The following is a 266,795-nucleotide window of genomic DNA, read 5'->3' as shown; positions in this document are numbered from 1 at the left end:
TAAAACATCTATAATGACGCTCTAAACGGGGTGGAGTAACAACTTATAGGAAAAAAAAAACATTATTTTTTGTGCAAATTATATTGTTTTACGCGCACATGCATTTAAAAAAAATACAATATTAGTTTTTGTTAAAACATGCTCTCGCTTTTTATATTATTTGAAAAAATATATATGTAAACGGCACATATGGATCCTAGAGCCTATGTTTCCTCTACAAATATTATTGAGAACATTTTCCATATTCTATTATAAAACTTGAAATCACATAGCTAACATTCTAATATATATATCTCTATTCTAATCTCATATATAAATCAAATAAATCGTTAATGGTTGTAATTTACAGAAGGCTATACATTAAAAAAAGAAAGAAAAAAAAATCCTACTTAATAATAATAATAATTATTATTATCATTATTAGGTATAATATTGTTTATGTTTTCATTCATTCAAAATATTTATTTTTTAAAATCAATTTATTTTTTCTACTTTTATAATTTGACACATTCAACCCACTGCAGAAATGTTCTAACCAACAGGCCCATGTACAGTGGGCAACAGATATATTTCTTCATAAATACCCTACTATAGATTAAAACCATAAACATTATGGTAAATATTTTTGTTTTTACAAGCTTTGGAGATGTAACGTAAATTCCAAATTCGTAACGTGAATTCTTTTTAAATAATAGTCACCTATAGCTTTCGTCATGAGTTACGGCTGCGTTCGAAATGGCATAAATGTTTACAAAGTGCACTGTAAAAGGAACGCAAATGTCAACATGATATCGATAAAACTGAACTGTAAATATACTTTGAAAGCAAATTACACCTAAGAGAGATGACTTTAATATTTTCTTTTAACCCTTTAACTGCCCCACCAAGAAAAAGAAAAATTTGATTGCATTTCTTAACTCCTAATGTCGCTAGTTAACACGCACAATACGTTTTTTTTCAACACATCCCATAATTTCTAAAATATCAACCTCTACCAAATGGTTAATATGTTGGTTTATTGTAAAAGTATCAGAATTAAATCATATACTATGAAAAATCTGAAATTATGAAGTGTAAGACCAATTTATTTAAAAACAATCAAAATAAAACAATTTTGGATACTAAATCATCTTTATTTTTTGAAAAATGCCATATTTCAGATTCTCATTTAACACATTTTCTTTCTTTTTACAATAAAGCCAAAATCACGTGTAGTAGTGCAACAGGATTATGTTTGTTTGATTTTATGTAAACCAACATTTCTGTGTAGTGTAAACCATTATTCCTTAAATGACTTTAACAGTCATTTTTTAAAACAGTCAAAATATGGTCAACCATTTGGTAGAGCAGGCAGTTAAATGGTTAAATCATTCCGAGATTAAATGTTGGAATGTTCCAAAGGAATGGGGGGGGGGGATAACTAGCAATAGAACACAACAGGAACTATGTTTCTAACTACAGTTCTAGAGGTGTAGTCGTAAGCTTACAAGTTTGCAACACAGTTTGCTAATGTTCGTTGGAACGATGGATTTGGGAACACGCCAAATCAGCGAACTACGTTTGTAACGATGCAACTTGCGACCTTCATTGGCTTTGATGGTTTTAGGAAACGCATCCTTGGATAGCTTTTGTGCTGAATGCAAATGTAAAAAAGCAGAAACAAAAAGCAAATTCCAATGAAAAATATATATTCATTTATTTAAAAAAAAAAGCATAAGAACAAATTATTTCACAAAATTCAATGCAATACAATTTAATACAACATTTGATTTCTTTCTTATTTTTGGTGAATATTCTCTTATGGTTTATAATAATTGAATGTATACAACAAAAAACACTAGTAAACACCTTTTTAATATCACAAACCCAAACCATTCATGTTCTAGAAGGCACAGGCAGAGAGCAACAAATACGTTAAGCAGCTATATGCTAAAAGCCACATCTATCCACATGCTTGTGTCGCCTGCAGTACAGTAAAACCAAGGTCCATTTTGGCTCTTGATGTTGGCAGCGTTTGAGTCGTCCCCACTCCCCATCCCCCATCATCCCTCCACACCCTCAGCGTCTGCACTCACTGGATCCTCTGCCAACACCTCAGCCCTGACAATCAGCAGCTACTGGACTATATATGAAGGCCGACTGCTCTAGCATGGAGCCAGGTATGATTCCCCAGCTGACACTCTGCATCACATCTGATGGCTGAGAAGCTAGAGCTCCCTCTCGCTCATACGCACACACATAGCCACTATAGCCGTATAGCTTACAGATCATGGCCAGCTACAAACAAAAACACTTAGGAATGACCACGCGAGCGAGCATTCATAAAAAACAGCCTGCACCTCCTTGCACGCTGCTGATTGGTAAAAAACGCACCAATGGAGGAGCAATTCAGGGCGTTTTTGTGATATACTTGTTTACAACTGGTGTTCGTCAGTCTGATCACAGGATCACACTAAAAGTCTACTTTTAGAGATACAATCCTATCTAGCCTCACCGATTGAATTGAAGAACTTTTAATATCCGTGGAATGTTTACACTGTACGAAAGGTTCTTTATAGCAGAAGTTTTTATTAATACATTTTTTTTGACAATAAAAAAAAGAACCATTTTCTAAAAGGTTCTTCGGGGAACCAAAAATAGTTATTCTATGGCATCACCGTGAAACCCCCTTTTTGAACCTTTTAAGAGTGTAGTTGCAAACGCTTTTGACTGGATTGCTTTCATATTGTGAAAGCTCAAAGGGTGCTTGAATGCATTCCGACACCCACAAACGCAGTAGTTGTCATCTACATCCTTTCATTCCATTTCCTTCCAGCTTTCAGCATGCCATCCAGATTTGTTTATTCAATACTATTCGTGCTCCGGTGAAGGTGATGTCGAGTGTAGTGAAATAAGTCAGAATGTCTTCAATGAAAATAAGAACACAATTAGTTAAGATACGCAGCAGAACGCATGTTAATACCAGGTAGAAATAAAAGTCTGCTTTTGTTTTTTTACACAAAAGTCCGCAATTAGGATGGAATCATTGTGGAACTTAGTTTGAGAGAGCTCACCAAAACAAGTGAATATATCTTTGTATTATAACTTTTCCACATTGTGCCAAAACACATGTAATGATTGAAAAACTGTGGCTGATTTCTTTATCCTTTTCTTTTGCTTCACTTTCTGATTGCTTAATTAGGATAACATATGTTTGTTAATACTATTCACTTATACTCTGGGCCATGGGCGTAGGTAGGCCTATTTTAGGGGGGCTGTATTTGCAGTTCTTTGCTACAGATACACTTGTAACACCTGTACCCCAATGTCATAAAGAGCAATTGGGTTTCCCACCTACTATTTCCTGCAGCCAAAAAATTTCCCTATTTTATTTCAAAATGAACTACCAATATACAGCACATTACAGTATTTTATTATTATTAGAGTTGTATATATATATATATATATATATATATATATATATATATATATATATATATATATATATATATATATATAATTTAAATAGAAAAGTGGCAGTTTTATTTATTAAATACATGGAAAAAATGTACTTGAATATAGAAAGTGTTTTTTACTACAGTTCACAGGTGTGTTGAGCCTATTTGCCATACAATACAGTGGAATATAGCTTACCATACAAGCCTAACATATTAGACAAACAAATGTAATATTAGTAATACACACACACACACACACACACACATACATATATATATATATATATATATATATATATATATATATATATATATATATATATATATATATATATATATATATATATATATATATATATATATTATTTTATTTATTTTTTTTTAATTTTTTTACCACACAAGGAGCTGTGCCCTCCTAAAATGAAAATCCTAAAATCACCCATGCTCTGAGCTCAAATGAAAGTGATGTAATAACAAAAGATGGAAATGTCTCAATGAAATCTGAACTGGTCACAGGAAACACAATTTTTATAGAAGATGACATTTTTTTTTATAGAAGATGAAAATAGTATGCATCTCAGCTAATCCACCTGAGATCTAATTACTGAAAAGTAAAAACAGGGTTTAGTCTTAAGTGACATTTTAGATTAAAAAAAATGCAAATATATATATTTTACATATTCTCAGTATTTACCATATTTATTAGGCATGAGTTTGAGTAAAATTCTAACAATTATTCTTTGAAGTTCTGATAATAATTCTTCTAAATTTCAAATAAAAATAATTGTCATTTAAAGAATCGTATTTTTTTCCTGAAAATGACAATTGATCAGAAAAGCGAATTGGTGTTATTACACTGATAATTTTTAATGTAATTTACATGTCTGAAAACATTATTTCATTAAAAAAATCTCTAAAACTTACACTTTATTCAGTAGCTTATATCAGCAGTACAAATAACAATAACATATAATTTTACTCAAGCACATATAATATAAACTTAAACTCTAAAATAAACCATCATGAGTCTAGAAAAATACAGATAAATTTGTATATATATTAGGGATTAGGGATCTCTATATATCAATATACAGTTGAAGTCAGAATTATTAGCCACACTGAATTATTAGCCCCCCTGTTTGTATTTTTCCCTAATTTCTGTTTAACGGAGAGAAAATTTTTCAACACATTTCTAAACATAATAGTTTTAATAACTAATTTTTAATAACTGATTTATTTTATCTTTACCATGATGACAGTAAGTCATATTTCACTAGATTTTTTCAAGACACTTCTAAACAGCTTAAAGAGACATTTAAAGGCTTAACTAGGTTAATTAGGTTAACTAGGCAGGTTAGGGTAATTAGGCAAGTTATTGTATACTGATGATTTGTTCTATAGACTACCGGGAAAAAAAAATAGTTAAAGGGGCTAACAATATTGACCATAAAATGGGTTTTAAACATTTTAAAACTGCTTTTATTCTAGCCGAAATAAAACAAATAAGACTTTCTCCAGAAGAAAAAAATATATTATCAGACATACTGTGAAAATGTCCTTGCTCTCTTGCTCTCATGTTCCTTGTTAAACAACATTTGAGGAAATATTTAAAAAGAAACAAAAATTCAAAGCGGGGTTAATAATTCTGACTTCAACTGTATATCTCAATAAAGCATTGTAAATCCAGGTGTGTGTGTGTGTGTGTGTGTGTGTGTGTATATATATATATATATATATATATATATATATATATATATATATATATATATATATATATATATATATATATATATATATATACAGTATATCAGTCCAGCTGAGACTAATACTTTGTGTAGCCATGTGGCACAAAGCCATTGTGACTGTGAATGATTGTTGCCTACTGTCTGTACTGTTGTGCTTTTTTCGTCTACACCACCAACCTTTACACGTTCTTATCTCATTTCTCAACACATTTAGAGCAGGAGACGCTCTCATTTCCTCCCATTAACCACTGACAGGCTGAGCCTAAAACATGCAGGAATTTAATTACACTCGGTCGGCACTCATAACTGTGGTCTGGTAGTGGGGAGGGTGGCTGAGGTGGAGGTAAGTTGCACACATCAGGTATAAGTGTGTGTGTGGGTGGGTGGGTGCGAGAGGGAGGGAGTTTTGCTGACACCTCTGTTGCCCACTTTCACGCTAATTAACACTTCTCAGATATAGCGGGTGATGGCGGTCTACATGACAGGCTCAAGAGGACATTTGCACAGACCTTTCGTTTCTGAACAATCTGTGCAGATAAAGGTGCGTGCAATAGTTTGTGTCAAACGTATAAGCAGGTGAATAATATATACACATGCAAAAACACTAAACTGACAGCAACAAATGCACACGCGTGAAACGGATCCTCGCCAATGCTGCCTCATTATACCATCCCTGCCGGTCACCGTCTGTAGAAAGTCATGCAGTAACTGTGTCCGAAGCGGGATAACACAGGGCCATGGTGGTGTGATTCATGTAACTGTCCATTCTCCATGAGAATGCCTCACTGCCACTCTGCACTATAATATCATGTCGTTTTGATGCTTTCCTCCACAGTGAATTCAAAGGGACTCTAAAGAAGCCCATCACTCTGTGACAATCGATGTCAGATCGTGCTGATGGATGCGTGTAGCACATTTCAACACGGGGATGAGCGAATGAGCTTGCTATTAGCATTTATTTTACGTCGGAGGACAGTTGATCAGCTTAATGAATGAGGAGCTCCATGTTCTTCAAGTGAAGCTAGATCTAATACATTAGCAGGCTTAACACGCATGCGCCGTCTATGCTAGCCTTCTATATGTTTTTGTGTGTCCGTATGGCGGTGATATACAAGGAGGTACGCATTAAGAGTCATTTCTAGCACTCCTGCCTCGGCAGTGCCAAGAGGACGCGCGGAGATGAAAGGTAATGCAAATGGAAGTGTCATACAGAGAGTTCCATTCCAGACAGCCACCTTTGAAATAATTAAGACAGTGGAATGGAGTGGAGCCCGAGTGAGGAATAGCAATTCCTTTGAGTGACTCTTTCTTCTAAAAGACAGGAAGCAACCAGGCACAACACCGCCGCGCAAATCTTACGACAGCATTTCCATTTAAACGTTCGTTAAATTAGCCTGAAGGCCATTTGAACATTAATTTGATTATTAAACGCCATAATCTCTGTCGAAAGGGACAGACTTCTATAATCACAATGACCTTTTTACAATAATCAAGGTGTTATTAAAATGTAATCACATTCAACACAAAACAAGTCAAAACGTGTTAAATGCTGGTGAACTGGCCTTCTTACCCACGGGCCACAATTCCACGTACGGCGAATAAATATTCATCCACAATTTCCTAATCGCACACGGCTACAGATGAATACAAAGCTGGTGAAATGCTGAGGATTCCATGCTGTGTTGGAATATGGTGCATGTGTTGAGCCGGATAAGTGCAAGCCTTGCCACAAGCAATTCGCATATGCAGCAGGCAATAATGGGGCGGGTTTATGCATGCAAATAGCTTCCATGACATGCACCTTCCCAGCGACGCTAGCTAATTTCATAATTGGCGAGCGTGATTATGCGAACGTGCTGGCACCTTTTTGGAACATGTCGAGGTGGGCTTGTAATCAAGCGCGTGCCAGCGGACATTTTAGGTCTATCCTTTTCGCATGCTCACCACTGCTAAATTCTTTAAGATGGTGGCACCTTGAAGGAAATGCTACTGCGCTGACGGAGCCCAGCCCACCTCCTCCCTACCCAGAGTCTGCAATGCGATTCTGGGCAGATTGTGGGGCACCCTTTGCATACCCCACCTGCATGATAAATTTTTAATTCCCACGTCACTAATAAGGATATTAAGCAGAGTCTGGAGCTTCCGCATATATGCATGAGTCCGCATGCATTACATTTGCATAGAATCGAGTGATTCAAATGGAAGTATGCTAACGCGCCGCGCTTCACTGTGCAACATTACTGGCATGTATGACAAATGCTGTCTTTGGATTGGGACCCATGTTTTTAGACAGATGCGCTTACACACAAAATCTTTCAGAACAGATTTTCCAGAAAATTAGGTGGTACATCCCTAATTATTCTCACTTCAAGCATGCTGAGGTCTACATCCTAATGTTTTTTCTTCAGCAAAGTATATTTGAAATGTAGCTCCTAAAAGATTTGTTACATATAAAATAAATTATTATTATTAATATTATTATTATTAAGATTATTTAAACATGTACAATGTATAAAAAAGTACGAGCAAAAATATTTTGTTGGGATTTACATTTTAAATAGTATTAGTATTTTATAAATAATATGGTTAAACTTCTTACTGACAGGACATGTAGAATTTTTCTGCTCATAGTTTTAAGGGGTATTTGAGACACCGCTATTGACTTATTTATAGCTCTATGAATTAGCATAATCTAAATTCAGCAGACAACAGACATGCTCAGTCAGGCCGCTGCAGTTAACATCACTAATGCATACGGTGTCACAGCGCTGTCATTGCACAGATTGCTTCTGGCTTTGAGTAAACCATAATATTTCTCAATCGTGTATCGTTTTATAACTGTCATTATCATGCACCTGTATATTAACAGTAGATATGCTGCAATAAAATAAAATACATGCAATGTAATACATTATGACAGATTTTGAACAAAAACAACTACACTGAAAAAAAAAAAACACTTTACTGAATTTTGTTAAGGTAAGTGGTTGAAAACTATTTATATTAGCTGAATTTAAACAAGCAAATTACATTTAGTAATGTTCAACTTGTTTGTTTAAATTCAGCCCATATAAGTACTTTGCAACCACTTACCTCAAATATAAATTGAGTAAATCCTATTTTTTTCACAGTACAGCATTTCACAGCAGATCAAATTAATAATTTATCCGAACAAAAGAAGCAAAACTTAGCCTCATCTAGTTTTAAATTTAAAGGGAAAGTTTACTCAAAAGTGAAACTATCATAATTTACTCACCCTTCAAACCTTTATTACTTTCTTCTGTTGAAAACAAAAGAAGACATTTAGAAAAATGTTGGGAAACTATAACAACCAGCTTCCACAGTATTGGATGCTACAGATTTCTTCATAACCTACAGTGTTCAACAGAATAAAGAAACTCATAAAGGTTTGGAATCACTTGAGAGTGAGTTAATAGAGAGTGAATTTTCTTTTTTCTTTTTTGGGTGAACTATCCCTTTAAGGTCATGATTGAACTTCTAACTGCACAACTGAACAGTACAATTTCAACCTTTGCAATTTGTCTGCATTTATGCGTGATACTAAGAGTTATCACAATAAAAGAAACATTTACGATCCCTGTCCTGCTTCTAAATCTTGACACTGAGGTTAATTGCATATTTAATTTGCCACTTCACCTGTCTTTTTCTTTTAAATGCCCAAGAACTGTTCATTGACTCTAAATGAACGAGATAAATCAAAATTTCAGCATGAAGTACCAGATTACTGCTAAAAGCATCACACAATTATACACAGACAGTACTAAGTCAAATCTTGAAGCAAACAAACATGAATACACACATTTAAGCAGATGCACACACACACGCACGCGCATGCAAATCCACCGCCCAATATTACACAAACCCACACATATATGGAACCTGTCCCGCTTTTGCACATTGCCATCATACGCATGTGAGATCACCCCTTGTTGCCACAGCGACTCCAACCAGCGGGAACAACACTGTACATGTGACCTGGTCGAGAAGAGGCGGGTCTAAAGGATGCTCTGTGCCAACATGTATCTGCTTGTTTAACATCCCAGCACATTGTAAGGCACTTTATGCCATTAGTTTTCAGAAAAGCCAGCTTGGTAAATCAAGAATCTCTTCTTAAGATATCAGTGCACTGCAGATCAAAAAGCACAGAGTGACTGCAGTTGTCTTGTCACAACACTAAAATGCATCAATATGTTGCCTTTGCTTCAGATGCATGACAGTAACTTTATGTATAAAAGTGAAAAGTCATTTGCAGACATACAACCTGAGGAAATAATCTAACCCTTGAAACAGGGAGATTTGGTTAATCTGGATGAGTCTAAATGCTTAAAGTTAAGCTTTCTCATTATAAAGTGAGATAAATAAATAAAATAAACCATACTAAGCAAAACTAATATATATATATATATATATATATATATATATATATATATATATAGATAAACAAAGTAGATTTGTGTCCATTTGAATTCAGCGAAGAAACTCCTAACACACATCCTTACCATTACAAAAAATAAATAACATCCAATTTGTTTGAATAGATGGTTAAAGATGCTTTTCACATCTGCATCTACAATTATTTCCATCCAAACGCATTTTCATCAAAGTGAAGACTTTTATGATAATCAAATAAGCATGAAAGTGATAACCCTTTTAAGTAAAATAAATAAATAAAATGTAGTTAAATATATTTAAAAAATTCGAGGACTAATTGTTGTCAAAGTGGAAAAAGAATACAAACAGAAATGACGAAGCATGTCAATTCACCAAATGCTAACAGTTCGATGGGATGAGTATTAACAACTGTGCAGAGGCGCTGAAAAAGGTGTGTGACCGAGAACAGGCGGACGATGTGGAGTAGCCAAAAATATGAAGATTGCTTGTCCAATGAATACTGATAAGCTGCCATCGTCGCCATGGTTATAGTATTCAGCCAATTACAAGAGAGCAATATGCCTGCACTGTGTAACACACATGCACACACACACACAATAGCAAATGGCTCATTCATAGAGCTGCAGGCAGCCAGCCTACTACATAAAAAAATTCATATTCAAAAGCAACCTTGGAGTTCACCTCAATCTAGGTCTGAAATCATGCAAACATATGGAATAATTAGTTTGCGCTCTAAGCAAGGGCACTTACATGCTTTTTTTTTTTTTGCTTATTTCCATAATTCCCCCAAAGACCTAAAAATCTGTGTCATTTTGCTCTAGTGAAACATAAAAAAAATAATAATAAATCAATCAATAAATACATTATTTTGCATTCTACACATTATAAATTAAAGCACTGGCTTTTAGCATGAAATGTTTTCTTCTCTATAGCATCACTGATATTCTTGAAGAAAAAAGTGACCCATTTCTATCACTCAAAGCATGTGGTTGCAGTAATGAGATAAGTAATCTCAAAAATGATTTGCAAACATTTAACACTGCATTCAGCCTAACAACAGTACACATAAAACTGCAAAGCGGACATTTTGAATAGATTGACTGTCAAGTCATGGTGCATACAAAGCGGGTGCTGGATATGTAAAACGTGAGACACATAACATTATAATAAGAGGGAATTATGAGTTTTGTGTGATGCTAGAATGACCCAGAAAAAAAAATAAATAAAAATAAACAGGACATGCCAAATTAATTCACCTTCACAAGTGAATAAAATCAGCTGTTTTTTGTTTTAACACATTTTTTTTTCTTGTACGGAAATTTGAGAATTCAAAAGGAAAGGTGAGAATGTGTTTTCACAGTGGATAACTGCCTGACAATATCATGTTCTCAGATTTTTTCCTTTCTTATTGACAACACATAAGGCCCTGCTATTATTCACAGACAAGAGACTGGGATTAAAAATGCTTTACTTTGTCAAGTAGTTAAATAAGCTGTGTGTTTTATTATTATTATTGTTTTTCAATAAATTTAGCTGAAAATCAGCCCGTTTGTAACATTATAATAAATAAATAAAGTGAATAAATAAATCTAATAATACCATAATTATAATTTATTGCATGCCATATTTTTTAAAATTGTGGTTGGCTATAAATATTAAAATTAGTATTTAGTTTTAACATGTTTAAAGCTGTGGGCTACTTCTTAAAAAAAACTAAATTGCAATTCCACTCTGGAAAGTGTTTAGCAGAGTTACTGAAATGATGCTACACAGTTTAAGAGGGAGTACGTGTTAAGGTTGACTAATTTAGTCAGTGTTGGGCCTATACAATGAAATCACCCACTTGCATTAGGCCCCTAAAATAATAAACAAAAAAGCCACCTTGAATGAACATTAATGTCTAGTGCAAAGAATAAATACGGTATAATGAGAGGGCGTTAAGCCAGACGGGGGGGAAATCTCACACTTGTCAAGTTCAAATGCAAGCGCTTTGAGGACAATAGCGGTGATGTCATGTTTTAACGCAGAGCTGCAGCAAAGCTATGCTTCAAAACTTCAAGCTCAATACGCCACTTCTTTTACATCCACACGCCTTATTCCCACACTTACAAACAATTCAGCTCGGCGGCGGCAGGAGTAGCAGCGTTTACAGCGATCATGCCTGAGAGAAATTCACAGCCGTTAGGGTACTGTTCCGGCTTTGGGGCCCGCGTCTGCCGAGGCTGGGAACGCTCGCCACTTTCTAAAGGGATGCAGATGAGTCGGGTGCACTTGACATCTTTTCATGACCCATGTCGCCCCCAGCCCCCCCAGCCCGCCGGCGCTGTCTGTCATATTCTGGATAGGGCCGTGGCATTGCCACTTGCCCTCGAGCGTGGGAATGGGAGCGTCCAGTCGTTCACATCTACTGCGCTCCGTTTAACGGAATCAATTAAGGAGGACCGACCCCCTCGCTCCCCATGTGCCCACCCCTTTTCATTTTTGTCAGCTCTCTCTATATGTCCTAATTATTTCTGTTTGGGATGCCAGCGCCGTTTCCTGGCCAAAGGCGACCGAGCTGAAATAAATAGTGAGCACGTGGGTTCCTCTCTCTTCACGTGTCTGTTTCAGTAAATTGGTGAGATAATACAAAGTTGAGCATTATTAATTTCCTCTCTGCCAGTCTATTCATTTATTTGAGGAAAATAAGCCGACTTTTTGTTTGCTTAAGTTAACGGTTGCATTTTGCGCGCGAGCTATGAGAAATAAAAATGCGCACTATTTAAATCATCATAACACCAAGTGAAGCCTAAAACAAAAAACAAAGAAACCCCCCCAAAAATGTCTGACATGTCGTGTAGCCAAAGCTAGTGACACAGGCTATAACAGAATACAATTTCTTCTTTCTTTCTTTCTTTCTTTCTTTCTTTCTTTCTTTGTAAATGCATCTTCGTGTCATTAGGCATCCAGAGTTTTCGATGAGCCAGGAGGCAGTTTTTACTTTCGGTTATCTAGCTTTATGAAGTGCAAAATACTCATACAGCTAGATAACCAAAGATAACAACTCGCTTCCAATTCCACAACAGTAATCCCAGGATACCTCCGTGTCTTGTGTAAGAATAAATCCAAGTGGAGAAGTTGCTAAAACACAATAGAAAAAAATAGGCAATGGACTTCACAATTGTCATGTGTAGTTCTTAAAAGTGGTTATGATCGCAACCAAAAATAAAAAATCTAATATATATAAAAACAAATAAATGACAGTTTCTTCACAGGGTAATCAAAACGGAAGCTATAATCCATTTGACACAGGAGCAGTTAACGTTAAAACAATATGAGAGTTGGAGTGAGGGAGCCTGTCGAATAAGAAGCAGTCATCCTCGTACAGGCCATCATTTGCATTGCAAATTACCTCCCAATCTCACAAAAGGCTCCTTTGGCTCTATTAAATCGTGGCAGCAGCGAAAGATATCCCACGGAACCAGCAGCGAGATTATACAAAGAGGGGAAAAATCCGATTCCAGAGGAAAAAAGTGCACGCGGAAATAACATCGCGTTTGTTTCGCCACTGAATGGAGGGATCGCTCTCTTAGTTTTGGCCGAGTGGTGGGCAGGTTGTCCGTGCACGGAGGAGATCGGTAATGCCACAGATCCCTGAGAGCTGCTAGGAGAGAGACGAGAGGAGGATTGTGTTGCTGCTGCCAGCGGTCTGAGAGAGGGAACAGGGCCACATCTCGAGGAGTGGGGGGGCGGAGGGGGTAAGCGGGGGGACGGGCTTCCAGTACCAAAATATGGACCAGCCAGAGAAGGTCAAAGGTCTCGGACCACGGGAGTGCAAAGCGATGTTGATGAGGATGATGATGCTGATAATGATGATGTCATTAGAAATCTCCAGAGCGCGTTTGCATCCCTCGTGCAGGTTGAGGCTGCAGTGCTCGCGCGTTCTTTCTGTATTTTCAACTACGAGCATTCTTGATGGAAATATGTGACAGGCAACGCCAATCACCCTCGCTCACGGGGATTTTAGATCGCGCTATTGAAAACATTGCCAGCGAAAAGAGGAATCTTGCGACCGACCGTCAACACGCAAAGGTATGTTTAGCACTGTATAGCAGACCACGCTCTAGACAGAGAAAGGTGATTTCCATCGCTAGTACATATGTTGATGCCCTCATATTCTCACCAGTGGTGCCAAAATCTTTATTTTTTAAAACTGATTACATACTCGTGCGTACTTTCTGTTCTACAAGAACTGGAATCGAGTGCAGCAAGTGGATAACAAACCTATCATTCAAAACGTGATGCTGACTTTCAGAAGCCGTGTGGGTTTTAGAATGGGAGTCTTGCAGTACAACTCTCTTTCCCTCTCTCTCTCTCTATCCATCTATGTATATGTGTGTGTATGAAAATTCTGAATAAATTAATGCTCTTATATATAGTGTCTTCGTTTCATTTGTACAGTGTGTCATTACCTGAATCGGCTGTCTTAGACATGCTGAAATCTAGCCAGGTGTTCTATAGGCCTAACATAACTTATGTTTTACAGGACAAAGCTCATATTTGGTGGTTTTCTGACTGAACTGATTTAGGAAAGCTATCAAAGCATATCAGATCCAAAGTTCATATCTAAAGTTGAAACACGTGTCCTGTTTAAAAATTAAATACAATTATTTTTAGCATTAGTCTGGCCTTTCAGTGATGTTATACTGCCACGATGGAGCCAGCAGGGTTAAAGCAGGTAAACACAAAAACATTTAAAATCAGGAGTGAATAAAACATTGACTCACATTTTCCTAGTTTACGAACATGTGTATTCAGAGAAAAAGCACATGATTTTTCTTAAGACAACAACAGAAATAACGGGTTTCTTGAGGTTTGACCAGCACTGCAGTTTTAAATTAGAAGTAATAACAGTTCAAAAATAACATCAATACCTTTTTATGACAGAACATAAAATGCGTAATTGATGTGTGACCAGCAAACAAATTAACCAAGCGCATAACGAGTGTTCTGCAAAATTCATGCAAAATCCCCCTCGCACAATGTCAAGTTATGAAACTGTCACTCACTACTTGTATATCACTGCATGAGACTTTGGCCTTGAAACAAGTGCTTTGTGTTAGATCAGCTCAAAGTACCGGTGCAACATCTATGACATTGTTCAACATTGAGATAGGTATATCTCGAAAATAAACTTCAAAATGCAATTTGTTGTGTCAAACTTTGCAATAATAGCACTGTATTATTCTTAATGGGCACAAAAAAACAAATAAAAAAGGATGAGAAGTGTCTTCAGACGTACTCACTTGAGCAAAGGCTTTTTTTTAATTACGCAGATGTCGACGTGACCAGATGCAACTCCAGCTGTAGGTAAGAACCCGGCGTGCACGAGGAGCGTTCGGTTTAAAATTGCCGCTAATACTCAGTTCATTACGCGTGCCTCAGCGGCACTGATTCTTACAAGAGCGCAGTCCAGGCGCACGAGAACGACAGCTACCGTATAAGCGAGAGCCAGTGAGAGGGGGAGAGAGGGAGGAGGGGTTGAGAAGTTTCCCATAACCTATTTGTCTGCAGCACCAAATAGAAAAGTGCACTGTTGAGCAGAGAAGGTCGGCATGTTTTTCCCCCTTTCTTTCCTTTTCTTTTTTTCATGAAGGGTGTTCGGGAGGGGGCAGTCCTCTCTGTGAAAGAAAGGACGTGCTCTGAAATTCAAACAAGTTCGCCAGGTCTTTTGTTGGACTTGAACTGAGGAGGCATTGTTCCTCTATTGGCGTGGACTAGCCCCAAGTTCCCAGACCAGGTTACGGATTGACTGCGGTAATAAATTTGCTCCGAGCGCTTCTGCCCAACACGTTTTGACTGACGGAACGCAATGGCCACCTGACACTGAGAGGACATCATTAGCTCGGAGAAAACTTGCACACTGATACGTAATGGCTTGTGATGAAAAAAAATGAAAGAAAAAGTGAAATCTTTACACTTTAAACTTGCAATAACCTTAGGTGCGCGCGCAAACACAGAAATGGGCCTTATATGCAGACTTGCCCCATGCCTTGAATGTATAGGTCCATATATATACAGTAAATGATCTTTATGGCCTCTAGTTACAATTAGAGCCAACCCATCTAAAAGTAGTTTAAACATAGGCTATATAACAGATTAAGTAACACATTAAGCAAATTAAATCATTAATAACGATTTTGTCCCAAATGTCCCAAAATGTGCAGCATTCTGTTGCTATAGTTACCTCTTCTGGCGAATGTGATTGCTGTGTTATAAGAAGCCTATATGCGCTCTGATTTACGTCTATTCAAACTGTAAACTATACGTATGTGTAGCTAGAAATAGCCTATATTCAGCCTATTAGTAAAAACTGATGCCAAAACCTTGCTGTGTGTCAATCTGTGTTGAGTATTTGAACCTTAAGGAGATAACACCACAACCCAAACTATCAAATTCACACCATGCATGTCATTAAATTGTGATGATTATTAATAATAGCCTATAAGTAGTAGTATTATATCAGGGTGTTTTCATTTACACCAGTTCAGATTTAAAAAAAGAACTTCCTAATTTTCAGATTATGAACCTTTCCAAATAAGGTTGCCTAATTCATTCTTTCACAGTTCTCAATTATTGCAAGAACTTATGTTTGACTAAAACGAATTCACGTTTAGATTTTACAACGAGGTCACGTCCAATGACGTAGCAAGCCTATCGGCTACGTGCAGCCATATTTAAATACATCAGGGAAATTAGCGCATCAAATATGCAAATCCCCCAACATTGCCTTTCTTTCAGCGGTCGGAGTAATTTCCCCTCATCGGCTTCGATGTGGTTTCTTTCTTTTTTGGAAGAAGTTGCTGTTTTTTTTTTACTGAAAGAAGGCACCTTTCTTGACCGTGAATACTGGAACATATGCAGCAAAGAAGCGGAGACTCTTTGCCAGGGAAATCGCCCATCATGCATAATGAGACGCCTGCTCCGCCATTCTTACATCTTCACTGCAGTTGGTCCTTGCGTGTGTATTATTTTTAATATTGATGCATATTTAAAAGGTATATTTGAATTTCCTTTGCATTCACTGTGGCTGCGTTGTCTTTTTTCCATTTCATCTCCTTCGCATTTTTGGTAGATGTGGTTTGGCTCTTCGCGATGCGTATTTTATAGGCTATTGGCATTGCCTACATTATTGTACAATTTTAACCATAAAGGGTTAGCAATACTTTAGAATGTTTCTCGCATTCCTACTTTAAAATCCGTAAACAGACAAATAATATGTAATATAAATATAAAAAAGGGCGAACAAAGACCTTTGAACGGCTCAAACAAAAAGACACAAAGAGAATTGTGTGAGATTAGCATATCATTATTTAGAATATCTCATATATATAAATAGTTGATAGACTATACGATATCCCTTCAATTAGCAACTATTTGACACCAAATATTCGCATAAAATTTCCAATCGTCTATCCGATCTAAAATTAACCAAGAACCAATTTGTTTCAGTGCATGTATCATTATCATTATCAATTAGTAAGCCATTTCAATACATTTAGCAAAAATAAAAGAATAATAAGAATTTAAATATTAGCATTTATTAAATTCAGCCCAGATTGGTCTGATAATAGTTTATTAAATAAAAGCTGAAATCTCGAGGCAAATTAACCATCAAGGAAATTTGTCTCTGAACTTGCCATTCACACAAACACCATCGACCTCAAAACTTACCGCTAAAGTCATCATTAGGCCTAATATCCATTTCCTATTAAAACAACTGCGTTCACATTGGAGACGTGACTCTTTTCCACAACTTTTTTGCGCATCTCTCCTTCATAGTTCCTATAAAGCGTCTGATCTTCATCTTGAGAACCTTTGCTCAACTGATCTGGCACCCAATAGAAGTGGTCAGACGGGCACACGTAAAGATTTACTCCCAATGGGTCAACACACGTGCTGTCCAGTGCTCGCATTCTTTCCGCCTTGAACAAACTTCAGACAGCCCTGTTATATCTCTGTATAAGAGAAGACGTCAGTGAGAGAAATAGGACTTACTTGTATGTCCTCATCTTGGCGACTTCGTACGGTCCGAAGTTGTGGAGCACATGTGTGTGATCTGCTGCGCCTGTTTGCAACACAGCAGGACCGCGATTACCATACTAATGCATATTTAAAACCTATAAAGAAAAGGATTTCCAACTTTCCCACAGCTCCTATGATCCGGACAACGAACGTCTTAAATGATAACACAAACTTCTTTGTTGTCTGCTGTAACTGGAGAACAAAAAACGATCTATTATTTCAAATCTTATCTTTTTCCCTCCCAAGTATTTTCTGTATTCCATTTTTAAGCATCCGTTTATTTATCTGGACCAAGTAAGATAATATGTAGTCTAATAATAATCGAATAAAAAGTTTATATTTAAACACATTTCGACATAGCTGGAGTTAGGGACATTCGTGGCAACACCCAGCGAGCCTAATCAAAATGTGTTAATTACTTTTAGAGGGGTTATGAGGTCCATAAAATAGACCATAAAAAAGATTTAACGATATTTTTCACATTTTAGCCAACACACCACACTTTTTCACCCATTCTGCAAGCCGTCAGCATACACTATAGTTTAAACGTAAAATATTTTAAGGATTTTTGTAGTATCCTAAAATAATTTATTTCCCAATAATTTAAAATTATGAAAAGACGATAGTGTGTGTATCATCATTATCGAGTCAGATACGCATAAATAGGCTACAGACAAAGAGGGGAATACAGGTAGGCTAACAATTTATCTTAATGTTATCCTAATAATATCCAACTCTACGAGTAAAAATAATGGGAACACGAAAATATAAATCAGCGTGTAAACAAGTCTCATCTCGTTCTCTTTGTCGTTCTTTTCAAAATCATTAACATCACCACTATTGTATAAAACATCAGCCACAAAAGAAAATGTGTAGAAACTTGTCAGTTAAACGTGATTGAAAGAGGGTGATATGGATAGGGAGGAAGATAGAGAGGATAGGCTGATTTCCAGGTAATTCAATACAATGTCACGTTTTCTGTTCATTGTTGAGCTTTAGGGAACAATGCAGGGAAAAAACACGGGAAATACAAAAAAAAATGTAATAATTAAGAACGACGGTGGTAATTTACAAATATTTCATTAAACCGTCAAACGTGTAAGTTTTCTATATAGCTTCCCATTTTTAAAACAGTCTGGTCACATTTTCATCCTTACCATAGAATACAACATCATAATCACTGATTATATTATAATTTCTTTAAACGTCATTTATATATTTAACTATATTCTAAACGATTTCAAGCCGTTTCTAAATATTGCCTCAGCCATTCATTCTTTAGACATTCATACAAGGTGAGAAATGAAATTTGAGCTGTTGTGATGCATTTCTGTAACACGCGGCGACATCTAGTGGTGCAATGCTCAAACTTAAGCAGAAAAAAACCCGAACTATTTAAATAGAAAGAAGTGCGATTATTTCGTATGGGGAACGTTTAAATTCACAGTAATCTATCATTACAATTATATTGGATTTTTATTCCCTCTCCTTAAACGTTTGTTAATATAATTCCATAAGAATACAGTCCTCTCTCAAAAGCAAAACAATCTTGACAACGATTTCAAGCTGCAAAGTAGATAGCTAATGAAATACTAACTTTCTTTAAATTATAAACATTTAGCTAAGAAAGTTTAAATTATTGGGAAATGAAATCCAGCTAACCACACTGTTAATCCAAGTATTTGGGTTATAGAATAAAATCCTTCGTTAAAACCCGTAATTTACTACATCAACCTTGGTTATCATCATTTTCAGTGATGTTTGCAACTAGTTTTTTTTTAAAATTCTCATTTATATCAAACACCCTATGCAGATAAAAAAAAAAAAACATTGAAACAAAGAAGATACTTTAATGTTCTTTCCGCAAACCAACACCCTTAATAAAGCAATGAAATGTGTTGGTAAAGAATAAGACACTTTAGATGGTTCTTTTCTTTTCTGTTTTAAAATGCTCTTATACGCGGGCTATAGCCTATATTCGCAAGATTTTACAAGTGTAGTCATTATTATGTAGTTATGAACCTTATGCTACACGCGTTTTAAACACCGCCAAAAAACGTATTAATGTGCGTGTTGTGATTTAGTATATAACAGCTTCATCTTAATAAAAACGTAGTCAACTGATAACCAAAAACGCATGATGACTGCAAAGCATATTACCAAATACATTTTTCCGACACTGCTTTGACTTTACTGATTTTACATAGAATAGGCTATATTAGATATTTTTTATAGGCCCGAGGCTGGTAATTTTCGATTAGCTTTTATCCCATTTTACCCGCAACAATGTGAAATGTAACTATTTGACAAATCATCAATTAGATAAAATGAATGTTTTAAAAAGCAAACCAAAGCCGAGTGACTTAAAATTAACTATAGTTTTCAATCCGGAGGAGCTTGATGCTCACGTTCATTTTCAATAAAAATATCACCGATAATTTTGCATCTTGAAGCAGAAATTGAATAGGCTTAATGGATTTGCTGGTGGGATTACCAAATTACGCTTTAAACGCGCACAATTATTTTAAAATGTATTTTTATTAATATTACTAATATTATTATTATTAGCGTACTATTAATACAATTTATTTTATAGATTTTAAACTATATATAATTAGTTTTACACTTAAACTGCATTAACGTTTTAAGTTTGGTCAGGAATAACGCGATTAATTATCAATGTAAACCTTAAACCTAGAATTCTGTTGCGGGAACTGATATATATACATATATATATAAACAGTAAGAGTCACAGCTTTTTTCGTTCGTTTGATGTGTTCATTTATATGATATTGTCCTTTATATTCTGAATGTGTGAGTCAAATGAGATATAATGTTTGTGATGCATTTGGATGTTTGATGGAAAATGAATGCCCTTGATTAAACGATGAAATATAATCTTTTTGTCGTGACTTATTGATCATTGTGTGTTCAAAAATGCTTAACCTACATTTTAAGCATGTTCTATACGGTTAAAATATTTAAGTGATAAGTCTGACAGAATAGAGAATAAATAAGAAGAGTAAAACTGTCCTCATAGGCCTATATATGCAATTGGCCTATCAGTGGACTGAAAAATGTTACATTTAACGAGTTCATCGCAATAGCAAATAATGTGATCACGCATTTAGAGATCTATTAAGACCTCCTGTTCACTGCAATTCAAATAAAACACAAATTCACATGAATGTTTAATCGAACAGTGTGGATGTGTAGCATATGTCGAATTTGTGCAGAATGAATGTAGCCTATTGTTATAATGGACCTGACGGTGAGTAGTACAGTTCATCTCTGTTTCACCAGAGAAGCGTGTGGATGTAATCAAATAATAACGATAGACAAATAGACGATCCTACCTGTCACCTTTTTTAAACATTGAACAATAGTGACATCTTGTGGCCAAAATGAGACATTGTTCCTTAGTACAGCGGCTTTTCACAAAAGATTTGTATAAGGCAAAAACGGTCGTGGAGGGCCAGTGTCCTTCATAGTTTAACTCCAAGCACCAAGCTCAATCATAGACACATGAGCCAGGTAATCAAGCAGTTAATAGGCTTGCTAGAAACATCCCGGGAGGTGTTATGAGACAAGTTGGAGCTAAACTCTGCAGGACCTAGTTTGGACACCCCTGTATAGGATGACCTCAGATACAGGGTTACTTAACATTATTTATATAGCCAATTTAAAGCTCAATAAGCCATTACAAAACGTCTACAGATTATACACACAATAAATCTATAAATTATGCTAATAGGTTATGTTAGCTCTTTGTTTGGATGTTTGCTGTTCGACAGCTAACACTATAAATATACGATATCGAATTATAAGCAATAATATTCCAAGAATGTTTATCTGACGAACCACAAAAAATCGAATTAATTGCCATATTTGTACACTTTTCACTTTCGACGTTACCAAACAATATTACACAGGGCGACGCTAATACGGTTTGTTATAACGTTATGGTTTGTATATATGACGTTATAAAGCTTTCGAAGTTCTTACCTGCCTCAGATCAACATAACTTTCCTAACATGTTTTCGTCAGTCCTGTTGCTTTCATTGTGTCTTTACTCTGTCATAGTTAATAATTTAATAAGGTTTGAGGCTGTGTTTGTGAGTTCTGACAGGTGACCGTGGTGAGAAGTCGTAGTCGTTACAATTTTGTAAATTCGCGAAAACGCCTAATCATCTTCTAAGCTTCCGGTTTCCATATATGGATGTTTTGCGCAACAGAAACCATTATGATTGGTTAAAGTATCTGATAGCGGTCAATTCACATTTTATTTCTAACAGACTCTTGCTGTCAAAGATGTTGACAAATATGTATACATTGTCCATAAAAAGGTTAAAAGAGAGTAGGAAACAACGTGCTAATTGCTGATTAAATTGACTATTTAACGTCAGATTAAGTAATGAAGATTTCTTTAAGTCAGACCATACAGGCAAATAAATACCTGTGACACCTTTAGAAAGACTGAGGTCTAGGCATAACAATGGAATCCTGCTTAATGCTTTATTTTAATAAAGCACCTTTAAAAATGGCATCTGAAAGTCAAGATGAAAGTAGATAGAGGTAAAAGACACATGGGCCTACCAGGATATATGCATAAAATCTAATCAAAGATCACCAAAACAAAGTAATATTTGATATCACATAAAAGCCACACTATTGATGAACTAATGATTAAAAGCTTGTAAATTTAAGGTATTAAATAATAAATAAATAAATAAATAAATAAATAAATAAATAAATAAATAAATAAATAAATAAGGGTAGGTCTAAAATGTTCTAGCATAGACTCAATGTTTTCCCTAAAGGCCTTACTGTAATGTCAAGAGATTAAGGTTTACTTTATTTTCCCCAGTATATGCTTTTTTTAAACACTAAGCTTTTAACTTTAGCTTTCCTAAAGCACTAAGAACTTTGTCTCAAAAATAAACATAAAATAATAATAATTATATAAATATATCAGGGTTTTTGCAGGTTTCACCAAGTTAAATTTAAGACTTTTTATGACATTTTTAAAACATTATGAATGAAATTTTAGACTTGTACAGGGCTAAATGCTAAGGATTATTATTTTTTGAATACCCTAGATAGAAAATATTTTCACTTGCCATATCAAAAAATTATTAAAATTTAATACATTTAATAATACAACAACAATAATAATTTTGTTTGAAACATTGGTCAGGTCAGTATCCTCAGCAGTAAACAAATGGAGGACTTTTAATCAAATGTTACTGTGAGGAAAGTAATTAAATGCTCTTTTTAAATAATAAGTAAAAAAAAATTATTGAGATGGGTTGTTGGTGATTGTATAGGTGTTAATGGCCAGATTGGGTTACACGAACGAAGGAAATTAAGACTTGTAAAAAAAGATTTAAGACCTACAACACAACATTTCAGTAGATTTAAGACTTTCTAAGGCATAAAACCTACACGTTTGAGATTAAATAATTTGTCAAAAGACATTTGAGGATTTTAAGACCCCGCTGATATCCTGATATATTATTGGAAAAAGCCTTCTATATATTGAATAATTAAGAATAGTTAATTAAGAAATTACAATTTTTGGGTGAACTATCCCTTTAAATCAGAAAATATACCAACGTGGCCAAGATTTACTAAAAGGCAGGAAATGAAATTTGATGCAGACCCACAACTTCACTAAATAAACAAGCAGTAACAACTACTTTACCTGTAAATAAAGATCTAAACTGACAATACTGACTATCAAGTGTGTAAAATTGATTCAGTTAGCATTGTATGTAAATGAATGCCAATCTTTGTAAATAAGTGTTCTGTAATGTTTAAATGTGTGACAGGATGTAAAAGCCAGAATAAATATGAATCAAAAGTTAACTAATACTCAGTTATACCAAATGGTATTTAAATGAGTAGTAAAACCTTGTTTTTAGTCTATTTTAACCTCTGTTTGAAAATATAGAAGATCAAAGTCTGCATAAATGAAAAGTTTGTGCAAAAAAAAGAAAGAAAAACTGTTTGTTTTAGAGAAATCGCACATGTTCACAAATATATCCTACAAAGGCGAGGGATAGAACACAACAAAAATCACACCAGGACGTCTGTGTAACTAAGAAAGCCAGTAACTTTACTGAATTCTCTGCAAAATACAAATACCTTTTTTTTAGTCCCAGCAGGAGAAACAATTTTTATTCCATACATTATTTTTTTTTTACTACATACAGCTGAATCAAGTCCCTTGAGATACAGAGATGTGGTTTTAATTTAATGACATCTTGTCTTCAAGTGGCGACAAAGTCCAGCTTGTGCCGCTGAAAGCCTCTTTCTCCTGGTTAGAAAACAAAAAAAAGACACTTTCTTTCCACCTTACCCCTTGTAGGTTTATACAAGCTACATTGTTACTACAGAGTTTTTCAGCATTTTTTTTTTCAGTTTTTTTATTTTGTAATTTATATACTTAATGGAAACAACACTCGAGAGAGAAAGGGAGAGAGAGAGAGAGATGGAGAGAGAGAGAGAGAGAGAAACAGAAAAGATCAACCAAAAAAATCTAGAAAAGAAAATTAAAATAGCAAAATAACCGGAGAGTCATATACGGACAGTTGAAATCTATAGAACATCAAACAATGGCATTTTTTTTTTCACAATACTATACACTTGTTAGTTAAAGGAGAACGTCCCCCGATTCGCAACAAGACCAACTGATTGAAAGGTAATCTGAGGCACTGGGAGGGTGAGTCAGAGGTACCAGCCACTAGCATGAACAACTCGTGAAGAAACACAATGGTCTCAAACCAAGAAAAAGAATATGGATCAGCAAACATAACATCACTGTTTGTCTTTGGTAGAAAAAAATAAAACATCTAACATATGTCCTGTCAAAATCACAGAATGCACAATGATAGATATGTATATCAATTGAACAGAACTAATCACAATCCACTAAATGATGACACGAGCTTACACAAGCAGTCATGAGGTATCTATGACTGTGCTGTCTTATATTAGAAAATCTTCAGTGCAATGTCGGTTAATGTGACACTGGAAACTTGAAAAGCTTGTGAATGTTCCAGAAAATATCTTGTGCTTTAAAAAAAGGGAGGGGAGTATTTATGAGCATGTTCTGCTCCTGAAAGACTCCGGTGGAGGGAAAGTTAAAAAAAAGAAGACATTTAGCATGTCCACTGCAAGAGGGAACAAAAAAAAAAAGATTTGACCATAATTTTTTTAATCATATATATTCATATATTAGAAAGCTATACACAAGCATGTTAATTTCACATCTTTTTTCGAAAAGATTCTTAATATTATTATTCATTATACTTAGAAATACACGTTTAAAAACAAAACTTTTACAAAGAGAGAGAGAGAGAGAGAGAGAGAGAGAGAGAGAGAGAGAGAGAGAGAGAGAGAGAGAACATTGAGCAAAGCAAGAATTCACTGTCTCAGATTTCATGGCTTATGGTTGAAAAGCCCAAGGTTTCTCCTTCTTTTACTATCGCTTTTCATATAAGCAAAGCTATCAAAACACATTCTGGCTCTTATAAACTACAAAAAGCCACAAAAATGCTTTGCATTGTATTCCTTTTTGATATGAAAATATAAGCAAGTGTATCATACATTTTTTTTTCTCGTTTTCGTCTTTTAATACTGAACAACAACTGCAAGTCCTAGGATTAAATGTCATCAATGGCTCTTAAAGTCCTTCATCTCCACAACTCTGTCCTGCTATTTTTATATTCCTTCTGCAGGAGAGCTTTTTTCCTGAAATACTACTTTTCCCCATAAATTAACCAAGGAACCTGCACATATATATGTACAATCCTTCGAAATTCTTGCATAACAGATTTGTTTGTGTGAAATTTGACCTTTATCGTTCCCCAGCGTTTTGTCTCTATGTACAATACGTTGAACCTGCAACATGACATTGTCACCCATAACATACATTTAGCGAAGGCGCCCTCTGAAAAGAGTGGCACTGAAAAAAACAGGTAAAAGGAATCTGTACATACTGTACTGGTACAACAACTCAAGAGCTAAGCTGTCGCCTCAGTGAAAAACGCTCTCTGCTGTGCTCAACGTCACTGAGGCAAGTACTTTACAAAAACAAAACAAAACAAAAGATCCAAGAGTACCTGACACTTTTTGTTGGTTTGTTACTCTGCATACATGTACACCTACACAACGTGTAAATATATATGCATATATGGTAATTCTTTACATAGTATTCCACACACTGCACAAGTTATGCATAGTAGCCCCGCCCACTAAACCCTCCCCAACCCGCTTTTACTAGTCCTCCAACCCTCCCTGAAAACCCGTCAATCACATCAATATGTATATCAGAAACACTCTGATCAAATAATAATAATAATTAATAATCAAAATATTACAGAGAGCACTTCCTCCCCTCTACTACAAACCAGAGAATAGGGGAGAGCAATGATTGTGACTAGTCAGAATCGGCAGAAAGAACGTGTAGCGGCGTTTCGCACGGGGAGGTCAAGAACACGGACGGGTCTGTCCAAGGGGGCTATCGCTTATCATGTGGCCCACCCTTCCGAGAGGCGGACGCGTTTGATGGACGGGCTGTCTTGATCGTCCAGGCCGGGCCGGCCCAATCCTAGGGGCGAGTGGAAGTCGGGACGGTGCTCGTCGCGGTCGCTGCCCTCGTGTGAGCTGCCGCAGCTGCTGAGACTATCGGCCGGAGAGCGGCCCGAGTCCTGTCGCCCCTGCGGGGTCGGGCCCTGGTGCTGCTGGTGGGATGGTAGCTGGCCGTAGCCGCCTGGTGTGGTGCTGCTGGATCGATCTCTAGGAGGAGAAACAGGTTCGGACTTGATGTGCAGGCTTTGAGTAGAGGGCAGGGACAGATTTGAACCCTGACATAAGTGAGAGCTAGAGCAATTTCTGTAGGAAGGAAAGGAAATGAAGGGGGTTATGGATCAGAATAAGTGCGCATGCACTCCTGTGTGAAAGATACAATCAAAACAGTGACATCGGATAACAATAATTATACAAAACTACTGCAGAATGAAAGTTTGTGAACATATTAAAACAAGACATTTATTTTATTTTATATTATATATATATATATATTATTTATATATTATATATTATATATTATATATATAGAGAAAGTTGCACATATTTGCAACACAGGTAATTGGGAATATATGCCCATGGCTACATTTTTGAGAACCGTGGGTACATATGGCTGCATTTTGTATGTAAAACAAACTCTATGGGGTACCGCTGACTTGTTCCTGTATGGATGGCTATTGCGGAGTGATTGGTTTGTCTTTTACACAACAAATTTTGTCTTAAATGAGCATAATTAGGAAAGCAACCGAATGCGTTCATTGTAGATCTGTGCAGTTTTAAAGTGACACCTCTGTTATTTAACGTAATTAAACAGAAAATCTAAATGAGAGATTCATTCGCTGCTCTTAATCATGTTTAAATTATACAATAAAGAAATGTTTATCCCTATAGAGCCACACGTATCATATTTGATACTCAAGTTTCTAAGACCTATATATTATCACCTGATCAATACTTTGTTTAAAAACGTTTTGTATATGATTTGATAAAATTAACAGGTAAAAACAAAGTGGAAAAACTGCCTGAAATATTCTCTGTTGTCAAAATGTCATTAAATGAAGTTGTTGTGAGCAAAACGTTGCACAAACACCTGACGTATCAAATGTGACACAAAATAAATATGAAAAAAATGTATATGGCAAAAATTTGTTTGCTGGATGGTTTAATAAACATCTCAATTTTCCGCCTAATTTTTGACATCTCAGATCTTACAGAGTTAATGAAATTTGATAACTTCTTGAAATGAATTTGATAATTTCTTTATATTAATTTTAATAGGCTAAACTTGCTGATTTTTCTTATGTCTGCTATTTATTCTATCCCTTGTAACAACAATAATAAAAAATTATTACTGATCGTATATTTACAGTGAAACAGTATGATCCAGATGAACATATTTAGTAATTTAGGTAATTTGGAGGGGGGTGTATGGGAGATCCCTTATTTTCACATCCCAGTGTTGACAGGTACGTGCAGACGGTGTCCAGACATTTACGAACAGTTTAACACTACTTCAGTAATTCAATTTTTTTTTTATTAAAATTTTGACCACTAAGCTAATAATGAATAAGAGCCTTGCTGCTAGTATACCAGGACCTTAAGAAAGAAAACTGGAAGTGTGTGTGTGTGTGTGTGCATTTGGCTCACCCCAGCTGACTGAGTGCAGAGTGCTGCATGTTCTGGATCTGATGTTGCTGCCATCCACTCATTGAGCCCAGATGAAGTGTGTTGGCACTGTTAAAGCCAGATATAGATGACAGATCCGCACTGCTCAGGGAATATTCTACAAAAAAAACATGACTAGGGTTAACATTTGCGTACAAAAACACACTGCTGCTTACTTAGAAGAACATTGTCTCCACCTGCTGGAGAGACAGAGCTATTACTTGCAGGATAATCAAGTCATAGAGATAAGGCTGGATTTAATCAAATAATACATCATCTAAAACATTAAGATACAATCTAATAACACAGATAGAGGAATGTTAATCTATTTATTTTATTATTTTAAAGGCTATTATTTAATTTAGTTGGAAATTACATTTTTAAACAAAACTTACAAGGAGAGAGAGAAAAAAAAACATGTTAGGCAAACAAGGTTTTACTGTCAAGGATTTAAAGGGTTGTGCATGGTTTTCTGTGCTTTTTTAACATAATTGCTTTATTAAATGCAGAACAGACAACAGATCAATAAGAGTCTGTTCATAACTAAGCCCAGAGTGAAATTATAATGCTAAAATAATTAAATGCACTTAATTTTATGTATATTTACAGTAAGTGGTAAGTACATTATTTTAACCCAGTGCATTAATTATATTTGATATTATTTTATATACAGTTTGTTATATTATATTGAATTAAATGTTTTAATTTATTTATTAATAATGATATAACCAGAGCTATTTTGATTTACATTTTTTTTTTGGGATAAATTAGTTTTTATTATACATCAGCAATTTTATTATGTGTTTCATTTATAAATGTAACTACTTTTGAAATGTATATAAATGTAACTTTGCTATTTTACTGTAATCTACTTTTAAATGAGTAAATAAACTTCAAGTTTTTAAGTTAAGCTTAACAAAGATAGGAAATAGTGTCCTGGCAACTATCTGCAATAAAATACAATATCTTTTTTATTTTAAGTAAAAAATAAAAATAATATATATATATATATATATATATATATATATATATATATATATATATATATATATATATATATATATATATATATATATATATATATATATATATATAGTTGAAGTCAGAATTATTACCCCCCTTTGAATTTTTATTTCTTTTTTTAAATATTTCCAAAATGATGTTTAAGAGAGCAAGGAAATTTTCACAGTATGTCTGACAAAATTTTTTTTTATTCTGGAGAAATATTTGTTTCATTTGTTTTATTTTGGGTAGAATAAAAGCAGTTTTTAATTTTTTAAAAACCATTTCAATGTCAATATTATTAGCCCTTTTCAGCTATATTGTTTTTCAATAGTCAACAGAACAAACCATCATTATACAATGACTTGCCTAATTACCCTAACCTGCCTAGTTAACCCTTTAAATGTCCTTTAAGCTGTATAGAAGTATCTTGAAAAATATCTAGTCAAATATTATGTACTGTCATCATGGCAAAGAGAAAATAAATCAGTTATTAGAAATGAGTTATTAAGTTATTATGTATATATAGATAGATAGATAGATAGATAGATAGATAGATAGATAGATAGATAGATAGATAGATAGATAGATAGATAGATAGATAGATAGATAGATAAAAGTACAAAAAGTAATGTATAATATGTATTTCTTTACAGTAAAATATATACAACTTTCTGCTAACAATATAAAATATGTACACAATGCAAAAATGTCATTGTTAGTGTAGTTAAATAAATATATACTGCAAAAATGCTTTTCTTACTTAGAGACAAACATTTTATTGTTTTGTTTTCAGAAAGAAAAAGTCACAATTAAGTGAGGGTTTCCTTAAAACAAGCAACATTATATACCAGAAATATTTGAAATAAGATTATTTTTCTTACCCCACTGACAAATTAAATAGATTGTTTTAAGGCAAAAATCTCTTAATTTTGACTGAGTATTCATTCATTCATTCATTCATTTTCCTTCAGCTTAGTCCCTTTATTCATCAGGAGTTGCCACAGCGGAATGACCCGCCCACTTATCCAGCATATGTTTTACACAGCAGATGCCTTTCCAGCTGCAACCCAGTACTGGGAAGTTGACTGATAATTTCTGAAAACAAAAAAACCTCAAGAAGTGTGTTGTTTTAGCTCATTTTAATTAAGTCGTTTAAATAATCTGCAAAAATCATTTGTTTTGAGTGTAGAGGTTTTCTGACAGGTCAGTTTCAACCTACCGGTACCATACGAGGTGGAGATGGCTGACGGGTATCCACCCATTCCCTGTCCTGGTAGAGTGGGTGTCGCTACAGAAACCACAGGAGTCGCCAGTGACTGCGCAGACTGAGAGTTGTTTATTCTCTGATTCTACACAAAGAAAGCAGAAGAACACAAAGATGACTTACAGCACATGGACACACTGCATCTGTATCTTCATCAACAAAATAACAACAAAAAAAATCATAATAATAATAATAAGCACTTGACATGAAGCACCACTGAACCCTCTCAACCTATGATTTACAATCCCGCATAGGGCACTGGTCGCTATAGAAACTCAAGGTCTCCAAGGCAACAGTGCCAAGAGGTTGGATGTTTTTTTTTTTTTCTTTCTCTCTCTCTCTCTGTCGCACTGGCATGAAGACTGAATGATGTGGCAGAGATTAAGAAAAGCAGAGAACAGCAGAGAAGAAGATGGCAGGGTCAATAAGACCTGAAAACCAGAAGACTCTCATGACCACTAGATGTCACTCTGGAGCTTTCCTTATTCGCTGATAAAAAGTCAGCATGCACACGGCCCTATTGTTATCAGAACAATGCATTATATCTGAGCAAACACTTAACATTAACAAGTCTTCTTGTATTTGTGTGTGTGTGGAGTGAAAATGTGGAACAGACTAGATCTAGAAGCAATGTCCAAGGGTTCAAAAATCAGTATAAACATATGACTTTCAGAATGTATATGGAAGAAGAGCAGATTTGATTGGTTTGCCTACAGTTTATTCCATTTTACATGTGTGAAAGGAGTTTGTTAAGATAAGAATGAGATGACAGAATGATAATAATTGTTATGGATTATTGTTTATCGTTATGGATTGTTAGTTTAGATTGTTATTCATACTTTAATGTAGAGCTGAGAATGAGATTAAATAAGCATATAAAGAGTTTAGATGCAAAAACCTCTAAATGCCATCTGGAATTTTCCTCTTATATGAACATTTTTATCAGGAATCGGTGTGTATGTTCAGTAATATCACTTTTATGGCAAAGAATAAGTCCTTTTCCTGGTCTTTAAAGTTAAATATCTCAACATAAACAAAGGAGGCTGAGAAAAATGTTTTTTTTTTTTTTTTTTGTGGAAATTTCAGACAGGACTTAGAGGTTTTTGCATCTGAACTCTTCATATGCTACTTCCTATTTCTTTTCGGACATATATAAGTTAAAAGTCTTTTGTTTTATTATTTTGCTTTGTTTATTAATATTTTTCGTAGTTATTTTTTACATTTTCGAAATAAAGTCTAAAGTCTAAACACTATTGCTCTGATCAGTTTGTATGAGGATGAACAAATGGCATTCTGCTCTACAGTTTTAGCCTCCATTTTGAGTCACTTACCAATAGAAGGTCAACATCCTCAGACTGATTGCGGTAAAGGGAGGACGATAAATCCAGGATTAGTGAAGCTGACAATAAGTGTTGTTTTTTTTTGACACTACGTGAACCTACTTCACCAAACAAGACTTCACCAAAGCTGAGGGGACTGTATTTTTGAGGTTTCTAACGGGACTCTAACCTGGGCTTATCAGTTTATGAAACTACTGGAGAGGAAATGAGAAGAGGAGCACGGGGGATTGGGAAGGAACTAAGTCTCATATATTTTTTAAAGAGTTTACTTCAGCGCAAAAATAAAATGATGTCATCATTTACTCACCCACATCTTGTTCCAAACCCATACATAAGACGTAAATGAAGATAATATAAACAGTCAAAGTCAGAATTATTAGCCCCCCTTTGAATTTTTTTTTTTCTTTTTGAAATATTTTCCAAATTATGTTTAATAGAGCAAGGAAATGTTCACAGTATGTCTGATAATATTTTTTCTTCTAGAGAAAGTCTTATTTGTTTTATTTCGGCTAGAATAAAAGCAGTTTTTAATTTTTAAAAAAACATTTTAAGGTCAATATTATTAGCCCTTTTAAGCTATATTGTTTTTCGATAGTCTACAGAACAAACCATCATTATACAACAACTTGCCTAATTACACTAACCTGCCTGGTTAACCTAATTAACCTAGTTAAGCTTCTAAATTAAATTTGTAATGTAAATGATTTGAGTGAGTAAGTAAATGATTTGACATTTTGAATCAAAAGCGATAGACTTACGATAGAGGGCATGTTGTTCTTGGCTCCGGGTGGGATGAGCACTCGCAGGTCAGGCTTACGGCTGTTCATGCCCAGGTTCACCGGCGGAGGAGATTTCGCCTGCATGCTTTTATTCATTCCTCCAGAGGACACCAGCAGACCTGGAGAGTTGCGGTGGTTTCCATAGCCGTTTCCTAATGAGAGACAGAAAGGAAGAGGAGAAAAAAAAGCTATTAGACACAACAGAGCCAAATGGAGTACATCAAACTTTCAGCGTGCCACACTATTTAAGCAAGCTTCATTTGAGTCTCTCGCCTGCACCAGAATGCACCATTTCCAGCGTCATCTACTGTGAAGCCTCCATTCAGGCCTGTCTGCAGCTCTCCGCACGCTTCCAGTGAGCCTTCACCACACGCTGCCATTAAACACCGCTTTTTTATCCGTTCTGGAGTATTGCAACCATATTTCAGCAAGAATGTGCTCTTTCAATTCAATGTTTCCACACCATTTGACACAACTTTCACCTCCGCCACCACTCATTCATTTGCACCAAGCGCTTGGTAAACACACCCTCTCGTTCACCCTCCATCAAACCACACCAGACTAATTCAACTCTCCCCAAATCTCCCCGTCACGCTCTGATGATTTTCATTCATGAATCATTATATGTCATTATGACTCAAAATATGCTTTTTTTATGCCTTTGAGTAAAAAGATCCAAGCTCAAAGTTCAACTGATTATCACAGATAATCTGCATTGTTTCTCAAATGGTTCCTGAGATGTAGGCAGAACGTGTTTGGAATATAATTAGGTTTAAAATCAGCATTTTTCACTTTGGAATTGATCTGAGATTAAATACTATTTTTTTAATTCAACTTATGACATGATATTTTACCTCTCACAACCCTTAAACACTGAATACCTAAAAACTGAGCTTCAGATTTGTTCGAAATGTACTTTTAAAATATTAAAATCAGGCAAGACAAGTTTATTTATATAGCACATTTCATCCACAATGACTATTTAAAGCGCTTTACATAAACAAGAATAAAAGAAACCAGAAAAAATAAAAAATCATTCAAAGAATTACAGGTTATAAAAGGATGAAAAAGAAAAGAAAGACATATAGTGCTCAGAATATATAGTACACCCCACACAAATCTCTCTTTTAAATTCATATTTTTAATAGGAAACTATACAATATTATATTTGTGCATATACATTAGATTAGTCAGTACTGAAGCCAAATCTGGAGTTCATCTAACAAAATAACTTACGATAACGGTCCAAAAACTAGTACACCCAAATTTATATGTTATAGAAATATATTAAAATAAAATTTTAAAAAGATGGAAAATCAAGAGAAGCAAAAAAAAGGAAAAATTTTGTTGAAATTTTGTAGGTTGCCATTTTTTGCAATATTTTGCTTGAAATTAATGGTATTATCTTTCAATTTCTAAATATGTTTGATCCCTAAAATATTATTTTCATAAATATATCTGTTTAATAAATCTGTTTTGTTTAAATGCACCAAAATACATTGCCTATATATATATATATATATATATATATATATATATATATATATATATATATATATATATATATATATATATATATATATATATATTATACTGAGCACTGTAATAATGCGATCTGTTGGACGTAGCTAAATAAGATAAAATTAGCAAAAAAAATTATATTTATATTTAGGAAAGCATTTGGTATAATAAATTTTTACCATCAATAATTTGTAGTTTTTAATAACAATTGTAATCATATGAATTAATTTTAATATTTGCTTTTAACTTCCTCTTTAGGTTAAGTTTTAAATAATTCATGGTGTGATATTGTTATTTTTTATTAGTTATTTATTAGTTTATTAGTTTTAATATTTTTATAGTTTTTCTATTTTCTTTTAGTAATTTTATTTTAAGGTTAATTATTTTCCTGGTAAACATTTCACGTTAAATTAAAGTAATATATACAATACCATTAATACTTTAAATAAAATTTGCTCCGGTTTCCTCCACAGTCCAAAGACATGTGGTACAGGTGAATTGGGAAGGCTAAATTGTCCGTATGTATGAGTGTGAGTAAGTGAGTGTGTATGGATGTTTCCCAGGGATGGGTTGCATCTGGAAGGGCATCCGCTGCATGAAACATGTGCTGGATGGATTGGGGTTTCATTCCACTGTGGCGACCCCGGATTAATAAAGGCACTAAGCTGAAAAGAAAATGAATGAATGAATGAATTATATAGTTTTATGATTTTACTTTTAATTAAAGGGAAAGTTCACCGCCAAAAATTAAAAAATACTCACTATTTATTTGTGTATCAAGTGGTTCCAAACCTTTATGTGTTTTTTTTCTGTTGGACACTAAAGAACATATTCTGAAGAAAGCTCAAAACCTGTAACCACTGACTTCCATTGTAGTAGAAAATAAACACTATAGATTCTAATGGTTAGAGGATTGCAGCTTTATTCAGAACATTTCCTTTGTGTTTAACAAAAAAAAAAAGAAAAACATAAAGGTTTGGAACAAATAAGGGATGAGTGGGCCCACACGGAATCTGTAAAAATAGCAAAAAATATCCGCAGATTCTGTCTGGCCCTAGGGATGAGCAAATGATGGCAGATTTTTATTTTATTTTTTGAGTGAACTAACCATTTAACATTAATAAATCCTCCTGTATGTATTAAAAAAAAGCAAGTTCTGGATCCACTCTTATATTCATTTCTGAATGTAAAGGTCATATACTGTATGTGAATGTGAAGAGGATGAGCTGTTATAAGGTTTGGCGTTCTACTATTGTGGATGCATGCTAGATTGCTTGAGACAGTTTTTGTTTCAGAGCAAACTCTTGCAGCATCACATCTCTTTAAAGAAGCTGCGAGAAGAAAATGTGGAGGGAGTGTGGGTAAATAAAGAGAGAAGACAGTAGAGAGAGAGAGAGAGAAAGAGATGAGGCTCATTTGTTCCTCTTGTGGCTTTGTGGTAAGCAGGCAGGTGTTTGATGAATAGAGACAGGTGTCATTGCTAACTCTTGCTGTTTAAGAACTGATGCCAAACACTAGAGAGAAACTTAAAACTTCATTAGAAAGCACAGAAAAGACAATTAGGCCAAACATCCAGACATAATTCTGAATACTTTTTTATTACTTTTATATTAAGAGATAGTTCACCCCAACACATTTATTTGTTCTCAATTTACTCACCCACAAATGATCAGATTTGTATGACATTCATTCATTTTCTTTTCGGCTTAGTCCCTTCATTTAGCGGAATGAACCTCCAACTTATCCAGTATGTGTTTTACACAGTGGATGCCCTTCCAGCCACAACCCAACACTGGGAAACACCCATTTGTGTGACATTATTATTCTTTTATTTTTTCTGAAACTGTGACATCTGGTGATTCACAAAATGCCAATGATATTTTGAGAGTCAAAAAAAAAAAAAAAAAACACATACAGGCAAAAATAAATTAATATGCATTGCTCCTGATGATACACTGTGGTCTTATGAAGTGAAAATATCAGTCTGTATAAAAATCTGAACAAAATTTACAACATTACTACCTAAAATTGGCATGTATGAGCTGATGCTGTTATAATCTGGAATAATGACTGACTGAATTTCTCTGCTTTAGATATAATATGCGATTATCAAATAAACACATTCAGAACCATTGGAGAAGGGTTATTGTCTTACACAGACTGATCAATTCATTTCATAAGACCCCAATAAATCGCCAGGAACCACGAGTATTTGTTTTGTTTAAAACGTATTTATACATACTACAGTTTCAGCTAAAAATCTTTTTTATTATTATTATTGGAACATGACAGTAAATGAGTTTTAATCTATTACCCTTCCCATATGTAACAAAAAATAAAATAAAATATGTATTCTGAAATTTCATGAATGTCAAAATAATTGGTGGTTCCTTCTGCAGTGGCGACCTCTGATAAATCAGGGACTAAAGGCTGATTTATACTTCTGCGTCAAGTGCACACGTATAGTCTGGCGCAGCCTTCGTGCGGTCGCATAGCCTTGGCCGTGGATGACGCGCACCTCTGAAAATATGTAACTATACGTCACAACTACACATAGCGCAAGCTTTGTGATTGGTTGGCTTGGTAGCTGTGCCAAGTGTGGGCGGTGCTGAGAGCCGCGAGCCAGATGGAGCGAGTGTTTACAAGTGTCGAGTCCCGTGAAGGAGCTCCAGATGTTTTGTGTTTATCTGATTAAAGTTGTTGCACGTCTGCCGGTTCCCACCTCTAAATGAGTGAGTTTTAGCATTCAGAAAAAACAAAACACTCGTGACGAAACTTAATACAGAGGAACATAACATAACCTACTGCAGCTGGCATTTTAGGAAGTGTTATTGCAGAGCAACACAAACAGCACGCAGAAGTATAAATGCACAGCTATGCGCAAGGTATGCGCCGTGGGTCACGCCGATCACTTGATGCAGAAGTATTAACCAGCATTAAGCCGACGGAAAGTGAATGAGTGTGTGAAGTCTTAGACCTTTCCAACAATATAAATAATTTGTAATTATTAGATTACACTGTTAAAAAATCCTGGTTGCCTTAAATTTTAAAGCTGAATCAAATTAAATTTAAGAGTCCATTGAACTTATATTATCTTAAACTGACTTAAAACAGCTTGCGTAACTCATACAATTAAGTTAGAACATGATTAACTTAGATTAATATGTTAAAATGAACTTTGTTGTCATGACTAATTGATCATATAACTTTTTACAGTGTAGGAATGGATTGCAATAATGTCCCCCTGGTGGTATGGTTACACTTAAGGGGTTCATTTACAAAACATATAAAAATGAAGGAAAAAACTATTTGAATGGTTTCATGCGTGATCACTCCAAGTCCCATCTGTAGCAGAAGGTTGCCACTTTCACATCACATCCCCCAAGCCAGCGGTCTCTTTAAAGGACAGCAAATGCACGGCCCTTAACTATTGACAGTGAAGGGCATCATTTGGCAATCAATGATAAATGCATGTGTGCGCATGCGGTTTTCTCTTATGACTACCAGAAGTGGATCAGACAAGCAATCTTTATTCCTCACCCACAATTGCTAACCCGACTTCATCTTCTCCAAAGTACTAGAGGGTTACATTATACTGGGAAGAAAAAAAAAACAGAATGGATTGGAGGAAAGAAGTACAGAGGCTTTGTTTTGTACCAAATCCCTCTTGTTTTTTTAGTTTCAAGGGGGAAAATGTGGAGCGCTGCATGGCTTTCGCCACTTAAAAGAGGGTTAGGAATTATACGGTAGACATAAATGAATTTCCCAATCATACACTCGAGAGGAAAACTAGACGCAGATGTCGTCCTCGGCAATTTCGCCCTGGTGAAAATCTTTAATTTGAAGGCGATGTTTTTTTCTTCGGGTTGTTGTTTTCAAATGAGAAGTTTTGAAAGCGCAATTTGCACGATTCAAGGGAAATAAGGAGGACACGAGCCGGGGACCAGCGTGATTGTGAGAGACCGTGTTTTGTACGAGTGTGAGCGGGTGCATGTATGTGCCATGTGCACTGATGCGTTTCCTGTCTCCTCATACATTGTGAAGTATACAGGGCCTCGAAAAACAGCTGGCTGGAGCTCTTCTCTGAACACTTCAACACCCACACTTCATTGTTCGCAGTGGAGATGAGGAAATAACACTGCATTTCATCCACTAAAAATACATTGCCATACTTAAAAGATAATAAACCGTATCGGGATGAGATGAGCTCAATCGACAGCACTTGTGGCATAATGCTGATTGCTGTAAAAAATGATTCCAACTCAACTCAAAATCGTTCCTATTCATAAAAATGAATGAATAAGTAAATAAATAAAAGCAGCATGGTGGCTCAGTGGTTACCACTGTCACCTCACTGCAAGAAGATCGCTGGTTCGATATATGCCGTCTCAAGGCATCTCTGGCGCAGCTTCCAGTAATCATCAATGTAGTACAAAGTAAGGCTCAAGAATGGGTCCATCATCCTACTTGACCGGAGATCAGATGTGGCTGCATAGTGGCCACAGAAGTATAAATAAAGGCTTAACAGAGTCACGTAACTCCACATGCAGTAGGCAAAGTAATAAAAAAAAAAAATTACCTAGAAAAAATTAATCGATTATAGGTTCTGAATGTCAATTTCTATTACTTTTCAATTAATCACCCAGCCCTACCATCAACTGCTGGTGAGAACTTACATGAAATTATTTATTCTACTTTTAAAACTCAAATAAGCAATTTTATTTTCTTGTAACAAGCCAAGTAAGCCCATATACAAGGTTTAGAGACAATATACTGAATCTTTTTTCTACTTTACCCTATGTAAACCTTAACGACAAATCCAAGCGCTTCCTGTAATTATTTTCACACTTAAATATATAGAGCCTCTATTCTGCTCTGCTAACCATAGCAACTGGTGATTTCATGATGTGTGCAGATTAATTAAAGGGACAGAACAACCTGAGCCAATCATAAAGCACACCGACCGTTGAGATGTATTTAACAACCAGCATGCTGTCGTTAGTTATTAACAATACCACTGCACAGTCAAAGTGACCCGCGTAGAGCTGACAGACGCAGACGACGGGTTCAACCGAGGACGCTGGGAGACGCTGGTGATGAATGAGCCACCGAGACTTGATTTATGGATCAGAAGCAGCACATCTGGGATTCTGGTGGCCAATAAGTAGCACAAAACTCATTTCTTTCATGCTACTCACTGACTTTTACACTTTTACACTGACTTTTTAATTTCTATTTCTTTTATTTTTTGTCTTGTTTTCTGACACTTTTCCTTCTTCAAGGCATCTGTTTGCATATAGTTCATTTGCATTTATATTTATTCATTTAGCAGACGCTTTTATCCAAAGCGACTTACAAATGAGGATAATAGAAGCACTGCAAATCAGCAGAAAAGCAGCAAAATGTAGATGCTGTTGGGTGTCACTTGTTAAAGTGTCACTAAATAAATTTTCCACTGAGAAGAAGAGACATATAAGGCATTACTTTTCATTATTAGGTAATTTAATTACAGTTGGACGGCACGGTGGCTCAGTGGTTAGCACTCACAGCAAGAAGATTGCTATTTCGAGTCCCAGCTGGGCCAGTTGGCATTTCTGTGTGGAGTTTGCATGTTCTACCAGTGTCTGCATGGGTTTACTTCGGGTGCTCCGGTTTCCCTCACAGTCCAAACACATGCGCTATAGGTGAATTGAATAAAGTAAATTGGCTGTATTGTGTATGTGTGTGCGAATAAACGTATATATGGGTGTTTCCCAGTACTGGGTTGCGGCTGGAAGGGCATCTGCTATGTAAAACATATATAGTTGGTTGTTTATTCAGCAGAGACTAAGCCAAGGGAAAATAAATGAATTAATTACAGTTACTTATAAAAGTACATTATTACATTATACTGTCAGTTTATCATAATTATCATGTTTACAAGCCTTTTGCACTATATACTCTTTTACATTATACTGTATTTTTCACTATATATGGTTTTACATCTGTACAACTCTGGTTTGCACTCCTTGCCATGTGCCTTTAAGAGTAATTGTATTGTTTACACATTTTAATTTTTCACTTATATTTTTATTTTATATTATATGTTTTATTGTATTTAGTGTAATTTCTTTTTAAAATTCTACTTTTTGTATTGATATTATATGTTAATGGACCCTAGGGCCTGAGAGTAACACAATTTCGATTCTCTGTATGTGCTGTACATGTGGTTGAATTGACAATAAAGCTGACTTTGAAGTACTTGCATTAAATACTGTAAATAAACTCAATATTTCTGTATAAATCATTTTAGAGATGCAGAGTGATTATATTGTTTTGTTATACATATATGTTTTGCATAATATTTCTGTTTTCAACTAAAGAAGATTATCAAGATCAGTAGCTATGTGTTCATCCAAAAATACGAATTAACTTTATGCGCAAAACTGGATTATTTTATAAAAGACGTACAAATTAAGCAGCGCTTCCATCCAAAAAGTCAAAGCGAACAAAATCTTCACTTCCTTATTAACTGGCACCAAATATCAAAAGTAAAAACAAAATTTACTGCGGTAGGAGAAGCTGCGTCAATCTTTTCTTCATTTAATAAATGACCTGTACCTCAGAAGACAATCCTGACACGCAGTGTACGCATAGTGGGATTTGAAGGCGTGAGACGTGGAGGACAGCCGCTCTTGATTCTGGAGGTCATTAGTTTATGTGCATCTTTTCTTATCGAATAAAACGTTTATCCTACTCAGTTATGCACATGTTTTTTATGCTCAATGTATCATTCATTCATTTTCTTTTCGGCTTAGTCCCTTTTTTAATCAGGGATCGCCACAGCGGAATGAACCGCCAACTTATCCAGCACAGATGTGCTTCCAGCCACAACCCATCTCTGGGAAAGCTCAATGTATCAACTTAAATATATATATATATTTATATATATTTATTTAAGTTGATACATTGAGCTTTCCCAGAGATGGGTTGCAGCTGGAAGGGCATAAATAAATAACTTACACCTAAAATAATGACGTTTTTCCAACTTATTTATTAATGAGCACTGTAATAAATTAAGTGGAAGCTAATAAATTAATGTAGTTGTAACAAGCTGAAGTCATTTGTTTAAGTTTTCACTTTCTATAGTAACTAGTTAATTTTTGAAGTAACTAGGCCAATATGGATGCTGTGTGACAATATACAATATATTATTTTACTATATACTTTACATTATATACAGTTGAAGTTAGAATTATTAGCCCCCTTTGAATTTTTTTTTTCTTTTTTAAATATTTTCCAAATGATGTTTAACAGAGCAAGGAAATTTTCACAGAATGTCTGATATTTGTTTTATTTTGGCTAGAATAAAAGCAGTTTTTAATTTTTTTTAAAGCTATTTTAAGGACAAAATTATAATAGTCCCTTTAAGCTATATTACTATATACTTTACATTATATACAGTTGAAGTTAGAATTATTAGCCCCCTTTGAATTTTTTTTTCTTTTTTAAATATTTTCCAAATGATGTTTAACAGAGCAAGGAAATTTTCACAGAATGTCTGATATTTGTTTTATTTTGGCTAGAATAAAAGCAGTTTTTAATTTTTTTTAAAGCTATTTTAAGGACAAAATTATAATAGTCCCTTTAAGCTATATTAAGCTACATTGTTGTTGATTTAAAACTGTTTATGATGTTAATTAAATCTGAACACAATTTTGATCAGCATAAAAGAGTGTACAATACCTAAAGCATGTGAATGTGGTACCTAAGTGGTACACATTAGTACCCTCTGAAAGAGCACCACCCAAATGACAGCTTTTGCACCTTTTTTCAGTGTCCGTCTTATGACTCACGCTGTTTCCCTTGCCAAAGCCACATAAGTCTCTTCCCTGTTCGCAGCTATCACCCTCACAATGGGGAAGTACTAAAATTACAGCTGCCCAGAAGCAAGCGGTCCCCTCCTCACACACAAATGGCCTGATGTGAACGCATGATAAAGGAGCCGATTCTATTTCTGGGGCTCCGCAGAGGAGGCTTAACTGTAAATGCACTCGGCCTGAGTTTCCACTGAGCGTCAACGCAAGCTGACCGGCTATAGTGTGGTTAAGTACACGCTCGCTTTCCATCAAGCTGGACCATCTAGGATTTCTTGTTGTGGTGTAACGGCTTCATTTAATCCTGTTGTCTGTGTTTGTTGATTCCGTGCTGAGGTTTAAGGTCAGCTTCGGGTTCTAGCAACTGAAAGATTTACATACACTCAAAAAATTATGTTTGCTGTTTACTTCTTATTAAAATGAGCTGAAATGACACACTTCTTGAGTTTGTTTGGGAGTAAACTTAATTGTTTTACATTCAAACCACTTAAATTTATAAATACTAATAAGTTAACTTGGTTACTTCATGTTGTCCCAACACAAATTAATTGTGTGGAACCCAGATTTATTTTTACAATGCATGCATGCCGCTTTAATAAACTAATAAGGAATATCTAATAGTTATTAAGCAAACTAATTAATTAAGGGCCATAAGTTTTACTCACCTTTTTTAAGTAAAGTCAACTAATTGCTTTAAAAGTGATGGGTTTTAATAACTTTTTTATTGTGTAGAAACCCAGAAATTGTGTTTTTAATACATATTTTAATATTTGAAAACTGATTTTTGATAAATAGAAGCTTCAAATGAACAGAATTGATTAAATTGAGTCTTTTTGAAAAAGTAATTGTCTTTATCACTTCTGAACAATTTAAGAAATCATTGCTGAATCAATCAGCAATCTCTTTCTATACCATCATTGAAACACTGTGAATTCATGCCAACATGCTACTTAACTTATTAAAACAATTTAATGGCGTTTAAACTTCATATCTTTAAGTTATGTGAGATTTAACTTTATTACATTTCATGTACAGTAATTAGGTTAAAATGCTTGTAAAGTTTGATCCAACTGAAGTGTGGTGGAAGAAAAAAGGCTCAAAGGACCTGCTATGTGACTCCATTAAAGAAAGAAAGAAAAAGCACACTTCTCATGTAGTGTGTGTGTGTTGGCTGATCAGTCGCTATCTCCCAGCATAACCCTATGCGTCACAGATACATAAATACACATAGCAGAGGATCTGCGGTTGTCTGAGAATGTCAGGACGCTGGGCGAATAAATAACTGTCTGCGCTGGACATCATAACATGACACGCTTTTGGCAAAACCTTGTTACATAGTATAACTTCAAAAATACATTTAAATACATGATCTACATATACACTACTGTACAAAAGTTCAAGGTCAGTAATATATGTTTAATGTTTTTGTCTCTTTTGCTCACCAAGTCTACATTTATTTGATCCAAAATACAGGAAAAAGAGCAATAGTGTGGAATATTTTTAATGTAAGATCATTTTTAATTAATTTTTTTTAACCATTAAAATCTAACAAATCTAATTTATTCTATTATGGAATATTTATCACTAATAACTCCAGTGTTTAGAGTCACATCATCTTTCATATTTATTTTAATTTGTCTGGAACAAAAGCTTTTTTTTATTTTATTTTATTTGACTTTTTAATGTTATTAGCCCCCCCTTGTTCCACATTTTCTACAGAGCAAACCACTGTTATGCAACAACTTGCCTAATTAACATGACTTCTATTTAACACAATAACCTACTGTAGATATAGCTTTCCATTGCACTTTAAGCTGAATACTAGTATCTTGCAAAATAAGTAGAAAAAAATGCACTGTCACCATGGCAAACACACACAAAAAATGAGCTATTAGAAATTAGCTTTTGAAACTATTGTTTGAATATTGTCTTGGAAAAATATGTAACACATTACATTTTGAAACTAACCAGACATATCTATTAAAAAATATACACATATTTATAAAACTATAGCTATATATAACTGAATTTTGATAAATAGAAGCTTCAAATGAACAGAATTGATTAAATTGAGTCTTTTTGAAAAAGTAATTGTCTTTACTATCACTTCTGAACAATTTAAGAAATCCTTGCTGAATCAATCAGCAATCTCTTTCTATACTATCATTGAAACACTTTAAATTCATGCCAACATGCTACTTAACTTATTAAAACAATTTAATGATGTTTAAACTTTATTTATTTCATGTAATTAGGTTGAATAGTCTTGTTAAGTTTGATCCAACTGAAATGTGGTGGAAGAAAAAGACTCAGTGGACCTGCTGTCCCAAAATGTTGTTGTACTATAGATATATGAGCTTTACTTGAACAAAATTCTTAAATGACAAAATTTTAAAACAGTCAAAATGACTGCCTCGATAGTTCCAGAGTTAAAAGAAAGTAAAGAATACAGATACATGAATATTCATGCCAAATATTCTCTATAAGAACTGAGGCCACTTGTGTCCTTTCTACAGCTCTTGTTTCCAGAGTTGCGCTCTATCAACTCCACACTATGCCCTGTGTGAGCCTGAAGCAGCACAATGGCTACATTTGATGGCCGTAGACCTTGGAAGTGGACGGCGGGGTCACACTAACAAGTGGCACTTTTGTGCACTGGAGACAGTGAGCAGAGGGGGTCAGTTGACAGACTTTACCCTCAGCCACACACAATAGACCCCGGGCCAGACAAGGTTACCCAGCTGTGTCTCAGCAACACAGAAGCCAAGTTCAAAACATCTACTGTCATGCTTTAAATATCCAAGCCATGCTTCTGCACTGACCGCTGGCTAGCGGTTAAGGCCCGGCAGAGACACACGCACACGCAGCGTCCACAGAAACTCGGAGACAACCACAAGTCAAAGCGTCACTCCGACTGTATAACTGTCCCTTTCAAGTGGACTGTGCTTGTATACACAAACTCATATACAATTTCTGGAAAAAATATTCCAAGTATGTTTCACTCCAAACATATGATAGTGGTTATCCTGCAAAAAGACATAAAGCAGATGTGCTGGGCTGTGTGCTCGCTATCATGTTCAGACAAGAGCTTGAAGCAAACAAACAGAGGATATGGGTCAGGCAGTGCAGTGTGTGGCTAATGCCAATATGCTTGTTTACCTCTTGAAAAAATAAATAAATAAAAATCTGACATTTACGAAGCTTATCGAGATGAGATATCTCTAAAAGGGTGCGCATATGATTTCAACAAATTCAGTAAGGTAGTAGTTTAATGCCAACATAGGCTCATTCTGAAAACGTAGCCCTGTATACATTTCTGGAGATCGCGAATTATGTAGCCAGAAGTACGTATGGCTGCATTTTGTCTTTAAAAAGAACGCTACGGGGTGGTATGACGCCGTTCCTTTACTCGTTTACGAGCTGACCGCTTACCTCCGTGTGGATGGCTTTCCTGCTGTTACCAGTTTGTCCAGTAGCTCGACATATACGTCGGCGGACATGAGATGCAGAGAGGAGTTGACCGCGATGATGGGGTTTGAGTTCTGTGAAGAACGGTTTCAGAAAGCAGGTTGGGTTTAGGGAAGGGGGTGGGCGGGTCAATCAGTGCTTTTGAAAACACTATTGGTTGGGTTTCGGGAAGGAGGAGGGTGGGTCAGTCGATCGGTCATTTAGTCAGTCAGTCGACAGCGGCCTCTGGTGCATTTACTCGAGTGGAGCAAGCATGAATGGCACTCGTGAGAGATATTTGAGATCTGAAAAAGCGAACACAGTGGCCTCTGGTGAATTCGGTAGAGCAAAAACTGCAAAAAACGTAGCTCCTGGGATTTATTTTGCTCTCTCCAGAAATGTATATAGAGGTATGTAATTAGAATGAGCCTAGGTTGTTTAATGCATATGTTCACCACATGGTTTTGGATCAGTAGCTATTTTATTATTATTTTTTATTCTTTGGAACTAGAGGCAGTCATTTTGACTGTTTTTAAATTTTGTGACTTAAAGGTCCCGTGAAGTGCTTTGAAATTTGCATTTTTATTCTATGTTTGACGTAATCTCAATCGAAACATGAAGAGAGATGTTTTATCCTCCCTGTTTTATCACAGCTCTGCCAGAGTGAGTGGTTGAGCTCAAGCGCATCAAGTTAAATGTTTTGAATGGGCGGAGCATGTCAGATACTACAGAGCATTTAATTGGTAAAGATTTAAAAGAAACGGATGTATGAGGTAATGTCAAAAAATTTATCAATTTAGGCAGAAATGACAAATTTCAAGCTTTGAATGTATATATCAGCTTTATATCTTCTAAACACAATTTTTGTCACTGTTTTGGAGGACACTAGCTAATGGATAATCTTAAAACAAACAATACTTTTTTAATATGTAAAAAAATTGCTATTTTAAATTCCTGGGACCTTTATTATTTGTTAAAATAAACCCATATAACTATAGACCTTTCCTAATTGTGTGTATGCTTTGTTCTGACATATTTATTTTATCAAAATTACAAAACACAAAAGAGTTATCTGTATTTCTACCTTGAATGACCGTTCAAAGACATTCAAAGCTTAACTTTAAATATAAATATGACAAAAAAATCTAACTCGCTACAATCTATTATGAACAGTCAGAATGACCACTAAGGCCATTCTAGTAGTTACAGAACTGTGATAATTCCAGCGTTAAGGGGATAAAATAAGGCTTTTTGACACTTCCTACATTCTTTAGTGCATAATGCCTGCAAAGTCACAAAGCAGATACCAAAGGGAGTTATTCTCTATATCAGGAAGAACTGATTCTGAACTTCCAGAGCTTTCTTCCAGGAACAAACACAGCACATGATTCATAATCCAAATAATTCCTAACCGGGTGTAAACAAGTGAGGTCTTCTTTATATATATATAAATATTTTTTATATAGCTGATTTTAAGTATAAAGTGTATATTTATTTTATTATTATGCATATATTATGTATAATACCTTTTTTGATTAGAGTTCTTAATTGGTACAAACTCAATAGCCCGGAAATAAATTTGAATACATATGAGACACTGGAGCACAAACGTTGTACGTTGCAAAACAATTGTAAGGGTCAAATAAATAATTGTTTATCATTGTACCAAATATCATTAGAATATAAAATAAAGATCATGTTCCATGAAGTGATCATGACTATAAATATATCAAAATCATTTTTTTTATAGTAACGGGCATTTCTGAGAACATCATTTGGATAAAAAATATTTTGTTTTTTGGAAGCCTCAGATTCTAGATTTTCAAATAGTTGCAAATCTGCCTAATATTGACCCATCCCGACAAAGAATACATCAGAGGAAGGCTTATTATTTTTTCAACTTTATGTTTGAATTATGATAAAATTGACACTTATAATTTGTTTTGTGATCCAGGGTTACGCATATTTAATTTCTGGGCTACTGAGTTTGCACCAGCCAAGTTAAGTGCCGTTCACTTAATGACTGTGAACACAGCTCGGGTTATTGACCTTATTCTGCAATGCAGAAGTGTGCTCGTTTTTTTGAGATGTTTCTGTTTTAGAACTTCCAATTCAGCTGCCTATGGGAGAAATGACTAGGGGGATTAATAATTGGCAGAAAGGGTCAAACAACTTGCTCTAAAAACAAGTTTGTTCATGAGAATACATAAAAGTGAAATAATATAATAAGAAAATATCAGTATTCAACATCAAGCAGCATGTCCAAAAATCAATGGAAGTGCCAAAGTCAAAAAAATTCCAATGGCTTTGCCAGCTCTTATACATAAAGAATAAGGTCAATCCAAACAGAATGTTTAGCTTTTTTCATTCCAAGGCTGGTTAGTGCTACAAATTATGCATTTTTAGGCTAGTAGAATACGTGATGGAAAGGGAACATACTGTAGTATGTGGGGATGCCGTCCTTACCAGCACTGGTGCCCGCGCCAGTGGAAAGATCAGTGCCCATAAGACCACCTAGTATAGCAAGAAAAAAAAGACAGAAAGAGACGGAGAGAAATATTTCAGTCACTTTATCACAGATGACATCCACTTCCCACCACAAAATCTTCTTAAAACTGTCAGGTCATTTATTCAACTCCCTGTAGCCACAGAGATCTACCTCCCTCCCAGCGCGTTTAAGGAGACCGAAAGACAAATATAAGGTGACAGAGACGTGTGTGTGTTTGTCTGAGAAGAACAAAACACTGTCCTTTTCCACCTAAGCACACTTTTTCAGAGAGGGGAAGCGATGTGGCCGGCGGGGCTTGAGTGTGGTGTCCAAGACAAATGACACGTTTTTATTTTTAAGCATGCAGGGGAGCAAGTGTGGTCAGAGGCGTGCAGATCGGGCCAAAACTCATATTTAGCTAAGCGCTCCTGGAATACAGAGCTGATTGCATCAGGAGAAAGCAGTTTTAATGACAGAGCTGTGGGTGAGAGACTCTGCCTGTAATGAAGCAAGACAACGCTACAGTAACAAAGAGCCAACGGGACCATGCTGTGCATATACCGCTCATTACATGAATGGAAAAATAGGGGAATGCTGACCATTCACTTAAACGTTTGCTACATTTAATTGATCAGGTTTTTCAGTTGTCAGCATATGAAACATATATAACTCTAATTCTATACTATAAAACAATATAGTAATTACACTCTCAGAAATAAAGGTACAAAACCTTTCACTGGGCTGGCACCCTTTCAAAAGGTACATTTTTGTACCTAACAGGTCCACATTTGTATACTGAAAGGTACATGTTAATAGCTAAAAAGTAGAAAAGTGTACATCCACTCACTTCGATTGTTATCACTCGATTGAAGGTACAAAAGTGTACCCTAAAGGTAAAATAATTGTACTTATTAAGGTACAAAAGTGTACCTTTTGAAAAATGTTGTGCCTTTATTTCTGATATTGTGGTAGTCAAGCTCAAGGGTAGTCAAGGGATCAAGCTAATTGTAATTTTACAATAAGTGCTTTGTTACAATAGTGTTACAAAAGTGTTACAATATATTTGAAAATATATGAATACAATGTGGCAACCGCAGCTGTCTTTTTAAAATCCACAAAGCAGACATTTACAAAAGAAAGTTTATATCCTATTTCTCGACTAATTTTGACATAAAAAGGCATGAATTGTGAAATTTGGAATTGTTTTTAGCTCACAATTTAGTAATAATTGTGACTGTATTTGAAATAATTGTGGGTGTAAAGGCATGCCAAACAGATTCTGATCTTGACCACTCTCTCAATATTTAATCCAACCATTTGTTTCGAAAACTCAACTCAAAACTTCACGTTTCAGACACTAAGCTGAAAATAAGAAATATAAAATAAAAGTCACCACTACCTAACCGTTTATTTTAGCTATTGTGAAAAAAAATTGCATACAAAACAAAACTGCAAAGTTTAGAGTGTTCCTTTATTTAAATTAAATTAAATTAAATTAAATTAAATTAAATTAAATTAAATTAAATTAAATTAAATTAAATTAAATTAAATTAAATTAAATTAAATTAAATTAAATTAAATTAAATTAAATTAAAGTAAATATTTTCCTTGCATTTTCCTTCCTTTCCTAGCTTTGGTTAACTCCGAACAATAGAACAGTTGTTTCAGAGGCAATGTTTTTAATTCTGTTCATCAAGGCGACATTTACTAAATGTAAAAAAAAAGTTAAATTGTTAAATATTTCTTACAATTTTAAATAACTGCTTTCTTATTGCATGTAGTTAGAAATGAAATTATTACTCCACTCATTATCGCTTTTATTACCATTAATAATAATAATAATAATAATAATAATAATAATATTAATAATAATAATAATAATAATAATAATAATAATAATAATAATAATAATAATAATAATAATAATAATAATAAATATTAGAGTGATTTCTGAAGGTTCATGTGACTGTAGACTGGAGTAATGAAGCTGAAAATTCATCATTAAAATCACTGGAATAAATTATAAAATTAAATTATGAACTACTTTTGAACAGTTATTTTATAGAGCAATAAATACCATTTCCCAATTTTACAATCTGTACTTTATTTTTGATGAAATAAATGCATCCTTGGTGAGCAGGAGAAGCTCATTTTAAAACATTTAAAAATCCTATTTACCCCAAACTTTTGACCGGTAGTGTATATTATATTACACAGTTTTGTTTTTGCAGTCAAATTAAGCATGGCAACACTTGTTTAGTGTGTTTTTACCTGCACTAGGTGGTCTGTGTGTGACCCCGGGTGACATGCTGTTTCTCTGCAGGCCGTGGTGGGCCAGTGGAAGCAGGTTATGATTACCTGGGTAGATCTGGTTATTCACGGGGATGGACATGTCGTAGGTAGAAGAGGGCACAGCCTGCATAAAGACACAAGCAATACCATAAAGATAAGAATTAATAATACAATCTAGAAAAAGAATGAAGAAAACAATGAGTTAAAAGCCTAACACAAAGGAGAAACAAGAGAAAACAAGAAGCATTCCAGTCCATTTTCTCAGTTATGTACCCTAAATGAACAAGCCGAGATGACTCTAAACTCTCTAAATCTCTCTAAATCCCCTTGTTCACGTCACTCCAAAAGACACAGGCTTAACCTTGAGAAGAGGCCTGCTCCTTCATATGGCGTTTTTAAGGACAAAATAGCCCCTAATTGTAGCCATGTGTCCTGAGGGGCTGTAAGTGTTCATCTGGGGGAGCGTGGACTGACAGGAACTGAAGAGGAGCCTCTCGCTCGTTCTCACTCTTTCATTCTTCATTAACTCACGAGGCCACAGCAATCATGGCTTCAGGCAGACAAATATTTTCTCTCCACAGTGAAGGTCTTGGTGGGCACAGCTTCGCTTTCTTTAGGTGTTCTTTTTTCCATCTTAACCATCATGTTCTGTTTGGTCTTTGAGACCCTGAGGCCTTTTTTTTAGCTTTACAAATGTTGATGCTTCATGACTTTTTTCTAATCTTATGAGAACTGATTTTAAAGGCACAATATCTAACATTTTTCATGAAAAGACACACAAATTACTACAATAGTGACTTATGTACTTATATTATCCCAAATATTTCGAAGATTGTTCAAGTCTGGAGAAAATTGCATGGTCAGTCTTCTCAGTTAGAGCCATTCTTTTCTAGAATACACTTACAATTGAATGAAGGGGTATTACATATTATTATTAAAATAACATTTATATATAAATTAAAGAAATGGGCAAAAGTGAATCGTGTGCAATTATTTTTTCTTGATTTGGTAATGACATTTTTATCTATTTTTATTAATTAATTTACTGATATTGTGTGTAATAACATGCTTTTGATTTAAGATTGCCTTTTTGTAAAATCTGGCAGGGGCAACAGATGAAAATTAACCCTTGTGGCTAACTCTGGCTTATTTACAGTTTTTACTGTGGATTAAAGAACATTGTCCCTGTTAAAGGAATAAAGAAATAAAGAAATAAAAAAGAAGAAATATGAAGTCTTAACCAGCGAAATGGACCAAAAATTACAATTGGTGACTTTAAATAAAAATCAATTACTGTCTTGTTGCTGGTAAGGGACAGATTTAGCTTTTTGTGACATAGTAAAATACAATTTTGGTTCCCTACCTTAATTTTAAAGAAAATTCAATGAAGATATTTTATTCTTTAACAGTCTTAAAATGCTTCAGCATTATAGTGAAATAATAATAATAATAATAATAATAATAATAATAATAATAATAATAATAATAATAATAATAAAATTATAATAATAATCAATTATAGACAGATGCATGGATGGATGGATGGATGGATGGATGGATGGATGGATGGATGGATGGACGGACGGACGGACGGACGGACGGACGGACGGACGGACGGACGGACGGACGGACGGACGGACGGACGGACGGACGGACGGACGGACGGACGGACGGACGGACGGACGGACGGACGGACGGACGGACGGACGGACGGACGGACGGACGGACGGACGGACGGACGGACGGACGGACAGACAGACAGACAGACAGACAGACAGACAGACAGACAGACAGACAGACAGACAGATAGATAGATAGATAGATAGATAGATAGATAGATAGATAGATAGATAGATAGATAGATCTTTACTCCACAACAAACATGAATAGTTAGAAACGCACATGCATGACTGTAGATTATTGTTGTTTAGATCAGTCAGGGTGTTGTTTCAGACATGTAATAAAAATGTAGCTATTTTTAAAGACCAATCAGCGAAAGGCTGTCCAGTGCACAACATATACTCTGGAGTCAAAAATGACTGTATTTCTTACAGTAATCGCCTTTGTGCTTCCTCTGTTTTTAGTCATTTCTCAGAAACGCAATCATCTCCCATGCATACAAAGGCACTGTTATTATAAATGCTAGATACACTAGATACATGAGATTAAAGGGATAGTTCATCCAAAAATAAATAAATAAATTCCTGACCATTTACTCACACTCAAGTGGTTCTCCATTCTTATGCATTTGTATCTTCTGTTCCAAAAACGAGAACGTTGGAGAACAAAGCAGACACTAACAACCAAATTTGGAACCAAAAAATGTGAGTGTTTTATTCGCATCATTCTTTATTTCAGTATATCTTCCATTGTGTTCAACAGAAGAAATAATCTCAAACTGGTTTGGAACAGGTGGAGGATGAGTAAATGATGACAGGATTTACATTTTCTGTGTGAACCATCCCTTTAAATCAAAATTAGAATGAGCCGCTATATCTCTCCAAACATGTTTGTTAGCTTCAGCGTATGTAGAGAGCTGTTAGTTTTGCACCTCTCCTCTCTCTTCACTGTACTTACAGGTATCTTCTGAGCCTTGATCATTAAATCAAACTCTTCGTTAATCTGTTTGTATTTCTCCTCTGTGAGTGGAGTGAGAGCAAGAGCAGACTCCAGCTCCAGGCTCTCGCCACCTTTGTTCTCCTTCTTGCTCAACGCCTGAAGGCCCGTACGAGCGGGGCAAACAGAGAGCCAGACAGAAAAGAAGAAAAGAAAAAGAGAAAGGACGTGTGAGAGGCTTGACTGAGATGCAGGTACTTACACATATCCTCTGTCTGCTGATCATGTGCAGATCAATGTCGTCGTTGATTTCGCGGTACTTGTCCTTTGACTCTGGGCTGTGGCCCACCGAGTCATCTGCGTCGGGGTCTGGGCTGTCACACCCATTTAGACCCTTCTTTCTCAGGGTCTGGAAATACAAGTTTATACACTGTTCAGACACTGACCACTTTGCCATATGTGTAGAGTCCAATCCAGTATTTGGCTATATATATATATATATATATATATATATATATATATATATATATATATATATATATATATGTATGTATACACATTATTTGCGATCTTCAGAAATGTACATAGGGCTACATTTTCAGAATGAGCCTATGTTAATTAAATTGATCAAAAGCGAAAGTGGAAATAAAGTTAAATAAAACTAACAAGCCATCAAAATAAATAAATAAACTCTTCAACAGTTCTATTTATTAAAGATTCTTGGACAATAGAAAAACTAAATGATTTCCACAAAAAGCACATTAAGCAAAAAAATGATTGATTGCCATGACTTACACATACCAAAACCTTCACATTTTAATGGCACAGTATATATGTTAATTAATTAATTATTATTATTATTATTATTATTATTATTATTATTATTATTATTATGTAGTAGTAGTAGTAGTAGTAGTAGTGGTAGTGGTCACCTTATTTGCAATAGTTGTCTGTCTTTAATTTCTTTAATTTACCGTCTGTTATTTTACAGTAAATGTTTGTAATTTAATGTCCACTATTTTATGTTTTTTTTCTGGCACTCCAGCTGCCGAAAAAAAAAAAGAAAAGTAAAATAACAGATTTTTTTAACAGTATAGTTTATAGTGTATTACATCCAGTCTCATTAAATCTATAACTCATCTATAGTCTATTAACTATTCCTTCAGTCTCATTAAGTCTATAACTCGTCTATAGTTTATTAAATATACCTCCATTCTCATTAAGTCTATAAATCGTCTATAGTCTAATAACTATACCTCCAATCACATTAAATTTATAACTACACTGTAAAAAAATCCATTATTGTATGTTTTTTTTTCCAGTAGCTGGGGTGCCTAAAAAAAAGTAAAATAACGACTGTTAAATTACAGACATTTACTGCAAAACTACAGAAATTTCCTTAAATTAAAATTTCTGGTAAATTTCTGTAATTTATCGACTGTTATTTTACAGTAAATGTCTGTAATTACGGTGTAATCTATAGTCTATTAACTATAGCTGCAGTCTCATTAAATCTATACCTAGTCTATAGTTTATTAACTATACATCCAGTCTCATTAAGTTTATAACTAGTCTATAGTTTATTAACTATACCTCCAGTCTCATTAAGTTTATAACTAGTCTATAGTTTATTAACTATACCTCCAGTCTCATTAAGTTTATAACTAGTCTATAGTTTATTAACTATACCTCCAGTCTCATTAAGTTTATAACTAGTCTATAGTTTATTAACTATACCTCCAGTCTCATTAAGTTTATAACTAGTCTATAGTTTATTAACTATACCTCCAGTCTCATTAAGTTTAGTCTATAGTCTATTAACTATGCCTCTAGTCTTATTAAGTTTCATTAAGTTATAATTATTTTATATTTTGAGTGTCATTTATTACCTCTTATTATCATTTGAGGTTTTAAAAAACTATCATGTAAAATAAATATGAAGATATGGAGGTTGTAACAAGTTAATCAAACCCCAGTTTAAAAATCTGTTTGTAGTAGAGAAACATTAAAAATCTTACAAATAATAATAATAATAATAAAAAATCAGTGCTATATTTTCTAGAATATTTTCGTGTCTTGTTTGCATTTCAGCTGTTTGCTTAAGGCCATGCTATTTATATTTATGTAGTATAAAAGAATCAGAAAGATCCCCTGTAAAATCATCTTAAAGCAAGTTGTCAAGCAACAACAAAGATATGCATACAGGAAAGGCCAACCTAAAATGTAAACATTCATATTTAACCAAGTCTGTGTACAAAAAAAGATACATTTTTAAACAGCGTGTGATTTCATCAGACAAGGGTCAAATCTACTGCCACTGACCACAGCAGAGTCACGCTCTTCAAAATAGATTAACAGAGAGACACCAAAGCAAACCAAAAAAATAAAAATAAAAAATAAAAATAAAAATGAAATATGTGATGAAGATTAAAATGTGTGTAAGCAAACAAGCAAATGTAGCAGTAAAAGAAAGAACTGGGCTCCTGATGGATTAAAGCAGCAGTTTCTCTCTCTGCCACCTGATGGCCACCTTTTAGTAGGAATGAGATCTTTCTCTCACAGTTAAGTCAATGTACAGTATGAGAAAGTGTCCGCACAATGGGAAAAGCTAGTTTTGCATATAAACGGTTATAAAAGCTAAATAAAGCATACAATAATAAAAGATTCTGTCATCTTAAAGAGATAGTTCAGCTTAATAGAAAAATCTGTCATTATTTACTCACCATCTATTTATTCTAAACCTGTTTTAGTTTCTTGTATCTGCTAAAAGCATATTAAGAACAATGGAAAGCTGTAGCCATTGACTTTCATTGTATTTTTTCCCTACCAGAAGATAGCCATTTTCCACATTCTTCAAAATATCTTCTTTTGTGTTCAGCAAAATAAATAGAAACTGAAACCACCTGAGGGTGAGTAAACAGTTAGTAAATTTTCTTTGGTGAATCTCTTTAGGTGATACAAAATAGCTCAAATTCAGCGAGAAACGTGACTTTTTTGGTTAAAAAAAAGAAAAAAAGAAGGAATAAAAGCGTAAGGCTCGCTGCCACACGCTGCACCAGAGCCGCCGAAAATCTTCAAGTGTCTGCTGTGATTATGGAGGATCTGACGTTTCATCAAAGCGAAGCGCGTTCCACTATATCAACTGGCTTTAAGTGCGGCGCAGCGGATATTAGCCACCAGCTAACATATGTGCCGCTCTCGCGCTCACACACAGTCCTTCACTGCCTTCATCTGCCTGTCTGCATCAATCACGCAATAATTAATTTACTCTGCTGACGTGAGGGCTTGATGAAGACGCGTTTCTCATCCTCTTTTCTTTGCTACAACATGCTTCTGTTAGGTGTTGAGGGATTGTGAGGAGAGCGAGAGCTTTTTTCTTTAATACATATTGAAATGCTTTGAAGACGAGTAGAGGCATGGAGGCATGGTTGGTTTTGTGCGATTGAAATAGAAATGATGAACATTTTGGATAAATAGTGTCATTAAATAGACAAACTAAAGAAATAAATATATATACATACAGTGCTTAGCATAAGGTATGCTCACGGTGGCTCAGTGGTTAGCACTTGCAAGGTCGCTGGTTCGAGTCCTGGCCAGGCCAGTTGGCATTACTGTGTGGAGTTTGCATGTTCTCCCCGTGTTCGCGTGAGTTTTCTCCAGGTGCTCCGCTGTCCCCCACAGTCCAAACACATGCAAACTAAATTGGCCGTAGTGTATGTGTGTGAATGCAAGGGTGTATGGGTGTTTCCCGGTACTGGGTTGCAGCTGGAATGCCATCAACTGTGTAAAACATTCTGGATAAGTTGGTGGTTCATTCTGCTGTGGCAACTCCAGAAGATTAAAGCGACTAAAGCCAAAGGAAAATGAATGAATGCTCAGCATAAATAAGTACACCCCTCACAGATCTCTGCTTTAAATTTACATTTTCTATAGGATGGTATAGAGTAATATATTTGTGCATATACATTAAATTACTTAGTACCAAAACTAGAATTAATTTAACAAAATATCAGTACAAATAATCAGGACACCCAAATTAGTAAAATATATAATTTTATAAAATAAAAAAGGGGAAAAAACAAAACAAAACATATTTTCACAGCTATGTGGTATTTAATATATCGCTCAGATAATTTGATATTACAGGAATTTACAAAAGCAGTAAAGTATACACTCTTAGATATAAAGGTACATGAGCTGTCACTGGGGTGGTACCTTTTCAAAAGGTATACATTTGTACTTAAAGGGTCCATATTGGTACCTCAAAAGTTTAAATTAGTACCTACAAATTTTAAGAGCAACACTTTTGTACTTTTTGGGTACTAATATGTGCCCTTGAGGTATTAATATGGACCTTTTCAGACCTTTCCCAGTGACAGCTCGTGTACCTTTATTTCTGAGAGTGTATCCAGTATTAATGCAATGCTTTTTTCCTCAGTATAAGCCATATATTTATGCAAAAGTCTCCATATGAACCTCATTAACCTGTTAATAAATAACCCAATATATTTTAAAAACCTAATTTTTAAAGGTAAATTTATATCAGCAGTAATTATAGGAATACAATAACAAACAAACCGCTTATTTATTAAAAAGACAAAACTAACCAACTTCATAAATACCTGGATTAAATCTGCTCTAAATGTGTTGCCAATCAAACTGGGCACTTCAAAAGCCAGGTTCCTCTATAACTAGCAGAGCTCTAACTAAATGATAGGTTCCTCTCTGACTAGCAGAGCTCAGGTTATTTCTCTGCATAAGGGTTAGGGAAGATTGCCGCGTGGTTCTGAGGCAGCGCAGAGAGAGTGTGAAGCGGCAGAGCAGAGTACAGTGTGCTGATGGGAGGCCATGCTGGCTGAGTGAGCGCTCAAGCAGAGACCGGCAGTTTAAGACCCAGCATGAAGCTGCTGTGAACCCCCTGAAGGTCCACCGCTATGCCACTCATTCCAGATATGTGCACCTGTCAGAGGGTCCACACCTGTCACCAGTCCTCACACACACACATATACTGCTGTAGGGGGGCAGAGGTAGCCAATCACAGCGTGTCTTCTGAAGATGGCCATAAAAGGCTAAACAAACTGCTGATTCCTCAGAGAAAAAACATGCTCAGATGTTGCTCTTGCATTGCTCAGGAGGCTTAGTGGAAGTCTTGATTATATTTCTTTGAAATATCATCCTTTCTCAGCTTCAAATATATTAAAAATAGACATGAATTAAACAGTTGTTGACATACAGAGAGACTGCAGAGCTATAAAGTTAATTATCACAGCTCAGATAAGTTGATCTTGGAGGAATTTTAATAATAAAGTGACTTTTGATTGCAGACTTTTTGCATTTTATTTGATTAATGGCAATCATTCTTTTTTCTCAGACCTTATTTAAGGTCATTGCAAAGAAATATTTGAGACTCAATGAGAAATGTCTCAGTTAAAATTGCATATATTATCTGAAAGTGATATAAAGAATGTAACATTTTATTAGAGAATTAAATACAACATAAAAACTGGTCTAAATAAAAATAAAGTAAAATATATCACGTGTTTAAACTTTAGATATTCATATATCTTGATAATATTAGTTTTTCTCAGTCACTTTGGTACATTTCTCAGGTGAGAATTGAAATTTTGCAAAACAGTAAGTGCATTTCTCAAAACAACACGTACAAATAGCAAAAAACCATGTGTTCTGATGTAAACTATGGCAATTTTATGGCTTTGTACCGTAATTTGTTGACAGATCATGTCATTGTGATACAAAAGGAAAAGAGAGCACTGCACAGCACAAAGAAAAAACAAAACAAAAGTAGAAATGTGAACATGGGAATCTCCTTTGAGATGCACCTTCATTAGAAAAAGTCAAGATTCACCTGCGAGCAATTTACCAATTGTATACAGATTTAGAAAAAAAAGTCTAAAGGAAATGTATAGAAAAATGCGTTATGATAAAATATTATGACAACTTGTTCAGCCATTTTGCATATGAAGAAACAAATAAATGCTATGCGGGGTGAGACTATTCAACAGAGATGAAAATAATACATTTTGACCAACATGACATATAAGTAGTTGATAATGTAGTAAACATCAGAGAATTGCACAAGTGACACAATGATGTGAAGATTGAACGAGTAATTTTGAGAATTTCATTTCTGATCTGAGAAATGTACCAAAGTGACTGAGAAACTGTAAATTACATTACATGTCAATTATATCAATTAGGTCAACCAGCCACAACAGATTCAAGTTGTTTCTTATGAGCAGATCTTAACCCTTTATAGGGCACTCATTAAAATACTCACCGGAAAAACCTTGGAGTATATCTGGTGGTTATTATAAGACCTTTTATATCTTATAAATATATATAAAAAAATAATAATAATTTAAATATATAATAAAAATAAATAATAATAAATGTATAATATATATATATATAAATATACACTACTGGTGGAGGTCAGTTTGGGGTCAGTTTGATTTTTATTTTTATGGGTTTTTTAAAGAAAATTATTCTGTTATCAAGGCGGCATTTATTAAATGTAAAAAAACGTTAAATTGTTAAATATTTATTACAATTTTTAATAACTGCTTTCTTATTGTATGTAGTTTCAAATGAAATGATTACTCCTTTCATTATTGCTTTAATTACTATTACCACCACTAATAATAATAATAATAATAATAACAATAATAATAATAACAATAATAATAATAACAACAATAAAAATAATTCATATTAGAGTAATTTCTGGAGTAATGAAGCTGTAACTGGAATAATAAGCTGAAAATTGATCAATAAAATCACTGGAATAAATCATAAAATTAAATTCTAAACAAATTTTGAACTGTTATTTTATAGTGCAATAGCTTTTCACAATTTTACAATTTGTACTGTATTTTAGATTAAATAAATGCATCCTTGGTGAGCAGAAGAAGCTCATTTTAAAACATTTAAAAATCCTACTGACCCCAAACTTTTGACCGGTAGTTTATAATAATAAAAATAAATATAAAAATAAATAATAATAAATATAACAATAAATAAAATATACTGTAATCAATGTCAAGTTATGTTTCCTCGCATACATAAGAATGTAAAAGCATAAGTCACACAGACCTCATTTTCCTCTAAAGTAGGAGAGGGACCTATAAGCAAACATCTCTATTTGAATCCCATCTAATGTCATAGCTGTCTAGAAGATGCAGCCTTTAAAAAGATCCCATTAGTAACTTTTCTTCCGTAGGGTTTATAATGACTCATAATCACTCCCATGCTCTCCATTTCTGAAGAGACGCAAAACACACAGCCAATGCAATTGATTTCCCAGGAAGCAACGGCAACATTCATGCTTCCAGTTTGCTGGTCTAAAAATAAGATACAGTCGACAACAAACACCCTGTACTTGGACCAAACAGCGAGAACATTCTGATGTCTTAATAGCTCCGCAAGATGAAAGCTGCATGATCGTCCTTCCAAAACATTATCGACGAGGACTAATCAATCGAACAAAGTGCCAAGTGGTCGGATGGGTGTGAGGGGGGGTTGATAAAAAGCTAAAGCGCATGGAGAAAGTCGATGGAAAGCTGCGGAGTGATGGGAGGCTTCTGAGAATCACGAATCGGTGGAGACGAGGAAAGGGAAAAGAGTGGGAAGGAATGTCTCCTTCGATGGTATGCTCCTAATTAAACTCCTTCATACTTCTCGTCCCTCCTGGCTCCTTCTGTCAGACCTCCTCTCCGGGCTGAAGCCTAAATAATGGACCGATATCAACTATGGTCTTGCGATTCCAGCTGTAATCAAGCCAGAGAAACTCTAGATCGAGTAGCCAAAGATGATTCCCTACTGTCCTCACTACTGATCATTTTACTTTGGCCTCTTTTTAGTAAAAAAAAAAAACCAATTCTGAACAGTGTCCAGTGCTCATTTAGACATGTAGTTAAAACCAGGCCAGACTGATGAGTGATTCTGACCCAGACAGACCTCACGGTTTACTTTCCTGTTGTGGAATGGCGTGGACTGGTTTGATTTAGCAATTGGAATATAAGTCTATTGGACAAGCTTTATTTTTTTTGATATGACAACAAATACAAAACATTCAAGTCTTCTTTCTTGTTTTTAAAGCTATGTAGGAGTGCTTGATTGACCGTATTGTAATCCTTCTCATGAATTCGGCTTCTTTTGATTAAGTGTAATCATTGGCCTGCTGCTTATTTATCCTGAAAACGTATGACATTTCCGTAATCTTGCACTGGCAACAAGCCTCAACAAGCTTTCATGCTTGGGGTTGCCAGATGTCAAGAGTTTAAATCAGAGCTAATCTACTAAATGGATACATTTTCTGTTTTACTCAATGTTCTGCACTGCACAAAAACCTACATTTTCAATTCTCTGCAAGGTTGTTGGTCCAACTCATGTGTAATTTGGTGCGCATCAAGCCCAGACGCTCATGAAGAAGGTTTTATATGTAATGTGTATTTACAGTATATAGCGCATTTATCATGTGGCTATGCACCCAAAGCGCTTTACAATTATGAGAGAGTCTCCCCACTCCAGCACCAGTGTGCAGCATCCACTTGGATGATGTGACCGCAGCCGCAGGACAACGGCACCAGTGCGTTCACCACACACTAGCTATAGGTGGAGTGGAGAGACAGTGAAAGAGCCAATTGGGTGGATGGGGATGATTGAGAGGTCATGATGGGTAAGGGTCGATGGTGGGAATTTGGCTAGGACACCAGGGTTATACCCCTACTCTTTACAATAAGTGCCAATAGATTTTTAATAACCACAGAGAGTCAGGACCTCAGTTTAAGGTCTCATCCGAATAAATGTTTACAAAGCAATGTAATACTTTTGAAAATCAAGATCACTATATATATAAATTGTTAAAATGTTGGTGTCTGTGATGCAGTAAGTCCGGAGACAGCATGGTTTTATATAAAATTCACTTTAATGTGGGATATGACTAAAAAGTGGTATTAAACGAATACTTTCTCAATTCAAATAAGTAGCGGTTTGGACCTGGAAACAGTATTTTACACATCACAACTTAACAAGTGGATTCGCCAACTAATTAATTACAACATAATAATAAATAAAAAGCAACATAATATAATTTTTAGAAAGATGTCACCATAAGCATGCATTTTTCAAGAGCCTTTTTTGAATAAAATTAATCGATTTTTTTTTCTTTATTCACTCACATGGAAGTGCAATACCTACTATGAATTGAAAAAAGCTTTTTGTAAAAATCGTAAATTATTTTTTCAGTTTTTTTTTACAATTGTGAAATGTAAAAAAATGCAATTGCTAAAAACATTATAGTAATTACATTTTTTTTTGATGTAACACTACTTGAGTGAAAAGTCAACAGGAAAATTTAGAAAAAAGTGTACTCAAATCAAACTTTTTCCTGTTACTATAGGGGGTCCAGGCAGGGTATCTACATTCGCTTTCATTAGCTCCCGTTAGCGGTTCACAAAAGAAGCCATAATTTCACGCAGAGTTCTATTTTGGCAGCTCAGTGTCTCTCCCCTTGCTCAGCACATGTCCAAGTGTTTTTTTCCACTTCTTTTTCTCTCTTACGCAGATCCGCAACAAAGCCGCGAACTCCAAGGTGGTCCCATTAGGCCAGCAAAGATGACTTCATGGACCTTGCCAGTCACGCCTCCACCATGTGTGTGAGTTGGAGTTCTTTACTGCGAATGGTCGTACACACTTCTTGCTTCAACAGAGTGAATGGAGGTCAGCGACAGACACGCACACCATTCGAAATCACTCTGCATATGGCCTCGCTAAAACTCTGGGCTTTTGATACGGTACATTTAAAGGGAGGGGGGGACCGCAGAGCTCCCGTTGAACAGATCTTTTGGGGAGAGAGCCAGTCTGTCTTGACCTTATTGGAAGCATATGGCTGGAGAGAAAGCAGGGAAGCCACCGTTTCATTAAGTGTGGTTTGAACATGCTACGACAGTGTAGCGAGACACGAATGCAGATGACATGAGACGTGGCCTCCATATGTGGCTGTCTGTGTGTGGATGCATACAGTATAATGGTAGAGTGAGCTGGTGCATCATAGAAGACCGTCCGTCTTTGAAGTAAACCATCAGCCTTTGGAAGTGGGCACCTCTTACCTCCTAAAAACCAGCTACTTTACTGTAATTTGTGTACTTTAAGCCACAAATCTGTGCCCTTCCCCCTTCTACACTGTAATCAAGCATCAAAGAAATAAAACTGTATGGTTACCTCCATTCCATGGAGAGGTAATATTCAATTTTTTTATTCATTCATTTTCCTTTGACTTAGTCACTTTATTCATCTGGGGTCACCACAGTGGAATGAACCACCAACTTATCCAGCACATGTTTTATACAGTGGATGCCCTTCCAGCTGAAACCCAGTACTGGGAAATATATATTTTTAATTCTTTTATTTCTTTTATTTTTTTTTACAAGAGTCAATTTGTAATGCTCATTTGTCATGCACATTAGTTTGTGTGATGTCATCGCAGTGTCTACGGAGGTTCGATTTGGGAGCGCACAACATGATTTTGGCTGGCACAGCATATGAAAGATTTTGAGACCTGAACGAACAGTTCGCACGGTGCCGTATTTAATTTGAGTTGAATATGAATCACTTTGAAGAGATTTTTTTAAACAGGTAAGATTGTACAGACATCCTTATGCTCCGTCCATGCGTGATCATAGGGATAACCAGATATCCAGATAACCAGACATTATAGTTTGAACGGCATTTATGCTTATGTTAGCCTGTTTTTTATTATCTCGAGGTCTCCATAATCCTGGACCAGCCCGTATCCTGAGCAGTTTTAACGTTGAGGTTTTTCCCTTCATTTTCGTCATTTGATGAAGTTTATTTGTTACTACTGTTGCCACTGGCTTGCTTGGTTTGGGACTCGTGGAGCTGCGCATTGATGTATTTGCTCTTCAGGGTTTGGACTTTCAGCAGTGAACATTAAACTATACTCAACTGAACTAAACTGAACTTCAACTCTGAAAACTGGACTGACACAGTTTCGATTTACAAGAACTTCTATGTTAAGCTGCTTTGACACAAGCTACGTTGTAAAAGCGCTCTAGAGATAAAGATAAATAAAAGATATTTAAAGAAAATACAGCCATACTTTATTTTAAGATACAATTCTTGATATTAACAAACCATTAACAAAGACTGTTTATTGTATTAGTTAGTAAGGTAGTTGTGTTTAGGTATTAGGGATATGGAATTAGATCATACTTTATAAGTACTGAAAAAACGTCATAATAATAAGCAGATAATAAGCCAGTAGTTAATAGTGGGAATTAGAACTTAAACTAAAGCGTTACTGAAAAAACGTTTTTTTTTTAAATGACTTTTTTTTCACTAATAAATGCAGCATCTGTGAACATAAGATAATTTGTATCATTATTTTAATGACTTTCTGCAACTCTTACATTACACTGCTTTCTTTCTCTCTCCGTATATACATATATATATTTGTTTTTCATTGAAAAGCTTTCAGCTCTAACAGTTACAGTGTGTTTTCATGACACAATGAACTCTTCTATCTCAACCGATCAAGGAAAATTTGATTTCTCATGATTACAGTAAGTAATGGATATGTAATATTATACCTTGAGCGTCTAATTACAGCCTGAAATGGATGAAGACTGAGAAAATCCAAATCCACTTAAAATCCTCTATATTTAGGCACTTCTAAAATTAAACCCGTTCCCAATACAAAGGAATAACGTGATGCAACAAATAAAGTGCAGTCCAAAGAAGAAAAAAAAAAAAAACACAATATCAACATAGCTATTCTGAAAACTACAGCTGTTGCTCAAGGAAACATTGTCCTTCAGGACGAAAAACTAGGAAAACATGATATGTTTGTGTCCTGCTCAATAATGCCACTCTATTGAACATTTGTGCCATGTTTTTCAGCTTCTGGTACATGACCGTAAAGCGTGTCATCTCATCTTCTCCCGCCACGGCTGTTAGTAAGACAGACAGACGAGTCATTCATATGACCTAATGGAGCATCCCATACATGCGCACAATGACACTCAGTCAAGCTAAATAAAGGGGTGCTTATACCATCGCCATCTTTCCATTTGAAACGCGCTGGTTATGTCTTTATGTCTTGTTTTATTTCTAGAGAGACTGAAAGACACCTATCACATGCGTGCGCACACACATATTATATTCAAAGAGCCTAAATTCTTGATTTTTGAACACACACACACACACACACACGCACACACACAGACATCAGTTATCAGCCTTTGTCTGTAGGGGTTCTTATCATGCAGCTGCATTACAGGAAGGGGCAGAGGGTTTTGAGGAACAATGCACAGGCACCTGACCTCTTTGGCATGACCTTGTGTTTCCACACCCTTCGGGCCCTGTGGGAGGGGACACTGCCATCTACACCCACAGACAGAAATAGATCGCTCGTTTTCCACTGGCAGAACAAGGGGTGGCCAGAGTGGACAGTCTTGTTTCTTTGTATCTTAAGAGATGATGTAATGCATCACACTGATTTAAGAGCTGTTACATGAGTTTCAACTTATGATCAACTCACTTGCATTCATTTGTACACTGTAAAAAAATCCTAGTTGTCTTAAGTTGAATCAAATTAACCATAAGAGTCCATTGAACTTGATGTTAACCTGACTTAAAACAGCTTGCATAACTTATTAAGTTTAGAACATGATTAACTTAGATTAATACGTTACAATAAACTACAAACAGATGTTGTCGTGACTAATTTACTATATAATTTTGTACAGGGTACTTGTAACATTACATTGAACATAACATTACAGCTTACATGGAGCTACTGTATAGTTTTTAAAAGTTTGTATTGGTCCCCCAAAAATCAGTTTAATTGCATAAATGAACGGCCTAAACACATTAAGCAGTTTTTAGATTTGAGTTCAAATCAGATTTGAGTGGTAAAGCTTTTGTGGAATTATTGCACTATTTATTATAAAATATTTATCTATGCATATTGTCATTTTTTTTTCATCTGCCCTAAAAATTTCTATAGATTAAAACTTGTAAGTGAAAACATCAACATCACTTCTATTCTCTGATGATATGCTTACTGGCATGAGAGTTCCACCATTTAAAAACAAAACAAAAACAAACATAATCATTCAACCATCCAATTTCTGATGGGGCGCAGTGGTTAGCGCTGTTGCCTAACAGCAAGAGGTTGCTGTGTGAAGTTTGCATGTTCTCCTAGTGTTCCTCCGGGTGCTCTGGTTTCCACCACAGCCCAAATAGGTGCTATAGGTGAATTGGGTAAGCTAAATTGTCTGTAGTGTATGTGTGTATGTCCTGGTCCTTCAGGTTGGGGTTTGAGCATTGGGCAAAAAAAAATTTGATGTTATGAAACTCCAGTTTGGTGTGGCTAAATATCAACTTCGGCCCTGGGAGTAAGTAAGTAAGTAATGTCTGATGGAAAATATCAAAAGAATATATACTAGGAGAATTTAAAAAAGTTCTGTGATCTGGGACTCAAACTAGTGACGTTCAAATCGCAATGACACTACCTGTCAAAGCACTCCCCACAAAACTATTGCTGCTGACTTAAAAAAAAACATTATTTGTGACATTGCAGAAACTTATGGTGGAAAAGTGAAACTAAATGTTTAAAGGGCAAACTAAATGACAAACTTTCTCTTATTCTTTAATAGTTATTTAAGCTTAAAATTGCTCATATTCGTCCTATTTTTACAAGTATAGTTCACTCAAAATTGAAAATGACCTCAACATTAATTCTCCTTAAATAAAAGTGATTTTAAAGTGTAAAATTTTTCTGAATGTCAAACTTCTGTTGGACACAAAATAAGATATTTTGAATGCTGGTTTGTTGGCACCCATTGGGCTCTATTTTAACGATCTAGGCACAAAGTCTAAAGCGCCTATTACAAAAGCATTAAGGGGGTTTCTGAATCCACTTTTGCTATTTTAAGGATGGAAAAATGCATTCTGCGCTGCGGTGCATGGTCTAACAGGGTTGTGCTGATTCTCTTAATGAGTTATGGGTGTGTTTTGAGCATAACAGCATTAAACCACTCAGAGTCTCATCTCCCATTCCCTTTAAGAGTGTGTTGCGCCGTGCCATGGTGCATTTGCCATTTACATGGCAGACTTTGTTAGTGGAAAAACTGAACCCTTCACTAGCGATAAAACAGTTAAACAGACCATCTGCAGCGCGAGGATAAAAAATGAGCCTCCTCCATCAGCCTCTTTACATTCTCTTTACTTTTACTCCTTTATTTTGCTCCTTTACTTTAGTGGATAAGGAAACAGTGTTGTATGCACTCCACTGAATACATCCATTAGCCTAAATATTTAATTTGGTTTGTTAACCACAGAGGTTTGTTTCAAAACTAATTCTAAATTCAGTTCTAATTTCCAGCAAACAAATAAATGAACAATAATAACAAAGTGTGGTTAAAAAATCCAAAACACATGTTCTATTTTTATGCCCTACATGGTGATGCATACGTCTCCAAAACCCAAGTGGTGGACAAATCGAAACTTGTTTTTCATTCATTCATTTATTCATTCATTTTCCTTTCGGCTTAGTCCTTTATTAATCTGAGGTTGCCACAGCTGAATGAACTGCCAACTTATCCAGCACATTTTTACGCAGTGGATGCCCTTCCAGCCGCAACCAATCTCTGGGAAACATCTATACACACTCACTCACACTCATACACTACGAACAATTTAACCATCCCAATTTACCTGTACCGCATGTCTTTGGACTGTGGGGAAACCGAAGCACCCGGAGAGAGCACCTCCTTTATAGACCAGAACACCCATGAGTCCACAAAGTGGCGCAAATGAATTTGCTATTTAAACAGCATGGCACAAAACATGAAAATTACTGTTGCACTGGTCTGAAAATAGCAACAAATCCCACCAAACATGTCTTGCGCCTTATTGCGTAGAGTGTATGATACGGCCTATTGACTACCATACTAGGGGAAAAAAATTACTATGTAAGTCAATAGGTGAAAACGTTTTGAACTAGTGAAGGTTGAGTAGATGATGACAGAATTTACATTTTTGGGTTAACTATCAAATGAATGAGAAGTTGAAAGCTTACTTTCTCACTGCAAAATCTGATATAATTTCAAATAAATATTTTAATCCATTCCTTGAAACCTAAATATGCTTAAGCTCCTATATGGATGTGCTAAGCACTTGAAAGGCCACTCTGTTCTGTTAAACTACACATAAAATGCGCTTCAGAGACTTCCTAAGCAAATAAATAATAAATAAATCTTCTATCCCATGGATCAAATGTTAGTTGGCACCCCCAGGTCTGGTGGTTAGGGGGGGGGGGGGGCACAGTCCAAGGGCAGCGGTTCAATGAGCCGTTGAATGAACAGAGTCTTGCTTACTCACCCTGTCTCTCCACGCCTATTCTTCTCCATTCGCCTCGCCAGCGCAATAAGCCAAGTGCTAAATTTAGCAACACACTGCACTATTTTTAGCCCACTACCATTTTTTTGGAGACATTTATTAGGGGAAGGATACTAAAAAAAACCTCCCAGTCCCACATCACACACGCACACACAAATGGAGGGAGGAAGGGGGGAAAGGGAGGGGGCTCCTAATTTGGACTCATCTGAAATGCACTGGTTTTTAAAAGTGTTGCCGTTGGATGCTTTGCAGCTGTTTCCAATCAGAGGGAAGTGTAGAGAAAACACAAGAGAGAAAAAGAGGGAAAGAGAATGAGAGGCAGAACAAATAAATGCTCTCGTCGACATGCAGCTGCCATGTGGCTGAAGTTCAACAAGTTGTTCTGAGGCTGCGGGGTCAACAGGCTTTGGACGGGGGCTGCTTTTCGCTTTAGTGACGGATGAGATCTGCCGTGAAGGCTGGAGAGAGGTCTCACACACGTGCCACATTTTGCAGGGAGTTTTTGACATGTCAGGGATCTGCGTTTAAATGTATGACGGCGGTGTGATAAAAATGAAAAGTTTTAGCTTGCAGTTTTGAAAGAATTTGTGTGTTAGATAAGAACACTGCCAAAATGGCTCCCGTCCAAGCAGATCTACTGACATTTAGTAATGTCACTTTGAAAAGAAACACTGTGTACATGTACGTATTTGGTCCTGTCGTCCAGTAGTTCTAGACATTTTTTTCAGGACCCCTAGTTTAACAATCTGTTCAATAGATTTGTATTTATTTATTTATTTATTTATTTATTTTTACATATTTTAGAATGCTCAACATATATAAATTCATGCAATCAAGCATCACATTTTCACTTTTGTATGATCCAGTTCATGATCTGAACAAAAACTGCAGACACCCTGAATGAAAATGAAAATTTGACTTTGAAATTGTGATCAATGCTCGAATTATTAAAGTAATATTTATTTCTTATAGTAATTATATATTTCTGTAATATATTCTAAAATACTATGGTATCCTTTGGTTCCTTTAGCGTATTTTGCTGAATTTAAGTAACATTGCATCTACATGCCAACTATTTCTCAATAGATTTTAAGTATACTGTTTGTTTTAGGTTAGGGTAAGTGTAATTTGACATGTATTTGCAAAGTTACTTATAGTCAGTTAAATGTCTGTTGAAGAACAGTACCAACAGATATGAAGCAGACAGTCTACTAATACTCAGATGAGTAGCAAGTAATCGGCATGTAGTTGCAATGCAACTTTTAGTCAACAACATGTGCAATAGGGACCATCAAAATAAAGTGTTACCAATACTATGTCATTAATTTACATATTTACATATATGAATTTACATATTTGCAGATTTTTACTGTTATAATATTTTTTTTTGTGGAAAACTGAACTTCAGGATTGATTTATGACTTAGGTAGTTCCAAAAAAATATATTCAGTTGGAATAAAATCTTTGGAAAGATTTTAAATGTAAAATTTAACCATAATTAAAAAATATAAATGGATTTCAGAAAATAATAATAAAAAAAATACATAATAAACAATTATAACTGCAAGAATTGTAGTAGATTTATCAATCCAATATGTAATCCAAACTACTGGATGTAGTTCATTGAGCTTTACATACTTGTAATCCATTCTGTATTATCATAAATATTTGCAAACACAGTTATGCATTTTAATACTTTCCATTTTGGCAACACGGAGGCTCAGTGGTTAGCAATGTCGCCTTACAGCAAGAAGGTCACTGGTTACAGCCCTGGCTGGGTCAGTTAGCATTTCTGTGTGGCTCCTCATCCTCCGCGTGCTCTGGTTTCCCTCACAGTACAAACACATGCGCTATAGGTGAATTGAATAAACTAAATTGACCATAGTGTATGTGTGTGAATGAGTGTGTATGGAGGTTTCCCAGTATACTGGGATGCGGCTGCAAGGGCATTCGCTGTGTAAAACATATACTGAAATAGTTGGCGGTTCATTCCCTCATGAATAAAGGGACTAAGCCGTAGGAAAATGAATGAATTAATAATTATAACTGCAAGAATAGTAGTAGATATATCAATCCAATATGTAATCCAAATGACTGGATGTAGCTAATAGAGATTTACATATTTGTAATCCAGTCAGTATTATCATAAACATTTGCACAGTTATGCATTATAATATTTGCCATTTTACAATAGCAGTATAATGCATTATATCACATAAATAACCTAAAAAAAATAAAATGTTGCACCACTTTTGGATGCAATATCTCAGACTCGCATCTTATTCTTTAACCACCAACAATCCATCACACCCAGACGCTACAGTAAATGTGCTGACGTAGCATTGTGCTCCATGTTGAAACTATGTCACCATGAAACATGCCTCGGATTTATGCAAATGAAACCCTTTATAGATCACGCAAAAGTGTTGAAACAATCAAGTGTTTCACAAACGTTAGGAATCATAAAGCCTCTCTTAATACGCACTATACATCCTGTTAGTGACACACAGTTAATCTCCTCTGTTGATTCTGTATGTCATGAGGTTTATTTGCGTAACCAGACAAAGCCTCTTCTGATTACAAAAAAAAGCCAGAACATCAGTCAGTTTAATTACCATAAAGTTATTGACTCTTTGCGTGAGCCATTAATAGTATGCATGTGTGTGCGGTGATAGATTATGGTGGTACACAAATATTTCCCTCTATCAGATGTATGTTTGTTTGTAAGAGGACACAGTTCTGTCAGTGTGTTATGTCATAGCGGTCCTTTTGTAAGTTAAATAGATGGTCATTGAGTCCCCGGCGCAGAGAGAGAGAGAAAAGCGCTTCGGGCTAATGTTCTCTCTGATCTCCGATTACTCAAAACTAGTAAGAAAGAAAAAGTCTTTTCAAAAAGACGACTGAGGGAATATTCGCCTGCTAAAGTCCTTAAGAGGAAAAATATCTTTTAATTAACTCTTTACTGCCACTTTGAAGAGAAATGAAAATGAAATGCGGTTAATTAGTGTACCTAGTCCACATTAAGCATTCTCTCCAAGATGTTTAATGAACCTGTGTTGATCCTCGTTTCTTTTTTTTCCTTCCTTCTACTTTAAACAGATGCGAGTTGAGAGAAGGCTGACGCTCCTCACACGTCTCGGCACACGGCAACACATATGAGGGTGAAACATCGTGAGGGAGCTTTGCCGAATCTCATTAACCAAGCAGGTAGTCATTAACAGCGTGACCTTTGGAAATAATCACCAGCCTCCCTCCCTGCCGCTCTCTCTCTCTCTCTCTCTCCCTCTCTCTCTCTCTCTCTCTCTCTCTCTCTCTCTCTCTCTCAGTTTGTCTCCGCACTTCTTTCTATTGCCGATTCATTCAGAAGTTGTTGGACGGTGAGAGAAGATTAAAAGGTGGATGTTGGGATGAGGCTGATCTACGATGGGTTTGGTTTGGCAAACTTTATCTCCAGTGTTTGTGTGCTGATCACGCGACTGCGCCATGTGATGATGTGTTAGCGTGTGTACGGCAAGCAGCAACAACAACAACAAAATGATTCTTTTATTTCATGGGGTTCTTTGTATAGCATAATAGATTTTTGGGGTAATACATTACATCATATGACTGACTATATAAACAGTTGAAGGCAATAATATTTTGGCCTAGTTTAAAATACATATATATATTTTTTTCTAAGTGATGTTTAACAGAACAAGGACATTTTCAGTCTTTTTTTGGAGAAATTTATTTCCGTTTGGATGAAATAAAATCATTTTAATAATAATAATAATAATAATAATAATAATAATAATAATAATAATAATAATAATAATAATAATAATAATAAATGAATAAATAAATGATTAAATGATTAAATAAATAAATAAACAAACAAACAAACAAACAAACAAATAAACAAAAATAAATACATAGAAAAATAAATGAATAAATAAATAAATAAATGAATGAATAATTAAATAAATAAACAACAAAAAACAAACAAAACAAACAAACAAATAAATAAATAAATAAATAAATTCTTAAGGTAAATATTTTCAGCCCCTTTAAGAGGTTTCAAACAACCAATTGACTTGCCTAATTACTTATAACTAGGCAATCATTTTAATCTAGTTCAGTCTTTAAATTGCACTTTAAACTGGATACTACTATCTAAATAATACTAAATTACTAGTAAAATATAATTAACTGTGCTGTTATCATGGCAAAGACAAAATATATTAGTTATAATTAGAAATTTGTTATAAAATAATTAGAAAAAACATTAAATATTTACAAAAGCAATTAAAAAGTTTACAGAAGGGCTAATAATTTTGCCATCAAATGCATATATAAAGAAAATACATTATATATATTTCTCTCAATAAAATTTAATTTCTGATTAAATATTAATGGCTTTTATTATTACACAGGCAATTTGTATCAGTATGACTGATCCAAACAAAACCAGCTCAGCTGAGCTCCACTCATGCTGGGAAAACTTGTCTGGCACAGTGCATTATGGGAAATCTATGCCCGTTTAAGTTTTTAATCTCCTGCCAAATAAACATTGCATTGTAATTGTGCCAAAAGAAGAGAGCATTCTGACAACCAAACCATGCTGCTGCATTTTCCCCCTGCTAATCTAAAACTAGATAATTTAACCTCACACAAGCACTCCTAATTTGTTCTTTCTTCATGACTTAAGGTATAATCATCTGGACCTTCTCACTTTTTGTCTAGCCTCAGATGTTACTACATAGGAATATTTTTAATGAGATTTTATGTGAAAGCTAAATGCGCTAGGAGAGGTGTTTCAGGTATGAAGAACATGTAACAAATTCATTGTTTAGCCTTTTTGTTTACAAGTCATGTGAATTATGAATCTATTGACACTCTGATCTAAATCAAATCATTTTGTCCAAAAACTGCTGTACAACTACATTTTTCACAACATCTCTTTGTTTATGTTTTATTAGTGATGCACTGATATTGAATTTCCTGATGTTTTACAAGATTTTTTTTTTTTTAAACTCTTCCAGTATTTCACGCATCAGGAACAGTTCATCCTGCTGATTTGTGTTTCTGCAGGTGGGTTTTTGTAAATCAGAGGTGCCCAAAGCAGGGCCCGTGGGCCAAAGTTGGCCCATTGTAACCTTTGATTTGGCTTGCCATACCATCTAATTGAGAGTGATGGAGAGCGTTCGAGGCAAATGCCTTTAACACAGAGATCGTTGTTTCTAATTTGACATAACCTTTTTTTGTGTTTTATTGCTGAGCTACAAAAAAGCAAACTGAAATTAAATGTTTCAATTTAATCTTGTAAATTAATCAGATTTTTTAAAAATGTAAAAATTGTTGCTCGACAGATAGAGGACTATGCAGAAGACATCGGTGAGCAAATCAAGACAAAAACTAGTGTATTTCTGTTATAAATTAGATTGTTTTGCTTTTACCATAATGAGTTTATTATAAAATGTAAAAATAATGTATTAGTTAATATAAAGCATTGTTTTCTAGTTATTTTTAAACATTAGCCGTGGCAATTATATTTACCTTTGGCCCACAAGCCTTAATCAAGTTTGTTTTTTTTCCCTTCATAAGAAAAAGTTTGGTTACCCCTATTGTAAACCCAAATTAATGATCCACGCATAACTTAAACTGAACACAAGTATATTGAATAAACCCCATGTATTACAGATATGAATAGATGTTTACTCGACTTTAGATTTAGATTTTCACTGTTAAAATGTTTTAGTTTTTGATACACATACAGAAAGCGATCACCCCCAAGCGATCAGCTGAACATGAGCTGTCCCAAAAACTGGCATAATCCTTTTATTTCATGCTGAAACCATCACAGAAGCATGAAACGAACGAATGTCAATGTCCATTAAATTAAAGTTGCTTAAAATGTGTAAATTGATGTTATATTTGTAAATCTGCACTGCTAGTCCGCTAGTAATTCTGTGCTGTGTCTCTGGCCTCTGTTAACACTCTGTTTACATACTTTAAAAGTACAAAATCTTTGCTGTGTATCTTGTATGCTAAAACCGAAAGATCGTCCAAATAAAAAACAAAACAAACAACAACAACATTTCACATTTCTATATATGTTTGGAACAAAAATCATTCGTATTTCTGAATTCTGCCTGCGTGGTTTATGCATCTCTGTTTTTTTCTTTTAATCATAGTAATATCAACATGAGAAGGCGCATGAACGAAAGACTCACTTGACCTACGAAAGCGGAGATAAAAATGGACGCAAGCGGAAAAAGAAACGGTAGAGGAGCCTGTAGCCTCTTCTAAACAGAGCTAAAGAGGCTGGGCAAGCCTCTCACTGCCTCTCTCCCAACAACGCTAATTATCAAGCAAAGACATGCTAATTACATGGAGCTTTATTGCTAATGTAGCGGGCTGCTCTTCAAGACGCCCACACGCTGAGCCCGGTTCCCCTGCCTCTCCTTATCCTCCCACTGCACCCCACAGGCACTCTAGGCAGAGGCAGCTACGCACTTCTGTGTTTTATCGCTGTGTGTTTTCTGTGTCTTTAAACAATGCTAACTCTCTGTATCTACAGCATACACGATATGAGTCTCGCTCACACACTCTGGAAATTTAAAAGCTGAACTATGATACTGATACCACTGTTCTGAGACCCCCCCCCCACCCCCTCTGGCTGGCACTTTAATAAATTAATAAATATAATAATAATAATAGTAATAATAATAATAATAATAATAACTCGACAGGACACATTCTAAAGTACAGGACAAAAAGCATTGTATACCACTGGTATTATGTTTATGGATGAAAACCTAGTTTCATGTTTGATCGATATATTTCAGCTACAGTTCACAAGTTTTACCTCTTTGTCGCCATCTCTGTTTAAAATATGCAGTTGCATTTATTTGGGGAAGTATTTTCTTTACAAGTTCTAATTACGTTCTAGTTTTACGTTTCTAGTTTGCTAGAGCAAAGATTTGAAATTATCCAACATTTCTGTCTGGTTCTTGAATCTGATTGGCTGAGAGCAGTCTGATATTCCCAAAATAACAGCACTCGTACAGCCTTCTCAGCCTTCTGTATTACTCCACCCACATAGAGTGACAGAAGATCAATAAACTCACTACAGTTTGACAACTATTGCAGCTGTGTGATGACATAATGTAATTTTGAGTTTTTTTTAGGCAAGAATGTAGTTGTTTAGACTGTAACTATGCAATTTATTTATAAGGATAGGGCATATTTTAAATATTTATAATTTCCTAAATACATTGCGTTGGCAGCCAATAGCCTGTCATTGAGCAGAGCAAAGACAGTTGAAGTTCCGCCACAAGATGGCGACAGAGACCGCATAATAAGCCTTTAGAGGAGAAAAACTCTGCGTAATTTCTAACTACAGCTGATCAAATCATTATTAAACTGGAAAGTGACATTCTAAGTAGATCTCTTTCTTTTGTAGGTTGCAGTGTTGTATTTATACCATATTAATTGTAGTGTATTGTGTGTGAGTTGGGACTCACATATTAGGAATGTTTGTTTTTTGTGTTGGCCACTATTTGTATAACTCTGAGTTACTTTTTGGTTGGCCATCTGTTTGTTTCTAATGAGTCTCCTGTTTTCGTTACTGTAGACTAGTTCAGTAAAAAGAAAGAATTCCGATTGCAACAGAGAAATACTAGGAAATCTCTGTAGACTGATGGCATTTCATGCTGTTCAGCCTTATAATCCTAAAATGTCAGCAAAATCATCTGTTTTGTCATCACTTTAGACATTATGCTAGAGAATCATTCAAATAATTGCTCTAAAGTGACGCTGGTAAGGTAGCAACTTGAATGAATAGCGGAAGAAAGTAATTCCTCATACAAAAGAGTTTTTAGACTCTCTGTGTTTGATTTTCTTTTTTAATATACACGATTATGCCATCGAACTGTTGTATAAACGCAATATCACACTTGTAGCAGTGCAATATCGCTGTATATCGTCACTGGTGGAGCACTAAGGCAACGCACGCCTACCACCAGTGCCGATATACAGCCATATCGCACTGCTGCTCATGTGATATTGCTCATGTATCTCATGACATTCTTCCCATATACTATTGTTACAATGGTAACCAAACGACGTGGTTACAATATCTGGAAAATACAGACAAAAACCAGAGGATGCCATTGGAAAGATTGGAAATGTGATTGCATGTGAAGCAATGTCATTTTTTCCAAATTAAAAGTAGAGTAAGCACGATGATGACGATTCAAAGTCTGATGATTGGCGTTCCTTCACTATAGAAACCAGACACACTTTGGGATTAGTATTGCTGTATTAGCACATATGTACAGTCTAATCAATTGCTATGACATTTGAACTCCATGTAAGATTATTGTTATTTTGACCCAAACAGCAAATTACATTTCCATAGCACTTGATTTCACGTACAATCCACCATTTGTTCCAGCAGATTTGACAATAAAACATTATAAACGATCGGAAAAAGCTGGGAGTTGCATATTCACATGAAGGACACAATGATACAAATGATAACAAATAATTATAACAAGCTTACTGTTGTGAAGGTGAGGAGATTTCAGGTCATTTTCAACAAAATAATTAATAAAGACTGCATGCAGCTTTATAAACTGAGTAATAAAAACAAATATTGTGTTAAACCTGTTGCGAATTGGGCTAAGGTGAGGACATACATTTGAGCACTTCTCACTGGTTGTGTATTTGCTCAGAAATGAATTTTAGGCCACTTAGTAGTAGAAATAACAACAACAACAACAAAAACAACAACAACAAAAACAACAATAAATAAATAAATAAATAAATAAATAAATAATAGTAATACTACTACTACTACTACTACTAATAATAATAATAATAATACAGTTTTCATTTTACACTCCGGAAAAGAATAATAATAATAATAAATCGACACATTTCTGTATTTCTCAGATTTGTTATCTGTGTGTTTTCTGCCTACAATGCTAGTTCTGTGTATGTACAGCACACGTTTAAGCCTGGCGTCCACAACCAATAATAGTCTCTCTCACACAACTCTGGAGCTTCTGAAGCTGAACTATGGCACTGATACCCCTATGCCGAGTTCCCCCTCCGGCCATCCAAGGCCTCGTCCCCATCCTGCCATCACAACAGGAAGTGTGCTTTGTTCCTCTTTACCTCCCACCGCCCACATCCCCTGGCCGTGATGTAACCTAGCAGCAGAAAACCGGGCCCTGCAGGAGCTCAGCACTTCAGCGTCCACAAATCCAGTTAGGGCGGCATTTTAGCAAGCTTCGAATCGATTTCTCCGACGCGGAATCTGGCAAATTGGAAAGAAACTCCACTAAAGCTGTTGCTTGGTGATGGGAGCAGTTTGACTCGCTATGCTCTTTTCTTTTTTTCCCCGATGTTTGCGTGTGCTGATTTTCTCAGTGTGCTTTAAATGTCTGTCTTCACACGGTGGAGGAAGCTGTCATGTTTAGGTCTTGCTTTTTAAGTGGAGTGAGACACTCTGAAGTTGTTTCACAAGCTTTGACAAAAGTGAAACAAAGGCAGTATAAACATTTAACAATCTCTCACAGCTCTATAATAAAGACAGCTGCAGGCCGAGCTAGCTCTAAGAGTTTGGTTAAAAATGTGAGAATGAATCACTTCTTGTCTCCTTTGTGAGATTTGTTTGAATCATTTGAACATTTTTAGACATATTTGAACAAATCTACATTTAGAAATGAACAGGTGGCATAAAGTTAAATAAAAGTATCCTACTACTACTACTACTACTACTACTACTACTACTACTACTACTACTACTAATAATATTATTATTAATAATAAATAGTAATATTTTTAAAAAATAATTTAAAATAATAAAAATAATAAATAAATAATAATAATAATAATAATAATAATAATAATAATAATAATAATAATAAACAAATTATATTAATTATAAATAAAAATTAATTATTATTATTATTATTATTATTATTATTATTATTATTATTATTATTATTATTATTATTATTATTATTATGTGTTATAAAGTTGGGTGTTAGTGTAAGTCAAAAACAAGACATTTTAAAATACACTTACAGTACATTTAGATTGCAAAATATATATATATATATATATATATATATATATATATATATATTCTAATGTAAAGCAGAAAAGATAAAGCTTTGAACAATATAATAATAACAACTTATTGGAATACAAATAAACTCCTTAATGTTGAGCCCCATTCACTTTCTCCAGTAAATGAATGAATAAAGGAATGGACGAATCAAGAAAAGAAAAAATAAATAAAATAAAATAAAATAAAATAAAATAAAATAAAATAAAATAAAATAAAATAAAATAAAATAAAATAAAATAAAATAAAATAAAATAAAATAAAAATAAAAATAAAATGAAAGAAAAGAAAAGAAAAGAAAAGAAAAGAAAAGAAAAAGAAAGACAATATTTGATTTTAATGGCACATTACTAGCACTTGACTGTAAATTGGATCTTCTTTAATTCCATCCCTAATGTTCTAATTTGCTGGCCGTGAGTGTGGACTATAATACACAATAAAAAGCATATGACTGCTCAATTACCCCTAAGAGTTTCTGAGAATTTCAGTATGAATTAGAATGATAAACATTCCAAGAATAAATCATAATAAATATTGTATAGTTGAGCCCTTTCTCAAGTGCCATGGACATCTGCTCGTGCTTAGAGTGCGTCTTTATGATTGTGCTTGCCTTGATACACTGCAGGAATAATCTCCTTCTAGCTGCCTTTTAAATGTCCCTCAGGGTCTGGGCTTCTAGAAGGAACTAAAACACTTGATCTTGAACAGATGATAGCAAAACTTTAATAATAATAATAATAATAATGATAATGATAATAATAATAATAATAATAATAATAATAATAATAATAATAATAATAATAATAATAATAATAATAATAATAATAATAATAAAACACAAACATTTTAGAGGACATTTGCTAATACAAACAAACAAACAAACAAACAAACAAACAAACAAACAAACAAACAACTACTAATAATAATTACTACTATTAATTAATAATAATAAAAAATTTAATTAAATAATAACTAATAATAAAAGTAATAATAAAAGTAAAAAATAAATATTGATAAAAATAAATAATAATAATAATAATAATAATAATAATAATAATAATAATAATAATAATAATAAATAATAATAATAACAACAATAATAATAATAATAATAATAATAAATAATAATAATAATAATAATAATAATAATAAATAATAATAATAATAATAATAATAATAATAATAATAATAATAATAATAATAATAATAATAATAATAATAATAATACAAAAAATGCCATACTGGTATTATGAAACACATACATATGAAAATAAATAAATAAATAAATAAACATCAAATAAATAAATATACAAACAAACAAACAAACAAACACAAAGCTGTAGATTTAATGGGCAAATTACAGCAAGTGTACCAAGCTAAAAAATAAATAAATCAGAGCTTGAAGTGAGCGGGGATGTGACTTGTAAAAAAAAGTCTTTAAAAAAAGGAAGCAGACAAAATTATATATATATATGTTTTGTCAGTCTGACTCCAACAGCAAAGCAGCTGCTCTGCACTTGGACTGAAACTCACCCATACACCTAAGATCATGTTGCCCTGTTGGAAAGCAAGACGGATTCTAAAAGCCCTTAAGTCCTAAGGGGAGCACCTTGTCAACCTGCGTATGTCACCTTTGCATTTCAACACATGTTGTGACATCTCGGAAAAGTCGATTACGCAACCAGATCACCCAGTGATGTGCTTCTTGGATGTTTGCCTTGCGACAGCTACAATCGGTTAGCGTGGCTTGACCCGCGGGCAGGTTTAAAGACAGCAGACAACGGACAACGTGTCTCTAAGACCTGAGAGCCTTTAGGAGCATTTAAGCTGATTGAGAAAAGCGGCTGGCATCCAGAAGGACACATGCAAATCAAATACACAATCAGAAAGTGGATGCTTATTTATTTTTAAATAATTAAAACCAGACCTTGATCTTTCTTTAAGGGACTTTTATTTAAATTTTTAATGGTTTAAAGTGATATATTGTCTGGGTGTTGTACGGTACAAAGCTTGCTTGCATGTGTTATCATTTCGCGAGTCTAACAGTATTCAAGTACAGCAATTGAATAATTCAATAAAATGAATCATTGTAAAAGTCACAAGTGGTACAATTTCTTATGCCTGAATGCTTTTAAAATCAATTCCAGGCATCAAAAACACATGCAAATGATGAATTTTGTGCAAACTTAACCTTGCATATATCTTGCGATATGACTATTGTGAATGATCACGCTGCGATATCGATGCTGAAATGATATATTGTGCAGCCCTATTTTAAAGTGTACTAAAATGTCAATAAAAGTCACTTTGTTATGATTTTAATTTTTTTTTAAACAGTTTTAATAGTTTGAAGTGATATAATGTCTGGGTTGATGTTGTATATTATGGTACAAAGCTTGTTAATAAACTGGCAGTGCGTTTTCTATTATTTTACAGATTTGATTCTCTATATACTAACTATTTCTTACCCATATTGTTTTAAACTGCTAAAATTTCTGTAAAAGTCCCTTTTATTAAACTGCAGAGTTTGAGATTGTTAACATCAAAAATCGACAGAACATAGATAAAGGTTTCATATTGCAATTCATAACTGTAAATAAAGAGAAAACACTTGTGAATCACAAAATGTGGAACCTATTAATCAATGGATCTTTTTTAATGTGTACAGTGTATTAGACTTAAATACATCTCCTTGTGTTTGGGTTTTGTCTATCAAGCCACTGCATTGGCTGATATAATAAGAGTGTAAGGGCAACATGACTATGAATCCCAGTCATAGTCACATGTTAATGATGCATTTACTGTGAATATATCATGTATAATGATCATTCATGTACATCTGTCTGTATATAAAGAGTTCAGATGCAAAAGGTTTCCATTGAAAATGAAGATTTTTCTCAGCCTCCCTTGTTTATGTTGACATATTTCACTTTAAAGACCAGAAAAAGAACTTTGTTATACCATAAAAGTGATATTACTGAACATACGCACAGGAGCCGGATAAAAATGCTCCTTTTAGAGGACAATTTCGGATGGTATTCAGAGGTTTTTGCATCTAAACTCTTTATATGCAGCCACTGAGCATCATGCTTGCCTTCACATGCTTCATTCAGTCTAACAGATTTTAATAATCTATATAAAGTCTGCAATAACTAGGTAATACTTTGTGGTATGTTTCCTTTACAGCCACTAAATTGCATCAAGTTTATCAGATCATGATGTCTATTCAATTTGCCCGAAATGCCATTAAAAGTAAAAAGTTACACTACTGTTCAAAGGTTTGCTTTATTTTTATTTTCTAAATATATTTATGTACTTAGGATAGGATAAACTGATTCTAAGTTATAGTACAGATATTTGTGATTGTAAAAAATATATAAATATACTTAAACATATATTCTTTAGATAAACCCCCCTCCCTTACCCCCAAAAAAGTAGCATAGTTTTATGACCATCAAGATTTATTATTATTATTATTATTATTATTATTATTATTATTATTATTATTATTATTATTATTATTATTATTATTATTATTACCAGTATTAATATTTAAATATACAAAACATTTTAAATAAATGACAAACATTAATAAATTAATAAAATAAAAATCTAGATTCACTTACAGTACAATTAATTTATGAATCATTGCTTTTTGCCTTGTAACAACTGAAAATCGTTGGGCTGCAAGAGTTTGAGTGACAGCTAAAGAAAAAATACTTTATTGTTAAAGAAACAAACCACATTTTTGGGGGAAATAGGCTCAATTTACAAACCTCCTAGAGATAATAGTGCTCGTAATATCTGCGGCCGAGTTATTTAATTGCTACACTGGAATCCTACCCATAGTATAGCTCCATATCAGCTTAAAAATTAGCCACTATTCATTTTCTGTCAGTCTTAGTATTACAGAAGACTCAAGCAATAGGAAAAGTATCTAAACTCTTTTCTCTTTCTAATCTGATTCAATTATTTATGCTAAGCTAAGCTAAAAGTGCTCCTGCTAGACAATGAGATCAGCTAAATGGATCAAAAAATGATAAAACTCAACTATTTAACTTTAGGGGATTTGTAAAATGAGCCTATTATAAAATAAGAGTAGCGTGTTCATTTAAAATAGGAAAATTATCTAAACTCTTCTATTTCTGATAGAGATGCTAATGGTCTAATCTGATTCAATTATGTATGCTAAGCTATGCTAAAACAGCTCCCTCTAGACAATGAGATTGGCTAAATGGATCAAAAATGATAAAACTTAACTATTTAACTTTAGGGGACTTGTAAAATGAGCCTATTTCCAAAAAAGTGTGGAGTGTTCATTTGAAATAAAAAAAATATCTAAACTCTTCTATTTCTGATAGAGATGCTACTGGTCTAGTTTGATTTAATTGTTTATGCTAAGCTAAGCTAAAAGTGCTCCTGTCAGACAATGAGATCATTTAAATAGATTGAAAAATGGAAAATTCGACTATTTACCTCTAGAGGACTTGTAAATTGAACCTATTTCCAAAAAGAGTGAAGTTTTCATTTAACACTATTAACTTTAAATTGTATAAATTGTATTCATTTGACCAAATACAAACTTCTGAAGAGTAGTGCACTTCTTTTATGTATTAATCATTTAGTATTTGCATCAATTTGACCAAATAATAACCAATAAAAACTTCTGACAGTGAAGGAATGTGTGTATCAATAAAAAACTGACCTCCACGATGTCCGAGTTGGTCCTGCTCTCGTGTGGCTCGTTGTACTCGGTGTATTTGAGCAGCACTTTGTCCATATCTGTGCTGGCATACTGGAACAGCTTGTTGGTGCTGTTGAAGATGATCAGGGCAATCTCACAGTCACACAACACGCTCAGCTCGTAGGCTTTCTTCATCAGGCCAAACTTTCTCTTTGTAAACGTCACCTAGAGAGAAGCAGGGAGAAAACAGGGTTAGACAGGTCACCGGCTGCACTGACGGCGCAGCACAAAGCAGAAAAAAAACTGTGAGATGGATGACTGTATGTGTGTTTGCTCAGCGCGTCCACGCTCTTAAATATTCCTGACTCCTGTGCTGTCCTAAATACAGAGCTTCTTCCGAAAATCAATGTTACTTTTCTCTCCTTCTGTCTACTTTCCTTTATTTTCCTTTGTGCTCTTCCAAATGATCTGGAAAAATAGACAATAGCGTAATAGCTCCTTCCGCTCATAAATCAACCGTTTTAAAAATTCAGTTCTCCAGCCAAAAGAAACTTCTTTTATCGTTTTTCTTTATTCTTACATGCATAAGAAGGAAACTGTTTAATAATTAAATCATTATCTGTGTGCTCCAAAACCATGATTTAAGTTTAATGGAGTAGCTTTAGCTTTTGTCTGTTTGTTCTAATATACAAATGTTCATAATAAATAATTATGATTTTATTTCTCCATAAAGGTTAAAAGAATAGTTTTCTCAGCTTCCTATGTGAGTTTTTTTCTTCAGTTGAACTCAAAAGATGATATTCTGAAGAATGGGGACAACTGGTGACCACTGACCTCCATAGTGTACAGTACATGTACAAGCAAATTTATTAGACCGTTCTGTGAAATCTGAATTCTGTTTAAAACATAATAGATTTAATAAACAATAAGTTTTAATGACTAAGTTAAAGAGTTGGTTTTAAATGATTTGGAGTTTGAAACATTTTTTAACAGTCATTGTATGTGTGTTTTGATGGATGAATGATGTTACCTGTTATTTGTTATTTGTTTGTTTGTTTGTTAAACCCATATTAACTCTATACTGCCTGATCTTAGCCAGGACACACTTGTAAAAGACTTTTAATCTCTGTGCTTTTCCTGGTGAAATAAAGGTTACAATAATAATAATAATAATAATAATAATAATAATAATAATAATAATAATAATAATAATAATAATAATAATAATAATTTATTTTGTCTTTGGCATGATTACAGCACATTATATTTTACAAGATACTAGTATTTAGCTTAAAATGTGATTTAAAGGCTAAACTAGACTAATATTTAGTTAGCTTAATTAGAAAAGTCATTGGATAACAGTGGTTTATTCTGTAGCAAAATAATAATAATAATAATAAAATAAAAAATAAAATAAAATAATAAACAATCAAATAAATAAATATAATTAAAATAAATAATATATATTTTTTTAATTATTAATTAAATTAAATAAATAACACAAATATATAAATAAATATAAAACAAACAAACAAACAAACAAACAAATAAATAAATAAATAAATTGATGAAATAAATAATTAAGAAGGATACTAAAATTGACCTTTAAAAATGTTTATTTTTATGTTTATTTTATGTTTATTTAATATTATTATTATTATTTAAACTGCTTTTATTTCAGCCAAAATAAAAAATTAGACCTGGAAATACAATAAAAATGTCATTGCTTTGTTATCAATTTGCATTGAAAGGGATACAAATTTCACAGGAGGGCTAATAATTAAGCCTTTAACTATTTATTTCATATGAAAGCCAATGGCTTGGGCTTTCCAACATTGCGTTCCAACAATATCTTCTCTTGTGTTCAACTGAAAAAAGAATAAACACAGAGTAGATTTTCTATTCGGGGGGAACTATTCCTTTATCCACATTGACCTTATAAGCAAATTAGAGAGAGAGAGAAAAAAAAGTGTGCGTTGTATTAAACAAGAGGAAAATGCAGTTTCCAGCAGACGTGCGGATATACAAACACATGCACACACTCATGCACAGCGATCATCGCTGCCACAGAGTGTTTGAGAGGCTGTTAATGACTTCTCAGTGCATGTTCTCATCTAAATTAGCAGCATTAAAAATAAGAAGCATCCATTTCTGACCTCATAGGTTTCATGTCTCTTGAGCGCTGGAGAAACACGCGTTCAGACCAGCTCAAGACTGAGGGCAAAGCGCTAAACTCTTCACTCCTATTTGAGGGTAACCAAAATGTCCCCATGCACCTGTTAATGTGAAACATGCTCACAATAATATATGCGCAATTTAGTGTATAATGAAAAAGTGTGATATCTCTAAACACACTGTGTTTGTCAAAATCAATGAAAAGATTTGGTAAGGAAACAAATTAGCATGTATTACCATCAGATAATACATACTTTGATGCTGCTATTTGTTTCTTACTGTGTCATGGTGATATTTGTTAGCTTACCTGATATGTAAAAATATAACAAAAGTTTATATTGTAGTTATATGAGAGAATAGCTATACATATTTAGCTTTAAAAACTAATTTTATATAGGGGTATGACCTAAATTAGGGCTGCACAAAATGTTGTTTAAGCATCGATATCACAATGTGATCGCAATAGTCAGATCACGAGTATACGCAATGTTGAGTCTGGATTTGTTGTTTTTTGAGCCCTGTGACTGTGTGGAGGTTTTAAAAGCATAAGAAATTGTAGCATTTTTAACTTAAACATATTAATCATCAATAATTTTATTGAATTATTTATACAATGAAGACTATGCATTATTATTTTACATTTCTTCATTCAATTACTGTATACCTGAATACAGTTAGACTCCTTGAAAAACAATAAAATGCTGTTTATTTAATCGATGTGGTTTTATTTGTTGAATTTATCTATGCTTTTAGATATTGTTTATTATTAAACATTTATATGTTTATTATATATTATGCAAATTAACGCCCCTACAAAATGATCCCAATCAAAAAGTCTAAAAGTATAAAATCTTTCCAAACATTTGTTCAAGTCACCTGGTGAAATTGTATTCATATCGCAGTATATATTGCAAAATAAAAATAAAAACATATTGCAATGTTAGTTATAAAATTATTGATGTTATTTAATATCATTAATATAAATATTGATATGTTAATTTTTCTAGTGTCGTGCAGCCCAAATCTAAATAAAATTATACTATTGAAACAGTAAAAGTTTTCGGTTTTTTTTTTTAATTGGAAAGGAAAGGTGATAACGTACCACAAAAAAATGTGTCATCAGTTATTTTTTTTTTAAATATGATTAAAGCATGATTTTAAATATGATTACAAACCATCGTTATACAATAACTTGCCTAATTACCCTAACCTGCCTAGTTAACCTAATTAACCTAGTTAAGCCTTTCAATGTCACTTTAAGCTGTATAGAAGTGTCTTGATAAAACATCCAGTCAAATATTATTAACTCTCATCATGACAAAGATAAAATAAATCAGTTATTAGAAATGAGCTATTAAAACTATTATGTTTAGAAATGTGTTGAAAAAGTATATTCTCCGCTAAACAGGGTGCTAATAATCCAGGGGGGCTAATAATTCTGATTTCAAATGTATATATTTTGTGTGGTAACATCCAAACTAATTGGTTTTATTCACGGCAAGATCACGGCAAATAGGTTTAAAAAATTATAATTATAATAAATATATGGAAGCAAAACAAAACTAGAAAGACCTCCTTAAAAGAATAGTTGCCTAATTACTTGAATCATAATTATGTCATTTCAACAGGGTATATGCAGGAATCCTAAAGGTAATTTCAATACCTTTTTAAGACTTTTTAAAGACCTTCTCAGAATATTTGAAGACCTCATCGCCATGTTAAGTTCTAATCAGTATCAAGCCTTTAACTTAATAAACGGTTGTTAATAAACAGCTGTAAATCAATGGAGCACAACCATGCAACAGAACTCAGATAAGCTCAGAAGAAACAAAGCTTGAAAGAATAAGGTATGTGGCTGTTTTCAGCGACAGACTTAAGCCACTGTTTAAACTCGTCTTTCTCCAACCAGGAGTACGCAAACTTACATTTTCCTGTCTGTTTTGCTCTATGGTTTTTCTACATGTGGAAAGTGTCACATCACTGTCCCACGTTTGTCGCAAATTACGTGGCATTGCCATTGTTAATATTAGCATGAAACTACATATTTTTATGCTATATTTATGCTTTTCTGGAGTCAAACACTTTGGACAACGATTAAACAAAATTTAAGACCTCGTAAAAACACAATTAAGACTTTTTAATACCTTTTAAGAGCCTTCATTTTCTCATAATTGATTTGTCAACTTTTAATACTTTTTAAGACCTCGCAGACACCCTGTTTAAACATCTTTGTTTTTTCTTGTCTAGGACACTAAACATCTTCTAAAAATGTTTTATTTTTATAAATTTTTTTTTTGTTTGTCCATTTAGTGACTATCAAAGGAGTCCAAAATAGCACTGAATCATATTCAAAACCATTTTTTTGAAATGTGTCTGTTCCCCACAGAATAAAAAGAATAAAATAAAAACTTGCTGGTTTGACAAAATATGGTGAACACATTTGAATTCGGGAGTATTTTGTCCCATGCAAAAAAGGCCCATTAACACTCTTCATTACCAAATACACTTAGCATTAATGTCTTGTCTATCAGAGATTATAGCTACAAAAGTAGTGATTCTCATCATGCTGGTCATCTTCTATCATCATCCGTCTAATAATTCATGAGCCAAGTAATGATGTATTGATTCTGTATCCTCTTGACAAGCTCATTTTGACAAGTCCAACAGGCACTTTAAGAACACAACTGATGTTTTGACAGCTCCCTTTTCTGCAAGATAAAGCCAAAGTGAGAGTTTGGAGCTTCCTGAGAAAGCCTCTATACTGTGGCTTAGCAGGTTTCTTCTTAAGGCTTCTGGAGAATTGGCAAGTGTGACAAGATGCAAAAAAAAAAAAAAAAAAATAGAATAAGCCAAAAATCTGTCATCTAAAACATCTGACCCCCCAGTATGACAGGAGGTTGAGAAAAACGGGGAAAAAAGCTGAATAGCGTGTCTGATGAGCAGACTTTGAATTTTGGATTATTTGAATAACAAAGTCTGTCATTAATTCGCACATCCAAAATAAATGTAACAATTTGCACCGGCCATTTCTCTGAAAGAGGAAGCAGTACCACACATACTCAGATATGAGCACTTTAAATAATCACTGTGGTCAAGCTAACAACTGCGGCCAGTGACATCAACACCCACAGACACACACACAAACACCGCATGTTAACTTCACCAACCCTTCAGCAGAGCCTGTTTGTTTTTGAAACTGCAAGGTAATTTGATTGATCAGTTGAGGCATAGACAATCCATAAAGTTTACAGTATATTCATGTTTTAATTAAAAGTGCAGTCAAATATTTTATCTTAATTCAAATACATTTAGAGAAAAAAAAATCCTAAATAGTCTCTTATTTTTTTTTTATTTCTGTTTTTAAGTTATTATTCAGTGATGTGATTTGAGATATATAGATAGATGTTGAAGGAAAAATTACACTGTAAAACCCAACAGTCAACTTTTTTAAATGAATTGAGTGTAGTTAACTCAAAATTGACTGAAAGTTAATTCTTCTCACTTGAAAAGAGTTTTGAACTCAGTGTTGACGGTAATGAGGTAATTAAATACCTCATTACTTCAACTTAAATGGAGTAAGTTCACAGTACTCAAATAGATTAGTTTTTTTTAACTCAAACGGTTTGTAGCAATTGGTTTCCTCTAATGGTTTGAGTTGCCTTAACTTATTGGGTTTTACAGAACTCAGTTGAGTTCTTTTCATTTATTGGGCTTTGCTGCGCTCAAATTGCTTCATTTACTCAAATGGATTAAGTTCACAGTCCTCATTTGGATTAGTTTTTGAACTTAAATGGTTTGTTGCAATTGGTTTCCTCAAATGGTTTGAGTTATCTTAACCTATTAGGTTTTACAGTGTATTAGACCTACTCTAAAACTTTTCTTTTTCAAATATTTTCCAAGTACTGTTGAACAGAGCAAGGACATTTTCACAGTACTTTCTATTATCCAAACCTATTATTAAATTTCCTATATTTATATATACTTTTCTTTTGGTAAAAATCCATATTTCCTTTAATTTGGCTATAATAAAAGCAATTGTTTTGATATTTGGAATGATTTTTAAGGTCAGTAATATTTGCTGCCTTAATGATTTTTTTTTATTGGCTAAGGAACAAACAACTGTTGTCCAATGGCTCACCTAATTAGCCTAACTTGTCTAGTTAACTTAATTAATCCAGTTAAGTCTTTAAATTGCACTTTAAACTGAATATTAGTAGAGTATCTAGCAAAATCATTGTTAAAAATATATACACTGTAGAAAAGTTCAGTTTTTTCCCCTTTTTTTCCTGGGGTGCCGAAAAAGGTAAGATAACGGGTGTTAAATTACAGACATTTACTATAAAATAACACACATTAAATTACAGAAATTTACCATAAATTTTCATTTCCAGTAAATTACTGCGATTTAACGTCTTTTATTTTACGGTAAATTTCTGAAATGTAACGTCTGTTATTTCATGGTATATTTCTGTAATTTAATGGCCGTTATTTAACGTTTTTACATAACGTTTTTAAATTACAGACATTTACCAAAAAATAATGGACGTTAAATTACAGACATTTACCGTGAAATAAGAGACGTCAAATTGCAGAAATTTCCTTAAAATAAAAGCTGGGGTGACAATTTTTTTTTTTAAATAATCGCCGTTAAATTACAGATATTCACCGTAAAATAACCGCTAGTAAATTGCAGAAATTTCCCAAAGATGGGTTGCAGCTGGAAGGGCATCCGCTGCATAAAACATGTGCTGGAAAAGTTGGCGGTTCATTCCGCTGTGGCGACCCAGGATTAATAAAGGGACTAAGCCGAAAAGAAAATGAATGAATCAAATTACAGAAATTTCCTTAAATTTCCGGTAAATTTTATAATTTAATGTCTGTTATTTTATGGTAAATTTCTGTAATGTATCGTCTGTTATTTTATTATAAATTTCTGTATTTTAATGTCTTTTATTTATGTAATTTAATGGCCGTTATTTAACTTTTTTTTTCAGCAACCTAACTGCCATTAAAAAAACGTTAAATACCTTATTTTTTTACAGTGTATTGTCATCACGTAAGACAAGATAAAATAAATTAGATATTAAAACTTAGTTATTAAAACTATTATGTTTAGGTCTAATAATTTACCCTTTAAATGTCTGTATCAATATTTAATATGTTAAATAATACTAAATATATTGTATAAAAATATATACAATATTAAAACTACAAACTGTGTTCCATTTTGATCATGTCAATCAAAACAATTATAATAAAAATAATTCACTCTTTGTCTCCGAAACCTCCATTTCGGTACAAAAAGCATCATATAAATAACATGCTGGTGTAACACGATGGCAAAAGCCTAGATCGTGATGTTGTTCCTCTTCTCCTGCTCACTACCTGCCTCCACAATCTCATTCCTTGTTATCTGTGAAGCTCATGAGCCTTCAGCGAGCCAGTGTGTTAATTGCAGAAAATGCCAGTTGCAACACCTCCACGATGTGGTGAGAGCTGCAAAAAAAAAAAAAAAAACCAAGGACCACTGTTCATAACGATCGTGATTTGGAATCTTCGAACCCTGAACCTAAAGACTGCAGGAGTGTGAAGCCCTTATCATGTGAGCACATTCCTGTTATGCGTGACAAACAAACTGCCGAGCATGTAGACATAAATGTGCCGTTGCGCACGTAACCGAGAGGTGAGTTTGAACTGCTGCTCAAAGAGCCGAGAATCGCTTTCTACTGCCAAACAGAAAAGAATGAAAGGAGAAAAAAAGGTCTGATTTCCAGCTTTGGTTTGGTGTGTGTGTATGTGTGTGTGCACGTGTGAGGGGGAGGCGGAGGGGGGAGGTCAGGAAGCACATTTGTATGCATTTCCTCTCATAACAGGAAGTGCCTGACAGCTTCCCCTTCACAATGGCTTCGCTTCTGCTTCCCGCCTCCAGTGCATTTCTTCCCCTGGGGAGTTCCTCTAGAGGACAGAGACAGGGAGGATGAATGTCCATTTGTCACCATCTGTCCCTGCACCATGATCTGTGCGACCCACGCGCCCCCAAATCTCCCCACTCACTGTATGAATCATAATGGTCAATTCTGACAGTAGGCCTCGTTTTGACAATAGACATCATGTTTAGATACGGGACACAGCACAAAATCTGCCTCATTTTCCTAAGCAGCTCATGGTTAAACGTCTTACGAGTTAATAAAGCTCTTGCTAAACTACACTGACAGTAACTAAATATCTTTCAAAAAACGATATTTAAGCATCGCTTTCAGAACACCACTTGCTGTAACTAATAGAAGGTTTTGAAGGTCATCAGCAGAAATATAATAAGAAATAAAACCTGCATGAAAAATGAAAATCAGAAAAGCACTGAATAATCAGAAGCAAAGTGGAATAACAATTAGCGTATGAGGAACAAAGGGATTTTAAGAAGATCAATTCTAAGAGGAGAAATTTGGAGAAGTTGCACTTGCGGAAGCAAAGGAATTTTTGAGAAGATCTTGGTGAAGAAGCAGAAAATGAAAAGAGAGAGAGAGAGAGAGAGATGGAAGGAGAGACAGATGAAAAAGTGAAAAAAACACGCACAGCGTGTTTCGTGAGGAGACAGGCGCAGAGGTAACGATCACAAGAGAAAGGTGGGAATCGTGGAGAGGAGAGCAAGGGGTGATGGGATACCCAGAGGGCCTCATTATTTTCTTGCTGTTAATTTTACTCAAACTGTTTTACACCTTTCCGTTGTTGATTGGAGAGACGCCTCTGTTGTCATGGGTGGCTGAATCAAGCACCGTCTCCATGCCATCACACCATCATGAGGCAGAGATGAAAAGAAAGGTAACAGAAGCCTACAGAACGTGTGGTGCTCGCATTTGCCAAGTCAGTTAGAGGGGTGAAAACCACATCTAGTGCATGTCGAGTGCCAATTAAAGTGCGTACTTCTGAATGAACTTCCATCAAACAGAGGCTTCTTCTAACGGGTGATTACTGGCCTTTTTATTGAAACCCTGGAATCATTGTCATTCTTCTGTTTGCTCTTTTGTACGTAAATACCCAGCTAACTGCAAAGAGACATATTCTTCCTTTTATTCCATAAAAAAGTACTAAAAAGTACTATTCAAATGTTTGTGGGTGGTAAAACATTTTTGAAATCAATGTTATCTAATTTTCATGTTATTTTATTCTCCACATTAACTAGACACAGCATAAAACTCTACAATCTCTCTAAACTCAATAAGTCTATAAGAGTAACCTTTAGATTAGGGCTGCATGATATTGGAAAAAAACTGATATTGCGATATTTTCTGTTTCTTCGATAAATATTGCGATATAAATACAGTTTCAAAAACTAGTTGATTTAACACTATTTGACGGTTTTAGCAGTTTTCAGGTACAGAAATAGAATAATCACACAATGCAAAAAAATGCTTTTCTTACTTTGCTTTGTCTCCTTTCTAGTCCATATATTTTTTTTAAATTCTTAGATCAAGTAAAAATATAATTTTGTTTTACAATTCAGATGATTAAGGCAAAATTAACAAGTTTTCCTTAAAACAAACAAACAAACAAACTGATCTTCCAGTGGAGTAAGTTACTGTAAATAATCTTGTTTTCGCTTTGAAATGTAGATAATTGTACTCGAAACAAAGACAAAAACCTTTTTTGTTGCATAAATTCTGTATAAATACATTAATTTAATACAATTCTGTAGCTCCTGGTCAACAATAATCCAGACTCAACTTTGCATATCTTTGCGATGTGACTATTGCAGACGCGCACGTTGCAATATCGATGCCGAATCGATATATTGTGCAGCCCTACTTTACATTATAATCTGATAACAGTTACTTGTATGAATTCTTGATTAAATAATTCTTCACATAATGGCAGTACACTGAAAAAAATTGTGTTTGTTTAGCCTTATTATTTAAAATGAGTTAAAACAACTTAATTTTTTTTTTCCGGGGGACAACTTAATAGTTTTATGTTTAATTCACCTAAATTTGTAAAAATGATGAAAATAATGATTTGTGTTGGGACAAGATGAAGGAACCATATGAATCTCTGCATTTTTTACAGTGTGCAGTTAATTGCAATTTGCTTATTTGCCCTAATTCAAATTGTCCTCATTTACCTTTTCCTTTCTAAAAACATCTACCATGTGTCATATTGTTTAGGCTTTCATAATCATATCTAAAATGGCCAAGTAAAACCACAGTAAATAATTTGATTCCAAATTCCATAACAAACTAAAGAAATAACTAAATTAGAGCAAGATAAAAAGTAATCCCGAAGTACTCAGGATACATTACCTAAAATAAGTATATTACTGACTGATATTGATAATCAGATATTAATAATCTAGGTGACGTGGTGGTGCAAAAGGTAGTGCTGTCGCTTCATAGCAAGTCCGTGGTTCGAGCTTCGGCTGGGTCAGTTGGCGTTTCTGTGTGGAGTTTGTATGTTCCCCCCGCGTTCGAGTGGGTTTCCTCCGGGTGCTCCGAAGTGTAAATGAGTGTGAATGGATGTTTCCCAGAGATGGGTTGTGGCTGGAAGGGCATCCACTGCGTAAAACATATGCTGGATAAGTTGGCGGTTCATTCCACTGTGGCGACCCCAGATTAATAAAGGGACTAAGCCGAAAAGAAAATGAATGACTGAATATTAATAATCTATAAGTGTAATCAGCAACAGATTCACTGTAAAACCCAAAATGTTAAAGTAACTCAAACCATTTGAGGAAACCGATTGCAACAAACCATTTAAGTTTAAAAACTAATCCTATTGAGTACTATGAACTTAATCCATTTGAGCAAACTTACTCTGTGAACTTACTCCATTTAGGTTGAAGGTAATGAGCTAATTAAATACCTCATTACTTCTGCTTAAATGGAGTAAGTTCACAGTACTCATATAGATTATCAACTCAAATGGATTGTAGCAATTGTTTTAAAACTCTTTTCAAATGAGTAGAATTAACTTTCAATTTTGAGTTAACACTCATTTCATTTGATAAAGTTGACTGTTGGGTTTTACAGTGTTACAATTTACAAGTAATTGACCAGCACTAAGCATCGCCATGTGTTGTATCCAGTATTTTCTCGAATCAACGAACATCTCATCACCCTGTCTTGTTATAACTCCACTATATCGCCTCTCCTGTCATTAGGCAGATGAATCAGCCCTGTAATTGACTAAATAGGATTTCATTTAAAATAACGACTACACAGATTCATCTCTCTCAAGCGTGCCTGCAAGTGTACGCTGTGTATTCAGCAGTGTGAAAATTAGTCAGTAAGCATGCTCTTGTTAGTGATGTGGCTAACACTTTTATGACACAGGGGGTCCTTTCATGTGACGTGCCCAGGAAAGTGTTTGAGTGGCTGGGGGGAAGAAAGCCAGGCTCCTCACACTGATGCCCTCTGTCTAAGCTTCTGGGCAGCCAGTCAACGACAGGGAGGCCTGCTGGAGGTGCCTTGCTCTGCGCAAGTGCTTTCAGGAGGTGGGCTACGGAGCCAAAGTGGCCGCCCAGGGCGACTAGGGCCTTGTGCCCATAAGTATGGCGCCAGAGACAGGGTGGGCCATAGAGAAGCTGCCAATCGGGATGAGGTGATATCAGCAAGGAAATGATGGGAGACGACAGCCGCACCAAAGAATTTGGAGCATTCAGAATACAACTGTTTAAAAAAGGTGATGTGGATATGGAATTAATAGGTTTTGAACCTTTTTGCAGTTATATTATAATACTAAAATAATTACAAAGAAAATATATAAAAAATTTATAAGTACTCTCTCCTAAAGTTTCTTTTTAAATGGGCTATATGCACAGCTAATGTCTTTCAGTCAATGATGAACTTCCGGTGAAAGGTTTATGGGTGACTATTTTCAATTTCATGGGGCTCCTTTTACAGCATCGATGTTGTAATGTAATTCAAATGCAAGCAGTTAAATAGACATAAGCATCCATTTGGTTGTTAAAAGCATAAAAAAGATGAAACGCTTAAACACAGATGCCGTCATTGGCAGCAGGCTAGCGCCAAAACTCTATTGAAAATACTGGGGTAAAATTAATTTACATATTTTAAAGACATGGCGTGGAAAAATTCAATTTAATGCAGTGCTTTTTGTTTGGTCTGATACCCACTTTATAACGCATCTCAACCAGGCAGTGAAGATTGCAGTTTTTTAAAGAAATCAGATCTTAAATGCGGCAATTTTATATGGGATGACAATTCACCGGAAGCCCTGGGGCTGGCTGACTGAAATTAAAAGTCTGTGTGCATATACATTGTCAGTCAGCTCCAGCATTTTTGATATTTTTCACAATTATTTAATTGTGGCCAGACTATTTTATCTAAATATCTGCACATGAAAAGAATAAAGAGACAACATTCTTCAAAATAAATCAACAACTAAACAAACAAATGAACAAACAAATGAATACAAAACCATATCTTTGTGTGTTCTTTATTATCAAGTACTGTAAATAAAAAGTAATAAAATAAAATAAAATAAGATAAAATAAAATGAGATAAAAATTAAATTAAATTAAATTAAATTAAATTAAATTAAATTAAATTAAATTAAATTAAATTAAATTAAATTAAATTAAATTAAATTAAATTAAATTAAATTAAATTAAATTAAATTAAATTAGATTTTGGCAGAGACAGAATCAAAATTGCAATGATAATCAAAACAAAGATTGAGTAGATTAAGTGCATATAAATAGGTTCTAAACTTCTTCACGTGTTTAACATGTCATGCGGAAACAACAAAGTTAGATTGATTTAAATACCGCTGAATATTTGCTGATCAAGTAAGTTTTATGTGCACAGGCAATGCTATTTTTATACTATTTAAGAAAAGTGGAAACATGGCTTGCTGGAATGTTATCAATGGTGGGGAAGCATTTTAAATGACAGAAAGTGCTGTCAATGGCAGTAAAAGTGTACAATATGTGTTTATATACTTATATTTTAGGTAAAAAAATAACTGAGCATTTTGGAATTAGTATATTTCGCAAAAAAATTTTCATAATAAACTATGGTAACACTTTATTTTGATGGTCCATTTGAGTATTAGTAGACTGTCTGCTTAATATCTGTTGATACTGCTCCTTCAACAGACATTTAACTGGCTAACCCCAACCTAACAGTCTACTTAAAATCTAATGAGAATTAGTTGGTATGTAGATGCAATGTAACTTAAATTCAACAAACGGACCCTCAAAATGAAGTATGACCTAAACTATCACTAATTAAAATAAACAAAAAATGTACAATAAATAAATTAATTAAACGTATAAATGAACAAATCATACCTCTTAACAAAACCAGCATACTAAAAAAACATTTTCACGTTGTTCAGCAAAAACAAAGAAATGTGTATGCTAAATTTAGATGCATTTGCATGAAAAGAGAGCAAACATCTCAAGAATGCCGTGCATAAGGTAACACCAGTCTGTTGTTTGTTTGGCTTTGGTATGGAAAGATTTCCTTAAAGAGGAAGTGAAAATATGCACAGGCCCGGCCACGTCTTCAACACATTAAGAGCTAGAGGGGAGAGAAAAAAGCTAAATAGAAAAGAAAAAACCCTTTGTAAGTCAAAGGTCCCCCCATTCTTGTCTTGTGATGTCTGTCTTCATGGTTCTCCTATAATACAAAGAAGCGGGTTGTTTGCCACAGCCCAAGATGAATGGCAGCAAGAGGACAACAGTCAATGATAACCCCTGTGCCAGCTGTCGAACATGGTGTATTCGCTATAAATACACAACAATTTATGATGCATGTTTTCAGTAATGCATCTTCTGACCAAAACCTCTATAGAGATTTCATGAGCTTATTTTTATCGCTATTCAAGGCCGCAGAAGGTTTTGCCATTGCTGTTCATTTAAGTTGTTGACATATGGCTAACGATGTGGTCATACTAGACTAAGTATGCACAATTATGACGAATTCGGGGGGAGAAGGATTAATGTCATGTTCAAGGGCTTCTGTTTTTAATCGCTGATACGTTACAAACAATTTGAACAATTTAAAATGTGAACAAAATTTTATCTAGCAACACTATAATCATGTAGTTTTAGATGTTTATTTTTGTAGTGAGCCAAGAAGTCAGTCTCACATTTTGTAAAAGAAATGAATTAAACAAAAGCCCATAACTATATTTAAGGAAACTGGTCAACACAAACAAAAGTCATTGTTATTTCTATGCCCTCCCTTTCGTCTCTTCTATCCCAAGACCTGGAAATCTGTGGCATTGACTCTCATCAGGTGTCCTTCCTGTATCAATCTCTGATCTTGAAGTCTGGTTAAGGGGGAGAGAGAGAGAGAAGGAGAGGAGAATGGTGATAACACCAAGACAGGATGCTCTCTGTGCAATTCGATAGCTTCGCCAAAAACATCCTGACCTCAGCCCTCCCTCCTTCTCTCCGTTTCTTTCCTCCTTTCCTTTTCATCTGTGCTTATGATTAGAAACTTGAAAATAAAGGTTGTGAGCAAACCAAAGATTCACCAGGAAAGGACAATTCTGTAATTATGGACTCTCCAGGGATGAAAAAGGAGAACTTTGACTTTTCAAAATAAAGTTATATACATTTTTTGGTTCCTTAAAGATGCTTTAAGTAAAGAGAATAGTAAATGAAACATGGCTTTAATTATTAATTCAGTTTTAATAATCTAAAGAATTCCTCCTACCGTAAAGAATGTTTTTATTTTAGGTTCCATGGTTGTGAAATGCTCTTCATGGATCAATCAATGCCAATAAAGAACTCTTAAAAGGGAACATGTTCTATAGAAACAAATGGTTCCTAAGAACTATTGACTAAAAGATTCTTTGGAGAAACAAAAACACCATGTTCTGTGGAACAAACTGAAATACAAATCCTAATCTTAAATAAATGATTAGATCTTAGTCTTAATCATAATTAAATCTAAAATCAAATATTTATTTTAGAGATAGGTCACAAGAATTGTCATTTAATAGTCCAAATGGACAACTTTTATGGTGATTTAAAGGTGGATTTAGTCATTTTAAGTGTTTGATAACAGACAAAGTGGGTAAAATTAGGGCTGTGCGATTTGGAGAAAATATCGTAAGTGCAATTTTTTGACAAATATTGCGATTGGGATTTGATTTACAATTTAATTCAAGCTTCAAGCAGATTTTAATTCAATTAAAGCTTCAGCTCAATGGTCTGTAAACTGTGGCAACAATTCTGCAACAGCTCTTAAAACGATCTGTTTTTGTTCGGTGTCTGTGACTATAAACCAAAATATTCCCATATTACCGATGTCCTGTTTTTCCTTTGATATTAATTTGTCTATGAATGCTTCTGAGGTGGCAGATGCCCTAATCCCATTTTTCAGCACTTTCATGTTTTTATTTTTTATTTATTTATTTATTTTTATTTTGGGCGTAGTTCAGTTGAGCAATTCTTATTGGGCAGAACGAAAGTGTGCTCACTCAATTGGATAGTTATAAAGCCCTGGTCAAATCACACGATTTCGGCATGATTTCTTTGACATAGGGTGTCGTGGGGAGTCATATACGACAAATAGACATCGTGACACAAGATTTAATCATTTCTTCTTGTATAATGTGACAACCGATAATATGTCTGTGATGCCTCACGACACCATCGCAAAAAGTCTAGAATGTTTAATTTTCTGAAGCATATAGCGGACTGGTTTTGAAGCACTTCATCTCAGATGTTATTCGTTATTTTTCTTTACATATATACATATATAATTTGTATTGTAGCCTCTTGCAATTAACTAATCGCAACGTTTCAAATTGCGATTGCTATTCGCTTTCGATCAATCACACAGCCCTAACTAAAATAATGACAAGAATCGGTAACTCTTTATTTTGATGGTCCATTTGAGTATTAGTAGACTGTCTGCTTAATATCTGTTTATACTGCTCCTTCAACAAACATTTAAATGACTATAAGAAACTTTGCAAATACATACCAACGTATGCTAACCCCAACCTAACAGTCTACTTATAATCTAATGAGAATTAGTTGGCATGTAGATGCAATGTAACCATCCCATTTAGGAAATACATCCAAGAATATGCCTTACTGTCAAATATAGACCAAGTTCTTGTTCCAGTGAATTGATTCTTTCTCTTTCCTAAGTGCAAAGTAGAGTGTATTGTGTGATTGTACAATTGCAGTTTTTGTTAAGTCACATTATTATTCATTTTTTTATTTGTTGGTGTGTTTTTTTTTTCTCATTGTATGCGCTTAAGTTGATCCTTTCTATACTTTTTGAAATGTAATTGTACTTAATTAATTTACTGTAACTTGCCATAAAAGTCATAAATAAAATTATATAAAAAAAATACAGTACAAATTGTAAAATTGTGAAATGTTATTGCACTATAAAATAACTGTTCAAATATAGTTATTATTTAATTTAATCATTTAATGATTTTTTTCGGCTTCACTGCTCCATCAGAGTCTTCAGAGTCACATGATCCTTCAGAAATCACTCTAATATTAAGTATTTTTAGTATTATTAATATAATTATTATTATAATTAATGATAATAGTAATCAAAACAATAATGACTGGAATAATAATTTAATTTTAAACTACATACAATAAGAAAGCAGTTATTTAAAACTGTAATAAATATTTAACAATACATACATACATACATTACATACATATATACACATACATCTACATGTTATTTTAAACTCAAAAACCAAATCCAATCTGATGCCTCGTTAACCTCAAAGCATGTTGGTTTTTCAGAATAAATAGAAACAGAGAAGTTTCTGCTTTGAGAAGTACCTTGACTCATTCTTTCAGCAGTTTGGCATGAGAACCCACATACATGTGAGCCTCTGGTTTCCTCAAGGGGGAGAACTTACTCAACCCACAAGTACTGAATGACTAATGTCACTGTGCCCCCTCCGTCTGCTCCGGCTGACACGCCCATTACTTTCCTCGCCCGCTTTTTCCCTCTCTTTCTCCTCCACTTCTCCTCGGGCCCTCACACTATCTTCAATAATTGATCAACCTAGCCAAGGTCCAGACAGCAGCCATTAACTGCAGCAGTATGGTCTCACTCAGTCATATCAACTGTTAGCCAAGTCCTTTTCCCAAAATCACATTTTTTTTTTCTTCCAGACCAGACTGAGGAACTACAAATGTCTGTTTCTGTGACAAAGTGTCATCCTGTGAAAGGATGTGAGGACTCTGGTTGACTGTTCAGAGAGTTTTATAGAGAATCGTGTTACAACGCAGAAGACAAAGAGAAGAACTAGTCAAGGTTACTTTCTGTCAAACTACAAAGTGCTTTCCAGGTTTTCAGGTTCAACTTTTTCTATAAGGGGACAAATGTAAATGTCAAGGATAAAGAACATTTATTGATCTTGCAGTAAAACAAGCATCTATGTAACTGGCACCAATACGATCAATACAACTACAGTATCTGCTATGCATAATATCTGCCTGGTCTTATGAGTTCCTGAGTTGATTCAGTTTCACGGACATAGAAATGGAGATTCAAAACTGAATGTTTGTCTAATTGCCCAAATGTAAATGCATTTACAAATGTTATGTTTGAAAAACAAACAAACAGGATTTTTTTGTCAATGTTAACATGGAATGTCAGATTTCAGAAGCATCTTTTAATGTCTAAACTTCACTAAACATGTGTGAAATGAAGTCTGAAATTTCAAATATTGTCAATGACACAAAATCTGCCTCAGTTCAAGTGGAAACTCATATTTAGTGCATCTCTACCTCTTTTTTGCTACTACTGTAGTTATTATAGTATTAAACATATGTGAATGGACATCAAGAGGTACACTAAAAGAATGATTCACTGAAATATGTTATGTGCAATCTCTTTTTAAATAGCTGAAATATTCTGATAATTTTTTTAGGAAAGCCATTTAATGTCCAAATCTTTTCAGTTGGCTGAAAAAACAAATGTATCCACTGCATTACACAATCATTATAATTTTTACCTAACCTGTCAGTGAGGTCTTGATTTAATGTTTGAATAGATTTTTCTTAAAAACAAATTACAGCCATTGTTTAATTGTTTTTATTTCACCGACATAATTTTGTGCTTAAAAGTTAATATGAAAATTGCCTTAGTTCTCGTCGGTACATTTCAGAGCTGTTCATTAAAAAAAGTTAAGCACTGAGGTGTTCACGGCGACCCAAGTTCAATTCCTGGCTTGAGCTCTTTTGCCGATCCTTCTCCTCTTTCTGCCTCCCAAACTTTCCTGTATATACTCTCCACTGTTATTATAATATAATATAAATATTAGTAAGTTTAATTTCTGTGTTCAAGTAGAATTCATGAAAGCTGTTTATATTAAGTGAGGAAGTAATAAAATATATACACTGCTTTACACATTCATTATGTTTTTACTTAACCTGTCAGTGAGGTCTTAATTTAATGTTTGAATAAACCTGTCTTAAAAACAAATTACAGCCATTGTTTCATTATTTTTATTTTACAGACAAACTGGTGTAAAATCATACTTCTGTGCTTAAAAGTTAATGTAACAATTTCCTTATGTGCAACTTAAATTCTTGTTTGTACATTTCAGAGCTGTTAAAAAAAAAAGTGAAGTTGGTGCTAATAGCTTAGTGGTTATGTGTGCCAATATTTAGCACTGAGATGTTCACGGCGACCCAAGTTCAATTTCTGGCTTGAGGTCCTTCTCCTGTTTCTGCCTCCCAAACTTTTCTGTCTATACTCTCCACTGTCCTGCCATATCACCCCCCCCTAATCATATTAGAATATAGTCAAAAAAAATGTAATATTTGAAGTTTAATTTCTGTGTTCAGGAAGAATTTAATTGAGTTAGGAAGTAAATAAAATAAATAAATAAACAAACAAAAACAAATGAACGAACCAACCAACCAACCAACGAATGAATAAACAAACAAATGAACAATCATTCATTCATTCATTTTCTTTTCGGCTTAGTCCCTTTATTAATCTGGGGTCACCACAGTGGAATGAACCGCCAACTTACGCCAGCATATGTTTTACAGCCCCAATGAACAAACAAACAAACAAACAAACAAACAAACAAACAAACAAATAAATAAATAAATATATAAATAGATAAATAAATAAATAAATAAATAAATAAATAGATAAATAGATAAATAAATAAATAAATAAATAAATAAATAAATAAATAAATAAATAAATAAATAAATAAATACACAAATAAATAAATAAATAAATAAATAAATAAATAAATAAATAAATAAATAAATAAATACACAAATAAATAAATAAATAAATGGTTGCTGTTCTAAGCTGATCTGCTTTGCTGGCTTTCAAAGATTTTTGTGCCTATCAGCTACTTGTCAGTGAGTTAAATTTGCTAAAACAGTTTGGGACAAGAAGAGCTGATAGACTAGCATAAAACACCTGACTTAAGCTTAACTGTTTAGCAAGCTAGTTTTTTCTTCATCACGGACGAATAACACTACAGATAATGAACAGTTCTCAGTGATCTGAGAGGCAAGTTGAAGAGGAAAACTACTAGCTAATGCAGGAAGGCCCCTCGAGGGCCATCTTCTACCTCTGAGTTGACTCCACCTAAAGCCCTGAAGCATGTGGCATCATTCCATCATTGCCATCTCTGCGTGTTTGTGTTCTCCACCCACCCGGCCCCTGCTAAAGTAATATTCCACAGCCATGAGCGAGAGGTTGTGGCATGCGAGGACGCCAACAATTAGCGTTGCGCACACCACCTACTTGATCTATTTCGGTCTAAAATAACCCATCAAACTTGTGTGAAGGAAGTGTTCTTCGGCTCCTTCCGGTCAGCGTGACTCACCTGTCTGTTGCGTTCATCCATAATCCGTGTGATCTGAATCTTTTTTCTCCCCATTGTCCCCGTCTTTTCGTCTCTCTCTTTCACCAATGAACTTTATTTTTTTTTCGTCCCTCTGTTTTTTCGCTCGCGTTTTCTTCAAACCAGGCTTTCTTCTCTCGACTTCCTCCGCTCAGTTCAAAGATTCCAGTAGCTGTACCTGCGAAAGGCGGAGAGAGAGAGGCATTAAGTCAGATGAAAAATGGCAAAACCGCAGAGTTAAAAAAAACAGGGAAAGGCAGAGTCTGAGCCACATGGGACAGCAAATAAAGACAAAAGAAACCGTTGACGTTCCGAGGCAGCGCTGTTTTCTGCCATCAATATCATGCAAATCAGATTCAGCGCTTCGGCTGCGACTATGAGAGTAGACAGCACTGTCATGCTCTCTCTACAGTCACAGAGAATTTGACAGTGTTTTGGAAGTGCCACTAACTTAACAGCTCTAATCATTTGCAGTGTAACGTTTACTGTCGTCTGAACGACAAGCAGCAGCACGTTTCTAAACAACGGCTGTGTAACATTGTCACTAGTGCGCTGAATGATTCCATCCTGAAAGAGAAGCCATTACTATCCAAGTTTCGCAAGATCTGAAGAAGAACCCGATTGGAAACCTGGGCCATCCTGTTTTAGGCTTCTTCAAACTCACTCTAGAGTCTAGAATATGATCCTTTTGTCACGTCACGGCTTTTCTCCGCTTTCTCATTCTCAGGGAATGAGGCGTCTCAGGGGCCTACATTGGGACCTCCTGCTGAGCTCTTTCTGCTACTGAAAGGCTGCCCTCACCCGAGAAACTAACCCAGGCTTTCACTAAAACGCTCTCAGCTCTTAGATGCACGCTCGCGATCACAGAACACACACGTGTGCGCGCACCGGTGTTTGTGTGCATGTGCGCACCTCTTTGGTGCCGTAAAGTAGGCCAACCCGATTCATCTCTGGGAGGAGCGGCAGAAGTGTTGTTGTGTTTTATTCTGACAGTAGAGGTGATAACGTCCCTCGTTATGCAAATGAGCGTCCCATTATTTAAGCTCGCTGTAATGCAGTAAAGCTGTCAGTGGTGTCACGTTAAAAGCCCTCCATTGCGTTCTCTTTATTCTCCAGCTCTTTTTCTTCTTTTTGAACCAGATTTCACCTGCCAGAGCGAGCGAGGAACATTGATGTAGCTACACCTAAAGGATACGCTGCGCTTCTCGCGTCAATGTGCGCCACCACGCTCCTCTCATTTATTAATAATCAAGTGTTTATGGGTGGAGTAGGCGTTTGAAAGTCTTCCAGAGACTTTTCTATATCATATGAGTTAAACCGCAAGCAAACTCTAATTTCATTGGCTCAGATTCAACTTCATTTAATGCACGGCGTGGCTAGTCTACGAAATTCCACACAGAATTGTTGTGCTGCTGTTAAACGCGTAGTTTCTTGTGCTGATATTGATCTAATTTATTTCCCATTGTCTCTAATAATAACTCGGTAAGATTACAGTCTATTAGCATACAAACAACAGCGCTCTGTGCTCTGTGTCAAGGGACTGTGAACAAGCACATCTTAACGTGTAAGTGGCGAAATCTGAGGCGGCTTGGTGATTGTTTAGAGGACCACTGCAAAAGACATAAAACAAGGAGCAAAACAACTCAACTACAAGCCGGTGATAATGACTGGACGTCTGTGTAAATATTTACCCATCATACAGCCAGCCAGCAAAACTTGGCGTCACTGAGTGCGGTTTCGCTGCTCGCATTTGAAAGCTGATTAAGTAGTTAACTCAATCAAAACAGGGACTATGGCTGCAACTCCGAGAGGAGCTTCCTCATTGATAGCGACAGGTCTGTAATCCCTGATTCAGCCACGGCACAGCCTCAACGTGGACCTGCCATGTCTTACGTAATTTTAAAGGTCTTTTAATGGTTATCATCTGGACGCCTGTTTAGAATGGCACCACAAATTGCAAACAGTTTATTGCTTTAACTATCAAAAGACCACCAGTAAACATCTGTAAACAAATGATGGCAGACCTTTTCGTAACACTAACAATTTCTTTTTTTAAACTAAGTTTTATTTATTTAAACAATTATGTGACAATAATTATTGACAATACAGTTGTCAATAATGATTTGTATGTAAATAAATAAACAAACAAATAAATAAGCAGGCTTATTGTAATGTACACTGTAAAAAAATCCTGGTGGCCTTAAAGTTTTAGGCTGAATCAAATTAACCTTAGTTCATTGAACTTATATTATGTTAAACTGACTTAAAACAGCTTGCATAACATTTAAATTAAGTTAGAACATGGTTAACTTAGAATAATAAGTTACAATGAACTAAAAGCATATGTTGTCATGACTAATTGATCATATCATTTTAATAGTGTATTAATTCTATCAGTGATGTCATGATGAGGTCAATCCACTGTTTTCTCTTCTTATACATAATTAATACACGTTACACTTGTATAATTCAATACATCATAGAAATGGAAAACCAGGAAGACCTAAAGTCACATCACTCATCACAATCAGTTCCAACCAATAGCCACAGACACAAGGAATATATAAGCTGTCCATTCATTTTATTCATTTGGTTTCAGATACTGATGCCGACGTTCACCCACCACCGGCCTTGTCCAGGGAGGCCTTCATTCTCTGCAGTCATAGCTGGATCTAAAGGCTTCCAATTAAAGCTATGGAAAGGGCCTTCGCCAAAGAAATCCTATGTTTTGTTAAATTATACTTTTGTCAAATAATACTCATCAAATAAATGCAATTCAGCATTATATTAATCTCCCTGGTCTTTTTGGTAGAAACTAAATGATTTTTCTAATGCACACATATCTTCTTAAAGGGATAATTCACATACAAAATTGAAGTCTGTCATCATTTACTCAACGTTTTACTCAAAAGCAGATATTTTGTTGTGTATGCACTCTATACGTACACTTGCTGTGCATTTGTGCAACGTTTATGACTGTTAGCTATGTGTCTCTTCTGTTAAAGCCACAAAAGGAAAATTAGTGTTGGGGATGTTTGTTTGTATTTTTGCTTTTGTTGTTGTTGTTGTTGAATGCTTGTTTTTCTATTTTGTGCAAATGTATGAAAAAATTCCTATGATTAAAGTATTTTTAAAAAGCAGATATTTGGAAGAATGCTGGTTGTTGGGACTCATTGACTTCCTTAGAATTTAATTTTGGGTGAACTAACCCTTTAAAATGCAACATAAAAAGTAAGCCAGTAAACAAAAGAACGAATCTTAAAAATGAAAGGAATAATCTTTCTACAATACATAATAAAAAAATCTAAATTATGCATCCAGATCAATTTAAAATTTAAAATCAATAATGCTAGAAAAGAAAATGTGTCAAGCAAATAACAATAGGCTTTATTTAGTATATATATTTATATAATAGTGTATGGCGACACGGTGGCTCTGTGGTTAGCACTGTCGCCTCACTATGGGTGAATTGAGTAAGCTACATTGGCCGTAGTGTCTCTGAGTGTGTAAGGTTATTTCCCAGTACTGGGTTGCAGCTGGAAGGGCATCCGCTGTGTAAAACATATGCTGAATAAGTTGGCAGTTCATTCCGCAGTGGCGACTCCTGAGGGACTAAGCCGATTAATGAATGAATATAATAGTACACTCTTAGTAATAAAGGTATGCGAGCTGTCACTGGGGTGGTACCTTTTCAAAAGATACAAATTTGTAACTAAAACGTGCATATTAATACCTCAAGGGCACATATTAGTACCTAAAAAGTGTTCCTCTTAAAATGTGTAGGTACTAATATATCCTTTTGAGGTACCAATATGGACCCTTCAAGTATAAATGTGTACCTTTTGAAAAGGTACCACCCCAGTGACAGCTCGCGTACCTTTATTTCTGAGAGTGTATATACAGTATATAAAGCATAAATTGCTGCCTCTTTAATGCAGACTATAGTACACGCCACTATTTACACCAGGTTACTTTACTTTTATATTCTGACCTTCCCCCACACTCAAGCATCAGGACAACCTGAGTCGACCTAAGCACAACCTCTTATTCTGCCTTCACCCTGTACACCCTGGTCACCCCACCTCCCCCATCTCTCACCATCATCCCTTCCTTCACATGTACACATGCTCACACTCATCTGCTTTCAGATTACCACAGATGAGCGCAATCCAATTTACACCAGTAAAGCCGAACTACAGTGCAGACAAGCTGTAGTTGATCAGCAGCCAGAGGCATTTTACATGTAAAAAAAAAGTCCCATCGCTGGCGCTAAAACACTCATATGCAAAGAAGACTAACCAAATATGTTTCCTGGTGCCCAAGTGTGAGCATGGAAATCAACACTAAGAATCCAATTCAGATCAAATATGTGTTTTACTGTAGTATATAAGCAATTATGCCAAAAGAGTGAGGCGAAGAGGGACTACTAACAGGCTTTCTCTGCCATGCTAAGCCAATTCACTAATCCACAGCCAAAGCATATGGGGAGGGTGAGAGGAAGAGAGAGATTCCTCCCCCCAAAGAGAACCTCAGGACAGGCTTGGCTTAGTGTGACAGATAGAAGAAAGCCTGGAAGAAGGGTCACCAGCAAAGGGCTGAAGGGTCACGGAGGGATGCTACAGGACAGAGAGGGAAAGATAAGACAAGTTAACCCGCAACCTTTCTCGTATGATACATTGGCGCTCAAAGCAAGAGCACAAAGAGCAAATCCGCACGACCAAAGGAGAACGGGAGAGATGTAAGCAGGTCTCTCTTGAGGAAACAGAGGAGAGGCTGCCGTCCAGCCTCCCATCTGTTAACCATGCTTCTCTTCCTCTGCCACAGAGCATAAGGGTGGTGGGGGAATGAGGAGAAATCGTGGGGGAAATGGAGAGAGAGATGGGGGAGCCGGCACTGGGATGTAATGAGGTGCTGTGTTTTTTTTTCCTTTTTGGTATGTTTCTCTCTCTCTCTCTCTCTCTCTCTCTCTCTCTCTCTCTCTCTCTCTTTAAGAAATGAAACTGCGAGGGCAATGAGTACGTTCATAAACAGGCACAATTCTGGGTCGGCTTGGTCCCTAGTGTTCCACCAGAAAAGAAAAAAAAATATTTTGCTCGCGATTGTATTGTCAAAGTCCTAATAAAGTGAATATGACTTCTTCTCTGTGCTCAGCGATATAATTTTGTTAGGGGAAAAAAGAAACAAAGCAATTTTTTATTTCTCTAAGGGGTCTCGTGTTGAGAATGAAAAATGATTAAGATGCAAATACCATGAATTATATTTGTAAAAAAAAAAGTACAGAGACTGAATCTGATAATGAAACACTTGTTTTGATGAGATATACAACTCTGACAGGTTTCACTCTTATCTGGTGGTACAATTCCACGCTGCTTGGCTACCAACACATTAAAGTCGTCAGTGTGTTATTACAGCAATCAGACAGAAGCTGATCTTTCAAGAAATTGACCTCAGCGCTATGTTGCCACCCTTCGTAAACTCTCTCGTTTCCACTTTCCCTCTTTTCTTCGCAGCACATCTGCAAGACATTTGGTACTAGCGTATGTTTGAAAAAAGAAAAAGGGCAGTATCCTCTATCCTCATGGGGAAATGTGGTCGCGAAGATTTGAAATAACATATTACAGGGCAGAAAGTAAACCTTTTAGGAGGTGCATGATACATTAAATAAACCCTCACTCTTTTAAAATAAACTCTCGTTTCCTTGAAGAGCCCGAAAAACAATTTTTAATATGTCTTTCGAACAATTCCTATACAAAGTCACGCTTTTTAACATACTTTCCTTTTTTTCTAAATTTTTCATGTTGTAATCTTCAAAACTAAATAAATGCTTTTATTTACACTAAAGGGTTTTCCTTTAACACGCATATTTATGGAGGTGTGGTTGTTTGGTTTGTGCTTGACTCGGGGCAGGGAGCCCTACAGCGAGAGGGTTAACAGCCTATTGTCTGTATAAAGTCATTATGGGCAGTGCTTCTTAAGTGTGGCAGCGTCTGCCTGCAGGACAAAGCTGATGAGTGCCCATAAATCTCAGCGGTGGAAAAGACACAGGATGGGTGACCTGAACCTGAGATCAGGATCAGTGTGGGAAGAGCACTGGTAGTGAGGTCATAATAAGGGGGTTGGTAAAAATTGGCACACAGTCTAATACACATTTTTGCCATCATGTGCATGATGATTTTAAAATATGGATAAATAAAAGTGAGCTGGAAAAAGGGACAGACTTTTTTTTGGAGCAACGACAACCATGAAGTAATATTTTCATATTTATAGATTTTACCAATACACTGTAAAACCCAACAGTCAACTTTATCAAAGGAAATGAGTGTAGTTAACTCAAAATTGACTGAAAGTTAGAGCTACTCATTTGAAAAGAATTTTGAACTCAGTGTTGAACGTAATGAGTTAATCAAATACCTCATTACTTAAATGAAGTAAGTTAACAGTACTCATATAGATTAGTTTTTTTAACTCAAATGATTTGAGTTGCCTTCACTTATTAGGTTTTACAGTACTCAGTTGGTTTGAGTTCTCTTCATGTATTGGGTTTTACAGTGCTGAAATTGCTTCATTTACTCAAATAGATTAAGTTCACAGTACTCATTTAATATTAGTTTTTGAACTTAAATAGTTTGTTGAAATCGGTTTCCTCAAATGGTTTGAGTTACCTTAACTTATTGGGTTTTAAAGTGTAAGAATGGTCCAAGTTGGCATAACTGTGTTGCCGTAAAACCCTGCATTCTTTATTTCATGTATTGTTCATCTGGTTCAAAAAAGTTAGTTAGTTTCTTTGGTTCTTTGGTTTCTTTGTTTACTTACTAATTTATGATTAAGCTCACCGGTGCCTTGTTTAGATTCCCTAATAACAAAGTAAGAGTATGATACAAAGTTAAAAACATAAAACATAAACATAAACATAACATAAACATAAAAAATCAATTAAAAATATCAAATATATCAAAAAAAGGCATTCACTTTGATACAAGTGGCATTTTTAATCATTTAATAGTCTATACTCATATATAAACCTTTAGTGCAAAAAAGTGCTTAAATAAAAAAAAAAAAATAATAATAATCAAAAAGACTGTATTTTGCAGTTAAACAGACAGTCTCAATTAGAGCTGTGCGATTTGGGGAAAATATCTGGTTGCGATTTTTTTGACAAATGTTGCGATTGCGATTTGATTTACGATTTAGTTTTGTAGTCAAGCTTCAGCTCAATAATCTGTAAGCCGTGGCAGCAGTTCTGCGACAGCTTTTAAAAATGGCCAGTTTTTGTTCGGTGTCTGTGACTTTGTAACAAAAATTTTTCCCATATAACAATTACTGTTTTTCTTTGATATTAATTTGTCTATTAATGATTCTGAACCACTTGTCTGTGCTTTCCTGATTATTTGTTTGTTTGTTTTTTTTGTGCGCATTCCGCATAGTTCGGTTGCGTAATTCTGATTGGGCAGAACGAAAGTGTGCTCACTCAATTGATTAGTTAGACTGTCACACACATCCGGCAGTCACGCATTTGCTCTGTGCGGAGGAAATTAAATAATACATATACACTTCATATTGCAGCCTCTGGCGATTAACTAATCGCACCATTTCGATTAATTGCACAGCCCTAGTCTCAATACTATAAGAACAAATCTGTGTCTATCTGGGTACCTCATGGCCATTCATACCCCAAGACCCCCCACCGTATGACTGTATAGAGACAGGAAACATACAGGCACACACACAGAATGGTGGAAGGATGTGACATCAGCAGCCACAGACAATCAAAGGTGGAAAGGTGCTTCCTTTCCTAAACTGTTCCAGTTTACACAAAATGGGAACCAAAACTCCTGCGCTTCCTTCTCCAGGCCAGAAAACAAGAAAAAGAAGAGAAGAATAGAGAGAAAATTAGTTGAGGGCTTGAGCCACAGCTGACTGTAAACAAACGCTCTCCACTGATGCAAGGCCTGACAGAAAAAGGTTTTGAAGCACTCAGTGATGGTCAAAACTGTTATGACTGTAAAGGCTTACTCGCAGCAGATTTGATTGGAGCTGAAAAAAAAACCCACTAGATCAACGCCGTCATTAGATTTTATTACATAAAGCAATCTCATTTTGTGATAGTACAACTGATTTCACAGCCCGTCTTATTTTCCAAGTCATTTGTTTCCCCATAAACTCTTTTTAACCCAGAGTAAAAAAAGACCAGAGACGAGGGGAGACGTTTTTATAATGTGAGAATTTATTAGCGAATGTGTGAAATTATAGATGGACTGCTTCTCTGTTTTTGCAGTGATTAGTGAATGGCTCTTTTCAGGTGGTTTGCTAGATTAGGGCATTGGGTGGAGGGATTTATTTATGTGATACAGGGCGCTCTTTCAGGACTCAGCTGCAATACCTTCCTTCTGTCTCTACAGGAATCAACAGCTAATTACTTAAATAGTTCTACATGTACCTTAAAATAACACGCTGGCCCCTCCAACTTCCCAAAAGTTCACCTCTCTTTGTCAAAACAGCTCAAATTCTTGGCACAGGATCATGTAAGAAAAAAAATACATACGACATGCTCTTGTGAGTTCACAGCACATTTTCTACTACTGTAAGTTATTTGCTGAGCAGTTTAGCAGTTATTAGTTGGGCCAGACAGAATCTGCGGACATTTTCTGCTATTTCTGCAGAGAATTTTGTAAAATATCTGTGGATTTAAGATTTTGGGAGTATCATAACTGAAAACTTAATAAATGAAATTAAAAAATAATACTTTTTGTAATTTTTATTTAATATTTACAATGCAAAACCAATTAGATCAACTTATTTGGTAAACAAAACAGGTCTCTCATATAATATACCCACTAAAAGACTTAGCAATTTTTACTGAACTATACTGTAAATAAATCATATGAACATTTTCATATTAGTCAATAATATTACTGAAAATAATCTAAAAGCTGAATTTACACACATTTACACAAGTAAATAAATAGACTCAATGATGGGCTAAAAATCTGTGGAAATCTGAGTGCAGATTTTGTGTGGGCCTATTTATTAGCAGTAAATCTCAGACAAAGACTTCAGTTGCAAACAAATTTGCATATGAAAATTTACTGAGTAAGCTGAATTAAATAACTTTATACTCATTTAAACACCTTCTGTATGTATGAACCTGTCATGCATCTGCCATGTTGGAATTAAACTTCAACCTTTGATTAACATAATTAACCAAATTCAAATAACTTGTTAACAAATAACAAATCTAGCTACCCATATTGAAGCACATAAGAGTGTCAACATTTTCGGTAACACTTTATTTTGATATGCTCCTTCAACAGACATTTAACTGACTATAAGAAACTTTGCAAGTGCATGTCAACTTACACTAACCCTAACCCCAACCTAACAGTCTACTTATAATCTAATGAGAATTAGTTGGCATGGAGATGCAATGTAACTTAAATTCAACAAATGGACCATCAAAATAAAGTATGACCAAATTTTCTATAATAAACGTGAACAATTCAAGAAAAGAAGAAAAAAATCCTTGGTTAACTTAAAAAAATAGAACAGGTCAATCTAAACTGGAATAAATGATTAATCAATCTAAAATCAGCAATCGGTAATGCTTTTACCAATGACTTTACCATTGGTCCCACTGGTTTTACACTTGGAAATCTCGGTTATACTATGTCAACTTCAGTTTATTTTCCTTTTGTGTCATGCAAAGTACACTTTTGCTTCTAACAAGTCTAATATTGTTTTATTGTTTTTGAACCCGTGTATGAGGGAAGCATGGATATTTAGATCGACATGAGCTCATTGATTTTTCATATGGCAGCACGCAACCAAGTGCAACAGTGGAAAATAGAATGAAAGGGTGTTAACAGAAGTCGCATCCTTCATGAAGTCAGCAAACAGGGAGAGTGTGGCCCACTATAGCCAGAACCGGTGAAACTGAGAGCTGTCTTTCAATTAGCAATTGGTTACTGGCCCAAGGAAAGCATGTGTCAACTCTAACTGAAAGAGGCGCGCTAAAGCCAGCTGTTCAGCTGACAGACACATACCGAGTGAATGGTTTAATGACTGATCACTGTCCTGTTCTAGTCGACCAGTTGTTAGTAAAGGGGCAAGGCAAAAATAAAAGCCTCAAACCTGGCTTGGTCTTCTCGTGAACAGGGCGATGGCCTCTGTGGTAGGCTCGAAATGGAGATTGTGTAGGTTGCTATTGGTGGTTTCATCGGTCAGTATGTCAAAAACATTACCTCAAAGAATCTTTTAGACTTCTGGGTGAGTTCTTAGTAGAGTGGAACAGAGTTAAAGAAAGAAAGGAGAACAGAAACAGTGCCCAACTACAAACTGTTAAAGCAACTACAAAAAATAAAAAACAAATGAAAGAGAAACAGTATTTGAGATTTCAAACTGTTATCTTAATTTTTACACAGCTATTTATTCAGTAATGTTTGTAAGACTGAACAACTGAAATCAAGCGCATTTGAATCACGAATACCTCTGTGTGACCACAATAACAGTCTAAATAAAGTAAACATTAAACATGGTGTCTTTCGTGAGTTACAAATGATATTGTATTTCTTCTCTTACATTAAGATTGATTTTTAAAACAGTATTTTATTGTATTCTGAGAAAAAAAAATGACCTTCAAATTATATCACATAACAGACAACTAGTAGCTTGGCACAGATTAAACTAAAATCCCTTTTAAAACTGCCAGATAATTGCCAGATAATTTAAACAAAATACAATATCGCTCTTCAAATTTGTATTGTAAGATTAATTGCATATTTATGCTAATATATGCCATTGGCTGAAAGAGATGGTAACAAACATGTCAATGGAAAAAAAAAAAAAAAAAAAATTAATAATAATAATAATAATAATAATAATAATATATATATATATATATATATATATATATATATATATATATATATATATTAAGAAATAAACAAATAATTTTTGATATTGAGTATTTGAGTTTGGGGATCATTTATGTAGTTTTTAAAAGGTGGTGGAGTTGGAAATGTTTTATTAGAAGATTAGTAAAAGAGGTGATATTGTATTCTGATGTAAAATATTAAGAAGCCTTATGTTTTATTTGTTCATTTGTTTGCTTGTTGGTTTATGTTATATCTGGTACATGGAAATGTGTATCTACATAGTAAAATAAAATAAAAATAGTGTTCCAGGGTTGTGAAGCTTTGCTTAGTTCATCATATTAGCAAAACTAGCCCACACAGAACTTCCTGATCCCCGATAGCTATACATGACGTATATACAGATTATTGTACGTTTAAAGCAATGCGTTTGCTACTTTTGTACTATTTAAGTAAAATCACTGTCCATTTAGACAATCCCCTTTTCCTGTTCATCGATACGTTCAAAATAACGAACACATTCTTTCATTGACTGCGTGATTCATTGTGACTACTTTAATTTTAATTCAGCAATTTATTTTTTAAAAGCTCATTGATTAAACTAAAAAACAACTCATGCTACATTTTCCCAAAAAAAAACTACTCAAATATTATTACTTATATTTGGAAAGTAATGCGTTACTTTACTCGTTACTTAGAAAAGTAACTTGGATTATTTGTAATGCGTTACCCAAACACTGGTTGGGACAACCTGAAGGAATTATTTGGAACCCAGCATTTTTCACAGGCCTGACATCTTCACCCAAAAAAAAACGGAGAATGAAAATGTCTTGCGATGTTCGCCGTATTGTTGGGGGCAATAGTTAGGGGGCAAGACAAAATCATGTGACCTCGCCGCAACACCAGACAGCACGCTTGAATGATCCTCTGATTATTTCATCGCACATTTTTTATCCCCTCTTCTCCCTCTGTACCACGGCATTCTAATCAGACTAATTAAAAGCTTTGTTCATTTGGAAATCTCCGATGACAATTTGTTTCACTCTACCCTACAGCGGTCCTGTGAAAAGAGAATTAAATTTGATCTTCTGACAGCAATTATTAAACGCTCCCTCCTGGCTTCAATTAAGCCCAGAGGCTAACGTGGCTCACCAGGCAAGAGCGAGGGCCAAGATACTTCCTTTGCCACTTTATCATCGCGTGCTCTCTCTCTCTCTTTCTTTTCTTTCGATTTTTTGGTGGGATCTCACAGCAATGATTTGAAGATTATTTGTGGGATTTTTCTTAGTTCCTTCTTGTTCGGGTCTTACAAAGGGAAGAAAGGGGTTAAGGTGGAAAAAGGAAGTTGAGCAACCTTTCCTCTCCGATCAATCGGCAGTGATTGCATGAAAAGAGTTTTCAGTAATTATGGTGAAACAGTCAATGACCAGATGTCTCTTTCACTTTTACTGTACTCTAAAAGCAAGCATCGTAGGTTAAAGGTTAGGCTGATATTGCAAAGATAATCAAATATGTCACCAGTTTCAAATGTCTAGCAGAAATGTACTATCCTGCAACATGTAGGAAATATAAGCGTTGGAAACTCAGCAATGCAAATACATGCTTCTGACTGATTTGTGACCTGCTCTCAAAGCAAATGACATGAGAACCATAGAGTAGTGGTTTCAATCTGACAAAACAATACGACCAAATGACTGTTCACTGTGACCAAAGCAATGAATCGATGAATCGAAGCCATTTCAGACTCCCTTTGAGTTGACCCAAAGACCTCTAAACTGATCACAAAACACATTTGGCTCTGTCAGGAAGAACATAATTTGAAGTTGAAACCCATTCAGCAAGGATGTCCTTCAAAACGTTGACCTGACTTTTTTTTTTATCCCATTCCCCCCACACATTTCTCTCTCTCATTGGTCCCAAAGCTCTGCGAGGAAACCGAGTAACCCAGATCGGGAGGAAGAGAGCGCGGAAGAGGAGAAGAAGATTACGTGAGCCCAGACACTATCTCAAATCTCCTGCTGCAAAATGTTATGCCATTATTGCCCACCCGCCCTCCCCCACCTTGGTTTTCCAAAGTGATGATACAATTCAGTTCCAGAACACGCAGATCCGCTGGATGGTAGGAAGCATTGCTGCTCTGTTGACATTGCGGATCATTAAACGGTGATTGTTGCAGTTAGCGTTTGTCTAAACATGAGTGCCAAAATGACTGGGTGACGCCTATCTCTCTTTCCTCCTCTTTAACCGCTTCTTCTTGACTCACTCCTATTTCTTGGCCTCACTTCCTTTTATGCAGGACTAGTGAAGTGGACTAAATAGACTAGTTGGACAGTTGCATGACTGACAAGTCAGCTTAAAAAGGCTTGTGAAATTCTGCAGGTTTTGGGTGCACTGAATATCCATCAGACATGTTTGATAGAGGGCCCTTACATAAGACGTGTTTAAAAACAGCTTGACACACACTGGGATTTGAAGACACTTTTTTTTTAAAGCAGTGCTATTTTTAACTTGACATGTCATCTAAAAAAATGCAGTGCTCATGGTGGGATGCTCATAAACAGCTTGAGATAGGACTTAACGTGATAGGACACCTATATGAATGTATGTGGATGTAGAAAAGTAGGGTCAAAGGAAATTAATTTGACATTCTGAGTATGTTTACTGTGCAAAACTGTAAAAGTCTAGCAATCTCACCATTTATCAAAATCTAAACAAGCGAACTTCTTAAATATCAATTTAATATCAAAACTGCCTCAAATTTTCTTGTTGCGATTAATTGCTGAAGCTTTTATAACGGTATATGTTAATATCACGATACTGACCTAAGCTGCAAAAAAAGATTACTTTAACATGTATAACAAAAAAACAAAACTTTATAGCTTTGTATAAATACTTTAGTTCATTGTATATCATATATACATGTTCAGAGTGAACAAATTAAACTGCAAAAGGATGATAAAGTACCACAGGTAACACTTTACAATAAATCTCATTATTAAATCATAGTTAATGTGTTAAAGTCAACAGTGATAAATTATTATATTATACAGTATTTATATGTTAAAGCTAATTCAAATATTTTTCAACAGATTTTGTTTATTAACATTTAATAAAAAGATTATGACTATTGATTTTGATGCATTATTATGAAAATTACATTTACCTAAGATTAATAAATGATTTTTTAGTTGTCTTTACAGTGACTTTAGTTAAATAAACTGTTGTTTATAAATGGAAAATTACTGTACAAAGTTAATGAACAAAAGGCCTATAAGTAGTTACAGAATTTTCATTGGCATACGCCAGATTAATGTGAAAATGTTTATGTTTCAAAATAAATCGCCTATTAAGTCTTCAAGAATTTGGTGTTGCGATGTACAACCACTGCACTCCAATCCTAATATTTTTAAAAGGCACTATAAATATATATATATATATATATATATATATATATATATATATATATATATATATATATATATATATATATATATATATATATATATATATATATTAGGGATGTCCAGATCAGGTTTATTTACCCTTGAGTCCGAGTCATTTGATTTTGAGTATCTAACGATACCAAAACCCGATTCAATACTTCTATAATACATAAAAAAAAATTCAAATCGAGGTTCTACGTGCTTATAAGCAATCCAGTATTCTCTACAAAGGAGAATGGCAGGTCACTCATTGCGATCATTTGTGCTATCTTGGTTGTGATGTCCTGTGCCTTTGCACTGTCACTTGGCATTTTTTCCTCTCCTCCACAAACTCTCTCCTGCAGCGTGAGCTGACTCGTCTTCGGTTGGGTTGACTGGGTAAACTTGCTATATTGTGTAGGGCCTGATTTCCGATCACGTGATATATATATATATATATATATATATATATATATATATATATATATATATATATAGTATTTTGAAGTGCCCACAATATCAATTTTGTGCATGTTTATTATCATGTGTAATGTCTGATTATGACTCCTAGCCTCCCCGTTGACAATATGTTTCTTCAAACATCATTATGAAATAAATAAATATACCTTATCTAAACTTAAGTAAATTCAAATATGTATTGCATTAGCATTATATAATTTATCATACTACACACACACACAGAGAAAGAAAAGAAAAAAAAATGTGTGTGTGATTTCTTCTTGTAAGATACCTGCACCCCCCCCCTCTGGTGTCTTCACAGCTTGTTGCAGGGGGACCAGTCAGCCCCGGGCCGCTCTCTCATTACGGTCTCAGCATGCCGATGCACACCCCCCCACCCCCCGTTTGTAGTGGTAAGAGGAACCACCAGGGGCTGGCACAAGTTACTCCGCGACCGGCTCGGCCCGACCTCATCAAAGCACGCGCTCGTAATTTGTCACAGAAAGCAACCAATTAAGATGCGTTAAGGGACGAGGGAGGGGAGGGGAGGGAGAGAGGGAGGGGTAGACGGGGCAAAGCAGTGAAAAAGATAGCATTTGATTAAAGAGTCAGCGCAGCTGCGGTGAATCAAAACGGCCCAGACTTTCAAAGAAAAACCTCAAACATGGACGGGAGGTTTAGTGCGCAGAGCTAGTGTGATCAGATAAAGTGCTGTTGGTTAACCCTTGAGGAGGAAAAAAGAACGGAAGAAAAAGAGAGAGTAAATATTAGATTTTCATGATTTTTACTGCTCATATACAGATATACATGCTTACTGGATGGACGTCATATTCTGGACTACACAGAGGTCACCCTTCTTGCCAAACTCCTCCCACTTTGTCATGTCAGCTATTTTCATTATAGTAAGATATTTATTTTAGTCTTTCATGTCTATATATATGCGCTAAGTCTCCTTTTAAGGGTAATTATTTCATTTTTTTTCCCATGTTTCAACCTCATAGTGACATTCAAGATGTCCTGCCATGCATCAGTGCAATTAATCTCAGTCTCTCCCCTGAGTGCACAACAAAATGTTCCACAACTTGTACCTTTTTTTCTTTCAAATTCTCTATACAGGAGTATCCATGTGTAGCGTGTGATGTGTGCGCGTGTATTTCACTAGTTGTTTCTATATTTATTTATTTTCTCAGGCTTTACCTTGTTGTTCAGTTGCATGTCAGGGTTGTGCGCATTTGCATAGCTTCCTTTGCCGTGCGTTTCTTATGTCTTGCAGCTGTGACGGGCCTGTTTTTTTTTTTTTGTACATGTGATCAGAAAACAGTGACAGCGAAAGTTTTCCGATGCCGCACGCCGGATTAAACAGCTTCACTTTTCTGCTTCATTCTTTGCAGTAATCTCAATGAAAGAAAAAATGCTAGTCAAATATAAAAAAATCTCTGCTTAAGAAAGAAAAATTGCGAGATACATATCTTGTGTTGTATTTTCAGGCATTTATATAAAAAATAATCACCCTTCTAATTGCTGTTATTCTGATGGTAATCACTCACTCGAGCTAAATAATGACCGCTTCTTGATTCGACTCGATAAGAGCGGAAAAGAAAACAAGGGAAAGCAAGTGCTTACAGCCGGTGTTGTATAAATCAGGTCTGTGTGTGTGTGTGTGTGTTTTCCAGAGGCTTATCTACACCATCTCGTTTTAAGGAGGGGGGGTTTGGGAAAGTGCAGCCTGCAGAAGGTTGTGAAGGGAGGGAAGCTTTTTCTCAAGGCTCCAGCCACTCGGCAGCACAGGGATCGGCCCAGCGATCTCCCTCGGCTCCCGATCCAGCTGCAGCGTTCACATAACCCCAGCTGTCCCCCTCGGCTTATGATAGCACAACTCGTCTCTCCCTCCCTCTTTTGCGTTTGCACCCATGGATTTTTCCACTCCCTTCTGCACTGCTGGGCACACATCGGTCCTCGTACGTTGTTTTTCTTTTTCCGTCTTGTATGTTTTTTCGCAGATTTCTTTTCCCCCCACCCCTGAGAAAAGTTCTATGGCTGTTTGACCCTGAGATGGGATGAGAATGCCCACCCCTCCTCCATCCAGCCTCCCTTTCCTCGATCTGGCGCCGGCATTGGGGACTGTCTTTCTCCAGTCTCCTCTTTCCTCCATCCTGCTATCCTATGCTTGACTCTCCCTGGGTCTGCTCCCAGCTCCGGCGTTAGGCAGACGTTCCTGCTGCGCATTATCCCAAATAAACAACTCATTACACATGTAATTAACCGAGGGGGCTAGCCAAGCATCGGAAGCTAATCCACACCAGCGTTCCCAGTCCCTCTCTTTTCCGATTCTGCTGGAGGGAAGCTTGGAGAAAAGAAAAAATAATAATGAAGTGGGCTGCGTTCGGGATGAGAAAGGGAAAACGGTTTCAAATTGACTTCCCAACAAAATTAGCCATTCTTTTGGGTCATTTCTATGAATTGTGCTTGGCTCTTCCATGTTTTCTCGACTGTCTCAGAAGTGGGTCATCGACGGGCTGCCTAGCAGCATTTCGAAAAACGTGGAAAAAAAGAACGTCTGAGCTCTCCTTGCTGAAAACAGTTGTAGACTTTTTACGAGCAGCCTGCTTATCCAATTAAACTGTCATAAACACATTAATATAACGGCACATGCCTGTTCGGGGAGAGAGGGAAAGAGCCTAACTGCCGCTTTATTAACATGAGGTTTCTTCACCTGCGCACTGAAGCTTGACAAGAGCAGTTCCTCTTTCTCACGAAAGATGATGATGAATCTAATAAGATTACACCTCCTACGTTAACAGGCCTGCAGAGCACAGTGCTTTTAATCTGACCCGGGAAACAATAACCTGAGGATAAAAGCAACCTTGTCAATATAATGAAATTATATCCATTATGTCCTGTACTCTGGTGGGAGCAATTCAACGTTGTTGAAAAAGGCAGCTGCTGTAAAAACATGGTTATGAATATATTTTAGACATCAGTTTTTGTCATTTGTACTGCAGGAAAATACTCTCAACAGCACCTAAAGCTGAGTTCTAATCTGTATAAGGTGTCAGGCCTCGGTTCAGGCCTCTCTGTGGTCTACAGGTGCTAACGTAGAGTCCAGAGGTCCAATACACAACCCCTCTAGAGAGACACCAGCGGGAAACTGGGGCGAGCTAGCGGGAATGTTTGCAGAGTCAAATTCAATCATGCCACATCATTAATTCACAATCTTAACAGTTAGCAACAGGACTGGGGACGTTATAATGTGCTAAGTGCAGGGCTCTTAACACTGAGGTTTGTTTTAATCAAAAATACATTACATTTAAAAGTTTGAGTTTGGTTTTTATATTTAAAAAAAGAGTGCCTTATATTTAGTTGTGTTGCATTTAATTGTTCATTCATTCATTTTCTTTTCAGCTTAGTCCCTTTATTATTTAGGGGTTGCCACAGTGGAATGAACCGCCTTAATTGTTCAAATACAAAGTAAAAACAGTAATTTTCTGAAATGATTTTATAAATACAACACAGACTGTTTTCCTTTCAAATATACATCATAATGTAATTTATTACAGTGGTGGCAAAGTCTTTTGTAACAATAAAAGTAGTTTTTTCTGTCGCTAGGCAAGTTGAACTGGCACTAAACAGATATTTGGACATTTCAAAACAAGGGAAATCTATTTTTTTTCTCAGCAAAGAGCATTAAAGATCAGTAAATTTCCCACATCCAGTAAAAAGTTAAATATTACAGTGTTAAATATGTAATTTGTCCTGAGGATTGTTTATCAATGTCATCTTATTTTAAGAAGCAATTTATACCTGATCTAACTCTAAAATAGGTTTTGTTTGTGTATTATAATGCAGACAGGTTGATTGAGTGATATCAATAATCTTTTAGACGAATGCAAATTCAAAATAGCAGTTAATTTAGACGCATATTCACATTAAAAACAAACTTTTTTTTACATCCCTGACAAATCTTTAGCAGGGTAAAACTATTTTCACTTATTAGTGTTACATTTGGTACTTTCACTGGAGGTGGGAAAATACTTTTATTGTTCATAAACAGCTCAAGTTTGTAATGAAGAAATAAAATTAGCACTTCACTTCTAAAAATATTCCATGATGTGGACATCGCCCTATTAGATTACACTCCTTGCCTACGCACGGTTTTTTTCTCTCTTCTCTCCACACACTACCTTCTCTTTGCCATATTTGCCTTCTCTGTCGCAATGTATGGTCATATGACTATTTTCCATTTAATAAGTTCCTGTTAAAACCCAGACATATCAAAGGGAGAGTGTAATATAGACAGGATACATTGTGAACGTTGGGCGGTGGGGGGACAGCGGAGCTCTCGCCAGAGTCTCGGCAGGTATCTCCCTTCCTTTCCTTGTCTATTTATAACCCATGAGCCGCTGTGATCCAAAAATAAGACAGCGACCAATTTTAACCTGAACAATACTGCAGGCTCACAATCGTAGTCCCTGGCACACATATGCACTCACAGGCAGACAAACACAGGCCAACAACAAAAAAAAAAAGTCAATCTCATGGCTGAGCTATTTCTGGCGGGACAGCAACATTTAGGAAGTGTGGGCCACGGGCCAGCGAGCAGTTTAATGACACGCCTGCATCACATGGTCTCTTGTCACAGGAGCTCCCGCCATTGTAAGAGTTGAGCGCGGGCACGCACACACACACACAAGGTTATTTGTTTTTCCAATGGGGCTGTAAGAGAGCAGCTGCAGGTGAAAGGAGCCTCCTCCGCAATTCACCATATAAAACACAGCAGTCCACGGCCTGTCACGTCCTGCACTGGCCAGCAAACCCTGAAGTTTCAAATGAAGTGCTTCTCTTATTAATTATGCATACAAGTCGAAGCCACACATTTCCTATCCTTCTTTCTCTCTTACTATTTTTCTCGCCCTCTCCCTCTCTTTCATTCTCTTCTTTTCCAGCTGGAGCATCTGTAATAAAATTAATGACATCATTGGCTGTACTTTGGAGTATCTACTGGAAGAAAAGCCATACATCAAAGTAAACAGTACAGTATATTGTGGAGAAAAGGGAATAAAAAACTTTAAAAGATATGAGGCCTTTTTTCTTTATGTATATATATATATATATATATATATATATATATATATATATATATATATATATATATATATATATATATAAATATATATATATATATACACACACACACACACACACACACACACACAAACACATATGTATATATCCAAATATATTGTACTTTGCAGTCTAAAATTAATTGCACTTGGCATTTGTTGTGAAATACAACTGATTTAAGACAGAGCAGACAGCCAATGGCTGAAAGTGGTTGGTCTGATTGGTTGTTTTGGAGGTGGCTGACAGCCTGCTGAAGGACCCTGTGCAAACGCCACCACAAACATAAAGGCATTAAGTGTCACAGTGCCAGGCTCACAGACACATCTCCTCCTCAGTTTTCACAACTTTTCCTTTTCTTTCTCTTCTCGAATCGCGAGTGTCCAGCGCAGCACGCTTTTTCCAAAGTTTCAGCCTCCGATGCTGACAGGCCGCTGTTTAGAACGGCGCAGATGACTGCAGAGAGACACACGTGTGTAGCTTGGCAGGACACCGCTCGTGAGAGCTGCTCTTGCGAGCGCCTGAGAGGCTGTCTTTGCAAGCTCGGCTGAATGAAACACCTCAACCTCACACTAATGAAAAGAAACTCTTATTTCCTCCCGTCGTTTTATGTTCAAACGCATTTAAATCACATCTGTCGGTTGTCAGACAGAGTGGCCTGCGTTTGCTACCGAATGAGCTAAAAAAAATAAGACACCAAACAGTACACCATGATAAAAATCACAGCGCCGCAACACTTTGAACGTGTCAAGAGGATCTTCGAGTCCATTGTGAGAGGAGAACTTGCTAAAAATATATGCCTTGCCACACGGCACTGTGCAACGGGCAGCTCCGGCGACAGAGACGTCGGGGTTATGAATGTTATGTGAAGCTGGGGCACAGAGGCCCCTCTGTCCCCCCTCTCACCTGAGAACCTTACAGAATGACTGGGCTATGCTGCCCCACTGACAAAGATAAATTACATTTGCTGGAAAATATTTCAGCATTTTTCCCTTCCCCTACCCTCCCGACTCGTCTCCCATTTTTTTTTATTTATTAAAGAATTTCGTCGTTTTTTTGGCCCACGTCCACCAGTGTGCCATGGGTCCTTCTGCCGTGAAGTGACATGCACACAGTGTGCCAGTGTGCTTTATCATGAAACTCATACTTCTTCTCCAGTGTTTAAGGACGGAATCGGCAAATGGAGATCTGGACAGTTTAAGAAAAGTTGAGAGCTAGTTGATTCCAAGTAAAACTTTTATGCTGTCCATACTTCAATATGCAAGTACACTGTAAAAAAAATGCTGGATTCCACATAATTTCTTCATGTTGTCCCAAAGCAAATCGATTAAGTTATCCTAATCATTTTTACAGATTTAAGTGGATTGAATATAAAACAATTAAGTTGTCCCCAAAATATCTTAAAACTCATTTTAAATAAGCAGCAAAAGTAATTTTTTCAGTGTACAGTTTAATATTAATTACCAACACGTATTTCGAATTAGGATCATTTTTATTTTATTATTTATTTTGTTATTATGCAAATTTGCTTTTATGACATTTTAGAAGCTGTGGTATATACCATGTGGTAAATTTAACATCCGGCAAATGAGGTATATACAATCAAAAATTATTTTTGCTGTGTGTTTAAACTTAAAACTGCGTGTTTAATTTAAAATGAGTTGAAAATATACAATTCTTAGGGTTTTTTGAAACACCTTAATTGATTTATATTCAATCCACTTACATTTTAAAAAAACGATTAAGCTAACTTAAGCGATTTGTGTTGGGACAACATGAAGAAATTGTGTGGAACCCAGCATTTTTTTTTCAGTGTATAACATATTTCAGTGTTGCTTCTTTGTTTTTAAATCAAAACGTTTTTAACCAGCATTCAAATCGCCAAATCTAACAGAGGTTCAACATCTAACAAAACACAAAACACACTCTGTGTTTGATAGATGCATAAAAAAGAGCTCTTGCATGTTGGGATGAACCCTCTTCCAATTGTTTCTACTGTTCTGTGGATTCTTATCTTTCCTAAAATGTGCTCTATATTCCAAAGATAATGACCAAAGTGGAAGTGTTTAGATGTTTAAAAGGGTAAAGGCCAGAAGGTCCCTGCTAGACCACCCAAAATCTAAAGAGGAGTTTATATGAAGCACCTTTACTCATCTGATTTCTCCTGGAACAGCACCTCTTTTATGTTCGCAGCATGATATGTTGCGCACATTCAAGCGGCACACACACACTCTCTGACCTGTCTGTCATCGCAGCCTCCTCATGGCCACCTCTGCCATCCTTCACAGCTTTCTATCATCTGCTTGTGAACAAATATACAATAAAATATAGCTTTCCTCATATCATGCAAATGCACACAGGCACAACTCTCTGGACTATTTCCAGTTTTACACACACACACAGACTTTTTCAGCATACATAATAATTACTGTGTGTTCGGTACATACCACGTAAGCCCACAGCAGATCTTTAGAACAGAGAATACCGAGCTGAAGAATTCAATTTTATGCAGAAATATTCTTTTCACAATATAATTAAACATCAAAGGCAGGACTATTCCTCTGTGATTGAGCAGCACTCTAGTGAATCAACTCCACACACCACCTTCCACTTTACAGCGAGAAAGAAAGTTGCCAAGCGTCACTGCTAATTACGAAATAGAGACAGAAGCGAAGTTAAATTCATTATTCAAAAACCAGGACAGACTTGTATGCGCTCATATAACGCCAAACATCATAACCTCTTTGAGGGTAAAAATGACTTATCTGAAGCTGCTTTATTTGCTTTATTAAACTAATTTTTAGCCTAGTAAATGAAGCTGAGAGGGTATGGGGGAAAAAACGAAATGAGAAGATATTTGACTTCATTAAACTCTAAATTAACACACTGCTGTGTAATAAAATGGGCTAATATTACTTTTTATTATTATTGCTGTAGAGTTACAATGAAAATAAAGACTTTTTCTTTGCCTCTGAGCTGGGAGACAGCGACAAATGTTTGTTTAACACTTTAAATGACTTTTTTAGAAATAAAATTAGATTAAAGACTATTACTTAGAATTAAACACTACATTATTTTCCGCATAACTATTCCCTTTGTTTAAAGATGAACCATCATTTATCACACTGCACATGCTTTTTGTAAGTGAGAGAAAAACGAAGTCTAATTCACAGATCAACTGAATTTTCCTTGCGCTTTTTTTTTTCAGGGCAAACCTGAAGACAATGCAGCCCAGTATGAATGTGAGCTTCGGAGGGGCACACAAACTGTGCCTGAAGATGCCCCTAACAATCGGCTCAAGTACCTCAGCCAATCAGAGTGACACGTGGAGAGCTGATCCCTCTTTGAGAGAAGTGTAAGGCCATGTTGTCACTGTTGGTTTTGTGAATCGACAGAAGCCTAATCCCCGGTGATTTCCTAGAGACGACAGGTTTGAGGAGGACCGCTCGTGTTTGTGTGTCCGTGTTTCTGTGCGTATGTGTGCTCAGCTATGAGAGGACCCTCTGAGTGTAATCATACGAGTCCACATGCGAGTGTGTTCATTTTCCTCTTGGGCAGATTAAGCAAACATTAAATCCCAGGAGAGCAACAGGTGAGACACTAACACATGCGAGCATACACACACATATAGGAGCTTCATTGATTGTGTTTGCCTGTCCAACAGGATAGTCTAAAAAAGAGTACTCTTGAGGTAGAAGTGACAGAAATACAATATGTGATGCCTTCTTGCTTGGAAAAATTAGATCTCTATTTTAAAAAAATATAAATTCAGTATATATAAAAGTATAGAAATTAACTTCTTAAATAATTTACAAAAAAAGATCATGTTTTTTTTTCGCAGTTAAGTTCCGGGATGCTAAAAAAATCTGTTAAGGAAAAAAAAGTGCAAAAAAGCAATTTCTTGTTAATTGAACAATCACATTGATTCATTTACATCCGTATCTGTCTTCACCTTTACTTGTAAAACTATGCAGGTTCTCATATTTTTGCAACCACCATCTTAATTAGTCATTTCAAAATGTAATTAGAATCCAACAGCTTCTTATAGTAGCTCTTGAAATACTGATAAAAAAAATTGTTCTTCACACAGATTCATATTATATATGTATTTAAAAATATATATCTACAGACAAATTCACACTTCTGTGCCTTAATGAACTGTGCTTGCACTTTCTGAAATATCTGATAGACACTTGACTGTTCCATTCAACTGTTCCTTATATATATATATATATATATATATATATATATATATATATATATATATATATATATATATATATATATATATATATATATATATATATATATATATATATATATATACTTTCATGTCTTTTTTATTTAGAAAACAACAAACAAGGCCTATTTTTATGACGCAAAAAACTGAAATTATGCTTGCATCTCAGTTTAAGTTAGACGGGGAAGTTATTTAGTCTTACACTTGATCACAATCAAGATGCAATAGCTATTTACTCTGCTATTATTTATTTATTATTATCTATATTGTTATTGTTATTGTTGTTTTATTTTATTATACTTTTATTTCCACCAAGTGCGTTTAGTTTTATGTTAAAATTTATCAGCACAAAGTTACACATTGGTCTCATTTTTAGTCTGTAGCGCTTGATCTAGCCTACCTGCATGTAAACAGACAACAGAATTGACACGAGAGAAAGTTCATCATATTTGAACGGCTGTTAATTCCCTCGGACCTCCACACATCACCGCGCACATCTTTTAGCTTATGTTCACAAGAACAAGAGCAGTAATTTTCATAAACGAGCGCTGTAAAGCGTGTTGACTAATTCTCTGAGCTGATAAAGCACTTTAAAACACCCTAACAAACGCACGCGCTTTATTTTAAAATAAAAAAAACCCTTAGTGATTCTTCAGACAGTGCTCACAGGAATAACGTGTGTTGTCGTGTCAACTTTCCTAACGGAGCTACTGTAACTCTTCCTTGTGGTCTCGCGAAATAACGGAGATATTAACTCAACTGTTTACTTAATAACAACAATGTCACATAACGTATCAACGACCGAACAAGCACGCGCCGGTGTCCGGTATCAGTGTCACTTACTTCATGGCGCGTCTGAAGTGTGTCCGGTGAAGTTTGTCCTGCGGTGTGACGGAAGGTGTTGAGCCGCCGGGTGGACTTCACCGCTTCACTCTTAAAATCCAGCAAACATCACCAGCAACACCGACGAAAGAAAGTGTCGTTTTCAAAACGCGTGTTTCTTTTCACGGGTTTAAAAAAGCGTTTCAGATGCTGAGGTTGTGTCGGTCGTCCACGGTGAGGAATGATTAAGCCGTTATTGCGACTGATGATGTTGAGCTCCGCGCCTCAGCCTCTCTCTCTCCCTCCCTCTCTCTCTCTTTCTCTCTCTCTCTCTCTCTCTCTCTCTCTACGCAGGGCAAATAATCGGGTTTACTCTTGAAGGGGGGCGGGCTTACATCACTCCAGTGTTTTAATGAAAGAAGCGCAACACTAATGCGTTTTTATCTCCTACCTGATAATGTCAAATCACACTGTGTATAATCTAAGTGTGAAGTGAAACAGTGGTAGATTTAGCTTTGTGACTTTTAACTCCAGTTGTAGGCTACCCAGAGATTTTTTTTTTTTCAAGAAGTGGTTTTAGCATGATCAGCTCATAGAACTGAATTGCAGCCTATATTTTAACACATTGTCATCAAAACTTTAATAGTCTTGTTTGCATCTATGTCACCTACAATCTTTTAACATTAATTAAACGTTCTGGTGTAATTCCACAAAACTTCTTTAACGTAAAAAAAAGTGTTTAGATGATGTTCTTCAGGTTAAATAATAAAGAGATCTTGTAAGAACTAAAAGTTTTTTGGGTAAATGGTTTACATATAAAATTAAGGTTGTATTTAATTAGTAAGCACTAATATTTTAATAGACACTTTTATTTTATTTGTTTTTTGAGCCAACAGTTAAGTTTTTCCATATTTTACCCTGATCTAGGTAGAAACAAACAACTGAATTTTAAATGCTGAACTATTTGAAGATGCAAAAACAAAGTGACATCTAAAATTGTCTTCCAAAATTAGGATTTTTCTCAGACTCCTATGTTTTTCAGCAATTTCCTTTTTATGGCAAAGAATAGGTGATTTTCAGCAATTTTAACATGAAATAACTGAACATAAACATATAAGGCAGAGAAAAATGCTCATTGTAGAAGAAAATGCTAAATGGCAATTGGAGGTTTTTGCATCTGATCTCATTTATTTATTTATTTATTTATTTATTTATTTATTTATTTATTTATTTATTTATTTATTTATTCATTCATTCATTCATTCATTCATTCATTCAAATTATTAGCAAATTAACAACCTGCTATGATATGTTAATTACATGTTTTCAACAAATTTGTAAATGGTTTATGTATTTTTAAGATTGTTGGTAATTAATAAGCTCTATAATTTCAATTCACACTTTTATTTTATTTATTTTTTTGAACCAACAGTTGGGTTTGTCCATATTTTACCCTGATTTGGGTAAAAACAAATTAAATGCTGAACTATTTATTTATTTATTTATTTATTTATTTATTTATTTATTTATTTATTTGTTTATATTCATTCATTCATTCATTCAAATAATCTAAAAATTGACATTCTGCTGTGATATGTTCATTACACGTTTTCAACAAATTTGCACTATACAATCCAATTGAAATCTTGTAAGGATAATAAATTAAGAAATTAGTTCAACTGATGGAAACAGAGATGTTGATAAAAGAATAATAAAATCATGCTGGTTAAATTTTTTAATAAAAGTTTTAACCCAACATATGGCTTTGTGTTTTCATTTTGCTTTTAGTAGGTGTTAGTCCTTTTTTATTTTCAAGCAGTTCAAACTCCTAGGGAAACCACATAACAGCGCTCTAATGAAACTAGATCTGAAAAATCTATAAAATAACAAAGTATTCAAAAAAATCACAATAAGTGTAAATGTCTAAAGCACTTTGAGCCATTTAAGTCTGCATATATTACTGTCCAGTCACAGAAATGCGTTTAACACCATGTTTAAATGAGTTTCCTTATGATTTAAGACAAGTACCATAACACGTGCTAAACATGAATACATCACAGACAGATCTGTCCCATAGTTAAATCATTTAAATACATGTATGATTTACAGTAGGTTACTGGCAAAATTAATTGTAATATGAACTGAACTTTACTGTAGGACAGTTATGCGCTATAATACTGTATTTTAAAGTTGCATTGTGAAAATTACTGTATATTTTACAGTAAAGATATAGATACAATACAGTAATAAATACATATACAGCATATACAGCAAGATAAATGGTGCTGTAAATGCAAATACAGTGTTTTTGCTGTAAGTGATTTACACTGGCGAACTGCTGCCAGTAAATTACTGTAGATTCTAGAGGAAATTGTTTACAGTCCATGTCAACGACCACCTTGTGAATGTTCAGATAGAAATAGATAGTTCAAAACCCGAAATTGTCATAATTCCCTCAATTAATTGTATCAAACCTTTATGAGTTTCTTTCTTCTGTTGAACACAGAGGAAGATGTTTTGAAAAATGTTGGAAACCTGTAACCATTGACTTCCATAGTATATGTTTTTCCTACTATAGAAGTCAATAGTTACAGGTTTTCAGCTTTTTAAAAAATATCTTCTTTTGTGTTCAACAGAAGAAAGAAACTCATAATGGTGTATTTCCTCTTAACGGTGAGTAAAGTAAGTAATTTTTCATTGTTGGGTGAAGAATCCCTTTGATATTAAAGAGTTGATAAAGGCATAGAAACTATCATATATATTTTTCCAGTTCCCCAGTTATCAGAATTTCTTCATGCCGATATTTCCTTGTTTTCGGAAATTCAAAACAAACTTTAAGCACCACTTGAGTTGCTGACAGACAAACCAGAGGCAGAGGTAAAACATGAAATCAGTTAATGAATTAATAAAGCCTGCTAATCTGCCTGACAGAATGTAACTGGAGCCAGTGCTATCAGCTTCTGTGGGATGCCACTTCTGGGTCACAGGACACTCTGATCTTGAATTGCATATTTATTGGTAATTTCAATATCTAGATCAATACGGCAGCTACTGTATATGATTCCACAGGCTGCGTTTCATCAGACTCACCATGCATTCACAGTTTCTCACATTCATCCTCTCAGTTATGAGTGAATGAAAACCCCTTTAGCCTCAAGATCGCTAGGCCTCAGTATCATTTTTACGAACTGCTGTGTCCATTTGAAAGCGTGAATATTATGCTATACCCACCACGTTCACAATTTCTTCAGTTCTTGCAGCTTCGGCACAGAGCTTTTCCAGGAAGACCCTCTTAGGTTTCAGCGTGTGGTTTTGTTTGTTTAGTTGGCACCTGGTGAAGAGACACACAAAGAGAGAGAGAGAAATTCTTTCTGTGTTAATAGCTATATCTAGGCACGGCGTTCAAGACACACTGCATGGCTGGGGGAAGTACAAAAGGAATAAATAAATATATAAACACTGTTATTGAGCTGCCTCTTGCATATTCATGCGCTAGGTAAACTAGATAAAGAACAGGAAGAGGAACAGAAACAACTGTAACTACAGCGACTATAGCGCTCACCATTGATATTGACCTGGCTGATTTAGATCTGCATGAGCATTCGCAGTTTTAAACCACAAATAGTCGTTTGCCCCAGATATCGCTCCCCCTGTCTCTCTCTTTTACTCACTCTCTCTTTGACCAGTTCAGATCTCAGATTGCAGTCCTCGTCGTAGACTATCATGTTCAGGTTAAAACTTCAACAGAGAGAAATTTTATATGGATTTTTTGCTCTCTCTCTCTCTCTCTCTCTCTCTCTCTCTCTCTCTCTCTCTCTCTCTCTCTCTCTTTCTCTCTCTCTCTCTCTCCCTCTCTCTCTCTCTCACTGAGAAAGCTTTAGCCTTTGTCAAATATAAAATTTAAATTCAAAATATATAGCTCATATTTGTAGTGCTAAATCTAAATACGATGCAAAAAAAGTTGTACAATTATACGAAGAGTATTTTAAGACATTAAGACATTTAACAAATTAATGAATGACAAAACCGTTAAGCCTGCAATGACTTCAGTTAATATTGAGTTTCTTATTTTGCCGACAAGTATTAAAAGAGCATCTTTTTGATATAATTAATGATGTGGTTTTGTAATGCAGATACACACCATGAAAAGGTGAAATCATCAAATATTTAAGATCTGCTATATATTTACTTAACTACAGCACCGCACAGCCCTGAGGGTGCTTTTTGATAATGTCACAAACTGTTCACTATCAGCTTTTGTGATTAAAAAACATTTCTTGATCCTGTTACACTGAATGACCTTTCACAAAGTGGCAAGAGGTTCCCTTGTTATTTAAATACTTAAGAAAAATAGCACCTATTCCTATCATAAACCTTATTTGTTATGTTGATCAAAAAATGTTACTGTAAAATCAAAGTCTGGACCATTACACTGAATGGCAAAAGTCAAAAGTTATATCAAATGATAAATATATTGTATAGTCATATATTATATTTTATTTATCCATTCATTCATTTTTTTTTCGGCTTAGTCCCTTTATTTTACCACAACGGAATGAACCGCCAGCTTATCCAGAATATGTTTTCCACAGTGGATGCCTTTCCAGCTGCAACCCAGTACTGGGAAACCACCATGCACTCATATTCACACACATACACAACAGTCAATTTAGTTTATTCCCTTCACCTATAGTGCATTTCTTTGGACTGTGGGGGAAACCCGAAGGAAACCCATGCCAAAATAGGGAGAACATGCAAGCTCCACACAGAAATGCCAACTGGCCCAGCCGGGGCTTAAACCAGCGACCTTCTTGCTGTGAGGTGACAGTGCTAACCACTGAGCCAACCTTGCCGTCCATATTTTATACAAATATTTTTAAATATTTTTATTTAGTTTATAATATAGAAAACCAATACGTATAATGCTTCTGTAATTTTTTTTATTCTTTATTTTTTAAAAGCAAAAAAAAAAAAAATTCACAGAATAACCTATAATAGTTTTATTTTGTAAAAAGTCGCATTTCTTTTAGTTTGGCCGGAATAATAACCTTTAAAACAACACACATTTCAGGTAAAGCACCCTTAAAATAAATGTACTCGTACTCATACTGTACATTCTGATACTGAACAAACCAATGTTGTCCAGTGACTTGACTAATTAACCTAACTTAGTTAACCTAATTATCCTAGTTAAGCCTTTATATTGCACTTTAAGCTGAATACTACCCAGCAGACACAGGACGTCAACATAATGTCCGATTGACGTTGTACCCAAATGTCGTGGGTACGTTGCATTTTGTTTGGAAATGAAAATCGGGTTGACATCAGTACCCAAAATCAGGCCGACGCCAATGGCCAACGTTTAACCTAAAATCAACCAAATATCAACGTCTAGTGATGTTACAGCTTGAGGTTGTGTGGACGTTACCACTATGACGTCTATCAGACGTTGGATTTTGGTTGCCCTACCTGACGATTAAATATCAGTATTTGAAGTCTATATGACGTTGGTTAAAGATGTTGGCTCGACGTTGGATTTTGCTTACTTTCCAACACAACCTATAATCAACCAAATATCAATGTCATTTCGTGTCGTTATTGGACATCAAAATATTGTTGTCCTTTGATACTGGCTAGACATTGAATTTTGCTCACCTGACGTCATGACCTAAATCTAACCTAATATTATTGTCTTATGATGTTGTGTGCCTGCTTGATAGTGTATTGAAAAATAGCACTGTCATCATTGCAAAGACAACATAAAAAAGTCATTAGAAATGAGCTATGAAAGCTATTATGTTTTGAAATTGTGTTGAATAAATCAGTGTAAAACAGAATTACAATTTTTACAAGATGGCTAATAATGTTGTCTTCAACTGTAGCATTTTAAACAAATAATAAAGTGAATATCTAAAAAAATGTAAAACTTAAAGATGTGGTTTTATTTAGGATTGGCAATTTTCACCACATTAATTCAGTCTGCTAAACATTGTGTAGGAGAGCTGACTAATGACTTTGCTCAACTTGCTAAATTTGCCTGTTAGACGTTCCCCAAAGGCACTTTACTGTAACATCTCCAAAGGGCATATCTGTCAATGGAAAATAAAACATTGCAAAGATTAGTCAAATTTCCTGACCTAATTTACAAACAGACAGACATGTACTGTATACATGTGCGTACAAAAAAATGCTGTTTTCCTTGGCTGTCGATCGGCAGCAGGCCGTGGGTCCAAACTGAACCTGCTTGCCATCACTCAGGATCAACAATCCGATTTCCAGTAAGTTCAAAGCCACAAGGAAAGTGTCCAGTAGCAGTTATGTCATTTCGTATACACATACAAGAGGCCTTTCAGAGAAAGGTAATTTTGAGGTTTCGGCCTCATCTGTTCATGTTTGTAACGAGCAGATGTAAGGAGATGGAAGATAAATACACAATGTTAGTGGCTGACAACAATCCCGCCTACGTTGTTTTCTTTTCGGGAGCCCGGTAGTTACCCACGTGCGTGTCTTATTATCTTCAGTCAGACATAAGTATCGTTAGGGGAGGATAGAGGGACAAGGCCTCTATTTCGTTTTTATTTTAAGAGCACGATAAACATCATCACATTTTCTTTGGCAAACAGGAGCGGGCAGGGTTTGTTGTGTGCGCGTGTGTGTGTGTGTAATCTGTTGCTGATCACACTCATGTGAAAACACAATCTGGCTGTCAGGGCTGATAACATTGTCAAGTGCTCAAACAGCAGTACTGAGCTTTCACAGTGCAGGAGAGCATCACGGGTGAGTCTGTCTCCTGAAATCTGGCCTGATCTTGGGTTCTTCTTCCCCCTTCACATTCTTCCCCCAGTTTTTCTCATTCTTTCTCTCTCTCTAGAGAGTTTGCAATATACAGTGGAGAATTCTGTCAGAGCTTTTCATTGTTAGACATTTTATTGTATTTTGCGATAGCTTACTGGCAGCACTGTTGCCAGCAATTTACCGCAACTGCCCCTTTACAGTAACTTACCTGTAAATGTGTTTTACATTAGCAGAGCCCTACCAATTTAATTTTACAGTAAAAAAGCTTTACTGCAATTTAAAATTACAGTAAATATATTTTTTTACAATTTTATAAAAGCTTTACCGCAATTAAATTTACATTAAAAAGCCTTCCCGCAAGTAAAAAGCTTTACTGCAATTTATTTTTTTGGTAAAAAAGACTTACCACAATTTAATTTTGCAGTATTTTTTTTTTTTTTTTACAATTTAAAAAAAGCCTTAACTCAATTTAATTTTACTGTAACAAATCCTTACCACAATTCTTTTTATGGTAAATGCCCTTTATTACATTAGATTTTTAAAATATTATAATTATTACAGTACTTTTACTGCAATTTATTTACATTTTACTATTTTTTAGTATTTACTATTGGATTTAATAAATTCCAAACAAGTGATGAGATCACGTGCAATAGTACGTTTTTATTCATTGTTATTATATCCATTATAAATACTTTACAAAATATATTCAAATTCTTTTTTAATTATATTTTGTGATACAAGATCATTTTTCATCATCAGTGCCATTTTGTCCACAGTAGCAGTACTTTAATTACAGTAGAATACCGCAAATTCCTAATATGCAGTAAGTTAAAACTGAAAAATATGAATTAAAATGAATGCAGTGCATATTACAGTAGTGAACCGTGAGTTTGGTATTTTACTGGGCATTATTACTTATCAGTAAATAACTGTAAACTTGCAGCAACGTCTAACAGTGTTGTTTCTGTTGTAATCCTTGAAGGGGGGTTCTGAATGTCCATTTTGTTTTAAAAGCAAAACATATTTTCATGCTTTTAGAGAGCGTCATAGGTTAAGTCCATAATTTGATGTTGTAAGAAGCCTTTCTGCTTGTTTTGATGAAAATTTTTGATGGAATAAAATGTCAATAAATGTCAATTTTTGGTTTTTATTTTGAGTCAAGCAAAACATAGGTATAAATGAGCACGAAAAACAAGACTGAACAGACGTCTGGGCAAAATGTTGTTGTTTTGTTTTCTGCCCTTGTTAAGTCTAGAGTTTTAATTTATTTTAATTTCTACAAGTCAGTAAATGATCTTCATTTGTTCGAATTGATGAATGGTGCGAGAAAGTAGCATTGGGCTCGGTTTTTTCGAAAGAGAATTGCTCTTGTTTTAATTTGTCATTTTGTGGTTTGTATATTGTAAATTCGTTTTTTTTTTTTTGGTATTTTTGTACTAAAGAGCTATACAAATTACAACTCTATGCAACTCTCTCTCTCTTTTTAAGAGAAACAGATTTTTCATGCAGTAACACTTTACTTGAAGGAGTTGTTCACAACACAATCTCACGTCAATTCGTAACTTTTTGATTTAGTGGCTAATTCGTACGATCTAATTCGTACAATTTAGTACGATTTGCTCATCCGCCAGTGATTGGGTTTAGGGGTGGGGTTAGGTGCCACGCCTCCTTTTTAAAATCTTACAATTTCGTACGACTGAACTCGTACGAATTCATACGAATTAGCCACTTAACTGTCAAAACGTAAAATACTTATTTTTTCTCGTGAGATCAGGCTGGTTCACAACACTGTCATGAAAACATAATAAACCTTTATACTATTATAAGGGATAATTATGCATGCTTATGACAAGTGCCATCAAGTGTCATTGGTGCACTTATGAAATTTTATGGTGACTTTGTTCGAGATGTTTTTGTCATGACTTTACTTGACATTACTAAGCACCCTAATTTGTCATAAATCTGTCATAAACATGACTGTCATGACTGCTCTTATAATTCATTCATTCATTTTCTTTTCGGCTTAGTCTCTTTGTTAATCCGGGGTCGCCACAGCGGAGTGAACGCCAACTTATCCAGCACATGTTTTACACAGCGGATGCCCTTCCAGCCGCAACCCATCTCTGGGAAACATCCATACACACTCACTCACACTCATACACTATGGACAGTTAAGCCTTTCCAATTCACCTGTACCGCATGTCTTTGGTCTGTGGGGGAAACTGGAGCACCCGGAGGAAACCCACGCAAACGCAGGGAGAACATGCAAACTCCTCACAGAAATGCCAACTGACCCAGCCGAGGCTCGAATCAGCGACCTTCTTGCTGTGAGGCAACAGCACTACCTACTGCACCACTGCGTCGCCACCCTTATAATTGTGTCGTGAATATTTTTTCTGGTCACTTTTTTTTTCAGTGGAATAAAGTGAATTTCTCAATTTAAAACGTCAATACTTTGTCAAATACATTTATAAGAGTGGCATTAATATTACATGAAAAAAATGACATTTTAATCACAAATTCAATTTATATCAATGTAGATAAGGTCAAAAAATGTTAATGGCAATGTTAAATTAAATTCATGACACAATTATAATAGCCTTGTGACTATCATGTTTATGATGGATTTATGACAAGTTATGTTGTCTCGGTAATGGCAAGTTGTCATGACAAATCAAAAACAGGTTTTATTGTATTTATATCAGGTTGTCATTAGAAAGACATCACAAAAATGTTACATTTGCATTTAAAATGACACAACTGAGCAAATGACACTTAAAGACATAAGCATGCATGTAATATAATTAATATTCATGAAATGTATAAAGGATTCATGGCAGTATTATGATATCCCCTTCAATTAAAGTATCACCTTTCATGCTTTTATGGAGTGTTGCTGTGTAAGTGCCTTTTGTTTGTTTCAATTAAACATTTTTAATAAATTTTTTTTTGTATGAGGGCTAAATATTTAAAGATAAGACATTTAAAATGCTGATAATTGAATTTTATTTTGGGTCAAGCCAAATTAGCTGTGCATGGTGTACTATATGAGCAGAACGAACCAAATTGAAAAGATGTCAGGGCAAAATGTTTTGTTTTCTTGTGAAGTCTAGATTAAATTGATTTTAATTTCTACCAGTCAGCTGATCTTGTATTTTGTATTGAAATTGTGTAATAAAGAGTCGTTGTGCTCTGTTACTGTTTTTTACACATTTCTTATAATTATGTTTTAACTGTGTGGTTTATTTATTGTGAATCTGTTTCTGTAATTTGTAGTAAAGAGCCATTTAAATCCCCCTCCCTCTCTCTGCCACCTTTAATTTCACCCGTTTCCTGTACGTTTCCCTGTTTTCTTTCCAAAACTTTGAAGTTTGAGATAGGCAGACAGATAGACACACTGACAGACAGGGAGAGGAAAACACACTTACAAACTGGGGTATTTATGCAGCGCAAAGTTATGTAAGAGTCTGGCTTTAGAAAGAAATGCTTTAAAGAGCTACAGAATGGCACTTTTAATTCTGCCTCAGTTCAGGGTGCAGTTAGGTCGCAAATGTTTTGTTTTTAACCATCATGTCCCATTGTTACATTTAAGGTCCTAAGGATTACAATATTAACTAATTTAATATTAAAATGTGTTTTAATGTATATTTTTAAAATTGCTTTAATAGTGAAATAATATTGAATTTAACAAAAAAAAAAGAAGAAGAAGAATACAAGGCAAGTGTGTATGTGTTTCCTAGTGATGGGTTGCAGGTGAAAGGGCATCCGCTGCATAAAACAAATGCTGGATAAGTAGGCAGTTCATTCCGCTGTGGCGACTCCAGATTAATAAAGGGATTAAGCCAAAAAGAAAATGAATGAACGAATGAATGAAAACAAGGCGGCACGGTGACTCAGTAGTTAACACTGTAACCTCACAGCAAGAAGGTCACTGGTTTGAGTCCAGGCTGGGCCAGTAGGCGTTTCTGTGTGGAGTGCATGTTCTCCCCGTCTTCTCGCGCGTTTCCTCCGGGTGCTCCGGTTTCCCCCGCAGTCTAAAGACATGCGCTATAGGTGAATTGAATAAACTAAGTTGGCCGTACTGTATGAGTGTGTGTGTGTGTGTGTGTGTGTGTGTGTGTGTGTGTGTGTGTGCGTGTGTGTGTGTGTGTGTGTGTGTTTCCCAGTACTAGGTTGCAGCTGCAAGGGCACTTGCTGCAAAAAACAAATGCCAGAATAGTTGGCGGTTCATGCTGTGGCAACCCCTGATAAATAAGGGACTAAGCCGAAGAAAAATAAATGAATGAATGAAAATAAAAATTACATACAATCCAATGCAATAATAGGATACCAATATTTCAAGAGCGTGTATACTGGTCAGAGCATCCTAAATTATTATTATTATTATTATTATTATTATTATTATTATTATTATTATTATTATTATTATTATTAATGTTTTAATACATTGACATGAAAAGTGTGTCAATATGCAAATGTTTTGTGTTACTCTGTGCCTAGCAATTTAAACACATGTTGTATGTTCAAGTCAACAACAACTATAAATATATATATATATTTTTTTTACCATAATTTACCATACCAGCCTAAATAATTTTTATTCAAACTATTAAACATGTCAATAAAATCACTTTTTTCAAACTTTTCAACATCAAATGTTGTTGGAGGAAAGACCACCTTCACATAATGCAATTTAAAACCACAATTAAATAAAGAAATAATAATAATAATAATAAAACTATTTTTTAATATTGGTTGATTCATCACAAAAAATATGTTTGATTTTTGTTCAAACTACTTTTTCAAACTATTTACTTGTTCAAACTATAAAAAATTTGCTGAAACAACACAATTCTTGAGTTTTGGGGGGAGAATTGAATTGTTTTATGTTCAATCCACTCAAATTTGTAAAAACTAATAAGTTAACTTAAGTTCTGTCATGCTGTCCCAACACAAACTGATTATTTGGAACCCAGCATTTTTACATTAAAAAAACACTGTAAAATATGCAGGATTCCCCACAATTTATTCAGGTTGTCCTTACACAAATTGATTAAGTTAGCTCAACAAATTTATGTGAACTGAAAATAAAACAAATGAGTCGTCCAACAAAAATCTGAAGAACAAGCAGCTATTTTTGAGTGAAGGTCCACCAAGCTTGATTTTTTTTCTTCTTCTCATTTTGGTACACACAGTATATTAAACAACTGAATATACTGCTGTTCCTAAACACAAAGTGAAACATTTTTTCCTTTATTTGATTTACTAAGAAGCCTTTTTGATTGTTTTGATGAAACATCTTGGATGGAATACAGTTTCAGTAAATGTCAATTGTTGATTTTATATTAGGTCAAGCCAAACTAGCAGTACACTGTAAAACGCAATAAGTTAAGGTAACACAAACCATTGAGAAAACTGATTGTAACAAACCATTTAAGTTCAAAAACTATTCCTAATGAGTACTGTGAACTTATTCCATGTGAATAAACAAAGCAACTTGAGCACAGTAAAACCCCAAACCCCCCAAAATTATGAAGAGAACTCAAACCAACTGAATACAGTAAAACTCAATAAGTTAAGGAAAAACCGTTTGAGGAAACTGATTGCTATACAAACCATTTGAGTTAAAAAAAAACTAATCTATATGAGTACTGTGAACTTACTCCATTTAAGTTGAAGTAACAAGGTATTTAATAATTTTTTTTACCTTCAAAACTCTTTTCAGAATTGAGTCAACTACACCAATTTTATTTGGTAAAGTTGGCTGGTGGGTTTTACAGTGTATATATGAGCAGGAAAAGATTGAACAGACGTCTGAGCAAAATGTTGTTGTTTTGTTTTCTGCCCTTGTAAAGTCTAGAGTTTTACTTGATTTTAATTTCTACAAGTCAGTAAATGAACTTCATTTGTTCCAATCGATGAAAGGTGTAACAAAGAAGCATTGTACTCTTGTTTTAATTTGTCATTTTGTGCTCGGTATTGTGTAAATGAGTTTTTTTTTTTTCGTATTTTTGTAATAAAGAGCTATAAAAATCTCTCCTTTTCTCTCAAATATTAAACAAATGAATATCAAATATTAAACAAATGAATATACTGTTAATCCTAAACACACCAGCCATCTAATATAACAGAAAAGAAGTTGAGCAAAACAGTTCTCAGTGGAAGCCGAGATCTCATCAGCTCTGACCCTTCAAAGTCCATATCCACAGCAGGCCATTTTACACACTGCTGCAACTTTCAACTGATCTCAAAGTAATAATAAAAAAAACCCCGGCAACTTTAACTTTCCAAGCACGCGAACCTAAGAAACTTCTGAAAGTGCATAACTGATGCAATCATCCCGGTTTGAGCCCTCTCTTCATTGCATTTAAATAGCACCTGAGCACGCTAACGCTATTGTGGTTGGAAGGAAACCAGTAGTGAAGTGTTGACTCGTGTGGGGACAAATTCGGTAATTTGCATGTTCTGTTGGGCAAACAGCGCGTGAACGCTACACCTTTGATTCATTATAAATGAACCACAAGCAGCACAACACGGTTAAGCCTTTGTGTAGAAAGCTGCTGCTCTGGTTTCAGTATTAAAGCTGTGTGCTGGAAAAAGCCACCCCAGTTCCAGTTACCCCGCGCTCTATACTGAAGTTTGGATCTCCCCTGTCAATACACCTGTATACGCTGTCCCACTTGCTAATGGAGGCCTAAATAGGAGTTTTTCAAATGACAGTAAAAGTTGAAAACTATATTTGTTTTAGTTCTGAGCATAATAGGGCTGTGCACAGCTCTCCTCATTGAGTGAAATGTGTAAGTGCAATACATATCTCTGCCAGCAGGGGCACACGAAAGCTTTATTACAGACCAGCAAAAACTGTCCATCACAGTTAAAAATACTAGTGATACTAAAAAAAGGCTAAATAATAAAATAGTTTAATATGAAAGCTGATTGCAGCAGTGTGCATGATTTTAATAATCAAAGTTTATTGTAATATGTTTCTCTGGATTGACCGGATCTTTTATGTTTGGGATTGAGTAAAATGTTTGTTTTGTTCTGTAAGGGTCTGACAGCATTTCTTCTAAATTCTGAATTAAAAGTTTGTCATTACATTTTTTTAATGAACATATTTTAATGTATTTTGACTGATAATCAGGGTTATTCCACCAAATATTAGTTTCTTAAAGTAAAACAACTGGCATTATATTGTCAAAAAAACAACAACAAAAAAAAAAAAAACACATAATATTTATGTTTAAAATAAGTCTAATGTTTAATTAATTAAATGTTTTATTTTAAATTTGGAAGAAATGTTTACAGAATAAAACAAAAATAGCATTTTACTTAAACACAGCACCTAAATAAAAAAAACACAGCAATAAATAAATAAATAAATAAATAAATAAATAAATAAATAAATAAATAAATAAATAAATAAATAAATAAATAAATAAATAAATAAATAAATAAATAAATATTCCTTACATTTATATAGCGCTTTTCTAGACACTCAAAGCGCTTTTACACATTGGGGTGATTTCCTCATCTACCACCATTGTGTAGCACCCACCTGGATGATGTGACGGCAGACATATTGCATCAGACCGCACACCACGAAGCCAATTATGATATGGGGATGGTTAGAAGGCCATGATGAACAAAGGCCAGTGGGCAAATTTGGCCAAGATGCTAGGCTTAACCCCCTACTCTTTTCAAAGGACATCCTGAGATTTTTCACAGGACCTCAGTTTAACATCTCATCCGAAAGATGGTGCTCACTGAGCAGTATAGTGTTCCCTTCACTATACTGGGGCATTAGGACCCACACAGACCGCAGGATGAGTGCCCCCTGCTGGCCTCACTAACATCACTTCTGGCAGCAACTGAGCTTTATCATGTGGTTTCCCATCCAGGTACTGACCGTGTGCAGCCCTGCTCACCATGAGCGACCATGTAAGGGGTTGCAGAGAGCTAGCTGCCAGCAATGAATAAATGTTTTATTTTAAATTTGGAAGAAATGTATAGAACAAAACAAAAATTATAATTTACTAAAACACAGTATCTAAATAAAAACACAGCAATAAAAAAAATAATAATAATAAAAAAAAAAATAATAAAATAAATAAATAAATAAATAAATAAATAAATAAATATTTTATTTTAAATTTGGAAGAAATGTTTACAGAGTAAAACAAAAATGATAATTTACTTAAACACATAGCATTTAGTATATTTTACCCTTTAGCTCAAAGTTGTCTTTGTCTGTCAAAGGCTGCATAAATATATAAATACATACTCAAAAAAAAAATCTTACACTAATGATTTTTCCTCCTTTGAAAGGTGGAAACTAAGTCACTCATAACCTCTACGAAACTTGCACAGTTATTTCATTGTTTCAACATGGAGTTTTTTTTTTCACAACGGTGGCACTAAAAAAGATGCCAGCATCACATTTTTCTGTCTCCAGGCTTAGAGTGCCAACCGGTGTTTCCTGAGCTTGTGCAGGAGTCGAGTCCTAACAGATGGTGGGCATTATGGACAGGCAATGGAAATTTTACCTATATTTTCTTATTTTTATTCCAAACTGCTCATATAATAACTGCTATACCAGACAGTGTTGATTATCTGTACAGGGGGTGCATGGTTACGTACATGTATAAGTATGTCTGATTTTTTTTCTTTTTTTGCAAAATGTTTTTGTCTTAAAAACTCTTATTAGACATCGTATGCAGTTTTACTCTCTTTCATCTTTATCTGTTTTTCCTCTCTTTTTCCAGCATGTTGAAATTGCTACCCTGCTACAGTCATGCACATTTCAGGTGGTAAAGAAACTCGTATTATTAACTCTCTTGTCAGAGTGGTCACAAAAAAGGTAAAAAAACAAAAACAAAAACAAAAACAAAAACAAAACAGAATAAAAAACTTGGTCCGCTTGACTTAAGATTTGATTTGAGGATTTAGAGACTCTCTTTTATGTCACATTAGGGCTTTCTTAGGGTTGCACAACAAAAACATAAAAAAAAAATAAATAAATAAAAAAAATAAATAATAATAATAATAATAATAATAATAATAATAATAATAATAATAATAATAATAATAATAATAAAATCACCCAAAAAGTTAAACTGTCTCATGTTAGAACACATTAAAATATACTTTATTTATTTTTCAGCATCATTACAATATTATTATAATATTCTGATTTGTATTCAATACTTTTTTTATATTATCAATGTGACCCTAACTTTTTAACGGGTATATGTAAAGATTTAATTGAATAATCCATTCCAATTTTTTTTTTTTAAACAGTAATATATATTTACAGGTATAGACATCTTTGAATGTGGTAACCTATTAATAATCACTAAACGTATACAGACTTCATATTCTGGACATTAGTTTAAGTCATTATTCTCAGAATATCTTGTTTTGTATCTTGTTTATCTTCAGATTTATTTTAATAGAAAATAACTGTTAATAATTATATGTTTAAGAAAAAAAAAGTCAGATTTTCGGACATCTGGGTTATACATATTTAGAGCAAGGTTTATTTTTTGCTAAATTTCCATAGAGTTATAGCAAGAACTTTGCTATTTTGCAATTGTGCAAACAACTTACATGTAGTTTGCTTGTAGAGTTTTGTTCATTTTACACTACTTAGATGGCCACAAGTTGGCAAAACTAAACTAGACTGTTGTTTCACAGTCATAGTATGGTAAAGCATATTATTTGGGCTGTGCATCATTTTTTTATTAGCAGCCAAAGGGACAGATTTACCAACAGTTTGCATTGGCATTAAAACAGCACTGTCGGTATTTCCTAAACACATGCAGTCAAAAATTAGAATCACCTTACTAAATATGCATTTGTAAGAGTTTCATGGTCAGATGTACATTTTTATGAGAGTAAAGTATTTAAAGGAATCACAAAACATGTTTGCTATCATTTTCACTCATCAAATTATGAGTATCTGTGTCATTATTAAACACATAAAATATCCTGTCTTAAAAGTTGCACTTGAAACGACTGCAGCTGGACCAGGAGGCACAGCAGAGAACGGAGAGAACTTAGTATGAGGTAGAAGTTTTTTCTACACATATTCATTTGGAATTCTAGAGGCAAGGGCGTAGGTTTGCACTTGCCATTGGTGGGGACGGGTGAATACAATATATATATATATATATATATATATATATATATATATATATATATATATATATATATATATATATATATATATATATATATATTTATATATAATATAAATATTAAATATTTAACTGCTATTAAAATATATTATTAATTAATCAATCCTTTCCTTATTAAGTTAAATTAAATAGTCAGTCCCGTAGCCAAGAGGGGTTCAGGTGGTTTTAAAGACCAAATGTTGTATTATTATTATTATGTTTGAATTTTTCTTTTTCAAATGGCCAAATTCTGACTGAGGAAAGTTGAATGTGCTGGCGAGTTTGTTATTTGCCTATAGGCTTCAGTTTTTAATTTAAGACAAGTTTTAACAGATTAAAAAAATAATAATTTAATGATTGATGATAATAAATTTGTATGTTAAATATAAGTATTTTTTTTGTATTTCTTTATTATAAATTTTCTTTATATATAAAACTGTAATATAAAACTTACTATTTAAATGCACATGCCTGATAGTGTAATGTCTGATAGTGTAATGTTAAAAGAACATTTATTAATTGATAAAGAGAGAGTTTAATAAAGACTTCTGTTTATTTTAGCCAAAATGCAAATTAAACATGTCTCATTTATCAGTTTTGATAAAGGATGGAGCACAGGCTGTAGTTTTTTCTGACAAATTGTTTCAAATTGGACATGCTACTCTGAGAGATTAAGAGAACTGGCAGGTATCATATAGTTTTACACGCAGTTCTTTATTCTGCAGTTAGTTTTCAGTGCATATTATGCACAGACTATATCAGTCTGCTATAACGATAGACTGTGCATTAAAGTGGAAAAAAACATGAACATTAACAGCAATATGATGGACTCATTTAGTAGCGAACTAGAGTTTATGTGACTTACACTTTTCATTGAAAAAAGCTCCTTATGTCCACCTTTTTTTGCTGCCGCCATTCTCACGTGGTTGTGTCATATACCCCACACACCTTCTTGCACAGGAAATTCACCTGCACAATTTTGGCGCTCACTGTTTGTATCTTAAGCAGCTACAGCCTCTCACGTGACAGCAGGGACCCGAGGAGAGAATGTGATTTAACCCTTTCTACATGTCTAGTTTAATATTGACAGCGAGATTTTTTTAAGTGAATTAAATTATTGGTGGGTACATTTTAATAGTTGGCAGAAATTGGTGGGCACGCGTCCCCTCCGTCCACCCTAAATCTACGCCCCTGTCTAGAGCAACACATTGTCTGAACATATTCTCTACTAAAAATGTTATTTTTAATGTGCTTCAGGAATTAAAAGACAACTTGGAACAAACATCTATGGTGAGTCATGTAATACTAGCACAATTTCATTAGAGAATCTGTGATCTGTTCTTCAAAATTTACATCTCATATTAAAACACTCATCTACACAAATTTCTGTTCATAATGTTAGCTGCATATGTCAAATAACTACATTTCTTTTCGACACCATGAATATTGATTATTTAATTTGAGCTGTGATTATTGCATTGGTCAATATATAAATTAGATGTAATGTCTTTATTGTTTAATTAGCACATTGTCTGTATATCCTCCTCAGAAATTTCGGAGTTGTTTTGGAGCTCAGCTCTCCTGCAAAGTTGCCCTATTTGGTAAATCTGGCCTAAAATGTTCTAATTGCGCATTAAATAAACTCATTTTGCACTACTTTTTTGTCCAGCATCAACATTACATTTGGCAGTGTTTCCATTGTCAGAAAAATACAAAAAAAGAAAGAGATGGGACAAACTACTTAAGACAGTAAAAACGATAGATAACACAATGATGAGTGCATGTGTGAAGATTTAATACCCACAAATGTAAATAAAATTAATCAAAGACAAATGTATTGCTCATTACTCTTTGGAAACATTTTGTGCTGGCTGTCAAATGGAGTTTACTTTGTAAGGATGTGAATTTTACTGCAAGTGCCATCATGTACACTGGGCTAATACTTTACAATAACAGTACATAAATTATAATCATAAACTAACTTTAACTACAACATGAATTACATGAGTTCATGTGTGAATAACGGCCACCTTAATTACTTGTTAGTACATGATTGTGCGTTAATTAATGTATTAGTTTACGCTTAATTTAACCATCATGAACTCATGAAATGTTTATGTATAATATCATGACTTTACTTGAAGGGCCACATCATCATTAACTCATTCTTAACTACTCATGAACTCCTTACGCACATCTGTCTAGTGTGTTTACACTGAATATCAATAGAAATATTTTCTGTTGACATTAACATGAACACTTTAAACACAGGGGTTCATGAGTAATTTAGGATGAGTTAATGGTGAAGTCCCCCTCCAAGTAAAGTCACGATATAATTATACATTAACAGCTCAGGAGTTCATGTTGGTTACATTTAGTTTAGTGCGTCAGATCTTCAGTAAACAGAAGAGAAGGAAAGCACCAGGGCCAGATGGTGTCTCACCAGCCTGTTTGAGAACCTGCGCTGACCAGCTGGCTCCCATTTTCTCCCATATCTTCAATAGATCACTGGAACAGCGCAAAGTTCCATCCTGCTTTAAGCGCTCCACCATCATCCCAATCCCAAAGAAGCCAAAGATCACAGGACTCAATGACTACAGACCTGTGGCCTTAACATCTGTGGCCATGAAGTCATTCGAAAGACTGGTGCTAGCATATCTGAAGGACATCACTGGACCCCTGCTGGACCCCCTGCAGTTCGCCTATAGAGCAAACCGGTCTGTGGATGATGCAGTCAACATGGGACTGCATTATACCCTACAACATCTGGACAAACCAGGGAACTACGCAAGGATTCTGTTTGTGGACTTCAGTTCTGCATTTAACACCATCGTCCCATCACTGCTTGAGTACAAACTGGCCCAGCTCTCTGTTCCTAGCTCTGTCTGTCAATGGATCACCAGCTTTCTGACAGATAGACAACAGCTAGTCAGAATGGGCAAAATCACATCCGACAGCCGCACCATCAGCACTGGTGCCCCCCAGGGATGTGTTCTTTCTCCACTGCTCTTCTCCTTGTACACCAACGACTGCACTGCAAAAGACCCCTCCATCAAACTCATTAAGTTTGCAGACGACACTACTGTTATCGGCCTCATCCAGAACGATGACGAGTCTGCATACAGACAGGAGGTGGAGCGGCTGGCGTTATGGTGCAGATACAACAACCTGGAGCTGAACACGCTCAAAACAGTGGAGATGATAGTGGACTTCAGGAGAAACCCCCCTGCACTCCCCCCACTCACCATCATGAACAGCACTGTGGCTGCAGTAGAGTCATTCAGGTTCCTGGGCACCACCATCTCTCAGGATCTGAAGTGGGACATTCATATAGACTCTATTGTGAAGAAAGCCCAGCAGAGACTGTACTTCCTTCGTCAGCTGAGGAAGTTCAACCTGCCACAGGAGCTGCTCGTACAGTTCTACTCAGCTGTCATCCAATCCATCCTCTGCACTTCAATCACCGTCTGGTTCGGCTCAGCTGCCAAAACTGACCTCCGTAGACTACAGCGAATAGTCCGGACTGCTGAACGAATCACTGGCACAACCCTTCCTACACTTCAAGAACTGTACTCTTCCAGAGTGAGTAAAAGGGCTCGCAAAATCACTCTGGACGCCTCACACCCAGCACACTACCTGTTTGAACTGTTACCGTCTGGTCGGCGCTTCAGAGCACCGAGCACAAAAACAGCCAGACACAGGAAAAGTTTCTTTCCTCAGGCTGTCTACCTTATGAACAGTTAAATATTCCCCTACTGTGCAATAAATATGTGCAATACTTTCTCATACGCACTTGTACACAGCACCTTATATCAATATACAATGCAATACTTTCTACATTCGCACTTGTACACAGCACCTTGTAACCCGCATATTTATAACAATCTGTACATACAACTCAACATCCAGGTTTCTTCACTAACCGCATCTGTTTAATGTTCATCATTTTTTATTATTATTATTTTATTTTTTCAGATTATTTTGTGTTGTCACATGTCACTTTATGTACACTGGAAGCTTCTGTAGCCAAAACAAATTCCTTGTGTGTGTGAAGCACACTTGGCAATAAAACCGATTCTGATTCTGATTCTGATTAAACTTAAATGTTAATTAATGCATTAATTAACAACATATGCTAACAAGTAATTAAGGTAGCTGTAATTCACACATGAACTCATGTAAATCATATTTTAGTTAAAGTTAGTTCATGATTAGCACATACATTAACTCATCATTAGTTCATAATAAAGTAATGTTTAATTTATTGCATCATTATTCATGTACTGTTATTGTAAAGTCTTACCATACGCTGGTTTTGTGATCCAGGGTTGAAAATCTATTTGCATATTTGACATGTTTTTTGATGTGTTTTTGATGTCAATATGACATCAAGTTGCTCACTGGGGTGTGCAAAGACATATTATTGCTTATAAGTTGTAAAGCAAAATGTCTTAAATATTGTACAAAGACGAATCTTTCTAGCGTGCTCAAGTCAAGGGTCTTTTTTGGACCAATCTATCAATCGAAGTATACTTTAAGCTAAAACTTTAATATGGTTTCAGTATTTTGAGCCACTTTATACAAGTCATATCCTGAAATGCTCAGATCTCAAATTCACATTATATTAATACGGAAATTGACTAATTTACAACTTAGACAAAGTGAAACGTCAAAGGATTTTAACAAGTCAGAAAGCCGCCCTCACAGACATTTCACACTGGAGAATATGGAAGTGGTGAAGAGTGATTCTGGTGTACACAAACCCGCGCAGTGCTGCTCTGCTGAACGGCTGCCGCCTAAACCTCTTTGTGCCTGCAATAGCACCCCAGACTCATTCTTATTCAAACAAGATGAGACTGGAGGCAGGCAACAGAGATTAGCCTGAGATCAAAAGGCGGTGAAGCACTCGTGTTTTGTAGATTCAGACGGGTCCCATCCAGCATGTAAGATCCACGGAGCAGCGTCGCGCCGATGCCACCCTCTCCAAGGGACAGAGAGCAGTAAGAAGAGCAAAAAGAGAGAAAGAGAATAAAGAAACGACATGCGGCCAAGACTACAGCTCCACTGTGAAAATACTGGAATTAGATTAGGAAAAAAAAAAATCAGAAAGAAGAAAGAAAAAAGTAAGCCATCACTGTGAGCAATTATAATGGATAATTCTCTCTTCTTTTTCAATGCTGGAGAGATGAAAAGGTTTCCATGTGTTTAATGTGTTGAGAATTTGTTTTAAATATGAAGTACTCCTCAGTCGGACAGTAATATGGAAGCATGTAACCTAAGAACATAGCATCTGGATCTGCAATATGCAACATAATGATGGTAACTACTGCGACGCCTGCGTGCCAACTGCGATTAATATAAATAAACGTGGGGGGTTCATTTCTCAGCACCGTATATGTTTGGTAGCTTAATAGAGGCTTTAGCGCACAAACAGGTCTGTCTTTGTAATGCCCTTAACGCAGAGTAGTGCTAGCCCTTCGGTTCTTAGTTAAAATCAGATCACTTACGCTTTTAGATGCTGTGATAAATATGAGGGAAAGCAAACAAGGCTGACTGCCATATTTCTGTAATTTCCGGTTAATCTGGGGCTATTACAGAATTTAGAAATAATATGGGAGCCTGTGGGAGCTTGGAGAAGAGGACTAGCACACACACACACACACACACACACACAGAAACAGATAGACAGACAAACCGTATCCTGACATAGCCACTGGCGAATAGACAGAGAAGGGTTCAAAAAGAAAAAGGGTGCCTCCTCTACAAAGTGCACCACCTTTGCTGCGAGAAAACAACGCTTTTTCCCAACCACAATTCAGATCAAAGATTTTTATTTATTTATTTATTTTGGCAGCGAGAAAGTTTTTCAAATGACAAACATGGGAGCTTTGGTAAACTGGGTCAGAGCTGCCTTGCTTGTGTCTCCATGGGGTGGGTTGGTGGGGGGTGCCGAATGTCACACCCCGAACACCCAGGAAGAGAGGGATTAGATGGCAGAAAGCTTGTAAGGGATGCTTTCTTAAAAATATGCTGCCTCAGAAATATTGTTCTCAGAATGCAAATAAAGTGCGCTAGAGGAAGCAGATTGAATCCCGATTTTATTCTCAAAGGACTAAGCTGATGTCAAAACTAAGCATATATTTCTGAGACTTAACAAGTATTGTAAATATTGAAAGTAAATTGAGTTGAGAGAATGTGTGAAATTAAATGTAAATATTAGATTTTATATCTTTATTTCTAAATAACCATATCCAAATTAATTGTGCAGTTTTGAAAAGATTGGATGAAAGTATGGGTCAAAGACAATTGTTTACCAAAAATACTTATGCTGGCGTCAATAGCCTAGTGGTTGAGTGCACCAACATATAGCACCATTGTGATCACGGTGACATGAGTTCAATTCCTGGCTCTAGGTCCTTCCTCTCTCTGCTCCCAATACTTTCCTGTCTGTAACCTCCACTATCCTATCCAAATTAAAGGTGAAAAAACAATTATATATATATTAAAAAACTTATACTCTACATATAAAGCATAATACAGTAAATCTGACTAAAAGTTCCACTTTAATGTCTTAAATAAAATGTCAAACTTTGGGTGAAATTACATTACAATCAATGTACTGTTGTTGAGTTGTTAGACCTCTGTTAATTTTTCCCCCAATTTCGTTTTAACGGAGAGAAGATTTTTTTCAACACATTTCTAAACATAATAGTTTTAATAACTCATTTCTAATAACTGATGTATTTTATTATTGCCATGGACAGTAAATCATATTTTACTAGATATTTTTCAAGTCACTTCTATACAGCTTAAAATGACATTTAAAGGCTTCACTAGGTTAATTAGATTAACTAGGCAGGTTAGGGTAATTAGGCAAGTTATTGTATAACGATGGTTTGTTCTGTAGACTATCAAAAAAAAATCATTCTTAAAGGGGCTATTAGGGGCTAATAGTTTTGACCTTAAAATTGTTTTTAAAAATTAAATACAGCTTTTATTCTAGCTGAAATAAAACAAATAAGTCTTTCATTTAAATATGAATAAAGTCTTAAATATTATCAGACATACTGTGAAAATTTCCTTGTTCTGTTAAACATAATTTGGGAAATATTTCAAAAAGAAATAAAATTAAAAGGGGGGGCTAATAATTCTGAATCCAACTGTATAAATGAAAAAATAAATTGATTTAAAAAAAATTTGTGACCACTTGTCAATTTACTGCTTCTATGTATTTAATAGGTATGGATTTGATGGAAATGTTACATAGCATTTCTACCTAAAGTAAATAATAAATATCTTTAAATATCAAAATGTTGTGATGTAGAACCCTTTTCAGAAAATGTTTTCAAGAGGGGAATTTAGGCTTATTCCAAATAAAAGAAAGATTTCTTAACTTGCCTGAAATCAAAACATTGATACTGTGTTGTCTAAAAAACCGAATGTAAACATGCACTGTAAAATTGTTTAAACCAGTACAACAACAACAACAACAACAAAACATATTCCTTATTTTCTTTCGCTTTTTCTTGTTCACTCAACTTTTGAAAACATCAGTTGCACTGACCTAAAATGATTTGTCAGTAATACAAAAAAAACAAACAAAAAAAACATTTGATTGGGTTAATATAAGAGTATTAGTTTTTCTAGAGAGGTGAACTACTCTGTAACAAAGCTTTTTAAGTTGTGCCAACTGAACATTTTTTTGTCCGCAGAACTGGAATGGCTGAAGTCGAGTGGACAAAGAAAGTAAAAAATAATAATGAATTAACTCATAACCCTTATTTCCTTTCATTTTTTCTTGTGGTCTCAACTTTTGAAAACATCAGCTGTACTGACCTAAAACGTCTGAAGTTAAGTCAACAACAAAAATCTTTTGGAATTTAATACTAAGAAATAATACATTATCAGAACAAACATATTTTAATAATAAAAAAAAAACAGAGACAAATGTTATAAAAACATTTATTAGAGACAAAATTAGAAACAGGACAGAAGGCAAAACAACAATAACGGTAAGCAAGACAAGGATCAAACAGGAAAAAACACTTTGTAATGCTTTACAGGTAAAAACAAGACTCAGCAAAGAGTGCGTGAATGAGGTGTATTTACAGTCCTAGTAATCAGTCCATCATGAGCTTCCAGCTGTGTGTGTGTAATCAGGAGAAATCAGAAACTGGTTCCTCTGTTTGAATTATAGTTTGAGCATTTGATTTGTCATAAGTATTACAGGATTTTTCTGAGTTGATCATGAAAATTAAATATCAAATACAATTGATTTGATGCATTACAAATGCATTTTGATTGATTTAGGCATTTGAAGAAATTAAGAAATATTTACATGCTAAATAGAGTTGAGCAGACATTTTTATAGATTTTTGCCAAACCAAAAAAAAAAAAAATTTCAAGTTGGATTTCATACAGTGTGTCTGAAAACATGGCATGTCTCATATTGTGAATGTTATATAATTATAAAAGACTTCTGTTGTCTTTGGTTTTAAACACTCCCCACAGGTTCCTTGAGTTCTCGTGTGTAAACTTTTCAAGCCGTTCAGACCTCTTCTGCTAGTGTAAGCTCACCAATTCCCCTGTTGTTTCAGACTTAAACTAGCAATGTCAAACTTGTACTAAGGCCAGGGTGATACAAATTGATATTGATTCTGTCGTGGCAGCGAGCGCAGGAGCAGGGAGAATCTACTCTGTGCTGAGACTACAAGCTTTCCCCCATGCTTCATTTCAAACCAAGCAAATAGTTGTTGGATTCAATTACTCTAAACAGGAGTAATAATTAAGTCTGACGTTGAGGAATTAGAGCAACATAAAAGCACCAAATAATCTCAGGATTACAGAGTCCTTCTGTGTGTGCTCATACATATTGTAGACTACCTTACAGTAGCACAGCAGTTTAAGGATCACTACTAAATGTTTTGTCTGAGAAGTTTGAACACTTCAAAATGTTTAAATTGTTGAGTTTTATAGAAAGACAAATAAAAAAAGAAATCTCTTCCTTCAACACACCATGCTCAGCAACTGTGCAGTTCTAGATTTTTCCACAGACACACTTTTTTGCCTCATCACAAAAATGGGAAGGAGGAAGGGAAAAGAATGGAGAGGAAAAAACTCACCGGTGCCGATCTTGTGCTTCCCCAGGAAGTCACACCCTGCAGCTCCAGCTGTGGGCCAGGTTAATCAAACACTTACAAAGGTTTTAATTAATTAAACAAAACAAGAAAAGAAAGAAAACAAAAGAAATGTCCTGCATTAATAAAGCCAGACCAGCTGGCTTTGAAGAGAAACCCTAACTTGGGTTGTGTTGCCCCGCAAACGTTCTTGGATCTGAAAAGTGTGTTGTGCGTACACACAGAAATCAGACACTTGCTCTCTAAACGCACACCCCTATGAAAAAAGTAGCCCGTAAGATTTGTGGCACAAGTATTTGGCAGTGCCTGATCTCCACCTGTTCCCGTCTCTCCGGGCTCAGAGGTAAATTTAGGCTCGAGAGACATCAGTGACACCCAAACCTTTTGTCATTGCTGGAATTGCTGTCCCAACTGTCATCCAGAGCATCAAACAAACTGGGGCATGTCTTGCATAAGAGCATACATAAATGGTTACATGTATATCTATCTATTAGGGGTATAAAGGCACACCAGTTTGCACCAGTTTGAACCGAAAATGTTTGGTAGATGTCTTTAGATTTGGGACTAATGGTTACACTTGTTTTTGAGGGGCCCTGTTACAGTGTAACTTTTCATTTAACTCCTGAGTAATATTAATTAAGATACTTATTATTTAGTTAGTATACTTACTATATGGTTAGGGTTAGGATGGAGGTTAGATCTTGGGTTAGATTAGTTACATGTGCATAACTACAATTATTGCTATAGTAAGTTCATGGAACAAGTCTAACACTAGTTTATTATATGTATGTTTGTGTTGTTGGTGATGTTTTCATCCACTCTGAAGAGATTTTGAGCCTTAATTTGCCATAGCTTTCTCTGTTTCACAAATGATTTTTGGTGACAAACCTTATTTTGATGCATATTTTGGGAAAATGCTTTGAAAGTTTTCAAAAACTCAACAATACACTCTGAGCAAATGTACTACCCTTTTCGTTATGTGGCTTTCTTTATGTGGCTTTCATTGGTGGCTGTTTTGCCCCATTGACTTTACAACAACATTTTGTTGATTGTTAATCTATGACACCACATAGTCATGCATTCTTGACTATTGGTGGTTTTCCATGTTTGGAAAAGGTAAACTTTGCAATTTTAACTGTTGAGCAACAGAAAATCACCAACAATCAAGAATGCATGATTGTGTGGTTGACATGGCTTTGCAAACAAAAATGTTGGTTATAATGGAAGTCAATGGGGCAAAAACAGCCACTAACATAACGAAAGGGGAGTAAATTTGAACAATACACAAGGGTCAATAAATTAACTCTTAAATCCCAAGATTGGTCGCAAGTTTTACAAACAAATGAAACAAACTCAAGTAATTAATGGGTAAAACAATTAATTTAATCGTAAGATTTCAAAGTAAAAAAAAAAGATTAAAACTATCCATCCATATGTCTGGTAAAGTCTATAAGGAATTCAACTGCGGCTACTTGAGCGTGCTTACATTAATATACTAAAAAAATTCTGACACTGTACCACAATAATTACAATTACTGTTTTTACTTTAGGCGTTGGTTTAGGTTTGGTAATCTCAAAAACATTGTAAGAATTAGATGCTTTGTTTCCAGTGAGGACTTGTTCATGCTTTAATCACCAGCAGGGTGGATTACTGTAATGGACTACTCACTGGCCTTCCCAAAAAGACAGTTGCAGCTCATCCAGAATGCTGCTGCCAGGATTCTGACCAGAACCGGAAAATCAGAGCACATCACACCTGTCCTCAGGTCTTTACACTGGTTCCCAGTTACATGCAGAATAGATTTTAAAGTATTATTTTTTGTCTATAAATTACGAAATGGCCTAGGACCTCAATACATTACAGATATGCTCACTGAATACAAACTTAACAGATCACTCAGATCATTAGGATCATATAAAATAGAAATTCCAAGAATTTAGTCAAAGCAGGGTGAATTTGCGTTCAGCTAGTATGCCCCCCGCTGCTGGAATAAGCTTCCAGAAATGATCAGATGTGCTCCAACATTAAGCACAATCAAATCAAGACTGAAAACACATCTGTTTAACTGTGCCTTTACTGAATGAGCACTGTGCTACGTACGACAGATCATCTTCTTATGTCTTTCTTTTCTTTTTCATTCTTTTATAAGCTGTTTTAACACATTTTAATATTTTTTATCTGTTTTAATCATTTTTCATTCTTTGTTTTCATTTTCTTATACTTGTCTTATACTTTTATTCCTGTTTATATAAAGCACTTTGAATTATCATTGTGTATGAAATGTGATATATGAATAAACTTGCCTATAGGTATGGGATAGGTATAGGTCTAGGTGTTAATAAAACGTAATTTAATGGGTAATTTAATAAATAAACTACATTTTTGTTAACTTCCATTTGTATCCTTTCTAGCAACAACCATTCACTCATGTATTTTATAAAAACACTGTCAATGTTTTGAATAAAATAAATGATTCCTGTCATTGAATGGCTTTATTTCTGTAAGGTTAGAATTCACATTAGAAACACATTATGCCAAAAAGCGACACCATGTGCATTTTCAAGACGTATTTACACTAATTTAATTACAAATGATATTTAACCTGGAATAGCACAACTACAGGGAAGATAAGCATTTACCGCTCCTAAAGTGTTTTCCCTGGGGTTCACGGAATTCCATTCTCGCAGTGACATCACATTTGTATTGACCCTGTTTACAATATCCGAGAATATTGACCTTTAATGGGAAGGGATTTTGGTAAGAAGCAATGAGTTCATCATACGTGGCTAATGTTAAGATAGCGTAATGGATATTTTATTGGAACTGGACGCAAAAAAATATGTGACAAAACACAGTAAAAGTGTTTTGCTTACTGTAAAAAAACCTGCAACAGGATGTAGCTGAAGTCAGTCTCAAGGGGTGAGGAAACTCTTACGAGGGGAAAAATGTGTAATTATCCCTTACTGTACATAGCACTTAGTAACAAAAGCATAATTTGTTGGTAAATGCATTTGAGATTGGTCCTTCCCACTCATTTTAAGGTTAGACACTGTTGGTGAAAAAGAGGGGAAAAAGTAACAAATAGTTATTGGCTTGTTTTACCAAATAAAAATAAATAAATAATAATAAAAAAATAATAATAATTCTGTCATCATTTACTCACCCTTTATTTGTTCTAAATCAATTCAAGTTTTTGTTTTATCTTTTTCTCTTTTGATCACAAAAGGAGATATATTGAAGAATGTTGGAAACTAGTACTACCAGTACTTGCTATTCCTATTATTAAAGTTTATGGTTACCGGTTTCCAACATTCCTCAAAATATCTTATTTTGTATTCATGTATTAATTAATTCATTTTCTTTTCAGCTCAGTCCCTTTATTAATCAGGGGTTACCACAGCGGATTGAACCGCCAACATGTTTTACACTGCGGATGCTTTTCCAGGTATCTACCCAACACTGGGAAACACCCATACACTCTTGCATTCACACTCATGCACTACGGCCAATTTAGCTTATTCAATTCACCTATAGCACATGTCTTTGTCTTTGGGGGAAAACAGAGCACCCAGAGGAAACTCACTCGAATACGGGGAGAACATGCAAACTCCACACAGAAATGCCAACTGACCAAGCCAGGGCCTGATAAGAATAAAAATGAAAAAAATAAATAAATAACTCAAGTCAAGGGTGTGTAAATGATGACAGAATTTTTATTTTAGGGTGAAATATCCACACATGTTAGTTAGTTTTGTAAAATAGTGTGTTTAAATATGCAAATGAAACGTTAGTTAATGAAATATGCTCTATTTAGTATATATTTCCATCACAAAAAAACTAAATATTTGTTAAAGACAGGTTCAAAATTCTTGTACATTGTATTTATGTATTTTATTTTATTTTATTTTATTTCACATAATAAATATTATTTTATTTATTTCATATTATTTCATATTTTATTTCAGTTCATTTCACTGTAGAACCCTTGATGGGCAAAGGAACTAAGCCGAAGAAAATTAATTAATTAATTAATTAATTAATTAATTAATTAATTCATTCATTCATTCATTCATTCATTCATTCATTCATTCATTCATTCATTTATTCATTTATTTATTTATTTATTTATTTATTTATTTATTTATTTATTTTTATTGTGAAATGTTTTTACAGAGGTGCTTTTGGGAGTCTCTTTTGATCACTCTATAATTTAGAAACTTCTGTGCAGGCCCTTTTAATAGAATAAAATGTATATAAATCAGATGTACTATGTATGACCGCATCCCTTCACAGAAACCTTCAAAATACAGATATGAATAAAAGTGTCAAGTTTGGTGTATATAACTGTTGTTGAAATTTTTGCAATTGAGACTTAAAAACATGTATTATAATTGAAATCTTCAGACATAAAGAAAGCTTTTAAAGTATATTATTTCTATGTAAATCTCAAATGATGTATGTTGGCAAGGCATTTTCACAGTATTTCCTAATATATATTATTCTTTTTTTCTTCTAGAGAAGTCTTATTTATTTTAGCTATAGGATAAAATCAAGTTTTTATATTTTTAAATATATATTTTTAGCCTCCTTAGCCAATATATATTTTTGATTGTCTACAAAACAAATTCGTATGTTTAGAAATGTGTTGAAAAAATAATTTCCTTCTTTTTTCTTTCTTTTATTGTTCACAGACCATTCTTCCCTGTATTTAATGAACTCTTTATGAAGCAATAATGTCTCTGTTTCTGCTGGCCACTGCTGGAGTGCTCAGTTCTGGACAGAAGCTGCGTGTTTCAGCAGCGGTGGCAGCAGGAGCAGCAGCTTTCAGGAGTCTGACTGTCTGTGCGGCTCCAGAGGAAAGAGGAGCAGTGTGGCAATGCACAGCAGCAGAGACGCCCCAGCCATCAACCACAGGAGCCAGTCTGGACCCAAGTGTGTGTGTGTGTGAGGGAGAAACACAGAGAATAAGAGTCGGATTTGTTGGATGTGTATATTTTAGTGTGGGGAAATCTGTCTGTGCTTTACGCCGTGTGTTCTGTTATCTTAAAGGTGACAGAAGACTAACAGGAAGCCCAAAACGGCATCTTTCCTGAGGCGGCGCACCGTGTTTTTCTTTAAGCCTTCAGTGCAATTATGATTTTGGTTTAGTCATTGACACCACATTAACGGTAATTATCTTGATGAAACGACTGACAGATTTATGTTTCTGTGATTTGTTTTTACAGCAGCGCAGTTTGTGGAAGTACTTGAGGAGAGCAAATTAGCAATTTATAAATTGACAGTTATAATATGGTGAATTAGTATACATATACTTTTTTTCGGCTGTTCACCGTATTTTCTATATTGTGAAGTGAAGGAGATTTCCAAAAGCACCTTGTGATAAAATAAAATAAAATAAAATAAAATAAATTAAAATAAAATAAAATAAAATAATTTTCCTTCCGTTTGGTCCATTTATTCATCAGGGGTTGCCACAACGGAATGAACTGCCAACTTATCCAGCCTTTGTAATACACAGTGAATGCCCTTCCAGCTGCAACCGATCATTGGGAAACACCCATACACTCTCACATTCACACACATACACTACGGCCAGTTTAGTTCATTCAGTTGACCTATAGTCAGGGGACTGTAGACCTATAAGCAATATCTTTGGACTGTGGGGGAGCACCCAGAAAAAACCCACACGAATACGGGAAGAACATGCTAACTGTACACAGAAATTCCAACTGACCATCCAGGACTCGAATTAGTGACTGTCTTGCTGTGAGGCAACAGTGCTAACCACTGAGCCACCTTGTCATCTATAAAATAAAATCGAATAAAAAAAAACTAAATTAAATTAAATGAAAACAAAACAAGAATTTTGAATCCGTCTTCATCAAATGTTCAGATTTTTGTGATGTAAACATATAGCAATTAAGACATATACCAATAATATCAAATAAGTGTTTGTCAAAATGGTCATGAAATAAGATCAATCTTCTATATTATTATATTTTTTGTGTTATATTATTTTCAATGCATTTCAATTCATGTTGTATTGCAAAACAGTATTTTGTACTATTGAAATGGTATAGATTTAGATTAGAAACCATTTTTTTTTATCACAGTTAAGTTTAAAGTGGAAGTGAAGCACTCAGTCAAGTTTCATTATTTTGTAAATTGGTTTCCACTTGAATGAAAAAACAAATATAACAAATGTAACTATTTTGAAGAAAATGCCATGTTTTACTATAGATTTTAGACCTGACTCCGTGACGTCAGACTCAGCGATTTCCCAAGATGGTGGCGTCCTTGCACTAAAACCAATAGTAAAACATCCCGTTTCCTTCTAATTGGTTACATTAATCGAGTTGGTTTAATATATTTTTTTATAAAGTAGAAACCAACATAAAGTGTTTCACTTCCACTCAGTGTAATAAATTACAAATCCTCACATTTCTGTAATTGAGTAGTTTTTCTCAGGAATTATAAAAAGTAGTTTTAAAAATGTGCACTTTTACTTTTCCTTGAGTACATTTTTTGTGCTGTATCGGTACTTTTACTCCACTACTTTCCTTCAACCTGCAGTCACTTCTTTATTTTTTTGGTCACACTGTATTTTGATTGTCCGTTTGTTGAATTTAAGTTCCATTGCATCTACATGCCAACTTATTCTCATTAGATTATAAGTAGACTGTTAGGTTGGGGTTAGGGTTAGTGTAAGTTGACATGCACTTGCAAAGTTTCTTATAGTCAGTTAAATGTCTGTTGAAGGAGCAGTATTAACAGATATTAAGCAGACAGGCTACGTATACTCAAATGGACCATCAAAATAAAGTGTTACCACTTTTTCTTGTCTGTGAGGATTGGCTAAGTAGAAAAATCAGTCTTCCCATCCAATCAAATGGCACATAGAAAGTAAATTGCATCATACTGAACAACCTCAAGACATGGGTGCTACCTAGTACCTAGAATAGCAAAGTCGAGTAAAGGAGGTTGAGCCTTCTCATTTATGGCTCCTAAACTCTGGAATAGCCTTCCTGATAATGTTCGAGGCTCAGACATGCTCTAGCAGTTCAAAACTAGATTAAAGACTTATCTTTTTAGGAAAGCATACACTCAGTGCATCTCTTAGCGGTATGAGACACGAATGTGCCCCACGCAGGTTTTTGCATCGCTTTTAAATACACTTTGAACAGCAGCTACGCTAATTATTCATAGGAGAAATGGTCATGCCCAACTGAGTCTGGTTTCTCTCGAAGTTTTTTAATTCTTCACTTTCGCCAATTGGTGAAGTATTTTGCCTTGCCACTGTCGCCACTGGCTTGCATGGTTTGGGATCTGTAGAGCTGTGCATCGATGGATTTGCTCTTCAGTGTTTGGACTCTCAGTAGTGATTATTAAATCACACTGAACTGAGCTAAACTGAACTGTCCTTGAAACATTAAAAACTGAACTGACACTGTTTCAATTTACTACGATCTTCTATGTGAAGATACTTTGACACAATCTACATTGTAAAAGCGCTATACAAATAAAGGTGTGTGATGAAGAATTGAATTGAATTTATTAATGCAGAAAATCGTTTGGAAGCATTAAAAGTGTCCAAGAAGATGTTCAAAATCTTGCAATAAATGCACTAAAGACTGTTACGTTTACACACATACACAAATTGCATGCAAACATATCAGCTTATCACAGCATAATAGTCAATACTTATTACTCTTGAGTACTTTTAAAAGGGCTTCTTTTTACTCATACTTCGAGTAATATTTACAACAGGTAATAATACTCTACTTGCACAACATTTTTGGGAAAATAATGGTACCTTCACTTGAGTGCAATTTTTCAGTACTATTTCCAACACTGCTTCCACTTTAAGGCTTGGTTAAGGGTATGTTTGAGTCAGCATACACTGTAAAAAGTTACTTGACTTAAAAAAGGTAATTATTCTACTAAGCATAATAAAATCTCATTAATCCAAACCTGTAAAAAATTAATTTGGTAACACTTTATAATAATTACACACTATGAACCATTTATTAATCATTAGCATATAGTATATATGTCATTATTTGTTACTCATTAACTCCACATTGATAGATGTTAGTAAGCAGTTTATAACTGCAACTACAAATGCTGTAATCTTGACTTATAAGCACATGTATAATGTGCTTAATCATTGTACGTTCATAATTTGTGACTAAGTAATTTTTCATGACTAAATGAAGTATTGCATTTTTTACAAATCATTTGCATTTAAGAGTACTTAGTGGTTTTTAAAATCATTCAGAATGAGTTAGTAAATGATTAATAAACTATTGAAATCAACATTTGTACATCTTATTCAGGCATATATTAATAGTTAATTTGTATGTTAATAAATGCTTTATTAACGCAACTTCATCCAGTTTTATGACCTAATCTAAAGTGAAGACTATTTATCCTTTTTAAATCCCTTATAAATGACAATTAAATTAGTATCAAATGAACAATACATCTTTGCAATCTTATCTAAAAAATAAAATTACTGTAAGGTTTAAACATTGCTAAATAAAAAGAATGTGTCAAATATAACAAAGTTGGATAAAAACAATAATATAATAATTTAATAACATTTTATGATACAACATTTAAATGTTATTTAGCGAAGTTAAAACGTCGTTCAAACGATGTTTAGATGTTTAAAAGTTAAGATTGCAAATATTTATTTTTCATTTAAAGTACAGTTTAATTTGTATATCAAATACAAATTGTATTCAAAAGAATAAAAATGAATAAAGTGATTTTTTTTTTCCTGTTTAGACTATAACTGAGCCTTTAATTGTACTTTATAAAGGGTTTATAAAGCATAAATAGTCCTCACTTTTGATCAGGTCACAAATTCATTCATTCATTTTCTTTTCGGCTTAGTCCCTTTATTAATCCGGGGTCGCCACAGCGGAGTGAACCGCCAACTTATCCAGCACATGTTTTTACGCAACAGATGCCCTTCCAGTCGCAACCAATCTCTGGGAAACATCCATGCACTGTCATTCACACTCATACACTACGGACAATTTAGCCTTCCCAATTCACCTGTACCGCATGTCTTTGGGCTGCAGGTAAACCGGAGCACCCGGAGGAAACCCATGTGAACACAGGGAGAACATGCAAACTCCACACAGAAATGCCAACTGACCCAGCCAAGGCTCAAACCAGCGACCTTCTTGCTGTGAGGCGAAAGCAATACCTACTGTGCCACTGCGTCACCCTAATAAAGCATTTATTAACATACAAATTAACTATTAATATATGCCTGAAAAATATTATATATATATATATATATATATATATAAAAATAGCAATTTGAACAGTTTATTAATCATTTACTAACTCATTCTGAATTATCTTAATAAACCACCAACTATGTTTAAATAACTGGTTTGTAAATAATGCAATACTTAATTTAGCAATGAAAAATAAATCATTAACAAAGTATGAAAATACAACGATTACGCAATCTATACATGTGCTTATAAGTCAAGAATACAGCATTTGTAGCTGCAGTTATAAACTGCTTACTTACATCTATTAATGTAGAGTTAATGATTAACAGATAATAAATTCTCTATTTACTAATGCTTAATAAATGGTTCATAGTGTGTAGTTCTTATAAAGTGTTACCAGGTTTCAAGTACTGTAGATCCATTATATGCTTTGTGGGCTAATCAAAACCTTAATGTCATTTCACCCCCTTTAAACATCCCAATCAAAATATCCTTTACATGTGTTACACATGTCTCTCATGCAACAAACTTCCAGCAAATGTGTTTTAGTGTTGGAAATTCCACTGGTGGTCTCTGTATCAACGGTACTGAGTGGCGTGGGCAGGTTCGAGTCTTAACACAAGGTCGCTCTGTGTGTGTCCTGCCCAGGAGACTGAGGGGAGCCTACGTTTAACATGCATATCCATCCATTCATTTACACACATGCTCAGCACATCACATCATTTTCATGTTCCACGCTAAACTGAATCTGATGAAGAACAGAGAAGGAAAGGTGGAACGGTTTGGGGTTTAGAGAAGGCCAGAGCGCAATACAGAGAGTTAGGGTTGCACAAATGAAAGCATAAGAATTAAATAATTGCTGAACAAATAAAAATGAATGTATGAATGAATGAATGAATAAGTGAATGAATGAAAGGGTACATACATACAGTTTTATTATCCCCTCTTTGAATTTTTTTTTCTTTGTTAAATATTTCCCAAATGATGTTTAACAGAGCAAGGAAATTTTCACAGTATGTCTGATAATATTTTTTTTCTTCTGGAGAAAGTCTTATTTGTTTTATTTTGGCTAGAAACAAAGCACTTTTAATTTTTTAAAAAAACATTTTAAAGTTAAAATTATTAACCCCTTTAAATTATTTTGCTTTCAATAGTCTACAGAACAAACCATCATTATACAATAACTTGACTAATTACCCTAACCTGCCTAGCTAACTTAATTAACCTAATTAAACCTTTAAATGTCACTTTAAGCTGTATAGAAGTGTCTTGAAAAATATCTAGTCAAATATTATTTACTGTCATCGTGGCAAAGATAAAATAGTTCAGTTTTTAGAGATGAGTTATTAAAACTATTATGTTCAGAAATGTGCTAAAAAACCTCTCTGTTAAACAGAAATTGGGGAAAAATATACAGGGGGATAATAATTCTGACTTCCATTGTACATACATATATACATACATACAAACATACATACATACATACATACACTTAAATAAATAAATAAATAAATAAGTAAATAAGTAAATAAATAAATAAATAAATGTTTTATTTTAAATTTGGAAGAAATGTTTACAACAAAATCAAAAATGATATTTTACTTAAACACATAACATCTACACAAAAACTCATATAAATAACTAACTAACTAACTAACTAGCTAAATAAATAAATAAATAGTTCACACAGAACCTGATTTTATATGGTGTAAGATGTTCATGGATCAATATTTTTGTTGATCCTGGATCAACACTCTAATGAACCAATCAGATGTGAAGGTGACGTTTATTATTAATTATTCATTCATTTTCTTTTCGGCTTAGCCCCTTATTAATCTGGGGTCGCCACAGCGGAATGAACCACCAACTTATCCAGCATTTGTTTTACGCAGCGGATGCCCTTCCAGCCGCAACCCATCACTGGGAAACACACATACACTCTCATTCACACACATACACTACAGACAATTTTAGCTTACCCAATTCACCTATACCACATGTTTTTGGAAACCCACGCGAACGCAGGGAGAACATGCAAACTCCACACAGAAATGCCAACTGACCCAGCCAAGGCTCGAACCAGCAACCTTCTTGCTGTGAGGCCACAGCACTACCTACTGCGCCACGTCGCCATCGTTAATTATTATCATCATTATTGTTATTATTATTTTTATTATTATTATTATTATAGGTAGAAGTATTAGTATTGTATATTTTTTATTATTATAATAATTATAATTATTTTATATTTATTATTATTATTTTTTATTATTATTTAATAATTAAAAAGTAAGTAAAAAACAATACTAAATCAGATTTGAAGGAGACATTTATTATTATTATTATTATTATTATTATTATTATTATTATTATTATTATATTTAATGTAAACAATATATATTTATATTAAAGTAAACAATAATAATAAAAAAACAGATTTGAAGGAGATGTTATTATTATCATTACTATTCTTATTATTATTATTAATAAATAATTTTAAAAGTAAGTAAATAATAATAATAATAATAATAATAATAATAATAATAATAATAATAATAATAATAACAATAGTGTCATAATTTTTTATCATTTTACTTCGATTTTTGTTTCATATACTATTAATACTGATGATAACAAATTAGACATTTTAAACAATGAAAATAATAACTATAATAAATTAATTATAAAGAAATATAAAACAAAAAAAAAAGTTAATAGACAAAACCCACACAAAGTCAGTGAAAGTATCTTAAATTAAACAAAATCTTAACATTAGTTATTGCACTGAACTAACGACCCTGATGAATTTCAAGGCTGAACGAATCTGATGAAGAACAGTAAAGGAAAGGCAAATGAATCGAGGGGGTTGGAGAAAGCCAGAGTTCTAGACAGAAAAAGAGGGAGAGAGAGAGGGGGAGTCTGCACACCTCTTTCCAAAAACAATATTTTGACTGAAAGGTTAGCCATCTGGATCTTCTGAATGCTGGATTACGGCTGGTGCCTCAGCTTATTTTTCCCCCTATTACCACTCTGGTTGCCACAGTCACAGTCACTGGCCTGCATGGAGACCCTCTATGATGACAACCATCCTGCTGCTGCATCAACAGCCCTCCAATCTGCTGAGGGGAAACAATGGCTTATCTGAGTGTGCTTCAAAATAGACTACTTTGGATTTATGGAAAAGTATTCAGGAACTGGCTTTCTTTTAGACGCAGAACCTGGCTTCAACACTGGTTTACATGAAGGATGTGCTGTTCTGCTACATAGCAGACTTGCTTATCGTTATTTGCATTCTTCTGTATGATCCTGAAACAATAGGCTGGACTTAGTACTTGTAATGACAATTATAAATATATAAGCTGAATATTAAATATATATTTCAAATAATTGGAGATGCTTTGAACAGAATGGAAAACAATCAAATTTTTGAAGCACCCTTAGTAAAAGGCACACTGTCTATTTTATACAGGTTGATCGCTTCTTTCTCTACTACCTCTCTTTCCTTTATTAAACAACAGTGGGAGTCAGACCTTAATCTTACATTCAAGGATGAGACATGGGACCAGATTTTGCCTTGCATTCACACCTCCTCTATTTGTGCACGACATTGTCTTATCCAATAAAATTTGTTAATGTAATATACAGGACAAAAGTGAGGTTTTCAAAAATAACTCAAGTCTTGGACCCTTTATGTGATCACTGTAATCAAGCACCTGCAGACTTAATACATAAGTTTTGGCTTTGTCCATTAATCACTTCTTTTCAATCCCTTGATCAATTTTTAAGTGTCTCTCTTCTGTGACAAAGAAGCACATCGAACTGTGTCGTCTTATTGCACTTTTTGGACTTTCTCTGAATATAGCAGGGTTATCGAGCTGTACTGCAAACGCCCTTGCATTTTTGACACTGTTGGCAAAATGATGTATTCTTTTATTGTGGAAACAAAAATTTCCTCAGAGTTTTGACAACTGGTTGCGAGATGCAATGAGCTTCATCCAGGAAAAAAAATCAGATTTACAATAAACGTCAATACTAGGCCTTTTTTTGAAACATGGGACCCATTTAGAATTTTCGTTTCTGCGCATGCCAGTATCTCTGCAAACTGTCAATCTAAATCTTAGGGCCTTTCAGTTGCAAAGCAAATGCAATTAAGTACATTGTATAAATACCTAAGGATTAATGCTTGTAATATTGGGTTATCAAGGTACATGTGCACATTCTGTGCAGTTTTTTTTAAATCAGTTAATTAATTATTTATTTATTTATTTATGTATTATTATTATTATTATTATTATTATTATTATTATTTATTTATTTATTTTTTTTTCTTTCTTGGAGACATGTAATTTAATCTTGTTTAGAGGGTACAGTCTCAGAAATAAAGGCACAAGAGCTGTCACTGGGGTGGTACCTTTTCAAAAGGTACACGTTTGTACTTTAAGGGTACATATTGGTAACTAAAAAGTATTTATTAGTACCTACACATTTTAAGAGGAACACTTTGTACTTTTTAGGAACTAATATGTACCCTTGATATATTAATATGGACCTTTTAGGTACAAATCTATACCTTTTGAAAAGGTTCCACCCCAGTGACAGCTCGTGTACCTTTATTTCTGAGAGTGTAGGGGTGGGATTGATATTTGTTTAAATTTCTCTGTAAAATTACTTCCTTATATCTGTAAAGTTTAATAAACAGGTAATAATAATAATAATAATAATAATAATAATAATAATAATAATAATAATAATAATAATAATTATTATTATTATTATTATTATTATTGTTATTGTTATTATTGATATTGTATTATTATTATTATTATTATTAATAATATTACTATAAAAGCTATATACATAAACAAATAGAAAACTAATCAATCTAAATACAATAATGAAAGTAAACCAAAATAAAAAAATAAAACAAAATGTAAATATTAAAATGAATTCAAAATATTAATAAAACCACAACATAACTTAATGATTAAACATAAATACTCTGTTGTTAGTATTACATTTGCAACATTCTTATTTACCTTGCTATACATTCACATAATGTATTTTAGATTCATACGTTAATGAACAAATAAAAAAAAAATCTAAAGATGCTTTCAACATCTAACAATCAAAAGCACAAGAAAACGCACTTTGCTTTCAAAGCACTTCATTTGAGAATGAAGCAGGTCTTCGCAGGCGTCTCAGTCGCACAGACCTCGAACCCGAACGCTCTGGCAGGTGTCCATGGCAACCTGCGAACTCACTCAAGCGCACTCATTCTCCGTCTCCTCCGAGTTTCTCCGAGCGAGCCTTGAGCACTGGAAAAGTGGCAGCTTTTATCTTCTAATTAGATGGAAGCAACTCACCTCAAGGTAAGAGCAAGTGGGGCAAGACCCTGCTCTTGGCCCTTTCATCCGAGTTGCATGTCTGAATGTATGTCTGAATCATAACCCCAATCATTCTAAAGACCAAATTTAATAAGTAATCTCCAACAAATGAACTGTAGATGAGATATGTGCTTCATATCAAATGAAGAACGTCTCAATTACCATAACACAAAAAAAAAAGACAATAAGTAAACGGCTTTTTTTGGAACGGGCAACGGAAAGACCTTGAAGTGTGTTTTGGTAGAAACAAACACATCTCACCCAAGGCGAGCAACTCCTTCCATTGGGCGCCATATATAAAGATTAACCGCCTGCATATGTACATCCCTCTGTTTCTCTCCAGCCCGCTCTTTCTTAGCGGCTCCGTCTCCACTCGCCTAAAAGCGTGTGACAAGAAGCACAGATGGAGTGTGAGGAGCGAGGTCTTCTCGGGTCCGTTTCATGGCGCATTTGGCTGCGCCTTGCAGCTGATGATTTAGGTGTCATAATAGATGTTCCCATAATAGCTCTTAATCCAACGGACACTTCCAGAGCAGCATCCTTCACAAAGCTCTCTCTTTCCATCTAGAGTGAGTCAATCAGCGGCCTCGGGCGTCCTTTTTAAAGTGACAACTACTCCAATCATACGGCCTTCTCAGTATCGCTGATTTAAAGGGCTTGTCAAACATATTAGCCGCTAAGTAAAGAGTAAAATTGGCAAACTGTTTGATAGCATGAATCCAGTTCACTAAAGCTCCTGTGGGTAAATTGGACTGGAATTTTTTTAAGAGATCCTCAATTAATGAATTTTAGCGATTGTCACTTTAAACATCCGTAAAAATGGGTCTTAACCTGAGGGATGTTCCTATTGCCAAACGTTGATGGCCGATTGTTTGAGGAAGCTGAGGAAAACCTATACAAAGATGTACAAATCATTGGCTCCTGTGAATGTTGTTTTTGGTGTGATTGGGGATAGTAAGTTTATTTAGCAAAAACTGACTTGCTAGTGACAATTACACCAATCAAGTGGCTTTCTCAGAATCATTAATCAAAGAACTCTCAAACATATTATCCGCTAAGTAAAGAGTAAATCTGGCAAACTGTTTGATAGCATGAATCCAGTTCGCTAAAGCTCCTGTGGGTATATTGGACTGGATTTTTTTTAAGAGATCCTCAATTAATGAATTTTAGCGATTGTCACTTTGAACATCCGTGAAAATGGGTCTTAACCTGTTTTAACCGAGGTACTATTGCCAAATGCTGATGGCAGATTGTTTGGGGTTGGAAGCTCAGGAAAACTGATACAAAGATGTCCAACGAATCACTTGTTTTGTACGTATTTAGCACTGGTTATCATTTCGATGAAACACTGGCTCTAGTGAATGTTGTTTTTGGTGTAATTGGTGATGGTTAGTTTATTTAGAAGTTTATTTAAAAAAAAAAAAAAAAAAACTTACTAGCAATCCAATCAAACAGCATTCTCAGTATCATTAATCAAAGAACTTTCAAACATATTAGCCACTAAGTAAACAGTAAATTTGGCAAAACTTTATGACACTTTGAAACCTGTTAGCTAAAGGTAAATTTCCTCAGTTAATGCTTATGCTTTAAATTTAAGCGATTGTCTCTTAAAATATCTGTAAAAATAGTTTTTAACCTGAGGTATGCTTCTGTTGCCAATTGTTGATTGGCATTAGATTGTTTGCTTTTGGAAGTTCAGGGAAACCTATACAAAGATGTTACACAAATCTCTTATTTTTTACAAATTTAGCATTGGTAAGCTATTAGATGGAACTCTGGCTCCACTGAAAAATATTTTTTGGTCTGATTAGTGATCGTATATTTATTTAGCAAAAACTGAGTAACAACTACTCCAATTATATGTCATGATGTCTCAGTCAAACATATTAGCTGCTAAATAAAAAGTAAAATTGTCAAAATTTTGATGAACATGAATCCCACTCACTAAAGCTCCTTTGGGAAATTTGGTCTGGGTTTTTGTAAAGATTTCCTCAATTAAATGTTCATGCTTTTATTTTTACTGATTATTATCTAAAACATCAGAAAAAAATGGATTTTAACCTGAAGGATGTTTCTATTGCCAAATGTTAACGGTAGATTGTTTGGGGTTGGAAGCTGAGGAAAACATTTTGTACATATTTAGCACTGGTTATCATTTCGATGTAACACTGGCTCTGGTGAATGTTGTTTTTGGTGTGATTGGTGATGGTAAGTTTATTTAACAAAAGCTAACTAGCTAGTGACAACTACTCCAATCAAACAGCATTCTCAGTATCATTCATCAAAAAGCTTTCAAACATATTAGCAGCTATGTAAACAGTAAAATTGGCAAAACTGTATGACACCATGAAACCTGTTAGCTAAAGCTCCTGTGGATAAATTTGAATAAAATATTTCCTCAGTTAATGCTCATGCTTTCAAATTAAGCGATTGTCACTTGAAATATCTGTAAAAATGGGTTTTAACCTGAGGGATATCTCTGTTGCCAATTGTTGATTGGCATTAGATTGTTTGCTGTTAGAAGCTGAGGGAAACCTATACAAAGATGTTGCTCAAATCTCTTATTTTTACAAATTTAGCAATGGTAATCTATTAGACGTAACACTGGCTACAATGAAAATGATTTTTGGTGTGATTGGTAATGGTATTTGGCTAACTACTAACTACTCCAATTGTATATCATAACATCTCATTTTGACTTGTCAAACATATTAGCCGCTAACTAAAGAGTCAAACTCTTTGATAACATAAATCCCACTCACTTAAGCTCCTTTGGGGAATTTGGCCTTGATTTTTGTGAAGCCTTCCTCAATTAAATGTCATGCTTACATTTTTAGCCATTGTCACCTAAAATGTGTGTAAAAATAGGTTTTACTTGAGGGATGGTTCTATTGGCAAGTCTTGATGGCAGATTGTTGTTGGAAGCTGAGGAAAACCTATACAAATATGACATACACATCGCTGATTTTTAGAAATTTAGTACTGGTTATCTTTATAAGCTCCAATGAATATAATGTTTGATGTAATTTGTGATGTTTGGTTTATTTACCAGAAACTGATCTACTAGAATCTAGTAACAACTACTCCAATTACCCATCATGACACCTTAGTTTTATAAACATAGCCACTAAGTAAAAAGTAAAACTGTCAAAATTTGCTAACACGAATACACTTAACTCGGAATTTGGACAGTTTTTTTGAATACTTGCTCAGTTATTTTTCATGCTTTAAATTTTAGCAAATGTCACATTAAAACATCCTTAAAATGAGTTTTAACCTGAGGGAAGCTTCTATTGCCAAGTCTTGATGGCAGAATATTTGGGGTTGGATGCTGAGGAAAATGTGTACAAATATGAGATAATTTTTCAGCACATATTTAGCACTAATAATTATTTTGACGAAACACTGGCTACAGTGTAATTTCTGGTGTGATTGGTGATGGTAATTTTATTTAGCACAGGTGTCAAACTCAGTTCCTGGAGGGTCACATAATTGCAAAGATTAGTTCCAACCCTGCCTCAACACACTTACCTCACTCGCTCACTTTCCTCTGGCTTAATCCCTGGTTATCAGGAGTTGCCACAGCAGAATGAACCACCAATTACTCTGGCATATGCTTTATGTTTTTCCAACCGAAACCCAGAACTGAGAGTACATTAACACACTTACCTGTAGGTTTCAAACAAACCTGAGTGACTCAATCAGTTTGATCAGATGTGTTTAGTCAGGGTTAAAGCTAAACTGTGCAGAGTTGAAGCCCTTCAGGAACTGAGTTCAACACCTCTGATTTAGCAGAAACAGACTAACTACTGACAGCTACTCCAATCATATAACCTTCTCAGTATCACTTCTCAGTTTGACTTGTCAAACATTTTAGCCTATAAGTAAAGAGTAAAATTATCAAAAACTGTTTTATAACATGAGGGAAATTGGATTGAGATTTTGTAAAGATTTCATCAATGAATGTTCATGCTTTCACCCGAGATGTTTCTATAGTTCTTGAAAAAATCTTGATGGTAGAATGTTTGAGGTTGGAAGCTGTTGAAAACATGTACAAATATCTTAAATGTACAAATTTAGCATTGCTAATCATAAAGACAAAACTCTGGCTCCAGTGAATGTGATTATGGTGTGATTGGTGATGGGAAGGAAGCATGGCTGGCAGAACTGACAACTGTAATCCAATCAAACGTCCTTCTCTGCATCAGTGATTTAACGGAATTGTCAAACATATTAGCCACTAAGTAAAGAGTAAAATTGTCAAGCAGAATGATAACATGAATCCAACTTGCTAATGCAATTGTGAAGATTTTCTCAATTAATGTTAATGCTTTTAAATTTAAGTGATTGTCACTGAAACTTCCCTAAGTGTTGTGACCTGAGGCATATTTCTATAGCTGTGTCTTTGTCCTTGAATATATCTTGATGGCAAATTATTTGGGGTTGGAAGCTGTGGAAAACCTATATAAAAACAACCAGCACTGGCTCAATAGTAATACTTTTCGCAAAACATAAAATACGTTACATATACAGTACATTTCATTCCAGATTTCTGAGGACACATACTCTAGAGGTTGCTGTCAACATTTTTGTTAATCTGAAATACATTGCATACACTGTAAAACCCAATGAGTTAAGGTAACTCAAACTATTTGAGGAAACTGATTGCAACAAACCATTTTAGTTAAAAAACTAATCTTTATGAGTACTGTGAACTTAATCCATTTAAGTTGAAGAAACAAGGTATTTAATTAACTCTTTACCTTTAACACTGAGTTCAAAACTTTTTTCAAATGAGTAGAATTACCTTTCAGTGCATATTGAATTAACTACACTCATTTCATTTGATAAAGTTGACTGCTGAGTTTTCTAGTGTGTGTATATCAAAATGTACTCTACACTATAAAACCCAACAGTCAACTTTATCAAATTAAATGAGTATAGTTAACTCAAAATGTACTGCTTCAAACCCGAACAGGTCTCTTTGTACAAATGTAACCCTTGTGAACATATAATAAAACAGTAGCTCCAGTGAATGTGACGTTGAAATGATTAAAGATTGTAAATCATTTGTTAAGTTTTGGATAAGTAATTTGCCAATTTGACAGCCTGGCAGATAACCTGGCATTACATAAATATAAAACAAAGTTTGAGACTATATTTAGCATCAAACATGATACCATTACACAAATCCGAGGATTAGCATTGTATATTGTTAACCGTTATATCAGAAAAGTCCAACAAAGAACATAAACATACATAAAAATATGAGTGACTGTGGTCCTCTATTTCTGATGATAGTTCTGAATCAGATATTCCAATATCCCCAGTTTTCTTGGACAGCATTTCAGGAAAAAGAAAAAGCCCAATATTTAGAGGTGTTCAGTCCATTTGTGTGGCCATGAACAAAAATGACACAATTTGGAGCACCAACTTTGAAAATTCAGTAAGAGTAGCCAACAGATTTGTTGCATGTTTTCCATTGCTTACTGATCTTCAAAGATCTAAATGAGTGTAAAGAGACCTAAAACAAAGCAATGTTTTCAAATGGTGTTATATTATAAATACTATTTCTAAGGTCACAAATCACAGAAACTCTGCTTTATGCTGGTAAAATAAGCAAAAGTTGAGTTGTTTGGTGTGATATTACAGCCTTTGACAGGTACAGCATAATTACAAGGGCAAACCATGACATATTTTCAGGGAAAGCAGGTCGGTGATGTCCCAATTAGGGTGAAATGACCAGCAAAGTGACAGCTCGAAAATGTGTCTTATCCTTGGCATACGTCCTCAGAGTGGGCTTCGTTATGTTGCCTATACAAGACAGAATTGAATGGCAATGTCATAAGGCACTCCAAAAAGTCTCCGGCTTGTTAGAATGCAGATAATAATGTTGTTACATGCCTTGGTTGCTAAGGGTCATTTTCTGATGCAACTCCAAGACTTCTGCGAATCTAAATATAATGGGACCAGCAGTGGTCCAAATTATGGTACCATTTAAGGTCACATTCTTAGCATCCAACTTGGCACCCTGCTTAAATTGAATACATGTCAGACGATAATGTTAAAGAGAAGGCCAATGCGAGGACACTATCCTCAGGAGGTCCTTCAGGAGACGACTTAGTAATCAGCAGATTTAAGCATCAGACACCGGCTCTCTGTCAGGTCATTATTTATATATTGCAAAAAAAAGTTATTATTATTTTTAAGCTGTTCCAAAATTATTATTCCCTCCACATTATCCCTTTTCACCAAAATAACTCTTTATTATTAATAAAGCTGTTCAAGAAAATGTATTTATCGCAAAATAATATGCCACATACATAGGGCATATATCTCTGTTTAGACTTTCAAATCAACAAATTAAAAAATCATGATAATACAAAAAACATTTATGTACAGAGCATGTATATATACAAATAAAAAAAGGAAAAGGTGAAATGGATGAAAATGTGAAAATAAATATGTAAATAAATTACATAAATTCAGATAATAACAGTACATTAAAAGTAAATAAATTAATAATAACAATGTTCAGTACATTTTTGTACATTGCATTTCACATTTTTCACAGTGTGTGTGCTGGTTAAACAAATTTGTTAATTGTTGCTGAAATGTAAGACATTTGAACAATACAATAAGACATCAACAAGTGTTAAAAGGGGGTCCATATTTTATAGAAAATGTTGTAATTTCTTTAACAGTGTATGTCAGCTTCTCTAAAGCAAGATTGCTAGTCATTTCTTTAATCCACTGACCACAGGATGGCCTTTTTTTCTAATTTAAATTAATCTGGATACAAAATGTAAAACTGACTAACCTGAATCAATAATCAATCATACTCGATGTTCAGATTGCTGTAAAGACATCAGTCATTCTTTCAGCTTTACAGAAAAAAACAGGGAGTTCTGATTGTAACTTTAAATCAATAGGCATGGCATTACATAGATGTAAACCTTACACCATGTGTACAATATTTATATATATATATATTTATATATATATATATATATATATATATATATATATATATATATATATATATATATATATATATATATATATATATATATATATATATATACATATATATATACAGCTGAAGTTAGAGTTATTAGCCCCCCTGTTTATTTTTTCCCCAAGAGTAAAGATTTTGTCAACACATTTCTAAACATGATAGTTTTATTAACTCATTTCTAATAACTGATTTATTTTATCTTTGATGTCATCTCTGATGACAGTAAATAATATTTTATTAGATATTTTTCAAGACACTTCTATACAGCTTAAAGTGACATTTAAAGGCTTAACTAGGTTAATTAGATTAACTAGGCAGGTTAGGATAATTGGGCAAGTTATTGTACAACAATGGTTTGTTCAGTAGACAATTAAAAACTGCTTTTATTCTAGCCAAAATAAAATAAACAAGACTTTCTCCAGAAGAAAAAATATTATCAGACATACTGTGAAAATTTCCTTGCTCTGTTAAACATCATTTTAGAAATATTTCAATGAGAAAAAAAAACTATTCAAAGGGGGGCTAATAATTCTGACTTCAACTGTATATGGTAACATATATATATATATATTTATATATACCATATGGATCAAAAACGCTAATAGATTTTTAAGCCTTAACTTATTTTTTGTACATTAGACCACACTTTTTAATTGTAATTTATGGACGTCTCAAGTCTCTCTCTCACACACGCACACACACAGACACACATACTGTATGTACATATGCTGGGTGATTGACATGTATATATAAATATATATTTAACTTCAGAAGAGTTGAATAAGAATATAAAATAATAATACATACTATTTTAAGCATCTCTTAAAGACAAGGAGTTTAAACATCCAGTTTTCAGCATTGCCAGACAGAGCTAAACACTTTTATTTTTATTTATTTTTTTATTTTGGCCATATCATTGACAAGTTTAATATAGCTATATATAATTTTTTCCCCATAGATTAGTGACTTAAGATATAGATTTTTTCTTCTTCTTCTATTTAGACTCAAAAGCTAAAGCTCAAAACTAAGCTAAACTCTGATAATAATGCTTGCTTTAACGCTTGGTGGTTGCTGGCTGACAGTCATCACTCCTTCTCAACCCTTCAAATGTGTTTAAGTAGCATAACAATGATTTCGGGAAACAAGCCACAAAGACAAAAGCGACTTATGCTCTGGAAGGCACCATGCCATGTCTTATTTTCCCTAGTACGATCCTTGAGATGCTTCTTGGAACATTGTGTGTCTTTAATTAGATGTTCATTAGAAGGTGTCTTGTATTTCCTCAATTAGTCCCTGTCATGGCAGCAGCGGCACTGCAGTAATCTCCGTGATTAAACTCTACTCCTGTTTGTCTGGGCGCGACGTGCCAGCTTTCTCCGACGGGCGCTGTCCTGGAGCCCTGTCACAAAGTGTAATGATTCTTTCGCATGCCCCTCCAAGGCGTCCCAACATCCTGCCAGCCTAACAGCACAGGGCGCTCATTTTAAATGTCTTCCCCATTCAACCCTTTGCCATTTTCAATTATACCTTTCCACCCTTCCATTTGTGTAATTTTCTAATCTCACCAAAGCTGACGCTGCTTTTGCGGTGCTGCGGAGTGACAAATGAAGCCGTCGGCATGAAAAGCTCAGAGGTGTGAGGCATGTCAAAGGTCAGCGCTTCTTTAACTTGCACAAACTGATGAATTATAATGACGACGATGATAATGTGTATGTTATTATAACTGTGTATGTTCAAATTATAGTGTTTTTTTCTTCACAAAATAGCATAGCGTTCACTCAAGTTGCCACAGCAACTAAAGAAAACACACATGTTTTCTGTAGTTTGAAATGTGATTAATAAATAATGACAACGGAGTCAAAAATGTATAGTAAGCTGTCACAGCTAGTTAAATTTAAAGACATATTCATTAAAGAGATGTTTAAACATCTTAAGTATAAAATACTTTCCAAGATGATGAATACACCAACCGGCCACTTTATTAGGTACACCTTAGTAGTACAAGGTTGGACCCCCTTTTACCTTTAGAAGTGCCTTAATCCATCGTGGCAAAGATTCAACAAGGTACTGGAAATATTCCTCAGAGATTATGGTCCATATTGACATGATAGCATCACGCAGCTGCTGCAGATTTGTCAGCTGCACATCCATGATGCGAATCATCCGTTCCACTACATCCCAAAGGTGCTCTATTGGATTGAGATCTGGTGACTGTGGAGGTCATTTGAGTACAGTGAACTCATCATCATGTTCATGAAGCCAGTTGATTCATGCTTTATGACATGGTGCGTCATCCTGCTGGAAGTTGCCACCAGAAGGTGGGTATACTGTGGTCTTAAAGGGATGGACATGGTCAACAACAATACTCAGGTAGGCTGTGGCATTGACACGATGCTCAATTGGTACTAATGGACCCAAAATGTGCCAAGGAAATATCCCCTACACCATTACAGCACCACCACCAATCTAAACCGTTGATACAAGGCAGAATGGATCCATGCTTTCATGTTGTTGTTGCCAAATTCTGACCTTACCATCAGAATGTCGCAGCAGAAGTCTTCTGCTGCTGTAGCTAATCTGCTTCAAGGTTGGATGTGTTGTGCGTTCAGAGATGCTCTTCTGCATCGGTTGTAACGAGTGGTTATTTGAGTTACTGTTGTTTTTCTACCAGTCTGGCCATTCTCCTCTGACCTCTGGCATCAACAAGGCATTTGCACTGCCACTCACTGGATATTTTCTCTTTTTCGGACCATTCTCTGCTAACCCTAGAGATGGTTGTGCGTGAAAATCCCAGTAGATCATCAGTTTCTGAAAAACTCAAATATCAGCCCGTCTGCCACCAACAACCATGCCACGTTCAAAGTCTCTTAAATCACCTTTCTTCCCCATTCTGATGCTCAGTTTGAACCGCAGCAGATTGTGTTAACTATGTCTACATGCCTAAAGGCATTGAGTTACTACCATGTGATTGGCTGACAGGTGGGACAGGACAAGTTGGACAGGTGTACCTAATTAAGTGGCCAGTGAGTGTATAATATAATAATACAAAAGAGGAAATATTAAAACACTACAAAAGACATCACCTCCATTCTGCGGGCAGTAAGTCCACTTGCGCAGCTGAAAGAGCGGCTCTTGTAAAAGCACAGCGGTGGTGAAAGAGGTCAGGGCAGACAGATATGGGGTGCAATTACTGCCTCTGAGAGCCATAAGCATTAAGGTCTATTAGGTTAAAGTGTTCACCACTTCGCTACCAAAAAGAGCACAAATAGCAAAAAACACGCGTTTCGAGAGCTGGCTGCTGTTCTGAGAATATGATGGACAATGACCTGAAAGGCTGGGTGAAAAGGTTCGAGTGAAGTTCACGACACACTTTTAGCAACAAAGAGTGATAGATTTGTTGACTCTCTTTCTCTGAAAGGCTTCACCAAAAAAAAAAAAAAAATGGTATGTAGAGACTATTCTCTGCAAAGTGTATTATTAAATGGGAAAGGACTGCTCAAAATGACCCATTCATATTGTGTTGCACAGATGTGGATTAAAAAATAAAAAATAAATAAAAAAGGTGGCTTCTGTCACTGCTAATGCTAAACAGTCAAAAATGTGATACGATGAAGTGAAACAATTTGTCAGTTCTGTCCCACCAAATGCAAAAAAATATTGCCTTCAGCAAAATCAAGCCTGCACACTATTTGTCTCAACCTTATATTCAGTATTACATTGGCCAGAATTTTTTTTTTTTTTCTGATTGTTCAAACTTCTTGATTAAAATGAGCTGGATCAACACAATTCTTTAATTTTTTTGTGTCAACTTAATCGTTTTTACAGTTTTACTTTTTAGTTTTACAACTTTAATAGTTTAAGCCACTTAAATGTGTAAAAACAATTAATGTAATGGATTTGTGTTAGGACAACATAAAGAAATTGTGTGGAACCCAGCATTTTTTACAGCGTATACACTTGACAAATTTAAGTAGATTGAACATAAAACAATTAAGTTGTCCCAAAGAAATCCCAAGAATTATGTTGTTTCAGCTCATTTTAAATAAGTAGTTTGAACAAGCAATACATTTTGTGTGTGTGTGTACCAATGAAAAAAAGAGTCACTCAAATGTCAGTGCAATAACCACAAGACACAAAAATTGACACACAAATTTCTCTACAGGGAGCTGTAGTAGATCTAGAAACACAAACTAATCATCATAATCATCATTGACTTGACTTTGATTAAATGCAAAACGTACTATATATTCATATTTTTCTGCAATTCCAGAACTCTTTCGGATAATGTTTTTGTTTTCAACGTGACTTTTTTTTTTTCAAAGGTTCAAAAGAAAAGCATGTTCAACATCCCATTTGTTTCTAAAATACATTTCTTTGGTGTCTACACTGGCTTTTTAAAACAGTATTTTGTTTTGGTGCAGCCAAATTCACCTTGTTGTGCAACAGCTGCAGCTCTGGACACGTGAACTAAAGCTCATTATTCCTTACCTATTTTGAGGTTGTATATTTCCACATTTAGACATCATTATTTAAGACTGTATAATTAAGTAATAATAAAAACACCTGCACAAATGGCCTTAAAGTGCAAGATCAGGTGTCACTTTTGTATTATTAATACAGTTTTTAATGTGGTTGGGCAGTTGTTATTGTTACTTTTTAATTCTGGTCAATTTTAGATTGTTTTTTTATCTTTCTTTAATTTTGTATCTCAACCTAAACACATTTTATTTCACTTATAGGTGCCACAACAACATTTCTATTTTTTTCTCATTTAACATTCATATTTAAATTAATGTTATAACAAAACAGGCTGTTTTATTTACAAGATGTAATACAAGTTTTATTTCCCTGTGCTGGGTTGCGGATGGAAATGCATCCAGTGTATAAAACCTATACTGGATAAGTTGATGGTTCATTCCGCTGTGGTGACCCCTGATAAATAAAGGGACTAAGTCGAAGGAACATCAATAAATCTTTTAAATTCATCTATTTGATAGGAAACTAAACAATATTATATTTGTGAATATACATTAGATTAGTCAGTACTGAAGCCAAATCTGGAGCTTATCTGACAAAATAACAATAATGATCCAAAATCCTTGTATACCCAAATGTATATGTTATAGAAAAATATTAAATACAAATTTAAAAAAAGAGGAAAATTCAAGAAAACCAACAAAAAAAAGGAAAGGTTTAGTTGAAATTCTGAATATTTTGCACTATTTTCCTTGAAAGTAATTGTATTATCTTTCAATTTCTAATATTTTTGATGACTAAAATATTGTGATAAATATATCTGTTTAATAAATCTGTTTTGTTTAAATGCACGAAATACATTGCCTATATTCACTGAGAAATGGACACAAATATTCATTTTCAAAATGGGGTGTATTCAGTTATGCTAAGCACTATATATATTTCAAAGTCCAACAAACATAATAGGAATTGGGTACACATTGGGTACAAATTGGCAGATGCTTTTAACCATAGTTAAATCATATATGTTCAGTACATGCAGTTCAATGGCAGGGAATTTTCTGTGATTTCCATAATGCAAATTGATTGATTCATAATCCAATCATCAATTAGATTCCGACCCAATTCTGACCCCAAACAACTAAATAGTGATCAAAAAACTTACTTGCCTGTAATATTTCATTGAATTAAACACATTGCACATCAAAACGTGTGTCTTACTCCCAGTACACATTTTTACCATCACAGTCTCACAAACCTTACATAACGAACACTCAGTTACATGACCGTTCAAAGGTCTGCGTAGGTCTCTGTGATTTTCTCTAAGGTCTCCCTGATTGCAAAGTTGAAGTGCTCTCCGTGTCCCGGTAGGATAAAGGAAATGAGACATCAATTGGACTCTGCAGTGTGTACTCAGCACCAGTGATTCATTCGCAACATTCAGGAGGCATTAGACGCACTTATTTCCTCGCAGCTCCCCTCAGTCCAGCTCTCCCCCACAGCCCACACTGTGATTAGGTAATGCTGCTCATTATGAACGTGATGCCCCATTTCCACTGGCAAATCAAACAGCTCTGGATCAACGGCCCTTAACTTTCGGATTCATTAGACATCTAAGAGAGGTCTTAAAGCGAAACATCTGCTTTCGGTTTTGTCCCAAATACCTGTTCCAAGTCATCTGCTCTGCACACGATGGGCTGCCAGGCCATGCGAGATGAACCCGGGTTTGATGACATCGACTGAGGTCGCTTCTCCGCAGGGCTTCAACGAGCTGCTGCAGCGAAAGGTTCACTCAGTGAAACCAATTGTGCTGCTTGTACAAGTTACTTGTTTAAAATAAGCCGACACAACACAAATTTTAAATTTTGTTGATTTCAATCCACAAAAATTTCCAAACAAAATGTAATCTTTTACATTTTTAAACAAATTTAAGCGAAGGAAAAGAAAGATGTGTATGGGATTTGTTATAAATCCCAATTTATCAGTGTTTTAAAATAAGTAATGTTTATTTTAGGCTTCAGCAGTGGTGGAAAAAGTACTGAAAAATCATACTTAAGTAAAAGTACCATTACTTGCTTAAAAATGTAGTGCAAGTAGAGTAAAAGTATCTGTTGGAAATATTACTAAAAAAATAGACCTTACAAAAGTACTCAAGAGTAGTGTGTATTATGCTATAAAAAGCTGATGCATTTACATGTAATTTGTGGATGTTTGTAAACGTAACATTCTGTAGTGCATTTAGTTATTGCCCAGTAGGCACACAAAGTCATAAGATGTTAATATTAGGTTAGATTTAGGTCATGATGACAGGTGACCAAAATACAATGTCTAGCCAGTGTCTGAGGACAACATTATTTTGATCAAATAACGTTGATATTTGGCTAATTTTAGGTTGTGTTGGAAAGTGATCAAAATCCAACGTCGAGCCAACATCTTACTCATATTGACATCAAAAACTGACATTTATTCGTCAGGCATGACAATGAAAATCCAACATCTGATAGATGTCATATTGATAACATCCACACAACATCAAGCTGTAACATGATTAGACATTGATATTTGGTTGGTTTTAGGTTGGACATTGATGTCGGCTTGACGTTGAGTTCTGACGTCAAACCAATTTTCATTTACAAACACAATTCAACGTCTCCACGATGCTGAGGTAAATTTAAGGTCATGTTGATGTCTTGTGCCTGCTGGGTGATTAAGGCCATTTCGGTCATCATACAGTGAACATCCGTCATCTTCTCATCAGTGACATAAATTTAAACAGTTTCTGGGTCAATTTGTGTAAAGATTTCTGACATGTTGAACACTTTTAATGCTTCCAAACAGTTGAATGAATCGACCATGTTTTGAGGTAATTAATTAAGTTGCGATTTACCTTCTATGTGCGATTTGATTGGACAGAAATCACAGGATTGATTTTTCTAATCCTCATAGACAAGGAAAAAAAAGTAGTGACTGCAGGTTGAAGGAAAGTAGTGAAGTAAAAGTACCGATACTGCAATAAAAATGTACTCAAGGGAAAGCGAAAGTACACATTTTTAAATACTGCTTAGTAAATTACAATTTCTGAGAAAAACTGCTCAATTACAGTAGTTTAAGTATTTGTAATTTGTTACTTTACACCACTTTGCTTCAGACATTTAAATGCACATAGCCAAACATAATATTTATGGTTTGTCAAATACACGCTAATGTCTATGGAGATGGTGATATTAATATTTTTTAAAGATAATCAGATGAAGCACTTTATTTACATTACATACACACTGTTTAGATTACTAGAATGTTTGTTAGCAGGAGCATTTAAGACTTACATGTCAAAGGGTAAGGACGTTTTTTTGTTTTTTCATAAAGACGTTAAGTGTTTTCGTGCAGAGATCTCAGAACTGAATTGAAATGGACGCTCTGCACCTCACCATGGTGATGCTGCTGGTGTTCTAAAGACGTGCCATTACATTTACTGAAAATAATATGCTCAGTGCAGGAAAAAAAATGAAGTGGACATGTGCTCTAAGAGAGCGCATGTTGAAAATTGTTGACAATAGGTGTGATATTGAAAGTGTTTAAAGTAAAAATTAAGACTTGTTAGGGTTTTGGGCTCTATTTAAATGATCTAGGCGCAAAGTCTAAAGCATATGGTGCAAAAGCATTAAGGGCATGTCTGAATCCACTTTTGCTATTTTAAGGACAGAAAATACACTCTAAACTTGTTTTAGATTTAGAAGAGTTTTATTTTTAGAAAATTGTTTACAAATTAAACTCACAAGATAATTCAAATGAAAGTGATTTAATCTTGTTTCTTTAATTTATATTAATAATAATAAAAATGAATGAAATATGTACATGGCAATGTTTATGTGTTTGGTCTTTGTGGCATATACCTGTTGCGCTGCTGCTGCTGCTGCTTCAATGATTGATGCAGAACAAGTACAGAGATTTGCTACTGCCAGTATATTTGCAAGTAGTGTTGTCAAAAATATTGAGTTCAGGACCAATCATTACTGGAATTTTAAAAATGTCAATTTCCTGCAAACGTGTGATCTCTGTTTAGTGCATTCTTAAACACCTCTGATTGGCCATTATGTTCACGTGAACAACAGAAATGACTGGTAGTAAGGGTCATCGTTTTACCTCTCTTTACCACTGCTGTAGACACAGCAACCAATCACCTGCACCATGTAGTTGTAAGCATGTAAGACATGAATAGAACTCACCAGCCTGAATGATCAATAGAGTTTCATGACAGAAATTTGTATTTGACTATGGCTATTTCCTCACATAGCCTACACAAGTATTTTTATAAACATTTATACATTTATAAGCCTTTATAAAAAATAAATAAATAAATAAATGCACTGTAATGCACTGTCAAGAGCATGAAAACCAACAGGCAGCAATAAAAGCCTTAAAGTTGTACTAAATCATAAATAAAGTAATTTTGGTCAATGAGAAAGGAGAAAATAAATCACACTGGTTTTGAGGCTGACATTGATCATGATCAGATCATGTAGAAAACTAACAAACAAACATATAAAAAACCCTGCGGTTTTGATATATACACATGCTCGTGCGGACAGGGCCAACATTTTGTTGAAAGAACATAACAGTGAAAATTTTGTGACCTTGTTAGACCAGTGTATTATTTATTTATTTATTTATTTATTTATTTATTTATTTATTTATTTATTTATTTATTTATTTATTCATTCATTTATTCGTTTATGTGTGTGCAGTGCTGACCTTTGTATTAACTAAGCAAGAGATAGATTTGCTCAGGTCTTTTTTTGCCTTATTCTATGCTCCCTTCCTGCTACTGCTCTGTTCATTTGATTTTATCCCTGCCAGCGTATTTGCTATGTGCAGACGTGACAGCTTAATAATGTAAGCTGAGGTCTTTCCCTTCAAAAACATCCTGGGTTTTGTAAGCCATCTGTTAGACATCCTTTAAGCCAACACTTTGTGTTATACTTAACGTCACTCTTCCAGGGCACTCTTATAATAGGGTAATAAATAGTGCTGAGATCCGTGCCGATGTTCATCTCAATCCTTGACTTTTTGGGTTTAAAATATTAGTGGCATAGTATGTTTTACGCCACCTGTTTGGAATCTGCTAGTGGGATTCATTAAACAATGGCAGGTTGTCAGAGAAATTTGCGAATGGGTCCCCATTTTGGGGTTCGCATCAAATTAAATTAGCAAATGTGATTTTATGTACATTCAAAGAATATTAAGTGCAAGTAAAGTGTCTGATTTAATGTTTCAAATAACGTCTGTGAAAATGAAATGTGAAAATGGGTGAAATATAGATCCATCTTCAGTCTGATGTAAAAGTTCAAGTTCAACCTTGTTTTAGCCAAGCTGTCTACATTTAGATGTCTATTAGACATGTGTTAAAGCCAAAATTGTTTGCTGGATATTGACATGGTGATTTTTTATTTATTTATTAGTAGATTGAAAGAATACTGTTTGCAAAATATAACAAAATTGCACAGTGGTGCAGTGGGTAGCGATGTCGCCCAACAGCAAGAAAGTCACTGGTTGGGGGGGTGGTATTGGGGGGCTAATAATTCTGACTTCAACTGTATTTTATATATATATATATATATATATATATATATATATATATATATATATATATATATATATATATATATATATATATATATATATATATATATATATATTCAGTTTTTTATGGTGCATTTATGAAAAAAAACTATAAGTCATGACAATGAATGCTTTTATGTTAGTAATAACTTATTAAACCAAGTTAATAATGTTTACAACTTATTTTTTAATTTATTTATTGTTAGATTCAGCAAAAAATTAAGGCATATTTATTATAATTGCTATTTTTTGTTTGTTTCTAACAGTGTGGCCATACATTAGATAGGTATTGGATATATCACGCACAACCATGTTTGCTATTGCTCATACACCTTTCAACAAGTCATCTGCCATGTGCACCAACAGATAAACAAAAAATACATACATGCATGCACGCATGCATATATATATATATATATATATATATATATATATATATATATATATATATATATATATATATATATATATATATATATATATATATATATATATATATATATATATATATGTACATACACACAAAGAAAAAGTTTTTCAAGATTTTTAGAAGAAAAAAAAAGGCACTCCTTTATGATGTTCAGGCATGGGTTATATTTATTTATGTTGGTGCTGCAGAGATTTCCAGGACAGCGTCTTGCAACAGAGCCACAAACAAAAATGCAACACTACCTCATCAGATTCCTCACTGTGCCTGCAAGACTCAGAGAGAGATATTCTGGTCACAAGAGTTATTTTAAGAGTTTCCAAATCGATCTAGTATATGCTCTTGTGCAGCTCGTCTGATGCACTTCTCCATAGCCATAATGCAGTGTTTTAATTGACACATATTTTAATTTGTATTTAAATTGCACTAAAAATATTATTTAAATATCCTCTAAATAGTGCAATTACACTAAAACATCCAACGCAAGTACACACAACAAGCTTTAGTTTGGCACTCATTTGCTTCAGATAGACTAGAGAGGTTATTGATTCAAATTAATTACTTTTACTTATATAAAAGACTCCACATTAAATTTAACAGTGCATGAAAATGAAACTATAAATTTGTAGCTTTTAATGATGCTTAATTAACTTGAGGAACTGTATAAAAACAAGTGGCGGTGATTATTTTCAAGACATACTCTGTATTAGTACTTAAACAGAATACAATTAAATTGTTTTCTTTAATTTTAATGAGTCAAGCAATTAGAATAACTATCAGTAATTTGCTATTGTAGGTGTTTTGAAAGGAGAGAAGGAAAATAAGCAGTTTTATTCATTAATCTACAATTTGTTTTAATGTAAATATCCCATGCTTAATTTTAGAGATTATATTATATTATATTATATTATATTATATTATATTATATTATATTATATTATATTATATTATATTATATTATATTATATTATTTTATTTTATATTATATTATAATATATTATATTATATTATATTATATTATGTTAATTATGTTATATTATATTATTTTATATTATATTATATTATTTTATATTATATTAATTATATTATATTATATTATATTATATTATATTATATTATTTTATATAATATATTATATTATTTTATATTATATTATATTATATTATATTATATTATATTATATTATATTATATTATATTATATTATATTATATTATATTATATTATATTCATCAATAACTTGTTTAAATATTTTCCTTCAAATCCAATTCAAAAGGTTGACATTTTAAGCAGAGCAAAACCAAAATCAAAAGGACTTCAAACCCAGCTAACCCAGGTGCAGAAGGTGTTTAAGATATCCACCATACTCTCATTAGCCCTTTGTTTTATTCATTTTAATTTCTCCCGACAGCCATGGCGTAACATCCTCCACTAATCTCAGAGTATGTAAAGATAATCCTGCAAAGACTTGTCTCTGGCAATTTACATGCTCGCCTTTTCTAACCAAAGATAAATGTCAAAAAAGGGAGAGAGGGTTACACAGAGGGAAACAGAATCTACATTTTGTTTATTTTTTTATTTTCCTTTTCAATTACCTAATGATAAGTGGGCTGTTTACAATGTTTTTCCAGCTTGTTATCATGTTTGGAAAGTTTGCTGAAATAAAAAATTCCACTGGTTTAGACATGTTTGCTCCTCATATACACCTTTTCCCAACACCTTATGATGATTTGTGGGATTTTTAGGAATAAATTCTGTTAAACTATAAACAAGCCAATAAATGAATTGCAAAAAAAGGTAACACTTTATTTTGATGGTCCATTTGAGTATTAGTAGACTGTCTGCTTAATATCTGTTGATACTGCTCCTTCAACAGACATTTAACTATAAGAAGTACATATATGTACATGTATAAGTACATGTCAACTTACACTAACCCTAACCCTAACTCTAAGCCCAACCTAACAGTCTACTTATAATCCAATAAGAATAAGTTGGCATGTAGATGCAATGTAACTTAAATTCAACAAACAAACCATCAAACTAAAGTGTGACCAAAAAAAAAAGTAAAGTACAATAAATAGTCTCGTCAGTTCACCCATTGCCTAATTAAAATTTAACTTATCAGAATAGACACAAATCTTTCAGCCGACCATGGATGGCCTCAAAAACCCAAGTAAACTAAAGTATTTAATAATATAACCACCAGTGGTGGAAAGAGTACTGAAATAATCATACTCAAATAAAAGTACCATTACTTGCCCAAAAATGTAGTGCAATAGAGTAAAAATATCTGTTGTAAATATTACTCAAAGTATGAGTAATATTTACAACATTTACTTAAAGTATGAGTAATAAGTAGCCCTTTTAAAAGTACTCATGAGTTGTGAGTAGTGAGTATTACATTGTAAAAAGTTGATGAGTTAACATTTTGTGCAGGGATGTGTAAACGTAACATTCTATAGTGCTTTTATTGATCTTCATATATTCCTTCCTTCCTTCCTTCCTTCCTTCCTTCCTTCCTTCCTTCCATTGTTTGTTTGTTCTGTCTTTCATTCATTCATTTGTTTGTCTGTTCGTTCCTTCATTAATTTGGTCCTTCCTTCATTTATTCCTTTCTTTATTCACCCATTCATTCGTTCCTTCATTCTTTTGTTCCTTCCTCATTTGGTTCTTCGTTCATTTCTTTATTCGTTCATTCCTTCCTTTGTTCCTTAGTGTGTTCAGTCCTTCCTTGAATCCTTCCTTCATTCAGTTGGTCCTTCCTTCCTTTATTAGTTTGGTCCTTCCTTACTTCAGTTGGTCCTTCCTTCCATTCCTTGTTCGGTCCTTCCTTCATTCGGCCCTTCCTTCCATTCTTCATTTGTTCCTTTTAGTGACTGTTTAAGGCTGTTTGGCGATATTAGTCATCATACAGATGACATCCTTAATTTTCTCATCGTGACATGCAGTGTATAAAAAAGTCTCTGGGTCATTGCGTGTAAAGAATTTGGACATCTTCTTGGACATTTTTAAAGCTTCCAGAATGTTTGCTGCATTTTTAAAGCACCCATGTCTTGAGGTTGTTCAGTATGATGCAACTTACTTTCTATGTGCGATTTGATTGGACAGGAATCGCAGTACTGATTTTTCTACTTTAGCCAATCACCATAGACAAGAAAGAAATAAAGTAAAGACTGCAGTTTAATAGACAATAGTGGAGTAAAAGTACCGATACTGCACTAAAATTGTACTTAAGAGAAATTAAAAGTACACATTTTTAAATACTACTTAGCTAATTACAATTCCTGAGAAAAACTGCTCAATTACAGAAATACAAGATCTGAACAACATCTTTAGGTTTGGTAGCTGTTGTAAGTGATAACTGAATGGTACAATTGCTATAAATGTATACCTGAAGTATAGCATCACCACATTGTGAGTGCATTAATTTTCTACTCTGCAAACAAAATTGCTTTAAAGATTACAGTAATACTGGCTATTTTGGTTGCCAGTAATACTGTCAAATTTACAAGTGCACTGTAAATGAACAATTACAATTATGGTGCAGTTTTACAAGACAATTGTAATTATAAATTTAGAGTCCACTTGTACATTTTACAGTATTACTGGCAATTTGTACAGTATAACTGGCAAAATTTACAGTGCGCTTGTATATTTTACACTATTATTGGCAATTTTTACAGTATTACTGGCAATTTGTACAGCATAACTGGCAACATTTACAGTGCGCTTGTAAATTTTACACTATTATTGGCAATTTTTACAGTATTACTGGCAAAATTTACAAGAACGCAGTAAATTAACAATTACACTTGTGGTGCAGTTTTACAGCACAATTGTAATTATTAACTTACGGTATGCTTGTAAATTTTACAGTATTATTGGCAATTTGTACAGTATTACTGGCCAAATTTACAAGCAGATTGTAAATTAACACTTACAGTTGTGGTGCATTTTTACAGCACAATTTTAATTATTAATTTACAGTGGACTTGTAAATTTTACAGTATTACTGGTAATTTGTATAGTATTACTGACAATTTTTACAGTATTACTGACAATTTTTATAGTATTACTGGCAATTTTTATAGTATTGTATTACTGGCAATTTTTACAGCATTACTGGCAAAATTTACAAGCACACTGTAAATTAAGTTACATTGTTGCCTTAAACTGCACCACAAATGTAACTGTTAATTTACTGTGCAATGAAAATTGCCAATAATATTGTACATTTTACAGCAATTGTTTACAGTGTAATAATAAATTGGCTGGTCATCCATTATTCCTTGCATATATTTATGTAACACATAAAATATATACCATTTAAAATAATCTGGAGGAAGAAATTACAGTGACCTCGAATAAACTTTGGTCAAAAAAATAATGCTTTTATCATGAAGAACAAAAACAAAGCACAGAGCCTAATGTACATCTCAAACAGTGTTCACTTCATATTTAGTTGTTTTTTGTAGGATGAATGGCACAACCGTTCATTCATTTATTCTTTTACCTTCAGCTTAGTCCCTTTACAAATCAGAGGTCACCCCAGCTGAATGAACTGCCAACTATTCCAGCATATGTTTTATGCAGCCGATACCCCATCCAGCTGCAACCTAGTACTGGGAAACACCCATACACTCTCACATTCACACACACACACTACGGCCAATTTAGTTCATCCAATTCATCTATACCGCAAGTCTTTGGACAGGAAACCCATGTGAACAAAGGGAGAATTTGCAAACTCCCCACAGAAATGCCAACTGGTCCAGCCAGGACTCGAACCAGCGACCTTCTTGCCATTATGAATGCAAGATCATCAAACTGGAAGTGCAACCCATAATTTGAAACACATTGAAAAAGGTGGATAGAGCAATAAGACCACAGCAGATCCAGTTCTGGCTCTAAAAAAAACTCTTTTGTAAAAATTCCTCTGATGTATCTATGACAAAGAAAATCCTGAGGCATCTCTTTATACTATCACTGAAAGACAGAATTTCTTCGACTGAAGCGACGTGACAAGGTGTAACATTCCATACCACCATGTCAACAAACCGACTGGCTTCCATCACAGCAGCAAATGCCGCTTCTCAAGACAAAACAACCAGCTTGGAGTCTCCAGGGGCAAGTCGAAATCAGCCCAGACATGATATTCCTGTCCCCTGACCATGTCCACGCTACAGGGATCAATGAATGACATCTCTGCTGAGCCTTGAGCTTCAGTGAGTGTAGTGTGTCGCTCGGAGGCATGCCATTGGCCATGGACACGTGTTTCAAGTCAGGAGGGCCCATGAGAGACCTTTGTAAAAATGCCAATGAGAATCTGACAGAACGAGTACATCAGTGTGACACAGTCACTCTTGTCACACAGTCAGATTTTGTCTGAGAGCACTAGCAAGCATATACCTTGCGCTAGCAAAATAGGGCATTAAATGCTGTACTACATTACATAAGACAGAAATAAGAGTCAGACTACATCTGATTATGTTTTTCAATGCACAATGGCATTCATTCATTTATTCATTCCTATTCTTTCAGCTTAGTCCCTTATTTATCAGTGGTTGCCACAGCGGAATGAACCGCCAACTATTCTGGCATATGTTTTACGCAGCGGATGCTCTTCCAGCTGCAACCCAGTACTGGGAAACACCCATACACACTCACATGCATTATGGCCAATTTAGTTTATTCAATTCACCTATAGCACTTGTCTTTGGACTTGGAGGAAATCCACACCAACACAGGGTGAACATGCAAACTCCTTAAAGCTATGCCTACTGACCCAGCCGGAACTCGAACCACCAAACTTCTTGTGAGTAGACAGTGCTAACCACCAAGACACCATGCTGCCACAATAGCATTCAAATGCTGTAAAAAAATACGGTGATTTCGATAGTAAAAAACTATTAATGTGCTACAGTAAAATATGTAACCTGGTTAAGAGTAGGTTTTCTTAATATATATATATATATATATATATATATATATATGGTGGATAACCGTAAAACAACTTTCCCAGAATTCCATGCATAACACTTTTTAATGCTTTTTTTGTTGACATTACTAGGGATCCTTTTAGTTTTTTTTATTATTCTTATCAGTTCCAATAGAATACACTGTAAAAAAAATCCGTTATTTAAAATTTTTTTTTCTGGCAGCTGGGGTGCCGTTAAATTACAAAAATTTACCATAAAATAACAGACATTAAATTACAGAAACTTCCTTAAATTTACATTTCAAGTAAATTTCTCTAATTTAATGTCTGTTATTTTAGGGTAAATTTCTGTAATTTAACATCATTATTGTAAGATTTAAAAAAAAAAAACGTTTAAAAAAAAATTAAGTAACAGACTTTTTTACAGTGTATTATGGTATTGGCACAACCACCAGTGATCTAATCCTTGCAGATCACTGGTAAACAAGCAAATCACTATAAAACTACAAATCCGCCGTTATTTGAACTACATATCCAGTCATGCACCAGTCACATGCACCTGTTCCAGTTTCTATTGATTACACTCACACACACAGCAGGAGGATTGTTATGGACTGATTTAAACAGCACATACGCGCACATCAGGGTGGAGTTATGTCTAACTGTATTGTGAACTTTACGATGCGTTTTCCTTGCCTTGCCGGTTTTGACCCTCGCTCTGTTTTGTTTGTTTCACTGTTTATTACTGTCTGCTATCTGCCTTTTGATTGTTTGCCTGTTTAATAATCACGACTCTGGATTGACAGTATACATCTGTTTGCCCCTGTGTTGACCATTGCTTGCCTGACCATTCTCCCAATAATCCTGCATTTGGATCCAAACTTCCTTGTCAGCATCCCCATCACATGACAAGTACATCTTATTTCCGTAAATAATGTTTATTGCATTACATTAATGTTATGTGTATTACCTTAATGGTGTTCAGTGGTTGTGTGAATGACACTTAGCTCCTTCTATATTTCAATCTGCTTCTCTGCTTGTGGGAGAAGTTGCTTGCATTGGTTCATCACATGACTTTGTCATCCCCACATGCTTATGGTTGTGTTTTTTTTCTGTTTAACACAGGTACAATATAAAGTTAGTTAACTTCAAAACATTGGTGTTAAACACTATAAATTAAAGAACTTTAAAACAATCTCTTTTGGTTTCTACTGTATTTCTAACAGTAAAATTCTGGCAACCAAAACTGCCTTTTTTACTGTAAATTTAACAGATTTTTTCGTAAGTTTTATGTTTTGAAATAAATTTATTGCTGTAAAATTGTGCAATTTATGCTGTAGAATTTGTCTTTACTTAAATTTAGAACACCCTATTGAATTTCATGGCTTTCTGTGAAGGAAAACATAATAAAATTATAATTAAAAACATTATATGGTGCTTGACAGGTTTTAAAATAAAAAAACCCATGGCATCTCACACCATATCATTATTATTTAACGAAAATAAAGCCAATATATTGTAACAAATAAGCCATTGGCAACATATAGGCTGCAGGCTCCAGACAAACAATCTGTTAAATCTTCCCTTGAACATCAATTAAGACATTTGATTAACCGTGCCTGACTTTTGTTAATGATATAAGCTGGTTCATCAGAGGTTTTATTTCCCACATTTTAAGACCTGACAAAAATTGTCAGTGTCTTAAACATTTTTTTACATATATGTAAATCTCAAATTTCCTTTATCCTTATCTATGTTCCTTAACTGTGCAGATCAAATAAGCTAATGATTAATCTCAATATTTTATATGGAGTTGTTTAATCCCCTTTGCCATTCATTCAAAGAGTGTCAACAATGTCACCAAAACATAGTTTGTCCACTATTGTCTCAGTTGTTTCTTCTCCACACGTTCATAAGGTCTGATTGAACACTTCCTGCTGTATTTTTGTGCGTTGATAAAGGTAGCAATTAACATGTTGATTCCCTACACTGCGCAGTGGGGCTCGTATTCAGAGCTTCGCCTCGCTAATTACAGCCCATGCTGGATCTCAACCTGTGTCCTTTGCACAGCGGTGACCCTCCAACCGCCGCTTCTTCCACCATTCCCTTTTTTTCATCTGTGTCGAGCTTACCTTTATACGTCGCTAACGTATCCCACTCCACTTTGCGCTTAGATGTTTCTGAAGATCTGCAGGAAGAGACACCAGAAGCTTCGCAAAGGTTGAGGGGGAAATCACAGCGTGGCCCAAGGCGATAAGTGCAGAGCGCTTGCTTCTTGCTCTCTTCAATTCGTGCTGCGCTGCCGGGTACAGCTGGATCTGGAGGAGGGAGAGAGTAAAGAGAGGGCAAAAGCTGAGGAGATTCGCTTTACTTCGTTTTTTTTCCATTCACCTTCACTCTTCCCTAGCTCCACTGACCCGTCAGAACCTTCCAGCTACGTTTTTTCCACTTGAGTGCTAGAACCTGCGCTGATTATATTTCCTGCGACTTATTTGAAAGGAAATAAGGTGAAAATGATGAAAGGTATAGTGTTTCTATAACCACACACTAATGCGTTCATCACGCCGCCGCGAGAGATATAAAACAAGTAAAATGAAAAACAGCTTTGAGATCCATGACAGGAGGGCTGTTATGTTTGTGCGAGAGCGTTCGGCAGACTGATGTGTACACGTGTAATCTATGCCTTGCCGCTAATGAGGACATATTTGTTTTTAATGAGTATGTGGGCACATAGATGGAGACAAGGACAGCAGCTTTTGAATAGAAAAACAACAGGGGATAAAATGGAGCTCGACGTAGACTATAGGCCCGGTGGGATTCACACTTGTGCGCAAACCTACTGACACACACACTCTTTGCTCAAAGAAAGAGCGTTTTTGCAAGTACACACAGAGGAAAACACAGTGCAAACTTGCCTGCGGATGTTCACAAAAGATGCAGTTGTGTTTTCCCACTGCCAAATAAGACCCCACTGGAGTGTCTCAGACGCGCACAAACACACACTCTCGACCTCAGCTATCTCCTGGAAAAAAAAAAATCGCATCGTTCTGTAACTTATTCTTTGATAAACAAGTCAAAGTGTAACGATACTTCCTCTCGGAGCCTGTTTGGTGCATCCGCATTGCATTCGTTGGCCGAAGCCTGTTTCCATCAGTCAACATGCAGCTGCACCTGGAGGGTTCAAAGACCCTGCTGCTACATCCACGCTCTGGCCTTATGTTAACGCCTTGATTTGCTCCATCTAACGCACCTTTGAGAGCACGCACCTGGCACAGACTGCATTTTACGCTTAAATAATCAGTTCGTTTGTACTGATTTAGGGCCGAACCGAGGCCAAATGACCCGATCAAGTTTTTGAGGACATGATCTTACTTGCTTTAACTCTGGGTGCACTACTTTTTGCAAAAGTTGAGATATTTAGGACATATAACGAAAAGAAACTACATAGGAAAGAGTTTTTTTTTATCACATGTGCAATGCATAAAACACAACGCACACCATAATTTGTCCGAAGCTACAATCAGCTGGTTTTAAAGTTGCTCTAAATAGCATTGTGAAAGGTTTCACATTATATTTTTGGACATTTGTCCTTTCAAACTGTCAAAATGGTACTTGTTCATAAGCATCCAAAAAATTTTACAAAAAAAATACAGTACTACAGTATGTACGCTGAGTTGACTTTTGTTTTTGTTATCTTTGATAATGTTTTAGTGTTTGAATAAAGTTTCATTCATTCATTCATTCATTCATTTTACTTCGGCTTAGTCCCTTTATTCAACAGGGGCCATAGGAATGAACCGCAAACCCATCCAGCATATGTTTTACACAGCGGTGTACCTGCAACCCAGAACTGGGAAACACCCATATACACTCACTTTTACACACAAGCATACACTACGGCCAATTTATTAAATTCACTTATAGCACATGGAGGAAACCTATGCAAACACAGGGAGAACAAGCACACAAAACTCCACACAAAAAAAGGCAACTGACCTTGCCATTCCAATTTCCAATGTAAAGTGACCTTCTTGCTGTGAGGCAACGGTGCTAACCACTGAGCCACTGTGTTGCCGAATTGTTTTACAAATTATAAAGAATAATGTATTATAATGTGATGGGACAGATCGCTGTAGCTCATTTTAAAAGATATTAATTATGCAATCATCTCTTCTTTACTACTGTAGCAGTCAGTTAACAAATGATTGAATGAATGAATGAATAAATTAAGGGGTGTTTTACAATATACACTAAAAATGTATTAAAATGTATCATCTCTCATTAATGTACTGTATGTAAATAACAGGCAAAGAATCGAGCAAAAGCAAGAGCTTAAATGTACAGAGCATGCAAATGAAACTACTGTAGATAAAACACAAGTGAAATTAAGCAGCAACAGTGGAAACTAGTAGCAGGAACCCAATTCACTGATGGTAACACTTTATAATAACTACACACTATAAACCATTTATTAAGCAGTAGCAAGTAGTGAATTCATTATCTGTTAAGCCTTAACTCCACATTCATAAATGTTAGTAAGCAGTTTATAACTGGAGCTACTGTACATATGCAGTATTCTTGACTTATAACCACATTTATTATGAGCTTAATAATTGTGTTTTCATACTTTATTAATTATTTATTTTTCACTACTAAATTAAGTATTGCATTATTTACAAAGCAGTTATTTAAGCATAGTTGATTGTTTTTAAGATAATTCAGAATGAGTTAGTAAATTATTAATAAACTATCCAAATTAACATTTATAATTCTGATTATTCAGGCACATATTAATAGTTAATTTGTATGTTAATAAATGCTTTATTAACTCAACTTCATCCAGGTTTATGACCTAATCTAAAGTGAGGATTTATTTATGCTTTATAAATCCTTTATAAATGACAATTAAAGGCACAGTTAAATTCCAAGCATAAATAGTCCTCACTTTAGATTAGGTCACAAAACTACAAGTTTGAGTTAATAAACCATTTATTAACATACATAGTAACCATTACTATATGCTTGAATAAGAAGATATATAAACGTTGATTTCAATGGTTTATTGATCATTTACTAACTCATTCTGAATGATCTTAAAAATCACCAACTACTCTTAAATACAAATGGTTTGTAAATAAAGCAATACTTCATTTATTGATAAAAAATCAACCAGTCACAAATTATGAAAGTACAATTATTAAGCACATTTTAAATGTGGTTAAAAGTCAAGAATGCAGCATTTGTAGCTGCAGTTATAAATTGCTTACTAACATTTATTAACATAGAGTTAATGCTTAACAAATAATGAATTCACTAAATGCTAAGGCTTAATAAATGATTCATATTATGTAGTTATTATAAAGTGTTACCCATACATGTATTACCAATGACCTAATCACTGAAAAACATCAATAAACAACTGTGCATTATGTAATCTGATGTTCCCTTTGAGGAAAGGCATTTCGAGTTATGTTGGAACAACAGTATAGTGACATATCGTTCCTCCTTCTGGGAGCTAGTGTTACGGTAGTAACTGAGATGTTACATCTACCTTAGAAAGGTCACACAATGTCTTATATATTTCGTTCATTCATTTTTCTTCGGCTTAGTCCCTTTATTCATCAGGGGTCACCACAGTGGCATAAACCACCTACTTATAAAGCATATGCTTTATACAGTTTGGAATTTGGGGGAAACCATAGCACCCGGAGGAAATCCACGACAACACAGGGAGAACAAGTAAACTCCGCACAGAAGTGCCAACTGACCCAGTCGGGACTCAAACCAGCGACCTTCTTGCTGTGAGGTGATTGTGCTAACTACTGTGCTACCATGTCACCGCTCTAATATATTTATTAAATACAATAAATATTTTATTATTGAATAATAACCAAATTAATACATTGTTAATGCACAATGAGGTTACATAACAATGTCGGACAATTCGGATTTTGGAATTAATCTTTGTTTTCTGTCAAACAAGCAAAATCAATTCTTTAGACACTATTTTATAAACACCCCAACCATTTGAATGCTTATACATTGATTATTTAACTTTATTTTATCTGACAAATGCCACTTTTTTCTTTCAATTCATAATATTGTTGACTGGAAAAACTGAAAATCAACTAGAAGGTCATATTCATGTCTAGATGAAAGTGTCTGAATGCATGTATAAGCTTGTCTCTGCATGCAGATTGACTAGATCTCCCATAATAACCTTTAACACTGTCTATATTGAGGAGCGCATACTGTAAACATTGTGAGAGCTATCTATGACATCGTTAGCACTTCTGTCACTGCGCGGCCATCATATGATTCAAAGTCTTGTTGTGTTACTCATGTTTTATATTAATTCATCAACACATCGGCGACACTGTAAATTCATTATAATCTCAATGTAGATTATATGTTACAGACTCTGCACAGAGAACCCAGTTGTTGGGTCCAACAGGAAAAGGTCAAATTAAAAATATTGTATGGCTGTTTGCCCAGACCTTTCCTTGCGGTGAGGGTCTAGATGGCCTCCGTGCCTCTGGGCTAAATTTACACACTGTACAATTAATTATGGCTTGTTTACTTGTGGAAAGAGGAGAGGTTCTGCCGCAGAATCTCAGTACATCATTTTAGCACGTCCCAAGCAGTGGTGTTTTAGTTTAGGGTATGAATTTAATGGGACGGCGATGTGTATTAGACACTATATTATTATACAGACCATTGGTTTTGACCTTGCTTTGCTAGACAAGCTATATTATGTGTTCAACATGACCTTGCACACAAAGCAAGCAATGATATGAGTTTAGACTAGGCCCTGTAGCAGTTTCTCCAACGCTGTCCAAACAAACGAAGACACACAAGAATGAAACGGTGACCAAAGATGCAAAAAAAAGAAAAGAAAAGGATTCCAGTGCAAATCGGTCCGGGAAAAGGGAGCTTTTGGTCTTGGTTGTCATCAAAGGCTTTCACAGTCTTGTCTGAATGTCTCTTGAGGATGCTGAATCTATGGCAGAAGTTCACTCACACTTTATACAGATTTCTTTTCGCTTGGTCGGGACTTGAGAGGTTCAGAAAGCATGATTTATACTGCAACTTTATCTGCAATCCAAGAAGGAACATATCAGAGGGAACTTATGTGTACCGCCAAAGAAAGCAAATAGCTTTTTTTATGTGAGCTTTGCAGAACTGGCTCAGTGTGTTAACTGTGTAATATGTGGTTGCACAAACCATGGGGAGGAAATAAAATTTAAAACAATATATAAACACACAATTAGATCTTTTTCACAAGTTTTGTTTTGTGTTGACTGAGTTACTCATAGGAAGTTTATGTTAACCAACATAGGCTCATTCTGAAAACGTAGCCCTATATACAATTTCTGGAGATTGTGAATTATGTAGCCAGAAGTACGTATGGCTACATTTCATCTTTAAAACGAATGCTACAGGGCGTTATGACGCCATTCCTTTTCGCTCTTTTCAGCTGACCGCTGGTTTGGCGAAGAACTCTTCTTGAAGATTAGAAAGAGTGAGTCATTTAATTACTATTTTTCACTTGGAAGTGAACTGAAATGGCACTTAGGGATTTAATGTGAGGTCTCTGACAAATTAAATCAAAGTGATGCGTAGAAAAGTAAGGAACTTAATGCAGCCTCATGTAGTCTACAGTCAAAAAGAACGCTACAGGGCGTTATGACGCCATTCCTTTTTAGTCTTTCCAGCTGACTGCTGGTTTTTGAAGAATGGTTACAATAAGCAGGTAAGACAAAAACAAAAGCCAAGTCGTCTGCAGTCAAAACGAATGCTAGAGGGCATTATGACACCGTTCCTATTTGCCCTTGGCTGCTGATCGCTGGTTTGGCAAAGAACGGTTCCAGTTAGCAGGTAAGACAAAAACAAAAGTAAATAAACAAGTAAACTACAGGGTGAGAATGTGGTCAAATCTGGAAACATGGCAAAATTAAGGCAAGGGCTTTTTTGGTTGTCGGTTGGGTTTAATCTGTGCTTTTGAAAACACTATTGGTTGGGTTTAGGGAAGCATAGAGGGTCAATTAATCATGCAGTCAATCAGTTGAAAGTGGCCTCTGGCAGATTTACACGAGACCAGCAAGCACGAATAGCACTCGTGAGACAGAAGATTTGTCATCTGAAAACAGCATAAACAGCAGCCTCTGGTGGATTGTACCTCTCAGGACATATTTGCCGCTCTCCAGAAACGCATAAAGGGCTACGTTTTAAGAATGAGCCTCGGTTGACATTAACATCACTGGACAAAAAGAATGGTAATTGTTTAAAGGGGCTATACATACAATTCAGTAAATTGTTATTAGGGACACAGGTGGCTACTAAGTGAACTGCAACCAGCAAATTGTTGCATGGATTCGTAAATGAGTAACGTACAGGACACATGATTTAACAGTGAAGCTATATTCACAGTGAAGCTATTTTGATTTACTAGAAGTAAAGGATGGAAATACTTTTGCGGTGATTCACTGATAACAATTTTGCTCTTCCTTCTCAATAACAAATGAACTCAACAAAAATAGCAGTGGTGAAAAAACAAAACACAAAAAAAACATAGGTTAAGAAATTATCGAGTACAAAACTATTGAGTTCATAAAACATCAAGCTTTCATAGACAACAGGGGAAGTCAGTGAAGGTCTAAACTTTTTAATAATAATAATAATAATAATAATAATAATAATAATAATAAAACGTATTTGTGTCAGCAGGCATATGGATTGTTCAAAAAACATTGCAAAAAAGCCACATTATCACAATGGAATAGGACCAAGAGGATTACACTTTGGAAATAAAGCTAGCCCTGATTGTTTTGTCCAAGTTAATGTGACGAGGGTATGGATACGAGTTAGAACTCTTTGAATCAAAATAACCGACTACGCCACCCTGGGAGTGACCCAGGGAAATAACTCTATTAGAAAAAGACACACAGGTTCGTTTCCCCTCAAAAAGGCACAGAGGCGTGAGTAATTACAAAAAGTACAAAAATATTTATTTTAATGAAAATGTAAGGTTGTACTCATTTGTTAAAAAGCACATCAAAAACTCCCCCTTCATAAAAGGAAAATAAATAAACAAAAATCAAAAACACACAGGATTGAGGTTCCCACTGACTGGATACAAGCAGACTGACTTTACCCCAGCACACGCACACCACAGTGCACTCGAATTACACTATCAAGCACTCAGTGTCTCACAGCACACGGGAAAGAAGCACCACCACCAGTTGGAAGGACCAGTCATCCACCGAGGAGAAACCTCAATTCCTGAAATAAATCAAAATTAAAGTAAATAAACAGAAAATAACTAACATCAATAAAGGAGTCAATCAGGTTAACAAACCTACTCTATGATCTGGTTGAGACAGCTACAGCTGTGATTACAACATCTCATATACACACACACACTCTGAATCAAAACAATTGACTCTCAAAATAATAATAATAATAATAATAATAATAATAAAAAAAGAAATCTAAATAACAAAAACCAAATAAATGCTCTGCATAACTAAACGAAAAACAATTTCACTAAACAAAAAGCAGAGCACCAAAAATGTTAACGCAAATCAATACATCCTAAACAAACAAATAAATGAAGGGGAGCACAAAGCAGCACACGGGTCAAAATGGGCAGTCCCCTTTAAACAGCTGTGTTGGTGGCGTCTGTACGATAGCCAATGACACCGGCGTTAGTATTAGCAGCGTGGAATAACAGCAGTAGCACACGCCCAGACGACCTCCAATAACCACGGCAATAGCGAGGAACAAGGGCTAATAAAGTGATTTAGACATTGAGAGAAAAGGGATCAAGAGAGAACAAGGGAGAATCCTAAAGAGAGGCACAAACAAAACTCATTAATATGGTCCTTTAAAATGATAACACTAATCATAAGTGCCTCACTTACCAATGGGTGCACAAAGCGGATGCTTTGAGCACTTGTTGGTCAGGTATACAAATACAGCGAGGTGCAGGACTTAGTATCTCTACTGCATGAAAAACGCAGGTTAAATACTGCCAAATCCCATTACTCAGCCAATTAAAAACTATCACATACCTGCAACAATGAACAGTCGTCCAGCCACTCCAGCCCAGAAAAATGCCACAGCCACAATGCACTATAACAATGCCAAAAGTAACTTAACGTTGGCCCATTCAAGCAAATGAAAAATTATCAGAACGAACACAATGCCTCTACCTGTAGCTGCGAAGACGGACACCCAAACAAAGTGCGTCAGAGTCGGACGTGACGCATCCCAAGGGACAACCAATCAGGCTTTAAAAAGGCGGTGCTACATGCCGATTGAGTGATGTCAATGTCAATCAGCTGCGCAGCACGAATGAAGTCAATGTCAATCAGCTGCGCAGCACCATCACATTTGGACTGACTCCAATATCAATATCAGCTGCACTACATCACATTCCACCCCCAATTTCTGCAACGTCGCCCCGACGGTGAACCAAACATACAATTGACCTAAGAGTCTAACTCCAAGGGCGGAAGAATGTACCAAACGAGTTACTCACTATACTGGACACAGTCCCTATACCTACAGCTCGTGGAAGGGGGTGCAAGTTAGAGTGCTGACCTGCTGTACTTCTCCCAGTTCTCCTTACCACGGTTTCTGCTGCTCTTACAGGGTCAGCGGGCACAACTTCCGGCTGCAAAGTCCCCACAGTTGCTGGACCCTCAAGTACCTCGTCTACAACCCGAGGGACAGGGGGAACAGCACCCTGTGACCTTGACCTTCCTCTAAGCTCTGGTGTCTCGGGAACTAGAACCAGCAAATCTCCATCACACTCCTCATCCAAAGGCTGCATGCACTCTCCCCTTGCAGGTTCAGGTAGACTAGGAGGCCGATCCTGACCAAGCTGGGCCTTCAGCAAGGATCTGTGAACATGTTTGGTTTTACTCAGATCTGCAACCGGGGCAATGGTATAAACTACCCCACTTTCAGTAGGCGCTTTTAGGATTTGGTAGACCACTGAGCTCCACAGGTCCTGGATTTTACATCTACCTCGCACCCCATGATCGCGAAGGTAAACCAGTTGACCCTCCTTCAGTGGTGCTTCCCTTACCTGGAGATCATGCCGGGCCTTCCGCCGGTCAGCGGCGGCACCCAATCTCTCACGAGCACCTTCAAAAGCGACTTGTAACCGATCTTGCTGTTCTACAATCCACCCATGAACACTGCCGGCTAACGGCTCTCTAACTCTACCTAAGAGGAAATCAATAGGAAGTCTAGGTTCTTGTCCAAACATTAAATAGTAAGGAGATTCCCCAGTTGACTGGTGAGGAGTAGTGTTGTACGCAAAGAGAACCTGAGGGAGACAGCATGGCCAATCACTCTTTTTAGAATATGGAAGGGAACGCAGAAGATCGTGTAACGTTCTATTAAAACGCTCACATTGGCCATTCCCAGCAGGGTGGTATGGAGTTGTATGTGACTTTACGACTCCATACAACCCACAAAGCTGCCGAATAAGAGTAGACTCAAAATTACGACCTTGGTCAGAGTGGATGCGACCTGGCACACCAAATTTACAAAACCACTCAGCCACAAGGACCTGGGCTACAGTCTCGGCTCGCTGGTCTCTAGTAGGTATAGCTAAGGTGTACTTCGTAAATATGTCAGTCATGACCAACACATTTTCGAGGCCAGACCTTGAGGGCTCCAACAAGGTGAAATCGAGAGCTAAAATCTCGTTAGGCCGAGAAGCCATAAGATGTCCCATGTAACTACTGGGAGCTGAGGGGGTGCCTTTAGCACACTGGCACCGCTCACACTCCTGGCACCAGCGTGCAATGTCAGCGAACATACCCGGCCAGTAACATCTCTGGCGAACCAGCTGGGAAGTACGCTCAACCCCCTGATGTCCATGCTGCTGATGCAGCTGGGTCAGGACCTCAGCTTTCATGAGGGCTGGTAGTAACACTTGGAGAACTTCCTCTCCGCCATCCGGGCGCAACACACGCCGATAGAGCACCCCTTCCATTTCAACCAGGCGGCCCCATTGGCGAAGCAAGATGACTGCCAAGCGAGAGAGTTTCTTACGCTCCTCCGAAGTGGGGAGCAACTTGCGCCTCCAAAACACCAACACCTCACCAATGACTGGGTCTGCTACCTGTCGAGCACCCATGTCACTGCCAGAGGGGCAGGGGAAGGCTGTTACCTGATTGACCTGGGTCACCAATCCATCTGGGGCTGTTTGCTGCAACACTACTGGAACAGCCACTCCTGGACACCGGTCTTGTACTTCTCCTGTACCTGAGAAGTTCTGCCGGGACAAAGCGTCTGCGTTACGATTGCTCCTACCCGATCTATACTTTATTTCAAAGTCAAATACGGACAATTGAGCAGCCCAACGATGCTCCATTGCACCTAACTTGGCAGAATTCAGGTAGCTAAGGGGGTTATTATCAGTGAAAACAATACATTTTTGGCCTAACAAATACTCCCTGAACTTTTCAGTCATGGACCACTTGAGTGCCAAAAACTCCAATTTCATTGAGCTATAATTAGATGGATTACGCTCAGTGGGCCTAAGACTGCGGCTGCCATACGCTATTGGACGCACCTTGCCCTGTTGTTCCTGTGAGAGGACTGCCCCCAAGCCTCCCTGACTGGCATCAATCTCTAAAATAAAAGGCAGAGAAAAATCAGCGTAAGCCAACACTGGAGCACTAGTTAACTTCATTTTTAACCCCTCAAAGCTACTCTGACATTCTGCAGACCAAGAAGCCGCAAAGTCATGGGCGTTGCCCTTTCGATGTTTTGGGTTTGCCAGTAGAGCCACCAGCCTATGGAGAGGGGCAGCCAACTTGGAAAACCCCTCCACAAAACGGCGGTAGTAGCTAGCAAATCCCAAAAACGAGCGCAATTCTGTAACACTGGCCGGGCAAGGCCAGTTGGCCACGGCCTCCACTTTACGTGGATCGGTGGAAACACCCTCAGATGAAATAACGTGACCCAAATAATGCACTTCCCTTTGAAAGAAAGCACACTTGGATAATTTGGCCTTTAACCCTTCCCTCTGCAGACGGCTTAGGACAACCTCCATCCGCACCAGATGTTCATCTATAGAAGAGGAAAAGACAACAATATCATCCAAATACAGGAGGAGGGATTGGCACTGTTGATCCCCAAACAACCGTTCCATCAATCGTTGGAAGGTGCTTGGGGCATTACACAGCCCAAACGCCATCCTATTCCACTCAAAAAGACCAAAAGGGGTACAGAAGGCAGTCTTAGGCTTATCCTTCTCAGTTACAGGCACCTGATTATACCCACTGGCTAGGTCCATGGTGGAAAACCAACAGGCCCCAGCCAGCGAGTCCAAAGTTTCCTCAATACGTGGTAGAGGGAATGCATCCTTTCTGGTCTTCGCATTCAAACGACGGTAGTCTACGCACATGCGCAGACCACCGTCCTTTTTCTTAACCAGAACAATGGGCGAGGCATAAGGACTGCAACTTTCTCTAATGACCTGGGTCTCTAACAGTTGGTTAATATGTGCCTTTACCACCTCATACTCAGACGGAGGGATGCGCCTGAACCGCTGCCGGACAGGGATATCGTCTAACAAGGGTATATCGTGAGATATCAGGTTTGTACAACCCAAATCACCATCGTGACTGGAAAACACTGGCAAATACTTAAACAGCAATGCCCTAACCTTACCTTGTTCTACTTCAGGCAGTATTGACAGGTCTAAGGTAGCTATTTGCTCCTGCACAGAGGGAGAAGGCTGTGCACTTACCTCAGCTGCAACCATGTTTACCTCTACGACCTCTGGGGGTAATGTAACCACATTAACCTTACTTACAACGCCCACAATAGTTCTGGCATACAACAGCACATCTATAGTGCCCACGTTAACTATAGGCACATAAACAGTACCACCATCCATCTTTAGGAGCGCAGGAGAGGCCAGCAAACCTGCAGGGAGACCTGAAATTGGAGGTTCAAACAGTACGGCATTACCCGAATACTGCACCGAACAAGTAGTGGCAACAAATTTTACAGTGCCACCTGGGATGCGGCACGCCCGACGTCCACGCACCCTGACTTGTCCCTCTGCATTTGTAACTGGCTGAACTTCAGCTTGGTGACAATTTTGTAAGGCCTGAATGATAAAACTGGGGGCCTGTGATACTGCCGGTAAATCAAAAAGGCCTGTACCATGCTGGCCGAATAACTCCTGGTAGCAGCGGCTTAAAACATTCATACCCACTACACCAGGTGTTTGTGCACACATGCCACCAGGAGGATCCTTAACAACCAGCACTCCACAGTCTGAAACTACTCGCCCACAAAGCTCTATGTCTAATTCCAAATAACCAATATAAGGAATTGAAAGACCATTTGCAGCTCGAAGCTGTAACCAATGACATGATCTAAGCTGTTCTTGACCCCAAAGCCCAAAATTAGTCATGAAACAACTTTCAGTAATGGTGGACACCATGGAGCCAGTGTCCACCAAACAAGGGACCTGAACCCCACCCATAGATACAACGAGCTTTGGACAAGTAGACATTAAACACGGCATAAAATCATTAGAGCCTACCCTTTTCCCAACCAAGTTATGGCCCTGTAACTTGGTGGGAACTAGTTTTCCGACGGCTGGCTGGAGGACGACTGTTCACGTCTTGTTACAGCAGAATCAATATAGGCTGATGGTGCACGGACTGGTATCCGCTCGCCATCACAATTTCTAGCGAAATGGCCTGGCTGACGACATCTCCTGCAAATAACAGGATTGACTTTATGTGGCGGCAATTTAGACGAACAATTCTGAAGCAGAGTCATACTTTGAGCCAATTGATTCAATTGCTGTTGCTGCTTCAGCAACATGTCCCGCAATTCAGTCATTTCAGACTTTGCCCCACTACTAACGCTCCGATTCCCCTGCACCCCATACTGAATACCGTACGCTGATGGAACAGACTGACTTCGGCCCCGCGCTCCCCCAGGCATGCCCTCTCTTTCCCACCGAAGTGCTTCACCACGTGCGTCAACCAATGTGGCAGTAGGTTGACGGCGCACAAACTGCTTAAGTTCACGACGAAGGGTGCAATCATTAACATTTTCCACAAACTGATCTCTCAGTAAAGTTTCTGCATTAGGCATGCCATGAGGTGACTGACCTTTAACCTTTTCCAGAAGGCTCATAAGGGCCAAGGAAAACTCCACCAGAGTCTCCCCCTCCTGCTGTCTTCTGGAAAAGAATGACTCCTGAAGAGCTACATAGGACTTAGTACAGCCATATAAATCGCGTAATACCTGAATCACTCGCTTTGGATCCTCCCTTTCACTCTGTGGCCTATAACGAATTTCCTCTCTTGCCTCTCCCTCCAGGTGATCAAACAAGAAAAATGCCTGATCAGCTGAAGACAAATGGCGAAGACGCATGCAAGCCTCTGCTTCTTCCACCCACTCATTGATGTCAACTCCTGACCGCCCACTGAATTTTGGACATCTACGGTCTCGAGGAACGAAAACAAATCGTTCGGTTGATGAGGGACCAGCATCAATGAGTGGAGGATCTGAAACAGGAATAGAAATGTTAGATGGTCCCGGCACTGCAGCTGGCACCTGCTCTTGCCGTAGTCGCTCATTATCAGCTTTTAATTGAGTTACCAACTCCCTTAACTCACGTAATTCGTCTTCCATCGCTACAACCACGAACTAAAACGTACACGTGAAAAAATTAACTTGTATTGACCCACCAGAGGGGACTGCCGCAATCCAGTTCCTACAGAAATGAAAAAAATACAACCCACGTCTCTGCACACAATAAGAGGGGAATCCTGCCGACTACGCCAGAATGTGACGAGGGTATGGATACGAGTTAGAACTCTTTGAATCAAAATAACCGACTACGCCACCCTGGGAGTGACCCAGGGAAATAACTCTATTAGAAAAAGACACACAGGTTCGTTTCCCCTCAAAAAGGCACAGAGGCGTGAGTAATTACAAAAAGTACAAAAATATTTATTTTAATGAAAATGTAAGGTTGTACTCATTTGTTAAAAAGCACATCAAAAACTCCCCCTTCATAAAAGGAAAATAAATAAACAAAAATCAAAAACACACAGGATTGAGGTTCCCACTGACTGGATACAAGCAGACTGACTTTACCCCAGCACACGCACACCACAGTGCACTCGAATTACACTATCAAGCACTCAGTGTCTCACAGCACACGGGAAAGAAGCACCACCACCAGTTGGAAGGACCAGTCATCCACCGAGGAGAAACCTCAATTCCTGAAATAAATCAAAATTAAAGTAAATAAACAGAAAATAACTAACATCAATAAAGGAGTCAATCAGGTTAACAAACCTACTCTATGATCTGGTTGAGACAGCTACAGCTGTGATTACAACATCTCATATACACACACACACTCTGAATCAAAACAATTGACTCTCAAAATAATAATAATAATAATAATAATAATAATAATAATAAAAAAAGAAATCTAAATAACAAAAACCAAATAAATGCTCTGCATAACTAAACGAAAAACAATTTCACTAAACAAAAAGCAGAGCACCAAAAATGTTAACGCAAATCAATACATCCTAAACAAACAAATAAATGAAGGGGAGCACAAAGCAGCACACGGGTCAAAATGGGCAGTCCCCTTTAAACAGCTGTGTTGGTGGCGTCTGTACGATAGCCAATGACACCGGCGTTAGTATTAGCAGCGTGGAATAACAGCAGTAGCACACGCCCAGACGACCTCCAATAACCACGGCAATAGCGAGGAACAAGGGCTAATAAAGTGATTTAGACATTGAGAGAAAAGGAATCAAGAGAGAACAAGGGAGAATCCTAAAGAGAGGCACAAACAAAACTCATTAATATGGTCCTTTAAAATGATAACACTAATCATAAGTGCCTCACTTACCAATGGGTGCACAAAGCGGATGCTTTGAGCACTTGTTGGTCAGGTATACAAATACAGCGAGGTGCAGGACTTAGTATCTCTACTGCATGAAAAACGCAGGTTAAATACTGCCAAATCCCATTACTCAGCCAATTAAAAACTATCACATACCTGCAACAATGAACAGTCGTCCAGCCACTCCAGCCCAGAAAAATGCCACAGCCACAATGCACTATAACAATGCCAAAAGTAACTTAACGTTGGCCCATTCAAGCAAATGAAAAATTATCAGAACGAACACAATGCCTCTACCTGTAGCTGCGAAGACGGACACCCAAACAAAGTGCGTCAGAGTCGGACGTGACGCATCCCAAGGGACAACCAATCAGGCTTTAAAAAGGCGGTGCTACATGCCGATTGAGTGATGTCAATGTCAATCAGCTGCGCAGCACGAATGAAGTCAATGTCAATCAGCTGCGCAGCACCATCACATTTGGACTGACTCCAATATCAATATCAGCTGCACTACATCACATTAACATAGCAGTTTTGATGGATTAAGAGGGATTACAAGACTGTTTGTCTTCTAGTAGTCACTTAAGTGCAAAGCAAAACTGTGAATATGTCTTGTAATGCCATTTTTGAGCTTGCCATATTAAAACGGATTCTTATATAACATCAAAGCATCATTTTATTTAATTAATCTACTTAATTTTCACTTTAACCAACTGCATTTAAAAGCAAATCATTAAAAGGGGGGATGCTTAAATGTATGGGATGGTAAATGCAGGGGATTTTATAGATTGACTAGAGAGAGAGAGAGAGAGAGAGAGAGAGAGAGAGAGAGAGAGAGAGAGAGACTGGAGATGTTTGCAGCCGGAAGATGAGAGGCCGAGGAGGGTGTGAGGGGAGGCCCGAGGGGGGGAGGGTTGGCGCCATGATCCAAACTCATTTTGAAACATCAGAACTTCTTTTCTTAAGTCAGCATTTCAAATCAGAGCGTGTCCGTACTCATTTAATGCACCGTTTTGCAAAGTGATAAATTTCCGAATTCGACATACATCCTTTTGGCTCTAGATAGTGAGCACAGCGCAAGGAAGAGAGAAGCGAGGAGGATTTAAGAGCATTTCGCAGTGTCAAACATCTAAACCCACGGGGATCCACGGCACAATTAGACCAGGGTGAAGGGGGGGAAAAAGAGAAGAGGATCTTAAGAGGAACAGCCTCATTTCTCGTTTACAGTAACGCGGTTATCTGTCGCGGGTGATCCGTTTAAACGGTTCGTTTGCAGGGATAAAAGCCGTATGGAGGAAATAAACTTAGTTCTGGCTTAATCTCCAAATCCTTGGTGGTCATGGAAGATGATCCCAATTTGCTTCTGAGCAGCACTGTCAGATCTCACAATAATAAATAATTTAAGACTTTAAGCACCAATTATGTTTGATTAATGTTGAAGCATTTGGACCGCACTCCGTGGCTGGCTGATACGTGAGTTTTCTTGATCAGTTGTTGCACCTGATGAAGTCTGTAGCCCACGCGGAGGGAGAAAGACTTTAATCCTTTTTACGTTTTCCTGTATTGCTGAACAATCGTGACATTAGGTGATTAGTAAATATACCTCATTTTCTTACATGGAACTTCTCATTAGAATTAGTTGGTTACACCTTTTCTTTAAATGTAGGTCAATGAAATCAAAACATTTCCTGGCAGAACACTCACAACTGTCTGTCAACTTTTTCTCTTCAATGAAACACAAAAGGAAGACATTTCTGGGCTGGTGTTTTATGCAACACATCAAGTCAGAGGCTTTAAAGATTTTATTTGAAATGTCTAAAAGTACACAGAAGCACCATAAAGTGTCATAAATGTGGCGTGCACAAAATTCAATTCAATTAATTTTAAGTTTGTTTGTATAGAGCTTTTCACAATAATTGTTGTTTCAAAGCAGTTTAACAAAAGGTGCATATTACTACATTACAATCAAAAGCAGAAGAGCCAAATTTAATAGGTACCATAACTTTATTAGTTACTTATTGGTAACTGATACACTGTAAAACCCAACAGTCAACTTTATCAAATGAAATAAGTGTAGTTAACTCAAAAATTGACTGAAAGTTAGAGCTACTCATTTGAAAAGAGTTTTAAACTCAGTGTTGAAGGTAATGAGTTAATTAAATACCTCATTACTTCAACTGAAATGGAGTAAGTTTACAGTACTCATATAGGTTAGTTTTTTTAACTCAAATGGTTTGTAGCAATCGGTTTCCTCAAACGGTTTGAGTTGCCTTAACTTATTGGGTTTTACAGTACTCAGTTGGTTTGAGTTGTCATGTATTGAGTTTTACTGTGCTCAAATTGCATTAAGTTCACAGTACTCATTAGGATTAGTTTGTGAACTTAAATGGTTTGTTGCAATTGGTTTCCTCAAATGGTTTGAGTTACCTTAATTTTTTGGGTTTTGCAGTTTAGCTTTTAACAGTTACATTTGTTCGTAACACTTTACAATAAGATTGTATGGGTTAATGTTAGTTAATGCATTTACTAACATAAACAAACAAAGAACATTACATCCATTACAGCATTTGTTCATGTTAGTTAATATTAGTAATGAAATACCGTTGTTTATTAGTTCGTGTTTACTCATGGTGCATTAACTAATGTTAATTAGTTGCAACTTGCTGTTTTGCAAATGTACACTAAATCTGCTGCAGGATATTCTAAAGAACAACATTCTGAACTTTTGCTTTAGTAATAAACCAAAAACAATTGAAATTTTGCTCGTATATGGTCTGGGTAGCTGGCCATCATGTATTTTACAACTGGTCATTTTGGGATTCACCTTGTCAAACTCTACAGGTTTTCCCAGGTGACTCCATTAAGGCCTGGCGAGAGGAGCGCCAACCTGTCCCTCATGGGTTTTTTGATTATGTCCTATGGGGCGCTGGTATTCTAAAACTGTCAGCAGCATGGATATCTGACATTACTAAGATCTAATCAAAATAAATTGATGGTGGGGCAATGGCATTTTGGCTTCTGTTCTTGTTTGCACATGATCAGGTAAAGCAGAAATTGCATCTGTCTCATGCTACGTTTTTCCTCGTCCATATGAGATCTGCGATGCATAGAGTGACAGCGATGCAATCAAGAGCTCTTCACTTATCATTTCATGACATTTTATCCACAGCCCTCTGCTCAGCAGAACAAACAAACAGGAACACATGGAGATAAAGCCGCTCGGCAACAGCACATTGTGGTTTTGTTTATTTTTCCAGCATGTGTTTGTCTTCTCCACAGCCTCGTGTTGATCTTTTGTTTATGTCCAAATGTGCCTCAGATGACTGTGATGAAGCTAGTTTTCCTCAGTGCTAGAATGAAGTGCACCTTTCAGTGGTGATTATTCACTGTTTCACATGTAGAATTAATTAATCCACAGAAGAAGAAGAAAAATGTAATTATTAGTTTCAGCATTTATATCTAATCCTGATTGATGGCTAGAAAATGAAGCTTGATTGCACAGTGATGACTAATTCTGTCTATTCTGAATTTTTTTAAACTTGTTTTTCAGACAAACATGTTTATATTTTCAGCTAGAAACCCAAGAGAAAGACTTTCTGACAGCTCATATTAGATCTAGTTAACCTGGTGTGAAAGGGTAATTTCCACAAAATGCATGTCTTTTAGAATCAAGTCATCAATGTCGAAGCCCAAAGTGCAAAATAACAGAAGAGAAATGAAATCAAAATGGTCGACTTCTTTTGGCAGGCATTAATGTTTACCTTGAAGAGCCCCTGTTGCTGTTGAATGAGCAGTATAATCCAGTACCCACTGGAATTCAGCACTCAATACCTGTATTCAAGCAAGAACAAGTCACATGGTACCGGCATGGTTAGTTGTGTGCATGCCGGAGCTCCAGGAGACAGCTACTATCTTGTGTTGACTTCTGGAGAGGCCGGGACTCTACATTTAGCATTTCAGTATGACCACCAGCATGCTATTGGTGAACTTAGTTGAACCCTAAACCAATCAGAAATATATTTCGCTATGTATAATTTACAAAAAGCTGACATGACAAATTGACATCTGAAATGTGCACATTTTTGAAATTTATATAGTTTTTTTTGGTTTTATGTGACCCTGGACGAAAGATGGTAAGTAAGGCAGTACAAATACTTTGTTACTGTACTTGAGTAGATTTTTCTGGTATCAGTACTCCACGATTTATTTTTCTGACAACTTTTTACTTTTACTCCTTACATTTTTACACAAACATTTATACTTTCTACTCCTTCCATTTTTAAACCAGTTTCGTTACGTTCGTTTTCATGTGTTTGGTGTTGCGATCTTGCGCAAATTAGCCTTGTGATTCAGTAAATCTCTTTAAAACAAGTGCACAGCTTATTCAACCCATGTTGTTCACGCACATACGCGGGTTAGTTTGTGAAGCTTACCACAAGAAAGACAAGGATGACTAAAGTGGATGTGACAGAGTGAGTCAGTGATGAAAACACAGGCTGATGAAAGGGGTAGTTCTTTTTTTCTCAAAATGTGGACCTTTTTGCAGTTATTCACCGCATTTTCTATTTAATTTAAAAATTTTCTATTTGCATTTTAGTGACATTTTAAACTGTTTTAGCTGGATTACCAAAATATTTCTTAATATTTTTAGAATAAAGAAATTTGAATAAATACTTTTTAAAAAATACAAATATAGTACATCATATATCTTTATAAAACATACAGGAATCTGTTAAAGATTTAAATTAAAAACTGCACATGCGTCAATCAACTGAAGCAGAGCTTGAAACAGCAGTTTATCATTAGTATTTTATCAATTTTTGTTTTTACAGTTGGCATTAAGAAGGAACATTGAAACGTTACGTTAGCTCGTACTAAACGTGAACTTGCTTTTCCTTTTGCGTTCAAACAGAGCAGCATCAACCAGTAATGTTACAGTTTCTCTTTCTGGAAAATTGCCAGTAATTTTCTGAAATGGTCTCTATGTCTGTATGCTATAGTCTCTGTTTTTAGAATATTGTTGTTGTTTAAACATAATCTTATTCAAATAAATGTTTGGTTATATGTGACCCTGGACAAAATCATCAAGTCTTATATTGCAATGGTATTTGTGACAATAGCCAAAAATACATTGTATGGGTAGTAATTATTATTATTATTTTTTTTTATGTGAAAAATCATTAGAATATTAAATAAAGACTTCAAACACTTGTAGAATATTTGTAAAATAGTTGTAAGTAATTTACATCATATAACTAGTTTTGTGTTCCAGGGACATATACAGACATATTATGTGAATTTATTCAGATCTGTATCTTAAAGATAATCTTAAGCACTTTGTTGTACAGTGCTCAGCATAAGTACACCCCCACAAATCTTTAATTTAAATTAGTATTTTTTATAGGATGCTTTACAATATTATATTTGTGCATATACATTAGTTTAGTCCAGGGGTGTCCGAACTCGGTCCTGGAGAGTTTAGCTCCAACTTTAATCAAACACACTTGAACCGGCTAATCAAACTCTTACTAGATATACTAGAAACTTCCTGACAGGTGTGTTGAAGCAAGGTGGAGCTAAAACCTGCAGGACACCAGCCCACCGAGTCTGGACACCCCTGATATATGCTGCGGTCACACTGGGCTTTTCTCCCCGTAGACTTCCATTCATATGCACATGAATGCGTCAGACCGGAAACGCAAGGTCATGCGTCAAGTTTCGCAGGTTGGTGCGGTGCAAAGTTCAAGCTTGGTGAACTCTGACCTGCGAAATTGCGTCACTTGACTGCATGAGACCAATCAAGGATCAAATCATGACCTCTCTGGACAGAAATTTAAAACATAGAGCAATCGCTCGCTTTTTTAAATACCTAATCATCTTGTTTATTCCTGCCCCTTTTCGCAGCGATGTACGACAGAATTTTGCAAGCTCAAACTCTAGTGTGACCGCAGCTTTAGTCTGTAGTGAAGCCAAATCTGGAGGTAATCTATCAAAATAACTTACAATAATGGTTCAAAAATTATTAGCCCAAATTTATATGTTAGGGAAAAATATTAAATAATATTTGGTAACACTTTATTTTGATGGTCTATTTGAGTATAAGTAGCCTGTCTGCTTAATATCTGTTGATACTGCTCCTTTAACAGATATTTTTATTGAATATAAGAAACTTAGCAAGTACATGTCAACTTCCACTAACCCTAAGCCCAACCTAACAGTCTGCTTATAATTTAATGAGAATTAGTTGGCATGTAGATGCAATGTAACTTAATTCAACAAACAGACCATAAACATAAAGTGTGACAGTATATTTTCAAAAATAGCTAAATTCAGAAGAAGCAAAAAATTTATACAATTTTGTTGAAATGTTGTAGGTTTTGTTTAATAAATTTTTTTGCAATATTTCCCACAAATTTAAAATTTATAATCTTTCCATTTCTAAAGATGTTCTGTGATTAAAATATTATTTTAATAAAAAATATCTTAATAAATATATGCACCAATATATATATATATAAAACCCACATTCACTGAAAAATGAATGTATGCTGAGCACTGCAAATGCTTAATATTGACCCAGTGTTTGCAGAGGGAATCATTTTGACAAAATTTTCCTGTTTAGTGTGCTTTCATATTCTTCGAAGTGTTTGTCTTTTGATTCAATCAGAATTAAAAATAACAAATCTACAAACCTGCTTTCTGATTACATAACTAATTTTCTTTCTCATCAAAGCAAACTCCTCTCCAGCAATACAGCAAATCTAAGCATAAATTCAGCGTATTCTTTCAATCCAAAAGCCGAGTGGTGTCACTTCAAAGAACATAAACCACATGCACATTTTCTAGAGGACAGAAAGAACTAGGGTGTATGAGTCTCCAGAGACGGTTAAGTCGCAGTGACTCTCTCTCAATTCACAGCAGCCGGTCTGAGAAAAGAAAAATGCTCTCCGACGTTTTTCGCCGCCTTAAAGATGTCTCCAAAGTTAACGTAGCATATAATTCCACCACTCCCCTTTTTCTCTCTCTTTCCCCGCGGCTCTGCGGAGAAAATAAGCATATTATCAAATTCTGCTCTCAAACGGCATAATTTCTTGGTTGCGTGAAATGGCTGTCTCTTCAGGGAATCCTTGGCCTAATGCTGACTGGCAGCCTCGCTAGCTTGGTGGCACAGATGCGAGCCGAGCCAATGCGGCGACTGTCTGCTGCCCTCTGTGATCTACACCAAACTCAACTAACGTTTCCACCAATTAAGGGCAGAGGGACGACTTTTCTTACCAAAATGGGCTTTGAGGATAAACACTGAGCCTTTCAAATAGGGTTCCCTTTCAGATGTCCTTTGAAGGACACAAGGCATATGGGAAATTATAGGGGTTTGTTGACGGGCTGCTTGGCAATTACGAAACTTCATCAGCTTGTCCAAGAAAGACAGACAAAACTCAAGGGGAAAAGAGACCCAGAGTCCTCACAATTCCTATGCAAAAAGCTGAGTGCTTCAAACACACAATTCTTTGTACAACCACATATTATTGTATGTCCCTCCTATTTCCTCTCCCAAAAACTCTGACATGCGTCCCTTCGCATTTGCTCCTTCTAGTCTACGCGATGTACCTATTTGTCATTCCCTCTAATAATTGAGGGAGTTTCAATTCAGTCCTCCTGACAGCAGAGCAAGTTAGAGCTAAAATGATCAGGGAGGCAAAGCAAACACATTAACTCACATTTCAGAGGAGGGACCCAGAACAAACTGTCATTGTCCTTCATTACTACATGCAAAATGAGCCCCCGGAGTCCCTCGTAAGTAAAAGGGCATTAGCTATATGAGGGGACAATTCATTTTCACTACAAAAACACAGCTACTGTTTTTAGATGGCACGATTTTCTGCTCTGTGACGACAGTCCTCCTATTTTTAAGGATGGCTTGAGCAGGATGCCTCATGTTGTTTGCTGCTTTTGGTGAGCTTCTAAAACTGGATGCCCGTTTACAACACTCTGATCAGTTCATGAGTGATAAAAACAAGGTTGTTCTGACAGGTTCAGAATCAATTCTCACTTTGCCGAAATGAAGTGTTCTCCCTTAAACAAACAAGTTGTGTTGTCTATTTCGGTCGCCGTTTCATGGGCATGATATTGTTTGAGCTGTGAAAGGCATTGTGGTCGGTCGGAGGCAGCCTCCTCTCCATCATCATCATTAGGGCCGTGGAGCAGGGCTTTGGGATAATGAGAAAGCAGAAGAGGGTGGTGGCAGAGGGTTTGGCGGCCACTGTACGGTAGCTTTGGCATCCACGGTCTGACAGCATTTTTTAGATGGTGGGTTGAGTATAATTTGACGTCCTTGTGTATAAGTACACCATATTGTTTGGGAATTAAGTGCAGCGTCTAGGTCTGTAATTACACGTTCACAATAACTGGTATTCACCGAGGCTGGAAATAGCTTGAAGGGTTCCGGTCTGTGCTCCGATGCCGGCGAACTTCATAGGAATGGGCTGAGTCTCCTCTCAAATGTCACACAGTTCTTATTTTAGAAACAAAGAGTTGTCTTTTACTGCTTACAGATCTGGCCGGGCAGGCGTTCATTGTTCAATGGCTTCCTGTTTAACAGAGTCACATAGTGTTCTGCATGGTAGACACCAAAAGAAGACAAATGGAATAAATAAGGGGCGCAGTAGTGCAGGGCATCTGATCTATCTATCTATCTATCTATCTATCTATCTATCTATCTATCTATCTATATATCTATCTATCTATCTATCTATCTATCTATCTGTCTATCTATCTATAAAAATCTCATACATGGAAATATATGTATATAACATATGAACCTACAAGTCCATATTTGGATTTCACATATGCAAAATATATGTCAAAATACTACAACAATGGCCAGTTACATATACCCAGCAGGCACACAACCTCATAAGACATTAATATTAGGTTAGATTTAGATCTTGATGTCGGGTGACCAAAATACAATGTCTAGTCAGCGTCTAAGGACAACGTTATTTTGATGTCCAATAATGAGGTCAAATGACGCTAATATTTGGATCTTACACCAACGTCATTTATTCGGCAGGTATGGCAACCAAAAGCCAACGCCTGATAGACATCATAGTGGTAAAATCTGTTATTATTTGTTAAAATTTGTTAATTTTGTTAAGTTTGTTAAAATTGTTAAGTTAACTTAATCAATTTGTGTTGTGTAATTTGTATATTTTATTTGTGTTTTTGTCATTCTATTGCACTTTGGAAACTTTTTTGTGTACATTTTTTGTATGTGTAAACATACCTGGCAATAAAGCTCTTTCTAATGTATAAATTATAGCTAATATATTTGATTTTGAACATATGTCTATTTTTATAATGGTTGAAAAATATATGTATAATATATGATATTTGCAATATTTTTAAATAAATGTTGCATATTTGACATATACTGTATTGTATACATGTAAAATCTAAATATGAACCTGATGAAGTAGCAAAAATTGTTATATCAAAAATTAATATATCAGACGCAGTGGCGCAGTAGGTAGTGCTGTCGCCTCACAGCAAGAAGGTTACAGGTTCGAGCCTCGGCTGGATCAGTTGACGTTTCTGTGTGGAGTTTGCATGTTCTCTCTTCGTTCGCATGGGTTTCCTCCAGGTGCTTCGGTTTCCCCCACAGTCCAAAGACATGTGGTATAGGTGAATTGGGAAGGCTAAATTGTCTGTAGTGTATGTGTGTGAATGAGAGTGTATGGGTGTTTCCCAGAAATAGGTTGCAGCTGGAAGGGCATCCGCTGCATAAAACATGTGCTGGATAAGTGCGGTTCATTCCATGGTGGCGACCCCGGATTAATAAAGGGACTAAGCCAAAAAGAAAATGAATTAATGAATGAATATCAGATTTTTATAAGGGTTAGTGCAGTGGTATACAGCAGGGCTTCTCAAAGTCTCGACTCCGGTCTGAATCACTCGTATTGCAAGACCATGAATAAAGAATTCAAATTGTGTTTTCTTCATTGAGACTTGTATTTTGTTCATTGATAAATGCATAAACCTTGAAAAGCAACATTTTTGTTGTTTGTATGTTTATTTAAAAAAATAAAATAAAATCGAAAGCAAAATATTAAAAGTCTTCCTGTGTCTGTTGTCATGACATCCAGTGATCCTGCGAGGCTTCACGTAATCAAGCAGGCTAATCGCGCTCACACCTGCTGTAATGCACCGCATCAAAGCGACCATTTGAATGAATTAAGATGTCAGTCTCACAGAAAAGAAAATTTGATGAAGAGAATACACAGTTCAAAGTTGAATGGACAGACAAGTATGCGTTTATTTTGCCACAAGCCAGCACAAAGTCATTTATCTTGATATGTAATGAGACAATTGGAGTTGTTAAGAGTGGAAATGTGAAATGTTACTATGAAAGGAAACATGGACATTTTGAAAGGCAGTCTCCATAAAATACGGGACCGCAAATCTACAACGCCTACAGTTTTCATTACGCACCTTTTGTATTTTTCACTTTTTTTGGAGAGAGGTCTAGTGCAGACCTAGTGCAGTTGGCCTGCATGCAATGCTTTGTAATGCCCACCCCTAAAAGGTGACATCACTAGCTCCATTGTGTCTGACATTGCATCTCTGAGATTGCATCATCATGGCTGCATCCAGATACTATTGGGACTGCCTTTTGTTGTGTTTTGTACTAAACTGCACTTATATTTGGTGGTTATAGTGGTTATATTGTGGTTTTGCCAGATTCGAATTGTATTTAATGTGTTTTGAATGCAAATGCCACTTTATTTAAAGAAAAATAATAGTGTTGACTTGTGATGCATGATATGGATGTTTATTAAAAACAAATTATGTAATATCAATTGTTCTGCGGACATTTGACCTAAATAAAAATTCAGATTTGGACCTTTTAATATAGACATTGAGATCCCCTGGTGTACAGTGTTGCGTAAGACACCAATAAATGTGCCAACCACAAGTTTATCAGCTACAAAACCAACCTGAGCACCAGAAGATAGTAAAGTGACAGAGGAAACGTGGATGCTCCTTGGCCATGCAGGTGCGTCATCTGTCTGCGTTGTCATTGACTTTGGTGTTTCTAATAGGCTCCCCAGGTGGTACTTTACATGAGACCTAATCAGTCAGTGAGGGCTCTACTTCTCACAGCCCTGCCCAGCTGGAGGGGAGGGTTAGACAGCTCCGTCCAGACAAACGGCCTGCTGGGACCCTCCACACAACCCCCTCTCTTTACCAGCCGCCTACGGCTCTCAGTGACTGGCCATATTCAAGGACACAGCAGTGCTCCTAAGCAGCATTTAAATCTCACACAACCATGTTTGCACTCCATCTATTTTCTTGTATTTGTCCAATTCTGAGCAGAGGAAGAATGTGAAAGACAGAGAAATAGAAATCAACAAAAACTCGCCTTACTCTGGAACCACCAACAATGTTCAACTGTGTAGTCGGCAAGATGATCCCCGCTGTGAGCATGACCAATTGCTCTCTAATGAAAGTTAAAGTACTGGGGCCTGACGACCTGCTGTGCTAGTCTGGCCATGTTATTCCATTTAATATTCTTTGTGTATCTCAACAACGCTTGCGTCCTCCTCCATCGCCTCCACCCTGATACAAATTACAGGTGTCCACCCACACAAGTCTACCAGGTGATGTCAAAACTTCACATTCAAAAAATCAGACCTGCAAATGCAGGAAATAATAGCTCTCCCTATGGAACTATTCAAGCAACAATGTCACTAATCAATGCAACAACAGCACTAAACCATATACTGTATAAAGACAGACAGATATTTATCGTAGAGAAATTCAAGTAACTGGCTGATTTTTACAGCACATGATGAGAGTTCAACAAAGTTTACATCAGTGATACTTAATGACTTGTAAAGAATTTTTATGACATTTAAATTTTCCTGTATCCCATAAAGAATTTCTCACTAAGTTACACATATTCAGAAAATATCTCTTTGTTACACCCTAAAGATACAATATATGGGAAAATATGTTTTTCTTCTCACCAAAATAAGGCCATACCTTCCTTATTTCAATCACTCATAGTCAGTAAACGCTACATAAACTCTTATTGGTCTGGGTTCATCAGAGGTTTAAGTTGGAAGATGGTTTGGTCGTTGCCTAACAATTTTTTAATTACAAACAAATTTAAAGAGTCTCATTTAAAATTCTGCATACATTTTACCCTGTCAAACAATTTCCTTGCCAAGTTTAGACAGGGTATAGATCAAAACTGTTCATTTTGTTTATCACAGCCAGAAACTGTGCTGCATATTTTTTGGAATTGTCAATTCTCAAAGAAAATATGGTACGAGATCTCCAAATGCATAAACAACAATTTTTTGTTAAATTTCCATTTAGAATACCACATGTTTTTTTTTTTTTTTTTTTTTTGATTTTGTAACTGTAACACACACACACACACACACACACACACACACACACAAACGTAGGTTATTAATCTCATAATATTCACAAAGTACCTTATTCACAGTGTCACAATCACCAGCGGTCTAATCTTGGCAGATTGCTGGTAAACACACAGTTCATTAAAAAACTACAAATCCTCCAGTATATGGACTACAAGTTCCACACACACACCTGTTCCTGATTCTATTGATTTCACACACTCACAACTGGGAGCTGCTCATGAACTGATTACATGGACTATATACATAGCACACACGTACACCTCTTTGCTGAGTCTTGTTAAACTGAGTAAACATTATGACGCATTTGCCTTGCCCTCTGTGTTTGAACCTTGCTTTGTTTAGTTTGTTTTACGTTGTCTGCTGCCTGCCTATTTCGACCATTTGCCAATGTATTTGACTGACTCTGGATTTCCTGTATACACTGTTTGCCCCTGTGTTGACCATTGCTTGCCTGACCATTTCTACTTAATAAACCTGGGTTTGGATCCACACCTCCCTTGTCAGCAACCACTTACACACAGTTGCAAATTTAATAACCAAAAAGCAAAGCACTGATAAAAAAGCCATTAAAACTGTTTTTTACTTGAAACCTTTTAAGATCCTATAATCCCACAAGGCCCTTACCTATTCTTAGTATGCATACGTACACATATATGTGTTTATCTCATTTATATTTTGTGTTTTGTACACCCCTGACCCTTTTTTATTTTTATCTTTCTTTTTGTGTTGTTCTGTTCTTTGTTCTATTAGAATTAATAAAACAAACGTTACATCTGTGAGTTTTTTTGTGTGTGTGCGGTTGTAAAACATATAAAAATAAGACAAAATGCAAATACCTAAAATGTATATACTTTAAACATTATGCATTGTTACTAAAATAAATGAATCCCATTAATAAAAAAAATACTGAAAAGAAACCAAGTTGATTTTGTCAGAAAATTTGCAGCGTGTGAAAACCTCACACAAAAGATCACATCATGCTACTAGAGACCTCCTTTTAGCTTTTCTCAATACAAGCAGAAAAATACAACACAACATGTTATGTATTGTTTGGTAACCTAGATGGGGTTCATTTAACAGGCATACACAACTAAAAGCAACTGAAGTCAGCCCTGTAAGAAAACACAAAAATACTCACCGGAGCGAGAGGATGACTATCTAAGAGCACTTGTGGTTTCCTCGGGCAACAGGAGAAGCCATGGAGTATCGATTGTTTGTAACAAACCTTCAAGCAAATCTCTCACCATTCAGGAGATACTTCTGTTCGCACAACAGTCAACAGCAAGGTTTAAAGTGTTTGCTCTGGAACAATATACTTAGGAAAAAAGCTTCATGTGAATAATATAATTCAAAATCAAACAAGCTAGGATGAATCATTTGTACCCACAAAGATAATTTCAGTTATTACTGCAGTGATTTGTGACAGTTGGACTGAAGGCATCACCATGTTCTCTGTGAAGGAATTTTTGAATGCTGCAAAAATGGGTCATGGATTGTTCTGGTCAAACCAGACAAGAACAGGGGCTTGTTCATTTTGGGTTTACTTGTCAGATGAGCGTATTTTGACAGGGTGAGGTAACACCGTCTGGGCAGACGTCATCCTCGGCTTGTTTGAACAGAGCAAACGGGCCACTTGCCGGAGCCACAAAGTGAAGGAAACTACCGTAAACGGTTAGACCCATTATTTAGTCTGTTGTCCGCTAAGAGAGAGGATGTGGTCTTGTGACAACATACAAGAATGGACTTCTTGTTAAATATTTCTTTCCATGCCTTTTGTGACTAAAGGAAAGGGCTTCTCTCAGAGAAATTGATGTTCTAGTTAATCAACCGTTAACTAAACAAAATGAAGCTGTGCTAGCGGAAATAGTGAGGGGGAACCTTTGAAATTTTACATTATTTTCCTTTTAACCTTACATTAATTTGATAAATGCTTTAAATGAAATTACACTCTCCTTCTTTATTAGTTTTACCTTGCAAGTCCTGGATTGGAGAACTGATTTTAAACTGAATTGTGGGTGGCAGAACTGAGTTCTGGGTTTCAGAACCAATTTTGGTCTATATGCCTAAAATCATTGGGTTGCTGCAATATATTTGGCTGATTAATTAATTTAAGCAGCTGGTGAGTGTAAATTTAAATTTATTCATTGTCTGCTGAAATTCTTGATTTTGATTGGCTAGAAGGTGTGCACTAATTTTATTTAACCTTTCTTTTAACCTTTCTTTGTTTCCTTTTCGTAGCTGCTCTGCCGTTAGCTTGAACTGTTAGCATAAATCTGTGCATAAATCGATTCACGTCGTGTAATGATTGACAGGTCACTGAACCAGTGACAGAGCACAATAGCAACAACGTGTCCAATAGATGAACAACTGTCACCATATGCGGAAGAATCATGCAGCCATTGGCTAAATTTTCAATCAGTCAAACTAGATGGTGACTGACTGGTAGAGGTGTGAACTTACACTGGTCTCACAGTTCGGTTCGGTTACGATTATTATGCCATCGATTTGGTTCAATTTGAAATCTCGGTGCATAACGGTGCATTGACAATGCTTTCTATACAAAATTTTAGATTTTACCTCACAGCAAAAAAATTCTTGTATTAAAAAGTATAAATATATTTATATATTATTTGTAATACAATTTTGTCCTTTAATACAAGCAGTCAGATATATGAACTGTAGCTTTAAAAACTCAAGTACATGCAAAGAACAACATGAGCATTTATAGCTAATAAACAAGTATAAATATCCCGCTCGCTTTCTGAGCGTTGTTGAGCTAGTTCTTACTATGATTGCTCACACACTCAACAGAAATGGCTGTGATTGGCTCTGCTGCTGTTAACCGATGATAAACACTCATAAACTACAGCGTCGATCACAGCTGATACATGATAGATGCGGAGGAGAAAACTCGCTATGGAGACATGGGATCCTGTCTGGATCAACAAGTATCGCTGGGATTCCTTTCCGCAAAAGGAAAGGAAAAGTTATCTCAGGCCAGCTGGTCAAAGTTAGAGAGAGAGAGACAGAAATGGAGATTTCTCCATAGCAGGGGCTTCTGCTGTAACTTCAGTGTCAGTGAAAGACTGTCTTGCAAACTCACACACAGTTTATTGCACAGCTTCTGTGTTTTTATGTAGTTGGAGTGTTTTAATTACTCGCGCTCGCCTCCCTCACCCTAGAAAGCTGCCACAAAATATCGTACATGAGATAAATGACGTCAGTACGTAATAAACGGTCATGATCTAATACTGAACCTATACCAATTGTCCGCGTCTGCATCGTGGTGCACCGAAGAAACAATTAATTTCTACACCCCTAATGACTGGTGACTGACACAGCATATGCAGAACTCAAAACACTCCACTGCTTTGTTTAGATTTTAGTAACTATAACTTTGACTTTTTATTCAATTTGTGCTCTCATTTTATCTGTAACACTGCAATGACAGTGACTTGCCTTTTACTACAAAGATGCCGTTTTTGCACATAAGTAACATAGTAAACAATGTAAACAACAGGGGCCTCATGTATCAATGCTGAGTACGCACAAAAACTTTGCATACGCCAGATTTCACGCTCACGTTTGGATTTACTAACGATGAAATTAACGTGAGAATGTACGTTGGTCCACTCAACTTCATGTCTGGTGTATGTGCACTTCTTGTGTGTGTTTGTTTTATTTCCATTGGCGACTCCTAGAGGCAGTTATGCTAACTTGCACACTACAAAGTATCTTTGAGCCGTGCAATGCTAGATGTATGGGACAGGATCATCCGCATGTCTAGCAGGTATATAAGTTTTCCATCTCATGCAGTTGAACCGCGGTAAAGCAAGTTTGACGTTTAACATTCATTAGACATTTGATTTCAAACCAATTAAATTCTTTGCTCCTGTTATAGTTTGAGCCAAAAATAGGTCAGATAGGCATAAATATATGCCCTTTATGTTGCACAAGGCTTAATTTCTCGATAAAAAAAAAAAAAATGAAATTACACAATAAAACCAGTACCAAAATGTTCAGAAAAACATCCTGCTTATTGCACAAGACTCTGTTTTTGTAATCAGCACTTTATTTATTTTATAATATTTTTAAAATATCTTTTAATGTAAAAATTGTAAAAATCAATTAAACTCTTACATCATTTGAGATAAAATATTCAAATCAACTCTAAAATTGTGTGTCGCCCACAATTGAGGCAACTCTTTCCTCAAAGGGTGTTAGTTCAGCATCCCCTGTTCCTCCACCTGTTCGGTCCACACTTTGTCCACACTTTGATAGTGCAGTCTGGTTTGCCCAATTAGCACGGTTCATTTGGCATATGTGAAACAAGCAATCGCATTTGGATCCGCGCCAAAACAATCGGTCTGAGATTGCCTGAATGAGGGGGACTTGGCTCGATTGAAAGTAACTCTAGAGTGGATGGATTGTAGTGAGAAAATGATACAATCTGAGCCAGGCTATCTTACAGTGTATTATGGATATGTAATTGGCGTATATACAGCTATATGAAGAGAGAATTATAAGCAGGGTGGGAGGTCATTCCTACCGGTAAATGTGCGTTTTATGTAAAATACGAAAGGGAAAGCATGGTAAATATTATCAAGAGCTGTTTATTGACCGAACTGCAGTCTTGCTTTATCTGTTATTTCTCTTTATAACGTAAAGCCTATAATGCATAAGCCAACTGTTATATATGAGAAAGTCTTACCTCTATATGTAGTGACGACGTCTGTGGGTGTCACCATTCAAAATGAAAGTGCAGCTTTTTGCATATAATGTCTTATTGCTCATCGTTATAGATTAATAATACAACATTGTAACTATTTTAATCCCTGTTTCAGAACAAAAGATTTGATTCACATGTGTGAAAGCACCCTTACACACAGAGACACAATCTCCTCTCTTTAGCATATGACCCCTCTCTCTCTCTGTTTGTTTGTAACTGATTCAAAGTGGAGAGATCTAACAGATGAATTGATGAAAAGTCAAGTCTTAAAATAATTTTGGTAACACTTTATTTTGATGGTCAATTTGAGTATTAGTTTACTGTCTGCTTAATATCTGTTTATACTGCTCCTTCAACAGACATTTAACTGATTATAAAAAACTTTGCAAATACATGTCAACTTACACTAACCCCAACCCTAGCCATAACCCAACAGTCTACGTATAATTTAATGAGAATTAGTTGGCATGTAGATGCAATGTAACTTAAATTCAACAAACGGACCATAAAAATAAAGTATGACCAGGATTTTTAATGCACTTCCCATCAGATGGTTACTTCTGCATCATGCCTTTAAAACAGTTTAACACACTGCCATTCATTGATTATCAATTATTTAATCCATGGTCTGTTGAAATTCTTGATTCTGATTGGCTGTAAGGTGTCCAATAAAACTGTTTAATGCACAGATAGTTCCAGTCAGTTTTAATCCCAAATAAATGTGTTTTGCCCAAAACATTATTGGTAACCAAAGTAACTCAGTGACAATTCCTGGAGCCTTCATTCATCTCTAATTTTGAGGACACTGAAGTGTTTTTCACCAGGAAGCAAATGGCCATTATCAACTCATATTTTTTTAAATATATTTTTACATCATTATATGAACTATTAGATATGACCTTGTCATTTACATGCACACACTACATGTGTGCCCTGTCTGCCCTGTCGATCTACCTGTCTGCCTCTGTGTAATGTGAAGTGGACGCTGACAACAGAGGTGCCGATTCAAATGCAGATTTATTATGCAGAAAATGATCAGGCAGGCAATGATCACAATCAGGAGCAAACAGTAACATGCAGGCAATCCAGAGTCTTAGTATTTAAACAGGTGAATGATCAAAAGGCAGTCAGCAGACAGGAATAAACAATAAAACAAACAAAACAAAGCAAGGGTCAAACACGGCAAGGCAAAGCAAGGAAAACACATTGTAATGTTCACCTAAACAGCACTAAACTCAGCAACTGGTGTGTCTGTGCTGCTTTTAAAGTCAATGTAATCAGTTTTGAACAGCTTCAGCTGTAAGAAATCAGTGGAAAACTGGTGTGAGTGTGTGGTGCATCACAGGATTTGTAGTCCATATGTTGACAGTTTGTAGTCTTGAGTGAAAGTGATAGATTGTCAGTGATCTACAAGCCTGGAGTGCTGATGATTGTGACACAATTGTGAAAATTGAATCCAATATTGCACTGCAAGAAGCCAAATTAGTTTTAACCTATCTATAACTTAGCAACTGACAATGGAATAAATGGGATAATCAACAGCACTTGCAGGTTAAAAGAATTCCAAATGTACTTCACAGAAGCAATTACCATCCACTTAATTACAGCTAGATTTTTTTGCCTCTGTGATTTGTATTAAGAAAATAATGCATGCTATTCCATTTATTATTCCTTTCTTAGGTCACAAATAATCAAATGTAATTCTGTATTGAGTTTAATTACTGATTTTTAAAAATCTGAAAGTGAGACAAACTACTAAATCATGAATTAGGTAAACCAAAAGATTCCCCAGCATTACATGTTAATTAGCTAAATTGTATGCACATGCAAAAAACAAAATAACTTAATGTGGATTGTGAATATTAATGTTTATGTAATCTGCTGAGTCAGAAAGCTTCTAGGCCACTAGATCTCCCACCTTGGCCTACACCAACAAGTCTGGCTCTCAGGCAGCCCCTGGAGGTGTGTGTGTGTGTGTGTGCTGAGAACTCAGATGACGGTGAAAGTTTTACACTAAACCTACTTTTCCAAGCCTATGGAGCAGCCATCCTCAAACCTGTTTACAAGAAAACACCACATCACAGAACCTGCTGTGGGGTAATTTTGGAAGCGACCAAAGGCGTGCCATCAGCGCAGCGTTCCCAGACGCTCTGAAACACAGCCGTAATGAGAGGCGAAAAAGTTTTGCAATTCTCCTCCCTGCAGTGTGGCAAAAGCGCCGAGAACTCGGCTTTAGCGTAACATAGCGAAAAGCCGCATCCTCTCTTCCACTGTGAGAACAGAGGGCACGTAAAACAAACAACACACTAAAAATACTAAGTTTGCCTATACAAACATGCTGCTTAATGAGCCAACGGTTTAGAAAGAGAGACTCACTCGTAGAGCCCTCCGTAGTCTACCACACTGATGTCTAGAGGAGAGATGAGATCAGAGGAAGAAAAAACACAGACGCACAATGAAAGCGTGGAGGAAGAGAGGCAGAAGACGACTCAAACAGTGAGCAAGAAGAGCGAGGGATAGAGAGGGAGAGAGAGAGAGAGAAAGAGAGTCTGTCTATTCCACATATCTCTGAGGGGGGCTTGCATGAAGTACCTGAGCGGAGAAACGAGCACAGATGTTGAGGTGTTTCTACAAGGTTATGCTTGATAATCTGAGAGTTTGGTATGTTTGGAGCACATCCTGCCGTACGGTCAGGCCGCTGCTTTTCTCCTTCAGGCTGTGTTCTTATTGTGCTGTAGACCAGAAAACACCACTGGTATTGCTGTCTGGAGGACGTTGATGGCTAAGGACGCAATGTAAAATATGTAATGACAAAAAGCCAAGACAACAAATTTGATTTAACATATTTGAATAGTCAGGTTTCAACAAAAGGTCATACAAAGTTTAACTTGAGCACCAGTTGGTAGCACAATCACCTCACAGCAACAAGGTTGTTGGTTCGAGCCTCGGCTGGATCAGTTGGCATTTCTGTGTGGAGTTTGCATCTTCTCTCCGTGTTCGCCTGGGTTTCCTCCAGGTGCTCCGGTTTCCCATGCATAGTCCAAAAACATGTGATATAGGTGAATTGGGTATGCTAAATCGTCCGTAGTGTATGAGTGTGTATGGATGTTTTCCAGTGATGGGAATACAATATAAACTTACAGTACAATACACACAATACAATAATAACAATCATAGTCAATAAAATTACATCAAATCAATGGTTGCATATTTGATTTTCTTTAAGCCAAATTTTAAGGACAGTTTTAAAATGATTAAAAGTGTTACTCTCCTTAATATGCTCTGGTTTTTAATTTAATCGTTATGCTGCTCTAATTGAAAAAAACAAAAACAAAAAAAAAAAACTGATTGTCCAAAAACAGTTCTCTTGAGTTCAACTGAACAACCACCTCCAACGATGACCTAGTCTGTCTCATATTGTCCTTGCAGACAATCACACATGTTTGAGAGGTGGTGGTGCAAGATCATTAAACATTTTATACATTATACACACATCAGCATAAAATAAGAAATTGTGGAATGTTAGTAATTAATTTTGTTCAATACAGTTACTGTAATGATAGATACATTTTTTACAGTTTGTTTATAGATAATATACACGGGGTTTAATGTTGTATTCTTCATGTGGGACCAGCACTTATCACAATAAGCTAAATGAGGGAAAATCATTGTATTCATAAAAGGTTTAGCAGCAGCCATAGGTAACTAATAGTGTAATAGTATAGACTAATATTGTTAGTCTGTTTAATTGTAAAAGTTAAGATGTCTAGAAAAATTTATTTCATTAAACTGAAAACTTAAGTCAGAAATATATTGTTTACAGTGCATGTTAAATACAATCAGGGAAACATCATTAGTATTTTGTCTAGATGTTATTTTGTCTGATATTTTACGTGAATTAACTTATTAGAAATAATTAAGAAATGTTAAAATAAAAAAGTAAAACAATTAAGAAGGCTTAAATAAATAAAAAGTACTTCTCAGATGTAATTTATATTAATTTTCTGTGTACTAACATTTAAGTAAATCATTTGATATAATATGATTACTGTGTACAAGTTTTTTTTTTTTTTAATTGTGCTTATTTAGAAATATATTTGTCGGTAATCACATCTGTAATTAATTTTTGCAATTAAATCTATAATCACACCTGTAATTACACCCACCATTAAATCTACACATACTACTAAACTCAACCATTTCCATCTCAATAGCATTTAAAGTGCTTTTTAATACAACATGAACATCAATTTGTGTTGTGGATATGAACACATAATAGTTAATGACACCTAATATGAAGGGGAACATAAAGATCTAAAAAATAAAACCACCACTTTGTTTTAATATGCTGTGGTTACTACCATCTAATATCCTATAATTAATAGTGTATACAATATTTGCTCATTATTTAAAGTACTAACTGTCTTACAGCTTTTAAAAAATTGCTTTGATTTTGCTTTTTGTTCAATAACATACTAGGTTAACACACAGTTTGACTTATAGCATAAAATATGTCTATAATCATAAATAATTGTATGCAATTTTACAATATTAAGAAGTACGGTAATGTTCTGTTACAGTTATACAGTAGTCAACCGCTTAAGTGGATCAAAACTTTTCATCAAATCTGTTCTACAACTATCGAACAACACCCATTCAGGACAATTTTGAACTTTTTTTGATCTACCAAAATTACTATATATATATAGTAATTACTATATATAAAGCATCTTCATATTTAAAATAACAATCACAAAAATTTCAGATCACTAACTTATCATCAATTTGCCTAATATGCATTGATTTATTATTCTATTTTAAGAGCAAAAATAAATAAATAAATAAATAAATAAATAAATAAATAAATACAAATGCATGCCACTAGCATTTTCTTGCAATACATTTTGAATGATTTAAATGTACCTTTTTTAATTACACAATGCTTGAACAATAACAGAAAGGCATTACTACTAATTAAAATTACATAAAAGACTGACATAACAATCAATTTACTTTCACAATCTTTCTATCCTCATTAATAATGACAATACAACATATATAAATAAATAAAATAACAAAAATTAACAAATAAAATTAACAAATAAAAAGAATATGGAGGGGAGTTGAAGTTCTCAAATTCATCATCTTAGAATTATATGGTTATATCTGATATTTTTATCAAATTTAAGTTATTCACATATTCTTATTAAATGACAACATATTTACATTACGTGATGTTATTTTTTAATAAGTTGTTTACATTTTTAGACTTTATATTTAAAAAACAAAAAAGGTTTTATCTACAAAGCTGAACTCTAGCTTGGCTCTATAAGGTTCTTTTCAAGGACCAATCAGAATCAGCTTTTTTTGTCATTCCACCGGACTGTTCTGTTGACAGTGGAAAAGACCAGAAAGAAACACAAAATCAGAGTTGACTAAATAATGCCGCACCACACAAAATTGAGATGAAGCTTGAAATTGAAAAGATGTGTGTAAATGTGATGATTTAGAAGCGTTTTTGACATTGAGATAAAATGTTCAGTGTTACATTGTTGAAAAAGAAACCGTTATTAAAAAAAAAAGTTAAACATATTTATTTGTGTGTGTATATATAGTCAGTGAAACATTTTCAGAGTTTATTAAACTTTGTTAAACAACTCATTTGCTCATTGTCTTTTTTCTTTTAAAGGCTTTCAATTTTATATTAAGCCTTGAAGGGCAAATACATAATTTAATTCATGGAGCGTATAATTCAATAAATAGAATTCAAAATTCATATAAAGCTTATAAATCAATAAATATTATCATATTAATTACATAAAATTAACATCTGCACTGGACAAAATATTTAGCACAGCCTTGTATGCTTAATTCGAACAAGAAAAAATATTCATCCTAAAACAATAAATAAATTTTATAGAGAGCAAAAATGTAACTTTCTCAAACATCAACATATTGTTACAACACCAATTATTATTATTATTTTTTTTTAATAATCAGACTGATTGTATTTGTTAAAAAGTAATGCCTCAATTAATGATCTGCCAGATACAACCTTATAATTCCAAGCGGAAAATGACTTATTGGAATTAGAAGGTTCTATCTGCATTTGCCCTGTTTGTTTTACCCCAACTTACAAATGTAAGAGAATTTTGATAATTTACGTTTAGAGTACATTTAGGGTCTCTGTCATGTTAAAGTATAAAAGAGAACGCTACGGTTACTAAAGTAACCCTTCGTTCCCCGAGGGGGGGAACGGAAATGCTATGTGGAAACTTCCACTATGGGGATTTCGTCAGAATCCAATCATCTGAAAGAGTATAAAAACGGGCCAATGAAATGCCAATGAGTTGGCAGCGTCAGCGTGCACAGCTGGCGTCAATGACAATCAGTCATGCTATAAAGACGCAGCCAGTGCCATGCTCGACATCCTTTTCTAGCTGAAGAGACTTTCACGCTCAACAGCTAAGGGACAATCGTTGTGGCGAAGGAACATAGCATTTCCGTTCCCCCCCTCGGGGAACAAAGGGTTACTTTAGTAACCGTAGCGTTCCCCTTCGGATGGGGAACTCCAATGCTATGTGGAAACTTCCACTATGGGGAAATCTATGGAAAACGCCACAACGAAAGAACCTTACTGCGCCCCTGGCGAAGGGTGTGCCACGCAGTAGAGCAAGCGCACCTACAAACGCCCCGAGACACAGTCTTCCAACGTGTCCCCTGGCCCTCACTTACCTGTTCAGAAACGGTTTATATTTTTCGGGGAGTCGCAATAACCCAGTAAAAAGGTTTTGATACGACAGTACGTTGGGAAAGCGTTCAGTCCCGATAGGGAGGACGCTGCGGAGCTCACCTGCTACCCAGAGGGGAGACCTGGTGACAATCTATGGACCAGCCCAGAGATGGGGGGGTCCTAGCATAAGGATGGTTAGCGGGGAGGGAAGACACGAGCCTGCCCTAGAAGGGGGGACTATACCGTGGCTGAGTGAACGTATGGGATCGCCAGCGGGGATCACACATAGCAGGCACCTATACCCAGAACGCGGGCTGACCAGCGGGCATGCCGACAACGTAACGGGCCAACACCTGACTCCTCCGCTGAGTCAGGTGCTGGGGGCCTCGGAGGAACTCTGCAGGGTTCGCCAAAGAAATGGGGAACTAAACTGACAAAGCTGAAAAAGCGCACGTATCTCCGGGTTAGGGAGAGTGGCGCAGCAAGCGTGTTTCGACACCTCAACCGAATCGTTTCCTCAATCACCAAGGGTTGCCTAATACCCTTGAGGAAACCGGCTCCACTCGCAGATTGTAACCTTGCAAATGTATTGGGTGTCACCCAACCCGTAGCTCTACAAATGTCTGTCAGAGAGGCGCCGCGTGCTAACGCCCAGGAGGATGCGATGCTCCATAGTGGAGTGCGCTCTCACCCCCGGGGGACACGGCTCACCCTGGCCCAAAGGCGAGGGAGATGTCATCCACTTTCCAGTGGGCCAACCTCTGTTTAGATACGGCACTTCCCATCTGCCGACCACTGTAATGGACAAAGAGCTGGTCAGAGGATCTAAGGCTCTGAGTGTGGTCCCCATATATTCGCAAAGCGCGAACAGGACACAACAATGAAAGGGCTGGGTCTGCCTCCTCCGTGGGCAGCGCTTGCAGGCTCACTACCTGATTGTTAAACGACGTGGTAGGAAACCTTGGGCACATAGCCGGGCCGGGGTCTCAGGACAACGTGAGAGTAGGCCGGCCCGAATTCTAGGCACGAGTCACTGACCGAAAATGCCTCCAGGTACCTAACCCTCTTAACCGATGCCAACACGACCAGCAGAGCTGTCTTCAAGGACAGAAATCTCAAGGATACTGAGTCGAGTGGTTCGAAGGGATCCCCACGTAGGCTCGTAGCACTACCGCGAGATCTCAAGAGGGTATGAGAGGGGGGCGGGGGAAAACATCCGCCTCGCACCTCTGAGGAACTGGATGATGAGGTTATGCCTCCCCACGGTGCCGCCATCCCCGCATCATGATGAGCGGAGATGGTGGCCACGTAAACCCTCAGTGTGGAGCGCGACAGCCTTCGCTCCACCTGTCCTGAAGGAAAGAAAGCACAACACTGATCTGGCAAGATTGGGGGGTCTTCTCGGCGAGAAGCGCACCACTCAGTGAATAGACTCCACTCCAGGGCGTAGGCATGCCTCGTAGAGGGTGCACTAGCCTGAGTGATGGTATTAACCACCGCCACCGGTAGGTTACTTAAGTCTTCCTCGTCGCGTCTTATGGACCCCACGTGGAGGTTCCACAGAACTAAGCGAGGGTGCCAGATGGTGCCCTGTCCCTGAGAGAGTAGGTCCTCTCTCAAAGGGACTCGCCAGGGGGGGCGTCGCGAGGAGGGAGAGTTCTGATATCCAGGTCCGGTTGGGCCAGGGGCGCAACTAGCAAGACCTGCCCCTCGTCCTCCCTGACCTTGCACAGAAACTGCGCGAGTAGGCTCACTGGGGAGAGTGCATACTTACGCATGACTCGGGGTGGAGTCGCCATTCTCCCGGGAAGGAGCTGCCGTGAGAGCCCGTTGGCCGCACGGTAGAGCCCATCCGCGGTGTGAATAGCAAGCAGCGACTTCAGCCGCGTATGACTCCAGAGGAGCAGACGGCGAGCGAGCTGAGACATGCAGCGGGAGCGTATACCCCCCATCCGGATGGAATACGCTACCGCGGCCGTGCTGTCCGTCCTGACCAGCACGTGTTGCCCCCTCAGCACCGGTAAAAAGCGGCGCAGAGCGAGAAACACTGCCAACAGCTCTAGGCAGTTGATATGCCAATGCAGCTGGGTTCCCCTCCACAGGTCCGCAGCAGCATGCCCGCTACACACGGCCCCCTCACCCCATACTGGAGGCATCTGCCGAAACGACAGCCTGCCTGGACGCCTGACCTAGGGGCACACTGGCCCGTAGGAAGGAGGGGTCCTTTCCAGGGGGTGCGGGTGCGGTGACACAGTGCAGTGACAGTCACTCGGTGTGTGCCCGCGTGCCATGCGCGTCTGGGGACCCGATCGTGAAGCCAATGCTGTAGTGGTCTCATATGGAGCAATCAGAGCGGCGTGGCCGCGGCTACGGATGCCATATGCCCCAGGAGCCTCTGAAATAATTTCAGGGGGACCACTTTTTTTCCTGTCGAACTCTCTCAGACAGTTCAGCATTACCTCGGCGCACTCTCGTGAGAGGCGCGCCTCCATAGTGATCGAGTCCAGCTCCAACCCGAGAAAGGAGATGCTCTGCACGGGGGCGAGCTTGCTCTTTTCTCGGTTGACCTGAAACCCCAACGGGCGGAGGTGCCGGAGCACCTTGTCTCTGTGCATAATCAATTGCTCCCGAGAGTGGGCTAAAAATCAGCCAGTCATCGAAATAATTGAGCGTGCGGATGCCGGCGAGCCGAAGGGGCGCGAGGGCACCCTCCGCGAGCTTGGTGAAAACTCGCGGAGACAGAGAGAGCCCAAAGGGGAGGACCTTGTATTGCCACGCTCGACCTTCAAACGCAAACCGCAGAAACTGCCGGTGGCGTGGAAGTGTGGAGATATGAAAATACGCGTCCTTCAGATCTATTGCTGCAAACCAATCCTGAGGACGAACGCATCGCGTGATGCGCATCTGCGTAAGCATTTCGGAGCGCAGCCAGTGAAGGCAGTGGTTCAAAATGTGCAGATATAGGATTGGCCATAGCCCATCGCTCTTTTTTGGACACGATGAAGTGCGGGCTGTAAAACCCGCGCTCCATCTCGGCTGGAGGGCCGGCTCGATTGCGTCCTTCGCCAGGAGGACAGCAATCTCCTCTCGCAAGACAGGGGCGGACGCAGGACTGACCCTGGTCGCCCGTGAACCTGGGACGCCGTTTCGCGAACTGAATCGCATAGCCGAGTCTGGTCGTATGGATGAGCCATTGCGATGGGCTGGCCCGCGCTAACCAGGCAGGCAGAGCCCCCGCAAATGGTCCCACCCTTACGAACGCTGACGTGCCAGCGGCGGGGCAGCGTGGAGTGAGTGGGCTCATCCGGGGAGCGCTGGGGTCCCACAGGAGAGCAGGAGAGGAGATGTTCTCGTCTCGCACTCAAACTCCAGGAGAGGGGCTGGGAGTGGAGAGAAAGGAGACCGTTCTCTCGCGCTCCATGAGCCATTGGCGAAATGCACCGATCCTGCGAGCTGGAAGGCATAGCGTCCCAGACTGGCAGTGTTCGGGCTGTCACATCCGGAGGAGGGGAAAAGTGCTCTTTCACTGAGGATTTTGATGGCGTTTTTTTTTTTTTTTTTTTTTTTTACGCCTTTAAATAACGTGCCCCGCCCTCCAGCGGGGAAAGAGCAAATTCCCTCCTCCCCAGATGGCCCGCCTCAGGGACGCTTTGCGGTCCGTTTTACCGAACTTAGCGGCGCCCTGGGCGGGGGACGCTGGTTGCCTGCACGATGCTCGGCGCAGCCGCGTGGCCGGAGGCGCAGGCGGGGGCGGCGAAGCAAAGCTGCGGGCGGGCGTCCTCGGCGAAAAAGCAGTGGATGTGGATGGCTCGGCGGGGGGGAGCGGTCATACAATCCCGCCGATAGAGACCTCGCCCATCGCCTCCGACTGCTTTATCACCGGCGTGAATTCCTGGGCGAATTCACCGCCAGTGTCGCCGAACAGACCAGCCTGGGATATGGGTGAGTTAAGAAAGCGAACTTTGTCAACGTCACGCACATCACCAGGTTTAGCCTGAGGTGGCATTCCTGGATCACGGATGTGATCATCGTCCTTCCCAGGGCACACACAGCCGACTTTTTTTTTTTTTTTTTTTGTAAGAGCATAGTCGGTTGCGGTGCGGAGCGCATGCTCAGTCCTGGGTCAGAACCATCCTCGCGCAGCCGGGCCAGCGCCTGCGCTTGGTAGCGCTGGTAGGTGGCCATAGCGTGCACGGTGAGGGGGAAGGCGCACGCAGCACACTGCGTGAGCCTACTGTGCCCATCCAGGAAGAAGGGGATGGGGAGGCTTAGAAGGTCTCGCCTTCATCCTCCACATCCACCCCTCTAATCGGTCCGGCCGCGGGGCTGGGGGATAAACCATCTCCAGAGCCACGGCCGAAGCAGCCTGGGGAAGCACAGCCGTGCTCATCAGACAATGACAGCCCATCCTCCGATGCAGCGATGGACATCTGACCCCCGGTGTCATCAGGTGAGAGAGCGACCATCCAAGGACGGAGCGCTTCTCTTCACCTGAAGCTTGGATGGAGCGCGTGGAGGAGCGAGAGGTCCACGGCCCGGGGGCGGCGGATTTACTCTCACTGAAACCCTCAGATCTGCCCGAGTGCCAACCGCAGTGCGGGGGACAACTGGGGTGGGTGGCTCTTTTGCAAGAGCGAGCCGCGATCTTAACTGCGCAACAGACATGACATCAGTGATGGCATGCACTGCCCGCGAGCACCGCATTAACATGCTGGACCCCCAGACATGAAACGCTGTGCTCGTGCCCATCATCCGGGGATAGGAAACCACCGCATCCAGAAACGCACGGTCGGAGTGACGTCTTGAAAAAGACGCGCTGCACGACCGTGTTGCTCTTTTAGGAAAGCTTTTTTTCCTATATACAAACCGCTCTTGGAGGACCGGACCCAAAGGACGCCAGACAAGGGAGAAATACCCAGCTCGACCATCTGCCACTGCGTATACGCGCTCTGGACCGGGAGAAGCTGCTTCTCGATCTCTCTCTGTAGCACAGGTTGGAGATACCCTCAAAGACTCTCTCAGAAGCTTCGTGAAAGGCTCTGAAAGCGAAAGGATGTCGAGCATGGCACTGGCTGCGTCTTTATAGCATGACTGATTGTCATTGACGCCAGCTGTGCACGCTGACGCTGCCAACTCATTGGCATTTCATTGGCCCGTTTTTATACTCTTTCAGATGATTGGATTCTGACGAAATCCCCATAGTGGAAGTTTCCACATAGCATTGGAGTTCCCCATCCGAAGGGGAACTGTTAGCCACATTTTGTTTGCTGTATGGAATGCAAAAACTTTGAAGCTCAATATCTCAAAATAATTTAGAAAGCAGATAGAACCTTAACATTCCAAGGCGACAAGATCTGAAACCAAGATCTTCTAATGGTGAATGTAAATATCTTGCTCTTTGGCTTTTCATATCTCTTAATGTCTTCAAATATATCACAAAATGTTCTTTAAACACCACTAGTTGGTGGCGCAGCGGGTAGCACTGTCACCTCACAGCAAGTAGGTCATTGGTTCGAGCCTTGGCTGGGTCAGTTGGCACTTCTATGTGGAGTTTGCATGTCCCCGTGTTGGTGTGGGTTTCCTCTGGGTGCTCCTGTTTCCCCCACAAGTCCAAAGACATGGGCTATAGGTGAATTGAATAAGCTAAATTTTCCGTAGTGTATGTGTGTGAATGAGGGTGTATGGATGTTTCCCAGTGATGGGAAAAACATATGCTGGATAAGTTGGTGGTTCATTCCACTGTGGCGACCCTTGATTAATAAAGAGACTAAGCTTAAAAGAAAATTAATGAATGAATAAGATATCCTAAGTATTAAGCCAAACCAATAATTTCCCATGAGAAGATAAGTCTTGTAGATATTTTCTGTTGCATCCAAACTAATACTTCATCCCAAAATGTTTGTGCTAAATTACATTGGAAAAACAAGCGTTCAATTGTTTCAATATCTAAATTACAAAACTGGCATACATTTGAGTCAACAGTATTGAATTTTAACCTCAGAAATTCTTTTGCAGGATAAATGTGATTCATAATTTTAAAGTGCACTTCTTTACATTTAGGATTAACAGGATGTGAAGAATCTACCTCATATACCGTAAGTTCTACTGCAGCTACTGCCATAGCAGGAACAAAAGAGTCATTGAGAAAAATCCCCATCTCTCATTCTGACATAAACAGACAGCGGTGTATATGTGGCCGTATACTGGACGCACTCTGCCAGCTCTGTTGGCGAGACAGACCTCGCCATATTCCTTAAGAGACTACTACAGTTGTCTCTGCTGCAAAACGTCTAAAATATTGTGCACCTGGCAAGCAAAAAATAGTTTTATTTTGTAGGTTGCAAAGTGACAATTTTCTCTCTCTCTCTCTCTTTTCCGTTTTAAGGTTAGTACTGCCAGATAATTTTTGTTGTTTCAGCCTTTTTATCCATGTTTGACTTCTGCTGTGAATTTGTCTCCACCGCTATGCATGAAAAAGGCTGAGTGTGCAGTGCTTAAAGTCCAAAAACAAACCAAGGAATGTTTAATTTCTTTCATTATAAAAAAAATCTCTGGACATGGTCAGTTGAGCTGGAGATATAATAAGTTTACAGTGTTATCGCATGGCAGCTTTAATGAGCGTAGGCATCTGAGGAGATGTTCTTAATCAAAACTGATGAGGCTTTGGGGCACACGCACGCCTTCATAACACACAGAGAGAGAGAAACTGGAATCATTTTTACAATAACCTTTATGTCCTCTTGTCACAAATCATTAAAAGCAAATGAGTAGAAAATGCAGCAACAATTACATGGATTGCAAATTTTTTTTTAAAATAAAAATAATGAAAAAAAGGGAAACTTTCTTCTTTCTTTTATGGATTACGTTTCTGGTTACATCAAAGCAATTGTGAAAAGATAAACAATTAACCATTGGACTGGGAATATGTTCATAAATAATGTATTTATTTTCCCCTCCCTTTCTCTTAGAAAATAAGTTCTGAAATGAGTAACCTTATATAGATCTAAAAGTTTCCATGCTGTGAATTGACACACAAGATATTAGCCTTTCCCCTAAAGGCCACCAGAAGAAAAGAAAAAGGAATAGCAATGACATCCGTGCCTACCCAAACAGACAGACAATTAGCGCGGAGAGGAGACTGCACAGCAAACACTGGAAATGTATAATCATCAAATTATTGGCAAACGCTTTCAGATATGGAATTAAAGGGGAACTTCAAAAACAAGATCCTACTCACAGATTTTCTTTCTTGTCCCCTTTTTATCTTTAATGAAATATAGAAGCAATGCAAATAAATATGTGTATGTATATAAGAAATGTGGATCTTTTTAAAAAAATGACCCAACTTTAAATATCTTATATTAATTAAATATTGAGATTATGTTTTACATAGCGGATGGCCTTCCAGCTGCAACCCAGTATTTGGAAACACCCATACATTCTCATTCACACATAAACTACAGTCTATTTAGCTCATTCAATTCACCTATAGTGCATGTGTTTGGAGTTTGAGGTAAACTGGAGCACTCGGAGGAAACCCACACCAACATGGGATAACATGCGAACTCCACACAGAAATGCCAACTGGCCCAGCAGGGACTCAAACCAGCGACCTTCTTGCTGTGAGGCAACTAACCACTGAGTCACTGTGAAAAGTAAAAATTTATACATTCTTAGTAATGTAATGTTGAATTGTTTAAAAAGTGGCAAGTATACATATTAATATGCTTTGTTATATGCTTATTTATTTATATAAGATCAAGATCTCATTTACAAGGGTGACCACATGACTTATGAAAAAAAAAAGTAATATTAATAATAAAAAAAATTTTAAGAACCATATTTTAATCAATACACAGTTATAATCAGTGGTCGAACTGTAAAAAAAAAAAGGGGGGTGGGGGGTTGTGGATGTGTTTTCCTACAGCTAAACACACACAGTGATAACAAAATGAGTCTAAATTCATTTTTTATTCATTCATTTTCTTTTCGGTTTAGTCCCTTTTAATAATCTTGGTTTGCCACAGCGTAATGAACCGCCAACTTATCCAGCATGTTTGACACCGCGGATGCCCTTCCAGTTGCAACCCATCACTGGAAAACACCCATACACCCATACACTATGGACAATTTTAGCTTACCCTCTTTTAGCTTACCCTAAGTCACCTATAACGCATGTTTTTGGACTTGTGGTGGAAAACCGGAGCCCCCGGAGTGCGACCACGTGGAGAACATGCAAACTCCTTACAGAAATGCCAACTGACCCAGCAGAGGCTCGAACCAGCGAACTTCTTTCTGTGAGGCGATTGTGCTACTCACTGCGCCATCATGCAGCCTACATTTTTAATTTGAGAAATTATTTTTTAAAAACCACCAACCATTAACAATCTTAAGCATGTCACTTTTAGGAAAATCATGAAATTAAAAGGGACAATTAATTAATTGGACGTCACGGTGGCAGGTAGCTGATCGCCTCACAACACGAAGGTCTGGTCAGTTGGCATTTCTGTGTGGAGTTTGCATGCTCTCCCCGTGTTGGTGTGGGTTTCCTCCGGGTGCTCCGGTTACCCCCACAAGTCCAAAGACATGCGCTATAGGTGAATTGGGTAAGTTAAATTAGCCGTAGTGTATGTGTGTGAATGGGAGTGTATGGGTGTTTCCCAGTGATGGGTTGCAGCTAGAAGGGCATCTGCTGTGTAAAACATGTGCTGGATAAGTTAGCGGTTCATTCCGCTGTGGTGACCCCAGATTAATAAAGGGACTAAGCTGAAAAGAAAATGAATGAATGAACTGACAATGTAAGTCTTTGACTAGCAGCAACTGTTTGATTGACTAAATATTAATTTCCCTTTTTATTTACAACACTTTTTTACCTTTTGTGGCCCCAATACATGAGCTTTTTTAATAGAAACTGAAAAGATATCTTAAAATCAGATTAAATCAACAAAATTCTTCTTGACAACACAGATGGCAAAGAAAAAAAACAAAAGTTAGCATTTAGATAAACTTACTGTTAATTTATTCATTCTAAAATACAATTCAGTGGGTAATCACTTGTGTAAGTCATAGTAAATTACTTAGTAAATATATAATACTAAAATGTGATTCATAGTGGTTAGCACTATCACCTCACAGCAAGAAGGTTGCTGGTTCGAGGCCCGGCTGGACCATTTGGCCTTTCTGTGTGGAGGTGTTGTAGGTGACTAGGTGAATTGAATAATCTAAATAAGCCATAGTGTACTTCATATGTGTGAATGTGAGAGTGTATGGGTATTTCCCAGTGTTAGGTTGCAGCTGGAAGGGCATCTGCTGCGTAAAACATGTGCTGGATTAGTTGGCGGTTCATTTCGCTGTGGCGACCCAAGATGAATAAAGGGACTAAGCCGAAATTAAAATGAATGAATTAATAGAATGGCGAAAAAAATTAACTGTTTAGATGCCTGGAAACCAATTTTCTTACTTGATATAATAATAATAATAATAATATAAATAATAATAATAATAGTGAATATAATAATTAATAATAATAATAATAATAATAATAATAATAATAATAATAATAATAATAATAATAATAATAATAACAACAACAACAACAACAACAACAACAACAACAATAATAATTATAATAAAAATAATAATTATTATTATTATTATAAAATACTACTACTACTACTACTACTAAAAATAATGGATAACACTTTATAATAACTACACACTATGAATCATTTACTAAGCATTAGCATCTAGTGAATTCCCTATCTGTTAAGCATTAACTGTACATTAATAAATGTTAGTAAGCAGTTTATAACTGCAGCTCAAATGATCTATTCTTGACTTACAACCACATTCATAATGTGCTTAATAATTGTACTTTTATACTTTGTTAATGATTTACTTTGCATTTCTAAATTAAGTATTGCATTATTTACAAACCAGTTGTATTCAAGAGTAGTTGATGGTTAGTAAATGATTAATAAACTATTGAAATCAACATTTATCAATCTTATTATTCAGGTATATAGTAATGGTTAATTTGTATGTTAATAAATGCTTTATTAACTCAGCTTCATTCAGTTTTGTGACCTAATCTAAAGTGAGGACTATTTATGCTTTATAAATCTCTTATAAATGACAACTAAAGGCTCAGTATCAATTGAACAATCATCATTACAAACATATCTAAAAAGTAAAATTACTGTAAAGTTTAAACATTGCTGAATAACAGGAGTGTCAAATACGACATAAAATTAGTAATTTAACAATATAATAAGATGCAATGTTTAAACTGTACAGTAATTTTATTTTAGATAAGGTTGCAGAGATTTATTTTTTATTTGATGCAGTTTCATTTGTGCATCTTCAAATGAATAGTAATGCATAATGTTGTTTATGTTTGTTTTTCCTGTTTAGAATTTAACTGAGCCTTTAATTGTCATTTATAAGGGATTTATAAAGCATAAATAGTCCTCACTTTAGTTTAAGTCACAAAACTGGATGAAATTGAGTTAAAAAAGCATTTATTAACTTATAAATTAACTATTATATGCCTGAGTAATAAGATTTATAAATGTTAATTTTAATAGTTTATTAATCATTTACTAACTCATTCTGAATGATCTTTAAAAAACACCAACTATTCTTAAATAAATAGTTTGTTGATGATTTATTTTTTATTACTAAATTAAGTATTGCATTATTTACAAAGTAGGAAAGTACAAGTATTAAGCACATTTTAAATGTGGTTGTAAGTCAAGAACACAGCATTTGTATCTGCAGTTATAAACTGCTTACTAACGTTTATTAATGTGTAGTTAATGCTTAACACATAATGAATTCACTATTTGCTAATGCATAATAAATGGTTCATAGTGTGTAGTTGTTATAAAGTGTTACCAAATAATAATAATAATAATAATAATAATAATAATAATAATAATAATAATAATAATAATAATAATTTTTTTTTACTTTTTTACCGCATTTGTCAAAGTACTGTGTCTGTTTTGTGGTGGTCAGTACTTTTTTTCTAGATGGCTGTAATAACTTCATACCTTTAGGTTAACCAGTGGCGTATTGGAGGTGGCTGCAGCAATATTACTTTACAGCAGAGAGACCTGGGTGGTCTGTAAGGCTGTATACTGTGCACTGGTTGGTTCCCTTTCCTTCGGTTCTGCAAGGCAAGAGAGGTCTTCTCCATCTCCATCTCTCACTCTCTCTGATGAGTCAGCCCATTCTCCCGGCCGGCCTGTTTGTTTGGGATTTGTGGTCTCAGCCAAAAAAAAAAAAAAAAGCTACAGAAGTAATAGAAAAAAAGGCAGAAGGTTAGAAATAAAGAGAAAATGTTGTTCAATATTTGGACGTCTTCTGACTGTCTGCTTAAATATTGCCCCGTGGCTGTCGGGATGGAGTGAGAAACAAGGGTTTCAGTAAGACTGACAATGAGATCTCTGTGGCGTCGAGGCAGACTGTTTATCTGTCTGTCTGCTGGTTTATCGGACTGTCAAATTATCCTTCTCTGCAAACATCTTCCCGCTCCGTGAACGTAAATAACATATGCCGCTCCAGTCACGTGACTCTCGAACCGGAGGTTAACAGGGTTACTTAATGAGATGAGATGTTTTTGACCCTTTCTTTAAATACAGGAGACAGCATGTGATTCCTTTGCATTATTCATAAAGGCGAAGGAGAAGAGAAAAAAAAAGTGTTTTCTGCGCATACAGACTAGATAATGTCAAAAATACGTATGTGTGAACCGGGTGTGACAATTTTTTTTTCTGATTATACAGAACTGCCGTACTAGGAAATCCATGAGACAAGGTGACAGAGATATATTGCAGTTGAACAGACTTATAACAGTTGCACATCAAAGCTCTGAGTGGGGTTTGAACCGCTGCATTTCAAGCAGAGAAAAACCACCGTCCTGCCAAGACCAACAGGGTGGGCTGCTTTTTTCAATGCAGTGGCTCTCTTGAACATAAGGATACAAACCGATTCAAGTTTCAACGTTTGACTGAGGCTACTGTTTATAAACTAAACTACTCCAGCTTGGGCTGAGAATCACAGGACGCTTCGGTTGAAAATTTCAACTGCATGCAGCGAACAACTTCCAAAGACGTGATTCATAAACGCTTGAAGTGTCAAATGCGATTTCAGGTCATCTGCGACATAAACCAGTGTTACAGCATTCTCCTTCACCTCGCGGAATAAATCTCGGCCACATCATAAATATTTCACATAGGCATCTAAAGGAATCTGCGACATAACGCATCCTGAAAGGTCTTTACGGTGATTAAAAGATTTGGCGAAACGCTTTGGCCAGAATAAATTATTTTTATACTCGCCGCAATGAAGTCGTAGTCGGCTTTGTGTGCGTTGGGTGGAGGCCAGAGCATAAAATTCCCTCCATTTAGCCACAGAAATGGTTGCTAAGGAGTTGGTGTATTGACCAAACAACTCATTCACTCTCTGCCATTCGGTTACGGACTGTGGGCTCGAATTGTCACAACCGTGTTATTCATTGCCCCTGACACGCTCTGTAAGAATATATAAGTTTAAAACTTGACAAGTGTAAACAGACACCCTTCGTGCAACCGTTCCAGTCACTTAAAAGGAGAAGAAGAAAAAAAAAAAGAAAGACTTTCCACTGGGCTCATTTGTCTGCAGTTTCTCTCACTTTGGTTCATGGCGCGTGACGCACAGATGATCTGCTGTGTAACTGCGCATACGAGCTCAACTAACAGGTTCTCTACATTAATGACTTCATCTGCATACGGCTCTTTGATGTTCTGACTGCTCTTATTAGAATATGAAAGCAGTTCATATGAGAAACAGCTCTGGATTCTGTCTTTACTGTGTGTGAATCCTTTGTGGCTCAAATGGGGTGTTTACATGTGAAATGGCTTCACGAGTGCATAATCAGAGTAGCATTGTACAGCATTATAATCAGCATTATAAACAGTAAATCAAGAACTTGAGTAAAAGAACAGATACCCAGATTAAAAAAAAAAAAAATCAAGTCTTCCTTTGCAAATATACTTGAGGCAAAGTACAAATGTACTTGTATAATTTTAGAGAAGTTAAACATAGCTTCTAAAAGACTATGAATAACCATTGTGATAATAATTATTAATTAATTATAAATCAAGCAAGCAAGCAAGCAGGCCTAGTATATAACATAAATGGATAAACTATGTGTGAATATGTGCAGACAAACATTCAATAGTGAAAAGAGATCACATAAGGCAAAATCTATCAAGATTTTAAACATATTTTAAGATGTATCCATACTAGCATTATCTGTTATGTCCAACAGTGAACATGCGAATGCGAGAACATTAGTTTGTTCTGTTTTAACATTATTTGTAAAAAACAAACAAACACACAAATAAATAAATAAATTATAATTGAATAATAATAAATAAACAGATATGGGCGACGCAGTGTCGCAGTAGGTAGTGCTGTCGCCTCACAGCAAGAAGGTCGCTGGTTCGAGCCTCGGCTGGGTCAGCTGGTGTTTTTGTGTGGAGTTTGCATGTTCTCACTGCGTTCGCGTGGGTTTCCTCCGGGTGCTTCGGTTTCCCCCACAGTCCAAAGACATGCGGCACAGGTGAATTGGTAAGGCTAAATTGTCCGTAGTGTATGAGTGTGAGTGAGTGTGTATGAATGTTTCCCAGAAATGGGTTGCAGCTGGAAGGGCATCCGTTGCGTAAAACATGTGCTGGATAAGTTGGCAGTTCATTCCGCTGTGGTGACCCCGTATTAATAAAGGGACTAAGCTGAAAAGAAAATGAATGAATGAACAGATACGGAAATGTATACATTTAAGAACTTCATAATTATAGACATAAACAGGTTGCCTTTGTATAGCAGATTTAGTTCCGTCATGACAACTTCATAATTTATAAATGTGTGTATGGCAATGTCCATATGTTTTGTCTTGGTGGCATAGATCTGCTACACTGCTGCTGCTGCTTTGATTACTATGGCAAAGCAAGGACAAAGCTATGCTACTGCCAGAAAATTCATAGACATGTATTCTGAGAACATAACACACTGCTGCTGCAAACATGATATGTAACTCCCCAAAATAGACAGAAGAACATGAAAACAAAAAAAAAAAAAGACAATGAAGTGTGATTGTGTTTAAACAAACAGTTGCATTAGCAACATGCATTTATCCACATAAGTTGAATGAAAAAACAAACAAACAAATGAAATACCTCCCAAAACAAGTAGTTCTATTGCCAAAATGTGTTTTTTAACCAACCATGGCTTTAATTTTCTATCTACTGCATGTGCTCCTTGGCTAGCTTTTCACTAGTGAACTACATTATGTGTGAGCCTTGGCTACTTTGCCGAATGACTTTACAATAGTGAACTAGATTATGTGTGCCTGGGTTACCTTGCTAACTGGCTTAACACTAGTGAACTAGACTATGTGTACCTGGACTACCATGCCGACTGACTTAACACTAGTCAACAAGACAACATAGGGTCATCATAGGGTCAATCGGTGCTTTTGAAAACACTCTTGGTTGGGTTTAGGGAAGGAGGAAAGTGGGACAGTCGACCGGTGGATTTATGTGAGAACAGCAGGCATGAATGGCACTTGTGAGATAAATTAGAGATTTCAAAAAGCATACATAGAGGCCTCTGGTGGATTTGCAAAAACATAGGCTGCAAAAAACATACCTGCTGGGATTTATTTGGCGCTCTCCTGAAATGTATGTAGTGGATAATTAGGCAAATCATTAATGGTTTGTTCTGTAGACAATAAAAAAATAAAAATAAATAATAATAATGATAATAATAATAATAATAATAATAATAATAATAATAATAATAATAATAATAATATATATATATATATATATACACATTGCTGAAGGGGGCTAACAATGTTGACTTTAAAACGGTTTTAAAAACATTACAAACTGCTTTTATTTTCGCCGATATAAAAGAAGTAACTAGTAACTATTTACTTGTGTAATTTTGTCATGAGATACTTTTTTACTTTTACTCGAGTAACTTTTAAGATTGTTACTTTTACTTGATTAAAAATTTCCGCAAGTACTTGAACTTTTACTTCAGTATAGATTTTGGATACTCCACTCACCTCTGCCTGCTTGTACATTAAGTTTTATGACAAAACTTTGTATTTCACAAACAATCACCAGTTGTGATGTAAATATGATTTCTAGTTATCATAAGAAATCCTTAAGTTAAGCATTACTGTTTTCCCATTCTTTACATTTCTGGCCATCAGTCGCAATCATAAAAGTGTAAATGATCTCCTATTTTTGAATAAATTTAAATCTTTGTTACTTCAGTGAACTATTAACTGGACACTCACTCTGACTTGATCACTTGAATCATTAGGTTGTTAAGTGTAGAGTCTGAATTGATCAGTTGAATCAGTGAGTTGTGAAATGTAGACTCACTCTGAGCAATTCATTTGAATCAGTGAATTGTCGACGTGTGCACAGATGATATCAGATCAGTCTATTTCACAAATTAATTGTTTAGTGCGAGTAATGAATTAGTAGAACAGGTTGACAAGAGGTTGAATTGACAAGAATTGACAAGATTCAGCTTGTTTGCTAATAAACGGGTGCTGATATCACCAATTCAAAATAAGGTTTAATTGCACTACATTTTTAATTGTAATGAACTATAAAAGGACAATATTTTTGTTTGGAATGTAGTGAAGCAAAAGTGTCCTAAAATAAATATACTCAAAGTACAGGCACCTAAAAATATATATTTAATTATCTTAGCGAGTAAGAAGGTTAATTTTTGTAACACCGACAAACGGCCAAATAATTGAGTTTAATTCTACAATTGGCCTAATAAAATAAAAAAGGAAGCCCATTTCAACGTGTTCCGCTGTAAATTTCCATTCAGGGCCTGTTCAGATGACACATTAGGCTCTAATGTTTAGCTGGGCAGTGTCATACGAGCTCTGCCTCCTCTTTCATACTATTTTTCCCCACCTCATCCGAGGACACAAACAAAGAATTGCCTCAGACAGGAAATTTCCTTCATTTCGATTAAAAGAAAAAAAATGAGTTAGTTTTAAGAAGGAAAGAAGAGGAGGGAAAAAGAGCTACAGTGAAGTTCATAGCCACCCAGGATTTTGGAAGACTCGCAAGGACCACATGAGGGACCAACATCCGACCACTTCACACAGGCGCTACGGGACGTGTGGACACACCTCTGTGTGGTGTAAATACACTCGTGCCTGATCCCTCATCTGGCTCCACTGCCAAAGACAAGAGGTTAAGTCATTCCTGTGCATGTGAGATTGGTCTTTTATCTGCATTGGTACAGTGGTTTTCATTAACATAATTTATGTTCTAAGAGAAAGCTAATAGAGAAGTTAAACATAGCTTCTAAAAGAGATGCATTTTTTTCTAAAAAGCTGATATCATTAGACTTATTTTGGGCTAATTTCTGTGTTTTGGAAAGTGTTTCAGGTTTGTCTTTTTCCCCCATTAGCAGTAGCTTCTGACCATTAAATAAAATTAGACTTGTGAATATATATCACCAGTTAATGCCTATCAATTCTAAAAAATAATAATAATACAGAAACAGAAGTAACATTTTGTATTATACTATAACAGTTATATTGTTATTATTATTATTATTATTATTATTATTATTATTAGTAGTAGTAGTAGTAGTAGCAGTAGTAGTAGTAGTAGTGGTAATAGTAGAAGTAGTACTAGTAGTAGCATTTATGTACCACAGTATTACCTGAATAAATCCAATTTCTTATCGGGCACTTGTATGTAGGTGGAAGCTATCTGGGAGCAATTTTGTGAAATATTAATAGAACATATAGTGATTTTTGTGTGCGACTAATGGTTTCACATAATTGAAATCACCTTTCGGCCTAATGCTGCATCAATTGCTGCTTAAATCGCCCACTAAATTAAGTATTCAGCCTACTATTTGTGAAGAAAAAGTACCACATAAGCTACATACTTTTGAGTTTATAACAGAGTATGCGAGCTTTGAGACATACTGCCAACGTCCCATTATGGTAAAATTAATCATCTTGTCACATCATCTACATTTTTTTTATATTGAATGTCCTGCTGGATTGGAAATGCTTCAGTTTATTATGATTCAAATTATTAGGTTAATGAGCAGAGACATATTTATAAAAACTTGCATTGTTGTTGAAGATGAAATATAAAGGGGAAAATAAACGTTTTCCTCAAGTTTAGATATTAATGAACAACAATCATTCAAACAACTTTACCAAAGACTTTCACTTAACCCATAAGCCACTTTTTTACTTGTGTTTTTAGTACTAATCATATCCAAAGCATGGCACAATGTGCAGCGGTTGGAATATGCATGGATCTGCACTTCAAATTTCTAATGTAAATAAAAGACCATCAGTGTAACATTTGAATATTAATTTCAATATACTGATTTGGGACATACTAGATCTATTTCCGAATGCTATTTAGGACTGATTAGACACAGAAAAATATTATGACCATTAAATCAAATCAAACCCATGACTTTATGACATACTATAGCTTCAGTTTATTGATGTATTTCAACAGTGCTGGAAAGGGTGACAGTTAAAAATTACAATAACTTACTGACAGACATTGTAGAGGGAGTCAAAAAATATATTTTTTTTACTTGTTAATTAAAATGAGCTGAAACAACACAATTCTTGAGATTTCATTGGGACAACTTAATTTTTTTATGTTCAATTCACATAAATTTGTTAAAAGTGTTAAGTGAACTTAATTGATTTGTGTTGGGACAGTTTTTTAACCCTGCAGTTTTACTGTGAGGTAAACAAATCCCTTCGAGAATGGCCAGACTTTCAATTCATCATATAGCACACCTTCTTCTAATGTAATATTGTTCACTTATAATGGAAATTTGCATGTAGTCTGTTTTGTAAAGTTTAAAACAAAGTGCGGTTCTTACACTGAAAAAAAGAAGAGTTTTGCCACTTTGTTAAAACTACAATTTTAAAATGAGCTTAATCAACACAATGCTTATGGATTTTTTTGGGGCAACTTAATTGTTTTATGTTTAATCCACTTAAATTGGTATAAAACAGTTAAATTAACTTAATGTTTTGTGTTGGGACAACATGAAGCAGTTGTGTGGAACCCAGCATTTTTACATTGTAGGAAAACTAATTAACATATGCACTGAAATCAGTGGTTAAACCTTATATAAAAAAGTGTTAACTGGGTTATAACATGATGGCAATGTGACATTTTTGTATGAGGATTCCCCAGCAGATGTGGGCTACCCCAGCAGACAATGCCATAAAACATTGACATTAGGTTAGACTTAGGTTGCCAGCGTCCAAGAACAATGTTATTTTGACGTCCAATAACAACGTGAAATGACGTTGGTATTTTGTTGATTGCAGGTTGTGTTGGAAAGAAACCAAAATCCAATGTCAAGCCAACATCTTAAATCAACATCATATTGATGTCAAATACGGCCATTTATTTGTCAGGTATGGCAACCAAAATTCAACATCTGATAGACATTCATGTTGGTAACATTCACACAGCATCAAGCTGTAACACCATTAAACGTTGATATTTTGCTGTTTTTAGGTTGCATTGAAAAGTAACCAAAATGCAACATCTGTCTTACGTTGGACATTGATGTCAGCCTGACATTGGGTTCTGATGTCAACCTGATTTTATTTCCAAACAAAATGTAACGTTCCACGACATTGGAGTACAACATCAATCTGACATCATGTTGACATCCTGTGCCTGCTGGGACAATTCACCAGAGATAACTTAAAGCAGCAAAAGCATGAAAGTTTTTGACTTTAAACTAATGCCTCTAAAAATATATCAGTGGTGCAATAACTTTTGATCAGATTAATTCTTACAGAGGTGGCACAGTGTCGCCTCCCATCAAGAAGGTCACTGGTTCGAGTCCTGTTTGGATCAGTTGGCGTTTCTGTGTGGGGTTTGCATGTTCTCCCCGTGTTTGCATGGCTTTACTCTGGGTACTCTGGGTTTCCCCTACAGTCCAAACACATGTGTTATAGTGAACTGGATGAACTAAATTGACCATAGTGTATGTGAGCAAATATAGGTGTTTCCCAGTTCTGGGTTGTCGCTGGAAGGATATCCACTGTTAAAAACACAATCTGAATATGTTGGTTAATTTTGCTGTGGTGACAACTGATAAATAAGTGACTAAGCCATAGGAAAATGAATGGATGATTTAATTATTACACACAATGGTGTATATGCTGAAAAAGAACTGACTGCCATCTTTTGATATTTGTTGAACATAGTAAGCACAGACTGTTTTACCTGGTCAGCGGACATGGTTTCCAAGCCAGATGTCAGATTATGTCAGGCTGTTTTTGTTCTGGTTGAGAACAAACGCAACTTAGTTGTGTTTCCCATGAGATTATGTAACAGTTTTACCTCAGTGATAATGCCAATTATGCTCACAAGAGAAATTTGTGTTGCCTTAAGATGTTGAAGAGAAAAAGTGCATACATTGGATGACAATGGGGTATATGCAAACAGATGTTCAATATCAGCCAGCGAGCAAGTCTCAGCACTTCCGTATTTCCATTACAAAATTGCCACGTTTAAGGTCCGATTTCTTTCAAATTCAGTGATCTTCACTGCCTGAAAGATATACGATATAAAGTGGGTCTCAGACCAGACAAGAAGCACTGCATTAAATTCAGTTTCCCCCCACCATGTCTTTAAAATATGACAGTTTATTTGACACCAGTATTTTCTATGGAGTGTCTGCGCTAGCCTGCTACTACTGTTACACATCTTGTATACATCTTGTACACATCTGTACATGTCTTTCATCTTGTTTTGGGCTTGAACAACTGAATGAATGTGTAAGTCTAGACTGTAAAAAAAATCCGTAATTTTACGGTTTATTTACGGCAGCTGGGTTGTCGAAAAAAAAAAACGTAAAATAACAGCTGTTAAATTACAGAAATTTACTGTAAAATAACAGAGGCTAAATTACAGCAGTTTACCTTAAATTTAAAGAAATTTCTATAATTTAACAGCCATTATTATAAGTTTTTTTTCAGCAAAATTTACTGATTTTTCTTACAGTGTATTACATTAAATGTATTTTAATCACATTACAACACTGATGCTGTAAAAGGAACCTTATGAAATTGAAAATAGTCACATTAAGTTTTTACTTGAAGTTCATCATTAGCTAAAAAAACATTAGCTGTTCAAATAGCCCATTAGTCTATCTAGTGAGCCCATGTGAGTGTGTGTTTGCATATGCTCAATAAAATGGAATCCTCATATATGAGTAAATAAAAATGGCTAAACTGTCCTTGTACAGCCAAAACTGTATAAACTATTCTTGAAAAAAATTTTGTACAATACAGAGTACCACAATTAGCCTACATTTTTAAGTGAACTTTTCCTTTAAGAAGACTTTTGAAGGTCACTTTTAAAACACATTTATTCTTTGATTGACTTACTGATAGATCTTGTTCATAGTGATAGACATATTCCTAACAGTGCATATATATGTGTCCGGTTTGTATGTGTGTTTTAGGGGAAGCTGGAAATACGAGGAGCTGAAAGCTTGTGCACATACAGTAGGTATGTGTGCGTGTGTGTGTTTGTGTCCGTCTATCGTTCCTGTGTTTGCTTGCAGAGATGCAGGCCTGCATCTATGTAAACGTGTATTGGTGTGTATGTGTGTGTACGTGTGTTGAAAAGCTATGCGTCCAGAGCGGAGCTCCAGCGCGCGTTATACATGCCAAAGAAAACTGTGGTCGGAAGAGGCCGCTAATAGAGCATGATGCACGTCACCTGAAACTAAAATCATCGGCAACCGAGAAACCACAGCAGGCAGGCATCTCCCTGGCTCCGCTATTAAAGTCTTCCAGAGCCTCCTGGGATCAGCCCCTTTGCCCAGCCCCAGACCCTCATTTCCCTGCCGCCCCAAACGAGAGCCTCCATTAGCCTCCACTGTTTCCGCTCGCGTGTCTGGCTTGCTCATGGTGAGATGGACAAGTGAGCTGCATGAGCTGTTAACAAGCATGCAAACCCTCCTCAAACCCCCGTCTGATGCTGTTCATCGACATAATGGGGAACCAGCTAAAAGTCACCTCATGCCATACCAGAAACTAGTATGAAACAGAAAACAAATCATTTGAATGAATAGATCAAGGGCGACACGGTGGCTCAGTGGTTAGCACTGTCAGCTGTCAGCAAGCAGGTCACTGGTTCGAGTCTTGGCTGGGCCTGTTGGCATTTCTGTGCGAAGTTTGCATGTTCTCCCTGTGTTGGCGTGGGTTTCCTCCAGGTGCTCCGGTTTCCCCACATAGTTCAAAGACATGCGGTATAGTTGAATTGAATAAACAAAAATGGCTGTAGTGTATGAGTGTATGAATATGAGAGCGCATGGGTGTTTTCCAGTACTGGGTTGCAGCTGGAAGGGCATCTGCTGTGTAAAACATATGCTGGATAAGTTGGCGGTTCATTCTGCTGTGCAACCCCTGATGAATAAAACCACTAAGCTGAAAGAAAATGAATGAATGAATATATCAAGAGTTAGGCCCTGTTTTCACCAGGTGAAAAAATGTGTTTTTATTAATCCTATAACAAGTGGACAAAAAAAGACACAACATCGTTCACAACTGTCATTTAAATGTTTTTCTTTTATCCACTTTTGACCACTTCTCCAGTGAGGGACTGTCTTTGGGCAGTTGTTGGATGACTCTCTTTAACACTCTTCACAAAGTTTAAAATTGTATTATTGTATTAAAAATAAAAATATTATTAATAGTAGCCTACCAGAAAAATAAAATGCTTTAAATAGGCAAGGTAAGATAAGTTTATTTATATAGCACATTTCATACACAGTGGCAATTCAAAGTGCTTTACATAAACAGGAATAAAAAGACAAGTATGAATAAAATAGAAACAAATAATATAGAAATAGATGAAAACTGTTTTTCCATATTACAAAACACTGGTGTATCATATTTTCTCATTTTACTCTGCGACTTCCCTATTCTGGTGATCACCAAGACCACAAATCCCCCCTCAAATTACAAATGATGTAATTTTAGTACATCAAAAGTAATTTAACATGGTACCTTTTGGTAAAATTATTATGCAAAGGATTACACAAAATGTTTTGCAGGGTTGATATGTATACACTCTATGCTTTTGTTTTTATCAAATAATTCAACAAATATTTCAGAACATTCAGTTATTCGTTTTCTTTTCAGCTTAGTCCCTTTAGGGCCTACTCACACTATGTTATTTAAACCGTGCCCAGGCCCTTTTCCCGGATCGTTTGAGAAGTGTGAGTGCACTGAAACCGGTTGGAAGAGGTGTGCCTGAGCGCGGTTCACTAGGGCTTTGGCGTGGTACGCTTATGTGTGAGTGCAAAACGCGCCTAAACCCGAAACTGAAAGCAAGACGTGACTTTTAAGGGTTTCATATGGATTTATTAATCATTCTTACCGTTAAACTGTCGTAGGTTATTAAAAACGCAAACTCCTCAATGCACCACAGCTGTGCCTTCAGCAAACCTCCTAATTCCTCCAGCACGAGAACTTTATGACTATTTATGCGCGTCAAAAGTGGCGGATCTGTTCAGCGAAATATTTGACTGCGTGTCACTGCATTCCAAACGACTAAAACAATATAACTAGAGAAATCTCCACTGTGCTGAGCGAGAGTGCTTTTCTACTGAACAGCGCATCATCGATGATGTAAGCTTGCCCAGGCCCGAATGTAATGTGAGTGCGGGCTGTCAGGAGAGACGGGAGGGGGGACAAGCATGCTTTGCCCTGGTTCAAAGCAACTGTACATAGTGTGAGTATGCCCTTATTAATCAGGGGTCACCACGAACCGCTAACTTATCCAGCATGTGTACGCAGCGGATGCTTATTCTAGGGTCAACCCATCTCTGGGAAACACCCATACACTCTTGCATTCACACACATACACTACGGCCATTTTAGGGAAACCGGAGCACCAGGTGGAAACCCACGTCAACATGAGGAGAACATGCAAACTCCACACAGAAATGCCAACTGGCCCAGCTGGGGCTTCAACCAGTGACCATCTTGCTGTAAGGTCACAGTGCTACCCATTGAGCCACAGTGTCGCCTATTTTGAAGCATTAAAAAGTAACTAAACTAGGCGAATAAAAACATCATACAAGGGAAAAGTGTAATTGATCATGTAAAAATACATTATGCAAATTTTTTGAGGCTTAATCTAGCATTTCTGAATGCTCCTTTGAGTAGAATAAAATAATGAAAAGGACATTAAATACTTTAAACATAGACTAAAACTTTCACATAGATTTATTTGAAAAAAAAAAAAACACTAGTTCACAGGCTCTGCATGAGATTTGTTTGAAGAGAATGAAACAGCCATATTTTTAAAAAATCCTTTATGTTTACAAAAGAAAAAAAAAAAACTTATTGGGGCTGTTGAAAAATTGTTCTATGCATTTATGCATTTTATTATTATTTTTTTACCTCTAATACAAAACCTAAGATTACCAACGACCTCTCCAGCTGCTTGGTTTATGAATGAGCTAGGCTTATGAATGAGCTAGGTGGAGGTGCATTTTCAACTATTCCCCTGGAAGTGGTTGAAAATGGGCTCAAGACTCAAAGCTCAAAACATTCCACACCCTGTTCGCAACTACCAAGCATTGTCCACTTGTGATCAGATTGATGAAAACGCATCTTTGGTTTCTCTTAGGAGCAATCAAGGCCTAAGTGATGTCTGACATTTTCTTCTAAAATTTTTTATCAGTGTCATATGTTTATGTTTAGTTTTATCACTTTAAATGTAATGAAAATAACCTATTTATTGCCATAAAAGTCAAATTACTGAACCTACACAACACTGAATATTTCAGATGGCAATTAGAGATTTTTGCATCTGAACTCTTCATATTTTGAGGAATGATGTTAAATTTCTTAACACTACAGTCAATGGATTGCTGTTGATGTCACAAACAAATGATAACTAAAATTTGACATACAATTCCACTTAAATATTTTATATATATTTTATTATCATTATGATAGGCTAATTTGTTTGTTTGTTTATTTATTTATTATTTTTTTAAATTTATTTATTTATTTATGCTGCATATATTTAATAAAATAATAAAAAATACTAACAGTAAATTTTTAATACGAATGCAATATTCTGCATAAAACTGCATAAAATGGCATTAATATGCTAGAGTAATTGGCAGCTCATTCCACTCTGGTGACCCCTGATAAATCAGGGACTAAGTCAAAGTGAGTGTATTGTATTAACTAAAACAGCCACAAACAAAGTGACATGGAATTAAACCTTTAAAATACCCTTAATTGTGACATGCTATGCTATTCACATATTTACGACAATGAAATTAGATTTATTTATTTTTTTTAGATTTTGTTCTGCTACACTGTTAACTATTTTTGTAAATTACACAGCATTTAACTAATATTACCTATATTTTACTGTGGGACAGTTACGCAGTATGTTACTGTATTTTAAAGTTGCATTGTGAAACTTACTGTATATTTTACAGTAAATATTCGCAATACTTATCACACATATACAGGAAGTTAAGTGGTGCTGTAAATGTAAATACAGTATATTTGCTATAGCTAATTTCCAGTAAGTTACTGACAAACTGCTGACAGTAAGTTACTGTAGATTCTACAGAAAATTATTAACAGTGTAAGCTGCATTTATTTGATTAAAAATAACAATAAAACAAACAAACAAACAAACAAACAAACAAAAAACTGTAATCAATGAAGTAACAATGCCAGCTAAAATTTCTATCTCCACACTGCAAACTTTATCTGATGGTCTTCATCATTATAAGGGGATAAAGTCACCCAATGCCATGCTTAAAACTGTCAGAAGTTAGAAGAAAATAAGACATTTTGAAGAACGCTAGAGTTTTCCAGAGTTAAGTCATACAGATCTGAAACAACAAAACACTGAGCAATTAACTTCTGCATTTATTTTTATTTATTGTGACAATGAATGTTCACAATAAGCTCTGAACTGGGAAACAATAGGAACCGTTTTTCTTTACACTCATCTGAACACACAAACAGCTCTCTCTGACAATGTTTACCAGAAGTAATGAAACAGAAAAATATACATCACATCAAGTTTACTCCAACAAACACTGCTCAGGCCAAATGTGACGCTTATTATAATAGTTTTATTGTCATAATCCGCTTATTTAAATAAAAAAAGGGGTTGAGCTTTGTGTTAACACAGTGTATTAAAAAACAAAATGCCTAATAATGTTATTAATGATCATTTGAATGCCAGGGTTAAGTAGTCATAATATCTACTACAACTAATGTGAAAATAAATAGATGTAATTATTATCATTAAAGTAATGTAAATGATGCAAAATTAGGGTATGTTGTGTTTTGCACTGATTTATTAAATGATCTCACAACACATTTCCAAAATAGATATTATAATTACATAAACAATTTATCCTCTTCTACTACTCAAATTCCACTCTTTATACACTTTCGCATTAACAAGTTGTTTGTCAATCTACAGTTTCAGTGGCTTCCGCATCTCCAATGAGAAGGTCAATGAAGAGTGCTTGCCAAACACATTAGCGCTCGTACGCTCTCAGATCCGTGAGTCTGAATCACCCAAAGTTTGCTCAAAGTATAAGTATGACCAAGCTTTGGCTGGTTGTAAAGAGCCAGTTATTTTTGTGCCAAATGTCCTTTATGGAGCACTTAGAGTCCTCTCAAATAGCTTCACATGTTTCCCCACTGTCTGCACCTTCTGGGCCATCTCAATGTCAGGGTCAATGCCCTCATAACACACCTCAGTTAATGTGCTACACACAAACATTGATGCATCATCCATTGTGAAACTGTAGCCTATAGTAACACTTTGCATAAGGTTTGGTTTCATAAGGTAAATATATTTCTTAATGTACATACAATGTCATTCAAAGGTTTAGAGAGTAAAAAAGAGTCCTGTGCTTGACTAATTTGATCAAAAATGCATCTTATAGTAAATTATTACAGTGCTAATTATAATGAAATAATTCTATTCTATGTTTGTAGTCCTCATTTAAGATTAGGTCACAAAACTGCATGAAGTTGAGTTAATAAAGCATTTATTAACATACATAGTAAGCATTACTACATGCCTGAATAATAAGATATATAAACGTTGATTTCAATAGTTTATTAATCATTTACTAACTCATTCTGAACTATCTTAAAAACCACTAACTACTCTTAAATACAAATGGTTTGTAAATAATGCAATACTTTAGTAATGAAAAATAAATCATTAACAAAGTATAAAAGTACAATTACTAAGCTCATTATAAATGTGGTTGTAAGTCAAGAATACAGCGTTTGTAGCTGCAGTTACAAACTTGCAGTTATAAAAAGCTTATTAATGTAGAGAAAATGCTTAACAGATAATGAATTCACTAGATGCTAATGCTTAATAAAAGATTCATAGTGTGTAGTTATTATAAAGTGCTACCTAATTAACATATATAATTAGTTATTATGTTTTTAAACAGCTTTAAATATAAGATAATTCACTTCCAAACACTCAAAAAGGGTTGGCTTGTTTCTACCAATTGTGGGTAAAATTTGGACAAACCCAACAATTGGGAAAAAATAAAAATGTTGAAATAACTTAGCATTGTTAACTTAGCATACACTTTATAAGCACTAAATACTTAAATCAATATTACAACCCATTAGTTAACAATAAATGTCAAAAAATGACAATTACAATTTTAGATATAAGCATGCAAAAAACTGCATTTTTAGGTGGTTCATAATTAAATATATCCACATAGGTACATTTAGAAATGTTGTAAAAATATTAGTATTATATTGGTGATTAAAAAAAAGTATATTAATCATTTATTAATCTCACAGGAATTGCTCTTTTAGCAACAAAGTTTGTGAGCAAAACTCATTAAAACAACAGCAACCGACCACAAATTATAATGATTGTAACATATCAAGACAAAACAAGTAAGGAAAGTATTCATTCATTAATTTCTTTTCGGCTTTATTAATCTGGAGGCCCTACTGCGAAATGAACCGCCAACTTATACAGCACATGTTTTATGCAGCGGATGCCCTTCTAGCCTCAACTCAACACTGGGAAACACCCATACACTCTTGCACACACTCACATACACTACGGCCAATTTAGCTTATTCAATTCACCTGTACCGCATGTCTTTGGACTGTGGGGGAAACCAGAGCACCCAGAGGAAACCCACGCGAACAAAGGGAGAACATGCAAACTCCACACAGAAATGCCAACTGACCTAGCCGGGGCTCAAACCAGCGACCTTCTTGCTGTGAGGTGAAGTAAGGATAGTACTGTTCATTAATTGCTGACACTTCTGTCATCAAATACTGTAATTGAGTTAAATATTTTGCATCTTTTCTAAATAAGTTATGGGGTAACACTTTAGAATAATGGACCATTAGTTAATGTAATTACTAACATTACCTAAGTATGAATAGTTGTGTAAAGCATTTATTATGGTGGCTGAGAGAGCTTAACATTCTGCATTTTAAGAAAACACGTGTAATTACAAAAAACGCCAGCAAATTAAGAAAACATCTTCATCCATTTGACAGCACACGTGCAGCAAATACTCACATCACATACACATTAAAAAAAACATGTCTTTATAAAGTTCACGCACGCACACACACACACACACACACACACACACACACACACACACACACACAATGGACACACACATTGTGTGCACGTTTAACTGCATTGTTTTTGCACGATAAATGTGACAGGATACACATTAATATCCACTGCTGTATGGATATCCGTTATTTTAGTGTACAAAATAAACCTGATTTAAAGTCCACAAACCGGGATTGAAGCGTCAGCTTTTATAATTGACCCTTAGCTAAGCGCCGCCCTCATTAGTTATTGTTGTTACGCCTGTCAAGCTTTTGTGCCTGGCACGTCCATTACAATATGTATGCCCAGGTGTCAGATGTTTCCAGGTATATATCTAATAATTTTTGGGGAACGAGTGTGATATCTGAGAAAGCCAGGCAAAAAAAGACTGCAGTATGCATTACGGGAGTATGTTCACGACATAATACGCAACCAATTAGAAATATTTTTTTAAATCAAAATTAAAGCTAGTCTAAAGTCTAGCCGCCTCATATGCTGATCATTCAACAGCTTAGTTCGTACACAGCAGGAGAGGTGAAATTTAAAAATGATACAATAATACCAAATTAAACTATGATTTCTCTTTTTTAGCCAAAAAGCCTGATAGATTAATTGTTGTGCAATGAAATATTACATTACTAACCGGCGAGGAAACACGCATAGACAGTGCTTCTACATAAGTCATTCATAGAAAAAACAGCCAGAACGGAGAAATTGATCGATTTATGTCAAATATTAGCATCATTGACCCATAGCAATGTACAGTACCTATAACCGTCAGTATGTTTGTGTGCTTTTTATATAGTTTCTATTGTTATTTCCAGTTAAATGGAAAAAAAAAACAAATACATTGAAATGCAAATTCATTCATTCATTCATTCATTCATTTTTTGCTGCTTTTCCAGGGGCGGGTCACAGGGGGGCAACAGTTTTATGGGGAGAACCCCAGGCTTTCCTCTCCCCAGATACTTCCTCCAGCTCCTCCAGGTGGATCCTGAGCCGTTCCCAGGCCAGCCGTGAGACATAGTCCCTCCAGGGTCTGGGTCTTCCCCGAGGCCTCCTCCCGGTGGCACATGCCTGGAACACCTCCCTAGGTAGGTGTCCAGGTAGCATCCGAAACAGATGCCCGAGCCACCTCAGCTGACTTCTCTCGATGTGGAGGAGCAGTGGCTCTACTCCAAGCTCCTCCAGGGGGACAGACCATTTTCCTAAGAGTGTGCCCTGCCACCCTTCGAAAGAAACTCATTTCGGCCGCTTGTTTCCAAGATCTTGTCCTTTTGGTCATGACCCAAAGCTCAATGCAAATGCAAATCAAAGTATAAATAGCAGAAGTAAACAAATAGATTTTCCCTATCAGCAAATATTAATCTGACACCAAATACAAAAGCAGACACTAACCCAGCAATAACGTCATCACCAATGACTAAATCTCCAAAAGACCGACAAACACATCGGTGAATTGTAGCTCTGACATGGACATGAGGGTTATAAATTACTGAAAAACAGCTGCGGGTGAAGTATATTGATCGCAAGCACTCAGTTTGTGATCATATCTCAATTTTTCTGTTGATATGTAATCCAAATATTCGTAGCTTGAAACATAAGTAAATATGACTGGATTGTGCTGCTTTTACGGCCCCTCAAACAGCTTGATCTACACCTGGCATTTCTCCCCTTGGGTTTTAGGTTTTGGAAAGGGAAAAAAATTCCATCATATTTGCACAATCCATATGCACCACGCTTTGACTTGTTTCCCTCGCTCGAAAGATTGATAGACTTCCTGCACGTAGCTACAGTTGCTAAGCCACGATTGATAAGCCACGATTGATGTGTGGTGGTTTTTGGGTGTGGCTTTGCGAAGGGTCAATTGTACTGACATGCGGCTGTGGTGATAAAGATGGTAAAATCACTGTAATTCATTACAAACATGCATATGTTTTAAAAAATGTTTTAAAATCTCATTCTTGATCACATTTGTTGATGATTGATGATCACAGAGAGCTGAACAGATCTTTTAATCCTTGTTGCTTTGTGCACATCCTGTCTTATTGTTAATAATAATAATAATAATAATAATAATAATAATAATAATAATAATGTGACAAATAATAAAAAATAAATAAAAATCAAACAATCAATCAATAAATTAGCAAACAAACAAACTTTGTTATGGTTACTTAGCTTGCCACAGATGGTAAACACTCCCTGTCTGGTGGAGAAAATTTACATTGGAGGCTCTGATCTAAAACATCGTCCTCTGAAATGTCTTGCGTTCCTTCACCAGTCTTGTGATGTTTGGCACACACACGCACACACACACACACATCACTTCAGTCTGCTGACAGCTTGTGGGTGGGAGAGGAGACGACTAGTGTCAATAGTGTCCATTAAAAAGGACCACACAGGCCAACGGCCGGCCATGATGGATGATTATCTCAAAGTGTGACAGGTGCTGGGATGGTGGGGGAGCACAACCTTTCTCTGTCAGCTCCTCTCTTTCTCTCTCCGTGTGTGTGTGCATGTGTGTGAGAGAGAGAGAGAAAGAGCGTTTGAGAGTTTGTCCCTTCTTCTGTCAGCAAACCACTTTTTGTGAGTGTATGAGGCTTTATCCTTCTCTCTTCCACTGTCTGCCAGCTTCTTTTGCATTTATGTGTGTATGTGATTGTTTGCGACCCCCCCCCCTCCTCTCCATCCACACCAACATTTCTGCCTCAAGCTCCCTGTTTCCTATCACCTGCTTCTTCCTTTAAGGTTTCGGTCATCCCGTTTCTCTTCGTCAAGATCCCCCTCGGCCCCCTCCCTGTTGTCCTGCTATCTCTCTGTGCTGTATTGACACTTGGGAGATAACTCTACATGGCTAATGAGGCTGTGTAAGGGTCTTTCTGCCTGCACTCTGTCTCCTAACTGTCCAATCTCGCTGTCACCGTGGGTGAGAGTGGCCTATCTGAACCATTACAAGCCTTCCTGGATATCTATCTGCTTCCTGAGTCACCACACACACACACACACATACACACGCACACACACACACACACACACACACACACACACACACACATATAGAAGAGAATGCACAACCTCCCAATGCTCATGCATATAGTGTTTTTGGATGTTTGCGTAGTTTTTAAGCAGTCAGACTCATTTTTTTTCTGCTAGTGCAAAGAAAGTTTTAAGAACAACTTCTCAGAAGATGGACAGAAAAGTTAAAAATATAAGGTCATTTTATGACAATCGAAAGTATTTATGGATGATGAGGCAATTATATTGATAACGTTCCATCTTGAAAGTGCATGCAGAATGACTTTGAGATATTGAACTTTAAAGTTTTCCATTAGCAAAAAAAAATAATAATGATGAATGGGAAACAAGTGTCATTTATAATGACGAAAAAGAATAACAGAGTGCTTAAATGTATTAAAAAAGTTTCTTTGTAAACAGGGATTTTTTCAACCCAGACTCGTTCTGATTACGTACCCCTATATACATTTTTGGAGAGAGCAGAATTCGTCCCAGGAGCTATGTTTTTTTGCAGTTTTTTTCATGAATCTACCAGACGTTGCTGTGTATGCTTATTCAGATCTCAAATTTATCTCGCGAGTGCCATTTGCACCTGCTGTACTCATGTAAATCCACTAGAGGCCGCTGTTGACTAACTGACTGACCAACCGACTGATTCCTCACCCTCCCCCTTCTCTAAACCCAACCAATAGTGTTGTAAAAAGCACTGGTTGACCCGCCCACCCACTTTTCTAAACCGAACCGACAGTGTTTTGAAAAGCAATTCAGAAAAATAATAGCCCCCTGATTTTTACCACATTTCAAATTTTACCGCATCCTCACCCTGTTATTAACTTGTTTATTTTATTTTTTGCCTTCTGTTTTGTCTTACCTGCTTTTGAAACTGTTCTTCACCAGACTCGAACCCCATTGCCTTGGTCAACTTCGCTCTGCATCTCAAGTCCACCTTCGTACATGTCGAGCTAACTAGACAAACTTGTAATAGAGGAAAAGCCGTCCATATGGAGGTAAGCAGTCACCTGGTAAGCGAGAAAGGGAACGGTGTCATACCACCTCATAGTGTTCATTTAAAGAAGAAATGCAGCCATACGCAGCTCTAGCTACATAATTTGCAATCTCCAGTAACAAATATAGGGCTACAATTTCAGAATGAGCCTATGTTGGATTTTATGGTGGCCGAGGTACACATAGACTGCAGCTCTGCACAAGAAGTTTGATCAGAGGAGGAAAATGGTCATGCTCAACTGAACCTGGTTTCTCTCAAGGTTTTTTTCCTTCATTTTCATCAATGGTGAAGTTTTGTTCCTCCTTTTGTTGTCGTCCCTGGCTTGCTTGGTTTGGGACTTGTGAAGCTGTGCATCGATGGATTTGCTCTTCAGTGTTTGGACATTCAGCAGTGAATTTTAAACCACAATGACAAAACAAAACAAAACTAAAGCAGTTTTAATTTGTTAGAACCTCTATGTTAAGCTGCTTGACACTACATTGTAACTAACACTAACAGCTTCATCAGGGAGTCAACTGATGGTAGTGGAGCAGGTGAAGGACTTGGAGAGCCGATGGTCTCTGTGACAGAGACGAGAACCCAAAAATCCTGGTTTGTACTTCTGTGTCGAATGATCGACGTGACCCACGGTGCATGCAATGCGTGTAGCTGCGCATTTGTACTTCTGCATGCTGTTTGAGTTGCTCTGCAATAACACTTCTGAAACGCTAGCTGGCAGTAGATGTTTATGTTCCTCTGTGTCAAGTTTCTTTACTGGGCAAAGATGAGGGATCTTCCAGCCATAATGCCAACGGAGACGGTTAGACCAGCAGTAAACCCACTGCAGAGATTGGCTGCCAGTTGACAGGATGAGAAGATAGAAGAGAACGAGGAGGCAGGAATGGGCGGGGAGGGTGTGCATTTAAAAGTTTTCTTAAGGCCGAGTTCAGAAATATATCAGTTTCGATCAGTTCAAGAGAGGCTTATTGTATAGGGGGTAACACAATCCACAGACTATTAAGTTCCACTTCCTCCACCTTATGACACTTGGTATGCAATGGCAATGCAACATCGTAGAAAGCACAGAGTATTGTGTCTGTCTATTGGATAGGTGGTAAGACTTTGAAACTATAGAATGAATAACACTTATTTAATAAACAACAACAAGCATACGCACCATCCAATATGTGGGGGAACAATGATATGAAGAGATATGGGAAAGGAGAGACTCCAAGGACACACTGTATTTGAAATACACAGATGTGCATACCACAGGTAAAAACTAGGGAAACCCTACTTACAGGCGTGAAGGAGAACAAAGGAATCACATGACACAACACATGAGATATGGGAGTCTGAATGATCATCTTGGCATTTGTTTGTTGTAGATTTTGAAACATGGCAAATGCAGATAGAACCTTCTAATAATAATAATAATATAATAATAATAATATAATAATAATAATAATAATAATAATATAATAATAATGTTCTGCTTTGAATTTAAAACAGGACTTTGAACAGCTTTACCTTGAAAAACACAGAAAAAACTGAAGCTATGTTGAATCTCAAGATTTGGACAGCTGTCAGTTCAGTTTTTTTAATGAATTTGTTTGTAATTTTAAATTACTATTCTTCAACAGCAAATAATAATCTATAATTTTATTTAACTGAGACATTACTAAAAAAAGTGGAGCAAAATGTGGAATCCAAAGAGCTCTGTTTCCTTAGCAGTCATCTTGCAGGGATTTAAGTTTGGTTCTTTTAAAAAAGGACTTAAGCATAAATCTTGCTTAATTAAGCAGTTAAGTTAGCATCTCGGTTTTGTTCTCCTTTGAAACTAAATGCTATTCTCTCTGCCTGCTCGTGCCACAATGAGGACTTCTGAATCGGTTGCCTGATTTCAAGGCCAAAATTAAAACATGCTGAACAAACCACTCTAACTGCTGGCGCAAGGCACATCCATGCAGCATAACCTCATACTGTCACAAGTGCTGTACAGTTCCCGAAACACCTTTAATTTGCCGTTGTGCAACCAAACTGTTATGGTAAGGCCAAGACCCACATAACCTCACTTCTCACGCTGACTTCTCATGGACCTTAGAGAATGTGATTGATAGTCAGTAGTCACCTGTTACCCATGTCTCCACTCTTATTGGTTGAACACGCCTGCAAGCACATGGCAATGATGTATTATTAGTTCTTTGTTACAGTGAGTTAAAAGAGATATTTACTGCTTGTTCAAAATCACTTGTTTCAAAAGATCTGAAACAACACTTCTGAAACCACTGTTCTTGAAAATGTTGTATTATGTTCAATTCACCC

General features: G+C 35.9%; 2 protein-coding genes and 1 long non-coding RNA gene across 19 annotated transcripts in view; all 3 read right to left on the bottom strand.

Moving 5' to 3' along the window:
• Nucleotides 1-17,785, bottom strand: part of LOC130229537 (uncharacterized) — an 88,624-nt gene extending 70,839 nt beyond the window's left edge. The window contains exon 1 of one of the 3 annotated variants that reach the window (XR_008837852.1): nt 17,633-17,785. This is a non-coding gene — a long non-coding RNA (uncharacterized LOC130229537). Of the gene's footprint in view, nt 1-14,880; nt 15,067-17,308; nt 17,590-17,632 lie in introns of those variants that run through there. The other 2 variants (XR_008837851.1, XR_008837850.1) reach the window with 2 other exon arrangements.
• Nucleotides 17,786-23,756: 5,971 nt separating this feature from the next.
• Nucleotides 23,757-153,979, bottom strand: mef2cb (myocyte enhancer factor 2cb). 7 transcript variants are annotated; one of them, XM_056458393.1, is made up of 12 exons: nt 153,750-153,979; nt 130,886-130,985; nt 102,708-102,903; nt 82,734-82,937; nt 52,727-52,873; nt 52,486-52,623; nt 49,888-50,032; nt 47,595-47,642; nt 32,284-32,456; nt 30,141-30,270; nt 27,899-28,034; nt 23,757-26,557 (listed from the first exon to the last, which is right to left on the bottom strand). In XM_056458393.1, exons 3-12 carry the CDS (start codon nt 102,759-102,761, stop codon nt 26,194-26,196), a joined length of 1,539 nt encoding a protein of 512 aa, XP_056314368.1. In that variant the 5' UTR covers nt 102,762-102,903; nt 130,886-130,985; nt 153,750-153,979; the 3' UTR covers nt 23,757-26,193. The 7 variants fall into 7 exon arrangements, with proteins under 7 accessions (XP_056314368.1, XP_056314366.1, XP_056314367.1 ...); XM_056458391.1 differs by lacking the exon at nt 52,486-52,623; XM_056458392.1 differs by lacking the exon at nt 52,727-52,873.
• A 46,887-nt stretch (nt 153,980-200,866) lies between these two features.
• Nucleotides 200,867-206,449, bottom strand: LOC130229534 (retrovirus-related Pol polyprotein from transposon 412). 9 transcript variants are annotated; one of them, XR_008837847.1, is made up of 3 exons: nt 202,098-206,449; nt 201,957-202,017; nt 200,867-201,888 (listed from the first exon to the last, which is right to left on the bottom strand). XR_008837847.1 is itself a non-coding variant. In XM_056458386.1 (1 exon), exon 1 carries the CDS (start codon nt 206,447-206,449, stop codon nt 202,385-202,387), a length of 4,065 nt encoding a protein of 1,354 aa, XP_056314361.1. In that variant the 3' UTR covers nt 200,867-202,384. The 9 variants fall into 9 exon arrangements, 1 of the variants encoding a protein (XP_056314361.1); XR_008837848.1 differs by having other exon boundaries at nt 200,867-201,885; XR_008837842.1 differs by having other exon boundaries at nt 200,867-201,730; nt 201,807-206,449.
• Between the last annotated feature and the right edge of the window lie 60,346 nt (nt 206,450-266,795).

The sequence above is a fragment of the Danio aesculapii genome, chromosome 5 (assembly GCF_903798145.1).
Source record: "Danio aesculapii chromosome 5, fDanAes4.1, whole genome shotgun sequence".
Classification (NCBI taxonomy): domain Eukaryota; kingdom Metazoa; phylum Chordata; class Actinopteri; order Cypriniformes; family Danionidae; genus Danio; species Danio aesculapii.
Note: the sequence above shows the minus strand (reverse complement) of the source record. Positions and strands in the feature narration are given on the sequence as shown.

Bases quoted from the DNA above. Each gene is read 5' to 3' on its own strand.
- mef2cb (XM_056458393.1), bottom strand. From the start codon at position 102,761: ATGGGGAGAAAAAAGATTCAGATCACACGGATTATGGATGAACGCAAC. The intron at 47,643-49,887 runs GTAAAAACACAC...TTGCTATACTAG, and splicing joins ACACAGACCACCTAGTGCAG to GTGGTCTTATGGGCACTGAT. The intron at 32,457-47,594 runs GTAAGGACGGCA...GTCTCTCATTAG, and splicing joins TGGCGCGGGCACCAGTGCTG to GAAACGGCTATGGAAACCAC.
- LOC130229534 (XM_056458386.1), bottom strand. From the start codon at position 206,449: ATGCCGTGTTTAATGTCTACTTGTCCAAAGCTCGTTGTATCTATGGGT.